The sequence below is a fragment of the Zalophus californianus genome, chromosome 2 (assembly GCF_009762305.2).
Source record: "Zalophus californianus isolate mZalCal1 chromosome 2, mZalCal1.pri.v2, whole genome shotgun sequence".
In the NCBI taxonomy this organism is placed as follows: Eukaryota; Metazoa; Chordata; class Mammalia; order Carnivora; family Otariidae; genus Zalophus; species Zalophus californianus.
In genome coordinates this window covers 13,257,006-13,545,363 of record NC_045596.1, presented here as the reverse complement: position 1 = coordinate 13,545,363, position 288,358 = coordinate 13,257,006, and the positions used below count along the sequence as shown (strand labels likewise).

At 41.5% G+C, this 288,358-nt stretch overlaps 2 protein-coding genes, 1 long non-coding RNA gene and 2 pseudogenes across 3 annotated transcripts; 3 read left to right on the top strand and 2 right to left on the bottom strand.

Annotated features, from left to right (window-relative positions):
- Positions 1-15,383: 15,383 nt before the first annotated feature.
- CLRN2 (clarin 2) lies at positions 15,384-26,006 on the bottom strand. The gene is made up of 3 exons (XM_027599228.2): positions 25,438-26,006; positions 19,940-20,119; positions 15,384-17,423 (listed from the first exon to the last, which is right to left on the bottom strand). The coding sequence occupies exons 1-3, from the start codon at positions 25,688-25,690 to the stop codon at positions 17,158-17,160; spliced, it is 699 nt and encodes a 232-aa protein (XP_027455029.1). The 5' UTR covers positions 25,691-26,006; the 3' UTR covers positions 15,384-17,157.
- Positions 26,007-28,684: 2,678 nt separating this feature from the next.
- On the top strand, positions 28,685-42,343 carry QDPR (quinoid dihydropteridine reductase). Its single transcript, XM_027600160.2, has 7 exons — positions 28,685-28,851; positions 30,976-31,068; positions 32,032-32,128; positions 34,237-34,377; positions 38,020-38,128; positions 39,317-39,400; positions 41,659-42,343. The coding sequence occupies exons 1-7, from the start codon at positions 28,753-28,755 to the stop codon at positions 41,762-41,764; spliced, it is 729 nt and encodes a 242-aa protein (XP_027455961.1). The 5' UTR covers positions 28,685-28,752; the 3' UTR covers positions 41,765-42,343.
- Positions 42,344-47,466: 5,123 nt separating this feature from the next.
- Positions 47,467-179,390, top strand: LOC113924246. The gene is made up of 3 exons (XR_003520604.2): positions 47,467-47,744; positions 173,738-173,890; positions 177,726-179,390. It is a non-coding gene; the product is annotated as an uncharacterized LOC113924246 (long non-coding RNA).
- On the bottom strand, positions 174,151-174,264 carry LOC113926142 (annotated as a pseudogene).
- A 99,049-nt stretch (positions 179,391-278,439) lies between the features above and the next one.
- On the top strand, positions 278,440-279,836 carry LOC113925071 (annotated as a pseudogene).
- Positions 279,837-288,358: the final 8,522 nt, after the last annotated feature.

Sequence of the window (288,358 nt, the reverse complement as noted above, 5' to 3'; positions counted from 1 at the left end):
GGTCTCCGGTTATCTACACTCAAACATGTGCCTTTTAAAGAACTTCCTTACATCCTCCTACATCCATAAACTAAGAGTAAAGAAGACTAATTGTCATCTCTTAATCTCATCTTGGTCAGGTCTGGGGTTTTCCTCCAATAATCCCCTGAATTGGGACACCTGGCTGGCTCAGTCGGTAGAGCATGAGACTCTTGATCTTGGGGTTGTAAGTTCAAGCCCCAGGTTGGGTATAGAGATTACTTAAAAAAAAATAAAATATTTAAAAATTTTTTTTTAGATTTTTATTTTTCATTTTTTTATTTGACAGAAAGAGAGAGCACAAGCAGGGGGAGTGGCCGAGAGAGAGGGAGAAGCAGGCTTCCCACTGAATAGAGAGCCTGAAGCATGACTTGATTTCAGGACCCTGAAATCATGACCTGAGCCAAAGGCAGATGCTTAACTGACTGAGCCACCCAGGTACCTCTGATAATAACTTTTAAAGGGTAAATTTTCATGGATAAAAAGTTGATCCAATGACTTGTCATTGTTGCCCTATCTACTCTTTTATCCTTGGTGAGTTATCAGTTAACCAAATATTTTTATTTTTAGGACTCTGTTCCCTCAGAAGACTAAAGAGGCACACTTTCATGGCTATGACTTTACAAATTACTGGTAAGATGGAAGAGCTCTAAACTTCTAACAGTTTCTTAACTCTATGGTCTGACAAGACGGCCCCCCGCCCCAGAGAAATGACGCCCCTTCTACTTAGCCAGCAGGGGTATATGTAAAATATAAAAAGGGCTTTCCTTCTTTGATTGGAACTGGAAATTGAAATGTAGCCTCTTAGAATCGTAGAACAAATCTGAGTTGGAAGACCCGTTCATCATCCCTGGTCCCCCTCACCACCACACCCCAGGAGGACACAATGTGTTTATTGTCAGTGGATTGCTTCCCCCCGGTGGTGAAAGATAGTCATACCATCTCAGTTTTTAAAAATAAGTTTAAACTTCAGAATCACAGTTTATACATTTTTGCACACCATGAATTGCTTTGACTATGATTATTACAACCTATGCTTTTGTGACAATATCACATAATATCAAGGCTAAAACAGCCCAGGATTTTAACAAAGAAAGAATATCTACAGGCAGGTGAAGCTCATTACTTCTCTAATTTCTTTTTGATTCACTGTTTCAAATGAAACAACTCATCTCTGATTTACAATACTCCCACTGGTAAGAAATCTTAGAGAAATGCAAGTAATTGTTATAAGTCAGCCCTTACCACACTAAGCATTATAAAACAGCATGGTTAAGTTTCTGGAAATGGCAAACTGGCCCGTGTGGTTATAGCCTTCTCGGTGACAGCACAAAACAAACCAAAGGGATCTGGACACAGTTTACTACCAGATCCAGGATTTGGTAAAGATGTCATGCCTAGAAAAACAGTCCACCATTTTGAGTCAGATTGCTCTAAAGAACCTCAATGCGGGGCGACTGGGTGGCTCAGTCGGTTAAGTGTCTGCCTTCAGCTCAGGTCATGATCTCAGGGTCCTAGGATCAAGCCCCACATTGGGCTCCCTGCTCAGCGGGGAGTCTGCTTCTCCCTCTCCCTCTGTGGTTCCCCCTGCTTGGGCTCTCTCTCTCTCTCAAATAAATCAAATCTTAAAACAACAACAAAAAAGGTCAATGAGCTCAGTCCTGTTTTGGAAATCATCCTTTAGTGTCCTGGAGAAGGTAGATACAATTATAAATTTTTCTTGAAAAAAACTGCTTTTAAACCATTTTTAAAGGGTGTTTGCTTATAATGTATTACTTTTTATCTGATCCCTCAGCAACTCTGCAAGGTAGACAGGGATGGTATTATTATCTTGTGTGTGTGTGTTTTTTTTTTTCCTGGTTGAGGAAAGAGAACACAGCAAAAACAGTCCCAGAAATGGGCCAAGAATCACAGTCATCCCAGTGTTTGTGAAACGTTTCAGATTCAATATTCAGGTTTTGGTTGTGCATTACTTGGATGTCCCACCCACAGCCTCTAAGATGTAACTCATCCGAAACCGCTCCTTCTCCTGGATTCCTGTGACAGTTAATGTTATCACCATCAGTAACGCCATCAAATGAGAAATCTGGGAGGCCTCCAGGATCCTTCCTCTTCCTCTGTCCTCACTTGCAACCAACAAGTCTTGTTGGTTTTCCTGACCCTCCTTCACATCCCGTTATTCCCTAGTATTACTCCCCTAGAGCTGCCATAACAAAGTACCACAACCTGGGGGCTCAAACATCAGAAATTTATTTCTCAGTGTTCTAGAAGTTGTGAGGTCAAGGTGTCGTCAGGGTTGGTTTCTTCCTGAAGCCTCTCCCCTGGGCTTGGCTGTCTTCTCCCTGTATCTTCACAAGATGCTAATGTATGTCCTAATCTCTTCTTCTTATAAGGAGACATACCAGGATATGGGTTAGGGCCCACCCTAATGACCTCATTTTAATTTAATTACTGCTTTAAAGGTCCATCTCCATATACAGTTATATTCTGGGGTCCTGGGTATGAGGATTTCAATATAAGAAATTTGGGGGATGTTGCAATTTAGTTCATAACAACTCTTTTTATCTTTCTGAACTGGTTGAAGGCTGCCTCCTTCTGCCCTTCACTTTTTTTTTTTAAAGATTTTATTTATTTGTTTGACAGAGAGAGACACAGCAAGAGAGGGAACACAAGCAGGGGGAGTGGGAGAGGGAGAAGCAGGCTTCCCGCCGAGCAGGGAGCCCGATGCGGGGCTCGATCCCAGGACCCTGGGATCATGACCTGAGCCGAAGGCAGACGCTTAACGACTGAGCCACCCAGGCGCCCCTGCCCTTCACTTTGCAACATGTTTCCACCTGGATCTTCTGCTCTAATTTACTGTCTACAGGGTTCTTTCTAATATACAAGTCTGATCGCGTCTGATGGTGCCATCTCCCCTGCTTCTAATCCTTTGATCAAGCCCATGTCCCTTCACAGGATGAAGAAAGAGCTCTGGGAACCAGCCCCGCCTTTTGCACCTGCCTCCTCCTCTTCATGCTTCTTGTCCTGCACTTGACCCCCACTGATGCCTTGTGACAGGGTCATGCTGTTTCATGCCTCAATGCCTTATTTTAAATCTACAACCTCATTCCACGACCCTTTTCTTCACCTGCCTACCTTTTCCCCATTCTTCAAAACTGATAGCAAGCAAATGGGAAACTTTTCTAGTTCCTATGGGCCAATCACAGCTCTGGCTCCCAGAATGACCTGTGTGTATGAGTGCATCTTGGGGCTTTAGGAGGGACTGAATATAGGAAGAACAAGATCACTTACTGTTGGAACAGTTTGCCAAGGAAATGATGATCCGGCTCTGATATTAGAAACTCAGGGCTTCAACAAGCTGTCCCCTGCACTTTGGAAGATTTCAGCTGCCCCAGACCAGGCAGCCTGTGTGAGCCCCTTGGCAGGGAAACTTCTTCACAGTCGTCCATAGACAAACCATTTTTTTCTCATTTATGGCTGGCTGTCTAGGTATTTTTGTGTTATACACATTTTAACTTTGGCTCATACCTATGAGGCTGGTAATTTATGGAGCTATTCATTTACATTTCTTTTACCTACCCCGTCTCTATCCCCATTCCGGCTGATCGTTAGCCCCATGTCTCTTTGCCTCAGAGGATTTGTGGCAATGGGGAAACAGAAGGGCAATCACACTGACTTTCAGTGTTCTGGGTTTTCTAGGTTGTGAATCGCACCAACACATCTGCTCAAGGGTTCCATCAGAGAGGTGGCCCTGTTTTCACATTTTAGCCAACCCCAAGCTCATCCTAAAGGTCAACCCTGCCTAACCTTTAAAATAATATCATGTGAGATCTTCCATACCAGTAACTTTACTGGAAATTTTACCCTCATGCCAGCATGTGATTACTATTAACGACTTTACTTCCAAATCCTACCACTGCCCGTGGGAAGCTGTATCAGGAACCAACTTTGTCCAGCCCCCAACCTCATGTCATAATCAAATGGGATGGTTTGTGTTTTTCCTTCCTGGTCTGTAAACTGCCCAAACAATGTCCTTTTCATCTTTGTAGCCTCAGGACCCAGTGCTGGACATGTAGTAATTCTCCCAAAATACCTATTGAAAATAAAGTTAAAATAATCATATCAATGGGAGGACAAGGCAGGGGCATCCCAAGTAAATACTGGAAAGTATTTTTAGTGGGAAGCTTTTGTCGTTGGAGGTGGGAGAGTGGAGGTGAAGGTACAGATGAAACAAGATTAGCCTTGGGTTGATCATTGCTGGGAAAGGGGACTACATTATAGTAGTCTCTCTGCTTTTAAATCGATTCAAAAATTGCCCTAATAAAAAGTAAAAAAAAGCCCCCAAAGTCCATTTGTTTATAAACAGGCATGAGAAAGAAGTGCTAATGTTATAATGAAGATGTTCTAGAAAGCTTATTTTTTGCATTTTGTCACAATGGCCCTTAGTTGAGGAACAATGGCAGTGACTTCGATGTCTGCTGGGGAGAAGCCTGGAAGAGGATGTCATGCTGCGGTTAGTCAGCCTCGAGATGGTGTCACAGGCTCCCTGGGATAAAACCTTCATTTAGCTGCAGAGTACTAAAATGATCATTGTTACATGCTATCCTTTGACTCAGATTTCATAAACAGATTCGTCTTTAATGATGGGATGAATAAGGGATTATAGGATCTCTTGGGATTGTCTGAAATGTCAGACCTGGAAATTTCCACTGCAGAGGGATGTCATGAGATTCGATACTGACATAGCCATTACAAGTGATAAAGAACAGAACTATGTGGAAATTAAAAAAATAATAGGCTTGATATTTTTATGTGAAGAAAGGGGAAGGAAAATAAGTACACACTGTACTCTCTTTGGGATGAGAGACACAATGATGGCATACAAAAGTTACAGTATTGGGACATTATGCTACAACGTGGATGAACCTTGAGAACAGACTAAATGGAAGAACCCAGTCACAAAAACCCCATATTGTGTAAACCTAAGAAATATCTAGAATAAGCAAACCCATAAGACAGAAAGTACATTAGTGGTTGCCTACACTGGGCATGGAAGAGAGGGAGAGTAATGCTAGGGTACATGGTCTCCTTTCGGGGCCATGAAAAGGTTCTAAAGTTGATGGTGATGTTTGCACAATTCTGTAAACACTCTGAAAACCATTGAGTCATATACTTTATTTATTAATTTTTTGAGCTGTACACCTTATGTGACTGCAGTTCATGGCGTATAAATTAATCCTCAATGAAAGTGTTAAAATGTTGGGGTTTTGGGATAAAAGGTTTCTCTTTTTAAAATTGTCTTATTACGTCATGACGAAATTCATTATGTTATCTTTTCCACAAATAATGCACAATTTATGGTCACTCATGGTGAAAATCTGGCAAGGATGCATCCCATTCACCAGTGATAATGAATTTTTATTAAAAGAAAATCCCAGAGAAGGTGTTTCTGATAAACTTCAAAATCAAAGTTAAATTCAATCAGTTTTTTTACTGAGTGCTTGACAATTAAGCACCTAATGACAATGACATGGTGTTTGGTTTTCTAGTGGATGCCATCTTCTCTCTTTCCTCTGTTGCTTTGCCAAGGTGGGCAAGGACAGTTCTCATATTAGTTAGTCCTCCAGAGTGGGTGAGCAGTGGTCCCTAATCCCAAATGGGACTTGCTGTGCCGCAGGTAAAGAAGTGCCCAGAGAAGCGTGGACATGTCAAAAGGAGCTACCAGAAGGCACTCTCACTGGTCACACATGGAAGGATTTGAGCATCAAAATAAATAATGAAATAGGAATGGATAATAAGCCGTAGAGAGAAATAGGAATCTGTGAGCCCATACTGATGAAAATATATGAATGAATATATAGATTCTACCTTACAGTAAAATGCCAACTAATACATGTAGAAGGAATAATGGAATTAGGAAAAGAACCATTTCGTAACCATCATAATAACTGATTTAGGCAGGAAACATCGACAAATGCTAAAACTAGTGGGTAAGAATTTGATGGGAAATAAGCTGTTTACATAGTCTCAAAATATCTCTCAAGAAGATATTGACTAATTTGAATGGGAAAGAGAGCAACCACAGTGGAGAAATCTGGCAATACCACTCTCCAAGTGATCAAAGTTAATACCACCAGTAATAGGACAAAAGATACCAAATGCCTCCTATAGGATGTACTGAGATGGTCCCAACCTCATGTCAGAGGTGATTCCTGCTGAAAATGCACAGGTAAATCTAAGGAAAACCAAACTGAGGGAGAGTCTATAAAATAAAAGACCTGTGCTCTTCAAAATAGGTCAAGGTCATAAAAGACAAAAAGGACTGAGGGATTGTTCAAGTTTAAAGGAGACTAAAGAGATGTGATACTAAATGCAACCTGGACTCTGCATCACGTTAAAAAGAAAACAAACGATAGGGGCGCCTGAGTGGCTCAGTCAGTTAAGCAGCTGACTCTTGATTTCAGCTCAGGTCGTGATCTCAGTGTCCTAGGATCGAGCCCCATGTCAGGCTCCATGCTCAGTGGGGAGTCTGCTTGAGGATTTTCTCTCGCCCTCTCCCCATCCCCCTGCTCACTCTCTCTCTCAAACAAACAAACAAACAAATAAATAAATCTTAAAAAAAGAAAACCAAAAAGCAAAAAACAAACTATAAAGGACATAAGGGGAACTGCTGGCAAAATTGGAATAAGATCTGCAGATGAGATAACAGAACTGTGTCAGTGTTAATTAAGTGATTTTGATCATTGAACTGTGGTTATGTAAGAGAATGCCTTTAAAAAATATTTTTAAAGGATATACACACTAAAGTATTTAGAGGTAAGGGGTAAGATGTCTGCAACTTACTCTCAAATGCTTCAGCGACAGTTTATGCACACCCACCTGCACACATAAGCACACATGCACACATATAGTGCACACCCACGTGCACACACCTGCACACCTGCACACACATAGTGCACACCCACATGCACACACCTTCACACACAGTGTACACCCACGTGCACACACGCACACACACACATAGTGCAACCCACGCACACACATAATGCACACCCACGTGCACACACATGCACACGTGCACATGTGTACAGACACAGCACGCACACATATGCACACACCCACGTGCACACACCTGCACACATGCATACGCTTGCTCACGCAAACACACAGAAGAAGAAAGAGGTGAAGAGAGGAGAGAGAGAATATGATAAAGCAAACACGGTAAAATGTTAACATGCAGAGAATCTAGGTAAAGGATATGGAGGGATTCCTTGTACTGCATTTGCAACTTTCTGTAAGTCTAAAATCATGTCAAAATTAAAAGCTAAAAAATTGCCATGGGAATTAAATGTGATAACACAGATGAAGCTCATCAAGTGCTTAGCATAGTACCTGGCATGTAGGATATATTTTCTGCAAGACGGCAAATATTTTAAACTTATCTGCTAGTATACAGTGTTCTGCTCTCTCCAGCCCATCTGCCCACTGTCCACAGAACACACCCAGTCTGGATGCCCTGCTTTCTCCTGTCTCTCTTGGCCATGCATCCTCTCGGCCTGGCTGAAACACATTTACTTTAGCTCCGGTCGCTTTCCCAAGAAACTTTATTGACTACTACTTATATGTACCTCTCCCTTTCCTGAATTCCTGCGACCAAAAATGATTGATCTAAAAAGTAAGTGACAGCCCCTTTTTTGTCATACATGATTTTTCTCCTTATAAAAAGAAGAGTTATATTGTCCAACATTTTTTCTGGAAGAAGGTGGCTTGATTAGAAATATGCGTTCCCAATCACAGAACAATATGTATACAAATAATCCAGCGTGTAAGAAAAAAAAAGTGGATGTATACTTATGAAAGGGTATAGGAAAATGTACAGAGATGTAGAAATGGTCACTTTTGGAAGTGGGGTTGAGGGAGGAAAGGGGACACTCTAAAATTTTTATTTGTGTGTTTTAAGTTTTTTGTGTGTCTATAAAAACTTTGTTTTCTGTATAATTTAGGAACAGTTCTGGGTGCTTGAGATACACCAATAAGCAAAAAACCTAGAAAGATCTCTGTCCTAATGGAGATGACATTCTCAAGGGAGAAGACAGACAATAAACACAAACATGATACACATACCAATCATGTGGGATGTTAAAATTAAGTAAAAAGAATACTTAGAGCAGGGTAGGGAAGATCAGCAATACTGGGGGAGGTGTGAGACAGCTTTCAGTATTGAATTGGGGAGTCATTTAGGAGGTGGTATTTGAGGCAAGACCGGAGATCATAATGTGACCTCAAGCCTTCTGAGAGTTAATTCCTGAAATATGTGGGAAAGCAATTCCTGAAAATTTGAGAGATGGTATAATTATTTCCTTGATGAGTAAGCATCTTGCCTTGACCTTGACAAGATTTCAAAATAAGTGTAAACATATCTAAAAGAAACAAATATTGAAATATGGATATTTTTCAGATTAAAATCTGTGCATATTTACTATTTTAGGTATTGGTGATGATTAAGAGGAGGTGATCTACATGAAACAGGTCAGCCTTGCAATTCCGGTTGATCTGGAATCATACTCCATTTATATGCAGTGTTAGAACATTTATAAGAATGTAGGTTCACAGTATTTTAAATTTAATTCATTAGAAGAATTATTAAATTTCGTCAGTTAATTGGAGTGCTTAGAAAAGAAATTGCATAAATGTATACAGGTTATTTCTTTTTTTTTTAGATTTTATTTATTTATTTGAGAGAGAGAGAATGAGAGATAGAAAGCACGAGAGGGAAGAGGGTCAGAGGGAGAAGCAGACTCCCTGCTGAGCAGGAAGCCCGATGCAGGACTCGATCCCGGGACTCCAGGATCATGACCTGAGCTGAAGGCAGTCGCTTAACCAACTGAGCCACCCAGGTGCCCTATACAGGTTATTTCAAGATGTTTATTTAACTACATTTGTAAATGCACCAAAGAATCAAAAGCCTTTTGAAAGTGACCATTAAGATTTGCTGGCCTTATAAATAGAAGAATAAGCTTTGTAAGCCAGACTTCAATTTAAAGAAGAACTGATTCTCTGAATGTATAACTTTAATAAGTATAATATTACCTATTTTACTGTAGTATTGTAATTTACACTGACTGGTAGGAAACTTGATACATAAAGGAAACTTGAAAAATTAATGTATTCCCACTCTGCTTTCTTAGCTACAAAATAGTGTTTTTGGCATAATTTTATAAGTTCTAAATAACTTGTTAATATTTACTATAAGTGATGACTGACAGAGATAAAGCCTTCCAGATGAAAATCTTAAAAAAAGGCACCCACAGGGCGCCTGGGTGGCTCAGTTGTTTGAGCATTCGGCTCAGGTCATGATCCCAGGGTCCTGGGATCGAGCCCCACATCGGGCTCCCTGCTCAGCGGGGAGTCGGCTCCCTCTCCCTCTGCTGCTCCCCCTGCTTGTACTCTCTCACTCTCTCTCTCTCTCTGTGAAATAAGTAGATAAAATCCTAAGAAAAAGAAAAGAAAAAAAGCACCCTTACAAAACATGAAGAAATGATCAACTTATGAATTTTCTAGAATTTTTTTCCACTCTAAGAATCTACTACAGTAGAATCCCTAAAGTTGGGTATTTATTTATTTATTTATTTATTTATTTATTTATTTATTTATTTATTTAAGTAATTGCTATACCCAATGTGGGGCTCAAACTCACAACCGGAGATCAAGAGTCCCATGCTCTACTGACTGAGCCAGCCAGGCGCCCCTAAAGTTGCGCTTTTGAAATGGCTTTACTGGCTGCTCACTACAAGGAACATTGCTTTTCAAAACCAAAGTAAAACTTTGGATAATTTGCTCTGGAGACAGAAACCACCCTGACAATATAATTACTAAATAGTGGGTATATAGCGAGCCGCCTCTCACATGGGCTGCTCTAGCTGGGGGTGCCCAGGGTGACCATCAGCAGGGACAACAGGGTTTTCCTACGGATTGGCTCACTGTTCTCATGAGCAGTACCAAGAAGGTCCACTGGCTTCACATCAGCATCTCCTTTTCCATAGAATGGACACTTTTTGTCCATTCTATGGACAAGTGTTTTAAAATCTTGAGAGAATTGTTACAAAAGAAAAAAAATGCATTACATCCTATTGATTCTTCCCCAAATGGCAAAAGAAAAATCACTGTTGTTGCAAAGTTGTTTGTCATTGTTATTTATTATTTTTTCCAAAGCAAAAAACAATAAAACAAATAGTCACATGCCCTGTATAAATTTGTTTTTTAGCTGAGAACCTTCCCTATGAATATCACAGAAATGCATATATATTCAATATGTAGTTGAACTGGTGAATTTTTAGTTGAATTTTAGTTGAATTTAGTTGAATTTTAATATTGAATTTTTAGTGTATACATGTGGCATCTCCATCGCACATTACCACATAGCCCAAATGAAAATGCTGAGCTTAGGGCCTGGTATGTAGTAGGTGCTCTATTTGTGATAAATTTGAACATATTATTTTGCATTAAAAATAACATTTTAGAGTGGGAAGGAAAATTAGAGATTATCTTTTGCAAGCTGGTTATTTTACAAATGAGAAAACTAGATTTCTAATTTCAAAACTGATGATTAGAGTAAGTACTTCTCAGGGTTCTGGTGAGGATACAATGAGCTGATGTATGTGGAGTACTCAGGACAAAGCCTGGCACATGGCAAATACTCAGTAGGCATCAAGTGGTAGTTATGTCAAGTGGGAACTCTTATTTGCTGACTAACTGTTGACATTGTGGTAGAAAAGAAAATGCAATTATAGGAGCAAAGGAGAGCGTGAAACCTAATATATTTGGCAAGAATTTTATGTGTGTCATAATTACATAGGTTTCTTTTTTTTTTTTTAAAGATTTTATTTATTTATTTGACAGAGAGAGACAGCGAGAGCAGGAACACAAGCAGGGGAGTGGGAGAGGGAGAAGCAGGTTTCCCGCTGAGCAGGGAGCCCGATGCGGGGCTCGATTCCAGGACCCTGGGATCATGACCTGAGCCGAAGGCAGACGCTTAACGACTGAGCCACCCAGGAGCCCATTACATAGGTTTCTTATGAAGCTCCACTTAGTTTAACAACCAAAACTAAAAGGAGAAGGCGGTGGAGGAGGGGGTTAGGGGGAGGAGGGTCGGCAGGGGGAGGATGGGGAGGGGGAGAGGGAGGAACAGAAATCTGTCACATATAGAAATTCATCTAAAATGGGCACAGGAGGGCGCCTGGGTGGCTCAGTCAGTTAAGCGTCTGCCTTCAGCTCAGGTCATGATCTCAGGGTCCTGGGATCAAGCTCCCTGCTCAGTGGGGGTCTGCTTCTCCCTCTCCATCTGCCCCTTCCCCTGCTCACGCACTCTTGCTCTCTCTCAAATAAAAAAACAAAATCTTTAAAAAAAATAAGATGGGCACAGGAACTTCTCTGAGTGGCTGTGTCCCTCTCCAGCATCATATCCTGAGATCCTGGTTCACTTTTGAGATTCCCTGTGCCTTACCGGGTCTCCTGCACCCCCTATGATTTCCAAAGGTGTACCCCACATGTTGTGTAAGTATTTGAACTCCATGTGGGTGATGTAGGTAAGTACTCCACTTTCAGCAAGGATTTTCTAAATTATGATGCCAATCCAGTAGGGTTATAGTGTTGACTAATAATAACACAATATTTTGCTCATTTGTTTAATATCCAAACCTTATTTATTTGTTTGTTTATTTTTCAGGAATATTGTTAGATCAAGAAATTCTGGATTTGAGTAACATTGCTCTGGTAGGCAGAAAAATGTCACCCAAAGATGTCCCAGATTAGCTGGGTGGGCCCAGTGGAGTCACAAGGATCCTCATAAGAGGGAGGCATGCGGGTCAGAGTCATCAGAATCATCACCTGTATGATGGAAGCAGAGGTTGGAGGGACATCATTGCTGGCAAGAGCCCCAAGCCAAGGAAAGCAGGCAGCCTCTAGAAGGCGGGAAAGCAGGAAAATATACTCTCCCCTAGAGCCTCCAGAAGGAAGGCCACCCTGCCAACAGCTTTACTTACCCAAGGAAGGCCCATTGTGGACTTCTGGCCTCCAAAACTCTTAAGATAATAAATGCGTGCTGTTATCAACCACCAAGTTCATGGCAGTTTGCCTTAGCAGCAATAGGAAACTAATACAATTGTTATTTTGGATTATGTTGGACATTTTTGCTAAAGCATGCATTAGTTCTCAGTGATCACCAACCACTGCACAGCAACCTTATTATTTAGAAAACAGTTTTTTATTTTATTTTTTCAGTGGAAGAGCAAGCATTTTCATTACATTCTTTGGAAGTGTGAAGAACTGTTTAATCCAATTTTTAGAGGGTTTCCTATTTTTCTTGAAAGAGAGAGGAGTGTATTTGTAACATAACTCTGTTCTTTTTTTTTTTTTTTAAAGATTTATTTATTCATTTGACAGAGAGAGACACAGCGAGAGAGGGAACACAAGCAGGGGGAGTGGGAGAGGGAGAAGCAGGCTTCCCGCCGAGGAGGGAGCCCGATGTGGGACTCGATCCCAGGACCCTGGGATCATGACCTGAGCTGAAGGCAGTTGCCTAACGACCGAGCCACACAGGCGCCCCACATAACTCTGTTCTGATTTGACATGGAAGGGTTTTTGCTCTCCAAAAGTCTTTGATTGATTGCATACTTTATTGGTATGTTTTCATTAGTGAAAATCCTGTATTATGGCCCAAGTGTTTGTGTTCTCCCCAAATCCATATGTTGAAATCCCAACCCCCAATGTGATGTATTTAAGAGGTGGGGACTTTGGGTGGTTTAGGCCACGAGAGTGGAGCCCTGATGAGTGAGACTAATGCCTTTATACGGAGGGACAGGAGAGCATGTTCTGGTCTCTGGCGCTCTGGCTCTGTCACGTGAGGCTACAAGAAACTGGCCGTCTGCAGGCCAGGACACAGGCTCTCTCCAGACACAAGATCTGCCAGCACCTTGATCGTTGACTCTAGCCTCCAGAACTGTGAGAAATACATTTCTGTCATTTGGGCCAGTCGATGGTAATTTGTTATCGCAGCCCAAACGGACTGAGGCATCACGTACTGCCCAAAGTCACAGAATGAACGTGATGTAGGACTTCATTTCGCTGATAATGAATTACTTCTCTGAAATGAGCTCAGTTGCAATGGCTTTGATCTCTGCAGTATCAGTAATGATATATCAATGTATGCATATGATAGTTACCTTTAAAGGACATATGAGAATTAATCATCATTATCACACTCTAACCAATGTTACAGAATAATGTTACGATTAACAGTTTGACTTTACATGGATGGCTAGGCTAGAAGGAATGGGGCCCTGGGAGCCCATCAGACACTTTGGTGAACATTAGAAGACACCCCCTCTGGGTGGAAACTTTCCTGAGGGTGCAGGCCATGACAAGCCAGGGGGGGCATGGGCTAGATTTGAAGAGCTACCTCTTGGGCCGGGTGTAACTCACATAGCCCCCTGCAGAAGCCCTGGGAACGGGCCTTAGACGTCTTTCAAGAAAGGTAGTCACGATGCAGTAGGGAAAACAATGGCCTTGGCATTATACAGATGGGGGTTGAATCCTTTCTCCATTATTTACTAATAGGGTGGCCTGAGCAAGCTACATCAGTTCTCTGAACCTAAAATTGCTCATCTGTAAAATAAAGACAAAAATATTTATTTTGAATAATTGTTGTCAGAATGAGGAAGAAAGTATGGAGAGTGCCTGGCCCACATTAGATGGTGGTCATTATCATGTAGTTTGCAATTTCTCGTTTTGTAATTGAGGAATGGAGACATTGAAAGGGCTGGGCCTCACCTAAGGCACATTAACACTTTTCCCATCGTTTGACCCCCAGCCACTACCGAGGGTGACTTGAAGCATTAAGCAGGAAGTGAGTTTGGTGATTTTTTTTTCCTAGGTGTGGGAAAAATATAACCATTTCGATGGGCTCTGGGCCTGAGATTTTACTTTCACACCAATTATATACTTATAGCTCATTTTGGTGACTTGGAACATCAGACACTTAATTTTTAAAAAAGGAATTTATTTCCTGTTTAGATTGTCATTAGCAATAGGGAACCACTCAAGTCTGCAATTTAGTGGGGAGAAATAAGAGCCTATGAATCGCTTAGTTACTTCATAAGAGGGAATGGAGAGGGGTCCCCAGGACCTCAGGGGACACGATACTGTGTTTATACCAGGTGGGTGTCACCTGGTGGTCACAGTTTGAAACTTTCAAGGTGTTATAGATGCTTCTGAAACCCTTGAAAGCTCTGAACTCAGTTGCCGGGAAAATTCACAAAAGCCTGCACTTGGACTCCTTGGAACACATCCATCTTGGTTAAGGTTAGCATCTTGATGAGGTTATTCCACTATTAGAGGCAAAAGTGAATTTGCTCTGCCCCTGTGTGGCGCTCTGCACACACCTGAAGCAGTGATCACGTTGAAGGCTGTGGCTGGGCTAACGTGGTTAGCAGGCACATCCCACACTGTCCAGTGTGAATCAGCCCCAAGCACTCAGAGAATGAAATCTCGGGAGGTCAGGGATTTTTGTCTGTCTGTTCTCTGCTCTACTCCCAGCCCCTAGATCAATTTCAATACTCACTGAATGAATAAATGTAACAAGGCTCTCAGATATTTACCATATAATAAACTGTTGCCAGTCTTCCGTATGATTTATTTTTCAACGGTCAGCAGGACTCTATTGTAAACTTGATAGGACATTGACATTTCCAGTCGTTTTCCCCAACCCAGCTCTGCACTCTGCCACTGTTTCTTGGATCCATCTCCTATCATGTTAACTACCCCTTCCAGCCCTGTGCCATCTGCATATTTGATGAGTGACATCCATCTGCTAAGCAGTACTGAGGCTGTGGGATGGAGATAGAGGGCTGGAAGGGACAGATGGGCCCGGCAGGGAATCATGAGCAATTAGAACAGAAAAGATGCCATGGAAACGTCCAGAAGCTCAGCATGAAGCAAAGGTAGAGTAAGTCCAAATCGGGTGTCATTTTAGATGGAGCGAATTTAGGGGATGAGACAACTTCTACTTGACATGAAGACAGGAGACCTGAGAAAGGATTCACCCCAGCAGGCATTGTAGGAAAGTGAATTAATGGAGTTTGGTACCTGTATGAGCAAGGGTTCTCCAGACAAACAGAATCAATAGGACATGTGTGTGCAAAGAGAGAGAAAGACAGACAGAAGGAAAGAGAATTCTTTTTTAAAAGATTTTATTTTATTTATTAGAGAGAGAGAGAGCGCGAGCATGAGCAGGGGGAGAAGCAGAGGCAGAGGGAGAAGCAGGCTTCCCGCTCAGCAAGGAGCCCGATTTGGGGCTCGATCCGAGGACCCTGGGATCATGACCTGAGCTGAAGGCAGAAGCTTAACCAACTGAGCCACCCATGGCCCCAGAGGATTTTTTTTTTTTTAACTGGCTCACATGACGGTGCAGACTGGCGAGTCCAAAATCTGCAGGCTGGGCTGGCAGGCTGGAGATCCAGGGAAGAGTTGCAGTTTGAGTCCAGTGCTAGCTTGCTGGAAGAATTCCCAATCCCTTGAGGGAGATCAGTCTTTATCCTAAGGCTTTCAACTGATTGGGTGAGGCCCACCCACATGCTGGAGGGCAATCTCTCTTACTCAAAGTCTACTGATTGAAATGTTAATCCCATTCAAAAAACACCTTCACAAAAACATCTAGAATAGTGTTTGACCAAATATCTGGGTACAGTGGCCTAGCCAAGTGCCAACTTAACCATCATAGTACTGCTTAAGGGAAACCAACACAAAGCAACCGGGTTTATCTAACTCATGAATTAGGACAACATTCTAATCCCGCTGGGTATTCACATGCTTCCAGGCCCCTTTGTAATTCCATCCCTTATGCCTTCCCCTCACCACTGACTCATCCTGAAATGCCCTTCTCCAAACCTACTTCCTCCCCCACTGGAAAAAGTCTACTCATCTTTCCAGGTTCCGATCAAATGTCAACTCTGTGATACTTTCTTTAATACCACATCCCATGCAGGAGAACTGATTCCTTCCCTCAGTCCTTCATGCATGTACTGTCCTAGCATTTATCACACTGCATTCCAACTGCTTGGACCATCCAACAGCAGATTAGCAAAGTGGTTACAAGCATACACTTTGGTTCCAGACTTCCTCAGCTGAATTCTGGACCTTAGCAAGTTACCTAATCTCTGGATACGTTAGTTTCTTCATCTGTAAAATGGAAATAAAGTAGTACCAACAATCTGAACTTATAGTGAGGACCCAGTATATGTAGGACTTCTAGAACAGTGTCCAGTATGTAGTAACCACTAAAGAAAAACAAAAAGGCAGGGGCGCCTGGGTGGCTCAGTTGGTTAAGTGCCTGCCTTCGGCTCAGGTCATGATCCCGGGGTCCTGGGATGGGGTCTCTCATCGGGATCCCTGCTCAGCGGGGAGTCTGCTTTTCCCTCTCCCTCTGCCCCTCCTCCTGGCTCCTGTGCTTGCTCGCTCTCTCTGTAGCTTGCTTTCTCTCAAATAAATAAATAAAATTTTAAAAAAAAGGAAAAAAGGCGGTTATTTTCATTCTTAGTGTTACTGTTCCTATCTGATGCCTATCATGTGGAAGGATTAAATGTTTCTGGAGGATGGGGATGTTACCATATGCCTCTTTTCTCCCCCCTCTAATATTGTGTTGAACAGAGCAGGGTTCGATAGGCATTTACTGGAGTGTTCATTACCTTGTATCTGTAGAGCTTCTCTAATCACAGATACATATATTAATTCAAAGGTTGGCAACAATATTGCCCATTTAAACCTCATTACAAACTTGGGAGGTCTTATACCCCCATTTCACAGATGAGGAAAGTGAGAAGCAGACATTAAGTGAATTGTCCAGTGATCACACAGCTGGCAAGTGGCAGAGTCTCTAACTCCAAGGTCAGTGAGAGGGATGCGCAGAGATGCCAGAGTTCGGGAAAGCTTTCTTGCCTGGTCCAGGCACCGCCCTTCCTCCCTGCACTTCCTTCTCCTTACCTTCCAGAACACGGGCGCTCTGGACTGCAAAGCCTGCGCACGCAATGAGGTCCCTGTTCACACTGCAGAACTGACTCAGGAGAGGGTGTGAGCCGCAGAGGGCGATCAATACAGGATATCTTCAGCTGTGACCGTGGCCTCTTCGATTTTGGTCTTAATCTCCGGGAGTGGAATTTGGCTGATTGCCACCACTGCCAAGTTTGCGGCGTGCGCTGAGGCACTGGCCACACAGATCCAAAAGGACTCTTCGTACTGTTCCTCCACCACCACGAAGTGGAAGAGCTTCTCCTGGAAGTTGGCGATGCGCTCGGTGAGGTCGTGAAACTTGACCGCGGCCATGAAGCTGGTGATGGCCAATGCCATGACTCCACCTGCAACCCAAAATGTCACCCTCATTCAGTGCTCCTTGGTACAGCTGTACTGGCCCTCTGTGAGGTGACATTTCTGTGGCACAGGCGACAAGCTTGCTTTGGGTTGAAAAATTTCTTACGGTGACACAATGATTTTTTTTTTTCTTAAGTAAACTCTCCCCTCCTCCTCTACCTCAGGACTCCAAGGTGCAGGGTCACGCACTCTACCGATGGAGCCAGCCAGGTACCTGGGGATGACACACCTTTTAATGTGCTTTCAAAAGCAGCGGATAATTCACAATGTGAGTGGGGAGAGGTGTGGGAGAGAGAGTAGGCTTCATCTCAGATCAACTGCATTCCCTTACCCAGCACGGGGCATCCATGTTTGGGTACGTTCAGTCTCTACATATCTCAGGATTTGGATGGAGACCCTGAGGCTTCTGTGCGAGGATTAAGAACCCCTCAATGTGCAGGCTGGGGGTCCAACCCAGGGCTGGACTGTTCTCTCTTCTTTATTTATCCCTTTTCCAAGCTTAAGGGTAAGAAGAGGAGGTAAGAGAAGGAAGATAGGAAGTAGACAGGGGAACCTGGAAGGGTTCCAAACTTCACCTACTTCCCTACCTGTTGCTTCCAATCTCCATGTCTCTCTCTTCCTTTCTACTTTTCTACTGCTTGGTTTTAATTAATATTTAAAAAACACATTTATCATGCTTTTTGCTTAGATTATTATGTCTTCTTTAAAGAAAATTTGGATACCAGAGAAAGTCACAAAGATGAAAATACAAATTCACTTTTATCCTGAAAGCCAGGTATAAATACTTTGAAGGTTTTAATGTATTCTCTTTAACAAAATTGTATTCTGAAGCTCTTACTGTTTTCTGCTTGTTTTTTTTTTCCCTTTATTTGAACATTTGTCTATATTGTTAAATATTCTGTTATAGCACCACTATAAACTGGGGCATAATATGTTCTTCAAGCAACACGCCTACTTAATTAAGTTTAATTGAGTATGACTTTATTTCTGGATATCTAGATTGCATCTAAATTTTGGTATTACAAAGTGCTGCAGAACATATGAACACCTTTTTATAAACATTGCTGTGCCCTTTTCCAGTTATGGACTTAGTATAAACCCCTATCTGGATTTGTTTATTAAAAATTTGTTTATTAAAAAATATTCATGTTTTGGGGGCTCATGAGTGGCTCAGTTGGTTGAGCCCCACTCTTGGTTTCGGCTCAGGTGGTGATCTCCAGGTCATGGGATCAAGACCCGCCTCAAGCTCCACGCTCAGTGGGAGGTTTGCTTCTGTCCCTCTCTCTCTCTCTCTTTCTCTGCCGCCCCCCCGTTCATGCTCTCTCTCTTTAAAATCTTTATAAAAAAATTCATATTTACATGCCTTTTAACACTAAAGTTCTGTTGAACTGCCTTTTTAAAATACTCTCATCAGTAGTGCTTGAGAACACCATCTCTCTGATGTAGTAACTTGACAGAGACGAACATTTATTTAATCGTAGGACTGAGCACTTTTTACATGCCAGCCACTACGGGGATTCATGTGGATGGAAACAAGACACCTGCAGTCCAGATGGGATGAGCCATGTGTATAGTAATTCTATAGGATGGTCACGGTCTGCCAATCCAGGCAAGTGCCTAGTAACTGATCTACCGACATTACATTACAATACATGCTAAAACAACATTATCTGCTTGTATACTTTATGGTCACCCTGTATAAGGCAAACGTAGTGATGGGTTATTGCCATCATGATCCTTGACCATTTGACCGAGGTTTTCTGAAACAGCCTCATTTCTGGGAATTTTATTATTTTTGCTACGTCTGACTTTTTAAGTGCATAACTAAATGTGAATTAATTTCACATAATTATTGTATATCAATATACTCCCAAATCAACACACACTTTTGTTTTTTGTCTCAGAAAATAGGTCACGATCGTCATAAATGATACCATGATTAAAGAAAAGACAAAGGGCTTAGACTCAGTTGTACGTTGGTTGGAATCCCACCTCTGCTACTTACTGCTGTGTGGCCTCGGTGAGGCTTTTAACTTCTCTGAGCTTCAGGATCTTCATCTGTAAATATGGGTCTAATGATACTGCCTCATAAGGAGGTTGTGAGGTTTAAATGAAAAGAGGCCTATAAAAGAGGCCAAATGCTCATCTCCTGTCATTTGGAGTGCTCCCTCCACCCTCAGAGCTGTGGCCCCACCTCTTCCCCTCCTCCTGTCTTCCCGCACCACCCCCCAGCTCTCTTCTCTCTTCCACTCTTACCCCACCTGTCCTCTTTGCTCTAAGTCCTCAGCCACTCAGGCATGCCACCGATTTGGCTCTTTACTGTGACAGAGATTCTGCAACTTTCAGTAAAGAGGACGTTCATGCCCATGAGGAAGGTTATAGATTAGACAAGTGGAGGCTGAGGTGGGTGTTTTAATTCCTGCACACCTTCTACCTACCCACTTGGAACTCAGCCTGGTCGTGGCAGCGGACGTGAATTTCTCTCCCTGGGGGCCTTCCTTACCTGCCAGGACATTCCATAGGCAGATGCCCCCGGGGCCGTTGACTGCCCTATATGGAACCTGGATCATGTTGAGAATGGCAAAGCCCATGCTGACCAGAGCCAGGGCCATGGCCAAGAAGAGGAGCAGCAGAATTGTCACGTGGAGGCCTGCATTGAGTTCCTTCACCAGGTGTGGGAAGACTGGGAAGAGAAGACACAGCCAATATTTCAGTGTCAGAGCTGGGCTCGAGTTCATACCGTCCGGGCCTGCTTACCCCAGAGGCTTTAACAGAGGGGCGAGAGGGCAAGGCAACACAGACTGTGTTTTCACAAAGCAGGAGACTTCTTGACATGAACGCACGGACCTCAGATTTGCCACTTCTCAGGTGGCCAATGATCCTCTCTTTCTGGCAGTGGATGTAAAATGGGAATGTGCCCTAGCTGGCAATTTAAGTTGCACTGACTTCGAAGCTCTGGGATCTGGTGTGAGCTGAGGCACACAAGCCCTAAACGGTGGCTCTTTAGCACAGGAGGTTGGCAAGAGAGTCAGCCAAACAGGGCCAATTGAAAAGCTTTAATCTGGGTCAGAGAGTTGCCTTCATTAAATCAGAGAGGTAGAAGAGGTTTCAGGTACATCTGTGAAGAGTGTAGAAAGGCATAGCAAAGTGAAGCCTACACCTGGCATCCAAAGACCTGGGTTCCAATCCCAGTTTTGCTCATTTGCCACAAGTATAAAATAGGATCCTCTAATCCCGGCCTCCCCTACAGTTTACCAGATTGTTGAGTGGATCAAGTGAAGTGCACAGGAATAATAATAGCCCTTAATAAACATTGGTAGGAAGCTAGGAGCATCATCTTGGATCCCTCATAATGACTTGGCAAGGTAGTCATTTTTCCCCATGTATGATGGACACTTACTTCTCATGTGCTCCGTATTCTATTAGAATATTAATTTTCCATATAAATGTGGCAGGATAATTTGGTGAGATATTAATTTGGATCTGTTTTCTCTATATTGGCCACCACACAGTAGCCATGAAGAGTAAATGATACAGTATGGCAGATATTGCCTTGGAAAGACTGAGTTATCAAAATGGCGGCCGGAGCTGTTGCTGTTCTATTATTATTCTCTGACTTCGGAAAAGTCACGTGACTCCTCAGAGCCTCAGTTTTCTCATCAGTATAATGGGGTAGCAATAGCTGCCTATGAACGGAGGGTCATCAACATTTACTGAGTACAGTCATCTCAAGAGCCAAACCCTTTACATCATTATTTTATTCAGTGCTTGTGACAAGAATATAAGGTAGAATTTTTTTTAAAGATTTTATTTATTTATTTGAGAGAGAGAGAATGAGAGATAGAGAGCACGAGAGGGAAGAGGGTCAGAGGGAGAAGCAGACCCCCTGCTGAGCAGGGAGCCCAATGCAGGACTCGATCCCAGGACTCCAGGATCATGACCTGAGCCGAAGGCAGTCGTTCAACCAACTGAGCCACCCAGGCGCCCTAAGGTAGATTTTATTAAACCCATTTCCACATAGGCTTGGACATTAAGTCCCTTATCTTTGGGCAAGGTGACTCTGAATTCTATATAGCATTATAGTCCTAGATACCATATGATATATGGAGTTTAGAGCACTGTTTTCAGTAATGACACTGAGGAATTAAAAATGACGGAAGCTAAAGAAAGCTAAAGAACGCCCAAGTGTACCCCTTCCTCTGTAGCTACTCCGGGGTTTCTACTGAGCACCTCCTGGTCAAATCAGGGTCCACTTTGTGAGTCCAAACTCCCTACTTCATCCTTTGATGTCAGGATCAGCCCCTCCTTGTCTCTGCCCCCTGCCCTCCCCTGGGGAGCCAGGACTCAAAGCTTTCCTGGTTCCCCTCACTCTCCTGACCGCTTCTCCCCTCTGGCTCTTTGCTGGCTCACCTGCCTGCCTGTAGTCTCAGAAGGTTGGCGCCTCCGAAGCTTGAGAACTAGAATTTTGGTCCATCTCCCTTTAAAACCCTTTCCATTGAGAAGTTTCCAGACACTCCATATTTACATCCTAGTTCTAATCTAACTTTCTTTCCAGTTTTGCATTTCCATGTGTATTTATCTCCATGTGGTTATCTTGTCGGCATCAGAAACTTTACCCTGAGCTTCTATCCAAGGGATTTTTCTTTGCAAGGCTTCTCTTTAACCATTGCTTCTCTCCTTTCTTAGTGTACCCTTAGTTTTTTTTTTTTTTTCTTTTCAAACTTTCAGCCCTGTGTGAGAGAACGCTGTGATAGATGCAGGTCTGTCCCTAACCTGCAGCAGTGCAAAACCAGCCGACACAGCCTGGCTCAGCTCCAGTGAAAGTGTTCACAGAGAATCGCACCCAAGGCGCTGTGAATGGAAGTTTATATACCCTCCCCCGGGACACCCCAGGGCAGCCGGGAACTAAACGTTCCTGAACATTGCCCTACCCAGAGCTGATATTAAAACATCCTTTATGAGTCTCACACGGTTTTGGTGCTTCAGAGAGCAGACCGAGTTAGGTGAAACCCGGGGGCTGTCTCCCATGGGGCATCGCTCTGGGAAGTTAGAGGAGCGAAAGGGACATTTATTGAGTTCCTCCAGTGGGCAAACAGAAAGTGCTCCTTTGCTCTGGCTTCTGGCAGAGGGAGTTTACATTTCTGTGAGCTGGGATGGCTGGGGTTTAATTGACCCTGCTGTGGAAGGGCTCAGTCTTTGTTCTCCTCGGGACTCCTTCTACTGCAAAGCTGGCGTCTGCTTCAGCTCCTTCTCCAGAACCAGTGTCTGTGCTTGGGGATTCTAAATTACGCTAGACCTACCAACTGCCACCTCACATCCTCTATTATCTGTTGAACCATGCTCTCCCTGCCATCCCCCACAAAAAAGAGGGGGTGAGGTCCCAATCTCCAGCATTTCAGAATATGACCTTATTTGTAAATAGGGTCTTTACAGAGCTAATTAAGATGACGTTGTTAAGATGGGCCTAATCCAAGGTGATTAGGTGTTCTGATAAAAGGGGAAATTTGGACACAAACACTCAGAGGGAAGACCATGTGAAGAGACACGGGGAGGATGCCATGTCAAGACCGGATGATACGGCCACAAGCCAAGAACACCTGGGGCTACCAGGAGCTGGAAGAGGCTAGGAAGGCTCCTTCTCCCGTAGGTTCTAGAGGGAGCATGGCTTTGTCGACAAGCTGATTTCTGAGTTCGAGCCTCCAGAACTATGAGAATACGTTTCTATTGTTTAAGTCACTCAGTGTGTGGTAGCACTTGGTTACAGCAGCTCCAGGCAACCACTCAGTCATTTCTAGTGGGATCTGTCCACCCTGGATCCTCCTACCCCTGAGAATCCCCATTCACCCACCACCTCCCCATGGCCCTTTGCTGAACTCCAGGAGAACAGTAAGGACCACTAGGGGGATGCCTGGCTTTGGGAAAGCTGCCACTCACAACTTCCAGAGGAGCAACATGGTGGAAAGTAGGAACTATGGGGTCAGGCTAACCGGGGTTGGGGTCTGGCTCCAGCATTCACGGCTCTGTGACCTTCAGCAAGCTGCTTAGACTCTCTGAGCCTTAGTTTTCTCCTGACAGGGTTGTGGAAGATTAGTCATAAGTCACAAGTTTGGTGTCTTGCATGGGAACATTCAGAACAAATGAATTTAAAAGTGCTCTATTGCTCTTCATTCAACCAATGTTTTTGAGTGCCGGTGTTTTAACGCACTCTTCTGGGGGCTTGAGATCATCAATGAATAAAACAAGATCCTTGCCCTCATGGCACTACATTCTAAAGGGGTGGAGACAGATAATAAATAATAAACACAACAGATAAATTATCTAGTATGTAAGAAGGCAGTTATCATGGTCACATGATACATCATGCTATATAGTTACCAGTGGTTATTTTTATTATATTCCCTAAGTACTGTCTTAGTAAAGTCTCTGGAGTCCTGTTGCTGTTGATTGTCACTCCCTTGTTCAAGCTTGGGAACTTCCTTCATGAGGTCTTTCATTTCAATTAATAATGACTATTTAAAAATTATGCCTTTTCTCCCTCAATTGTGTACGTGTGTGTGTGGTTTTGAAAGAATCCCAGACTTCCAAAAATTGTAAGAATGGTACAAAAGCATTTGTTTTTTTCTCCTGAACCATTTGCAGGTAAATTGTCCCTGCATCCTTGAGTACGTTAGGGTCTATTTCATTCAAAAAGAGATTGCCTCGCAGAACCACAGTGTCAAAATCATTGAGTTAATGCTGGTCAAGCCTGCCACTTAATCCTGACACCACATTCAAGTTCCACCAGTTGTCTCACCAAGTGACGTCTTTTAGAGCAAACAGACCCAATTCAGAATCACCTCGTGTGTATAGTTGCCATGGTCTCCTTCTGATGACCTTTGTTTTCATTTCTTTATGTGTGTTTGTTTTCCATTTGTGTGTTGGTATGTGTGTAATGTTTTTAATAGAGCTATTTTTCCAGTATCCCTGGCCCAATATAATTGCTGGGTAAATATACATATTCCCAGAGACTTTTTTCCTGACTATCCAAAACAAATACGCATTTCCTTCATTCGTATAAGTGATGCCGATTCATATTATTATATTTGTCAATGGCTTTAGCTTTCTGTCTTTATGCATTTAATGAGATACTTAACCCTGGGCAGGATTCTAAAAACTACAATTCTGAAATATAGAAGTCAAATGAGTAAAATTCCTTATCCCCTTGCATTGCATTATGTTGATGAATTATGGTTATGTAGGACACTGTTCTCATGAGCGATCTAATTAATTCTAAAGGCTTGCAGAATATTGACTGCTTTGCTTTGCTTTTTAATTCCCAGAAGATCCTTCATAAGCTGGGCTTGGATTTCTGCTCTGTTTACACCAGGAGCAGCTCTGAGGGGAGACTAGATGTCAGCTGATGACCGTGCCTGCTCACGTTCATGGAGAGCTGCCAGAGCCTTGCCCTAGATCTCCCCTCCAGGGATCGCCCAACTTGGGCTCTCAACCCAAGTAGTCTGATTCCAGAGCCCGGGCTGTTCTTAGACTATGGAGCTTTTATATAAACAGAAGTGGAAGCGCGCTGGGCTGGCTGATAATACCCCAGTCACGTGGCATGGGTCCGAAGTCTGGCTCTGCTGTTTCCTGGCTGGGGGACCTCAGGCAAGTTATATAACCTCTCCAAGTCTCAGTGTTGTCCTCTGCAAAACGGGAACGTTTAAGAATTCCTTCTTCATAAATTTGTTATAAGGTTTAAAAGACAGAGAAGCCATATAAAGCATTTAGCAGTCTGACACATGTATCAGTATTTTAATAGTTACTTCTAATAGAGGTAAACTACAGAAGTATACAAATCTCTATTTTTAATGTTTCTATAAGCCTCTACAGAAAAAAAAATTTCTTTTGGCGGTCATCCTGCCTTAGATTTAGGCAGAAGTCAAATTCCACAGTTAGAGATAAGCACCCTTACAAATTAAAGAAAAAAGTGTTCTACAGCAGCTTGCATGCCTGGAATATACTCACTCGTGAATTGGGACTGGCGGCCCCCAAGCCCGCACTGTCGAACTTTACATCCTCGGAAGAGCCCGTAGTAAATATCTCCAATGAACTTGACCAGCTCTGGATCGGTGGCGTTGACCAGGTCCACTCCAGTCTGACAAAGGATTTTCCCACTCAGCCAGTGGGGCGCTGCCAGGGCAATGATGATCAGGATAAAGGAGGAGAAGCTGAGTAAAGATGATAGCCCATACCACGCCTTTTTGAACCATCCAGGCATTCTAGTGGGTGCAGGTCACCCTGCAGGTGGCCGACATTCTCTGGACACTCTGCAATCCCCTGCTCCAGGGTTAGCTCTTCCAAACACAGCATTTCAGGATTTCCAGTGCATCTTCTGGTCCTCCCTCAGTGCCTGCCTCCACAGCCCATGTTTACTACAAGCACGTCCGGAAGTCTCTACAGAGACCGCCTTCACCTGACTCGAGTGTAGAGGAGTGTGTTACTAAAGGAAGTAACCGTGTATCTCCCACTGGACTACTGTTTCAGCAGAGGGTTTAATTGTTCCTTTCAGGTATTTAAATAACCCTGGAGTGGACCTCTTGATGGCCAGGAAGTTATTAGCAGGCAAAACTAGGTAGACCTGACTATAAAGAGACACTAACTACTCTCAAAAAATGCATGCAATAGAAGGAAACTGAGCATGTAATAATTAGTACTTGAATGCTGCCCACAGTGCATGGTGTCAAATGTCGAGCTCCTGGCTGTGTGCCTGGGCATTTCTTTCTGTAAAATGTCACTGCTGTCAGAATCTCCAGAGCTGTTATTAATACTTTTGGATGACCTCTGTTCTCAAGGCTTTTAATTGAAATGTGTAAACAAGGCTATATGATATTTAGATTTATCACTGGGTGAATCTGCTGTGGGTAAATTGCAGCAGGAGTCGGTTTGTGGCTGGACTGAGGCAGCCTGGATCCCAACGCTCACATTCCTGTCCTCCAACAGCACCCTCCCCCCCCAACCGTGTGTCATCTGAAGTGGGAAAGAAAAGTGTTTTTCTAATGTGCTAGCAAATACCCACCTTGTTGGGGCTTTACTTCTTCTAATACTGAAAATCTGTTTTTTCTTCTTTTAATCTGTAGCCACCACGAATGAAATATTCCCTACTTTCTATTTTATACTGTGGCTTTTCAATTTTGATTTTTAGTCCATTACTGAATGCCAACTTGATGTCATGTGAGACTGGTAACAGCGACTCTTAATAGTTTTGGGGAGTCACATTTGGCAGAAATGGCACAGTAAAATGTTTATTTGGTCACAGAGGTCTGGCGGGGGGGGGGAGGGGTTCTGGAGTTTGCATCGTTAACCGACAGGAGTTCCAGAAACCTCACTTGGAGAGCAATGAGGGGCCAGAGGGACATGGAAATGGAAATGTCCGTTTCCCTCCCTATAGCGGGGTTCACTTCTGTGTCTCTCCACAATGAAAATAAACAAGAGTGTCCTTGAAGCTTGTGTAGAGCTTTTCCTTGTACAAAAGGCTTTCACCATATGCTTGCTGCCCCCGATGCTGCAGCAAGCCTTTGTGGTAGGCAAGGGATGTTCTATCCTATGACCCCTCTCATGAGAAAACTGGATGCAGGGCTGGGGCTGGAGTTCAGGTCTTTGAAATACAGCAGCTCATCTTCATCACAGTGACCCTGAAATAGCAAATGTTTTTTCTGGTAATGAAGACATACAAAAGGCTGAGAAGAGGAGTTGGCACATTAATAAAAGACCAATAATGTTATTTATTCTTATAGTAATGTTAAGCATGCTTTGGACCTGCACAATACCTTTGCATTGTATTTCTGCCTCAGATGATGGACCTATGTCAACTTTTGTGTTTTAGGGATTAAGCAATTATTTTTAGAACGATTATTTTAGAAAAATATGGGAAACAAATGATTCCCAACAAGCCCTTGAGATGCTGAATGGAAGTGTCGTTAAGTAGAACTCTACTGAAGACCTGGGTTCAAATTCCCACTCCTCTGGGCAAGTGCTTGAGACTCTTGTGCCTCAGTTTCCTAATCTGTCATGGGATTATTATACAAAGTAAAATGAAATAGCACACGCAGATTATGGCATACAGAGGGCCCCCCAAAATGGTGTTGACCTCCTCATCTAGTCTTCTAGCAATTCTGTTCCTGGTAATGACGCTTCTCGTAATTAATTGTGTTGCGGGTGACATCCTGTTCTCCACGAACGTATTTTTGTGTCCCTTATCTGGCACAAGTGTATTGAGCAAACATCTGTGTGTCTGCTACATGTACGCCACACTGCATATGGGTGGAGGGTGACACAGACATGTATAATATGGCCAAAACAGTGATACAAAAATTGTAGTATACTGTATTTTAAATGTTTAACACTTTACAAATTAATGCTTTTAAAACAACAACAACAACAACAAAAAACCCACGAAAATTATTACAGGAGTTCTAAAAAATATGACTCCACATGGCATAACAGGCCTTTGGTCTGGAAGAGACACAGTTCAAGATGTGAGTCCTATAATAATGTTTTTGGACCTCTGTGACTGTATGTAAGACCCCCTTTGTCCGGAATGTTAAAGGTCCACAGTTAAGCCCCACCAAATGGTACCCACTGCCCCTCCTAACAGACCCGGGCATTTTTTTCTTGTAAACTCACACTCTCTAAGAAGTGCAGTGATTGTAACAGAAGTACTGGCAAAAATAATAATACTAATAATGCTCAATCGGCATTTATTGAGCCCCTACCTCTAGCCACGCAGCATGTAGTCTAATACTCTAGTATTATTTTTTTAAAATCCTTTCCAAAACCCTAGGAGGACAAACCATTAGTATTCCCATTTTACCGAGGGGAGCCTGAGGCACAGAGCAGTTAAGTGAATTGCTTAGGGCCACCCAGTTATTAAACAGGGAAGCCAGGCAGTCGAGCTTCAGAGCCTGCACTCTTATTTAAAGGTAAAATATATACGTGGTTTGTGCTGTCTCCCCAGTGGACTCTCAGCATTGTGAGCGCACACCTGCTCTCCACCCTCTCCACCCTTAGCCCCGCGCCCTGCATGCCCCGGGTGCCCGGCACCTGCAGGCCAGCGGGCCGCGGGGGCTCTGCGGGTGCACCTGCAGGGTGTCGGTGCTCGTCCAGCTTGGCCGCGCGCTAGGCGGCAGCAGCGGGTCCCGCGCGAGATCCGCTCGGGATCCGCGGCCGCGCGGTCCCTCTTGGCCGGGTGGGGGGGCCGGCCGGGGCGGGGCCGGGCGATCCGGGGCGCGGCGTTCGGGCTCGGGGCCTTCGGAGCTTCGGGAAACGGCCGGGAGGAGCAGGATGGCGGCGGCAGCGGGCGAGGCGCGCCGGGTGCTGGTGTACGGCGGCAGGGGCGCGCTGGGCTCGCGATGCGTGCAGGCGTTCCGGGCCCGCAACTGGGTAATACGGACGGGTCTCCGCCAGCTGGGGCGGGCGGTAACGCTGGTGATTGGGGAGCTGAGGGGCCTACCCGTGCAGCTCGGGACGGCCGACTGGATAAAGCCGGGGCCCCTGGGCACCCCCAGACGTGAGTGCTTGCACGAGCATGCACAGGTGTACTGTTCCTGGCTACGAGTGCGGTGCCGGGCCTGTGCTCTGCAAGGAGGTGGGGGATGGGGCTGCTCGCTCGGTCTCTGCCAGGCCTAGAAAGTCGGGTATGGCTCCGGGGAGAATTCCAGAGGGGGATGAAGGGGAACGGGCTTGAGGGTACAGGGAGAGACAGTGAGAAGGAGGCTCTGGAATTTGACCGCTTGGCGTGGGTTACTAGTTCTATAATCGTGAACTTACTGCTTAACGCCCTTGAACCTCAGTTTCCCATCTGTAAAATGGGGATAATGTTAGTATTTACCCCTTAGGGGATTGTGCGGATTGAACGGGATCGTTGATGTGGTTGTAAAGTACCTGACTTCTGGTAAAAGCTGTTGAAATGTTAGCTATCAGTATTACTATAATTACCCCGTTCCTTCTTCAGCCAGCCTTGCACCTGATATTTTGAAGGCTCAGCCCCACAAATGCTGGTGGCTTCTTCGTTTTGCAAAGACAATTTCAACTACTTTGCATAATCAGGTATTGCTCCCTGCAGGGAACAAGTAGCAGTGGAACTGACCTATGGTCAGAGACCCTGACCCCAGCCACCAGGCAGGGCTCCGCACCTTCCTGGTGGAGACTCCGCCCTGTGTCTTCTCAGCTGCATCTGTCCCAGCACAAAATGTGCTCGAAGCTCTGGGGAGCTTCCCCTCAGGGGTTTAGTTAGTACCCAGGGTGCCCAGGAACCAGGGAGAGAGGGTTTCCTTCTGGGTCAGAACCTGGTATAGGCCTGCTAAGGGATTCTAAACACACCACTGGCTTCCTACTCTGAACTTGGAAAGACTGTTTTGAGGCATCTTCCAGGGTCTGCAGGGGTGGGAGTGGGAACATGTAAGGAGTGCTGGCCGCAAGCTAGGCACTGTATTCCTACATACTCTTAATTTCATTTACTCTTCCCCAAACTTGAATGTGGTGGATTCTCTTGGTATCCATGCATTCCAGAGGTGAGGCCGGGGGTTCCCCTGGGGGAGACACTTGGCAGAATCTGGCACGCCGATTTACCTGTCTCCCCCGCCCTATCTCTTCATTTGTAGGAGCTCTCGGACGGGCTGGGATACAACCTTTTCTTTGTGTCTGTATCCCCCGTGGCTGGTGACAAAGAAGTAGTGAATGTTCTTGAATGAATGCTGTGTTCTTCAAAGCTTGTGGTAGAGATATTTATCTCCCGGGCCCATAGACCTTGGGGCCCTGGAACTGGGTATCACCTCTGCCAGGAGCTTTTTGCAGTTAATGGTCACACTAACCCTGTTAATTGTTAACCCCCATGAAAAAGGCACTGGTTTGCAGGATGAGGACCCAAAGCCGTCCCTCTTGTGCTGGAGGGCGGGGGTCTGAAAACTCTAGTCCTCCGAGGGCCGAATCTGGCCTGCCATCAGTTTTTGTACAGCCCAAGGTCTAAGAATGGTTTCACATTTTTTAAATGGGGGAAAAAAAATCAAAAGAATAGTAGTTTGTGACATGTGAAAATTACATGAAATTCACATTTCTGGAGTTTTAGTGCCTGAAGTTTTATTGGAACATAGCCACTTCCTTTCATTTTTCTATACTGTCTGTGGCTGGTTAAAGTAGCAGATCTGAGTCTTCCAACACAGACCACATAGCCAGCAAAATATCTGGCCCTTTACATACCAAGATTTTTTCAGACCCCTGGTCTAGGCGTCTCTGGAGGTGCAGGATTTGGCTTCAGAAGTGAGAGGGGAGGAGGAAGGTGAGGTGTTTGGAGGCAGATGGGCTGGGCTGGGGCTCGGTAACGGGTAGGCTGACCGAAGCCAGATGTCCCTGTAAGGATGACGAGAGGTCAGGAGTGAGATCCTTTCTCTAGTGGGTTTTCTTTTAAGTCTCTTACCTGTCTCCACTGCCCGCATCTCAGGGTGTGGATCTTTAATGGAATTACAACTTACTGTCTCTTGACCAAAGCTGTTTTCTCTTTCATGCCAGTGGGTTGCCAGCATCGATGTGGTGGAGAACGAAGAGGCCAGTGCAAGTGTTGTAGTTAAAATGACAGACTCATTTACGGAGCAGGCTGACCAGGTAATTCCAGAAAAGGCCCCCCACCTTCCCAAGCACTGTGGCAGGGAGACCCTGGGGAGGGGGTGGGTGATGGGTTCTTTTTGTTTTAATAAATTGTAACAAAAGGACATGTGTATATTTTCACCACTTAAAAATTTCAAACAGAAGTAGAGAGAGAAATGAACACCACGTACCTATATTTACCAACATTTTGCCATTGACTGTATTTTTTTTAATTGAAGTATAGTTGATTATTTTTTGTTCTTTTTAAAAAATGTAATTTCTCATTGGCATTTTGATTTGGAGTTGTACTTAAAGGGATTTTTGTATTGAGGGGAGAAAAGAATTGATTATCTCAAATTATGATTCTGTGATGCGTGAAGAAAGTCTGGAAAGAAATATACCAAAAGGTTAGCTGTGGGCAGTGAAGTTCTCGGTGAATTTTTTTATTTTTTATTATTTATTTATTTTTTTTAGATTGTATTTATTTATTTGACAGAGAGAGACACAGCGAGAGCAGAAACACAAGCAGGGGGAGTGGGAGAGGGAGAAGCAGGCTCCCCGCAGAGCAGGGAGGCCGATGCGGGACTCGATCCCAGGACCCTGGGATCATGACCTGAGCCGAAGGCATACGCTTAATGACTGAGCCACCCAGGCGCTCCACAGTGAATTTTTTTAAAGCCTTCTCCTACTTTTCTTTACTAATTGTTTTATTCCAGACATGCTTATGTCCCAACCCTTCAGGATGTTCCAAAGAAGACTCTAGATTGCTTTATAAAAATCACATTGAAATGTAGTTGGGCTTCTCTATCCAAAATGCTTGTTGTAGATTGGTCCTGCATCTAATTTTTCAAAGTGTTAATTGCCAGGTGCTGTTAACTGACTTTAAAATGACATGAGAAATAAATGGAGGTGTCTGTAAAGATGTTAGCCTGTTTAGGTTTACGTGATAGTTTATGCACCTTTTTGTCCCTTTCGTTTAAGGTGACTGCTGAGGTCGGAAAGCTCTTAGGTGAAGAGAAGGTGGACGCGATCCTCTGTGTGGCCGGAGGCTGGGCTGGGGGCAATGCCAAATCCAAGTGTGAGTCCTTTCCTGCGTTAATCAATCATTCCACTCTGCTCTTTGTCCAGCCGGCACGGACTGGGTCCATCCTGTGTGCCAGGCCAGATGTTTTCTGTATTTCTCCTAGAATCTTTGCAGTAGCTCTGTGAGGTAGGGATTAACCTCCCATGTGACAGATGAAAAACTTCCCGTAAAGGGGGTGAGGGGAGAGGGATGTTGAGTTTGAAGTTTAGAATAGAAGAAGAATGAAATCAGCATTGTTTCCCCCCTAATCTTTCAGGGCCTCTTACTGGGAACTGGGGGATGTGTGATGTATTAAAGCTGAGTACGGGGGCGCCTGGGTGGCTCAGTCGGTTGGGTGCCTGCCTTAGGCTCAGGTCATGATCTCAGGGTCCCTGCTCAACGGGAAGTCAGCTCCTCCCTCTCCCTGCCTCCCCACCTCTGCTCGTGTTCTGTCTCTCGCTTACTCTCTCACTCAAATAAATAAAAAATGGTTACTTAAAATAAAGCTCTGTACATTTTTCAACTTATTATGAAAATTTTCAAGCATACAGAGAAGTTGAAAGAACAGTTCTTGAACACCCTGTGCCCTCTATCTAGATTCAGTAACTAACATTGCTGGACTCGCCCTCTCTTGCTTTCTGGTGCGTGTGTATCCTGCGTGTGTATTTTTTTGTTAACCATTTGAAAGTAAGTTGACATTTCGCCGTCCTTCGGCATGCATCTCAGGGAGTCAACCCATTCTCCTACATTCTCATAATACCATTACCATACCTAAGAAAACTGATAATAATTCTATAAGATTAATGATACTCAGGCTGTATTCAAATTCCCCAATTTATTCCAAATCTTGTATCAGTTTTTTTTTTTTTCCCACCTAAATATTCCAGTCAGGGTTTGTGCATTGCATTTTGTTATTTTTAGTCTCTTCATCTAGAATTTTTTTTTTTTTTTCTGTGATAGACTTGGTGAGTTCAGGGTACTTTTCCCATAGACTATCTATTCTACTTTCTTTAAGGCATCATGTACCTTGTTCCCTTGTCTGTGGTATTTCCTGTGAACTAGAATTTAGATCGAGAGACTTACTTAGATTCAGGTTAAGTAGTTTGGAGGTGAGCGTTCTTCCTGAGGCATGTGTGCTTCATGTGACATTATTTTGGGATACTTAATGGTGTCAGATCACCATACCCATCCACAGTGATGCCGAGTTGGGTGCTTGGTTAAGGTGGTGGTGACAGACTTTCATTGTGAAGGTACATTTTTCTGTTTGTAATTAGTAAGTGATTGTGGGATGCTACTTTGGCACTGTGTGTGAATGTTCTATTTCTAAGCACCTTGAAGGTCTCAAATTCCCCAAACCTAATGGTTTTAAGCCTCCATTGATAATCTCTGCCTGAGTCTGTGGTTTTTAAATTCTATCATTCCTTCTGTGTTGATCAGTCAAAGCTATATAAAAAGGAATTGATTCTCTATGAAATCATTTACACGTAAAGTTGGTATTTTGTGGGGTGATCAGATTAGCAAAACACCCTGATGGCCTTTTGTGTGTTTTGGGAACAAGAATTGGTGAGGTTTTTTTTGATCTAGTCCTTGGTAGCTGGGAAATGCCGTACCTTGGTTATCACCTGAAGACCTGTCCTCCTGTATCAGGAGGCCTTTCTGTCTGGATTACGGGTGTCTCGCCCAGCCGGTGATGTGATGTACAGCCGGTATGTGATGTGATAAACTTTCAGCCATAAAAAATGTAGCTCTATAAAATCCCTCTTTATGTCCATGCAGTACTAGTCCCTCACATTTTTATCCCAGGTAAAGCCTGACTTAGACATATGGGTTCTTATTCCGAGTCTCATGCCCTTCATAAAGTAGAACAATTTTTGAGTTAGAGCCAGTCCGGTGTATTTGTTAACAGGTGAGGAAGCTGAGACTCGGGTCAGCACATGGTCCGGATTCGAACCTGAGTCTCTCTGACTGTGGGCCCTGTACTGTTTGGACTGGACCTTGTAACCAGGGACTGGGAGGGTAGGGGTGGCTGTCTGGGCTTCCTCAGTGGATGCCATGACTGGAGATCACCTTCCAGTGTCTTCCCTGTGAATGCTGAGCTCACGGGTTGTTCTTTCTCTGCCCAGCTCTCTTTAAAAACTGTGACCTGATGTGGAAGCAAAGCATGTGGACGTCGACCATCTCCAGCCACCTGGCTACCAAGCACCTCAAGGAAGGAGGCCTCCTGACCTTGGCTGGTGCCAAGGCCGCCCTTGACGGGACTCCTGGTAGGCCTTCATTTCCCAGTCTGTGAAATGGGAGCGCTCACCCTTGCCCCCCTGGGCTGCTGGGTGATTTCTGAGGTCAGGGACCTGGGAGCCCTTCACCCTCCAAGATGCTGTACAGCTGGGTGGAGTTTGCTTCCTTGAGGCCTGGATCTTTTTAGGGGAAGGACTCCTGACCCTTCTGTGTGCACTGTCTTCATGCTGGTGGTGGGGACAGAGTCCTGTAATCTGGCACTCCCACCCGCTTCCTTTATCTGGGATCCACCCGGGGAATGCGTGGTGCTGAGCTAGATATTAATCAGTTAATATTAACAAGTTTTATTGTCATCGTACGGTGTCCGTGTGCCCCTGGGGAGCTGCTCAGTCTCTGGAAATGGTGGGGGCTGTAGAGTAAGGGAAGCTAGCTGTGGATTCTTCACCTGAGCTGAGGGGCTTTGAACAGATGATTTGATGTCTTTGACCAAATTCTGCTGTCGTTTCTTTCATCATGAGTGACAGTAACGCCTCCCTGAAGTGTAGCTGTGAGGTTTGGAGGCACGGATGTGTAGACAGTGCCCAGTGCGGGCCGAACCCTCTTACAGCCACTCTTTTCCTTTGGCGTATATTCTCATTTACTCCTGAGGTGGTTGGTTCTTACCTTTTCCATTTACAGGGAAGCAGACTAGAACTTAGAGAGGGGAAGTAACTGGTCGTGATGTCGCCAGTGAGCTGCAGATCCAAAACCCTGATCATTTCTAAATTGCGTGTTTGTTCTCCTGCGTCACACAGGTGTGGGTTTTCCTTGGCGTTTTTACTTCCCTCAGTGTTTCCTGGGGCTGCCATGACAATGGCCCATGGCCTCGGGGGCTTAAACACAGAAACTTATTTTCTCACGGATCCTAGGGGCCGGAAAGCCTGAGACGGAGGTGCTGTAGGGTTGGTGTCTTCTGAGGCCTCTCTCCTTGGCTTGCAGTTGGCGTCTGCTCCCTTTGTCCTCTTGTGGTCTTCCCTCTGTGTGGGTTTGTGTCTTGATCCCCTCTTCTTGTAAGGACACCAGTCAGATTGCTTTAGGGCCCAAAGACCTCATTTTAATTTCATGACCCCATTAAAGACCTTGTTTCCAAATACAATCACATTCTGAGGTACTGCAGGTTAGGACTCCAACATGTGAATTTTGGGGGTACAAGTCAACCCATACCTTTGGGATAAGGCTGATGAAATTTAAGTGGGCTGGGGGACAGCACAGGGATGCAGAAAGTGTCTACCTCCGCTACCTAAGTAAGCTCTTAAAAAAAGGAACGGAGGTTGTTTTGGGGAGGGGGCTTTTAGTAAGTGGTAGAGACCTTGAGCACCTTTTTCAATTTTAGTGTAAGTCACTAAAGTGTGAGTCTCTTACAAATTAACAATTTCTTGCCACTCATTTTCTTATTAGATGTCTTGGAGCATGTGATCTTATACGTCCATGGCTCTTGCAGCAGTTACAGTGGGTAAATGTTAGGTGTTAGTTTGGTTGAGATCTGATTTTTATTAAAGGTGACATAGAGCAGAGGCACTAGAAAGTGAGTAGAGAAATGAGTAAATAGCTTGCCATTTAAAAAAGAAAACCCTGTGACCAAAAGACTGATTTTTCTAAAGGACAAAACAATCTCTTCCTTTATTTTGGCTTTTAAGTATCTTTTTTAGTTATAGTTGTGGATACTGGTTAAGACTGCAAGTTCTGGAACCACACTGGTTGGTTTTCTGTTGTGGTTTGGCCACTTCTTGTGTGATACTTGGCCAATTATTTAACCTCTCTGGGCCTCAGTTTTGTCATCTGTAAAATGGGTATAAATGATAGTGCCTCCTCTATATGGTGGTTGTGACTTGTAAATTTCTTAATGGATGTAAATGGCTTAGAAAGATTAATAGAGTCACTAGTCAGTGTGAACTTTTATTATTATATATTCCAGACTGACTTTAAAAGCCCAGCTATTTCTGCTTCATATATTAATAACCTTGCTCATCTTTAAGTTCTTAGTTAGATGTTGTTAAATTTATTTGAGTCATGAAGTCTTTCAACTTTGATTCAGTTTCCAGAGTGATCTGGGGAGATCTATGTATAATCCAGAAGTAAATGACGAACGGGCTTAGTGGTCGGTCCTTCAAGCACAAGAACGGTTGTTCAAAACTGGAAAGTTTTCTCTTGGAAAAGTACTCAGAAGCTTCCCCCTCATCCCCCGCTCCTGAGTCCAAGCTTGTATTTGTAGACCGTCTCCTGGTGGATAAACTATCGGAAAGAAGGTGATCACTTGTTTACCATTTAGGGATCTGTGTTGTGTTTGGAAATTAGTCTTTAGGGACTACACTGATCATTTTAATAATTAAAAGGAAAGTATCTTCCGTGAATGCATTTTTTTGCATCTTGCAAATGATCCCCTTATCCACATTGTGTAGAATCCTGTGGAATTAAGTCATTAGGGTCCCTGGTAGCTTGTTGCTGGTTGCTTGTTTCTTTCTTCGTTGTGTTGTTTGAGTGGAATGAGGAGGGGGCCCTAGATGTCTGCTGGGGCCTGGGGTTGCGTGCATAAGATTCGTGCGCTGGTTAATTTTAATCATGCAGAGTTTGTTAGATCTTTATATCACTGTTGGCTTCCTTCCCCCGATGAGACAGAGAAGCCAGAGATGGTGAAATCTTCTTGTGCTTCTAAATAACTCTTTGAGACCTTGACCCTCTTTTGCAATTCAAGGTTGCTGTTGGAGAGTTCCGTGATTGGTTCCACAGCTGGGCTGTGGTCCCCACGTCCCCTGGGCCTTCGGTGCCTCCTCATCTGTTATACCTTCAATAGCATGTGTGCTGGGGTTTTCTAAGGAGGCTGCTGATCTCCAAAAGAAACAGTGGTTTTCTGAAGGAGGAGAGGCATTTACAGCAACTAACCTTGCTTCTTTGTTGTTGGTTAGTGAGAATCCACAGTTGGGTGCTGTGGGGGAGAGAGACTGGGTTCCCGCCACCTGTCCGTGGGACAAATGGAAACCTGTCCGAGTAAAAGGCATGCCTTGCTTCAGTCAGCAAATATTCACTGACTGGCGGGAGGAAAGGAAGAGTAATAGGTGGTGTGTATCCTCACGTGAAAGTTGTTCAACTGCTATACTTTATAAACAGTGAGTGGCACTCCAGGGCACGTTACTTCTGTTAATTTGACGGGAAATATGTACTGAGCTCCTGTCCTGTGCCGAACCCACAGTTAAGTACTTTCTCCCCATTTTCCAGATGGGGTAACAGGATTAGGTTTTGAAAACTTGCCTGCGATTTCTTGAGTGGTGGGCGGAAGAGCTGGGATTTGAACTTGGGCAGACGGCACTCCAGATGACCGCTCCATCTCGCCCGCAAGCATTTACTGATCTGAGGGTTTAGACACAGCTCTTGCCTGGCCTTTAACCATGGTGCAAGTCCGTTTGTGAGCCTGGGTGGCACCTTACGCACCCTATCCGTGCCTCAGTTTGCTCAGCAGTAAAAATAAGATCGGCCTCATGGTTTTTATGATAAATGTGAACTGTGGGGTGAATAACAGGTGCATTTTCTCTCTACAGGTGTCCATTCCTTCCTTTCCTCCCAGACTGGCGTGGCGGTCTCTGGACACGCTTATGGCGGCCACTGGTCACTGAACTGTTTTCTCCCTGTTTTCCCAGGGATGATCGGCTACGGCATGGCCAAGGGCGCTGTTCATCAGCTCTGCCAGAGCCTCGCTGGGAAGAACAGCGGCATGCCTTCCGGCTCCGCGGCCATCACTGTGCTCCCGTAAGTGCTGGGGGCTGCCCGTTCCCTGCCCATCTCTGCCTCATTGCCCACAGTTAACATTTGAGTTAGCTTTCCGCCAGGGACTTGTGTGTGCTGTCATCTTGGCTTCTAGAATTCGCCAGAGGCCCTGAAGATGCTTCTTCAGAAGTCGGGAGTATCCCCGGGCTGTCCAGAATGGTTGACTGGCTGATGGGTGGGTCTGTCTGTCTGGCCTCTTTCTGTTTTTTTTTTTTCCTTCCCTCTCTCCGTCCCTCTGTCCCTCCTTATTAAAAGTAGCCTAAACATTTTATTGTAATAGGTTTAGTTCTTTCAGGTCATTATAAGGCCAGTGAAAGAGAGATTGTGTTTAGTGTGTGTGTGTGTGTGTGTGTGTGTGTGTGTGTGTGTGTGGTGGGGGGACGGGGTCTGAGGAGACTGGGTTTCGTTCCTGTTTGTGACCAGGAGGAAGGTCCCTAGTCGGCTGTCCCCGGCAAGGCAGCTGCTTTGGAGATAGAGGTCCTTCCTGCTGGAAGGATGCCAGCACTAGCTGGCTTGCCTCTTGCCCACAGTCCTATAAAGCAGACGTTGGGACTGCGAGGGTCCTGGGATTTCTGGTTCCCGTTCGCTTGTGAGCCTCTGTGAGTCTGTGACCTGCTCCGCCAGCTGTTTTGAATGATTCCCTAGGCCTGAATGTTCTTGGGAGAGTCATACCTGTCTGAATTCTGTGTTTTGCTGGGAATCATAAGGTTTCATAGAAGACAGCCACAAAAATGAAGGATGAGACTGTATTTTCCCCATATTTAAAGGAATATTATTATTACTACCCTTAAAAAAATCCTGAGAGGTGAGTCAGCTACATTTTAGGGAGCGAATAAAGATGTAAACAGCACAGTGGTTTACTTCATAGAGACTGTATTTAAGAAAAGGCAGGATTGTGTTTTAAAAAAAGTCTCTTTCATTTTGTTCCTGTCTGCCTGAAGGGTGAGTCACGAAGCAGCTCCCTGAGTTAGGCTCAGACGTGCTGTCTGTAAGTGTGGAGCACTCCCTGGCTTCCCTCTGACCGTCCTCACGGGATCGCCCTGTCTGTGTACGTGCGGCCGGCCCGGGGTCGGAGACTCTTGGTGTGTTTTCCCGGCCAAGGAGGATGAGGCAGCTATAATTCTGAGAACCAGCAGGGACACATGACAAGCCTGTGTCTGTGCCCCGCAGGGTGACCCTGGATACCCCGATGAACAGGAAATCCATGCCTGAGGCCGACTTCAGTTCCTGGACGCCCTTGGAGTTCCTGGTCGAGTGAGTATTGACATGATGTCATAATATTGGCACCTGTTTGCCTCAGTTGTCCGCCTTTTACAGACTAGGGGACAAGCCATGTTCTCTTAGCTAACACGTGGCTCTGTGAGGCCACCAGGCCCCCGAGGGGGTGCCCCACATCAGTGTGAATCTCAGAGAGGCCTTGGTAGTGCTGATGCTGAATCTCGAGCTGACCAGCCTGAGCATGTTGTCTCATTACTCCAGGCCTCAGTTGCCCCGTCTGTATAATGGGGTCCTTCATAATTATTAGGAGGATTACATGTGGAAGCGCTTGGCTTGGCATAATGTCTGACCCATGCAGTAACTGCTCCGTAAACCTGCGCTCCTGTTAATGTCGTTGTCTCTGCTAACAAGGAGCAGCAGTGTGGGGGTAAGATGCTGATCTATAGCACTTCATGTGGGCTCCCGTGTCTGAATTAGTGCTGAGCCACGGGCCTACAGAAAGTGTCCTATGTTCCCCAAATCTCATTCACCCCTTTGTGAATATGGGTGGCATTTGAAGATCACAGACAAAGAGTGAGTATTCTCACCCTGTTGAATGTGTCTAGATCTCAAGTCCCTAAGCCCTCTGTGTAGTAGGCACGTACTCCCCGAGCACCCACTGTGGGCCAGGTGCTGTGCTGGGCCCTGGGACAGGGACATGAATAAGGTGCAATCCTTGCCCTCACCAAGCTGGGGCTGACCTTCCCCGCCCCCAGTGCCTGCGTGTGCCGAGTTTGGGAATGTGCTTCTGGCCCAAGGTTACATCTCATTTGAACTCAATCGAGAGATAGCGGGGACTTTATATGATGTTTGGAACTAGTTTTAGGTAGCCCTTGTTATGTGCCAGGCACCATTTTAAACACTTGACTGTTACCTTATGTAATGTTCATAGCAAGTCAGTGGGTGGGGGGGGGGGTGCTGTCATCTTTATTTAAGGTTTGGGGACTTGGAGGCATGGGGGCAGGAGGGCTAAGGAACGTGCCTAAGATCACGTAGCAGAGCCAAGATTTGAGCCAGGTAGTGTGGCTGCAGAGCCTGTGGTCTTAACGAGGACCGTAGTTCTTTCTGCCTCCCAATGTTTGAATTGGGTTTTGCCTTTAAGTTTCTTTTTTTAAAAGCCAATCCTTCCCAACAACATCTATGACCCAGGTTCTAGATGGAACACCTGGGGTCACGTGTCTGAATTAGGGCCAAACCGTAGATCCACAGAGGGTGGCTGGGATAGCCGTCCTTTGTTCCAGAAATCGTGACACCACTTGGGGGATTTGAAAACTCACCTGGCAGATTGGTATAAATTGTGCTTTGAGTGTTCTCCCTCGTCTACTGCAGACCACTGAGGAAGATGAAGAAGTAAGATAGTTTGACACATGCATAAGTAACACACGGGCCCCAACACAGCCAGCCTCAACTGGTCTCCTTCAGAACCTTCCCTAAGCCCTGCCCGGCCCCAGAGAAGGGTCATGGATGGTATTTCAGGGAGTCTCAGCAGTGCTTTGGTCTTTGGGTCCATGTAATTACTGCCCTCAGCTTGTTCAGCTGTCAAGAGTGGGCCCTCGAATGACTTGACATTAAACATCAGCTCTGGTCTAGCAGGTTACTGATCAGCACTGAAGAATATCCCAGGATCTCCTGCATGCTTCCCAGTTAATGAAGGTGCAGAGTCCTAGCTGGTGGATTGTCCAGGGAGAACATGTACTGAAATGTAAATGTTTTGTTTGAAAAATTGCCAGCTACTTGTTCTACCTCGTGAATTTGCGGTGTCCTTTTTAATTTCTGTCTTCTTAGAGGAGGTCTTTCCAAGTCCCCCAAGCAGGGTTCCCTAATTAATGCCCCCCATTCCTGTATTTGACATATTTTATTGTAATAGTCTGTTTTTTGGTATCTTTTTCCATTGCCGTGGGTGTTCCATTTATGTTTACTTAAAAAAGAAAAAAATGAATTTCTTTTCTTTTAAATTTCTAGGAAAGTAATAAAGCAATGTATAAAGTATTGTGCACATGTTTATCTCTTAGAATTAGCTAATTAAAGTCTTAGTCACTTAAAATCATACAAACTCTAAAGTTAAAATCTTGCCGAATCCTGCCACTTGGAAATTCGAATGAGTACTGAGATCCCGGGGACCTGGGTGTGTGTCTATGTGGCTTTTTCCACAGCTGCTGCTGATTTCCTCTCCCTCCAGCCACTGATATGAATGAATAGAAGCACGTGTCCAGATTTTTGCTTTGAAAACGTAAAGCTGATCTTCTTTGTTCTAGAACCTTCCACGACTGGATCACAGGGAAAAACCGACCGAGCTCAGGGAGCCTGATCCAGGTGGTAACCACGGAGGGAAAGACGGAGCTTACCCCAGCGTATTTTTAAGCTTCATCTCAGTGCCTGTTTGGGACCTGTCAGACGAGTAGTCCATCTCAGTGTGGCTGTGTCTGGTCCTGTTTTTTCTGTAATCCTGTTTGTGGTATGAGATAGTCCTGTTTTTCCTCTCTCCTAATGTGCATTTGTTCTCCTTGGACGGTATAAAATGTTGATGGGAAATAAAGATGTATGAGGGCAGAGGCCCGCAGATGGCACCATCAGTCTGTGTTTGCTACGAAAGTTTAGGAGGAGGTATCGGATGGGTGCCTCTCGCATCTGCGTCATCTCGAACTGCATTTGAGACTCGGATTCTCTGTCCTGGACAGTGGCTGTTGACCTGACTAGTTCAGAGATTTGTTGGTACTAGGGATGTTTTGGGGGCCCAGGTTATCATTGAATGGGATATTTATGTCGCGGACATCATTTTTGCAGCCTTGAATTGAACTGCCTTAAAACTCCTCTTGTGATGTAAGTGAAATCCTGTGGACTCTGTTAAGATACCTTTATTTCCTGTGCAGTTGCCAAAAGTGCAGCAGAACTACTTCTGGTCATTTGGAGTTTATCTTCCTAATAAATGCACTTCATTTATTGTGTTGTCTTCTTTAATCAGCCACGTCTTAAATACAGTCATAGATGAATGCACAGCAATCACGGGAAGGGGGTGGACTCAGAGCCTAAGTAAGTTTTTTCTTTCTTTTAAAAGATTTTATTTATTTATTTGACAATGCACAAGCAGGGGGAGTGGCAGGCAGAGGGAGAGGGAGAAGCAGGCTGCCCCCAGAGCAGGGAGCCTGATGCGGGGTTCCATCCCAGGACCCTGGGATCATGACCTGAGCTGAAGGCAGACACTTCACTGACTGAGCCACTCAGGCGCCCCTTTTTTGATTCTTTAAGACAATTTTTATTGAGGGAAAATTCAAATAAGAAAATCAAGCATTTTAAAGTGGAAAATTAAGTAGCATTTAGTATGTTCACAGTATTCTTTAACCACCACTGCTGTCTAGTTCCAAAATACGCTCATTACCCAAAATTAAACCCCATCCCCACTGAACAGTTACTCTGCATTTCCTGTGCCTCCAGGCCCTGGCAACTGCGAATCTGCTTCCAATCTCTATTAAATGACCTGTTCTGGATATTTCATGTGAGTGGAATCCTGCAACGGGCAGCCTTTGGTGCCTGGCTTCTCACTCTGCATGTTTTCCAGGCTTACCCATGAAGGAGCAGGTGTCCGTACTTCGTTCCTTTTTGTGGCTGAACAGTGTTTCATTGTTCGTGTCCATGACAATTAGTTTATCCACTCGTGTTGGTAGATAATGAGGATGATTTCTGCCTTTTGGCTGCTGTGAGCATTCATGTAGTACCTGTTCTCAGTTCTTTTGGATAGAGTGGGGTTGCTTGGCCATTTGGCAATTCTGCATTTAACTATTTGAGGAGACTCTGATTCTTTACACTGTACCTTGTAGGGGCCAAGGGCAGGCCACCCCGAGAAACCTCTAGAGAGAAACTTTTGCCCCTCCCTTAACTACAAAGAAGAATCTAAAATGGGGGTCTTTCCCAGAATAAGGGTTATTAGCAGAGATAAATTTTATCTGAATGACCCATCTGTATGACAGGGCAAACATCTAATTACCAAATATCTGCTCTTCTATTGCCTGTGAATTACATGCCTTCCCTTCAAAAACCCAGACTGCCACCCCCTGCTCCTTAGTTCAGGATGACTTATGTACGTCATTTTGCCTGTCTTTGGAATCTCCATGTCTGTGTGGATTCCCCATTGTGTATTATTAAATTTGATACTCTGTTCGGCTGTCTTATGTCCATTTGATTCTTAGTCCAGCTTGAAGGACCTTTGAAGGGGGCAGGATATTCTTGTTCCCTGACAGCTTCAAGGTGATGGTATCTTTCAAGGAAAGAAGGTGGGGGCTCAGAAAGGTGGGACTGATTTGTTCAGAGTCCCCCAGTGCTATGGTCTGAATGTTTGTGGCCTCCCTGTCTCACTCCCAAATTCATATGTTGAAATCCTCATGCCCAGTGTGTTGGTATTAGGAGGTGGGCCTTTGCGCCGCCTCCCCCTGCCATTTATAGGATTAAAAAAAACACCCTTATAAAAGCAGCTCCTGTGAGATCCCTGGCCCTTCCTGTGTGGAGATCCAAGTCTGTGACCTGGGAGAGGGCCCTTACCTGACCATGTCAGCACCCTGATCTCGGCCTTCCAGCCTCCAGAACTGTGAGCAATACATTTCTGTTTACAAGTCACCCAGTCTTCAGTGTTTTGTTGTGGTGCACACATTACCTATCAGTTCTGGTGATACCTAAGATGGACGGTTTCTGTTCTTCAGGTGGGGAAACAGTCCCATAAGTTAAGTGACTCTCCAGCAGTATAATTACTTTCAGGAGAGCTGATTTCGTTCTACTTGGCAACCAGGCCTTATGATTGATTATTTAGGTGTGTTTCTTTTTCTTTCCTTCATGATGTGCAAAGAGAAAAAAGGAGCAAGGGGGTGAGGAAGAGGGGATTTCTCCCATGCTTTAGCTAATCATTCAACAAGTCATTTTTTTTTTAAGATTTTATTTATTTATTTGACAGAGAAAGTGAGAGAGCACAAGAAGGGGGAACAGTAGAGGGAGAGGGAGAAGCAGGCTCCCCGCCAAGCAGGGAGCCTGACACGGGGCTTGATCCCAGGACCTGGGATCACGACCTGAGCCGAAGGTAGATGCTCAACCATCAGCCACCCAGGCGCCCTCAACAAGTAATTTTTGAGTGCCTCCTACGTCATAGGCTCTGATCTGTGACACACAGGTGCCTGAAGTAGAAAAAGACCTCTGCCCTCATAGAGTTTCATTCTATACATTAAACAGTGTACCAGAAACAGTATGAGTAGAGTATGTGAAAAAGGTAGAGCCTGTGGGAAAAAAGCATGGTGGGGGTGGGTGGGTAAAGGAATGTTGGGGTTGGAGGGGCTTATAGTTTCAGGTGGGGTGGTGGTATGGGCTGAATGTCCTCCCCCAAATCCCTGTGTTGAAGCCTGAATCCCCAATGCGGCTGTAATTGGAGATGGCCTCTAAAGAAGTAATTAAGGTGAAATGAAATAATAAGGTGGGGGGAGCCCAGATCTGTATGATCAACGTCCTTATGAGAGGAGACCCCAGAGAGCTCTCTGTGCACCTGCTTTGAGGAAAGGCCACGTGAAGTGTTGGGGAGGAAGACCTTCCCCTGTGCTATGGTCCTTCTAGCTGGACTTAGAATCAAATTGAAATGAGACAGATTAACAGGAGGAAATCAAATTTAAGGGGCGTAAATACAGAGAATCCACACAGGCAGCAAATTCCAAAGACAAGGAGGCAACAGGGAGCTTACATGATGTAAGGTAGGGCTTGGGATCGATAGAAAGAGGAGATGCTCATTAGCAGGGAGGTGAGAGGAGATGTCTGGGAGAACAAGGTTGCCTTTTATGCAGATAAGTTCCTTGGGTGAAGGGGAGTCTGTTACAGGCTCTCCTTTCCAGTGTAAATTTAGGCAGTTGTAGGGGAAGCAGAGAGCTTTTCTTGAATCCATTGGGTTTTAATTACTTTTAACTCAAGATAATCTTTATGCCAGAGTGGCCAATCTTGGGGCAGCCTGCCCTGCCCCCCTACAGTTGATAATGGCAAGATGGTGGCTGTCTGCAAGCTAGGAGGAGTCCTGAGTAGAATCCTAATCAGCTGCACGTTGATCTTGGACTTCAAGCCTTCAGAAAGTAAACTGTTGGTTAGGCCACCCAATCGGTGGTATTCTGTTATGGCAGCAGAGCTGACTAAGGCAGACAGTGAGTGAGGATCTCATGTTAGGAGGTGACATTTGAGCAAATCTTAAAGGAGGGTAGAAGTTAGCCACTCCTTTAGGTGTGTTTCTCACTTCTTAGGTGAAGGAACCAGGCAGTGCAAAGGCCCCAAGGCAGGAGTGTGCCAGGCATGGCTGAGGAGGCCTTGGTGTCAGAGTGGAGTGGTGGGGAGAGTGAAGGGTAGCTATAGATGAGACCAGAGACATGATCGTGTGGAGCACAGATTCCCAAACCTTCTCGGTTCATGGTGCCCTTAGTGTCTTAGTAATTTTTCACGACGCCTTACATCAAAGGAAATACTGAACAGTGGTTTTATAAGTAGTTAGATCCTCACAACTCAATAGTCAAGTCTGACAGATATTGCCGTGTTAACCTCGGAAATGGAAGCCATCCTGTGGTGCCCCTGTGAATGCACTGTGCTGTCCTGGGGTGCCTCGGTGGACAGTTTGAAAATAGCAAATTTGGGTGGTCCATTTAAGGACTTTGGCTTTGGCTTTTGGCAGCCATTGCTGGGATTTGGAGTGAAGGAGTGACAAGATACATTTTCAAAGATTGCTTTGACTGTTGCATTGAGGATAATCCTGAGGCTAATTGCAGCAATCCAGGCAGGAGACGATAGAGCATCTAGGGAGGGAGCGGTGGGTGTGGTAAGAAGAAAGTCACATAATAGCATGTATTTTAAAGGTCAAGTCAACAGGCTGATTTAATGTGAGGGTGAGAGAGAGAGAGAGAGAGAGAGAGGAGTCACTGATGATTCCCAAGGTCTTTGACATGAGCGGAAGGGAGGATCGGGTTATTTATAAATGTGCTGGAGAAGGCTGTGGATAGGAGAAGCTGTGCTGGGGGTATCAGAAGTGTAGTTTGGACAAACAGATTTGCTCTATTAATATCCCAGTGCAGATATTCAGTGGGCAGATGCATTTTGAGTCTGGAGTTAGAGAGAGAGAGAGAGAGAGAGCTGGAGGCTGTGGGCATAGAGTTGGCATTTGAAGCTGTGATATTAGATGGACGAGACCAAGGGAGTGTGTCAGTCATGATCTAGGAGCTAAGAACCACATAGTGATGTGAACAGGGCATATTTAAGGTAAAGGATGATTGAACACTAAAGGATTAAGTATAAAGGGCTAAAGAAAACTGAACCTTGGACTAGGGGAGGAGTACTCATGGAAGGACAAATTTGAAGGCAGACCCTTCCCCAAGGCTGGCATTAGGACCTCTTTGGAGAAGGTTTGGTTGCAGCTCATTGGATGGCACAGAATTTCCTGGGTGTCCTGGGCCAGTGCTGGTCTATGATCACTGGGGAAGCAGGAAATGCCCTGCCAAGGTATAAGTAGACTGAGGCTGGGAAGCACTCCCACTGGGGCATCTTTGAGATTCACTGGGGATTCTGCCCATTGGGAACTGCTGAAACTCAACGGGAAGCCATCCATGGGAGTGTTGCTGGATGTCCCCTGCATGCACATGGTAGTCATGAGGCAGCAGCAATAATGGAAATGAACCAGAACCAAGGAGAAAAGCCCCTTCCTCTTGCAGTGACCCTCTAGCACGCTTTACTGGCAAACGTAACATCTCATCAACTGTGTAGGATTAATGCTTGCAAGGTTCATCTCCATTCGAGCAGAACAGGCAATGAGACGTACTTTGGAGCAGAGAGGGAATACACTGGTAACTGGCTGTTATGGACTTGATGTTTGTGTCCCCCCACAAATTCATATGTTGAGACCTACCCCACGCCCAGTGTGATGATGTTAGGAGGTGCGGCCTTTGGGAGATTAATTAGGATGGGATGAGGTCATCGGAGTGGGGCCTGCATGATTAGTGCCCTTATGAGAGTCATGAAAGGGCTTGCTTCTCTGCTCTGCTTGCTGCAGATGTGAGGAGACAATGAGACGTCAGCGTTCTGCAGCTCAGAAGTGGGCTCTCACCAAAACCCAAACACACTGGGAGCCTGATCTCACTTCCAGCCTCCACAACTGTGAGAAATACATTGCTGTTGTTTATAAGCCACTCAGTCCATGCTAGTTTGATACAGCAGCCCGAACTAAGACCCTAGTGATCCATTAAATGCATGCAGAGAAGAGAAGACCAAGGACTAAGCAAGCGCTCCAAAAACAAGAGATTGGGAAGAGGAAATCAACCAGGGACACCGAGAAGGAACAACCAACAAGGTAGGAGGAAAATTATGAACGTGGTGTCCCTGGGAATAAAGCGAAGAAAGCATATTGAGAAGGAAGGAATGAATAGTGCTGTCAAGCGCTATTGAGAAGTCAGGTAGGAGGAGGGACTTCGCTGTGGACAGCCACTGATAATGCTGCTGGGCAGTTTTAGGAGAGTGGCGGGGGCAGGAGAGCAGGGGGGAGAGGAATTGGGGTGCAGACCGCTTTAACTCAGTGTATGTACTTTGTTGGAGTCTTCTCAACTTTGTTCCTGAACAGAATCTAGAAAAATCTAGCAGACTTTGGGGTCTGCTTTGTTCTCAGAGATCTACTCTATTGCTGACATCCTTTCCCAGGGAGCTGATCTGATATATAAAATTTGCAGCCTAGCTTCTTGAATTTTCAGGTTTTCTTGACCTGAGCTTGCTGAGGAGCGCTTGTGCCGTGTGCTCATTTCCTGCCGCGCTCCTGACTGAAGTTTTGCTCTCTCCAGATGGGCTCTCAGCAGCTTGGAGGGCAGATGGTATACTCCCAAGGTGTACACAGCTTCTGGCAGTAGTCAGAGCTGGAGCACTGGGACGGAGCCCGTTGCAGTCTGTTCCATTACATAGATGTGGCTTTTTCTTGGGAATTTCCAGCTAGATGTGACCTACACCCAGAAGCTGTGTAGAGTTAATAGTTAAGTATAAGGACTCTGGGGGCGCCTGGGTGGCTCAGTTGGTTAAGCATCTGCCTTTGGTTCAGGTCATGATCCTGGGGTCCTAGGATCAAGCCCTGCATTGGGATCCTTCCTTGGCGGGGAGCCTGCTTCTCCCTCTCCCTCTGCCTGCCGCTTGCCCTGCTTGTGCTCTCTCCCTCTCTCTGTCCAATAAATAAATAAAATCTTAAAAAAATAAAAGCATAAGGACTCTGAGCCAGAATGCCTGCGTTTCAACACGGTGCTTCTGCTTGCTTGCTGTAGAAACCTCGGGCATGTCCTTTAATCTCTCCCGTGTCTCAATCAAATGAGAAATGGGAGCATAATGGCAATGATCTCCAAGGATTAAGCAGATGAATTCATGCAAAGGGACTGGCGCATAGAAGTGCTTAGAAAGTATTAGTTAAATAAATTAGTCCCTAATTTATTTTGAAATATGATGGGAAAACCAGAATGTTACTTTTTAAGAGCACATCATTCAGAAGTACAATCAGCTACTAAACACCTTCTCAGAAGGGTCAGGTTAGAAACATGCACTTAGCTGGCAAATATTTACTGACCTACTATGATTTGCAAAATGCGGTACATGTTACAAAGGTGAATAAGAGAGATCTGCCTTAAGAGGCATTTAAACTCTTTTGGGGAGAGAAAGAGGAACACAAAGAGCTATCATTTATAGCTTACTGGGTGGCAGTAGTTTGGAATATGTTTTCATTTGATTTTCACAATAACCCTTGGTTTTGCTGCCTTGGCTTATGCGCCACCCCCCCCCCCCCCCCCCCCCCCCCCCGCCCCATACCCTTGCGTGGTTTGTGCTCAGAGCAGCCCTATGTAACTCATGGTTCCTGCAGTCCGGAGCTAGCCCCTGCCGCTGTTACTGCTGCCCTCCTGGTCTGCACCGCCGGGCAGAGAGGCCATCCTGCACGCTGGCCAGTGAGACATGCAGGGGCTGGGCTTCCCGGTGATCACTCTGAAGGGGACAAGTTACCATCCCATCGGAGTGGGGAGGAGCCTGGAGGGACCCTCTTGCTCCCTCGGATGGACTTTTCTGAGATGCAATAATTCATCCAGTCCCTCTGAAGCCATCTTGCAAGAACAAGCAGCCAGCTTCCCTTGTTACCAAGCTGTGATCAGTCCAGGAATGCACTGCCTAGAATTTGTTCTTTTTATATTTTATTTATTTATTTGAGAGAGAGAGAAATCACGAGCAGGGGGGAGGAGCAGAGGGAGAGGGAGAAGCAGGCTCTCCGCTGAGCCGGGAGCCCGATGTGGGGCTTGATCTCAGGACCCTGGGATCATGACCTGAGCCGAAGGCAGACGCTTAATGGACTGAGCCACCCAGGTGCCCCTGTTCTTTTTCTTTTCCTGCCTCACTCTTTCTTTCTTTCTTTCTTTCTTTCTTTCTTTCTTTCTTTCTTTCTTTCTTTCTTTCTTTCTTTCTTTCTTTCTTTCTTTCTTTCTTTCTTTCTCTTCCTTCCTTTCTTTCTCTTTCTTTCTTTCTTTCTTTCTTTCTTTCTTTCTTTCTTTCTTTCTGTATTTTCTTTCTTTCTTCCTTTCTTTCTTCTTTCTTTCTTTCTTTCTTTCTTTCTTCCTTTCTTTCTATCAAGATTTTATTTATTTATTTGACACAGAGGGACACAGTGAGAGAGGGAACACAAGCAGGGGGAGTGGGAGAGGGAGAAGCAGGCTTCCCGCAGAGCAGGGAGCCCGATGCAGGGCTCGCTTCCTTTCCTTTTCGTTCCTGCTTCCTGAGGTTGCATCGACCCCAAAAGTAAGTGTTAGCACAAAAACTTTTTTCTTTAGGGAGCTCTCATTATTTTGGGATTTTTGTCTATCTATCTAATCTATCTACAGATTTACTGAGATATAATTCACATACCATACCATGGTACATACCATACCATACCACTCATCCATTTAAAGTCTACAACTCATGTCCATCAACAGATGAATGGATAAAGAAAATGTCATATATATATATATATATATATATATATATGTATACACACACACACACACACACACACACACAGAGACACACAATGGAATATTACACAGCCATCAAAAAAGGAAATCTTGCCATTTGTAATGATGTGGCTGGAACTAGAGGGTATTATGCTAAGTGAAATGAGTCAATCAGAGAAAGGCCAGTATCACATGATCTCACTGATATGTGGTATTTAAGAAACAAGACAGAGGAGCATAGGGGAAGGGAGGGAAAAATGAAATAAGATGAAACCAGAGAGGGAGACAAACCATAAAAGACTCAATCTTAGGGTTGCTGGAGTGGAGGTGGGTGGGAGGGATGGGGTGGCTGGGTGATGGGCATTGGGGAGGGTATGTGCTATGGTGAGTGCTGTGAATTGTGCAAGACTGTTGAATCACAGATCTGTACCCCTGAAACAAATAATACATTGTATGTTAATTAAAAAATTAAAAAACAATAAAATGATGTGAAAAAAATAAAGTCTACAACTCAATGAATGGCTTTTAGTATATTCATCAAGTTGCACAACATCACCACGATCAAGTCTAGAACATTTCATTACGCCAAAAAGAAAACCCACACCCCTTAGCCATCACCTGCAAACCCTCCATTTCCCACAGGCTTAGATCACCACTAATATACTCTCTGTCCCCAACGATTTGTTTTTTCTGGACATTTCATATAAATGAAGTTATACAGTATGTCGTCTTTTGTGACAGCGTTATGTTCACTTGGCATGTTGGCAGGGTTGATCCATGTTGGAGCATGCATCGGGACTTCAATTTTTTTTTACCAAATAATTTTCCATTGTATGGATATGCCACGTCTTATTTATCCATTCATTGGTTGATAGACATTTGAGTTGTTTCCACTTTTTAGCTATTGTGAATTATGATGTTGTGAATATTCGTGTACACCTTTTTGTGTGAATATATGTTTTTGCTTCTCTCGGGTATACACCTAGGTGTAAAACTGCTGGGTATCATATGGTAACCCTATAGTTAACTGTTTTAGGAATTGCTTGTTTTCCAAAGCAGCTGCACCATTGACATTCCCACCAGCAGGGTATGATGATTCCATTTGGCCATTTGCATATCTTCTTTGGTGAAATGTCTGCTCAGATCCTTTGCCTTTTTTTATATTGTGTTTTCATTTTTATTATTGAGTTCTGATAGTTCTTTACATATTCTAGTATAAGTCCTTTATCAGATACATGACTTGCAAACATTTTTCCCATTCTGTGGGTGGTTTTTCACTTTATTGATGGTATCCTCTGAAACACACACTTTTTAATTGTGGTGCTGTCCAGTCAGCACATAAACTTTTGCTTCCAGCTGCCACTTTTTAGGGAATCTCGACTAAGACCCCCAGTGAGGTAGGTGAGAGTCCCATTTTACTTGTAGGGAATCTAAGGGTCATGAGAGATTAAGTAATTTCCCCAAACCACATAGAAAGAACGTAGAGGGAAGCCAGGATTTGCACTGAAGTCTGTGGGATTGCTGAGTATATGGACGGGGTGGGACATACTCATTTTCGATTGAGTTTTCACATTGACGTCATGCTCCCAGCCTGTGCCGCTGATAGCAAGTGCCGTGCATGGACAATCTGCTCTGTACCTGGTGCTTCACACACCTTCTTGGCTCCTCTTCTCGAAGTAGCCTTAAAGGGTCCACGCCTTCAACTTCCAAGACAGGAGTAATTTTTGTGGGAACACATCTTTTCCTCTCTTGAGGTTCTCATTTGCTCCTTGTCATAGGACGAGGTTGAGGGAGAGTGGCATAAAGACCGGCTGGACGATAGGGGCCAGGGGCTGGCCACTGCATAGGCTTTGGGCGTGACCTCCCCTCTCTGCTTTGGCCCTGAAGAGCTGATTTATAACACCCTCTGCGCTTCGTCTCCTTTGGTCTGTTCTTGATCGGTGAGGGACTTAGAGGAGCGGAGGAATGAAGGTTCAGTTCTCCTCAACCCTTAAAGCATCATTTTCCATTTTGCATCCTCAGTGTTCAGGAAATGTTGAATGAGTGAATGAAAGACAGGCTTGGAGAAGTTCACTCACCTGCACGCTCCTCGTAGCGATGGAGCTAGTACCCATAGCTCCTTACTTAGCTGCTTATATGATGCTCTGGTTGGGGAAGTCAGACTGTAATTTCTCCCTCTCCAAGGCAAAGTTCTTAAACCACCTTATTTCTGCTATCCATCTGTCTGTCCATCTCTCATCTCCCTGTTGCTTCCCTCAAGCTTGCAGGGTGGTGGACTCAAGTGCACCTTTTCCCAAACTTGACCCTGCCACATAGTAGTGGTGGGACCATGAGCAATGAGGTTGGGGGAGTCCACCTCTTTTCTAAGATCCAGTCCTTGCCTTTCTCTGTCCTGCTTTGTCCTGCAGAGAACTACATTTCCCAGACTCCCTTGCCAGCCAGCTTCCTGTAGGTTTTGGCGGGGGTGAGGGGAGGTGGGGCGGCGGGGGGCGGGGGGACCCTGGTGGCAGCTGGAGGGCAGAGGAAGGGAGAAACCACAGTATCTCTGTGCCCCCTTCCCTGTGTCAGGTGGCATCTCTGAGGGGCATCTTCGGCCATGATCACGTCTCCTCCATCACTCCAGCTCCTCCCTCTGTAGAGCGGGCTCCTGGCCCGCGGGCCCACTGGGGCTTTTCCTTTGACTCTCAACCCTGGGGTGGTAGTGGCTTTCCACTGTCGCTAGTCTTTGGGTCACCTCACCATCCCCTATTTGGACTCTAGATTTTTCTATCTCCCATATGGCCCATTCCCTTTATTAAATCCTCCCTGTTTGAGTAGTTTCTGTCTGCTGGCTGGTCCCTGATTGATGCAGTTTCTTCATATGTAAATAGAAATGATAAGATCTACCTTTAGGAGCAACTGTGGATATTCAATGAGATGATACATGATTATTGTTTCTTCGTATTATTGTACTTCAGGGGAAAATGGTAGGCCTTTCCTGGGAAAGAGTTTTTTGACTTGCGCATCTTTAATTTGCTCCCAGAACCACTGGTTCTCAAGTTCACAGTTTCCACTTCTCTGGGAAGGTGGTAGCAACGTTATCCCCGACCCTTCTGGACACCCATGTGGGGGCTGGACCAGTCTGGGAGAGGCCCTCCCAGGGTGACCACATTCTGTGGCAGGTCCCAGCTCAGTGCAGGATGTTGTTGTATGGCGTTGCCTCTGTGAGCATTCTGAAGCCACGGCTGTTGAAAAATCCTAGAATAGGTAAAGTTTGAAGTAGTGTGACCAGGGAAATCGAGTGCACGCATGGCCTCCAAAGCACCACTCTGAGCCTCTAGGAGGCTTGGAAAGAGGGTTTGGAAGGTTCTGCTTTTGGGTCTCAGCCCACAGGAGAAAATTGGGGTGGAGTCCAGATTTTTTCCCACAGGTCTATTTCCACTGTGACATTGTATCACTTGGATTTTAAAATAAATATCATTTGGCAGGTTTTAGGGAAAGAAGGGGGGGACCTCCATGGAGGCCAAAGGAAGCATATGAATAGTAAGAGAATCCCATCAGCCAGAATCTTCTGCTGTCTTGGGGCTTTGTGAGGGGATTGTGGGTAGAAACCTGATGTGTTTCTAGAATGTTCTTAACAGTGAGATTCTGTGTCCTGGGGAATACTCCTGAGTTAAGCAAGTCCCTTTTTGGCCTCTGTCTCAGTTTCCTGGATACATGTTTGCTCTATTTTCAGATCAAATTTCCTACTAAAATTTTTGCAAATTATTTTATCTCTGGATAAAGTAATTTGGACTGGAAACTGGATAAGAGAAAAATTAAAATATTCCAGCTCACTGGTTATCTAAGAAATGCAAACTGAAACAATGAGATAGCAGTAATAGTAGTTAATAGACATGCAATGACTTTTAATGCATGTGGTGACATGTGTCTTGTTGGACCCTGCTAGTGGGAGAGCCAAATAGAGATTTTTTGGAGAATAATTTGATGATCTCTATCATTACTCTTAAAACTTTATACCATTTGACCTAGTAATCCCGTATCTTAAGTGCTGTGAAATAATCAGAAACAAGGACAAAAGTTAAAACAAACATGTTAATTACTGCATCATTAATTACTGAAATCCTTGAAACAACTCAAAAGACCACCAACAGAGTATTTCATATAATCACCACTGCTAACATTTGTTGAGCACTTTCTATACTGCGTAGGCACCGCCTAACAAGCATTAATCAATCTTTTTTTTTTTATTAACATATAATGTATTATTTGTTTCAGGGTTACAGGTCTGTGATTCATCAGTCTTACACAATTCACAGCGCTCACCATAGCACATACCCTCCCCAATGTCCATCACCCAGCCACCCCATCCCTCTCACCCCCCTCCACTCCAGCAACCCTCAGTTTGTTTCCTGAGACTGAGTCTCTTATGGTTTGTCTCCCTCTCTGGTTTCATCTTGTTTCATTTTTCCCTCCCTTCCCCTGTGATCCTCTGTCTTGTTTCTCAAATTCCTCATATCAGTGAGATCATATGATACTGGTCTTTCTCTGATTGACTTATTTCGCTTAGCATAATACCCTCTAGTTCCAGCCACGTTGTTGCAAATGGCAAGATTTCATTTTTTGACAGCTGCATAATATTCCATTGTATATGTATACCACCTCTTCTTTATCCATTCATCTGTTGATGGACATCTAGGCTCTTTCCATAGTTTGGCTATTGTGGACATTGTAAGCATTAATCAATCTTTATAACTCTAACAAGAAACTCCTACTTTGATGTCCCTTTTACAGTTAGAAGTGTGAGGCAGAGGGAGAACTACTTGCCCAAAGTCACTAGGAGGTGGTGAGAGCCAGGATTTGAACAACAGTCTGTGCTCTCAGCCACCGTACTCTAGCAGACCACAAATAAGCCAGAGGATTAGCGTCACTTAGTCGTGCTAATAACAGATGTAATTTATTATTATTGCTCTTATTAAAGATCATGTTTTCAAATAATGCCTAGTGAAATGAGAAATTTTTCATGGTGTAATACCAAGTGAAGGGCAGTTTGCATGATATATGTTATAATATCATATACTTGGACCCCAGTTAAACACATTGTGCCGTATTTTGTCAATGTGAAGATACTTTGTATATTTGTATATTTCACTGTTTCCCAAAACCAGTGGCGTCTTTTTTTTTCCTTAAAGATTTTGTGTATTTATTTGACAGAGAGAGACACAGCAAGAGAGGGAACACAAGCAGGGGGAGTGGGAGAGGGAGAAGCAGGCCTTCAGTGGCGTCTTACAATTGATGGTGTGTCATAGCTTAATTGGTAGTGTTCTTAGTGTCCGTAAAGTAATAGTGTCACTTCAAACCAACAGTGTTTTAGATTCAGTAAAATACTGGATCCAGGTAGATGGGAAAAACTGGAAGGTAAGGCACCAGAAGAGCAGCAGTGAGGGGGTCTCTGAGTTGTGGGGGATGTCTTAAGTTTATACAAATGAGATGAATCTTGACCACTGGACTCTGCCTCCACCCGAGAATGGTTGTTTGCTCTTGTTATCAGTTCATTAATAATTTGTCCTCATTTGTTTACTGTTCATTTTGCCTGCTGGACGATAACAAACAAAAGGCAGACTCTGTTGACTCGGTAAACCCTGCATCCCACACTACTCAGTTAGCCGAGTGATCTAGCCAAGTACGTGACACACAGTAGGGCTGTGAGGGCTGTTTCCTTCACTGACTCAGTTTCTCTTCCCTCCTGCATCTGTGGGGATGCTGACAGTATAGGGCGCCTACTATATGCCAGGCACCACGCCAATTCCTCACTTCATCTGTTTCAGCCTCAGAGTAACCCTATTAGTCATTATTATTTTTCCATTTTACAGATGAGAAAACTGAGGCACAGAGAAAAATAGCCGCTTGCCCAACACATAGCTCTGAGTGGTCGAACTGGGGTTCCCACCTGGGAGGACGACTCCACACTCTGAACTCTCCACCAGCCTTTTGGGAGTTTTGCCCTCGGTGGTATTGCCTGGACTGGGGGTTGCTCCAGGAGCTTAAATAACTGGCCCAAAAGGTCACCACTAATCGCTTATCCAGGTAAACAAAGAAGCTCCTCCAAAGCTTGGGTGATGGAAAAAGGCTGGGAGTGCGTGGGGCATGGCATACTCCCCTCCCCTCCTCTGTGATCCTTGGCTTTCTCCCCTTCCTCTTTTCTTCCCTCCCTTTGCCTTGTCTCTATGGTTCTCACTTCCTGAAAAGTGGTAAGATTTTTTTTTAAAGTAAGCTCTACACCCAGTGTGTGGCTTGAACTCACCACCCCCAGATCAAGAGTCGCATGCTTTACCGACTGAACCAGCCCGGTGCCCCGGTGATAAGATTTTATAGAGCATTAGTTGCCCTACAAAAAGGTATAGAGTTAAATTCTATATATCAAAAGTAAAGCTCATCTTAAGCTCTTCACTGAGTTCCAGCAAATTCTTAGCTAAAGAAGAAACATGGTTTAGGAGGACTGCCTGCTCTTTTCTTTTCTTTTTTTTTTTTAAGATTTTATTTATTTATTTGAGTGAGAGAGAGAGCAAGAGCGGGGTGGGGGGCAGAAGGAGAGGGAGAAGCAGACTCCCCCACTGAACAGGGAGCCCCATGCAGAACTCCCTCCCAGGACCTGGAGATCATGACCTGAGCTGAAGGCAGATGCTTAACTGACTGAGCCACCCAGGCGCCCCAGGCTTCCTGCTCTTTAGGGTCTTTGCATGAATCTTCCCACTCTCCCCATGGCCCTGTTATTTCTTCCTCATTCCACCGCATCACTGCCAGGGGAAAGCCTATCCTGGCATGCCTACTGGGACGAATTCCACATTACAACTTTTCATAGTCTTTTCCAGAATTGCAGTTTTACCCTTGTTTGTGTGATTGTGATTAATGTTTCTCCCGCATCAGCCTTTAAGCTCCATGAGATAAGAACAGCAGTGTTTGCTTGTTTTTTTTTGTTTTTTTTGTTTTTTTAGGTATATTTACTTTAGCAGGGGTAGCACATGTGAGCCGGGGGGAGGGGCAGAGGGAACCCGAGAGAGAGAATCTCAAGCAGACTCCTTGATCCATCTCCTGACCCTGAGATCATGACCTGAGCCAAAATCAACAGTTGCACGCTTAACCGACTGAGCCATCCAGGCGTCCCGCTTGTTTGTTGTTTAAACTCACCTTCATATCTCCAGCACATAGCATGGTGTCGGGCACATAGGAAGGGCCATATATCTTTTGAATGTGAAGAGTGTCTTGGAACAGGGGAGGAAATCACAGCGCTCCCTAGAATGTATAGGTTGCTGTGACCCCCTGTGGGTGTCTGCTGTAGTGGCCTGGGAGCTTTGGTCCCCTGCTGGTATATCGTGATTTATAATAGAAATCCATATTTGGTCTTAATCCCTGTTTCTGGCACAGAGCTCCTAAAACCCTTGGAATTTTTGAAATGATAAGAGCAAGACAGGTGTGTTTTGTTTGAAGTGACTTTTGGAGAACTCAGCGGGTGATTGGAGGGTTGGAAATTTTACCCCACATCCCTAACCTCTGGAACAGGGAGCGGGTCTGGAGCTTGAATCAACTGCAAGTGACCAATGATTTAATCAATCATACCTATGTGGTGAAACCACCATAAAACCCCAAAGGATGGGGTTTGGAGAGCTTCTGGGTTGGAGAACATGTGGAAATGGGGGGAGGGTGGTACCCTCCTAGAGGGCCTGGAAGCTCTGCTCCCGCCCCCCCCCCCCCCCCAGACCTTGCCCTATGCAGGTCCTGAGTTATATTCTTGTAGACTAAACCAGTAAGTAAAATGTTCTTTTCAGTTCTGTGAGCCCTTCTAGCAAATTAATTGAACCCAAAGAGGGTCTTGGGAACTTCCAATCTATAGCTTGTTGGTCAAGAAGCAGAGGTGACAACTTGGACTTGTTATTGGCAATTGCAGTGGGTAGTGTTGTGGGACTGAGCCCGTACCTTGTGGGATGTGATGCTATCTTGCAGTAGAGAGTGTCAGAATTGAGTTGAATTGCAGGACACCCAGCCGGTGTTGGAGAGTTGCTGGGGATGCAGAAAGCACCCACATGTAATTGGTGTCAGAATCCATACCTGCCAAGCTCCTCTTGCCATTCTCTTCCTTAGTCTTGTGCCACAGTGATACAAAATGGCAACTAGAGCAGCAAAGGAAAGCAGGTGCTTTGGGCCAAGGAAGGATGACTCGGCTGCAGGCTCTCAGTTCTGCTGTGGTCTCTTTCGTTTCATGAGAGGCAACACTTAGGGGTGGGCTTTGTGCTTCTGGTTTTCGGGAAACAGGAAGGACATCGGAATCTGTAAACTTGATGTTGAATTCTTTTTACCCCTCACTCATGCTCCAGCCTAACACACTTTCTTTCACCTGTTCCTACAAGGGTCTAGTCATTCTTTTCTTCCTCCAAGAGGCTCACACAAGCCTCACTGGGATGTTTGGGTCACCAACAGGACTAATATTTTGATACTTCTTTGAACGGCTATGAAAAATATCTGTTGTGGAGAAAGAGGTTTTTGGTTAATAAAAATTTCATGGAAATTGTTTTTCTTTCTTTTTTTGAACTAATTTATTTCCACGAGCAGTAGCAGGCCAACATTTTGAAAATACTTTGGCAACATCACTTTTTTTTGTAGTATTTATTCTGTTTTCATGGTTTTCCTATCTGATCTTCCAAAGCTGACTTCTCAGGAGGCCCATGAAAGGGCTTGTGGTTTAGATAGTCAATGGCTGGGACACAGCAGAGAGGTAAACGTAATTTGAATCAGCATTTCAGCCCACAGTGATCCGTGACTGCCAGTGCAGAAAAAAAAAAAAAACAAAAAACAAACTCAGATGAGAGGAGTTTTAAAAATGTCCACCTGGCGGCGCTGTCGGCTTATTTAGCTACAAGCTATGCCGGGGCGTTTCAGTGACTTAAAATTTGACGCGCTAGACCACTTTCCACAGAGACCCCACAATTACAACTAAACAACGTGCAACTAGATGAATAAGTTCTGGAGATCTAATGCACAGCAATAATGATTATAGTCAACAATGCTCTATTGTGTACTTCAACGTTGCTAAGAGTAGATCTTCAATGTTCTCACCACACACACACACAAATGATAATTATGTGGTAAGATACAGGTGTTAGCAAAGATGGTGGTAATCACATCGCAATATATAAATGTATCAGGTCAACAGGACCACTTTAAAGTAACACAATATTATATGTCAATTATATCTCAATAAAAACAAGAACCAAAAAAGAAAAACAGCATTTGGTGTGCTTATTTGCCTATTTCACCTTCAGGACTGTAAAATTCGTGGATGAATGTCAGTGCTCCTAGAGATGCTGCTTAGTTCTCTTCTTTCTCTAACCTTGGTTAGTCATCAAAAGGGTCATCTAGGGAGCTTATTAAAAATGGATTCCTGAAACCTCCCCAGTCCTGAATCAATAGTTGTGGGATGGAGCCATGTCTTAGTTGTCCATTGTTATATAACAAATCACCCTCAAACTCTGTGGTTTAAAAGAACAATACTTATTGCACAGTTTCTGTGGGTCAGGAATTTGGGGCTGGCTAATTTGGGGGCTCTGACTCAGGGTCTCCCATTAGATTACTGTCAGATGTCACCGGGGGCTACATTCATCTGAAGGCTTGATGGGGCTGGTGCATCTACTTCCAAGGGTGCTGGGAAGTTGCTTCCAGGAAGAGTACAGGACAGGAAAGGTGCGCTCGACTGGCTCAGATATATTCAGCCACAGGTACTGTCCGGGAATGGCAGTTTCCAACGTTGGTTCTTTTGATGGGTGCATCCCTGCTGGGGTCCTCTGACTACAACCTCTGCCAAGCAGCCTTGATCATAGTTTTCTCCTCCAGCAGCTGTAACCTTTAGCCCCTAGGCTTCCAGGTTTCCCTTCTGTACTGGTCACTTTGTCCTTCCAGGCCATTCAAGATGGCTTGAGATTGGTTCTTTTCCACATAGGCCACATCTGACTTGCAGAAAAACATGAGCCTTTGCCTCCTCTCTCTTTTCTCTCTGAGTGAAAGGAAAGGAGAAACAGCACAGCTCTCCAAAGCTCCTCCAAGACCTTGTCTCTCCTTTTATATTTTCCCTCTGTCACAGGCTGGAGGTGCGTGTTAAAGGACCCTGGTAATGGATTCTCAGTTCCCTGATGGGCCCTGCACAAATGATCTAACACTCTGCTTGGGGACGTGGTACCTATCCTGTTCTCAGCCTGTGGGCACCACCAGAAACACTGACACACCATGTCCTTTCAACATTCTGCTCTATCTCTCCATACTCCAATGTTCAAGCTTTGCCAACCAGACTCCGGTTCCAAGGAACGTCTTGACCCTCTGTACTTGGGTGTCCCAGTGGTGACTTGAACATGGCATATCAGAGCTCAGTATCCATCCCTGTCTTAGCTTGGGCTGCTGTAATAAAGCACCACAACCTGGATGGCTTATAAACAACAGAAATTTATTGCTCACGGTTCTGGAGGCTGGAAGTCCAAGATAAGGGAGCCAGCATGACTGGGGGAGAGCCCATTTCTGAATCACAGACTTCTCATTGTATCCCCCCATAGTAGGAGGGGTTGGGGGCTCTCTGGAGTCTCTTTTATAAGAGCACTAATCCCCTTCACGAGGGCTTGGTGCTATGTTAGGTGCCCCCCTTCCCCTCCCATGATTCTCTGTGCCATCACTTGGACCCCTCTTATGCCCAGCCTTGCAACTTGTCTGCCTGCATTTTACCCCAGCTGTTGCTGGGGCCACCAGCTTTGAGCAGGCTCAAGCAGGCTGCACGCTTCCCTCGCATATTTTGCTGCCTATTTCGCTTTCTCTCCCTGGTACTTGCCTGACGGTGAGGCTCAGCACGTCTGCAGAAATGTGCCAGGCATTGGCATGTGCACAAACCCAGAAGGGTGGAGTTCACATCCTGAGCGGTAACTCTTGAGCACCGGGGCCCAGGAGCTGGTGGACAAGTGTCTTTTCTTCTGTCCTTCAGGCTCTCAACATGAGGCACATTCCTTGTGGCTCCTTCGAGAGTCCCAGCGGGATCAAGCCCCAATTGCCCCATGTGATCCAGTTTGATAAAGCATTGTATACTGGCTTTCTTTTCTGCCCGATTCTCTCTTCCCAACCCCCCAGACCTCCATCCCTGTTCTCTAGGACCACTTCCCCAAATAAATGAATGGCTACAATCCCTTATCTTAGATTTGCTTTTTTGGGGAACTCAAACTATCTTTAACTCTACTACTGCCTTTGCCAAATTAAAAGTATGATAATTATTTGTCTATATCTTCCAGCTGACTACAAGATCTCTAGAGATTGCCTTATTTTTTAAAAAGATTTTCTTTATTTGAGAGAGAGAATGAGAGAGAGAGAGCATGAATGGGGGGAGGGTCAGAGGGAGAAGCAGACTCCCTGCTGAGCAGGGAGCCCGATGTGGGACTCCATCCCAGGACTCTAGGATCATGACCTGAGCCGAAGGCAGTCGCTTAACCAACTGAGCCACCCAGGTGCCCCTAGAGATTGCCTTATTTTGTGATCCATGTAGTTCATAATAAATGCTTATCCAATGAATGGCTCAGGGGTGGAAAGAATATGATGAGTTTACAAATAGCAGCTAAAGGGTATTGGGGGGAATTACATTTGTAAGATGCTCTCCATGCTTTAGCTCACTTAAATCTACAGCAATTCTAGGAGGCAGGTGCTATTATTATCCTGATTTTACAGATGAGGAACAAGTTTAGAGAGGTCAGGTGACTTGCCCAGACACAAAGCTAGAGAGAAAAGAAGTCAGGATTTGAACTCTGGTCTGATTCCCACATTGGCTTCTTACCATCACTATTACTGGGGAACTGCGGAAGCTTGTTGTTCTTGGAGCACAAAGTGCCGGCGGGAGACTCCACGGAGAGGAGACTGTCTTGGTTGTTAGGTCTGGATTATGAGGGATCTTTGCCTAGTGGTTTTTTTTTTTTTTTTTTCCCTTCTATCTTGCAGACAATGGAGACCCTCCAAAGGCTTACAAACATTTTCTCATTGTAAGCCTTTCCAGGTTTCTTTGCCTTTTAGAAAATATCCACAAGGGGGCAGGCGTTGGTCACAGATGAGAAAGTGAGAAAACCTTCGCGTGAAACTGGTTCAATTTTCTTTTCCTCGTGGGGCCTCTGCTCAGCTTTCGGAGTAGATCTAAGATCGATAAGTAACCTCCAGCACCGGAGACTTGCTGCTGTTCCTTCTGCTTTTTTCTCCCGGCCTTCCTCTCCTTCCCTCTCACTCTCGCTCCCCTCCACTCCTTTTGTTTACTCTCTTCCCTGAAGTGGAGAGTCAGGTTAAAAAAGTGGTGAGTCAGGTTAAAAAAGTGGTAGCGTCTTCCCAAACATCACCACACTTGCAACGTTTTAAAGCCCAGTCCACATACAAGCAGAAGATAGCGCGGGCACACACACACCCCAACAAGGGTTTGTCAGGAATCTCTGTAAAGGTTTCATCACCTCTATATAGGAAATGGCTATTGATTCCAATTCATTCCTAACATTTACCGAACACACGGTGTGAGTCAGACTTGGTGCTGGCGGATCAAGCATATGCAATTTCGTTGAATCTTCGCACGAATACTTTGAGGTCGATAGGATTTTCCATATTTACAAATGAGGAACTTGAATCTCAGAAAGGTGACGATCATACCACTGGCAGGTCATAGAGCCATAATTTCAACCAGATTTTGGACTTCCACTCCACTGATCCTGCCATTAAACCACACTGGATTGGTTAATTTATCACCATCTTCATGTGAGTCTGATTCAGGGTGACCAATGTGGGGATGGGGGAGATGTTAACCAGCTTTTCTCTTTGATGTCAACAAAGCTTGGTGCATAGATGTTCCAAGGCAAGGAAGGAGAATGGGGGACAGTGGTGGTTGTCACTCTAAACCTCAGCTTTCTGACTCTGAGCAGAGCCTGGAGGGCTCAGGGAAGAGAAGCTGAGTTAGGGGTCATGGAATGGGAGTCTTTCACTAACCCAAGTGGTCTGTGATCCCTTGCTCAGCCAGGGACTGTCTTGGATCCTCCTGGTGGCCAGCACAGGGCTAGGGTCCAAAACATTCAGGTTCCACTGAATCCTTTGTACAGAGAGAAGACAAAAGACTAGGGGTATTGAAGTGACCAGTCTAAGGCCAATCAATGAACGAGCCAAGTATGGAACTCTGGTTTTTCATCTTGGGGGGTGTTGAGTATTCCCTCCCATCAGTTTTCCAAAGTGCTTATTTGCTGTTCCACTGGGGTAAGTATATAAGGAGATGGGGGGTAGGATGGGATATGGGTGAGTGTTTTTCACCTAATAATCATGTATTTATTTTACGGTGTATTAGAAGATCCCTAATAAGCACTTTGAAGCCATTGATTCCATGGATACTATTGTTAGAATTAGGCTAAATTAGTAAATAAAAACTGGATAGATTTAAGCATTACATAAAAATATATCAAATAGCCCAGAGTATTGAAAGAGAACCACAAAGTTGGAGGATTGATGCTACCTGACTTCAAGACTTACTACAAAGCTAGAGTAATGAAGACCGTGTGGCATTGGTGAAAGAATAGACAAACAGAGCAGTGGAACAGAATATAGAGCCCCAAATAGACCCACATAAATATAGTCAATTCATCTTTGATAAAGGGGCAAAGGCAATACAACGAAGCAAAGATAGTCTTTTTACCAAATGGTGCTGGAACAACAGGACATCCACAAGCAAAAAAACTCATTTTGACACAGGCCTTCCATCCTTCACAAAATTAACTCAAAATGGCTCATAGACCTACATGTAAAATGCGAAACTATTAAACTTTTAGAGCATAATGTAAGAGAAAACCTAGAAAACCTTGGGTACAATGATGCCTTTTTAGATATAACACCAAAGGCATGATCCTTAAAAAAAATAATTGATAAGCTAGGACTTCATGAAAATTAAAAACTTCTGCTCTGGGAATAATGATATCAAGTGAATTGGAATAAAAGCAGCAGAATGGGAGAAAATATTGGCAAAAGACACATTTGATAAAGAACTGTTTTCCAAAATATACAAAGAACTCTTAAAACTCAACAAGAAGAGAACAAACAACTCAATTAAAAAATGGGCCAAAGATTTCAATAGACATTTCATCAAAGAATATATACAATTGGCAAATAAGCATATGAAAAGATGCTCCGTATCATATGTCATCAGGGAATTGCAAACTAAATGAGATACCACTGTATACCTTTAGAATGGCCAAAACCTGGAGTCCTGACAACACTAAATACTGGGGAGGAAGTGGAACGGCAGGAACTCTGATTCATTGCTGGTGGGAATGCAAAATGGTGGAGCCCATTTGGAAGAGAGCTTGGCAGTTTTGAACAAAACTAAATATATTCTTACCATACGTTCCAGCAATCGTATATCTTGGTATTTACCAAAAACTTGAAAACTTATGTCTACACAAAAACCTGCACACAGATGTTTATAGCATCTTTATTCATAATCACCAAATCATGGAAGTAACCAAGATGTCTTTCCACAGGGAAATGGATAAACTGTGGTCCATCCAGACAGTGGAAGACTATTCAGCTAAAAAGTAATGAGCTATGAAGTCATAAAAAGACATGAAGGATCTTAAATGCATATCATGAAATAAAAGAAGTCAGTCTGAGAGGGCTCCATACTGTATGATTCCATGTGGCATTCTAAAAATGGCAAAGCCATGGAGACGGTAAAAAGATCAGTGCTTGCTGGTGGGAGGGGGAGGGAAGAGATGAACAGGCAGTGAAAATACTCTGATATTATAATCATGGATATATGTCATTATACATTTGTCCAAACCCATAGAATATAGAACAGCAAGAGTGAACCCTAAGGCAAACTTTGGGTGATTATGATGTGTAATTGGATTACGATGTGTCCCTGGAGGCTCATCATGTGCTATTCTGATGAGTGATGTTGATAATGGGGGAGATTATGTATGTGTGGGGGCAGGGGGTATATAGCAAACCTCTGTATCTTCCTCTCAATTATGTTGTATATGTAAAACTGCTCTAAAAAAATAAAGTCTTTAAAAAATACATAAAGAAAATGTTACATAAAGTATTAGTTTCCTATTGTTGCTGTAACAAATTGCCACAAAGGCAGTGGCTTAAAATAACCCACATTTATTATCTTACGGTTCCGGAGGTCAGAAGTCCTAAAGTCACTGTGTCAGCAGGGCTGTATTCCTTTTGGAGGCTCTAGGGAAAAGCCTACTCTAGAGTCCAAATTATCAGAGTATTACTTGCACGGTTCCTGTCCTTGGTGGTTCATCTAAAAAGGCATCACCACATGCAAGGTCCTCATAGTTGTCTTATGTTATCTTCCACCGATTCTATAGTTTTGCATTTTATGTTTAGGTCTGTGATCCATTTCGAATTGGTTTTTGTAAGAGTGTGATTTGTTTCATCGCCTTTTCCAGATTCTAGAGGTGACTTCCTTGGCTTGAGGACTTTTCCTTCTTCTGCTTCTGTCTTCACACCCCCTTCTTCTGACTCCGACCCTCTTTCCTCCCTCCTATCATGACACGAGGCCCGCCTGGATAACGTAGGACAATTTTCCCATTTCAAGATCCTAAATTTAATCACATCTGCAAAATCTGTTTTGCCAAGTAAAGTAACATATTCATAAGTTCTGGAGATTAGGACATTAACATCTTTGGGGAGTGTGCTTATTCTATCAGGTAATATACCTGGTCTGAATATATGGTGAAAATCATGAGGGTCTTATTTGAATGATTGAAAATTGGGAAATATTGTCTTACACCCCAGCTGCCTCTTTAAAGGACGTTTATGGATGTGACACCAGCTTCCTTAGAGATTTATGTAGTTGAAGGGTTAGGTAGAGGAAAATATAACTTCTTGTGAGCATTAATTGCCTATTAATGAGGACAACTGTATCATGGGAAAGGCCTTCAGACAGCAGGTAGATCTGGAGGAAAATCTGGGAGTCGGGGTTGGGAAGAGCTGATTTGTTCCACATAAAAGCATGAGAAGAATCCGAGGAAAGGGCGATGCTTGGCGTTGTTGGGGTGGCATGGGGCTGAGGGACACCTAAAAAACAGGATGCTGATATTTAATCTGGGTTTATTTTCATTCTTGCCATGTAACTTCATCTTGTGTCATGGGCGTGTGCATAAGCGTGTACTAGCGCACTCGTCTAGTGCTTGAAGAAAATTTTAGTTCCCATTGGACAGAATTTTTATCCCCACTCCTCCTCCTCCCAGTTAAGAGAAAGGCTGATTTTCACAGCTTGACCTTGAGGGCCAGGTTGTGAATGGATGGCGCTCCAGGACAGGTGAGATAACCAGGCCCCGTGAGAGCAAAACACTTGCAGACTTTGGCCTTGCACATCATCTCAGGTAACTCTCGCAAGAAGCTCTGAGACCCAGAGAGCTGATGCAACCACCTCAGGTAAACCAGCCAGGAGTTCAGTCATCTGTGTGACTCTATAACCGGTTCTGGAATTGGTGGGCATGGGCAAACATGCCTGGTCCCTGGATTTTGGAAACAGAATGGTCTTAATGCTAGAATCCACAGTTCACCTTGAACTCAATGTCACATTAACTAGATCCTCCAGTATCAACTTTAATGAGTATTCATTCCCCTAAAACTTAAAATGTGTGGGTAGCTATGCTACCCCATTGTTGGGGTATGCAGCAATGTATTGGATGTGAATCTGTACTGTTTCCCAAAATATGTTCCTTAGAACACCCTTGTCTCAGGATGGTAATAGGTGTCCATGAAAAAAAGGGTTCCACAAGTAAGGAAAATATTGAAAATCTATATCTATCTATCTATCTATCTATCTATCTATCTATCTATCTATCTATCATCTATCTATCTATCTATCATCTATCTATCATCTATCATTTATCTATCTATCATCTGTCATCTATCTATCTCCCTTTTGTCTGTCATTTATGTATTCCTTGCCAAAAGTCTCAGAGCCTCTAACGTATACATTGGGACTCTCCAAGAAGGAGATGTAGTACACAGCATTTCCTTGGGATCATTATTTAGGGAATGTGCTCCTGGCACAAAGAAGGTACTCTGCGAGGGTGTGTGGTATGAATGAACGAATGAGTGAATGTTATAGGTGATGCACCGCAGGAGTTCTATGCAGGGAAAGAAAACTTCCTGGATCAATATATAGCTCAGGACTATGGTCCAATGGAAAATATTTATGAAATAGTTATTATGCTAATAGCTACTGTTTACTAAGTACCTACTATGTGCTAGGCATGATGATGCTTTCCTATTCTATCTTTTTAGTTAAAATGGGATTGAAAGGTATGTCCAGTCATTTGGGAGGGCTTTTGTTGTCTCCATGGAAGTAATTTTTACAAAGCAATTGTGATAGTCCAACAAAGACTCAACCTAACCTGCCATCATAATAGGAAGGACTAAAGACCAGCTGACCCTTTAAGCCACTTGAAATACTAGCAATTAATGGCAGAGTGTTATGCATAATTAGATACCACTAGTGTGCAGCTCCTTTTAAAATGCAGCATTTACACTGGATGCCAATCTTTCCTTTAGTCAGGGAACCACCCTTGTACTGTACATTGTTAAGTGAAAGCAAGCAGCTAGGTTAAATTCTAATTAAATGTTGCCATTGTTATTTGAAAAATAACAGCTTAGCGTTGGTGTCAAATGGACTTTTATCAGCAGATGGAATGAAAGCATTTTGTCATTCGAGGGCTGTCTAATACATGTGAATGACACTGCCCGAGAAGCCTTCCTTGACTTTAGTTAAAGTTGAAACAAAGAGAATTAATATGGTAAGGATGTAAATGAGGGTGTCATTTAGCACAAGGAAAGGATTATGTTGTATCTGGTTTTCTTTGAGCTTCTACCGATGCTTTGTAAGCAGGTTGGATGTTTTCCTGTGCATTAAATTCCAAACATAACTCGTGTTCCTGGTTGACAGTTCAATGGACAAGCTGTTTTCTTTTCCTGTTGACAACTTCCCTAAACTGGCGATCTGAGCAGGGAAAGGAGTGCCTTTCCCCAGGGGCAGAAAGATAAAATATGAAAGAGAACTCTGAGTTTTAAGAGAACATGTACTTATCAAGAGGACAAACTAATTAAGTGTTGTGTTAGGACAGGGAGGAAACACAAGGCAGAGTTTCACATAGATACAGATCTTAGGGAGGCAACATAATGGCAGCATTGGCCGTCAGAGATTTTCTTACTGATTACTGGCTCAGCCCTCCTGTGTGCAAGTGTCGTGTAGGGTCCTTGTAATACAGGACAGTTACTGCCTCTGAGGCTCTGAGATTTTAGAAGAGTGAGAAGACTTACAGTTGAATGAGGCTGTAGGGTAGATAGCAGAATCCAAATGCCAGATCTCTCAGTTTCTATCCATGTGACCTTGGACACCCCTGTTAGTCTCCATTTCTTCATCTCTAAAATGGGAGTGCTAACATGTACCTCACAGGTTTATATGAGGATGAAATGATGGACTATATGAAAAGATCTACTTGGTTCTAGATAGTTCCCTGCATACACATAACTAGCCCTCAGCAACCTGCTGGTTTCCTTTCTCCTAATGCCTCCCTTCTTGGATTGTAGAATAACTTCTATTGGACCAGCACGAAGAGGGTTACGTAAAGAGAAATAGTTCACACCCATCCTAGACAATGATATTGAATGAGAGAGCAACCTGATCAAGGTACCTTTTTCCTTTCTCACTGGGGTTGACTCTGAGCACATCTGGCTAGACATCATTCCGTGTTTGGGAATGATCTCAGGAGAATGGTATTATCGTCTTTTACTATCAGCTTTAACTCGCACATAAGTGTTGATAGCATTTACTTTTTTATCCTGCAGACATCCACTGATGACATGGGTAGTGTGGGTGAGTGATGGGTGGTCTTGACAGATGAATGGGAAGAGCTAGTGCTCTGGCATCAGGTTACTTAGCAGCTATGTGCTTAGGAAAGTTGTTTAACATCTATAACATATGGAGACTAATTTTTACCTCGCAGGGTTGTCACAGTGCTTAAATGAGACAATATATTGTAATGGTTAAATGAGATAATATGTTACATAATTCATCTATATATAATACACCTGCAATATATAAATGGGTTGGTACCAAAATTTACATATAATATTATGTCTTAAAGACCATAAGTTCCTTACTTGCCAGGTTGTGTCTTATTAGAAAAGCAACTGTTAGTATATCACAGTTAAGTGTGTGAGCTCTGGAATCAATCCTGGAGTTTAAACCTTAGCTCTGCTACTTACCAGTAGGTGTTCCTGAACAATGTATGTGTCTCTGAAACTTGATATCCTGAACTTGACAATTCGGATAATAATGCCACCCTCACAGGGTGCTATCAGAATTCAGTAGTGTATATGAACCTCTGCTTAAGGATGAGGTACAAGCAGGCTGGTAACAGACTAACCCTTCCAAGGACAAAAATTTACAGGTTGGAAAAATAATAAAGACAGCTGGTTGAAGACGTCAGAGAACAATCAAGGTGGCAATGACTTTTGGTAATCTCCTATTTCTTCATCCAGGTAATGGTTACTTAGATGTGTTTACCTTGTGCAGATTGATTGGGTGGCACTCTCATGAGCTGTTCGGTATGTAGGCTATAGTTCAATAAGAAAAGTTATTAAAAAATGGGATAGGTTTTCAGAAGCACAGATTATAGCACTAGAATGAGGTATGTGCATCCAGATGTTATCCGGTATGTATGTATGTATATGTATGTATGTATTCCAATAGAATTGGAAGTCAACCTTAGAAGGAGGTCAGAATAGGGAGAACTGACGGCCTTAGCAGATTCTTGGTTTTGTCTCTGATTCCTTCTTCCCTCACTCTCTGTCCACCACTCAGCAAGCCTAAGGTCTGCAAAGTGGAACAGAAGACTTTGGGGTGAAAGTCAGTTTTAGAGCTCCGTTAGTTCCTGCTTTTGTCTTGTTTGTTTTTGCCCTGCACCTTCCTGACATCTGCACTGACTGACTTAGTGATGCATCGAAAAGATATTTTTAAAAATTTTCATTTAGTATTTTAGTGGTTTTTCACTGGACAGGTGTCTAAGATACCTGGCCTGCCATCCTGCCAGAAATAAAAGTCTCATCAATGTATTATCCAAGAAAAGGCAGTTCTCATTCAGCTCCAGCTTTTGAAATATTTTTTCCTCACTGCCATATTATATTCTCCTATGTAGATCATGTCATTCATTTGTTCACTATATACCTCCTGATAACCTACTGTGTGCCAGGCACAGCTTTGGATGCTGAAGCTACAGTGAACAAAGTAGACCCATTGTGTAAAAAAAAAAAAAAAAAATCACACAGGCATTAACCTAATTTTGTGTATAATGGCTCCTGAAAATGTGTGTAAATCAAGTGTAAGAAAGTCTAAACAGGCTCATCCAGTATAAAGTGGAGTGTTCTCAAAGAGCTAAAAAATATTATAAAACCTCTATTTACATCTTGCCTCTTAGTTGCAATTTGCCAGTACATTTCCAACATGTCAGAATGCTTCTAAATTTGTTTTTGTTTTTGCTTTTTCATAATTAAACACACACTTGGTCGTGTTAAGCCTCATGAGTACCCGTTTGGAAGCTAAAGATTTGTTACTTTGGACACATATGATGATCTTTATCTCCACCTTGGTTCTATTAGGTTTATGACATTTACACTTCTATCGGAAAATTAACATTTTAGTTTTTTCAGTTTTTCACTTATTATATGAGATGAGGATCCAATGTTCTCCAACTTCACCAGACAAGATAACAGCTGATCTTTGTAAACTGCTTTGGGCACTGTGATAAATGAGCATTATCTTATTTAATCCTGGGATAGGAGGGCATCTGTGGACTATGTTATAGAACTGCATTCTGCTCAGGGATTTTATTAGAAAGAAAGAGAAATTGATGCATTAGAAAGATCATCATGGCATAATGAATAGTATACAAAAGAGATGATTAGCGTTCTTTCAAATTTCAACTTACTCAAATAGAGCGGTAGTTATTTCCATGAATGACTGATCTCTTGATTATACTTTTCAAGCAATACAAAGTCTAAGAAAGTCAATAACTTCTAAGTTCTAATTGATTTGGAGTGAATGTGTGGGACTTTCTTATCATGAACCAGGTGGAGGTGGGCTGAGATCCCCACTTTCCCCCTATTACTAGCCATGACCTTGAATATTGTACTTAACTCTTTGAACTTCATTTTATTTGGCTATAAATGGGAGACATCATGATAAACTCAAAAGGTCATGAAAAGGATAAAATTATTTGTAAAGTGCATATAGCTTGAAACTTGGATCAGAGTTGTCCAAAATATACTTGGGTCCCCATTTTCTGCAGTCAGGTATATTGTAAATATTCAATGAATATTTGTTGGAGGTGTTGAGGTATGATGTTAATGATTAAAATGGGGTATAATATTAAAATAAAATTAGTTATTGAAGTTGGAAAGAAGGTTAAAACCTTTCAAACTTTACTCATTCTTCCTTTCCTCATATGGAACTCTCTAAGGCTAGATGCCCTGGAATGGCCAGTTATTTGCTTAATTGTTTCATTTCTTTTCTAGTGAACCCTGGCAGAATAGCTCTATGACATAACATGCCCTCAGGCAAATAAGATTGTAGATAAGAAAGTAGGGAGTATGCATTTTTTCCTTCCGCTCTCGGCAGGTGAAGGTTCTACTTCACGGGATGCTGAGGGGACCTTTCCTGGCTTAGTCTTCCTTGGTTAGTCTTTTTAGGACAGAAAGCCGGGGCGGGAGAAGTGAGCTGCCTCTACTCATCTGCCTTCCCTCTGTCAGATGCTTGTAGAGGGTCACAGTACTGCTTTACGAGGGGAATGGGCTTGATGGAAAGGACATTTGCTGATTTTTAACTTATAAAGTCCTTAGGAAAGCCTTGGAAGTAGAGATCACCAAAGCTCCCTGATATCTGGTTTTCCTCTTCTTCCTGGGTCCACAGAAGACTATACTTCCCAGCCCGCTTGTCTTTTGGAGGGGCTACATGTCTGGTTTTCGTCAAAGGGTTGTGGCTAATGCAATATGTGTCCTTTCTGAGCCAAAGCATAGGGCATGCAGACATGAGATCTCCACACTCTCTCTTCTTCACTTTGTCTTGAGATGTCAGAGGCACCAAGTGAGACTCATCTACATCACTGAGTTACTGCACTGGTCACAGTTGCCCTGGAGTCCACTGCCCCACAGTGGGCTTTGCAAAAGTGAGAAGTAAACTATTATGACATTAAGGCGCTGAAATTCAGGGGCTATTTGTTACTACCTCATAATCTAGTTGATTCTGACAAATAAAGTCTTTTTAGGAAGGTTTGAAATGGGGAGCATTCCATGCTACCAACAAAATATCTTAAGATTCTGCCAGACAAATACTACTGTCTTATATTATGGAGGACCAAGCCTTGAGGTGGGAGGTGAGAGGAAGGGAAGCAGTGAATCAAGATAAGCTGCAACAGAATTACTGTATAAAATAACATCTGATTTTTTTGGGGGGGGTTGTGAAAATAGCTGTAAACTTTCTGCATTCTGTAATTCTCAAATAAACTCCATACTCTTTGCCTATCTCAAAAGAGTCCCTCTGAAGACTAGTTGTTTTCAAAATGTCTTGAAAATTGCTCGCAGCAGAAAGCAGCTACGTGCCTGTCTCTGGTTGAGCTCCTTTGCAAGCTGGGGATGGTAATCGTGAGACGTCAAGCTCCCATTCATCCTTTACTTGAAGTGAACATATCTGGGTCAACATGGAGGGATAGGGGGCTTACCACATCAAACCATGTGTTTGGCTCTGGGATTCAAAGATGATGAGACATACTCCCTCCCCTCAAGGAGCTCCCAGGCTAGTGGGAGAGAGATGCAGACATAACTCACTACAGAACAAGTTAGCCTGGGGAAGTGCTTCAGTAGAGGCATAAACAGCAACAACAAAAGCCAAGGTTCAGAGAGATTCACTCTGACTTGGGGAGCCTAGGAAGACTATATGTTTGAGCTTGTACTTGAAGGATGAGAAAGACCTTTATGGTTTTCTGTGAGATGCGAAAAACAGCCAGTGGTTGTATCTCTACCCTTTAGGATTTTATTTCTAAAACTGTGGAAACTCTAGTTCAGGAGATTTGTAATTTGGGCATTTTCAAAGCCCAGGCAACCAGAGATCTGGGCTAATGGGAAAATAGTCATAATATTGTCACTGAATGCAAGAACTTGTTGATATATTTTGCTAAATTGCCCTTATTAATTATTCATCAAATCTTTTTTGCTTCCTGCTCTAAAAAAATCTTGTTACAGAAATTAACCCACACATATACACACCCAGTTCTTGGCCCTTGGCAACCTTCCTAAGCAGAGTGTGTTTTCCAGATGTGTTTGTTGATGTGCAGATTTTGGAATTTGACAACAAAGAGTACATAAGGGGGGGTGGTAGGAAACTTAGAACAAATCTTCCATCCTATAAAAAGATCAGTGTTTCTTAACCTGTGGTTTCCAGAACATCATTTTTGAAATTTAAATAAAGGTAATATTTAAAAAAAAAAGATATGTGTGGTATGTTTTCAGTCAGTGTGCTAGCTACCAATTTATTACCTCTCTGCCCCCATTTCACCCTTCATTACCAGCTCCATCATGGAGGGCTAAGCAGTTATTCTTTATAGTGAACATGGTATTGAACTTTGTCAATAGAGGGTGCTGGAGAAACATTGCAGGAAGAAGGGGATGCTCTTCAGGTTCCAGACTCCCGTGTTCCTTTCTTTTTGCCTTTTTTTTTTTTAAGATTTTATTCATTTATTTGACACAGAGAGAGCAAGAGGCAGAGAGCAAGCACAAGTATGGGGAGTGGCAGAGGGAGAGGAAGCCTCCCTGCAGGGAGCCTAATGTGGGGCTTGGTCCCAGGACCCTGGGATCATGACCTGAGCCGAAGGCAGATGTTTAACCAACTAGCCACCCAGACACCCCTCTTTTTGTGTCTAAAAGCACCTTTGTCAACAGGCACTCAGCTCCAGCTGCATGCCCAGAGCATGCAATTCCTCAGCAAGCTCACAGTCACTGCCCAGCCTGGTGACCACCTCACACAGTCCCCATGGTGTGGACACTGTGCCCTCAGGCTTTGTGCTGCCTGGACAACTTTGTTGCCCACCCGTCTGTGCTCTGGATAGATGTTTCCTACTTACCTGCAGACTGCAGACCAGCTCTAGCTCAACAAACTTCTTGGCCATCCAGTGGGCTACAGCCAACCTTTTCCTCTGAATTCCAACCTTGGGGATGGAGTAGGGCCCTGTCTTCCAGGATTTTGTCCGTCCCTGGAAACTCTTCCTTGGCTCTAGGGCATTGTTTAGAATTCTCTTTACATCTTGATAGTTATTTCATTGTTACGCTGACAAATTCTTTACAGTTAGAGCATTAGCCCTGTTCAAGTTTCCATGTGGCTTCTGTGTTCATGGCTGTGGCAGGATAGCTTTGGTCCTCAAACACTTATTTTCAGGACCCTTTATACTCCTAAAATTATTGAAGACCCTAAAGAGCTTCTGTTCATGTCATGATATCTAATGATATTACCATATTAGAAATAAGTCTGACAAAATTTAAACACACTTATTAATTCCTTTAAAATGATAAACCCATTCCATGTTAAATCGCATTGAAGAAAACATATCTTTCAAAAAATGTATTAGTGAGAGGAGTAGTATTGTTTTGCATTTCTGCAAGTGTCTTTCATGTCTGCCTTAACGAAGACAGCTGGATTGTCATACCTGCTTCTGCAATCTGTTATGATTTATTGTTTAGTTTGAAATTTATGAAGAAAATCTGGCTTCTCACACGTATATAGTTGGAAAGGGAGGAGTAGCTAAGCAGCCGTTTTAGATGATTGTGGATGGTCTTCTTTGATGCCACACCCAAACTCAACAAATGGTAGTTTCCAAGAGGTTAGTTGTGATGTGGAATCTGAAATGAAAATCCATTGATCAATCTTATACTTTGAGAGCCTATACAGTATCAAAAAACCACATTCATCAATATCACCAGTGATGTCATCAGAAAAATATCTCTAAGTATTAGAATCTGTCAGGCTCATAGTGATATATACAAGTTTAGCACAATTCCAGTGTTCAATTGAAAACCTGAAGTTGATCACTGGCAAGAAAATGTTTGCCTAATAACAAAGTCTAAAGAACCATAATTTGTCTGTCAGTCATCCTTTCCAATTAAAATTTTTTTTAAATGAAAAAGTGGCTAATTCAGCTTACAACTCAGATGATTACAAGTGTGTTTCCTCAAGACAAACCATGATATTTAGGGATGCCGCAACAGAGTTTTATGCCTACTTTCCATTTCATTACAAAGAATATTAAGAGGATGTATGTTTGGGGCGCCTGGATGGCTCAGTCAGTTAAGCATCTGCCTTTGGCTCAGGTCATGATTCCAGGGTCCTGGGATCGAGCCCCACATCAGGCTTTCTGCTCAGGAGTGAGTCTGTTTCTCCCTCTCCTCTGACCCTCTGCTTGCTTGTGCTCTCTCAAATAAATAAATAAAAATCTTAAAATAAAAAGAAAATGTATGTTCAAGGCTGAGATTTAATGAAATTAGTCCTTCATTTCTCTTCTTTTAAGGATGAAATGAAACTTCCTTTTTTTTTTTTAAAACGACTAGTGCAAGGGGTGAAGAATATAATGACTTCTAATACAGTTTGGTGTTACTGCTTCAACTTGTGAAAAGGACCAGCAGTTTTACTCACCATTACTTTTCCAGCATTAATGTAAATGTCAGCATGTTGAAAAGGCAAACAATTCGTATCATTGCGAAGATAGTTTCGACTTCCTGGATGCCCTGAAGGGCTCTGAGGATCCATGGGACTGGAAGACCACACTTTGAGGACCACTAGAATAGTTATATTGTGATAACAAATGACTACAGTTCTTCAGGAACATAAACCATAAGGGCTTATTATTTCTTGCTCATATTTCATGTCCATATAGAATGATTAAAGGTTTGTTTTATGTCATCTTCACTCCAGGACCCAGGATAGGAGCAGCCTGCTTCTGGAATATTAATGATTGTCATGGGAGAGGGAAGACACAAGAGAAGCCATGAGCTGGCAGTTAAGGTATCCATCCAGATACGGCTACAGGAAGTGATCCATATCACTTCCACCCTCATTTCATTGGCCACGCCAGGTCATATGGCCATACTTGAGTTCATTAGCATGGAGATGTAGATTCTTCCTTCAGCTAAGGCAACAGGATGGGTGGCAAACAGTTGTACAATTTATCACAGTAGTCATAGAAAAGTAGGAGATGTTTCCTAATATGCTCCTTTCCTGGAGATTCACAATAAAGGCATAATAAAGACATGGAGAAAATCTGCAGTAAAGAAATACTGCCCTCGGTTTACTTGCGAGTAGGGCTACAGAGAGGATATTTTAGAATTATGGCCTGGATGCTCATTTCCCCCTCACTGCTTCACAGTTTGCTGGTCCTGGGCTGAGAAAATGCCAGCCCGGACCAGGTCTTCCCTCAGGCTCAACAACAGGTGAAAGAATACTGGGGTCATTATTCAGGAACTGACCAACTGAGGCTCACTCTAAGACTTTCCCGATTTTTTTTTTTAAGTTTTTAATTTTAATTCCAGTATAGCTAACATATAGTGTTATATTAGTTTCAGGTGTACAATAGAGTGACTCAGCAATTCTATGCATTACTCAGTGTTCATCATTTAAAGTGTACTCTTAATCCCCTTCCTCTATTTCACCCAGCCCCGACCCACCTCCCCTATGGTGACTATCAGTTTGTTCTCTGTAGTTACGAGTTTATTTCTTAGTTTCTCTCTCTCACTCTTTTCCTTTGTTCATTTGTTTTGTTGTTTAAGTTCCACATATGAGTGAAATCATATGGTATTTGTCTTTCTCTGACTCACTTTTTTCACTTAACATTATACTCTGTAGCTCCATCCCTGTTGTTGCAAATGGCAAGATATCATTCTTTTATGGCTAATAGTCCATTATCTATATCTATATATCTCACATCTTCTTTATCCATTCATCTATTGATGGACACATGGGCTGCTTCCATAATTTGACTGTTGTAAATAATGCTTCAATAAACATGTATCCCTTTGAATTAGTGTTTTTGTATTTTTTTGGATAAATACGCAGTAGTTTGAGTACTGGATCATAGGGTAGTTTACTTTTAACTTTTTGAGCAAACTCCATACTGTTTTCCACAGTGGCTGAACCATTTTGCATTCATGCAACAGTGCATGAGGGTTCCTTTTTCTTTTTTCTTTTCTTTTCTTTTCTTTTCTTTTCTTTTGTGTGTGTGTGGCTCCATTTATTAATTCAAACATTGCTTTATATTTAAAAAAAGTATATTTTTTCATACACATCTTATACATTACTTGTTAAATTTGCTACTAATTATTTTGTAGTTAAGCATACTCTCTGAATTACTTTTTTTAAAAAACATATAATGTATTATTTGTACAGGTAGAGGTACAGGTACCTGGTTTGGGGGTACAGATCTGTGATTCATCAGTCTTCCACAATTCACAGCGCTCACCATAGCACATACCCTCCCCAATGTCCATCACCCAGCCACCCCATCCTTCCCACCCCCACCACTCCAGCAACCCTCAGTTTGTTTCCTGAGATTAAGAGTCTCTTATGGTTTGTCTCCTTCTCTGGTTTCATCTTGTTTCATTTTTCCCTCCCTTCCCCTATGATCCTGTCATGTTTCTCAAATTCCTCATATCAGTGAGATCATATGATAACTGTCTTTCTCTGATTGACTTATTTCACTTAGCATAACACTCTTTAGTTCCATCCATGTCATTGCAAATGGTAAGATTTCATTTTTTGATGGCTACATAATATTCCATTGTATATATATACCACATCTTCTTTATCCATTCATCTGTTGATAGACATCTAGGCTCTTTCCATAGTTTGGCTATTGTGGACATTGCTGCTACAAACATTGGGGTGCAGGTATCCCTTCGGATCACTACATTTGTATCTTTGGGGTAAATACCCAGTAGTGCAATTGCTGGGCTGTAGGTAGCTCTATTTTCAACTTTCTGAGGAACCTCCATACTGTTTTCCAGAGTGGCTGCACCAGCTTGCATTCCCACCAACAGTGGAGGAGGGTTCATGAGGGTTCCTTTTTCTCCACATCCTTGCCAACACTTGCTTTTCTTGTGTTTTTGATTTTAGCCATGCTGACAGATGTGAGGTGGTACCTAATCACAGTTTTGATTTGTGTCTCCCAGATGATGATGAATGATCTTGAGCATCTTTTCATGTGTCTATTGGCCATCTGCATGCCTTCTTTGTAGAAATGGCTTTTTGTATCTTTGGACCACTTTTAATTGGATTATTTGCTTTTTGGATATTGAGTTGTATAAGTTCTTTATATATTTTGGATGCTAACCCTTTGTCAGATATGTCATCTGCAAGTATCTTCTCCCATTCCCTATGTTGTCTTTCAGTTTTGTTGATTGTTTCCTTTGCTGTGCAGAAGTTTTTATTTTGATGTAGTCTCAGTAGTTTATTTATTTTTTTATTTCCCTTGCCTCAGGGGACATATCTAAAAAACTGTTGCTATGGCCAATGTCAGAGAAACTACTGCCTGGGCTCTCTTCTAGGATTTTTATGGTTTCAATTCTCACACTTAGGTCTTAATCCATTTTGAGTTTATTTTTGTGTAAAGTCCAGTTTCATTCTTTTGCTTGTAGCTGTCCAGTTTTCCCAACACCATTTGTTGAAGAGACTGTTTTTTTTTTTAAGATTTTATTTATTTATTCAAGAGAGAGAATGAAAGATAGAGAGCATGAGAGGGAAGAGGGTCAGAGGGAGAAGCAAACTCCCCGCTGAGCAGGGAGCCCGATGTGGGACTCGATCCCGGGACTCCAGGATCATGACCTGAGCCGAAGGCAGTCGCTTAACCAACTGAGCCACCCAGGCGCCCTGAAGAGACTGTTTTTTTTCCCATTGTATATTTTTTCCTCCTTTGTTGAAGATTAATTGACCATATAATTGTGGGTTTATTTCTGGGTTTTCTATTCTGTTCCATTGATCTGCGTGTCTATTTTTGTGCCAGTGCCATACCGTTTTGAGTACTACAGCTTTGTAATATGACTTGAAATCTAGACTTGTGATACCTTCAGTTTTGTTTTTCTTTTTCAAGATTTTTTTGGATATTCAGGGTTTTTTTTTTTGGTTCCATGCAAATTTTAGGATTATTTGTTTTAGCTCTGTGAAAAATGTTGTTGGTATTTTGGTAGGGATTGCATTAAATATGTACGTTGCTTTAGGTAGTATAGATATTTTAACAATATTTGTTCTTCCAAAAGATGATCATGGAATACATTTCCATTTCTTTGTGTTGTGAGACTTCCCTTGTTATCACTCACAGCTGTGCTAGTTGACAGGGACCCTGGATGGGGAGTATTTGTTTAGCCAAAGGCAGTTACTGAAACAACTAATGAGATTTGCCACCACCATGGTTTGGAGTACTCCACTGGTAGAGTGAATCTGAGCAGGAGGTGAATAACAAACCTGTGTCAGAAAGTTGGATGAGCTGTTAGGTTCTGGGAGGGCTCTGTCCATGACACCATAGCTTCGTGACTTACTAAGGGTGACCACCTGCTGGGGCCTAGAAGTCATCATAATTATCTTTGGTTATTTGTGGCCCTCTTCCAAGGCCCCAATATTCAGATAACCCATTATTTTAGTTCAGACTCCTTTGATTATGGTAAATCTTGATTATTGCCTATAGCCCAATCAAATCCTCCCTTCCCTCTAAGTCTAAATTAAATCCTAGTCCCCATGCCAGTTGTTCTTTCTCATAGCACTTTGTACCTTTTATGCACAGCACTTACCATACTTTGTAATGACCACTCTGTTTGTGTATTTCCTGTATGTGTTTCCACCTAAACTGCAAGTTCCATGATGGTAGAAATTGTGTCTATCTTGCTCATCACCCTGCCTAATGTGGTGTGTGGCATGTGATAGATTATCAATAAATATTCCCTGAGTGGACAAATGAGTAAATAAATGGAGGGCCATCCTGGAAATAAGACTTTTTAGGGTACACTTCCATGGCATTTATTGTTTGTACCATTTAAGCAGTGCTTATTATTGGAAGCGCCAATATCACCTTGATAAGTGGAAAATAAATTGCTAGAAAACAAAACTCTGACACTTGAAGATGGTGGGGAATTTTTGATTAGCATAATCCGGTAAGTAATAATAAATTTGTTTTCCCTCGAAAATGGTAGAAGACTTTTGAGAACAGTTTAGAAAAACAATTTTTTAAACCAAAACCCATTATTGACCAACTCCTTGATATCACATTGGGGAGAAAAAGGCTGCTGCATCAGGAAATTTTGCAGAGTATAATTGGACAAATATGAGCTTCCTTAAGTTTCACCAATGTATGAGTGTGCCTGGTATCAAGTTAGGGGTAAGAATAGCTCCAGCCTAGAAATATAGGTGATAAAACCTGTGAACAATGGCAGATGGGGAAGCAGAGAACTCCTCTCAATTAGCCGGTGAAACATGGTACATGGTAGCCATGCTCCCAATGTAGCCTTACATATAGTAAACATGGGGATTAAAGGAGGGTTTTTGAAAAATATTGAACAAGAAACACAAACAGTTGGATCAGGACAGGAGCATTTCTTTCCTTTAGATTCAGTAGTTCCCTAATGAGAATTGTAGTTAAAACCAGAATTGTACCATAGTTAAATCTTTGTATTTTGGTCATTTCACTATCCATGAAATATACTCAGGAAAACTATAAAGTAAGCTGTGTGTATAATTATCATTTCATAGTTGAGTTTAATTTTACTCAACTACTCCACTGTTATTCAAAATGTATATATTGAAAAAGAGCCATGCCAGGGTGTTTGAAGAAAAGGATGGGAACTGTGTTGATCTATCATTTGTATTCAAGATTTCAAGTGGGCAGAATGAGTTAGCAGCACTCCTTACAAAAGTGCCCTGTTTATGTTTGGATGTAGAAAGGCGTTATGTGGTCTTGTATGAATTTTTTTTTTTACATCTACAGATCTTACTGATTATCCTTTAAATGCCTTGAAATCTAAGGATATTTTCTCATTCTGTTTTGCTTTTCTGCACAGCATCCAGGATAGTTGCCTGGGCTTATTAGGTGCTAGATAAATATTTGTTATTTGTTGACAAACTGATTATTTCTTTGGCCCTTTAAACTATTCAAGCTTTTAAGATGGGTCTTGAGTTATAACTGCTCTATGAAAGTCACCGTATGAATAGTCAGGTGACTTAGCAAATGCCATTTTCATTCTTGCCTTGAACCTTGCTCACACTGCTCTCTCTCTCCTCTTCCCTCCACTGATTTTTCACTTTCCAAAGTCTGTTTCGGGTTTTATCTTCTCCACGCAGCCTTTTCTGATTGTTGCCATCCATGGTGATCTCTCATGCTGCTAAACATCTTATCTGCATTAGTATTTTTTAATTTTTTTTTAGAGGGGAGAGGTCAGAAGGAGAGGAAGAGAGAGAATCTTAAGCAGGCTCTACCCCCAGTGAGGAGCCTGACAAGGGGCTCAATCTCACAATCCTGAGATCATGACCTGAGTCAAAATCAAGAGTTGGACACTTAACCAACTGAGCCACCCAGGTGCCGCTGCATTAGTTCTTTATAATAAAATAGCTGATGACTTTTAGTTCAAAATTATCAACTTACTCAAATTGTGAATGGCTTCTTGGTTTGACTTTTTTCCTAAGTATGTAATGATCTTTATGAAAGCAGGGACCAAGTATTATCCATTTGGGGCATAGCTAGATCCTGGTGCTCAACTGATGCCCCGAGGAATCAATTGGCTCTGCCTTTCTTCATGTTGGTTTCATTCTCAGATTCTTTCTATGTGGTGACACGATGACTACCAAAAGGTCTAGCTTAGCAACCCCTAGTGGAAAGGAAATTTTTTCTAAAAATTTCAGCAAAAAATCTGGAATTGACTCTCATTGGTTCAACAGAAGGTCTTGAATTCAACTTTGAGCCAATCACTGTTGCCAGGAGGTTGCTCTGCTCTGATAGGCAGGCTAGAGGATCTGCCCACTGCTATGGTAACCATATATTCTGGATTTTATGGGGCAGCCCAAGTTTGTGCTTGTTGTCTTTGCTAAGTGGCTTAGCATTTACACTGGTTTCTTCCTTTTTAATAAAATATTATTAATAGTGAATTAAAATAAACAGAAATGGGTTTTGTAGACCTGCACTTTGTACTCCAATTTTTACCATGGACTCCTATAATTGAGTGAGAGAAGCATACGTAATGAACAGATTTGATTTTAGCCTATGGTGAAGCCTAAATGTCACCCAGTCATGAGGACTCTCTTGTCCTGACTCTTTTCTGACATGAAATAACTAACACCTCCCCTTTAAGGACAGCAAAGTGGATGCCTAGAGAGGAGCAGCTAGGACTTTCTAACTCTTTAGGTTATGGGTGGTGTTGGGTGCTGTCCCTACTGGTCACAGAGGTGACTGTGTCTTACGCCAGGCATCCAGCTGGTGGGATCAACAGGAAATGTGGAATCTATAGATAAGATGTATGTGAAGTATGTGGAGGAAATGTATGTTTGGCACAGAGAGTAATCTGCATTCTCTGGCTATGGTGGTTTGTCTATTATTGTGTGGTGAAATATGCAGCTATTTTTTTTTTTTTTAGATTTTATTTATTTATTTGAGGGAGAGAATGAGAGTGAGAGAGAGAGAGCACATGAGAGAGGGGGGGTCAGAGGGAGAAGCAGACTCCCCACTGAGCAGGGAGCCTGATGTGGGACTCGATCCCGGGACTCCAGGATCATGACCTGAGCCGAAGGCAGTCGCCCAACCAACTGAGCCACCCAGGCGCCCTGCAGCTATTTATTTGATTGCTAGGTAATGCTTTCCTGTTTTGTAATAATATTTATGTTATTTTGACAGCAATGAGCTAAAAAAGGGAATATTTAATGAAAAATTAGAGAATGACTTTCCATTTCTCAAGAGAGTTGATGATGAAGATTAGCTGGTACAAGGTATTTGTTGACATTTATCATCCACTATGGGGGGGGAGGCAAAATATTATTACTGAACATGTGAAACGAGAAGGCACAAATCTACTGGAGTATCAGAATCTACTTCAGAGGTGCCTGGGTGGCTGTCATTAAGCATCTGCCTTCGGCTCAGGTCATGATTCCAGGGTCCTGGGATCAAACCCCGCATCAGGCTCCCTGCTCCGCAGGAAGCCTGCTTCTCCCTCTGCCCCTGCTGTGTTCCCTCTCTCGCCATGTCTCTCTCTGTCAAATAAATAAATAAAATCTAAAAAAAAAAAAAAAAAAAAGAATCTACTTCAAATGTTGGCAGTTTTTTTAAGAAGATTGTGGCTATGTTCTCCTCTAGGATTCTGGTCGATTCCTGTCTCACATTGAGGCCTTTCATCCATTTTGAGTTTATCTTTGTGTATGGTGTTAGAGAATGGTTGAGTTTCATTCTTCTGTATGTAGCTGTCCAATTTTCCCAGCACCATTTATTGAAGAGACTGTCTTTTTTCCATTGCATATTTTTTCCCGCTTTGTCAAAGATTATTTGACCATAGAGTTGAGGGTCCATATCTGGGCTCTCTATTGTGTTCCATTGGTCTGTATGTCTGTTTTTGTGCCAGTACCATGCTGTCTTGGTGATCACTGCTTTGTAATATAGCTTGAAATCGGGCAACGTGATGCCCCCAGCTTTGTTTTTCTTTTTCAACATTTCCTTGGTGATTTGGGGTCTTTTCTTGTTCCATACCAATTTTAGGATTGTTTGTTCCAGCACTTTGAAAAATGTCATTGGAATTTTGATTGGGATGGCATTGACGGTACAGGTTGTTCTGGGTAACATAGACATTTTTAAAAAATGTTTATTCTTCTGCTCCATGAGCATGGAAAGTTTTTCCATCTTTTTGTGTCTTCTTCAGTTTCTTTCATGAGTTCTGTAGTTCCTAGAGTATAGATCCTTTACCTCTTTGGTTAGGTTTATTCTGAGGTATCTTATGGTTTTTGGTGCTATTGTAAATGGAATCGTTTCTCTAATTTCTCTTTCTACAGTTGCATTGTTAGTGTATAAGAAAGCAACTGATTTCTGTGCATGATTTTGTATCCTGTCACATTACTGAATTGGTGTATGAGTTCTAGTAATTTGGGGGTGGAGTCTTTTGAGTTTTCCACATAAAGTATCATGTCATCTGCAGAAAGAGAGAGTTTGACTTCTTCTTTGCCAATTCGAATATACTTTATTTCTTTTTGTTGTCTGATTGCTGTTGCTAGGACTTCTAGTACTATGTTGAACAATAGTGGCGAGAGTGGGCATCCTTGACGTGTTCCTGATCTCAAGGGAAAGGCTTTCAGCTTTTCCCCATTGAGGATCATATTCACTGTGGGTTTTTCATAGATGGATTTTATGAACATGAGGAATGTTCCCTCTATCCCTATACTCTGAAGAGTTTTAATCAGGAAAGGATGTTGTATTTTGTCAAATGCTTTTTCTGCGTCAGTTGAGAGGATCATATGGTTCTTCTCTCTCTTCTTATTAATGTGGTTCTATCACATTGGTTGATTTGCGAATGTTGAACCACCCTTGCATCCCAGGGATAAATCCCACTTGGTCATGGTGGATGATCCTTTTAATGTATTGTTGGATCCTATTAGCTAGGATTTTGTTGAGGATTTTGGAGTCCATATTCATCAGGGATATCAGTCTGAAATTCTCCTTTTTGATGGGGTCTTTGCCTGGTTTGGGGATTAAGGTAATTCTGGCCTCATAGAATTCCTTCTATTTCTATTTTTTGAAATAGCTTCAGGAGAATAGGTATTATTTCTTCTTTGAATGTTTGGTAGAATTCCCCTGGGAATCCATCAGGCCCTGGACTCTTGTTTTTTGGGAGGTTTTTGATCACTGCTTCAATCTCATTACTGGTTATTGGCCTATTCAGGTTGTCAATTTCTTCCTGTTTCAGTCTTGGGAGTTTATAGGTTTCTAAGAAGGCATCCATTTCATCCAGGTTGCTCAGTTTATTGGCATGTAGTTGTTGATAATAATTTCTAATAATTGTTTCTATTTCCTTGGTGTTAGTCATGATCTCTCCCCTTTCATTCATGATTTTATTAATTTGGGTCCTTTCTCTCTCCTTTCGGATACATCTGGCCAGTGGTTTATCGATCTTATTAATCAAGATAAAAGCTTCTGCACAGCAAAGGAAACAGTCAACAAAACAAAGAGGCAACCCACAGAATGGGAGAAGATATTTGCAAATGACACTACAGATTAAGGGCTGGTATCCAAGATCTATAAAGAATGTCTCAAACTCAACACCCAAAAAACAAATAATCAAGTCAAAAAATAGAAGACATGAACAGACACTTCTCCAAAGAAGACATACAAATGGCTAACAGACACATGAAAAAATGTTCATCATCCTTAGCCATCAGGGAAATTCAAATCAAAGCCACATTGAGATACCACCTTACACCAGTTAGAATGGCAAAAATTGACAAGGCAAGAAACAAGAAATGTTGGAGAGGTTGTGGAGAAAGGGGAACCCTCTTACACTGTTGGTGGGAATGCAACTTGGTACAGCCACTTTGGGAAACAGTGTGGAGGTGCCTCAAAAAATTAAAAATAGAGTTACCCTGTGACCCAGTAATTGCACTCCTGGGTATTTACCCCAAAGACGCAGATGTAGTGAAAAGAAGGGCCATAAGCACCCCAATGTTCATAGCAGCAATGTCCACAATAACCAAATTGTGGAAAGAGGTGAGATGCCCTTCAACAGATGAATGGATAAAGAAGAAGTGGTCCATATATACAATGGAATATTACTCAGCCCTCAGAAAGGATGAATACCCAACTTTTATATAAACATGGATGGGACTGGAGGAGATTATGCTAAGTGAAACAAGTCAAGCAGAGAAAGTCAATTATCATATGGTTTCACTTATTTGTAGAACATAAGGAACAGCATGGAGGACATTAGGAGAAGGAAGGGAAAAATGAGGGGGGGAATCGGAGGGAGAGATGAACCATGAGAGACTATGGACTCCGAGAAACAAACTGAGGGTTTTAGAGGGTCGGGGGTCGGGAGATGGGTTAGCCTGGTGATGAGTATTAAGGAGGGCACGTACTGCATGCAGCACTGGGTGTTGTACGAAAACAATGAATCATGGATCACTGCATCGAAAACTGGTAATGTATTATATGGTGACTAACATAACATAATAAAATAAAATTTAAAAATAATTAAGACAAAAACAGAAGATTGTGGCTAATAATGATGAATTAATGTGCATGGTGAATGTAGATGCTTTTGAGTTTCATTCTGTGAAGCATAACTCTTCATTCAGATTGAGTGATTGCTCATTTAAATTAATTTTACTCATTTTCTATACCAAGTTTTCCTGTGCAATATAAAAAGTTATATAATAACTGTTAATGTTTTGACTCCATTAAGAAGAACTTTTTAAGCAGTTAAATGGTGCTAACTTTATATCTACCTCCTGAGATGCTTCAAATAGAAAATTAGTTAATTTCTGGGGAGTCGGGGGGCTCAGTTAGTGTAGCAACCATCTCTTGGTTTGAGCTTAGGTCATGATCTCATGGGTTGTGGTACTGAGCCCCATGTAAGGCTCCACTCGCAGCTAGGAGGGTCTGCTTGAAGATTCTCTCCCTCGCCCGCTGCCCCTCCCCCCACTTGAGCATGCACAAGCTCTCTCTCTCTGAAATAAATAAACAAAATTCTCTCTAAAATGAACAAACAGAGATTCTGTTTTTTATTTTAGAAAGAGAGAATACGAGCAGGTGGAGGGGCAGAAAGGGGAGAGGGAGAGGGAAAGAGAATCTTGAGTAGACTGGGAACTGAGCACCACCCTGACCCAGGCTTGATCCAGCGACCAGGAGATCACCACCTGAGTGGAAACCAAGAGTCAGTGGCTTAACTGACTGAGCCACCCAGGCGCCCCAATAAATAAATCTTGAAAAAAAAGAAAATCAGTTAATTTCTATAATGGTTTGAATTTTTCACCAAACTATTGGAAACAAATAAATCTGGAAATTCATTCTATTGAAGGTGAAACACTGTAATAATAATAATAATAATAATAATAATAATAATAATATAACATTATTGTGAATATTTTCATAAATTAAATTAAAAAGTTTAATATTAAAGATGAAATTACTTTTAACATAATACAATTTTTGGTGCAACGCAATGTTAAAGTAAAACAAAATTTTTACCAAACTGTGAAATGTATAGAGCTAAGTTGTGCTTGGAATTAGCTGCATCCAAATTAGCTGTGATATTCTACTAATTAATTTGGGGCGCCTGAGTGGCTCAGTCAGTTAAACGTCTGCCTTTGGCTCAGGATATGATCCTAGGGTCCTGGGTTTTAGCCCCGCATGGAGCTCCCTGCTCCCCAGGAGCCTGCTTCTCCCTCTCCCTCTGCTGCTCCCCTGCTTGTGCTCTGTCTCTGTCAAGTAAATAAATAAAATCTTTAAAAAAAATAAAATAGATACACCAAAACAAATTATGTAATATATGGTGATTAACATAACAATAAAAAATTAAAAGATAAAAAAAATAAAATAGAGTTTTACTGCCAAATTTTACACAATTTTTATACAAAAACATTTTCTAAACATTTCTTGTGATTAAACTAAAGTTGGATTAAAAAAAATCCCACTTGTGGAGCGCCTGGGTGGCTCAGTCGTTAAGTGTCTGCCTTCGGCTCAGGTCATGATCCCAGGGTCCTCGGATCGAGCCCCGCATCGGGCTCCCTGCTCCGCGGGAAGCCTGCTTCTCCCTCTCCCACTCCCCCTGCTTGTGTTCCCTCTCTCGCTGTGTCTTTCTCTGTCAAATAAATAAATAAAATCTTTAAAAAAAATCTCTTTAAAAAAAAATCCTACTTGCTTTTTTTAGCTGCCTACTAATCAGATATTAGAAATGTTTGAATCTATAGACAAGAGCTGGTTGAAGCTTTCAACAATTTCAAATTTATTAAACATAAAATGCAATTTGGAAAAACAGTACAACTTTATGAGAACATTTAAATTCTAAAACCATTAATTCTTTAGAAAATACCTTTGATATTGTACTAGAGACAGATATGGTTAAGAAATTGAAGCACTTAATGTATGAAGAATACTTATTCTGCTTGTTATTTTTAATGTTCAAAAAATCAATATAAAGAAATTTTTCTTCCATTGTGCTATAGTGGTCATGAATATGTTTTTTTTAAGAAAAAATTTACTTTTTTAAAAAGAGTTTATTTATTTATTTGAAAGAGAGAGAGAGAGAAAACATGTGCGCAAGCACAAGCAGGGTGAGTGGCAGGCAGAGGGAGAAGCAGGCCGCCTGCTGAGCAGGGAGCCCCACAGGGGACCTGATCCCAGGACCCTGGGATAATAACCTGAGCTGAAGGCAAGTACTTAACCGACTGAGCCACCTAAGTGCATGAAAAAATTTACTTTTGAAAACATTTTTGAATAGAATTATTTTTATAAGTGTTCGCCTATTTAATAAAACCAACTTGTTGGTTAGTAAATACATATTTCCAAAATTATATAATTGCAATTAAAAAAAAACCTCTTACTTTAAAAAGTGTCCCAGTTTTAAGGATCAATTATGTGGTCATTCTAGGATTGGGAGTGATCAGCCCCAGTTGAAATCCCCAGCTGAGTGTGAGAGATGAGGAATTCTCCAAAGGGAATAAAGAGGGAATGGGTGCTAGATAGACCAACCCGATGGTGTACATAGCCTCCCCTTATCTGAGGTTTTACGTTCCCTGGTTTCTGTTACCCATGGTCAGCCACAGTCCAGAAGTAGACGATCCTCCTTCTGACATCTTGTCAGAAGGTCAGTAGTAGCCTAATGCTACGTCACATGCCTACATCATTCACCTCTCATCTCATCATGTGGGCGTTTTGTCATTTCACGTCATCACGAGAATATAGGTGAGTTCAGTACAATAAAATATTTTGAGAGAGAGGGGCAACATTCACATGACTTTTATTATATTGTTAAAATTGTTTTTATTTTATTATTGTTAATCTTTAACTGTGTCTAATTTATAAATTAAACTTTATCATAAGCCTGTATGTACAGGAAAAAACATAGTCTATGTAGGGTGTGATACTATGTGACTATGTGAAGTTTATCCACGGCATCCCCCGTGGATAAAGTGGGACTACTCTAAACCCAAGAACCAGATCAGGACTCGGGCTTTCTGGCTGTACTTCTGATGCTCCAGTACTGAAGTTCATTTTCTGTTCTCCTCTACTTTTTCAAGGCATAACATTCCATCCTTGTGGCCCTCTGTTTGCCAGCTTCTCAGGGCAGTTCCAAAAAGCATAGTTTCCTTGAGGTCCCTGACAGCAGCCAAGAGGTTTCTTCTTTCAACATTTCTAAAAGCTGCAAAGAGAACACGTATCAGTTCACTGTAAAACAAATTCATAATTCTTAAATCGTTGTTCTCAGCAACACGAGTAAAAATTGGAGCAGAGGCAGAAGCTTTCAAAGAAGCCCTCAGGAAAGACGAGAAGAGATTAAAGTACTATACAAATAGTAGATTTCATCAGCTTCTCCCATTCCCACCCCCAGGGTTCCCCCCCACCCCCTGCCATAATAAGCTATGGTTGCCAAAGCAAAGTCGTCACTCCATTAATTATGAAATAAGGAGAAAAAAATGGGTATTGATCTTAAGCAATTCCATTCTACTCATTCAGTATTAACTGAAAGTTATTCCTCTGATACCACTTAAAGAAATCTTCTGAGGCACGACAGAAAATAATGTTTAAAATATTCATTCAAGGTTAAGCGAACTCAGAGTTGAACTTCTATAAACAATATCTTAAAAGTCTGAACTGGATTTTATGTGCAGGACAGAATGATTTCTGAATTCTCTTTAGAGCTCATGCTTCAAGAACTCGCCTTCTGATGTGCATGTTCAGGGGTGGACAGAGTGTCTGTCTAACAGGTGCTGGGGTGATGTGCTGCCCCTTACCCAGAAGTGCCCCTGGTGAAAGCCACATCCATTCGTTCACTTACTGATTTATTCAATCACTCCTTCTGAATACCAGGATTTGGGTAGCACTAATTTAGGTATGACATCATACCAATCCAGATATGATATACCAATCTAGGTATAATAATATACTACTCTAAGTATCGTATTTTTGGCTAATGCTTGTATAATGCTGACTATATGCAATATATTTTCTGAAAGCTATACATATTAACTCATTTAACTTTCACTACAACTTAGGGGGGGAATATAAACATCATCACTCCACTTTACAGAAGAGAAAACTGAGGCATGAAGATAAATAACCTGGCCAGGGTCACACACCTGTGGTACAGCCACAGTTTGGACCCAGGCAAGCTAGGTTTAGAGTTTGTGCTCTTAATTGTTATGCCTTGCTGTAGCTATTACAAATATCTTTTCTATCTACAGTAACATCCAAGATGTCCTTTAGTGACTTGTAAAACGTTCAGAATGTCTATCCCTGCACTCTAGAACAAGAACTGAATAGATTTATATGCTTTTAAAGTGTGATACAGTGAGCTTTGATATTTATTTCAGTCTCTTTTTAAAGGAATTGGTGAAACCTTTATGCAGAAATGCCTAAATCTCTGTTCAGGTCAGTTTTAGATTATGTTATTTTAATGTTCTAGTGGAATGAATATAGATTTAGGGGTAAGAAAGACCTCGTTTGTTATTGAAACTCCACCACTAGTTTCCTTACCAGCAAACTGAGTAGATCCACGCCAACTTTGCAGGGTTGTTGTGGGAGTTAATAGAGACTGTAGTTTCTTGACTCTGGGGATGTCCTAAAATTTAATTTTTGCTGTAATTCAGCACCTAACCTAGTGTCTCTTACCTTATAGGAGTTTAATAAATATCGATTGAGTGATGAATAAAAGTGCCTGAAACATATTATATTTTATTGCCTCTGAGAACACTTTTTCATATTTTAACTTTTCCAAAGTTAGGACATGTCCCACAATCAATGGAATATCACAATGGATCTCAACCTAATGGATGTTGAGATGTAGTTGTCATTGCCCATAAAGCTGTGAACTTGGTTGTTATTTCAGGAGCCTTCAAGGAGTGAATATAAGTCCTGGCTGCTATTTGAAAATCTTCCATTAACTTTTCCGTAAAAAACTGTACACCAAAACTTGCAGAATGGGTGCTAGTGGTTTGGAAGAATACCCCCAGGGACAAGAGTACAACTGCTATATCATCAATTCATTTGATGGCATAGAGGATGGTATTCTATGGGAAAGGAAAAAATATGTATCACTCTGAGCCAAAAGAGATTTAGAAGGTTGAACACTGAGTGTAAGCATTTTGAGTAATAACTTAGGCAATTTATTCTCTCTCTCTATTTCTTTTTGTGTACCTATGAAAATGATGCAAGATAAAAGTACATGTTGAGATGAGTCTAAAAGCCCTTTCAAATAGAATTATCAATGATAAGCTAGCATTGTGTTGTTAAATTGGCAGTGTTCTTTTCTTTTTTGGTGTTGCATGTATTAAAAGGTACATTATGTGGTTGGGTTTGCAATAATGCCATGTTGGGCTCATCAAATATGATAGTATGAGTTTAATAAATTATAGATACTAGCTATTAATTAATAAATAATAATTATTATTTACTTTAAACATTATCTAATAGATTTATATTGAAAACAGATCCTCTAATATGTACATTCCACACATACAGCGTACAACCATATTTTCCCAGTCAGGAATTTTCTGTTTAGGAGTTTACTGCATTCTCATGTGTCTTGTTACCCAGGGAAGTATCTGTGTGGAGTTCAAGCCAAAATCTTTGTCTTCAAATCATGTTGGGAGTCTCTTAGTAGGATCCAGAGGCTGATCTTGCCTCCCAGTTTTCTGACTCTGAAATGTGAATGCCTTTAGGAGGCCAGTGGTTCCTAACCTGGGGTCTGAGAATGTAGTAATAAGAACATAAAAGTGGTTCAGAAAACTTAAATGGACATTTATTAACCGGAAGGCAATGAGGCCAAGGTTGAAACACTTCATTTCACCTTCAATTTTGAAATATATTTTTGCTGGGTATAGAATTCTAGTTTGAGGGGCGCCTGGGTGACTCAGCTGGTTAAGCGACAACCTTCAGCTCAGGTCACGATCCTGGAGTCCCAGGATCAAGTCCCACATCAGGCTCCATGCTCAGTGGGGAGTCTGCTTCTCCCTCTGACCCTCCCCCACCCATGTTCTCTCTCTCTCATTCTCTCTCTCTCAAATAAATAAATAAAAATCTTTTTAAAAAAAGAATTCTAGTTTGATACTCTTATCTTTTAATACTTTTGTGATGTTGCCCCAATGTCTTCTCACTTAGGTTGTTTCTAATGAGAAGTCTGCTCTGATTATTGTCTTTATTCTTTTGTATGTAATGTGACTTTTTTTCCTCTGGCTGGTTAATGGCCTTATCTATTAATTCTATTGCCAGTGTTCTTTCTTTTTTTTTTTTTTTTTAAAGATGTATTTATTTATTTGAGAGAAGGGCGGGAGGGGCCGAGGGAGGAGAGAGAAACTTAAACAGACTCTGCACTGAGTGCAGAGCTTGACACAAGGCTCGATCTCACAACCCTGAGATTATGACCTGAGCTGAAACCAAGAGTCTGATGCTCAACTGACTGTGCCACCCAGGCAGCCCCTTGGTGTCATTTCTGGGTCTATCCCTATTGATTTTTCTCCTAATTATGGGTTACGTATTCCTGCTTCTTTGCATCTCTGGTAATTTTTTTAAAAATATTTATTTATTTATTTTAGGGACAGAGAGGGAGCAAGCAAGTGCAAGGAGGGGCAGAGGGAGAGAGAGAAAAACCTTAGCAGACTCTGCATTGAGCATGGAGCCCAATGGGGCTCAGTCTCATGACTCTGAGATCATGACCTGAACTGAAACCAAGAGTCGGATGCTTAAGTGACTGTGCCACCCAGACACCCCTCTGGTAATTTTTTTTTAAGAAGACTTGACTTTTTAGAGCAGTTTTAGGTTTGCAACAGAAATGAGAGGAAGGTACAGCAATTTCTCATTTACCCTTTACCCGTGGCCACCACACATGCATCACTCCTCTCTTATAAACATCACTCACCAGAATAGTACTTTTTTTTTTTAATCAAGGATGAACCTACACTGACACATCATAATCCCCCAAAGTCCATGGTTTACCTTAGGGTTCCCTCCTTATTTTCTATATTCTATGGGTATGGACAAATGTATAATGATATATATACATGATTATAATATCATAAAGAGTATTTTCACTGCCTTAAAAATCCTCTGTGCTCTGCTTATTTATCTCCTTCCAGCCCCCAGCAACCAGTGATCTTTTTTATTGTTTCCATAGTTTAACCTTTCCCAGAATGTCATATAGTTGGATCCAAAGAGTATGTAGTCCTCTCAGATCCACTTCTTTTGCTTAATAATCTGCACTTAAGATCCTCCATGTCTTGTCATGGCTTAATAGCTTATTTCTTGTAAGTGCTTAATAATATTCCATTTTCTGGATGTACCACAGTCTATCTATCCATTCACCTGCTGAAGGATATCTCAGTTATTTCCAAGCTTTGGCAATTATGAATAAAGCTGCTATGAACATTTGTGTGCAGGTTTTGTGTAGACATGTTTTCAACATATTTGGGTAAATATCATGGAGTGCGACTGCTGGATCATAGGTAAGAGTATGCCAAGCTGTCTTCCAAAGTGGCTGCACCATTTTGCATTCCCACCAGCAATGTATGAGAGTTCTTGCTACTCCACATCATCACCATTATTTGGTACTGTCAGTGTTCCAGATTTTGGTTATTCTAATAGGTGTGTAGTGGTATCTCGTTGTTTTAAGTTGCATTTCCTTTTGATGTATGATGTGGAGCATTCTTTCATATGCTTACTTGCCATCTATGTATCTTCTTTGGTGAAGTATCTGTTAAGGCCTTTGGCCCATTTTTTAATCGGGTCGTTTGTTTTCTAATTGTGAATTTTATGAGCTCTTTGCATATTTTGGATAATAGTCCTTTATCAGATGTATCTTTTGTAAATATTATCTCTGTCTGCAGCTTGTCTTCTAGTTCTCTTGATATTGTCTTTCACAGACCAGAAATTTTTTGTTTTAATGAAGTCCCGTTTATTAATTATTTCTCTTTCATGGATTGTGTCTTTTGTGTTATATCCAAAAAGATATAATCATACCCAAGGTCATCTAGGTTTTCTCCTGTGTTATCTACTAGTAGTTTTATGGTTTTGCATTTTACATTTAGGTCTATTAACCATTCATGGCTGACTATATATATATATATATATTTTTTTTTTTTTTTTTTTTTTTTTTTTTTGGAGAGAGAGAGAGAGAATGAGAGAGGAGAGAGAGCAAGGGGGAGGGCAGAGGGAGAGGGAGAGAGAGAATCTCAAGCCTGATGCAGGGCTTGATCCCATGACCCCGAGATCGTGACCTGAGCCAAAATCAAAAGTCCGATGCTTAACCTACGGTGCCACCCAGGCACCCCAATGCCTGACAATTTTGGATTCAATGACAGATATTGTGAATTTTACCTTTTTAGGTGCTGAATATTTCTGTATTCCTATAACCATTCTTGATCTTTGCTCTGGGATGCAGTTTGGTCCTTTCAAATTTTATTTTTGGCTTTATTAATCAGGACTAGAGGAGGTTTTAGGTCTTACTACTGAGGCAGTACCCTTCTGACTACTCTAGCTGATGCCCCATGAATTGCAAGGTGTTGGAAATGAGCTATTCTTGGCCTTTTTTGAGCCATGATGATGATGCCTCTGATCCTTTAGAGCATTCTCCCTGCACACAGCCCTGTCTCAGGTAGTTACTCCCTAAGCATCAGGACTCAGCTGAAGATTTCACCGGGAGATCTTCACAGCTCTCTTTCTGTCTCTGTCCTTATGTTTTTCTCTCCTCTCTGTCTCTCCCTTTGTGTATATAGAGCTCTCTCCTTTCTGGTACTCTGTCCTGCAAACTCTGCTTCACTTGGCCTTTCCAGACTCCCAAATTCATCAGATGAACTCAGAGATACTGCCAGTCTTCTCCTATCTTTCCCCTTTTTGCTGTGCAGCCTGGAAACGCTCCCCAAAGGGCATTTATTTTCCCTTTCTCACAGAGTACTGTTCTGTGCTGCTTGATGTCCAAGAAAACTGTTATTTCACATGTGTTATCAGTTTGTTTTAGTTCAGGGCTTTGAATTTAGATAAACCTGGGTTTGATTCCTGGTTCTAGTGTTCACTGTCGGTGTGACTCTGTATTTTATTTGTCATTATCTTAATTGAGCATGTTTCCACGTCTATCAAATGGAACTGATAACACCTACTTTGCAGAGTTATTGAGGGATTAATGAGATGATGTATGTAAAACACACATAAATAGCTGATGTGTGTTAGGCACTTATGGGATAGGTTTTTTTACATATCAGCCAATTTAATCTTTGTAATTATCTCATGAGATAGATACTATCATTTTACAGAGAAGGAAACAGAACTTGTATTATCAGGGCCAGCTTTCGAAACCAGGCCATCTGGCTCCAGATCCCTGTTCTCAAACACCACCCTCTACTGCCACTCTGGGCATACAAGAGTCACTCAATAAATGGTAATTATTATTATCCTTCACTGCCTGGAATATCCAATTTTTATTTGGAATTACATCATGCTGATCAGAAACCCATACTGACATTCTGATGAATAAAAAAGAAATCTTACTTATATGCAGCCTGGGAATTTAGATATTTCAACACAAGAGGTCCCCAGGGGGGATACTTCCTCTCCATCTATGCTCTCTCAATCTTAGTATGGGTCTGCACTATGACAGACATATGTGACTACTTAGATTTAACTCAATTACAAATAAATTTAGTTCCTCAGATGGCACTAGTTATACTGTAAGAGCTCAGCAGCCACGAGGGGCAAGTGGCTACCACATCATAGCTCAGATATGAGTCATTTCCATCATCATAGAAAGTTCTCTTGGACAGCACCGAGCTACGTTCTTATCATGTCTCTCACCCACATTGCTACCCCTGAAGTTATCTCTAGGTTCTTCAATATGTCTTCCTTGTTCACTCAGTAAATATTTATTTGGCATCTCCTAGATCTTGGGGGATATGACAAGAGCAGAATCATACGTGGGCCACTTTCATACTTCTTTCCCCAGCCTCAACAGCTCCCTACAGGCCATATTCTCCTGGCTTCCTTAGCGATCCACTTTAGCACGTAAGTCTGAGCATATCTCCCTTCTTAGAAGCCTCTAGGAGCACTTCCCCTGATAAGATAACCTCATGGCTCCTTAGCCTGCACCATGGCCCTCCAGGATCCGGTGCTCACCTCTACCTGCAGCCCTTGGCCTAGAGGCTCATGGAATGTCTGCTGCCAGGGGCCCTCCTGGTGCCATGACTCCAGCACCAGTGCTCTGGAGGTCTGTTCTGCAGCCTTGCTCTCCCAGGCACTGAGAACCAGGAGCCTCGAGCTGGCCCCTCACACAGGGGCTGTGGCAACCCCTCCAGGAAACTCTCCAGCCATGCAGTCCCCCTCTTTTATCTTGACCAACTCCAGCTCATCCTCCAAGATTTCACTCAGGTGGCACTGTCCCCTCAGTGGTCCTTGGGCCTTGTACCTGCCTCTATTATGGGGATTTAAATGCCAACAGTTCAACCAATATTTGAGTACCTCCTGTGTTCCACACACCAGGCTAAGCTCTGTGGATGCAAAGCCAAATGGGACTGGTCCCTGCCTTCTAAGACCTCTGCATTTACAGAGGGAGATAGTCCACTGACCCACCAAATAGAATATACAGTGGGACACACAGGATAATGGAAAGAACACAAAGCAGGGAGGTAATGCAGGCTCAAGAGATGTTGTTAAGATAGGGGCAGTAGCTTCTGGGAGGCTTTTGTCTAAACGCAGTGATGGCCACATAGTAAACTTTCCATAGATAACTGTGGAATAAACAAACAAATGCATAATAATAATAGCCAACAGGTATTGTGCACATATTATGGACCCAGCCCTGTGCTAAGTGGTTTTACATGCATCCTCTCACAATTCCACATAACCACCTAGAAGTTATGAATATCGATGCCATTTTACCAATGAGGAGACTGAGGCTTAAGTCCCTTGTCCACAGTCACCCTAGCTAGTAAGTGCTAGAGTAGCATTTGAATCTGGGACTATCTGATACTAAAGCCTGCTCTGTTTATCACCATGCCAGACTCTTGCCCATTATGAGTGCAGTAGGGCTTTGTGGAATGAGTAAGAGTTTCTCATGGAAAACAAGGGTGACAGACTTTCACAGTGATGGGAAAAGCAAAGGAATTTTAAAGGCGAGGTTCAGAGAGGTTAATTAATTTGCCCAGGGTCACAGAGTGGGGATTGGGAGTTTAAGAATGTTTCAGAGCACTCATTAAATGCCAAGCCTGGAGAGGATGAAATGAAAAATAGAAGTTCTTCTTTTTTAAAACCCGCTTTGCTCTCCCATTTGCTTTGTAAAAATGAAAAGGCTATTGATTGGGAGGGCAAAATGTGCAGCTAGTAATGAGATTCCCTCTGAAAAATCCTTTAAAGTCTCCATAATTAATTTATTTGGGAGATGGAAGCACCTGCACGTGCAAGGCGTTGAAATTATGAACAGCCCTGCTTGAGCCACCGCCCGAGGCTGTATGGTCTGAGCCCGGGCATCGGGGCCGGGTCCGCACGCCGCTGCTCCGCCGCGCTCGGAGTCCTGTTCTCTGCGTCGATTATTGATCACGCCCAGGGTTCGAGCTGTCATCTCTTTCTTGGCCACAGCAGCTCAGCTCGGCAGCTCGGCTGCGGCTTCTGCCCCTGTTCCTGCCATGTTGGGCTGAGCCAGCAGCGGGAGGTCTGGGGAGGAGGCCGCGCAGAGAGAAGCCCCTGGCCCTGGCCCGCTCTCCCACGCCGCTGCCCTGAGCATATCCAGGGGGACCACATGTGATCGCAGGAACTCTAGCCTCGGAGAAGCCCCTTGCAGCACGGCAGGCAGGATTACCTGCTTTAGAAATGACGCATTGAATTCAAGAACAGGCAAAACTAATCTATGCGGATAAAGTCAGAATAATATTATCCGGGCGGGGGAGTATGGGCTGGAAAAGGGACATGTGGGAACTTTCTGGGGAGATGGACATGTCTGCCTTGTGCCTGTTGGTCCCCTAGTACAACTGAGGTTTGTGCATTTTATTGTATGTAAATTATGCCTTAAAAAAGAAAATAGACCCGAATTGTGTTTTATAGCCTATCTTATTTTCTTTCAGTATAGAAAGGTAAATAATAATAATAGTAATAATAATAATAATAAAGGGTTAGTTCTGAGTGCATACTTTATACTGGCCATTGTTTCAAGCTTTTTTTAATTAAAAAAATTTTTTTATTAAGACTATTTTTTAAGGGGAGATCTAGGTTTACAGCAAAGTTGAGGTGAACATCCTGCGAGTTCCCATATACTCCCTACCCCCTTTTCCCCCCACAGACTCCCCCGTTATCAACAGCCCCCACCAGAATGGCACTTTTGTTACAACTGATGAACCTGCATGGACACATCATAATCACCCCAAGTCCATGATTTGCAGCAGGGTTCACTCTTGGTGTTGTACATTCTATGGGTGGGTTTAGGCAAATATATAATGATTTGTATCCATCATTATGGTACCAGTTTTTTACTGACCTAAAAATCTTCTGTTTTCTGCCTGTCCATCCTCCCTCTCCCGATTCCAAGCATTTTTTAATCTGTCCAATTCTCCTAACAGTCCTGTAAGGTGGGGTTCTATTACTACACCCATTTTACTGATATCGAGGCACAGAGAGCTTGCCTAAGGCCATACAGTGGCAGAGGCAGGACAGGAAACCTCCCCCTGCTGTCGGTCATCACGCTGCCCAGTGACTCTCCTAATTCACAGTTGTGTGCGTTCTCCCAGAGGAGAGTTAGCGGCACCTTGACTTCCAACACCAGATAGTGGAGCTGGTGGGGGGGGTGTTCAAGGTGTCAAAAGGGAAATGACGACTCCCCTCGGGGGAGAGTTGGATCTGGGGGATGGAGAGGTAAGGTTTTATGTCCCATCCCCCAAATAGCACACAGGTGGCAGGACCTCTAACAGAGGGGACTACACGAACACCTGGGTACTGGACACCCAAAACACAGCCTTGATGGAGGCTTGGCAAAAGTCCAAGACTTGAGTCTGGTCTCAAGGGAGTGAATGCTGTAGGCAGTGGAGGGGTCCATCTCCTATCATACCTGCTAGCTTAAAGAGTGAGCATCCCGGGGGCCTCCACGAGGGACGGAGAACCTGGGGCACCTTCCCAACTTTGCTCCTAAAGCCCTGGGACCCTCATATGTATAAGTGAGGGTAAGCTTGCCACCTGGAGACTGGGATTAGGATTCCCATCAATGCTGATATAAAATAAGAAGCATATTTTATCTGAATGTTACAGAGAAAGTCATACAGGTTACATGATTTTGCAAAATACTTTTACAAATGCCATTATTTAATCTTAACAACAACCTTGTGTAAGAAGGATTGGCGTTCTTGTTTGACAGATCTGGAGAGAATGAAAGCTTAAAGCAGTGGATAGTGGCTGAGGCAATGCTGAAATCCAGGAGCCTGACTCAAAATCCATTGCTTGCTTTCTTATACCATGGCGTCAAGGGCGTGCTTTGTGGAGAAAAGAATTGCCCAAAGGTGTCCCATGGGAAATTATCTTGATACAATGCTAACGCTAAGGGAGGCTATCACAAAGCTCTTGTAACAGAAAGGCTCAATGACTAAGTTAAGAAGCTTGAGTCACATGGTTTCGTGTGGAAATTTAAAGCATATAGTGTGAAGCAAGAGGAACGGGGTGGGTAGTTGATGCACTTAGGAAAGGGTATGCACAGGGGGAAATGGGCTATACTGCCTGGATCCCAGCTTATGCAGAGCTCCTCTGTCCTGTTTCTCTGCTACTGCAGATTTCCCTGCTGATTGGAGAGGTTATGAAGAGCAGAGTTGACGTTGAAGAAGGAGCTTGACAAATGAAATGTGCCTGGAGCCAACAGTGTACTTGCTCTATTGAAGATGCCATGGCAGTTATGCCTGGCCCATAATTATAATCACCAATTACCCTGATGAGCAGCTACAGATTTCATTTTGCAAAAGACTTGCAGGAGCCAGAATGGGAGTCACCAATGGGTGGCTGATTTAAGACCTCATAAATGTTGAGTGCCTCATGTATAAAGAATGTGTTGTGACTATTTGGAACCAAAGGCGCTTCATGTATATTTAGAGTCAAGAATATTTGCTGTCTCTTGGTCTTTCATCCCTTTCTATGTTCAGCACACACACGCTCTACTTACTTCATCTCTGCTAACATGTTTGCACACGTAACCAACTTATTTATATATACTTAACACATCTAATCAATTCTACCTGTGCCTCACAAGCTATTTGCTTCTATACTTAGTTTCATTTATTATTCTTGTTTGTGTTTCTGATTTTCTCTAGCAGAACTGAATATCTTAAATAATATAAGAAACACATTCTGAATGTGTAGGGGGGTCTGTGCAAGTGTCTTTGTGGTGACTGCCAAGTAGGAACTTTTTGGACTAATGGAATTGTAGAAGAAGTCAAAGACAAGGAGTGTGTATGAGCTTTGGAATTAGACTTGGGCTTGACCCCCTTCTGCCACTGACAGGTTGGGGGGTAGGTTCCTAACCTCGGTGACCCTTGGTTCCCTATGCTTAGAGGCCATAGTGACATTTACCTCCTAGTGTTGTTTGAAGATTTAATAAGATATATTAAGCATTAGCACAAGTGCTGTCATGCAACAAATAATCGATAAATGTTTTAGACCCACATGAAGGATTCACTTCCTTCCCATGACTTGTTAACTCCACTTATGACTCTCCTGAAGAATCAGTTACCCAAGGCCACTTTTACAACAAGAGAATATGATTTGTATTTGTGGAACCATTCTAGACACTGTGCACCTACTGTGTCCTCATGGTGCCACCAGGGAGGGAAGCACATGTGCTGATGGGACACACTTTAACCAGTTGGGATCAGGAGGGAGGCTTTGGAAAGTCTCCTTGGGGTTGAAATTTATAGTGTAAGCAGGAGTTAGTGAATTAAAACTGGGAGAGGTGGAAAGTCTTACTTTAGGCAGGAGTAACAGTGTCAGGGATTAAAGGTAAGAGGGAGCCAGTACATGTTGAGGCCCTGTGGGTGATTCTGCCTGGCTCCAGTGAGCAGGACCATTGACGGGTGACTTCCGGCCACACGTGGACCAGTCCTGACCTTATTAAAGGGCCAAAGATGGAAGTAGTTTGGAAAAATGATATTTGTGTTTATTCAAGTCTAAGGAGTAAACTGCAGTGAAGTTAGGAATTTGGGTGAGAAGGAGGGAGAAGTATCTGTGATAATGGGGATTTTATTTATTTTTTTAATGTATGAGATGGTTTTAGCCTCCAAATAATAATATTCAATGTAAAAGGGGTTTAAGTTTATGCCAGGAAGGTAATGGGAATCCAAGATCCGAGATGTCTCTTCCTGGATTCGTAGTTAATATGCATGAGGCTAAGATGACAGCGCATATATTCAACTTTGCAATCGTGGAATTGAAAAAGCAACCTCATGTTTTTTTTCTCCCCCCGAGGGATGTGTAAAGGTGGAAGATTTAGCATCAGCCAAATTCATTCTGATTTCTTCCTGCTGGAATATAGCTCTTTCTCCCTGGTCAGCTGCAATAGGAAGTAGCCTTTAGAGATAAGGTGGAAGCTGTTTTAATGTAAATAGAACTTTAAAAAATCCTTCTAGGAAGTAGCTCTCAGACAAACTCACTGACAGGTCTGAGATTTTATTGTATTAATTTGTCCTTCCTGGGAAAAATGCAAGTGAGTCTGACCACTCCTTACCCTGATACAAGCTTTCTTCAGGAAGGGACACATGAACTTCATTAGGGAAAGCAGAAGGTCCATTATGAACCACTTTAATGTAGCTTTTATTCAGTTGGCCATTTGCTAATTTAATAAAGATTGCTTACCCCTGGTGGCTGATACTCAGAAATTTGAGAAGACAATTATTGAAGGGTTCAGCAGGGCAGTCTGAAAGAAAACTAGAGGTGCACTTCCCAATTTCTAGAGAGGGAGATGTGCCTGGCTCACGGTCCAAAGGAGAAGACCCTGTGGGCCAAGAGAACAGTGGACTCAAAGTCATTGGCCCGACTTACTTGACTTTGACACTCTTGGGCTGTGTGACTTTGAGTGACTTTACCTCTCTTGAGTCTTAGTTTCCTATCTTTAAAATGGGTAGAACAAAATCTACCTCCTAGAACTGTGAACACTGTATGAGATGAAGTAATATTAAGTGTTGAGCCTGCAACACTAAGTCTGTGACTTCAAGTGAGCTGGGGCCAAGAGAGGAGAATGAGGGTAGCCTGGGGCCCAGTGCACAGGATGGAGGGCCTTGTTCAGATAGGTGACTGCAGCCAGACAACGGCAGCCAAGAGCATCATGCTTGATGCAGGAGTGGGTGGAGGGACTTGCTGCAGAGGCTCGGGCAGAGTAGGAGGGGGCCACAACTAGCTCTAGCTCTTCTGTCACACAAGGCACATTTTTAGGCAGTATTGGGCATCCAACCAGGCAAGTTGGCAAAACTCAGCACCCTAGGGTCAAGGAGAAGGTAAAATTGCTCTCTCTCTCTCTCTCTCTTTTTTTAAATTTTATTATGTTATGTTAGTCACCATACACTACATCATTAGTTTTTGATGTAGTGATCCACGATCCATTCTTTTCGTATAACACCCAGTGCTCCATGCAGTACGTGCCCTCCTTAATATCCATCACCGGGCTAACCCATCCCCAGCCCCCAAAACCCTGTTTGTTTCTCAGAGTCCGTAGTCTTTCATAGTTCATCTCTCCCTCCAATTTCCCCCCTTCATTTTTCCCTTCCTTCTCCTAATGTCCTCCATGCTATACCTTATGTTCCACAAATAAGTGAAACCATAGGATAATTGACTTTCTCTTCTTGACTTATTTCACTTAGCATAATCTCCTCCAGTCCCATCCGTGCTGATGTAAAAGTTGGGTATTCATCCTTTCTGATGGCTGAGTAATATTCCATTGTATATATGGACCACATCTTCTTTATCTATTCATCAGTTGAAGGGCATCTCGCCTCTTTCCTCAATTTGGCTATTGCGGACATTGCTGCTATGAACATTGGGGTGCTTATGGCCCTTCTTTTCACTACATCTGCGTCTTTGGGGTAAATACCCAGGAGTGCAATTCCTGGGTCATAGGGTAGCTCTATTTTTAATTTTTTGAGGAACTTCCGCAGTTTTCCAAAGTGGCTGTACCAACTTGCATTCCCACCAACAGTGTAAGAGGGTTCCCCTTTCTCCACAACCTCTCCAACATTTGTTGTTTTTTTCCCTGTCCATTTTTGCCATTCTAACTGGTGTAAGGTGGTATCTCAATGTGGCTTTGATTTGAATTTCCCTGATGGCTAATGATGAACATTTTTTCATGTGTCTGTTAGCCATTTGTATGTCTTCTTTGGAGAAGTGTCTTTTCATATCTTCTGCCCATTTTTTGACTTGATTATTTGTTTTTTGGGTGTTGAGTTTGAGACGTTCTTTATAGATCTTGGATACCAGCCCTTAATCTGTAGTGTCATTTGCAAATATCTTCTCCCATTCTGTGGGTTGCCTCTTTGTTTTTTGACTGTTTCCTTTGCTGTACAGAAGCTTTTTAGCTTGATGAAGTCCCAAAAGTTCATTTTTGCTTTTGTTTCACTAGCTTTTGGAGATGTATCTTGAAAGAAGTTGCTGTGGCCGATGTCAAAGAGGTTACTGCCTATGTTCTTCTCTAGGATTTTGATGGATTCCTGCCTCACATTGAGGCCTTTCATCCATTTTGAGTTTATCTTTGTGTATGGTGTTAGAGAATGGTTGAGTTTCATTCTTCTGCATGTGGCTGTCCAATTTTCCCAGCACGATTTATTGAAGAAACTGTCTTTTTTCCATTGCATGTTTTTTCCTGCTTTGTCAAAGATTATCTGACCATAGAGTTGAGGGTCCATATCTGGGTTCTCTATTCTGTTCCTTTGGTCTATATGTCTGTTTTTGTGCCAGTACCATGCTGTCTTGGTGATCACAGCTTTGTAATATAGCCTGAAATCGGGCAACGTGACGCCCCCAGGTTTGTTTTTCTTTTTCAACATTTCCTTGGTGATTCGGGGTCTTTTCTGATTCCATACCAATTTTAGGATTGTTTGTTCCAGCACTTTGAAAAATGTCATTGGAATTTTGATCGGGTTGGCATTAAAGGTATAGATTGCTCTAGGTAGCATAGACATTTTAACAATGTTTATTCTTCCGATCCACGAGCATGGCATCTTTTTCCATCTTTTTGTGTCTTCTTCAGTTTCTTTCATGAGTGTTCTGTAGTTCCTAGAGTATAGATCCTTTACCTCTTTGGTTAGGTTTATTCTGAGGTATCTTATGGTTTTTGGTGCTATTGTAAATGGAATCGTTTCTCTAATTTCTCTTTCTACAGTTGCGTTGTTAGTGTATAAGAAAGCAACCGATTTCTGTGTATTGATTTTGTATTCTGCCACATTACTGAATTGCTGTATGAGTTCTCGTAATTTGGGGGTGGAGTCTTTTGAGTTTTCCACATAAAGTATCATGTCATCTGCAGAAAGAGAGAGTTTGACTTCTTCTTTGCCAATTCGAATATACTTTATTTCTTTTTGTTGTCTGATTGCTGTTGCTAGGACTTCTAGTACTATGTTGAACAATAGTGGTGAGAGTGGGCATCCCTGACGTGTTCCTGATCATAAGGGAAAGGCTTTCAGCTTTTCCCCATTGAGGATGATATTCACTGTGGGTTTTTCATAGATGGATTTTATGAACTTGAGGAATGTTCCCTTTATCCCTATACTCTGAAGAGTTTTAATCAGGAAAGGATGTTGTATTTTGTCAAATGCTTTTTCTGCATCAATTGAGAGGACCATATGGTTCTTCTCCCTCCTCTTATTAATGTGTTCTATCACATTGATTTATCCCCGGGATGCAAGGGTGGTTCAACATTCGTAAAAGTGCTCTCTCATGGCAGGGAGGGGGATGGGTCTGGCCACTGACGATGAGACTGTGTTCTGCTGCAACATCCAGAGAGGGGCAGCTGAGGGCTTCAGATATGTTGATCGCAAGTCATGGTAATCCTACATGTGGCCTATGCAGTGTTCAATGTTGGGACCATGATGGAGGGGGCCCTCTAGGAGTGTAGAGCGGGGATTGAGACAGTGGGTAATCCCCAAGGCCAGGTATATATGTGGAGAAGCTGCCTTTTGGGGAAAGAGCCTATGTCTGGGAAGGACAGGACCCTGATGAAAGTCAATTCCTGCTGCAAATGACTTCACACTCAAAAACTACAAGTGAACTGAGGCACTGGAGCCAGAGGATGCAAGAAATGGTAAAGTAATAAAAAAAACTAAGAAAGACTTTAAGTAAATTTATAATGTTCAAAGAGCTAAGGGAGAGATAGAAACCATTAGGTAAGAATGGGATCATGGCAAAAGATCAGGTGGTTTTGAGGAAGAACCAAATGGGAATTCCAGAAACAAATGATGCAGCCATTGAAATGAAAAAAAGAAAATCATTAAATGGTAGACTAGAAATAGTTAAAGAGAGAACTGATGAAGTAGACGACAGAGCTCAGTAAATGAGTGAAAATGGAGCACAAATGTGAGAGAGATTGTAAGAAAAGGAAGACAGATTAAAGGATTAAAAATATTTCTGATGAAAGCATCAGAAAGTGAGACAGGATATAATGGAGAAAAGGAATGACCACGAGGTGAAATGGTGGAGAATTTTTCAGTTTTGAAGAAAGCTATAAGGCATCATTAATGAAATCCACAGTGTTTTTAAATGTATAAATAAAAACAAACAAATTCAGGGGCACCTGGGTGGCTCAGTTCGTTAAGTGTCTGACTCTTGATTTCGGCTCAGGTTATGATCTCACGGTGTGGGATCGAGCCCCACGTTGGGCTCTGAGCTCAGCATGGAGTCTGTTTGTCCCTCTTCCTCTGCTCCTCCCTCCCCCTCCCCCTCTCATAAATAAATAAATAAATAAAGTCTTAAAACAAAACAAAACAAAACAAATGAATTCATAGGCTTACCTTAGGAAAGCCAAAATATCAGAGAAAGAAAAATATTAAGTTCCATAAAAGAAAAACATTACTTATAAGAAGTGCATACTTCTAAATGAGAATTTGAAAAAATATAAAGAAAATCATTATGCTAATTAAATTATAGTCAACTACTATAACAGGTATACTTCTTTCGTTTCAAGACTTTTTTTCTGTGCATATACATTTTTGAAGAAAGCTTGATTCTTCAAGTATGCATAGTTTTATGTCCTGCTTTTTTACATTGAATGTATCATGAATTATCCAATATTATTTTTGGAAACAGTTTTAATATTGAAAAGTCTCAAACTTACAGAAATGTTGTGAGAACAGCAAAATAAATCTTCTCTTCCAAACCATTTGAGAAATAGTTGCCTCTGAGGTTCCATCACTTCCAAATACTTTACTGCTTTTTTTCCTACCAATAAGGACATTTTCTCATAGAGCCACAGTACAGTAGCTAGAGGCAAGATATTAATACTAATGTATATTAATCCTCAGATCCCACTCAAGTTTTGCCAATACAAATAGTTCTATCTGGTTCAGAATCATGCCTTGACATTAAATTGTCTGTCTGGTCCAGCTCTTCAGTCTTTTCTTGACTTTCATGGCCTTTATACTTTTGAAGACTAAAAGCTACTTGTTACACATGATGTCCCTCAGTTTGGGATTTACTGATATTTCCTTATGATTAGATTCAAGTTTTAGTTTTTTGGTAGAAATATCACAAAATGATGTTATCTTAGCAAGTGGCACACAATTTCAATTTGTCCTATAGCTGATGATACTCACTTTGACCATTTGATTAATGCATCATCTGCCAAACTTCTCCCCAATAACATCACTCTTTTCCTTTTATCATTAACAAGCATTTGATGGGGAGGTATTTTGAACTATGTAAATATTTCTTTCCTCACCAAAATACTCTCTCTAGTTCTCTTTATTTATATCAGATGGACTCATGGTTTCCTATTTTATTTAATGAGTGTAAATCTGTTACTATCATTTTTCTTTAGATGCTCACATTTTCCTAGATTTGGCCAATGGTATCCCTTCAAGCTGGGTCCTGTGTCCTTTGACATGTTCCCATCATTATTGGATCATTTCCTAACTTTTTGGAACAATGAGGTGTTCCAGATACATCTTGTACTTTTTTTCTCCAGTCCTGGAGCCAGCCACTTCTTCAAGGAGCCCTGATTCCTTTTACTGGAAAATGATATTTAGAAACCTCTATCTAGACACTAGGTGTTTTCATTGGTATTGGGATATTGCTGTTCCCATACACTCCCAGTGGATGCAGAAAGGGGATATAGATCTATATCTCTCTATATCTGTATCTATCTATAGTCTCTTATATATTCATATTTACATCTATCTATTTTCTATCTACCTCACACTTTTTTTATCCATTCATCTATGAATAAATGTTGGGATTGCTTCACCATTTGGTTATTGTGAATAATGCTGGTGTCTCATTTTTGCTTTTATTTGCATTTCCTTAGTGATTGGCAGTGTTGAACATCTTTTCATGTGTTTATTGGACATTTGTATATCATCTTTGGAGAAATGTGAAGTTCTTTGCCCATTAAAAATTGTTGTTGTTGAGTAGTAAGAGCTCTTTATATATTCTGGATATTAATCCCTTATCAGATTTATGATTTATAAATATTTTCTCCCATTGCATGGATTGTCTATTCATCCTGTTGATAGTGTCCTTTGATGCAAAAAAGTTTTAAATTTCTTAAAGTCTTATTTATCTAGTTTTACTTTTGTTTTCTATGCTTTTGGTGTCATATCCAATAAGTCATTGCCAAATCCAATGCCATGAAACTTTTGCCCTGTTTTATTCTAAGAGTTTCTCTTTCATTTAGCTTTTTGATCCATTTTTTGAGTCAACTTTTGTATGTAGTGTAAAGTATTCCATATTACTTCAAACTCTTTATAAGCATAATTTAAAAGATGGCAAAGTTATCTTAAAAATTGCTTTATTTTTGGACCTTCAGGATGCTTACCTATTTTTGCTTTTATAATTTTATTACAAGAGAAACTCAAACATTTTCTGAATTTTGGTTGTTACCTAATATCTGAGCTGTGGTGGGAGACAATGTGGCTCAGTTGAAGAAAGCAGAAGGAGCAGAGAATGGGAATGTCAGTGATGGGTGGAGGGATGGAAGAAGAGGGTATCTAAATCTCCTTTAGTATCAGCTGGTAACAACCATGTCACCTTCCATCCTGCAGCTTCCTCCTTTAGTCACCGCCTGTTCCTGATTCACAGGCAGCCTAAAGAATTTTACTCTTCAATGAGAATGACTTTATTCACCCATTATTATTTTGTGGCCATATTGCAAGCCATTGGTCCTCTGGGTGGTGCCAGTGGTTTTGTCAGAACCCAGAGGATCAAGGCCACTCAATAATAGTCACCCCTTGAGGTGTTGAGCAGGGAGATGAGCACTGCTGGAGAGGAAATGGCATCCATTATTTAACCCATGATCTAGGGTAATGATTTTTCTCTAAGACATCACACAATTAGAGTGCTTAAGGATGTTCAATTGTAACTGCTTGCCATTCTCTGATTGATTTGAAAAATAAAAAAAATAGCTCATTGCAGACTTCCTCTATAAAGAGAGGTCAGAGAAGAAAATCATGGACTATTAGAGCTTGAAGGACCTTGGAGATATTATCTAGGTCAGTGTTTTTCAAACTTTTTTAGCACTAGATTTTTTATATAAGTGCAATCAATCATAGTGTGATTGATTGTGATATATGATCAATCCCAGTAAATAAAAATGAAAGAAAGCTTATGCTTAAATTTCTCTCCTCCTTCTGCTGAGAAACACTTTATCTAGCTTAACACCCTCCAACTGAGGCCCTGAGAAAGGAACTAATAGGTTCAGAGTCACCCAGCTTGTGATTGGTGAGTATGGGGACAGAAATCATGTTACCGATTCTTAGATCAGGGCTCCTTAAACCAGGCAAGATATGGCATACTGTTCTGAGGTATTTTGTTCTTCTGGGGCAAAGATGAGAATGAAAAAGAAGCAAATTAATCTGATACCTTGAGGATATCATCCCAACTCAGCAGGGAGTATGACTTAGCTAAAGGCCATATAGCTATTCCTGGTCAGGGTTGTGAGGAGGAGACCTCTTAGTGGGGGCTGTCTAAGGGTGTCTCAGGGGTCAAAAACAAGGCACCTCCAAGGACTGGGGATGAGAAACACTAGGAAAACAATGCAAACTGGCCTGAGCTGGAGACATGTACAAGCAGATAGAACATTCCATTCATTGGAGTTTCCACTAGAATTTCAATTGTAAAAGGCAGGGACTTCATGACCTCCCTTCTGTGGGCTGTCAGTGAGTTGGGTGGTAGGAAACCCCTGGTTCTCCTGGTGGGAAGAAGCAGCCCTCCCACCATGACTGCCACTTGCTTGGAGGTTGATAGTGTGGTGCTGTGGGAAGAGAAGAGCAATGTGAGGGGAGGGAAGGTAGAGAGGGAAAGGTTTCTGAGCCTCTGTGATGCTTGACAAACTCTTGGCATAGAAAAGAATAGCTCCTTGGGCTAAATCTTAGTGGGGAGAGTTGGGGGATGTTTAGTGCTGGAGAAGAGAGTTTTTAGGAGTCACTGTCAGAGAGAGAATTTTTCTGGAGTCTGCTGCTGGGTGAGGGGGAGAAATGGCCTGAGGAGAGAAACTAACCGTGAGAAAACTCTAACTCAAAGGACAGCTAAAATATTTTCTGTGCACTGTTCTTTTTTGCCATTTCCTCGAGAGTCTGAGTAAAGATTTAAATTGGTTTAGAGCAGTCTTTTGGATTGTTGGACTCTGATTCTTTGAAACACAGAAATTACAACATGCATGGTCTTTAATTGCACTTGGAAAACTTGTGGATGGTGACCTGAAGGAGACAGGAAGGCACCTAAGGCATAGGGCCTTGGCTATACTCCAATGGAAGGAGCTATTACATCTATGGAAGCAGTGAGTTAAACTTGAAGTGTATGATCAGAAATCTATGAAAATAAGGTGTTGGGGGGGGGCTTGTGATCATCTGTCCCTGCTCACAACTGAGAGCTAAATGAGTGATAGACGTGTTAAGACACAGTTAGTAGTCTCTTTGTTGGCCTGTCAGTGTCAACCTACTGGGGTTCTCTCAATTCCCAATCCTGAGTTTCCTCTGGAATCCAGAATCCTAGTTTCTTTTACCCACTTGCCCTGAGGCTTATGTTATAATGTGGAGCGATTGATATCCTCTGCTCTGATTGCTCCATGCCCATGTAGGTCTAGTTGTTAAATATTTAGAATATCACCCCCGGTTTATCCTACATTCCCAAGTGTGCTTGGTGAAAAAATCTATCCTCATGGTGAACATATGAGATGAACATTCTGTTGCAAAAGATTTTTAAATCTGTGTATGTGGGCTGTGACTGGGAGGTGGGGGTTACTTAAACTGGCAGGCTAGATTTGTGGGAAGACTGTAGGCCACATGTCTATGTTTAGTCTTTGAGTTCTTGCTTAGCAGGTTTTGGTTTCAAGACCTAGTTTCCAAAGGAAAATATGAGTGTCTCAGTAGCCCCTCTAAGTGATAAATATTATGAACGATTTTTGCATCCATTACATTTTTTCCTCGTCTATTCTGTATTGGGAATTATACTAGAGATAATGGAAAATATAACTGCACACAGTGTGTGCTCAGACAAGTTTGCCAAATTCATGAATTGCGTTTTCCTCAAGGGGGTTGTCTTTTTGATTAGATAGGATTCTTGATTGCGACTGACAGAAATTCTACTGTGACTAGTTCAGGGAAAAAGGAAATTTTATTTTCTTGTGTAGATGAAAAGGAAGAGGTAAGGCTTGGGACAACTGAAGCCAGGGACCTTCTTTCTTTGGGCCTGACTTCTTTCTGAATGTCAGCTTCATTGTCCCCATATTTTGCATAAGAGATGAGGTATTACTAATTAGTAGTTGAAAAAAACATTCACACAATGTTCAGTAAGTATTTATTGAGCCCTGATTAGGTCATAGCCATTGTGCAAATTTGCTTTATAAAAATTTAAAAATTTTCTTATAGTTTTGGCTCTGGCAAGCTTTGCCTTTAATTTCCTGTATTAGTCATGTTAAGATAAGTGATACTGCATTAATAAAACACTCCTATTTCTTCATGGCTCAAGAAACCAAGGTTTGTTTCTTGCTTGCTCAAGTCCATTGAGCTTCTGGATAATTCTCTAGGACAAAGCGTCAGTATTGTGGCCCCTGTGTCTCATCACAAGGCCTCTGATGTCTGTATGATCACCTCAGCAGCGGAAGGGAACACAGAGAGGGCTCACCAGCAAATAAGCCCTTCAATGCAGACTTGTCATATGACACCACCTAACCTACAAAGAAGGTAAGGAAATAAAATCCTTCTAAGTCTGGAAGAAGAAACCTAGATATGAGGCACAGTAGAACTCCACTGTATTTCTGGAATAGGATACTTGCTTCTGTCCTTCCTTCCTTCCCTCTCTCTCCCTGTTTCCTTCCCTCCCACTTGTCTTCAGGATTGGCTTTACAGTTAGCCTTAGACATGACTCCCAGAGACACTGAGTAACTGACCATTATTTTAGTTCCACAGCTCCGAATTCAGACAGTGTAACATCTGGACCAGGCTGCATTAGCCTGGGGTGGCTGAGGGTGATTAATGACTGTGTTTGTGTTTGACACACAGTATTGTACCACATTTTCAATCATACTGTGTATTGCATAACTCTAAGATTGATGGGGCGCACCTTCTCCAGGTGCAATGGTCCCTGGGAGACATCCAGATCTGCTGCAGGCTGGTGCAGGGGTAGCTAAGCTGCCAGAAAGTCAGATTTCTTTAGCAGTTGTTCAAATCTGAAATCCGAAGTGTTTGGAAAGCCTTTCAGGAAATATGATGCATTTTCAAGCCTTTTTTGCAAGGTTGAAGTCTCCTGTGTATGGTGTCAAATTAATTATGCATTTTTTGTTGCTTTGAAGTGATAATTTCTCAGATTATCTTGGCAACTTCTTCATCTGATGGGAGGGGATCTGTGTGTCACCCCTCTATTGTTTGAATTATTTCAAACCCTAATCCTGCATGGTCCTCTGGGGTTGTCAAAGGAAGTAAAAGAGGCACAAAACCATATTATTCTCAACACCTCAAAGAAACTCACATCTGTGGCTGTGCATCATTAGGTGGCACAGACCCATGAAACTATAACATTTATTTTCTTTTGTTAGGAATATATTGGCAGAATAACATAATGGTTAAAAAATGCTCCTACAGTCAGACCTCAGTTTTGATCATGGTTTTGCCACTCACTGTGTGATTTTGGGGATATAGCTCTTTGTGCTTTGACTTTCTCAGTGATAAAATGGGAATAATAAGAGTCCTGATCTCAAGGAATTGTGAGTCAGTGCAGAGAAAGCACTTAGCATAGCACACAGTGGTTAGTAAGTGCTCAATTCACACTGACTTTTTTTTTCCACACTGACTTTTATTATTAATAATCTTATGCTGTTCATACAGAGGATAGATGTTAATCCTTGTTTTTGTTTAATAAAACTTTGGAAAATGAATCTTTCCTTAAGAAACAACATTTATTTGTTAGTTTGGATCTCTCAAAACCTGAAGTCTAAGTAGGAGATATCAAAATAGGGCTTTTGGTGGTACACTTGATCTTAACCAAAAGGCCGAGAAGTGATAGGGGCTTTTGGTGGTGAAAAAAGATTAGGAATCAGTGTCCCGTAATGAAGCAGAGGTTGCAAACTAAAGCCCACAGATGCATGTGGCCTGCAAACAGGAGTCTGATGTGAACAACGTTTATGTTGGGTTAAATGTGATTTAGCTGCTAATGTTTAAGAAGCAAAAGATACCACATAAAAATTAGCATCTTCAGGGTGCCTGGGTGGCTCAGACCTAACCTGCCTTCAGCTTAGGTCATGATCTCAGGGTCCTGGGATAGAGCCCCAGGTTGGGCTCCCTACTCAGTGTGGAGTCTGTTTCTACTTCTCCCTCTGTCCCTCCCATTGCTCGTGCCCTCTCCCTCTCTCCCTCTCTCAAATAAATAAGCAAAATCTTAAAAAAAATTAGCATCTTGTTTCTGGCTTGTATCTGGACCTTCTTACTGTTTTATTCAACATGTCTATGGAAGGCAGAATAATGGTCCCCGAAAGATTTCCATATCCTAACTCCAAGAACCTGTGAATATGTGTGGTTACATGTCAAAGGGAAATGAAGGTTGTAAATGGAATTAGGGTTACTGTTCACCTGACCTTAAAAGAGGGAAATTTTCCTGAATCGTCTGGGTGGGTCCAATGTCATCACAAGAGTCTTAATACACGGGAAAGGAAACGTGGTTGTGAAGAATGGTTTGGGAATCGCAATGTTGCTTGGCTTTGAAGGTGGAGAAAGATACCCTTAACCAAGGCATGTAGAAGCCTCTAGAAGCTGGAAAGGCAAGAACACAGATTCTTCCCTGGACCCTCCAGAGAGAAACACAGCCCTGCCCACGCCTTGATTTTAGCCCAGTGAGGCCTGTGTTGGACTTCTGACCTCCAGAGCTGCAAGACAACAAATTTGTATTGTTTAAGCAATTAAGTTTATGGTAATTTGTTATAGCAATAATAAAAAATGAATACACTGCCGGTATCCCTGTAAGAAAAAACTATTTTTGCCTATTCTTAATCTTCATGTTTTGTATGTAATTCTTTTGAAGTCCTTCGTGATACTGGCAAAGTCACTAAGCTGAACAGAGCTACAGAAGCTCCTGGCTTCCCTACTGGAAAATGTAGATCAGTAAGAATGCTTGCTGCCTTTGATATCAGGTATATGTGTTGGCACCTGTAAAGGACTTTCAGCTGTACAAGAGAATGGTACTTTCAATATTTAAAAGAGTATTAAGTGATAATAATTACTGTGGAATGTTGTATTCCCTACTGTTGTGATTTTAGCACTGGATTTTCATGAGGTTTGCAAGAGTTCAGCATTTTTCTCAAAGACAGATTGGCTGGCTTGCTGGGTAATGTTAGTTGGAGGGGAAGATCTTATCTGAGAAGGTGTGTTTCATTTGTCTGTGCATAAATGACCATGGAGACCCTTGGAAGGTATGAGGGCTGAGAAAGTCAGGAAGAAACAGAATTTTTCCAAACAGACCCTGGAGCAAGGGGGAGAGGCCATTGGGAGCAGCCATGATGGGGATTCAGACATGCATTAGAAACATGGACGGACATGAGTCCTGTGGGAAGAGCTGCAACCAGGGCACCTTTGGGCGTGGAATTCTGATACCAATTCCAACTGTGTTTTTTTTTTTTTCACACTACCAAGCAATTCTCTGACACCAGCTGTGTGTCCTACAATTCAACTCAATTTTGATGTCATCCTCTTGGAGATAGTGTCAGATCCCACAGGATAAAGGCTCAATCTTACAAGACTGCCCCACCCCCCAGTCCCCTTCAGATGTCAATTGCAAGTCCAGGTGGTCACCTATGCTTCTGACAGACCAGCTATAGATGGGAAGTTCCCCATCCTTGGGTTCAATTATTTTGCTACAGTGGCTCACATTACTCAGAGAAATATTTTACTTACTAGATTACCAGTTAATTTAAAGGAGATAACTCAGGAATAGCCAGGTAGAAGAGATGAGTAGGGTAAGGGCAGGAAGCTTTCAAAACCTCTCCAAGGTGTGCCATTCTCTCTGAATCTCTACCTATTCAACCAACCCAGAAGCTTTCTGAACCTCATCCTTTTGGTTTTTTTATGGAGCCATCACTACATGGGCATGATTTATTAAATCATTGGCCATTGGCAATAAATTCAACCTCCAGCCCCCTCTCCTCCTTGGAGATTTGTGGGGCAAGGAGACTGAAAGTTCCAACCCTCCAATCACATGGTTAACTCCCCTGGCACCCAGCCTTCATCATTAGCTGGGGTCCAAAAGTCACCTCACTGACATAACGACAGACACCTTTATGGCTCTCATCACTTAGGAAATTCCCAGGGTTCTAGGAGCTCTGTTTCAGTAATAGGATGAGGACCAAATGTGTATTTCTTTTTATAGGTTACAGTATCATAAGACAGTTTAAGAAAAGTCTCTTCCTCCAGGTGGATGCATGCTGACCTGGCATGTATCTTGGGGAAGGAACATCATTGGGGTTTCAACACCCCCTGCCCCCAGAAATTTGGGGGTAGGGCCTAGGTTCCAGAAATGGACATGGACACCCTGACTTTTGGAGTTTTGTAGAGTCATAAATAATACTTATTTCCAGGTCTGAGATCAAGAAAAGTGGGATCAGCATCAGAAAAGTTGGAATAGCAATTCCACTTCTGGGTATAAACCCAAAAGAATGAAAAGCAGTTAAATTCATTGAGACAGAAAGTGGAAATCGTGGCTGCCAGGGGCTGGGGGCTGGGGAATGAGGAGTTCATGTTTAATAGGTATAGAATTTCAGTTTGGGAAGGTAAAAAATTTCTGGGGATGGATGGTGGTGATGTTTGCCCAACCACACAAAGGTACTTAATTCTACTGAAATATATGCTTAAAAATGGTTAAAAGAGTAAATTTTATGTTATGTATATTTTACCTCAATGAAAAAAAAGGTGAGAATAAAAAGAAAGACGGTAAACACCCCTGCTCTATTTCTGATAAAGTTGAACTGGATTGATGAGACCACAGATTGGATGTGTGGTGCTGAGGATATGCCAGCGCTCCTTGAACTGAGTGACCCTCCCATAGCTGCCTCAACAGCTGGCCTCCGGCGTGCGGGGGAAGAGCAGTCCAGAAACCCACCAGTGTGGGTGAGCAGAGAATGGGAGTCTAAAGATTGGCTCTCACAAGCAGCCTCCTTACAGGCCTGAGCAGATGTGCTCAGGGCTTCCCCCACCCCGCTCCCCAAAGTCTCCACTCAGATGAGTTGTCTTCTTCATCCCTGGGGCCTGGCAGTGAGGGAGGAGAGGGAAGCTAGAAGTGCTCTTCTTCCCATTTCTACTTTGGGCGTCATTGATGGTTACATGTATGTGTAACATGACCAGACCCCTTGACTGGTGACATTATTCCTGGGTGTGTCTGTGAGGGTGTTTTCAGAAGAGATGAGCTTTTGAGTCAGTGAACTGAGTGAAGGAGATGGTCCTCCCCATGTAAGTGGGCCTCATTCAATCTGTTGAGGGCCTGAATTGAACAAGAAAGTAGAGGAGGTTTGAATTCACTCTCTGCCTGACGGTTGGGCTGGGACATTAATCTCCTCCTATCCTTGGCACTCCTGGTTTTCAGGTCTTCAGATCCAGACTAGAATCTATACCATTGACCCTTGAGGTTTCAAGCCTTCAAACTCTACAACTGGCTTTCTGGATCTCTGGCTTGCAGGAGGCCGACTGTGGAACTTACCAACCTCTGTAATCATGTGAGCCAATTCCTTAAATCTCTTCCTAGATGGATACCTATTTAGTTATTCATGTATAGAGAGTATATATAGTAGTATATATAAATGCATATGAATATATTTAGTTAAAGAATAAGTGTATATATCCTATTGGTTTTCCTTCTCGGGAGAACCTTGAACCCCAACTAGTACAGCAGAGGACCATGGACATTCTCTCCCCTCTGTAGAGACTTAAGCAGTGGAGAATGAATGAGTCTACCTCCCATGTTTCTTAAGCTGTGGGGTTGTTGGCAAAGGTGTCTTTTTGAGAAATGTCTTGGGAGCAGTTGGGGTAAGAGCCATTCTCCTGGAGGAAGATCTCTCTATGACATGGTACTCTTGGTGTATGTTTAATTTTGGTCTTAACCGAAGAAATTATGATATGGACATCATCTCAGAATAAATGCAGTTGTGACATATTACACAATTTATCCTTCTGGATTCACTTATTCTATTTCACGTCCTCTCAAGTTTCTGAATGTTATCAGACCCTTGTGGGATGTTGGTGGATTACACTGGGACTTTGAGAGGGGCAGATGGTGAGGTGGGGAAGAAAAGACCTGCTCCCGTCCTTCTTCTCTATTTGCCGCCCTCCGACACACACACACCTTCCCCACCAATAACCTCTGCTTGGTCCTGGGTCTTAACACAGAATTTCAGAAGATGGTAATGTTCAGAGTGTTTCTCTGAGTGGAGAAAGTCTCCCTGAATATATATAAAATATAATATATATTTATATTATGTTATTTATACATAACTGATAATTAAATTATTATACATAATTATATATGTATATTTTAATTGCTAAGACTTAAAACTTGGGAACACTAAAACCCTTCAAATACAGAATCTTATATGTTAATGCTTTGATTGCTACCAGATTCAGAAGTTTCAAATTCACTCTAAGGTGTGAAATTTGCCCCTGAAAGGAATGTCGACAAGTTGTCTTTGTATTTCAAAAGCATGTGACTTTAAAATTCCTTCTTATCTCTCCAGCATTTGCACCATGAAACTGAGCTTTTCCTGGACACAGCCCAATCTCTTCCTTCAGCATGACGAATTTTGAATGCTTTTTTTCTAGACACACATCTACACCAGCATGATCTCCCAATGAAGTCTTAAAGCCGCTTGACTGAGGAAGCCAGCTTAGGAACTTGGAAGTTGCTTGAGCAGTGAGGTTTATTACATAAGCCCAGGTTCAAGTGTGACTTGTCTGGGAAGGAACAGGGAGAAATCACGCACAACAGCCACTTGAAGCAGAAACACCCTGACCCAAACACTGTCGGCCCCTTTCCTTCCTTGTGGTTGGTAATTCACTGGGGAGAAATGAAAAAACTGTGGGACTTGGTACTGCCTAAACAAGAAAGAAGCAAAGCAAGTGAAAGTCTGATAATAATTGCCTTTTGCAGAGGCAGAATTTACCTGAAGTCTCGAGGCACAAAGAAGGGATTCCAGCTCCCAGAAAGGATGCTACTGAAATGAGATTGGAAAGTGAATCCACCGGCAAGGCTTAATGCACCAGATTTATGTATGCTGTCAGTTTCTGAGCAATATAATTATTGTCATTTTTCTGCTTTGAGCTGCTGCCTCCCCGTTTCTGGGAATAGGGCTAGGGCATTCCCACCTGGGGACATTTATTTCCCCTTCCCCCTCTTTGTTGCAAAGCTCACCCTTAGTTTTCTATCCCCCTCAAATTCCACTAAATTTCATATTTAAAAAGCGCCCTATTCCTGTTTCCAGTTGTTAACACAAATATGAATCAGGTGGCAGAGGTCCATTTTTACAATATTGTATTGAGGTAGATTTCCATGTCTCTAGCTGCTGAGAAACTGCTGATAGTTTCAGATCCCACCAAGCTTAGGGGATTCCAGGACTGTGAAGCCTGCCTTGTGGTGTAGACAGGTCTATGGAGTGACCCCATGATTGAGACTTTGATTCAAGATTGCGTCGCACTGAGGGGCATTGCCTTGAGAAGACCGATTTGTTGGAGGTGAAGTTCTCACCTGCATGTGTGTGTGCCCACGTGTGTCAAATCTCTCCCTCTGGTTTTCTGTCCTGTCCTGACTCTGGCAGAGAATTCATTGGCTGTGTGGTACTTGCTTACTCCTTTTTAATGCTCTAAGTTGAGGATTCGGTGGGACCGTGCAAATGAATAATAGCTCGTCTTGGTTTTCTTCTTCCTCTTCTTTTTTTTTTCATTTATTTATTTTTCAATTTCAATTCGATTAATTAACATATAATGTATTATTGGTTTCAGAGGTAGAGGTCAGTGATTCATCAGTCTTGTATAATACCCAGTGTTCATTACATCATATGCTCTCCCCAATGTCCATCACCCAGTTACCCCATCCCTCCATCCCCCTCCCCTCCAGAAACCCTCAGTTTGTTTCCTGGGATTAAGAGTCTCTTATGATTTGTCTCCCTCTCTGGTTTTGTCTTGTTTTACTTTTTCCTCTCTTCCTCTGTTTTGTTTCTTAAATTCCACATATCAGTGAGATCATATGATAATTGTAGTTCTCTGACTGACTTATTTCACTTAACATAATACGCTCTAGTTCCATCCACATTGTTGCAAATGGCAAGATTTCATTTTTTGATGGCTGCATAATATTCCATTGTATATATATACCACATCTTCCTTATCCATTCATCTGTCGATGGACAGCTGGGCTCTTTCTATAGTTCGGCTATTGTGGACATTGCTGCTGTAAACATCGGGGTGCATGTACCACTTCGGATCCCTACATTTGTATCTTTGGGGTAAATACCCAGTAGTGCAATTGCTGGATCATAGGGTAGCTCTATTTTCAACTTTCTGAGGAAACTCCATACTGTTTTTCAGAGTGGCTGCACCAGCTTGCATTCCCACCAACAGTGCAAGAGGGCTCCCCTTTCTCTGCATCCTTGCCAAAATTTGTTGTTTCCTGCCTTGTTAGTTTTAGCCATTCTGACTGGTGTGAGGTGGTATCTCATTGAGGTTTTGATTTGGATTTCCCTGATGCCGACTGATGTTGAGAATTTTTTCATGTGTCTGTTGGGCATTTGTATGTCTTCTTTGGAGAAATGTCTGTTCATGTCCTCTGCCCATTTCTTGATTGGATTATTTGTTCTTTGGGTGTTGAGTTTGATAAGTTCTTTATAGATTTTTGGATACTAGCCCTTTATCTGATATGTCATTTGCAAATATCTTCTCCCATTCTGTCGGTTGTCTTTTGGTTTTGTCAACTATTTCCTTTGCTGTGCAAAAGCTTTTTATCTTGGTGAAGTCCTAAGTTCATTTTTGCCTTTGTTTCCCCGGGTCTTGGTCCTCTTCTATTAGCATTCTTATCCTCACTGTCATCACCATCATCACCACTGTCATCATAGTGGTCCTCGTTGTCATTATTAAGACCATCTTTCCTAACATTTATCCGAGTCTTCTCTGTCCAGTGCTATGTTAGGCACTTTAGAAGTTTAATCTTATTTAACTCCCCAACAACGCTGTAAATTAGATATTCTTATTCCCACTTGGCAGTGAGGCACCTGTGTCTGAGTGGTTAGGCATCTTACACCAGTCATAAAGTGAGTAAGTGACCAGCCAGGAAACCTGAACACAGATCTGTTTGACTTCAAAGCCTATAACCTCAGTATCATACCCTGATGCCTCTCTTCAAGAGGTAGCTAACCATTTTTCTAAAAGGGGTTTTTCATGCCCCAAATCTATGGGATTGGTAAAGCTGGATTAAACAAAAAACTTTCTTATAGCTGAATGCTAAGATGGAACAGTGGGCTTCTCTCCATAAACTCATTACAAGTATTAAGTGTTTGGTAATTTAATTAGCATGCACTCAGCTTTCTCTGAAGTCCGTGAAATACAACTGTTTTAGACTTATCTCACTATGGTTTTGTGGTGATTTGACTCTTTGCTGATCCCCCTGCAAGCCCCTTCAAATGATATGTTTGCATTAAGTGTTCCTTTTTTGTAATGGAGTATTCCCATAGATGACTTTTTTTTTTTTTTTTTAAGTTTTCTTGGCTTCAAGGAAGGGAGAGGTAGGAAAGATTTTTAGCTCATAAGAGTTCATAAGACTCAATGATGAGGAATATAAAAAAATCTGAAAAGTTCAACTCTTGTGCTGGATTAATGAGCAACAGGGTGTCTGTGGGAAAGGGAGGTGTCTGGGGGAAAGCTGGAAGCATGGGAGGTTATGAAGGGAGGCTGACTACATTTTCGGATAAAATATCACATTTGTGGCTTATAAAATTTCTCTATGAGTGATTTCCTGCTGAACTCTATCATTGTTTCTTGACATGTTCAGGAGCCTGGCCTGTGCCCATTCATTTACTTTATAACAGCAACATTGGATTAAGGTATAAGGAAAAAGTCATTCTGGTGATAGGCTGAAAAGAGAAAGGGAGATCTGATCAGAAAAATGTTTGAGGGAAACATATAAACTGTCATTTGCTCTGGTTTTCTCTGGTTTTACTTTTTATTTAAAAAAAAAATTGCAGGGGAATACTATGCTCTCAAAGGGTTGAATCCTAAATACGAGAATCATTTTATCAGAGAGGAGAGAAATATTTAAAATTGGAACTGAGACAGGAGCTAGTGAGAGTCTCTTGGTTCTAGTGAAATCTGGGAAACGTGTTTTCTAAACTAAAAGAAGTTATATAAGGGATTTTTTCTTACTTATACCCTAAATTCTTTTGGTGGGTTCAGCTCTTCCAGATGGGTGCAAGGGGGTAGGGGTTTAATCAATTTAATCAAGCTAGTAATTCAAGCCAACTTTCAAACACCCAGGGAGGGCAAAATTTCTCCTGTCTCTGGTTCCAGAGTTTTCTTTCTTGTGATGGTGGCAGTGGGGTAAAGCAGATGAAGGGCGCTGGGCTCACAGACATTTCAATTATTTATACTCACTGCAACCTTGTCAATGGAAGAGGCATTGCAGAACCTAAGAAGTTCTCAAACTCATGGGATTAGACATAATTCCCGTGATTTATAATCAAGTTTATCTCTTCACAATCCCTCCTTTACTGCTGCACACCCCCTTCCAGATTTTTTCTAAGACCCTTTCCCTAAGGTGGAGCTAATTAAGCCAAATGTTGCCTTTATATTCAGTTTCCTTGATTTGCCTGTGGCTTCTTGTGCTTTTTTTTTTCTTTTTTTAATAATAGCATCATAGACTGGAGAGGGGGGCTTGTTACCAAGGCAACTGAATTTGTTGCCTTTGCTTCTTCAGTGTCAAATGGATGCTGTGCTCAATTTGCTCAATCATTTGTAGCATTGTTTCTATGAGGTACGGCCTTTTTCTTTTCTTTTTTAAATTGAATTATCATTAACATACAGTGTTATATTTGTCTCAGGTATACAATATAGTGATTCATCAATTCTGGACATCACTCAATGCTTTTAATCCCCTTCACCTATTTCACCCACCCCCTACACACCTCTCCTCTGTTAACCATCAGTTGGTTCTCTGTATTTGAGTCTATTTTGTCTCTTTTTTCTTTGTTAATTTGTTTTGTTTCTTGAATTCCACATATGAGTGAAATCATATGGTATTTGTCTTTCCCTGTCTGACTTGTTTCACTTAGCATAATACCCTTTATGTCCATCCATGATGTTGCAAATGGCAAGATCTCATTCTTTTTTAGGGCTGAGTAATATTCCTCTGTGTGTGTGTGTGTGTGTGTGTGTGTGTGTGTGTGTGTGTGTGTGTGTATTACATCTTCTTTATCCATTTATCTATGGATGGACACTTGGGTTGCTTTCATAACTTGACTATTGTAAATAGTGCTACAATAAACATAGGGATGCATATATCTTTTCAAGTTCATTTTCTTTGGGTAAATACCCCATAGTAGAATTACTGGATCAAATGGTAATTCTATTTTTGATTTTTTGAGGAACCTCCATACTGTTTTCCACAGTGGCTGCACAAGTTTGCATTCCTACTAGAAGTTATGCTGTATGAACTATTTTTGGTCTAATCTTCTCATCATCCCCAGGATGATTGATCATTGGGACCCCAAGGACAGAGGGGTCCAAATAGACAGATTTGAACCAGACCATGTTCTATTTGTCTCTGGTGGTCTCCAGTCCACATCCATGGCCACAGGGACGATGTGCCATAGGTGTCATTATGCCCCTTCCAGCACTATGCAGCCAGACTCTCGGGATTCTTGACATGACCGAGCCTTCCCCTTAGATGGCATCTCCTTCTTACTCCAGGTCACATCAATTTCCCATTTCCCATTTACTCCTTTTGGGCAATTGCTGTCAATTCACCGAGGTCATGGGGCCACATTTTATTCATTTTTGTTATCTACCACCTAGCTCAGGGCATGGCATATGACAGCACTTGGTAAATATTTATTGAATTGTATGTGAAATAATCAATTTTCCCTTTGCCTTTTCTAAGTAACCAATATATCAATCCACAAATATTTGTAAAGTGCTGTATTAGTTTGCTCAGGCTGTCATAACAAAACTCCACAGACAGGGTGACTTAGACAACAGAAATTTATTGTCTCATAGTTCTGGAGGCTGGAAATTCAAGATCAAGGTGTCATCAGGTTTGCTTTCTTCTTCTTGGCTTGCAGAGGATCATTCCTAATGTCTCTTACTGTGTTTAAATTTCTTCTTCTTGTAAGGACACTAGCCAGATTGGATAGAGGCCATCTTAACAGCCTCATTTTAACTTAATCATCTCTTTAAAGACCCTATCTCCAAATACAGTCACATTCTGAGGTACTGAGGATTAGGACTTCAACATATGAATCTTGGGGGATACAATTCAGCCCGTAACAAGCGACTACTACTTCTCAGGAACTGTCCTAAGCCCTGAATGTGAGAGAAAGGTGATTTTCAAAATTCTTGACAAAACTACTATGGTATGGATGGGAGCATTCAGGACTGGCCTGGCTGACTAGAAAGGATGCCTGAATAATTAATTGCTGCACATATATTCATGCACACTGGCTTAGTCTTGGCCCCACATGTGGCATCACGTGGCCCCAGGCCTCACGTGACATGTAGTCTCATGGGGGACCAGACAGTGAACCAGTAAATCTGTGAGTGGCTGAGTCAGCTGCTGTGGTGTATGAGGGACTTACCTCCCGAGTGTTGGCGAGGGGAAGGAGAGGGAATCCTTCCCTGAGAAAATGCTTCCTGTCTTGGCCAAAGTTTCCATCTCCAAGGCCTCTTGCACCAATGCAGGCATTGTCTCCTCTCCTTCCTTGAAGGATGAGTTTGTACATATGGTTTCTTCGTGCCCATAGTACCCTTAGGACTCTTAGCCCTTTTACCTTTTAGCTGAGGAGTGACAGATACTACCTGAGAAGATAAAATTCAGGGGTTACCTTATGTTTTGTGGAATACTGTGAGATATTAATAACTAAATAAAAAGTAGTGGGGGAGTAAGGTAGAATAAGATAGAAGAATAGGAACAATAGAACCAAAATAATAAGGGTAAGGGGAGAAAGGGAAGGGCTTCATAATAATAGTAGCTAACACTTATTATGCATCTTCTTTTATGTGTTATAGTGGATGCTGCCTTATGCCGCCCAGATCCCCCTTCAGGACTAAGGCACTCATTCCTCCAGCTGTTGGCCAGTGTTGACAGCTGCTGGTTCATAGGAATTGTCCTCAACTAAAGAGCCCTGTCTCGTGTAGAGTTTTTTTCTTTCCTGGGGGCAGCTTGCATCCAATGACTAGTAGTAGATGAGAAGTACAAAGGACCAAGACTTTATCTCAATTCCAGACAACTCTGAAGGACAATCCCAGCTCTACAGCTCCCTGTGGGATCGGCTGAGGCCTCTGTGACTGCATCATGCTAAAACATATCTCCCTGTCCAATCCTGCCTCCTTTAGTACCCCACAGGTGCTGACTTTAGATAGCACTCTCTGAAAAACTTCCTGCATTCAATCTTCATCTTAGAATCTTAGATGGGAAATCTGATCTAAGACACACGTATTTGAAAAAAAAAATCCTAACCACACATATGATGCTGTGATATTTTGTTACACCCAGTTTACAAGGCTTAAAGAGACTGAGTAACTTGCTCTAGATCACAGTGCTACAACATTGTGGAACTGGAGCCTGAACATTTCTGCCTGATACCCTTAAAAAAGTACTTGCTTTTAAAGACTACCCTACCTTATCTTGAAGGCAGTGAGGAAGTTGAGCCTCAAGGAATGAGCAAGGCTTGGGCGAGAGTGGATTTTGAGGATGATTTCCCTAGCTCCCAAGAGTTAACCTGGATGTGCTCATTGCCTGGTAGGAATTGAATCATTTACTATTGATCCTAAAAAAGCCGCCGTTCTTTTTTCCTAAAATGTCTCTGCAAATGCAACATATTGATTTCAGAAGGACAATCTAAGCCAATTTAAAAAAAAAAAACTATGAAAATATGGATTTTGTTAAAAACTTGAATCTATAAAGCCATTTTGATTTCTCATTATTGTGCTCTAACTACTGACTCTCATCAAAGAAGGCCAAATGTTAACAAGTACAGGAAGGATTGGTATTATTGAAATACTTTGCCTCCATGGGGCTGAATTCTCTTACTAAAGCACCGAGGGCTTCTTAAATTCTATTTTGTGTGTGCGTGTGTGTGTGTATGTGTGTGTGTATTTAATAGCTAATAACATATTTTTTCTGTTCATTATCTCACTTGAGAGTCACATAAAATCTGGTAGGCAGGTTTTGGCAACCCTGTACTGCAGATGAGGACACAGGGACTCAGAGATATTCAAGTGCCCCAGGTCCCACAGGTAGAGAGAAGAGAGTTGGTGCTTGAAACCTAGTGCATCCATCTCCACCTCCTAACTGCTAGAGCCTCTGCTCTAGAAAGGCATCTTCCTCTAGAACTAGTTTGCACTTCTGAAACTAAATCTGACGTCCATCCTCTATCCCTCATCTGAGACAATGATGGAATTTCTGTTCATTCATCTATACCTAAACCGTTCTTGAATCTTTCACCTTCCTGTTTGCATCTTTACTTCTCCCTCTCTCTAAAATATTCACAGACCTCACTCTTCCTATGTCACCTCATCACCATCATCACCTGTCACATAGACTAATATTCATTCAGTACATAGTCCCCTAACTGGCAGAGTAAACTCATCTCTTTCCTTTTTATTTTCCTGATTGTAAAGTAAAGCATATTCAATATATTTATTGGCATTTATTTCTTCTATGAATTACCTGCACATTACCTGTCTGTAGATGTTGTCTTTTTTCCTTTTGGTACATTTATCATTCAAAAATTTGTTTGCTTACTAATTAATTATTTAAAATAATTGCTTAATTATTGTCTCCTTGTTATATATATTGCAAACAATTTTTCTGTTTATAATTTGTCACTGAACTTCCCTATAGTGTTTTGCTTGTACAGATAATCAATTTTATGTTATAAAATGTGTCACATTTGGATTTATGCTTGCTATCATATTCTGTTTTCTTAAGTTTCTTTTTTCTTCCTTCCCTTTGTTGAATTTATAATGCTTTTTGTTACATTTTTTCTCTCTAGTTGTTTGGAATACATGCATACTACTTGTATTCTTCTAGTCATTTCTTTTAATTATCGATATATATTTAAACATATTTAAAAATCAACATCTAGAGTTATTCTCAATGTGCTTAATCTGGTTACCTTGTTCAATTATTTAAACTTCTTACCACAGGGCTGTGGTTCCTGGTGTCTTGTATTTTATGAAGCAGGAATATTTCTGAAAAATACATTGTGGACCCATATAGGGTTGTCAAATTTTATTTTGTTAAATAAGGACAAAAAAAGCCAATGACCCTACCTGATACCTGTCATCTCCCATTGCCACCACTCATAACAGGCTATTTTAATGCCAAGAAATTAAGGAAGACATGGTCTTAAAAAAAGGACAATTTGCAAAAATCAAATTAATACTTTATGTATTTTGCTTTATAGAAAACATCCATGTTTTTCTCATTTCACTGTGGATCTGTGAAAACTCCACATGGCCTGATATTGAAATGAAGACTGCTTTTGGGAATCAAAGGCTACAACTAATTTTTTTCAGTGTTCTTTCTCCCCCCGCCACTTCCCAGTGTTTCTTGAATATTTCAAATGCTCTTCCTTCCTTTCTGCTTTCCCTCCCTTCTTTTGATTCTCTCTTGCCTCTATGTATTTGAAAATGATTTTTATCTCTTCCTGAAATGTCTTTCCCCTGCTCTCATCCATATGAGGGATAGATTTTTGAAGAATTTACATAATTCAAAATTAACATAATTAAAGATTAATTTTCTCATGGATCTGACAAGTATTTGTGATGGTGGGTATTTCTGTTTACCCGCTCAAGTGGTAATAGTGTAAACACTGTCTACAATTCACTTGGCATAACAGCGTTGAAAAATAAACAATTCCTGATGAATTAAACAGTGATTTGGAAATTGTATAATTTTGATTTTGTGCATAAATTGGGACTTTATTAATATTTTTATATCACATACTTTCAAATTAATTCAATGTTGCATAATATGCAATTGCCCTTCATTATACTCCTTTCTCTGATTTCTCATTAGGGCTTGATTATATCTGTGGTATAATTGCAATAAATGCAGCAGGGACTTTCACGCATTCTCCCCCACAGAGGAGCTGCTCTCTGATTGGGTAGAGCCTGAGCCTTGATTGGACAACATGAATGTTTAACTAGTAAGAGTGCAGTGCCTTACTGGGAGGGTGACCCTACGTCCAATATTCCCAGGACAGCCCTGTAAATTACATTAACCACCATGTGGTCACCCCCGGTCCGGACTCATTAGCGGCAAGATCCCTTGTGGGCACCGATCACTTTGCACATTCTGTTTCCAGGGGGCAAGCTTACCCACACAAGCCCTGCCTCCTCTTTTGGTTATGCTTTGTTCCTCGCACCTGAGAGGACAAATTAGGGATGCTCTGCCCTACAGACACTGCCCTCGTAGATTCAGGGCAAGGCATCAACGGCTTTTTTGGACCTTGAGACTTTTCATATATTCCAATCCAGCGGCTACCTGGACACTAGGTATTAGGCGTGGTTGCTTTCTCTTCTATTAATAATGCTGTGCTTTGTTTCCTTCCGGTGGCTTGTGTGAAGAGCTCCCTCTGTAGAGGGGGTGGTGGGAGGTGTGAATGCAGAATCAACAGCCCTCCTCTTTGGTGTTTGGGTTCGAGGCAGCGTAGTCCTTTCCCGACTCTCTCAGGTGAAGCTCCTGGAACTCAGGTTTCTTGTCTTGCTTATACTTTAGGCTCAGTCCTTGTAGGTCCTGATACTCAACATCTCTGTTTGATTAAATGAAACCCCTTCCCCTTTAAGCTATTACCTCTGACTAGACAAGTCTTCCTTCTGGCTAAATGAAATATCTTCCTTACTGTCTATTAAGCGCAATTTTCTCCTCTGTGTGCATGGGGACCATCTGGCAAATGCTACTTATTGTGCCTCGTCTGGTACCTGAAGGCAGATATTGTTACCCTCAAATTCTATTTTTCTGGATTAAAAAGCCACAATACAACCAATATTTCCCCATTATTATTCTGTGATCCAACAACTGAATCATTTTGTTCTTCCTTGGACTTTCTCCAATTCCTTCTCATCCCTCCTTAGATGTGGAGGCCAAAAATGCAAGCCAAGTCTAGAGGAAAGATTGTTCCCTGGCACTTTTCTATCCTTATCTCTCAGCTCAGCCCCTATAATCCTCATTCTAGACACGCTTCCGATTCATTCCATTTGTTGTCCATTGTGGTCTCTGTGGGCTTTTATTCTCTTCGTATTTCTTCACAGGTCATCGACCCTCTTGTATCTGTGGGTTTTCTTTGTTTTGGTTACAGTTTAATATCTTATACTTAAAGCCTATTAAATCGCATCCCTTGATTTTGTGGTTTGTTGACTTCAAAGTCTACTTGACAAATTATATTATGGGATTTTAGCAAGTCTGCCCAAATCTTCATAAACTATGTTGATTGCCACTAGTAGCTGATTGCTCTATATTTGTTTTGAGTTTTTTATTCTGGAACTCCACCATCCAATACAGTAGCCACTAGCCACATGTGACTATTTAAAATTAAATTATTAAGATTAAAATTAAAAATTCAGTTTCTCATGATGCGATGAGCATTGGGTGTTATACGCAACTGATGAATTATTGAACACTACATCTGAAACTAATGATGTACCATACGTTGGCTAATTGAATTTAAATTAAAAAAATCAGTTTGTCAGTCACACTAGCCACATTTCGAGTGTTTGGCAGTCACATGTTGCTGGGGCCACCATGTTGGACAGCATCGATATTGAAGATTTCTATTATTGGAAAAAATTCTATTGGATGGCCTGCTTTAGAAGGTTTTCCAGTTTGAAGAATAGTCTTGGTGAGCCATTGCCATGTTGGCTCAAATCATGGAGTCAGAGATACTCTAGTCCAGTAATTCTCAACATTTTACTTCTGAGAACTTTTCTATATATTTACCTATTAAAGAAAGTTCTGCCTTGTGGGGCTCTTATCAGATAAAAATAACATCTTCTTCTACTTGCTAATTCAAGACATAAATCAATGTAATGCTATCTGTTAGCAAGCAGATAGGACTACACTGAGTTGATATAATTCTAGCCAAAATTAAAAAAAATGATTATGGTTTTTCCGTTGTGGTGGCCTTATCACAGGTAAGGGTATATTTTACATTTTAAGTCTTGAATTTCCAAAAAGGGTTTTCAGATCCCTATTGTTTTTCTTTTTTCTAACTCTTTAAACCAGCCTGATAAATCCATGCACTACAGCCCCCAAAATATGAGCTTCTCACTGCTGTCTACAGCCATCTCTTTGGCTGATTCTTGTCTTGCTTGTGTTTCATGTCTTTTTTGCCCTCGTTTGGCCTATCCGTGGTCTCCAAAGTGGAGTGCTTTCACTCTAAGAGTTATGTAGTATAAGAAGTTTATATTTATTTTTTTCTCATTGGTTTACATTTTTTTTTGCTCTTTCTGTATATTTTGTAATGTATATAACTTACTAGGATAGTTCTATATGTACATAATTTGCATATAGGGCAGGTATTAACTTTATGTCCACTTTTTTTAATGACTGGTGCACAATCCCAGAACATCAGGAGTCTGGTTCCCTTTGCTTTGTCTTGGTTCTGCAACCTGAACTTCTATTCTGCCTCTGTTCTTCTGGTCTGAGCATTTGTATTCTTGCCTTTCCCTCACCAATGCTAACCCCTTGCCCTGCCTGCATCCCTGTGACTTCAACCCCAGACAATGGCCTCTTGAACGGCATCCCTAGAAAGCAGCCATAACCGTCTTTCTTTTAACAGAGGGGTGACCTGCAACATCTTTGATGACCTTCGAAAGCCTTATCAGCACAGGGCTTCCAGGCTGGAAGACTTTGGTCTTATTCAACCATATTATTTTCTTTTGTTTAGTGAGTTGTAAGACAAAGTTCATTCAAAATTTATTAAAAGCTTCAAAGAACCAAAAGCATATTGCCAAAAAGGTGACCTATAGTTTTAATTTTTGTCCAGTCTATGATTTCTTTTGTCCAGTCTCTTCCTGCTTCCAGAACATTGCATGCCATATATAAAGGGTGGTATTTTGTGACATCTCTGTTCTCAGTCTCACTCTTGAGCTCCTCGCCTTGAACAATTTGGTGGACCTCATTTTATCCCACATACGACTGACTCTCCATGTACCCTCCAGGGTCAGTTTTTGTTTCTGTCTTTTGCTTGTCTATAAGTTTTTATGTAAATTTTAGTTAGTCAACATACAGTGTAATATTAGTTTCAGGTGTACAATATAGTGATTCAACACTTCCATACGTCCCCTGGTGCTCATCATGACGAGTGCATTCCTTCATCCCCTTCACATATTTAACCCATCCCCCCCCACGCCTCCCCTCTGGTAACCATCAGTTTGTTCTCATAGTTAAGTCTGTTTCTTGGTTTGCCTCTCTCTCTTTTTTCCCTTTGCTCCTTTGTTTTGTTTCTTAAATTCCACATATGAGTGAAATCATAGAGTATTTGTCTTTTTCTGACTGACTTATTTCGCTTAGCATGATACTCTCTAGCTCCATCCATGTTATCACAAATGGTAAGATTTCATCCTTTTTTATGGCTGGGTAATATTCCATTGTATATACCACCACATCTTCTTTATCAATTCATCAGTCTATTTGCTTTTTTTTTTAAAGATTTTATTTATTTATTTGAGAGAGAGAGAATGAGAGATAGAGAGCACGAGAGGGAAGAGGGTCAGAGGGAGAGGCAGACTCCCTGCTGAGCAGGGAGCCCGACATGGGACTCGATCCCAGGACTCCAGGATCATGACCTGAGCTGAAGGCAGTCGCTTAACCAACTGAGCCACCCAGGCGCCCCCAGTCTATTTGCTTTTCAAGGTGTTGTCTTCCTGGGTCTGACCTGGACTTCTCTTGACAAGGATCTGGATCTGCTCCTGGGTTGCTTGGTAAAGTCTTTCTTGGGGATGAACTGCCCAAGTCTTCATGCCCTTTTGCATACTCGGTCATTATTCTCACCTTGTTTATCCCAGTTCTTTAGGTGATGTCCAGTATTTTCTTCAGCCTCTCCCCTTCATTTTTGTTAGATTTTCTCAGGATGATTTAACTTGTGAGCTGGAAGAGACCTCAGAACTCATCTAGCCCAACCCTTTCATTTTCTAAAGGCATGAACAAGACAGAAATGACTCACTCCAACTTGTGTATGGTTACCTAAAGGAGGACTAACCTTGGGTTTTATGTCTCCTGATCTTTCTTCTGGTTGTTTTTTCATTTAACCAACATTCCCAAAATGTTGTTGCTCAAAAAAAAAAAAAGTTCTGTGGTCAAATAAATTCAGACAACAAAGGGTTACCAACATTTAAAAGGTTTCTTTGCTCTAAGAGTTTTCTGAGCCTTTAACATGGAGATCCATAATGTGAAACTCAGGTGGGTAGGAGTATACTATATTCAATGATTCCCAACTTATTTTAAAACAGAACTCCATGTTCTCCCAGAATTATGCTAGATAGTGTTCCTCAGAACATTTGGTAAATGTGACACTATCGAATATTTTCACAGGTAATTAAGTACTTCTCAAATACATATTTTTATTTTGCCTACCAAAAGTTCTTTTTAATAATAGATTACTTGATTCTTGAATCATTTTTACTCGATGAAGTCAAAGTACAAGGCGGTAAAGGAAGAGGGTCTCATTCAGATTCTCATTTCCTTTCAGGGGAATATGTGCAGGATTTTTGGCATTCTGCTTTGTGTTTAAGTTGGGTCCATATTTGTCAAACTTTTAGATTTGGTTTGTAAATATCAAGGTTAAATGAAGGTGAAACAAAACAGTTCTAGGAAAGCCAAGAGGCAAATGCTCATAGTTAATCCAAGTCTGTTCTCGGGGCATTTAGCCTTTCCCAGCTATTAGCACTCAGACACTGTTATTAGCACATAGACACCTAATCACCCTATGTGCATTAGCCAAATTAGATGTGTTGATTAAAGATACAAATTATGTGATACGTTTATATATCAAAATAAGATAGTTTTATTTTGACAGGAAAGCTTTGCTCTGTGTGTGTGTGTGTGTGTGTGTGTGTGTGTGTGTGTGTGTGTGTGTGTGTTAGAAAGACAAAGAAAGAGAAAGAGGCAAAAGAGATGTGGTAAGTTACCAGAAAAAATACTTTGGAATTAAAAAAAAAGGCAATCTCTGGCAAAAATCTGTTTTCCGCTATCTGACATGGCATTACAAGGAGGTTATTTAAAAAGTTAGTGTGACTATAATGTGAAATTCCTGGTAAGTGTGAAATCAGTTAAGAAATCAACTAAATTAGCATTATAATAGCCACGCAGGACATCATAATATACTGATGAGTCTTATAAATCTTCAATTTCCGTGTCACTCATAACAGAAAGTGTGATTCTGGCTGGGACCGTGTCACTTTAAGGAACACTTTCATTTCATAAGGAGGCGTCTTTAATGGAACTGATAAATTGTTTATCACCTTTCAAAATATGGCCGCACACAATGAATGATCACTGGGCAGAGGAAGTAGTTAGTTATAAAGGGCTTTGTAAGATAGCTGAATTATGTTTTAGCTTTCATAAAATTCATAAAACAGAGTGGAAGAGGTACAAGATTATCTGCATTTAGAACATAAAAATGATAGTGAAGAATTATACTAAATGTTTAGATGCAGCTATTGCAGACAGCACCCCTAAATCTTGTGGGTTACATCCTTATAAGCTGCCAATATAAGGCTCCCTACACTCATATTTCCTCAGGCACTCTCGGGCACTGAGAGGCAGGAGTTACCTTTTAGGACCTCTACAACCTTTTATTTTTAATTACTTGCTACAGAAATGATTAGCAAAGTCATCAAACATCTAGCCCTTAAATTTTTTGATATCGCCTCCAAGGAAGAAATTCATATACAATAATTAGTTTTCCTTGATTCTTTTATCTCATTTCACCAATCCCAGAACACTATGGGTTTTAAGATGCGCCATTGTTTTATGTACTGCTAAGAAAGAAAGATGCTTCTGTTTAACCTATGACATGTCCAACCTATAAGATACGTCTTAAATTTGGGCGCCTGGGTGGCTCAGTTGGTTAAGCGACTGCCTTCAGCTCAGGTCATGATCCTGGAGTCCGGGGATCGAGTCCCACATCGGGCTTCCTGCTCAGCGGGGAGTCTGCTTTTCCTCTGACCCTCTTCCCTCTCATGCTCTTCTATCTCTCATTCTCTCTCTCTCAAATAAGTAAACAAAATCTTTAAAAAAAAAGATACATCTTAAATTTGAAATGTTAAAATTTGAGGAAATGTGTGTCTTATCATCAGTGAAATGTGATAATTTCTGGGCACACGTAGAAGGTTTTGTTCTCTGTAATATTTCTAGTGCTATTTGAGAGTTAGCTTGCCACCCTAACATCATGGCTAGTGATACGTGCAAGAAGGTTTCAATTTTTTTGTAATTGTGTACTTATGTATTTGAATCTTTCCATAATTATTTAACTTTTGAACTACTTAGGATTTATCTTCCTAATTGGATTGTACATTTTTTAAAATCAGGTTTTCCAGTTTAGCCCACAGTAGTGACCCTTGCAAATAGCAAGTATCAGTAAGCACTTCGTTTGTTCATATATTCATTCAGTCAACAAAGGCATGTGCCTATCAAACACCTACCATATTCCGGGTCTTTTGCCAAGTAGAGGGAAGCCAGTGAACATGGCACAGCCTCTCTTTTCATGAATCTTTCTTGATAGTGGGAGCCGCAAACGAATACATCACTACAATATAGAATGGGAAGGGATGTGATGCATTGGCCCTGGGTGCATGGGAGCATAGAGAAAGCCACCGTATTGAGACTTGGGTCAGGAAAGGCTTCCTGGAGGTGGTGACTAAGCCATGTTGGGAGTGTGGGTATCAGTGTTCCAAGCAGAGACACAGTGGGTACAAAGGTCAAAGGTCAGGCAAACATGAGAATTTTATAACACTGAAAGAGACTCAGCAAGGGTGGAGCATAGACTTGAGAAAGGGGTGGGGAGATGAGAAGTAGGTTGGACATGTAAGTAGGGATCACATCATGAAGATCTTAGTTCTTTTTTTTTTAACATTTTATTTTTTAAAAGTAATCTCTACACCCAATGTCGGGCTTGAACTCACAACCCCAAGATCAAGAGTTGCATGCTGAACCAGCCAGTCATCCCAAATATCTTAGTTCTTTAACTTAATAATTTACTGTCACCTGTATTGTCAGTTGGTCAATCAACAAGCATTTAGCCTCTTTTGTGTGGTAGAGAAAGAAAGAATCACAATAATAAATGGTTACAGAGCGTCAAACGTTGTTCCAAGTCTTTTGAATAAATCATGCCATCCAGTGTTCCCAACAACCAATAAAACAAGTATTACTGTCATCCCATCTTTCAGATAGGAAAACTGAGGAATAGAGGGGTTGAATAAGTTGCCTGAAATCTTAGAGCAACCAAGTGGGATTCAAACCTAGGCAATTTGCCTCCACAATCAGTCCGCTTACCACCACCCTGTAATTCCTTCTCATGACCAGTGGCGGCTCCTGCACCCATCACAGCTGTGCCGCTTGGTAGCTCTGTGTAAGGACGAGGACTAACACTCTCCCTTCTTACTATGGTGGTGATGCTTACAGGAGACCAAGGCACACTGAAGTCGCCACTTGATGAACGCTGTAAAGAAAGCAGCTTGTTTTCCAATAATGACGGTGGAGACACCCACACAGGAAGGGACCACCAACCCAGGACCTACTCCCAAAACTGGCTGTTGTAGCTGAAGAACCTGTAAGGTTCATATTGTATCCATCTTGGAGCCATTTGCTTCTTGATCTTGATTTCATTAGAACGGACTTCTAGCCAAAACAGCAAGTTTCAGTAGTTCTGAAGAGGAAATGAACTTGAAAGGCAAGGATCTTGTATTTAATTTAGAAACAAAGGCACATGGTTCCCCTTGGTGATATTTTTCTCCAGGATGTGTTATTTGATCTTTTTTTTTTTACTAAAGAAAGGGGCCTTCGGTCCCCTCTTGCATATCTGTTTTTCAGACGTTCTCTCAGGAAGCATATATTTGGAAGACTGTCCATCTTTAAAGTTAGCTGAGATATTCATGACTTTCAAATACCTGGCAATCATTATTAAGTTGGGAATAAATATGGAAAAGAACAATATATGCAGGTTCCTAGTTATACCGGTATGATTAATAGATTTCCTTTTTCTACCACTGACTATTATGACAACCACAAGGAGAGGCACCTGAATCTTGTCCTGTGGAGAAGAATCCTAGGAGGTGATCTCGGGCAGGTTTGGAAGACGGAAACTGTTATATAAGGTTTAAGTTACAAAATGAGTGTTGAGTGTAAATAAAAAAATAAATTCTAAACTGACCTCACTACTTTGTTTTCATCTTCCTTTGCTAATTTTATTTTGTAAGTGTCTTCACCTGTATTTACTTTGCAGGAAGCTTTTCTTTCTTTGAGGCTGAGCCAGTAGTTGGGACTGTTTTCTAGTTGTGCTCTAAGATTCTCTGTTACCATCTAAATCTCACTGTTAAGAGATGTTATTTTTAACAAGTCAGGGTGCAGAGTTTCCTTTTAAAGAATTGGCTAAATATGCAGTCTTTTTAAAAGTGATAATCTTTTCCTTTGAGGATAAAATGTGATTTACATTTTTCAAAGTATTTTCACAAATAAGATTGTTGATCAGACTTCAGAAGAGGCTCCTGAAATTCTGATTGTTGACATTGAACTCAGGGGATAATGAAAAGAAACAAAGAAGCCACATAATCTAGCCAATTTCCTGCTGAGACTTGAGAGCTCTTTCTTAATGTTTGGGTGTCCCGGCTGCCACTAGCAAGAGGAGATTGGCTGCCTGCATCCTTTTCCACTGAATGCTATTAGCTCCTTAGCTAATGAGGACAGAATGAAGCCTGGAAATTGCATTCAAAAGTCTGTAGCTAGAGGTTGTAGTTCAGCCTGTTGCTGAATGGATGACCTTGGGTGGGTCATATAACCTTGCGGAGCTTTAAGTTTTCTCAGTAACATGGGTCAACAGTTGTGGCAGATAGACCTAAGACAACTCCCAATGAGTCACAACCTTGTATAATCCCACAATTTGAATGTGGGAGGACCCCGTGAATTGCTTCATGCCAATAGAATATGGCAGAGGGGATGAGATGTCACTCCCTTGATTAGGTTACATTATATAAGACTGTCTTAGGAGGCTGAAAAGAGAGATTACGCTTACTGGCTTCGAAGAGATAAACTGCTTTGTAATAAGAGATCCTATGGAGAGGGTTCTATAGACTGAGTGTGTGTGTGTCAGCTACCTTCATAGGGTGAAATCTAATCCCCAGTGTGATGGTGTTTGGAGATGGGGTCCTTGGGAGGTGACAGGATCATGAGGGTGGAGCACAAATGGGATTAGTGCCCTTACAGAAGACACCCCAGAGAACTCCTTCACCCTTTATACCTGTGAGGACATAAAGAGAACACGAGAAGCTGGCCATCTATGACCAGGAAGTAGGCTCTCAACAGACACCGAATCTGTGGGCGCCTTGATTTTGGACTTCCTAGCCTGCAGAACTTGAGAAATAAGTGTTCATTGGTTAAGTCATCCAGACTATGGTAGTTTGCTCTAGCAGCCAGAAGAGACTGAGACTGAGGGCCCCGTGGCAAGGAACTTTGAGCAGGCTCTAGGAGCTGAGAGCAGCCTTAGCTGATAGATTGCAAGAAAACAGGGCCCTGGGTAGCGTAGCCACAAGGAAATGAATGCTGCCAATAACCTGAATAAACTTGGAGGGGGCTTCTTCCTAGTCAAGCCTCCAGATGAAAATGCCCACCTTCTGAGACCCTGAGCGAAAGACAGCTGAGCTGTGCCTGGACTCCAGACCCATGGAAACTGGGAGATAATAAATGTGGTGTTTGGAGTTTTTTAAAAGTAATTAGTTAAAACATTTTTAAATTGTGGTAAAATACACATAATATAAAACTTGCCATCTTGATCATTTTTAAGCTTAGTAGTGTGAAGTATATTCACATTGTTGGGCAACCAGTCTCCAGAACAATTCTATCTGGTGACACAAAACTACCCATTAAATAGCACCTCCCCATCTTCTACCCCCTGACCCCAGCTCTGGCAATCACTATTCTACTTTCGGATCCCGTGAATTTGATTAATCTAGATACTTCATAAAAATAGAATCATACACTATTTGTTGTTTTGTGACTGACTTATTTCACTTAGCATAATGTTCTCACAGTTCACTCTTATTGTAGCAGGTGACAGAATTCCTTTCCTTTTTAAGGCTGAGTAATATTCCTGTGTGTGTGTGTGTATGTGTGTGTGTGTATCACATTTTATTTACTCATTCATCTCTTGATGGACACTTGGGTTGCTTTTACCTCTTGGCTCTTGTGAATATGTGTGTTTTTAAGCCTCTAAATCTGTGGTAATTTGTTAGTCAGCAAAAGAAAATTAATACCACAATAAAAAAACCACACAGGACATGGTAAAGATTAAGAAATAAATTCTATAAACTACAAAGTGTAGTATAATTTTACAGTAAGGTCATGTTATCTGCATATTTAACTTAATAGAATTTAATACGAAGGGCTCCAAAAAGAGAAGGAGAAGGAGAAGAAAAGAGGATGAAAATACATTTTTTACGAATGTGAGCAATTCCGCCAGTCCCTGCAGGTGGCGAGTGAGGAGTGAGCTGGTGAAGGCAGGTGTGACTGCTGTGTCCTCACATGCCTGAGCACCTTGGCCTGAACAATGTTCTAGGGTTTAGGAACACGTATTTTCTGTGCTGCTAATAAATTACCACAAACGTAGCAGTGGAAAACAACATGGTTCTTACCGCACTGTCTCCGGGTCAGGAGCCCAGGCACGGCTTCATGCCTTCTCTCTTTTAGGGTCTCCTGAAGCCAGAGTGGAGGTGTCAGCCAGGCTTGTGTCTCTTCTGGAGGCTCAAGTAGAGAGGAATCTGCCTCCAGATTCGCTCCTATTGTTGGCAGAATTCATTTCTTTGTGGGTGCCCGACTGAGAACATCAGCTTTTGGGGAGGTGTTGGTGGGGGGCCAATTTTGGCTCCATGATGTCTGCCATGGTTCTCTCCCCCGTGGCCCCATTTAGGCAGCTCCCACGTGGCAGCTTCCTTCCTCAGGAGGCGGAGAGTCTCTAGAGCAAGTCCACCAGCACCATGGAGACTTGCAGAACGTAACACAACAGTGGGGAGATATCCCTTCACTTCTGTCGTATCCTACTGCTTAGGAGCAAGTCACAGGAGGAGATGGTACATGGGCATGGACACCGGGGGACAGGGGGCTTCAGGGGTCGCCTTCTGTCTGCCACACCAGATTAAGCTGCAAAGATGGGTATGTAGCCCAGGACGGGCCTTAAAGACCGAACAGCCCAGTGCTTCCCCAACCTTAGCTAAACATGCAGAGGTATGGAGTCGAAACACAAACGCACAACAACAAAAAAGGAAGATCCCTCCTGCCCTCTCCAAATCTTCAACATCATGGTCTCTGGGAGGTGGAGTCCAGGCAACTGTAGTTAAAGAAAGGAAATCCATAGTGATTTGAATGTGTAGCCGCGACAGGAAAGTCCTGATGTAGTCTAAATCCCGCCTTTTAGACCTGAGACACTTGGGCCCAGAGTGGCACAGTGACGAACCCCAAACCACACAGGACATCTGAGCCGAGCCAAGCCCAGACCTCAGGGATCCTAAATTTCATCTTGTGCTTTTTCTATTATACCATGCTGCCTTCTTAATTTGGAATTTGTGCACTAGTTTTACTTCTCTACAAGCTGTGGAGAGAAAAATCTTCACTAGGAAACCACTTCTTTTCGGTAAATGTTGGAGCTGGCTCACACTGGCTCATGGCATTTCTTCCCGGCTCCTGGTTTTGGAGATCTCACAGTGGTAGCTTGACACTGGCCCTGCTAGAAATCGTTACACCAGGGCAACTGGCAAACTCCGGAAATCAGGCTTCCCACCACCCACTCCTCCTCGGCTAGCAGGGACACTTTCACCAGCCCTCCACTGTCCATTTAAATTTGAAAAATGCTGAATGCATTTGTACAGTGGAGATTGTGTAATTATGTCTACTCTTGGCCAAAATGCAAATAGAGTTCAGAAAATTAAACGTACTAACAGTAATGTGTCACGTGTCTTCCTACTTAACCTGACACAATATTAGTGAATGTTTGGTGGGGGGACTGAACGAACCGTTTGGGAGTTCCCCCCCCACCCTGCTTTTCTTGTCTCCAAAGTTAGTGTGAATCGCTCTGCTCGCTACACAGGTTGTTCATTTATCTTCAGAGCAGAGTTCACCTTCCATTTTTCTCCCATTTTCAATCAGGATTTCTTGCTCCACCCTCTGTCCTACGGACACTGTAAGATATGACATTGATAGAATTCTAGGTGCATCGCTGCGTCCAGATTCCTGACAGAGAAGTTTGTGGGACTCTGCCTGTTTCTCTGGGCACAGCCTTTCTATGACAGGGAGAATAAACCCAGGATGCTGTTTACGGAAAATAAAATCTTCTGTTGGGTTGACAGAGTGAAGTCTTCCACCTACTTCTACCCTGAGGGGGCCTTGAGGAAGTGTTTCTGTCAGTTCTGTTTCATAGCTCTGATGTGTCGCTTTGAGCTTTGATTTCCTGGGACCTTGAGGCCTGAAGCCCCCAAACTGGGCGGAAAACGGGACCGGCTCTGAAAACAGTTCTGAAGAATTGTCCCTTGATGTGAGAGGCTTGCTCATTCCGTGGCTTGCCAGTGCTTTTGACTCCAAATTGTGAACCACGAACTTCATATAGATCTTTCTCCTTCCCCCTCCTACTTATTGATCTTCCACTGCTGTGCTGTTCTCTCTTTGTCTTTGAGGAAAGTCAGTATGGAGAGTCAGCATGGTTTAACTGAAAAAGCACAGGTTTGATGTCAGACAGACCTGCATGGCTCCACCACTTACCAGGTGCGTGACCCCAGGGCCAGTTGCTCTCTGAGCCTCAGTCTTGGAAAATGGAGCCAATAATATCTATTCTTCAAGGTTGTTTCTACTGGGAGGATAAATGAAAATTACATGTAAAAAGATGAGCCCTGTGCCTGGCACACAGCAAGAGCAATGCGTGGTAGCTCCCTCTAGTGGGTATTTCCTGTAATAGCAACAGCAAATCTTCAGAGACTATTTGCAATATTTATGAATATTCACTACTCATCAATTTACATGCGTTTATTTCATTTTATCTTCACAACAATTTTCTATAATTTAGATTAAATTTAATTTCCTCAATAAAGCTTTTATTGATAATTTAATCTAAGATTATCCCACCTGCCCATCACGATATCCCAGTGCCCTAGTATATATATATTTTTGCAGCATTGACCATTATCCAGAATTGTATTCTTTATCTGTTGCATACTTATTGTCAGTCTCTATCTGTTAAAATATAAGCTCAAATGAGAGAAGCAGCTTTGGTTTGATTTCAACTGTACCTCCGGTGCCTGGCATGTAACAGAAAATACATATTTTTTTGAATGAATGAGGGAAGCACTATTAACGATCTTCATTTAGCCCCGGATGAAACACAAACTTAGATATGTTAAATGAACGGTCTTAAGTTAGAGAGCTAGTAAGAAGTGGAAAAAACCTGGATTGGAATTTGGGTTGTTGGACTCTGGAATGGGTGCACCCGATTATCTCCCTACCCAGGCTTGTGGTCCATGGGTGAAATTTTTATAGAGAGCCCATGGTTTCTTGAAGTCTTTGCTAAGCTACATGATAACCCCAACACTGTCTTAGGGGATATGAGATTTAAAGCTTTCTTTTTTTTAGACAGAGAGAGTGCGTGTGAGTGGGGGTGGGGAGGGGCAGCGGGAGAAGGAGAGAGAGAGAATCTCAAGTGGGCTCCATGAGTCCCACATGAGGCTTGATCTCATGACCCTGGGATCATGACCTGAGCTGAAATTAAGAGTCAGACGCTTAACCGACTGAGCCACCCAGGTGCCCCAGAGGATGTGAGATTTAAAAAAGAAGCTTAATTCCAAGGTCTTAGAGTGTGCGTGTGTGTGTGTGTGTGTGTGTGTGTGTGTGTAGGCTCCAAGACCAACCCTGAGATCAAGACCTGAGCTGAGATCAAGAGTTGGATGTTTAACCAACTGAGCCACCCAGGTGCCCCTCCAAGATCTTTGTTTTGAAAGACCCTACATTCTAACTGGGAAAATAAGGTGTACATCATAAAATGGAGAATAACACAATAATACACTTGATTAAGTGTTCAAGATTTGAAGAGGAGAGAATGTGGCTGTACTCCATCAGAGATGGGGTGATAGACACAAAAGCCAAAGTTGTTTTTGTTTCTAAGTTCTCTTTAACTCATTTGTTCATTTATCCAGCAAACATGAAATACCTACTGATGGCCATGTATTACACTTGTTATGCACTTTGAATATACAGTAGAATAAATGATGGTCCTCTACTCTCAGGGAGCTCATGATTCATGAGAAACACAGACATATGCAGTATAATTATGCTGCTATATATTAGGTACAATTATAAACATTTTCATAGGGCGTCAGTTACACCACGGGCAGAGAGAAGAGATAGGGTGGCTAGTAGCCAGGGACCAGCTGATGAAGTGCCATTTTTGTTGCATTAGGGACTTTTGGCTTTGTTCTCTACGTTAGTGCTTCTTAAGTGGAGGTGATTTTGTACCCCTCTAGGATATGATTTATGGAGATCTGGCAAATTTGGCAATGTATGGAGACAATTTTGATTCTTTTAACTCAGCGGGTGCCAATGGTGTCTGGTAGCACAGGGACGTAGCTGAACAACCTACAGTGCAAGGTCAGCTGGCCACAACAAAGAATTCTCTGACTCCAAATGCCAATAGTCCTGGGGTTGAGAAATCCTGCTTTTAGAAAGGAAGGTAGGTTATTGCAGGGCCTTAAGTGAGTGAATGGCACATTCTGTGTTAGACAATCTTTATGGAGGATAGATTTGAAGATGCTAAGGCTTGAGGCAAGAGGTTAGATTCTTGCAGTAGCACAGAGAGAACTGGAAAATGTCTGGACTAGAGCCTTTGCGGTGGGAGAGAAGAGAGGAGTTTGAGGACTTAGTGAATGGATGTGAGTGGGAAAGGAGAGGGATTGGTCAAGTTTCCGCCTTGTCTGGTGCAGCCATTTCCTAAGGTCAACCCAATAGTAAGAATAGATATTGGCCAGAAGCAATGACATCAATTTAAACAAGCTGGTTTGAGCTACCAGGCAGAGACATCCAGTAGGCAGTGGGTATGCAAATCTGAATCTTAAGAAAAATGGTTTTGGAGCCAGCAGCTTAAAATAGTGGATGAACGCCAGAAGAGCATATTAGCTCATCCAAGGAGAAATGTGTAGAAATGGAAACAGCATCTAATATTCTAGATTGGCTGCTGATTTCTAGAATATCAGAAATACATACAATAAAGGGGCAGATAGAAGGAGAAGAACCCTTGAAAGAGACCAAGGGGCAATATTGTGAGGGGTAGGAGGGTTAGAGGAAGGAGTGTCATGGAAGCTGAGCGAAGAGAGGGTTGCAGGAAGAACTGAATTCTCAACAGGGTCCAATGTTGCTGACAATTCCTAAGAGAAGGATTGAAAAGCAGCTATTGAGTTTGGCAATTCAAAAAACATGGGTGACCTTGAAGAAGGCATTCTATTGGTTGATTGTGGCAGAAGCCAAATTTCAGTGGGTTGAGGAGTGAATGGAAATGATAGAACTGCAGGTAAGAGAGAGTACTCTTTCTAGAAGTTTGGCTGTGTAGGGAACAAGAGAGGGGGATGTAAAGTTAGAGTGTATTGGTCATGCCCAACTCCTTGGTCCTTTGGTTAATAACAGTAGCCACCAAAATGTTGATGTGTGTGAGGATGTGATCACTATTCTCTTACATTCTTATTGCCAGCTTATAATGAAAGCAAATGTTAGACCAAATTCTGACACACTTACAAATATTTATTCTCCAAGCATATATTATCCAGCAGGCAAGAAAATGCATTCAAATGTTCTGAAAGTCTCATGAACTCCCAACTTTCTGAAGTCCTCAGTGATGACCTTCACTTTGATGAAAGGTTCATGTGATGCTGACCCGGCAGTATTCCAGAGGTAAATTCTATTGCCCTCCGGTTATTATCAGGCAACCCCAAATCCTCTAATCCAATGGCTGGACACTGTTAGGAAACAGGTCTCTACCATTTCTAAAGGTAGAAGTTTATTAGGGTCTTATACCCTAGTCAGGCATGGTTAGTGCACAGGATTGAACAGTGTCCCCCCCCAAACTCATGTCTCTTCAGAACCTCAGAATGTGACCTTATTTGGAAACATGCCGTTATGGATGTAGTTAGCTCAGGTCATACTGGATTAGAGTGGACTGGTGTCCCCCCAGTGACTCGTGTCCTCATAAGAAGGCCATGTGAAGACACAATGGAGAAGGATATGCAAAGGTGGGAGCAGAATTTTGCAGCTACAAGCCAAGGAACAGTGAAGATTGCGAGGAACCGCTAGAAGCTAGGAAGAAATAAGGAAGAGTTCTTCTCTGTGGACTTTAGAGGGAGCAGAGCTCTGCCAAGGCCTTGACTGCTGATTTCTGGCCTCCAGAGCCATACTTTGTGGTACTTTGTTGTGGCAGCCTTAGCAAAGTAATAGAGTTGGGAGTGTCTCTAAAATAGGCAACTCACATATCTCCTTGAATACCATAAATTTCTCCAATACGAGTCCATTTCTAATATCCATGATGTTAATTAACTGACCACTGATTTTCCCAGTGATAGCTCATTTTTGACCTTCATTATGTTAATTATCAAAGGATCTGGCATTAACTGAGATAGAGATAACAAAAGTGCTTATAGAGGAGACCCTCTGGAGTGTGAGCTTCCTGTCAGCATGGTCCTGGGGTGCATCCTCACTGAATGCATGCGTTGTGCCACATTTTCTATGCTGAAGAATTTTATTTATTTATTTATTTGAACGAGAGAGAGAGAGAGAGAGAGAGAGTACATGTGAGTAGGGGTAGTGGCAGAGGGAGAGGGAAAGAGAGAATCTTAAGCAGGTTCCACGCCCAGCTTGGAGCCCGATGTGGGGCTCAATCTCACAACCCCAAGATCATGACCTGAGATGAAGTCAGCAGTCGGACACTCAACTGACTGAGCCACCCAGGCACCCCTATGCTGAAGTATTTTCAATTGCAGATACTACTGGCAAGGGAGATCTGTATTCTTGAACGAGCAAGATGTGGGCTTAAAGAGGAAATTCAGGGGAGGGAAAGACCTACGAGGTTCGGCAGAAACTGACAGCAGTAACTGGTATCACTGACAAATTTTTCCAATTAGTGGAATCACTAGGAGTCTCTTAAAGTGCTTTTCTCTTTTCTACTCTTGCTAGAAAATCATCTTCTTTTTTCCTCTTCAATTCAGTTATACATTCTAAAAAATCATAGCCACAGTTGATAGACTATATGGGGTCATCTTATCCCAGTTTGCCTGGATCTGTCCCTGATTTAGCATCAAAATTCCCACATCTTGGGAACCTCTCCAGTAGCAGGCTCATCAGGACAGTTGACCACTATTTCTGTATTTGTATGAACAGAATTCTCTGCCCCTTTTCTGTCCTGCCATCCATATTTTTAAACTAATTAATGAGATCTTGTGAGTTCCTGTCTCCTGAACCAGGGCAGTTTAGCAGTGTTGGGCCCAGGGGAAGAAAGAGTGGGAAAGGGGAGAGTTACCATCTGAGGACATTCTGGCAACTAGACAGCCACGATTCTGTCCTGTGGTCTGCTGCTGCATTCAATTATCTGTTGAGCTTCTGAAAATGTCACAAGCTCCTGGCAGGATGCGGCCACTGATTGGTTTCATCAGTTTGCTGAATTCCTCAAACTTAGGTCTAAGTTAAAGGACATGGATTAGAAATTCTGACAATATGTAATGTAGATAGATTGATCTGTGAACAGATACGTACTGGGTGAATATAAATAATCTGCATTTTTGAGTTTTGTTTTCCCTTGGCATGTACCGTCTATTGTCCCCGAGTGTTTGAAGAGCAGAGTGGTAATTTCTAACGCGTATTGAACTTAGCTTACTTGGAAAGCAATTGATGACCAGGCAGTAGGACAAAAGACTTCTGAAAAGCCAAAGAAGGGACACCAATTAAATATAGTAAATTCACATAATTTAAGTGATTGAAGAACAATTTAGGCCCTCACTCATTGTCTATGGATTGTTGTTTTATACACAATTTAAAGACCTATGTTGTTCCTTTAAGTTCTCAGCAATGTGGACGTGGGCATTGTGGATGCTCCTAAAAGGCAGTCAGTGGAAGGGAGAGGTGCCCACACACCCCAAAAGCACAAAGGAGACAGAAAAATTGTTATGCACAGTCCCAGAACACACAGTGGTTTGGAGGCACATAATGCTATGCCCCTTGATAAAACCTGAACGTATCTTGGTGGCAATAATAATAACTCTATTGATCAAGCAGGAATCTCATGCAGGAATAGAGCAGTAACGAGGAGCTTCTCATTGAGAAGCTGAAGGCCAGACCCTGACACGCTCATGCTGTGAGGTCTCTTGGAGCCAGCTAACTGATCTTCCCCCGATGGCAGCTCTGCCTTTGTGGCTTTTTTTCAAACTTCAGTGGCACGTCCAAATGAACTGACACGAGTATCGGAGAAGATAGGAGTGGAGCACTCGAGAATACGAGGTGAAACGATCTTTTAAGTAACTCAGTAACAGACTGGGATCTGTAGCAACTAAACTGTAGAGAAGAACACCAACGGCAGTACAATATTAATGCTTTCCAATTTGGAAAGTAATAATTTGTGGATTTTATGGCATTTGGAAGCAGAGAGGCAGCTGTATCACCAAACTTATTTGGGCAGGAGCATGTGTGACATGATTTGGCCAAGAGCCCTAGGCAAACTACAGTAACAGTTTAGAGATATGGATTAAATGGCGGATCTTATTATGTGCAATAATTTCCCCAAAGCTTGATGTCAGATCTGATGGCACTCAACCGGGGCTTCAGAGATCCATGCAGTTAGAGAGTGGTGGGCAGGCCTCCAGGCTTTTGGGAGTGTCTCATCCTTTCCCAACCCCTGAACCCTTTCACATCTCCATGATTTTTCCTTGTTTGATCCCTCCTCTGTGATATCCTTCCTCCATTTTCCATCTGGAAAACTCTTACTCAACATGAGGACCCAGCTCCCATGTCTTCGCTGAGCTTTTTCCCAGTGGGCTTGTGATCTATCTGTTTAAATATCTACCCCTTTCACTAGATCAAGGTCCAGCACATTTTTTTTTTTTTCTGAAAAGGGACAGATAGTAAATATTTTATAGCCTTTGGGTTTATTTGGTCTACTCAACCATGCCATTGTAGTGAATAAGCTCTAGAGAATACATAAATGAATGGGTGTGAATATTTTCCAATAAAACTTTATTTATGGACACTGAAATTTGAATTTCATATAATTTTTGTACATCACAAAATATTCTTCTTTTGATTTTTTTAAAGATTTTATTTATTTATTTGAGAGAGAATGAGAGATAGAGAGCACGAGAGGGAAGAGGGTCAGAGGGAGAAGCAGACTCCCTGCTGAGCAGGGAGCCCGATGCGGGACTCGATCCCGGGACTCCAGGATCATGACCTGAGCTGAAGGCAGTCGCTTAACCAACTGAGCCACCCAGGCGCCCCTTTTGATTTTTTTAAAACCACTTAAAAATGTAAAAATCATTCTCTGCTTGTAGGGCATAGAAAAACAGGCAGCAGAACAGATTAGGCCTACAGGCTCTAGTTTGCTGTGCTAATTTTCTCATGCTGTGTAACAAATCACTACAAACTTAGAAGCTATTTATTATTTACACACACATTTATTATTTCAGTTTCTGTGGGTCAGGAGGTCAGGTGCAACTTAGCTGGGTCCTCTGCTCAGAGTCTTAAAAGGTTACAGTCAAGATGTTGGCCAGGCTGTGATTTTCATGTGGGGGCTTGCCTCCTTCCGAGCTCATTTAGGTTGTTGGCAGAGTTCATTTCCTGAGGCTGTATGACTGGGGTCCCCCACTTTTTGCTGACCATCAGCTGCAGTTCCTTGCTATGTGGGCGTCCTGAACATGGCTCTGTACTTCAGCAAACCAGCAAGAAAGAGTCTTATACAACGTAACACTAACCATAGGCAGTGACACCCTATCACCTTTGCCTATTGTATTGATTAGAAGCAAGTCACAGGTCTTGCCTGCCCTAGGGCAGGAGATTATGCAAGGTCACAAATATCAGAAAGTGGGAATCATGGGCAGCATCACCTTAGGGTCTAGCTATTACACCAACCCTGCACGAGTTGTTGAGTTCTGAAGACAGGAACTGTGATAGTGACGATGAATCATTTTGATATCCTCAGCATTAGCCCAAGGTCCAGCACATAATGGGTGCCAGTAAGTGTTTATTGAAAGAATGCATGGGTGGTTGTTTATATACAACCAAAACAGTAGAATAGAATTCTTGTAATTCTCCAGTAAAATAGTTCTAATATTGCAATCCTTCCTGATTCAAGGCTGTTGGGAACACTAAGATAAGTTTGTGGGACATAGGGTTTCAAGCAGAAAGCTAAATTTGGCTGACATTCTTGGATTTGGATTTATGGCTAGATCAATTTCATCAGGTATCAAAATAACTTTCCATGTGGTGAGCAATCAGTTATTCAAACTATACTCCAGTCAATCAGCATAAAAACAAGATCGAAATAGGGAAACCCATTTTAAAGCTCTAAGCAGGGTGCTGGTACTGTGAAAATTTTCCAGAAGCAGTTTTCTAAGATATAGCAAAGATAGCTTCTCTGGTGTTTATTTCCTTGAATAAATGTAGCTAAATATAAGGTGAATTTTTATTTCAATAAAGACTACAAACTTTAAGCAATAATAAGAAGTAAGCAAGAGAGAGCTAGAATGTGAAGTCAAAACACACACACACACACACACACACACACACACACACACACACAACTCACCAAAAAAACATATATACCAAGGTAGGTGTCTGTGGAGTGAACTTACTGCGGGCAAATCTTCCAAATGGCAAAACTTTCCCCAAAGCCTCAGTTACTGAGGATTTTTTAATTGAAACACATGGAATCACAATCTTAAACCTGTTTCATCTGCCAACTTTATCAAACACCTATGTCTATTGCAATTTCTGTTGCGTTATCTATCTAATTACCTATCTATCTCTTCAACTTCTGTTTTATGGTTCACTTGATTATTTCCTTTCCCATTCGGAGAAGGATTTGGGGTGAGAGTTCCTCTTTATGCAGTTTATTTTGTGTCCTGAACAGAACAGATGGTTTCTCTAAATGCACATCTGGTCATGGACTATAAAAGAGCTCAAAGTGGGCTCTGCCAATGGGAAGCAAGACTTGGTTTCCCTTTTCTTTCTGGGAAATACCCTCATCTATAGAGATTAAGAAAAATATTCTTTTAATAACCAAATCATAAAAGTCAGAGCCTCACTTTTTATTTTTTTTAGGGATTTTATTTATTTGAGAGAGAGCTATCATAAAAGTGAGAGTCTCACTTTCTGTTTTTTATTTTTATTTTTTTTAAGATTTTATTTATTTATTTGAGAGAGAGAGCACAAGCTGGGTGAGGGACAAAAGGAAAGGCAGAGGGAGAAGCAGACTCTCCACGGAGCAGGGAGCCCAAGGTGGGGCTCGATCCCAGGACCCCGAGATCATGACCTGAGCTGAAGTCAGACACTTAACCGACTGCGCCACCTAAGCACCCCTTGAAAGCCTCACTTTTTAGATTCAAATAACCCAATGACTTTTTGTCAACTTTGACATGAGTTGCATTGGGTCATGATGTTGCCAGCTTTGCCCTTAACATCAACTTCCCAACTCATGGAGGGAGAATGGATGGTGCCCAGGAGGGAGAGTCAGAAGTTTGGGTTGGAGCTTGGGTTCTGATCTTTAACACTTCATTCCTTTAGGCTTGTTCCCACATCTGTTTTCTGAGATGACTGAACTAGGTCATCTTTAAATCTTCTTCTAACTCAAACTCTAGAATTCAAGGGTCATCATCAGAATTTCTACAAATGACTGCTGAATGCAGATAACGTTTAGATTTGTTTTTGTTCATTTTGGAAAATTGATTATTTTTGCCTTAATAAAATACATGTACAACTAAAATTATGATTTTATTAATGAAATTCATAAAGGAAAAATACCTTTGTAACTATGTATCTCTAACTCTCCATCTCCTAACCAAATACACCAAAAAAGTGTGTTTTAATGAGATTTTCGATAAATTAAGGTTGCTTGGGATCTTATTATTAAATAATAGTAGACCACATTGTCCCATGCTGGAGATTGGGCGTACAAAGATGAATGAAACATGGGTTCTTCCTATCTTAAATCCATCCTCCACACTGTTACTGATGCAGATAAAACATGTAAGATGTTTCATGTCACTTTAAAACTCTTCAGTGTTGTCCTTGGTTTTATCTATTTACTCAACAGATATTTATTGTGTGTTTGCTATATGCCAGAAATTGGGCTTGACACTGCACTAGAGTGAACAAGATGGACATAAGTGTTTGCTTTTCTAGTGGGAGAATTCAGGTAATGAATAGGCAGACGGCAAATACACTAGATTTTTTCAGATCACTGTAAGTGCTTCAAAGAAATAGAGCAGTATGTGAGATACTTAATATCGGTCCAGTTTTACTGATGTGACTGCCAATTAAACCGACCACTGAATGATGATGAGGAGGAGACAGAGGATGCAGCTGGACTTTTAGACATAAAAAGCCTGAGGTGGGAAATACTTAGATATGTTTAAAAAAAAAAAAAGAAATCAACAGAAACCAGTTTCTGAAGCTTCGTAAGCAAGGAGGAGAGTAACGTGAGAAAAGTCAGACAGGTAGGCAAGGGTCAGATTGTGTAACGACTTACAGGCTAAGATACCTTTCTCCTAAATGCAATGGGAAGCCATTGTAAGGTTTAAGTGGGTGAACGGCATGACCTACACTGTGTTCTGAAAGGATTATTCTGGCAGCTCCGAGGATAATAGTTGCATGTACATGTTGGCTGGAGTAGGGGCAAGGGAGAGGTCAGGAAGCATGGCAGCAGGGAGAGATGACCTAGGTAGAACAGTAAGGGATTTTGATGGCTTGGACTTAGGGTGGTGGAGGTGGAGAGGCATGGATAGATTTGATATATCTTTTATAAATGGAGTTGACAGGACATGTTGATATAATGGATGAAGGAACTGAAGAAAAAGAAAAACAAAGAATTCCAAACATGTGGCTTGAGGAATGGTAGATACTGGTGTCATTTATAGAGATGGAGAAGACTGGGGAGTAAGAAGGTTTAGTAGACAAGGAGGAATCAACAAATTCTGGTGGACTTGATGTGTTTGAGGTATCTTTAGCCAAGTCAAACAAAGATGTGAAGTAAACTGTTGGCTCTATGAGAGAAGACAAATTTGGGGCTTGGGAGAACAGAAATGGTATTTTTATCTGGGGGCTAGGTGATGATCATTTAAGAAGAAAGAGAAGATGAATAAGAGAAGAAAGGGCCTTGGACAGATACCTGGGATACACCAACATTTTTGGTCCCAAGTGGCAGAAACCAAAGCAAAACAGCTTGAACAAATAAGGAAAAAAGGGAATTTATCAGAAAGATCTGGGGTATTTCAAGAATTGAAAAGGAACCTCCATGGACTCCAGACATTTTTTTTCCCCCAGCTGATTCTTTGCTGGGCCCATGTGCATTATTCTTTTCATCCCAAGCGCAACTCTTTATGCTTCTGTCTGTGCACGGCAACCACATAGCTTTTACATGCTCATGTTTATTCAAGAGAACAGTCTGGACTTACTGGTGGATTCTTATACCAATTCCAAATTTACCAGGAGGATCTGATTGGCTCAGCTGTGGTCACATGGGCGCCCTACTTCAGTCAACTATGCTCAAGAGAGTCATGTGATAGAAACATGGCTGTGGAAGCTTCATCTTGTGGGTGAAGGCCACTTCTCACAGAAAGGAGGTTCCTGTCAGTTGGGCATTTACTTCACCACCACCTGGGCCATACCTTCTTGCTTATTTCAATTTTGTACATGTGTCACTTGCAGTTCTAATAGATTCCCTCCTACTCTGTGTTGATTCATGTCTCCATGCCTTTCTTAAAGCTGGTGCCTCTGACAGAAATGCCAAGGCTTATCCTTCTTCTTCTTCTTTTTTTTTTTAAGACAAACATTTTTAGTCTTGAGGTCTTTTATTTTCTTTACATTTATCATGCCATGAATTCATAGGGAATGGGTTCCAGCAGTCCAGGCTCCTTTCCATTAGTTCTCACAAAGTGTGCTTCTCTGGGTGGGGCAGGCTGGCGCTTCAGTTGAACCCAAGTACCTTTCTCTTTGGCTTCCTTCTTTTTCTGATCATTTTCCTTCACATGCTTCAGGAAGCTGTCTCGGCTCTTTGTGTGTTTAATATGCTCAATGTGTACATCAATTCTCTTGGCAAGAATCTCGCCCTTAACTTGTTTGTTTACAACAATGCCAACAGCATGCTAAGTAACATTGTAGACTCTTCCAGTTTTGCCGTGGTAACATTTGTGGGGCATTCCTTTTTGAACAGTGCCCATTCCCTTGATGTCCACAATATCACCTTTCTTATAGATTCGCATGTATGTGGCCAAAGGAACAACTCCATGTTTTCTAAAAGGTCTAGAGAACATATATGTTCTCTAGACCTAGAGAACATCTAGACGGGTACATCTCCTCTTTCCCTTTGTGTTGGTCATTTTGGGAAATTACTGGAAGATGGCGGTTCCGGCTGAAAGGCAAGGCTTATCCTTCTTTGCCTGTCTGTCTTAGTCTGCTCAGGCTGCTATAACAAAATGGCTTAAACTATAGAACTTTCTATCTCACAGTTCTAGAGGCTGGAAAGTCCAAGATCAGGGTGCTGGCATAATTGGTTTCTGGTAAAGACTCTCCTCCTGGATTTCAGATAGCTTCCTTCTTACTGAATCCTCATATGGTGGGGAAAGTGAGTGAGCTAGTTCTCTGGTGTCTCTTCCTGTAAGGGTACTGATCCCACTGTAAGGGCCCCACCCTCATGAGCTCATGTAACCCTAATGATCCCAAATCCCCATCCTTAAATACTGTCACTTTGGGGGGTTAGGGCTTCAAAATATTAATTTGGGGGAGTGACACAATTCAGTCCACAGCACTGTCTAACTCTTTCCCATTCAGGTCCCCTGATACTTCCTCTAGGAAGTCTTTCTAGATTCTCCAGGAAGCCAACAACTCAGCTACTGCCCTTTCAGATTGAAAGCACCTGGGACACAGATGGATCTGTACATTTACCATATTATGTTCAAACCTCTTGTTCACACCCTGTCTTCCCTCCAGGCAGGGGCTGTGCTGAATTCATTACTGTATTTCCAACTTCTGGCACACAGTAGGTTTTTATAATGCTGTTAGAGCTCAATAAGCAACCAGTTAAGGAGACAATACCAAAGGATACATCGTAATACAGTCTAATCAGTGCAATGATAGGTTCAAGGTGCGCAGAAGAAAGATTATTAATTCTGGCACCTGGGGAGGGGAAAGATAATTTCACAGGGGCTGTGACTTCAGAGCTTGAATTTGGAGGGTGTTTAGGAATTGGTCCATAAGACATCGGTGTGTGTGAGGGGAGTGAGGGGAGGAAATTGTGGGGACGGAACAGCCATTTTAATACTTCGCGTGGTATTGGAACATAAAGAGGGATATGTCACAATCCCTGCCATTGGGAGGTGCATTTTAATTAGGTAGGTGGGAGTGAACTGAATCAAAAAAGCAGGGCTGTCAGAGCTAAGTGTGGAATTATTTGTTATTTATTGTTAAGACAGCCAGCCAGTAATGCCACAGTGATTTGCAACAGAGAGACAAATGTATCTGCAGAATGTTTGGTAAGAGGACTCACTCAGCCTCTTCCTCCTGCCTGCATGAGAAGGCCTAGGAAGGCCTGGCCAGAGAAAGGGAGGACCAGCCAGAGAAAAGAGGATTAAAAAGAGTAGACTCTATGGATAGGAAATGCTTATTCTTATATTTTTTGACCATTATATGCTGTTTGGTAGCAGTACTTTATTCATAAAATACTGGTGGTAATAAGATCCTAGCCAACCACTGTAATTCTATTCCCCACTATTGCTGGCTGGGTTCTGCTTATCCTTCAGGTCTCTGCTCACATGTGATTCCTCAGAGAGGCCTACTGTCACCACTTAGTCTCAAGTCATCTCCCCCAGGGTGCTTTTGGAACACCCTGTTCTTGTGCTTCGTATTAGTTCCCTATTGCTGTGTAACAAATACCCACAAAGTGGCTCAGAGCAACACACATTTATTATCTCTTAGTTTCTGTGGGTCAGAACCAGTTGCCCAATAAAGCCTAGTATTTAGTAGGTGCTCAGTAAGCATGTGCTGAATGAATGAATGGCTTGTTCAGGGTCACCCTGCTCGTCATCGGGTAGGTCTGTCAGCAAGGTATCCTCTCTTTTCACTACAGCCTTTCCTGCCCATGAGCATAAAAAGAAAAAGATGAAATACTGTGTAGGAAGGAACCATTGTGCTGCTTGATGAAAATCATTGGAGACTCTGTTCTTACCAAGATTGTGAAGTTAAAATATGAACTACTTGGCAGAGCTTTGCTACCTGGAGCATGGGATATCGACTTTGATGACCACTAACTAATGTAATGAATTCTCTTCAGCTTTATTTTCTATTTGTTACCACCATAATTGAAAGAGCTCAAACATTCTCTTCTAGGATTTGAAAAAAAATTGAGGGAAAATGCTATTGTTTTCATCCTCACATAAACTTTTGGCCTTGAAAGATACGAAAGCCAGTTAGGATTTAATAAAGAAATTCCTATCATGGTATAGTGGAAAATGTCAGACAGACTAGACTTGAACTCTAGTTTTAACTATAGTCCTGTGAACTTAGGGAAAGTTCTTAACCTCTCTGGACCTTAATATTCTCATCTTAAAATTTTTTCTACAAGGAAGGGTTGTGGTGAGTTTTAAGGGAGAGTATGTGGGTGCAGCTGCTGATGTTTTCTAGGCTCTAAAGAAAATGGTTACTTTCCTTTCTTATCGTAGACTATAGAAGAGTAAAATAACTTTAAGCTAATGAGACAGTGAAATGTTCAGAGAATACAGGAACTGTAACTGCAACTTCCCAGTCCTGGGTTAAGGAGAAATATGCCCTAGAGCTCTGCCTTAGGAATGGGGAAGAAAGGATGACCGGAGAAATGACTTACCCTCCAAACACTTGGGAGTGGGTTACCACTGAGACTAAAGCAGCCCTAAGCTTAGCTGAATTCTCATTCTGCTCTTCTCTGAGGCATTCTGGAAGCAAGTCGGAAGAGTACTCTTTAGCGGAAAACATCAGACCACAGTAGACTGAAAGAGGATGCCCCCCTTTTACTATTTCTTCTCTGTTGACAGCTTGGAGCAGAGTGCCTACGTGGCAGGATAAAGTTTAAGACATGAGCTTATGTTTTGTTCTCCTTGTTTTCTCTTTCTGTTTCGAGAAGGTAATTGAGACTTCACTTTCTCTTGCTTCCAGGGAAATGTGCTTTGAAGTTGATTGAAGGAAGCACGTTATTGTGGGTTGGGTTTTCTGTGATCTCGCCAGGAATTAGGGAGAGAAGTGAGTGTCTTTGGGAGCAGGGAGGCCAAATCTCTAAGAGGAAAGAAGTAGACCCAGGACTAGAAAGGGACAGGGGTTGGTGGTTTTGTAAATGTAAGGACCCATGTCTTCACAGTCCTTAGAGGTGGTGGGACCCCAGAGGAAGGTGGCTATGAGGGGCAACAAAGGTTAGGCTTCAGGTTCCAGAGCTACCAGGTCCAGCCATGGATCTCACATCCAAACCTGGCATGTGAAACAGAGGCTCTTGGTGCTCTGCCCACAACTCCAGACCCCATCCCTTCGGTGTGTTCCTGTGGGTTTCTAACCTCCAGTATGTACATCTCTTTGCCATAGGTGTTCCTCTAAAGTCTTGGAAGTCTGCTCTGCTCTCCATCAGAGTAGGCCAAAAGTGCCAGGGAATTAACACCTCCAGGAGGAGTCCTCTTCCAATGGCCCCAGTAAGCTGAAGTATAAATGCCTCAGCTCCCTTGCCACTTAGGATAACTTTGAAGAGTGTATTTTGCAGTGTTTTCCATAATTTCCCAATAGGATTAAGCGGCAGTTGTCCAATCATTTAATTGCTGTCTTTCCTTCCCTGCCTCCCTTCCTCCCTCCCATACCAGTGACCAGCACCTCTCGAATGAACTACCTGCTCTTAAGTCCTTATCTCAGAGCCTGCTTCTGGAGAACCCAAATTGAAGCATCAGGGAAGCAAGGGAGGGCCCCTCCCCTCATAAACAAGGACATTGAACACATCAGCGGTGACCAGTGTAGACCAAAGACTGGAGGAGTTTTCCCGAATCTTCTGTTGTGGGACAGATCTTGGCACCTTCACATATCTCAGGGGTGAGTAGAGTGTAGCGAGGTGGGTGGTAAGGGTCCCACCTAAATGACTGCCAGAAAAGCTGTGAAAGACCAAAACAGGCAAAGATGACTGAGTGTTCTGTCTAAACACATCCTTCCTGCTTATCTCCATCTTTCATTGTCTCTGACCTATTTTACAACTTTGGAAATTGCAGGAAACTGATGCGAGGGCAAGGATTATTGTCAATAGAAATGCAAATTAGTCATGTCTGGTGCGATGCAATTGCTTATTGCTATATGGAAAGATCCATTTTGTGCCTATTTGCAAATTCACTTTGGCATTCCTTACCTGCCTACACAGGTGTGTTTATTTGAACTCCTCTAACACCTTCCTGGTTCTCTCATCATTTAATGACTCATATAAAATTTTCAACACATGTTCATTTTATATTTGTATGAAAGTCATAATTGTACCTTTTAAAAAATTTACCCTTTAACAGGACTAAGATTAAAATTCTCTCTGTCCTGGTGTGATGGGGGTAGAGTCAGATTTAAGGAGGCCTCTGGCAGGATGCACAGGAGCTCAGTAACACTGGTTGTTGAACCCTTCAGGGAGGGAAACTCTGTAATTCGGGACTGAGGTGGAAGGGGACATTTTTGTTCCTTTTGAATTTTGAATTATTATCTATTCAAATGAATTAAAATTGTGAAGAAAAAGCTAAATAAATTTATTTTAATAAAATTTACAAAAGTTTAAGAAAATTTATAAATAAAATTTTAATTAAATTTTAAAAATTAAATTAATAAAAAACCCCCACCAAAACCTAAAAAAAATTTTTTTGTCTCTAGCTCCCTCTGGGTCATGAGTTTGGAGTGCAGGAGTGGGAGAGAGTGGACAAGCCTACTTATTTTGGCTATTAGGGTTTCTTTATGGAAATTTTTTTTTAGATTATTTATTTATTTGAGAGAGAGTGAGTGAGGGGTGGGGGGAAGGGGCAGAGGTAGAGGGAGAGAGAGAGAGAAGCCTCAAGCAGACTCCCTGCAGAGTGCAGAGTCCAACTCAGGGCTCATCCCAGGACTGAGATCATGACCTGAGCAGAAATCAAGAACCGGCAGCTCAACCGACTGAGCCACCCAGACTCCCCTGTGGAAACTTTATGGAAGTATTACAAGGTTGAAAGATAGAGAGACAGAAAGAGATTACTACGCATATTTGGACTAAGATAATCTTTGCAATTGTGCACATGTGTAGTAGATAGAATTCTCCACAGATTTGGGGTGCCCCAAACAGTTATTTTGGTTTTTCTAAGTCATTTTGCCATGTTCATTTTTCTAAGAAGTAACACATGAAAACAGTGCAAAATTCAAAAAGCATTCAAGTTATAAAGTAAAAAAGAGACATATCAGTAGGTAACAATTTTTTATTTCAAAAAATCATGCAATTATTTTTGATTCCAGTGTAACTGTGCTTGTTTTAGAATAACCGTAATGTTCCTCTCCTCACATCATTAGAAAAATAGCTGCTCTGGGGAGGTTGACTGTGCCCGTCTCTTCTTCTCCCAGCACCTGGCACAGAACCCCACAACTCCGAGGGCCCCTCCCCCACCTGACAAATCCAGCCAACCTCCTCGCTGAGTGTTTATTATTTTACCTTTGTTGGGAACTAAGTGAAGTAGTGAAAGTCATACAGCCTTCGTTAGCTGATTGGAAAGAAAAGTTGTTTTAATTTTATTGCAGTTGAAACAATTAACAATAAAATTTTTTTTTTTTTGCTCAACGTTTAATAGTTGAATAGCTTATTCAGTAGTCGGTTAACGTCCACATTCTGACGATAAAAACAAATCTAATTCTAGGTTCGACTAATTGTCGAATGCTTTAGAAATGTAATGTGCTTATATAAATGCTTAACAACTATAATGTGGTGTTGGTTTTGGTTTTGTTTTCTTATGAGTAGGGATTCCAATTTTCCTTTTGATTAACTGGATAAAATAAAGTAATAACATTGATTTTTATTATAGGATGTTAACTACCTGCCGAAATGGCATGATACTTAAACTAAAATGGTGCGTGGAGGTTGGATTTTTCCCAATTCTTATTGATGTGTAAAGGCAATTGAAATGTTTACCAGATTCTGGGGCTTGAGTTTTAATCCAGAATACTCATAATTCACCTTAGTTTCTAATTTTTTTTATCCAAATAGCTTCACCTTAAATTGCAGAGTTCTCTTTAATTGCATCTTATAGTTCTTTCCTCTGGGTAATGGCATCAGTTTTAAGTGTTTTTGAAAAATAATTTATTCATTGGGAGAGATAGTGGAAATTATACCTTTAGTTAGACTTTACGCATACACATATATTTACTTAGTTTAAAATTTTGTGTTAGTACTCATACATTCAGAAATTATAACAGATCTAAGTGTCTAAGTCTCCATCTTATTTATCTGCAAAATTGAGATATTAGTAGCTTCCTCATAGATTGGTTGAAAGGATGAGATGACATATCTATGTAATATGCTTAGAATATTGCCTGCCGAAAGTAAGTGCTCCGTGAATGTGATTATAATAATTATTATCGTTAGTGGTAGTGGTATCATTTTAATTGTACTGGTGAAAGATTTGGGTGATGGAAGACTTCTAGAAGAAGGTGATATTGAAGCTAAATTTTAAAGCTGGAGAAAGAAGAAAGAAAGGATAAATGAAGTGGAAGAAAGGCATGGAGGGGCAAAAAGCAACAGAAAGTTCCAATGGTATATATGGGGAATGGAAGGTGGGGGAGGCAGATAAGACCAAGAATGGGCTCAGTTAATGCATTTGAAATTTATACTGAAAATAAAAATTTATCCTGAAAATCAAGCCATTAAAAGCCTCCGCAATAAATAAGATCATCAGATACTCATTAGCATTTATCCTGAAGAAATAATAAAGCAGGTACCCAAAGATATGCTTTCAAGAATGTTCATATAAAGTGTTGCCGATCTATCAAAAATTTAGGAAACACGTAAACATTTAGCAATGGAGAATATTTATTAAATAAGTTTGTGCCAAAGTCATGATGATGTTCATGTGCGTTTATCTGTTAGCCTGAAAAGTTGTGCATATCCTATTGAGTAAAAAACCAAACAGGTTTTAAAATAGTTATGGTATTGTTTTATAAAAATACATACGGGTGTATGTGTTGCTGTGCTAGGAAGCGTCCGGAAGGGTATACACGAAAATGTTAACGGTAGTTACCTCTTCATTGTGGAATTCTGGGTGATTTAGAAGCTTAATCATTTTAATTTTCTTTATCTATTTTCCCCAGTCATCGCATAATGAATACGAATAAATGATTTGATTGAACAACAAAAGGGAAGGAAAGTGGTTATATTCGGTCGTACTAATGTTGTTCATAAATTAAGGGCACAACTCCTTTGTATAAGAGAGGACGGTCTCCTACGTGGTGGTGGGGAAAGCAGATTGCAGTGAGGGGGAGGATCCAGAATGAAGAGTCAGCATAACCTCCTGGAACTGAGGGAAGGAAAAGAAACTCCGGAGCATCTAGAGGAAGCCATGGGTTAAGGGAGGATTTTGAGACGGTGAGGAGGAGGAGCCCTTACAAGCTTACATCCTACTGCATTTATTCTTCCTGAAACCCACTCGCCTTCTCCCTTCCTTGACAAATCTCCATATTGAGACAGAGGTCCTCAGCTGGCCTGCTGCTGGCTGATTTCCAACTTTCTGGTGTACTGCCAAATTTTGATCAAAGTGTAAATACGTATTTTTTTGCTATAACTGCATGTATCATGGCAGTTGGGGTAGGGATGGAGGTGACCTTCTAACCGAAACAAATCCCAGCTCCGTGTTACCTCTGAATTGTATACACTTATGCAACAGCATTACAAACACAAGCCTCAAACCCAGAGATGCAGGTATTTGAGTTCTATATGTGTCATTTAGCAGCCTTGTTATAATTTGGGGCAGATCCTGGAACTAACAGGACCTTCACTTTCACTTACAGTGAAACAAGCTAGTGTAAATGAAAATGTCCATTGTCGAGGGTAGTTTCAGGTTTAAAAACCATGATGTCTGTGGAGGTGCTTAGGAAAACACCAAATCTAACACACGGAGCACCAGTATGTGTGCAATAGGTCATGTGCTACACTGTAAAATTGAAATGACCTACACGTGTAATGATCGTATGTGGTCCCCTGAGCATGTGGCACTGCTGCTAAACAGTATGTCCCCCTACCACACTATTGCATGCACATAGCTTGTGTCTATTCCTGTGTTTTGAAGTGTAAGTCATTGATTTGTTGATGCAGGTCACAATTTATAGATTGAATAGATACTGAGTTCCAGGAACTGATTCAATGAGAGCTTGGGAGTGAATTTTACAGTGATTTTTTCCAGAAATAGTGAGAATTTTTTTTTTTTTTTTTTTGGTCACCGGCATGTGGTTTTTTAGGAGCTAGACATTTTTTATGTTCCCCCTTAAGAGGGGGTGGTAGAGAATGATGATCCGTGAATTGGTTGTGACTGTTGAAGGGTTAATGCTCATCCACTGCTTCATATGTTGGAAAAGGCCATTCCATTATAGCACGCGGTGCCAGTCGCCACCATCCTCAGGAAGTGGTAGCCCTTTCTGGTGCTTTGGGGTGACAAAAGGAGGGAACAGCCATGGTTCTGACTTAGTGACTTGGGCAGGGGATATTTTGAAGTGCTCTGAAAGTAAATTTCCAGGCCCTTGTTTTTAGAAAATTAACAGAAGCTTATGGAGAAGGCTCATTCCACAGTGCACCAGTGTCTTTGGATGACAGCTTTGGCTTTTCCAGTGCCTTCACATAATAATAACTGCCACCTCCATAAACACTAACTCTATGGCAAACACCGTTCCAAATGCTTTACATGTATTAACCAACTTAATCTTCACCAGAACCTTCTGACATACATCTTTGCTTTGCCCTGTTTCAAATAAGGTCACGTACCTAGTAGGTGACAGAGATGGGGTTTGAACCCAGTCAGTCTGGCTCTTGAACCTGAACTCTTAATCATGATCCTGAGTTGTCTTCCAAATTTAATCTTCACAATGGCCTTTGACGTAGTCAAGATAGATTTTATTATTGTCACGTTTTTGGATAAGAAACTCAAGTTTTGATGAACTGAAGGGACTCAACTCAATTAAAATCAGTATTCCAGGGTCTGCCAAACCTAGTGCAAATCTCTCTTCTCTGCACTAGACCCTGATTAATTCTTTTGATTGCCAGGAGACAGAAGCAAGGCAAAGAGCTTTATGCATACAATTCTAGGCTGTGATATTCAGTTATTACCTCTTGCTGGGGGTGGGTTGTAATCTTCCCATGTCAAATGTTTCTGAGCCCCAGTGCCGCTCAGTGCACAGGTGGGGGATCGTGACTGGGGAGGGGAACATCAGTGAGATCTTGCCTGAAGCCTGGAGCCAAGACCTTGGAGGGACTGGCCCTACAAGAGTAGGGGATACACAGTGGCCTTTAAAATTTTTCCCTAGGATCATAAATTGGGAGCCCATGTTGACATCTGATTGGAACTTACATTTTTCTTTTCTGAGGATATAGATAAGCAGGCCAGATTTCTAAACAAAGGGGCTTTTTAGCCAGGAAATTTGCAGATGTTATTTGCTTTCCTCTCTCACTGCAGATGTATGGCCTTTCTTTTAGGAGGGGACACAAATACCTTGGCATTCCCGACTTTCAAGGTCAATAGTACCGGTCTAGCAGGTCCTTCTGTGCCTAGGCAAAGGGAAACCACAATGGTCTTCTACTGCAATGTGGGTCTTTGGAGGATTTTCCATCACAGTCACAAGACTGGTAATTAATGGAGTCAGGACCAGAGCCCAGTGCTTTGGACCTCTCCTCTGTGGTTACTTCTCTGACCTCATGGTACCGCTATTGAAACCTTTGAAATGTATGTATTTATTTATTTGAAAACTTTGTTGTTTCACCTTTCACATTTACTTTTTTTAAAAAAAAAGTGGAATTGCTTGTTTTTATTGACATGCAGTTGACAATATATTTTTTTAAGATTTTATTTTTTGACATTTTACTTATTTATTTTTATTATTGTCTGACAGCGAGAGAGGGAACACAAGCAGGGTGAGTGGGAGAGGGAGAAGCACGCTTCCCACCCGCCCCCCGCCCCCGAGCAGGGAGCCCGATTCAGGGCTCGATCCCAGGACCCTGGGATCATGACCTGGACTGAAGGCAGACACTTAACAACTGAGCCACCCAGGCACCCCGACAAACAATACTTTTTAAAAGATTTTATTTATTTATTTGAGAGAGAAAGAGACAGAGAACAAGTCGGGGGGAGGGGCAGAGGCAGAGGGAGAAGCAGACTTTCCACTGAGCAAAGAAGCCTGACTTGGGGCTTGATCCCAGGAACGCTTAGATCATGATCTGAGCCAAAGGCAGCCGCTTAACCGACTAAGCCACCCGTGTACCCCAAAAGACAATATTAGATTGGTTTTGAGTGTACAACATAGTGGTTCAACATTTATATACATTACAAAATGATCACCACAATAAATCTAATGTTGAGAGAAAAAACTCTCTAAAGGCCTGAGATACAGGGGAAGGCTTTTTAGATTTCTTTCGAAGCCAGTGTGACTATACATTAACTTTGTTTAAACCAAAAGCCTCATTTATGGCCCACCAAGCATGCATTGTACACCTGCTTTGTCAATGAGTAGTCTAAAGGAAGACCATCTTGTCCTTAAGGTATCAATCAATGCTCCTACGCCCTGCATTCCCTGACACTAAACTTGTGCTTTCTGCCTATATGCTAATCTATAATCTTTGGAGCTTTCACAAGGCTTAAAAAAGTATCTAATCCTATAAAAACTGTCATTCTCCTGAGTACTTTCTCTCCTGTGAAGAGTATGTTTCCTGGGCCCCTGTCCTAACTTGGGTTTGAATCAAACTTTCCTTACTTTTAGAGATTCTAAAAGGTCTGTTCATTTTGTAGTTATCATCTGTCACCATATAAAGTTGTTAAATGCAATTAAATATGCTGTGTATTGTATCCTGTGTCTTATTTCTTTTATAGCTGAAAGTTTTTACCTTTTAATTTCCTTCCCCTATTTCGCGCATCCTCCCATCCCCTTTTTTCCTTTGGCAACCACCAGACCGTTCTCTGTATTTATTTCTGTTTTCTTTTGTTTGTTCATTTGTTTTGCTTTTTAGATTGCACATATAAAATGAAATCATACAGTATTTGTCTTTCTCCATCTGACTTATTTCGCATAATGCCCTCTAGGTTCATCCATTTTGTTGCAAATGGCAAGATCTCATTCTTTATTATGGCTGAGTAATATCCCATTGTATATATATTACATTTTATTTACTTATTTATTTATTTATTATTTACTTAAATTTTAAGTAGGCTCCATGCCCAGCACGGAGCCCAGTGCAGGACTTGAATTCACAACCCTGGTGTCAAGACCTGAGCCAAATCAAGAGTTGGATGCTTCACCGACTGAGCCACCCAGGCGCTCCATATACTACATTTAAAAAAAATTGAAGTAGAGTTGGCACACTATGTTATATTAGTCTCAGGTGTACAACATCGTGCTGCCCCAAGTCTATATGTTATGCTGTGCTCACCTCAAGTGTAGCTACCCTCTGTCACCACACAATGCTATTGCAGTACCCTTGACTATATTCCCTATGCTGTGCATTTTATCCCTACAACTTATTCATTCCATACTCTCCCTATATACCTTCACTCATTTTGCCCATTTCCCAACCCCCTGAACATAATTTTAGTGTAATTGCTGACAGTTCTTCTGTTACAATAAAAACACCTCAACTGTTTCTCCAGCATGTAAGTTTTGGTGTCTGGCTTTGCTACTTTACAAATTCCTACCCTCACCTCTAAGTTTCCTCTGTAAAATAAAACCTATTTCATGAGGTTACTGTGAGGACTAATGAGTTATTACATATAAAGTATAGTAAGTGCTCAGTAAATACCAACTCTTATTATTGTTAGAATGGGGAAGGAAACTGGTATCTTTTTTTTTTTTTTTTTTTTTTTAGGTAGGCTCCATACGCAGCTTGGAGCCCAATGCAGGGCTTGAACTCACAACCTTGAGATCAAGACCTGAGCTGAGATCAAGAGTTGGACTCTTAACTGACTGAACCACCCAGGTGCCCCGGGAACTGATATCTTTTGAGTGTCTACGGATAAGCATTGGGCTGGGAAGTCAGCATTTATTAGGTTCCCGAATAGTCAGGGCAGTCTTTTGAAATCGATACAATTGATGTTATTTAATTGGAACTAAGGAATCTGAAGTTTTGACAGGTGATGGATACTTACAAAAGTCATGAAGGGAATCAGAATTTGTTACACCAAAATACCCTTTTTGGCATAAGGATTATTTTCAGATGAATATTTTTAGGAAATAGTAGACACAGGAGAAGCTCTGAAAACTGAGAAGTTATCCTTTTGTGAGATACATCTACATTTATAAGAAAACATCCCCATCTTTAAACGTGTCTTTATTTCTGTACCAGGAAGAGAAGGATGACCAAATCTCTAGAAACTTTTATCAGTGGAGAAGGCAAGGATGTTTGCTGTGCTTTTCCTGGTAACTTCTCATAACTGGCTCCCCAGTTTGTGGTTAGCTACAGACGGTATTTAAGGTGGTGGCTTGGGCCACTCCAGTTTCTCAGTTTTCCTGGATCTCTCCCATGTATACAGGAAGTATGTATGCTATTAAATTTCTGTTTGTATTTCTCTGTTAATCTGGCTTTTATTACAGGGGGGTCTCAGTCAAGAATCTTGAAGGGTATTTCTCCTCTCCCACCAACACATAGTCTGCTCTGCCTGCCACTCTTCTCTGCCTTCCCTAGATGCACAGAGTCGGAGGGTGGGAACAAGAAGGGTTTAACAGGAATTCGGATTATGATCCAGTTTCCCAAGGCTTATGTTAAAAAAAAAATTGTTTAAGAGTTTGAAGGCAGATCTTAGTTCTGAAGGCATGGAAGGTGGTATACACATCGATAGGTTATACCATAAGAAAGACATCATGGAATTTGGAAAGGCTTTATAAAGGCCTATTTCAGATGGAAAGTATTTTGAATTATGATGTGTTGAGGTTCGACAACTGAGAAAAGTTGTTATTTGGGGGGTGTGACAGAGGTGAAGATGGTGTGAAACAAAGCAGGAGAGCTGATGGTCTGAGGTGAGGTGGCTATAAAATCCCCTCACTCGGGCTTCACTCTAGATTTTCATTTCCACAACTTCTCTCATTTCAGGGCTGCCAATATTCTTGGCTGTGAAAGCCTGGTTCTTTGTTGTAGGTCCGTGGTAACACATATGTGTGAACTTGGCTTGCAGGAGCTGCTCTGAGGAGTGCCCACAGAAAGTGGTGGATCCATAGAGAAGGAAAAACTAGGTGCAGGGACAGGGCAGGGACCTGTAAAGGCCAGCCAGCAGCGGCCGCTTTTCCCAAAGCCAGCTCCTACAGGATCCATTTGTCTGGTGATGAGTGTCCTTAACATTCAACCCTCTTCCCCACTCTCTCCAACTTTTTATTTTAAGAAATTTTCACCCCCTTATGTTCACTTTTTTTTCTTTCACTGAATCATTTGGGAAAAAGTTGCAGACACTGTGACACCTTAGCCTAATATTTGGGAGAGGTCTCCTGAGAACAGGGACATTCTACGACACAAACACAGCATCATTAGCACATCTGTTTTTGTTGTTGTTATTATTAATCCTTTTGCCCACTTTTGAGAGCCTATTATTTTTCGGTCTTTTCAGAATTTAAAAATCGATAAACATAAAACAAATGAAGGTAAATAAATAGTTTAAATTATAATCAAATCTGAAGTGTTCCAAAGTAAATGAAATAGAGCACGACGTGCCTGACAATCAACAAAGCAATCCCTTAATTTATGCAGTGCTGTAAATTGGCGTTGAGAGAGATGATCGGAAATTCAAATGACTTCGGTGTGGTTTGAGCTCAGGTGCATCTGCTATCAGAGGAAGGGTGAGCGTGGGTGGCTGAGGGTGGGGGTTAGGGGACCCTTGGGTGCCCTGCCAAGCAGTTCAGAATTTATCCCCAAGGCAATGGTGAGAAAAATGTTTTGAACAAGTCATGATGTGTTTAAATACAAACTTTGGGAAGATGCTCTTGAAGCTCGGGAAGATGGATTGGGAGGCTGTGGGAAGGGGCAGGAGGGGTAGCTGGGCAGGAGACTTCAGAAATAGCAAGAGGGAAGATAACAAGACCCTGAACAGGCAAGGGGGACGGGCCAGGAAGGACGTTACTATTGCAAATCAGAGGAAACCAACCATCTGCTTCATGCCCTCTGACCTTCTGGAAAATTACTGAATTGTGTCAAAATTATAAAAATAAACCCTGGAGTTCTCAACAGTGCCTTTCCTGCATCATGGGGAGAACTATTAATATTACTTCTTGGAGTGCACTTTATTTTCACATAGAGACATTCCTAGTGATAAAGAGCTCCTGCAGTGATCCAGGAATGTGGAATTCTTCATTTAGTTTGATTTCACTGTATTGTTTAAATCTATCCTTTTGGGGAGGGTTTGGGGATTGGCTGAGTTAAAGAGTAGGTATATTACCTACCAGTGTACAATTAGCAAATAAATTGTGGTGGGATTAGATACTGACTTTTTCAAACCATATATACAAAAGATAACTTTGTGGAGCCCAGCACACCGTTATATTTATTCAGAAATTAGAAAATGCCTCGAAGACCAACAGCATCCTTAAAGATAACATGTATGATTTTGAACCTGAAAAGGTGTTGTAGGTAGACACGCAAAGTTCCTCCTTCTTTAATTAGTGCTGCTCTAAATTAGCAATTACCACCATCATCAGTGTATTGATTATGCACAGAAGTTGTGGGAAATGTGTTTGCTCATTACACATGCACAGATTCTGTGTTCTGGAGTCCTCGCTGTGCGGAGCACATACCTGAGAGAGTGGCAAAGTCAGGGTCGGGACGGAGTGATCTTGGCACTTGCAGCAACTCGCCCTGGGGGAGGCATGTGGCCAACAGGAGGACCTGCAGTATCTGGTGTTGGGAAGCAGAGACAGTGACTGAGCACTGGGGGGAAGAGCTATCGCAGGCGCGAGGGCTGCGAGAGGTCACAGAGTCCACCCCACTCCACTGGGGGGAGTGGGGCCTAACAGAGTAGAAGGAACGTGGGAGAAGCAGGGCGGTCAAGTCAAGAAAACAAACTTGCTTATTTCTGGCAGAATGCTTGCTTTAGCTTCACGGGTGGCGCACGCAGCTCAGGGTGTGGGTGTGGAGAAACTGAAGCAGATTAGACACGGGAATTTACAAAATTGAAGCAGGCAATTTTTTTTTTTTTTTTTTTTGCTCAAGCATATAGTCATCATACATTTGTTCATATTCCATGTCACAGTAATCCCTTGTATTAGTTTTCTAGTGCTCCTGTAACTAATTATCACAAATGCGGTAGCTTAACAAAACGGAAGTTAATTCTCTCACAATTCTGGACGAGGTTAAGTCCAAAATCAAAGCGTTGGCTCTGCTCCCTCTGAAGGGCCTGGGGGAGGATCCCTCCTTGTCTCTTTCTACCTTTTGGGAGTTCCCAGCCACCTTTAGTGTTCCCTGGCTTTTAGACTCATCACTCCAATCTCTGCTTGGTCGTCACCTGGCCTCTCCTCTCTGCGTATCTCTGTGAGTCCTCTTCTCTTCTCATGAAGATACCATTGGCTTTAGGGTAAACCCAAATCCAGGATGAGCTTATCTAGAAATCCTTAATTACATCTGCAAAGATCCCATTTCCAAATAAAGTCACATTCACAGAGATAAGGGTTAGTAGCCCTTGGACATACCTTTTCGGGACCACTCTTTAACCCACTAACTTGAGTCACCAAGAGTAAGAATAAGATACTGTTCATCCATTCAGTATGTGTGCTAGACTCTGGGCAAGGATTAAAAAAGGTTGAGTAAGACATAGGGGGTGCCCACACATTACTCACAGTCTAATGGGTAGACGTCAGTGAGTGATGCAGGCAGGCCCCTCAAATCGAGTGTGGCAGGGCCGAGGGGAAGGTGTGTACGGGGGGCCCCAGGGAGGGGGCACCTATCTCAGCATGGGGTAGGGCTGGGGTGGGCTTGAAAGTGTTTCTGGAGGAAGTGCAGGCAGAAAAGAGATGAGCAAGGTGAAGGAGGTGGGAGAAGGGCTTTCCAGGTAGAAGGTCCAGCACGATCAGAGGTGCAGATAGAGGTGAGAGAAAGAGCATGACCCAGTCTGGGAGCTGTGGGTCTGATCGGAAAACAGCACCCAAGGTAGGGGTGGTGAGAGGGGGCAATGAGGGAGGGACAGGGTCAGATCAGAAGAGCCTGGCATGTCATGAGCAGGGGTGGGGACATTGTTTTGAGAGCAAATGGGAAACTTTATAAGTTTGCCTATAAAGTTCCTTGGAAACTACAGAGTGCTCTAAAAATGTGGATAGCATTACTAATATTTTTTAGCATATGCTGGACACTTATACTTAGTACAGGAGATTATATTTGCAGGAAATGTGTTTTTAGCATTAGAAGGAAAATATGAAGCTTTGGTATTGCTAAAATTACTTTTTCTAATCAACCTGACATTAAATTTGAAACAACAGCTATTTAAGAGGAGTGACTGGAAATGACACTCTTCTCCTGGTAGGAGAGAAGCTTTAAGAAGCACATGCGCCATTGCAGTTCTGTCTGGACAGGACAGAGCACCAGGGCAGGGGCTGGTGAGGTGGGTGAGTTCCCAGAAGATCTCCAAGCCAAGGCAGTCCTGGGAGCACCGGCCCCTGGCGGCAGCTAGGATGGTTATGGAGAGAGATTCAAGCTCAAGCCTCACCCTCGGTTTGGATCAGAGTGGAGGCTGGGGTTGCTGATCTCCAGTGATGACGCAGTCTTCCATATGCAAACAGCACGGCCGCCGTTGTTTACAGTCATGACTGTCCATCCAATGAACCAAACTTGGACAGTAGGAGCTGATCTTTATTAGAACCTTCTCCATCTTCCTCACACCCCACCTCCCGTTGCTTATGAAGTTTTGTGCATTTTATCTCTGTTCACTTGTCTCCATTCCCTACCGCCACCCAGCTCTCCCATGGGCGTGGCTCTCTCCTCCTAACTGGTCCTCACGCTGCCAGCCCCCCTCTTTGGCGTCAGTCCCCCCTCCATGTAGCAGCCAAAGTGGTCTTTCTAGACATGAATCTACTTCTATCTCTTGTGTTTCCGCTCCACCCCATGGCCTCTGCCCTCTTTCTACTCCCAGTTCCCAGTGCTTCTTCTGATACAGCCTGGGATGCAGGCACCCCTGACCTCACCCTATCCTGGGAGAGAGGCCTGCCCCTTTGCCCATATGTGCCAGCTGCCCATTCTACTACCAAGCAATTTGATGCCTGCTTGCTGCCAGCATCTCTCCTCAGTTTTTGGAAGCAGTAAAAGCCTGGTTAACCTGACCCTTTTGCAGAATGACTTGGAGCCCAGTGGAGTCAGCATACCGTGGAAGGCCTTGAAAAAATCAATGCGCAAACTACAGAAACTTGGGCTCAAGAAAGAGTTGTATGACACAGTGAAGGGGGAGCTGCAGGAATTGCAGGAGAGGGGGTCTTTTCTAAGAGTCAGGTGTAGATGGGATTTCAATGACCTTGAGGGCAAATGGTAGTGGTGATCCAATGAGGAGATGCCATGGCTTCACCATGGGACAGTCTTGGATTAGAACCACAGGGAGATTGTTCAGGTGTCCCTGTTCATGGGAACAAATGTTCCCTCCAGAGTGCTTTTCTGCCCTTTTGTTGTAGGCAGCATATTAAATACCTAATCTCCAGATTTCTAATATAATTCTACATCTGGCCCCAAGACCCTACATTGGCTTTGCCTCAAGTTTCCTTTTGTCCTTCTTGGTGTAATGTCTTTCTCAGATGTTAAGAGGATTCAATAAAGCAAAGGATATTAAAAATAAAAAAAGAAAAAGAAAAATGTGCCAGCTGCCCATTCTACTACCTCTGCCAAGGATCTCCATCCATCTTTAGGACCAGCTCAACTGTCCCGTCCTGCAGGAAGCTGTGCTCTGTCAATGCCATTATCATCTGTGAGCTAGTCACCACCGAGGATGTGTAGTCATCACATCTACAGCGTGCTATTGTAACTGTCTATTTATGGTCAGTCTCTCCCACTGGACAGTGGGCTGCCAGAGGGCCAGACTCCCTTTCCTTCACCTCATCATCTCTGGCCAAGTGCCTGACCAAGGATGATGGCTCAGTGAGCAGTAGATGAATAAAGGGTGAATATTCACTTTCTAAACAGGGGCCTTTATAATCCCAACTTTAAACTATACTACATGAGAATGTCAAGGTCTAAAACACACTGGGGGAGACCTCTGGTCTCCTGGCATTGTGTTTTTGATGTTAATTTTTCGTTGCTAGCATACAGAGCTGTGCTGTCCATTTCAGGAGCCACTAGGCGTGTATGGCTATTGAGGCCCTGAAATGTGGCCAGTCTGACATAAGGCTAGTGCTCTAAGTGTAAAATACACTGTACATTTTGTTTGAAGACTTAGGACAAAAGAGAGACTATAAAATATCTCACGAATACTGTTTTATGTTGAGTTCACATTCAAATGATAATATTTTGGTACAATGGGCTAAATAAAATGTATTATTAAAAGTAATTTCACCTGTTTCTTTGTATTTTTAAAATATGGCTGCTAGAAAATTTAAAATTACATGTGTGGCTTGCATTATATTCCTGTTGAACATCACTGGTACTGAGCCTGCCCTGGTAGGGGCAAATATTTAAATTGTTACAGCAACATTTTTTTAACTGGCTATAAATGTTTTTGTTCATTGTAAAGCAGTTTGAAAGTATAAAGATTAAAATAGAAATCTTCAGTGGTGTCATCTCTGAGATAAGCAGATAACACATTTTGGGGATGTTTTCTTTCTATATATAAAACAGAACTGAAACCATACTACATATCTTCTTGAGTACCAAGCTTTTTTCACTTATAATTATGTTGTAAGAATTTTACCATGTTACCAAATATTGTTAGAAAAAAAGATTTTGACAGGTGCAGAGTATTCTGGTAGGGGTTCAGGGTGCCACACATGTCCTCTCTTTTCCGTTTCTGGCCAGAGGAATATACACATAGGGATCAACAACCAATGATGAATGTAGAACTGTTTTATTAGGGGGTGCCCGCGGAAGCTCCCAAGCACCCATCTTTCATCACTCGGTGAAAGATGGATTGGAGAAGATAGCTTAGGCCTGGGTCTGAGTCTTGAGACCTACATGGTGTGTGTGTGTGTGTGTGTGTGTGTGAGAGAGAGAGAGAGAGAGAGAGAGAGAGAGAGAATGGCAAATGACCTCCCCAAAACTTCCCCATACAAGAAGAGGGGATGAAATGCCTTATGCCTTCCCTTGTGTTCTACAAGGCAGCAGAGAAGCATAATATTATTTTACTCCCTACAATTCCAGATAGTATTAGTTCAAGCTGAGCTGTTGCAAGTTGTCCTAAGTCATTTTGGCTGGCCAGGGTTGTCACGTTGTTTTGGTGGATGTTGGTTGCCTCCAAGGATCATAGGTAGGTGAGAGCCATGGTCCCCTCCCCCATGACCTTGCTACCTTCATGTTGCCATGAAGTGTCACTGAATCCTGTTGCTTGTGTGAACACTTATGAGAAGCAAGACCACCACAGTCATAGGTCTGATCTGGTAATCTTGGTGAAGCTTTAGCTCTCTACTCTTTAACACTCTTAAAAGCACCTTGCAAGAAAGGTTTACTGCAGGCAGATGGAGCAATATTCCAACTAGAGGTAGGATTAGCCAGCTTTTCAGTCGGTTCAGGGAATAGAATTCTCTGTCAAGTAGCGCAATGTAGTATTATAATGAGACCAAGCCCTAGTAGCCCACTGAAGTAGACTGTTCGGCTCCTCACATTTTTATTCTCCGTTAATGCTGTAGTGGAGATACCTGTGTGGTATTTTGAGCCTATCTACATGTTTAAGCACTGTTTATTTCAACAGTGAGAAATTATTTCTCAAATATTCCTTAATGTTAAATGAATGACCTCTGTATTTTAGATTAAGAATTTGATATTTGAAGTGATTGTCATGGAGTTTCTGGAGTTGGGACTTCTAATTAGGATCTTTCAAATGTTAATTAACACTCCTGGGGTGTATATTTCTGTTAAGGGTTCTTCAAATGTTAACTAACCTACCCTGTGGGGTAGATTGAAACTAATTTAGACACACACACACACACACACACACACACTCACACACACCCATTACACTTCCTATACTGATGTACTTTAAAGTAAATTATAGACTTTATAACATGAAAGTCTGAAAAATTTGGAGGATTGTACAATCCTGAACTCACTTTTCAAAGCCTTTAAAATTGAAAAATTGGTCTAGAAACATCCTAAGAATAGGTTTATTAATGAGTGTCTTGGTTCAGACTGGATTTGTTGTCAAAATAAAATAAGTTGGGCTGGAAGAGTTTGATGCAGGAACTATTTTTTCTAGTTTTTCTTTCCCTAGGTCATTTTAGTTTTTGTTTTGTTTTGTTTTTAGTGTCAGATATTTGTGGGACAGGGTGTTAAGCTATTCAAAAATTACATTAAAAACACAAAATAAAACAAAAACATCCCACAAACAAAAGATGATTTAATAGTGGGAGGAATGTGAAAAATAAAATCTGTAGTTTCTCTTCCCAGATGAATTCACTTTGCTGTTTATAGCTGCTATTGTTCAGACTCTGTGTATCTTTTTGAGGACATGCAAGGAGAGCGCACTGCTGTTTGTTTCTGCTAACACAGCTCGATCCAGAATTCCTGGGGTTAGAGTGGGCATATTCTTTTATGAACGGAGTAATTAGTCCATCTGGTTATATTCTCAGAAAGGTGCTGGGACTGGATAATTAACCTCAATACTTATATCACATGGCTGTTATGGGAGTTAAGAGATAAAGTTTATGAATGTGCTTTCTAAACTGTAAAGAGGTATTTATTTACCATTATTATGATGGCAATAGCTGCATAAACCCTTTATATAATCTGGCAGCCTGTGTGCACTTTATCAACAGTTGATATGTATCTGTAGATCATATGTTTAAGGTTTATGTTGCAGTCAATCAATAAATAAGGTTTATGTTTCAATCAATCAATATGTATTGAACACCTGTTAGCAGCCAGGGACTCCACATGAGCACCAGCTATGGCTTTGGCCCCTGAGACCCATTAATATGGTTGGAGAAACAAGGCACAGGCTCACACATTTAGAGAACAAGGCAGCATATGCTAAAGCATCAATTTGCTATTTGGTTTAAAAGATGAGAGAAAGTAAATCCTGGAGGCCAGATTAGTGGGCAACATACTGCAAGGGGTTCATTTTCACTTAAATATTTTTAGGAAAGCTGGAAGATGCTTTATTCTATTTTGCCTTCACATTTCTTGGGAGTTGGAAGTGGACATCTGGGATATATTTGGGGCTAGTTCCATTTTCATTTTCTTGAATTTTCTCTAAAACTTTTCCATGGGCCTGAGAGCCATGAGGTGTGTGTTGTGTCCTTGATTTGTGTCTGCTTCCTCATTTCCTCCAACAACAATCTCAGCTCATCTGATTCCTTGTTCACAGTGATTCCTCAGGACAGAACATCCTGCCTACTCCGTTATAGTCAGCTTCAAGCCATTTCCCACTGTTGTTTGGTGCTTGATGAGTTTTTTGGAGATTGAATGACAGCTTTCATCCCAGTTGAAATCCCTATTTATGTCCAGAAAAAAGTGTTAGGTAAGTTGCAGAAAGGTTGGGAAATGTTCTGAATGGATGCTCACGGGGCATCATAGATGATCTGGGAAGGGGAATGGGTGTGAGTATGAGTGTGTGTGTGTGTGTGTGTGTGTGTGTGTGTGTGTGTGTGTGTGTTGCAGTGAGGTGTTGGGAAGGCAGAAATGAATTTGAGGTTCTGTCACCTCTTTGGATTCTCATTGTACCCTTTTTCAGGTTTCCTAAATCTGTTGTACAGGTGATGCATTCCCAGACCTCAGACTCTGAGGTACTCACTGCTGAATCTCAAGAAAGAGAAACCATTATGGCTACCAGTGATTTTAAACTGATAAGAACAGATACTACACTTGATCTTAGCTAAAAGGCTGAGAAACGATTGGCTACTAGTAATTTTAAAGCTTTTATTATTCTTTTGGTAAACAACAATGATGCACTTGAGAAATAAGCAACATGCTCCCTACAGCCCATCAGTAGGAGCTTCTTCTTGGTCTCTCCCTCCTAACCCACATCACTTGCCAGGAGAAGGAGGGAGTATTGCTGGGAAGTGGGAGGTAGCTGGCACTGACCTGTGTGCACACGTCTGCCTTTTGATGTCTCTTGCATCTCTCTTTCTGAGAGTTCTTGGCCAATTCTAACATTCCGGCAATGCACGAGCCCTGGAGAAGTTGGGTTTTTCCAAACATCTTGGCATCAAAATGCATCCTGGATCTTTCCCCATGCCTTTGCCATCACAGGTCTGAAGAGTTACCATCTCAGGAAGCTGCCCACACACTCCTAGCATGGCATTATCAGAGCTGACAGTCTTCTCGTTTGTATGATTATTTATTATCTGTCCAGACCCTTGAGTGTCGGGACCTTGTCTCTTGCATCCTACTACAACAGAGCCTGGCATATAGCAGACATTCATTAAATATCAGGTGAATCAATTCCAAATTTACACGGACCCTGCCTTTCAACTAGGAAGAAGGAAGAAAAGCCTTCTAAAATGAGCAGGGAATGTGGGTTTCCCTGGGGTTCTCTATTTAATGGTAAGGAATTGAGAAGGGGCACTTGCATCTTGACAAATGTGATTCTGAGGGACCCCTTGAAACATTAATCATTGGGTGGGTCATTGAATGTGGCTCTCAGATGGACAAGCAGAAAGGAGGGCGGAGGTTTCTCTTGCCTTTGGAGACATGTCTAGCAAGAAGTAGCTGCCTGTGTTCTCCTCTAGGATTTTGATGGATTCCTGTCTCACATTTAGGTCTTTCATCCATCTTGAATTTTTGTGTATGATTTATACAATGGAATACTGCTCAGCCACCAAAAAGAATGAAATCTTGCCATTTGCAACAAAGTGGATGAAACTAGAGGGTGTTATGGTAAGCGAAATAAGTCAGTCATAGAAAGACAAGCACCATACGATTTCACTCATATGTGGAATTTAAGAAACAAAACAGATGAACGTAGGGGAAGGGAGGAAAAAATAAAATAAGATGAAAACAGAGAGGGAGACAAATAAGAGACTCTTAATTATAGGAAATAAACTGAGGGTTGCTGGAGGGGAGGAGGGTAAGGGGGATGGGGTAACTGGGTGATGGGCATTAAGGAGGACATGTGATGTGATGAGCACTGGGTGTTATATGCAACTGATGGATCACTGAACTCTACCCTGCTAACTAATAATAAAGTATATTTTAACTAAATTGAATCTAAATAAAGAATTAAAAAAAAAAACAGAAAGGGGGGCAGAGGTGAGGCGGGTGGAGGAGAAGACACCAAGATGGAGGAGCAAGGTGGGGACAGAGTAAAAATAAGGAGGGTGTGGCCTGAGAAAATACAGCAGCTGTTCGAGCTGCAGCATCAATATCTTAAAAATATATATATTTCATTTTCAGATTATACATTAATGCAACCTCACTGTAAAACTAAAGCAAGATATAAGTAGAAAAGAAATCAACATTAATTTCAGCACTTAGTCATAATTATTGTGAACACTCTGGTGGGTGAACATTTCTTCTTATTTTTTTTCTTCATACACTCACACTTCTCTTATTTTGGTTTTAAATATTTGATCACATAATACGCACCTGTTTGCACTCAAGTTTTTTCACTTAGTGCCATTTAAAATGATTTTTCATTTACTGTCATTAAAAATGCTTTGAAAACATTATTTTTTAATGGTTACATAATCTTCTATCTTCTGGTTACATCATAAACCCTGTTGTTGTATAATTTGCTTTCATTTTTTTTTTTTTTTGTAACTGAATGTAAGTTAGTGATGATCATCTTTGTGTATTCCTCACTGCCTGCACGGTTTCATTATTTCATTCAGGTGGATTGCTAGAAGGGGAGTTCCTGGGCCAAAGAGTAGGAATTTTTCCTAGACCTTGAAGCATGTTGCCATGTTGCTTTTGTGAAAGGTTGGAACAATTTATGTGGAGTGTTTTAGAACTGAGACCCTTCCTGGAGCAGAGCAGGATTTGCTAGCTTTAGAGAGAACCCCCTCTGGTTAAGATTTGGATCCCAATTTCATGTTCTGTAAATCAAACTGATTTTAGGCTTCTTCCACTCTCTGTGTTACTTTACCTTCTATTCTTCGGCAGTAATTTTTAGGAACAGCACTGGGGAAATTCCAGACCGTCTCCATGGTGCTCAGAGCTGATAGCAAAGGGAATTCTGTCCATGCTTGGGACAGAGCTGCCAAGAGGAGGGCAGTGTCCTGCCAAAGGTTCAGCTTCCTGATGACAGAGGCAACTGAGACACCTCCAGGGAAAGACGTCACATGGGGGAAGAATAGAAATTTGACCTGGAGGGACACCTTGGAAATTCTAGTTTTTGTTTTAAGGAGAATGGGATTTCCTGGTGTTCCTTACAACAGCACCCATGTTCTCTCTGATTAACTTCCTCATAAACATTTTTGTCAGTTTTCTATAGCGGGGGTTCATTTTGTTCCAAAGCAGGCTCCTTCATGGACCCTTACTAATATCAACATTTTCTGATTCTACAGGCAGATGTTATCATCCCATTTGATGGATGGATAAATGAGGCACACATAAATAAAGTGATGAAGAGAGTTGTTTTTGCAACTTAGTAGCTGACTGATGTTGGGCAAGTTAATTAATTTCCCTGAGCTTTGATTTTCTCATTTCTAAAATGGGAATGGCAATGCCCACTCTACCGTGCATATGTGGGTGGGAACCAGACTCAAGGCCCAGGCCTTGGGAATAAGCATCTAACCCACATTTGCTAAATGCCGACATCCCCCTTCTCTCCCATGATGGCCTCACACTTGCCGTGATTCAATTGAATAAACCCTGGTCAGTCTAGGCATAGAAGAGGAGAAAAGAAGAGTGTACCTAAGGGAACTACAGATGTATTAGAACAAGGCAGGCTCATTACAGTGATTCTTCTGTAATAACAATATTTCTTTTGTGGCTTGGGGAAACTTTTTCTTTTTCCATTAAGGACCTAAAATCTGGTCGCATTGACCCTTCCTCGCTTGACCCTAACATGCTGTGTGATTTTTGGAATCCCTCTTTACCTCTCTGGATCTATGCTTTCTGTAAAATGAGATGATTAAGCCAGGTAACTTTAATGGTCCTCCCAGCTCTGTAGTTTAAAAAAATTCTACAAGGATTTGGGAATAAAAAACCTTGAAGTATGTTTCTTTTCCGCAGGAAAAAACAAAAACAAAAACAAAAACCAACAAAACCCCAAAAACCTGTTATTTTAAGTTGGCCACTTGGGGTCGCTAGTGATCTAAGGGACTGGCTGGGTAAGCCCTAAACCGTGTGGAGCCTCAGCTAACAGATTCTGGGGGTGGTTTATGAAATTTTCTTTTTGTCTCTCCCTTTAGCTCCAAAATTCACCTGAAGACTCGACTGCATCATTAATACCGAGTGGACCACAAGCACGTGTCAGAGACGGTATTCCCAGTCGGACCACAGCATCCCGATGCCAACCCCAAAAGAAAAGACAAAGAAAAGGAGCAGTAATTCTGGAGCTCGATGGGCTCTCCTTTTGGGCAATAATTCAAGCTGCTATATGTAGAGGCTTTGTAATTCCTTGACTTGAAAAGTTAGTCCTACAAAGTGAAAGTGCATGGCATAAAACATGCCTTAGATGATGGAGTAAACCTTTGTCTCGAAAATTCTGGAGTTATCAAAGGCAGAAGCAGGGCAACATTCTCACTGAAATGATGAGTGTCTCTTTTGGCAATTCTCCTAGTGGGCTTTGCTGACGGTTGAGGTGGGGGAGGAGCAGGCTTGGAGGTCCCTGGAGAAATCCAGAAGGGACCCCTGAGAAAGAAATAAATGCAATAAAACAAAAATCTAAAAAACTCAGTGACTGCCCACACCCGGGATTGGGTCCTGGCAGCAGGCTCAGCACAAGCCAGACCCCTCTGTGGAAAGTTGGCTGAACCTTGCCCTCTGGGTGCAAGGAAAAGCGTCTCTCCTGCCAGGAATGCTGTATAAACATCCTTTTCCTACAGGATCCTGTGGCTTGGGGGTCCAGGGGAGCGCCAGGAAAGTATCCTAATAGAGACAGATTTTGAACTCCTGCTGTCTCTTTTCAGATCATAAATTACTGTTAATTCTGTTTATACTCTCCCCCTTTCCCCTCTTAATAGTTTTAGAAAAGTAATTGACGACAAAGTGGAGCCCACAAAGGGTGTATGTGAGGGAGCCCTGCTCCCCTGGCTGAGAAACGGACAAGTGTTTCCTCATCCTGCACTTCCCAGCAAAAAAAGTTAAATATTTATGTACCACAGGTGCCCTTCCTTGCCCTTCCCGCATACCCTCTTGTGGCTTTACTGTTCAGGAGAAGGACTAGAGCTTCAAGTGCTACTTAATGGGAAAGGTTGGTTGGTTTGCTTGCCTGCTTGCCTTCCTCGCCTCCTCCAGAACCGGGAGGCTGTACTAGTGCTATGTGGGCTTTGGGGGGTGGGGAGCAAGCTGCTCAGAAGTAGCCCCCGGATCTAGTGGTTTCTCCTTGCTCAGGCACCATCTTGCTTCATAGCATAAAGCCCCCAGGGGTATTTGCTGAAGCCAGTTCCAGGGTGAGGAATATGCCCAAGCTTGAAATTGGTCGGGTCTGGGTTTAAATCCTAGGTCAGCCTGTTCATTGAACTGTTGACTTAATCACTTAGAGTCTCAGTGTCCTCATCTGTAAAATGGGGAGAATAATAGCATTTCCCAAGAGGGTGGTGGGGAAAGTTAAATAATAAAGAAAAAGTGACAGAGGTCTGATGAGACTTTGGTCAATGCCAGTTCTTTTTTCCTTCTTGACTGTGCTGTCCAAGATGGTGGCCATCAGCCACACGTGGCTCCTGAGCACGTAAAATATGGCTACTTGCAAATGATAAGTGCTGTAAGTGTAAAACACATATCAGATTTCAAAGACCTTTTCTTTTTCTTTTTCTTTTTTTTAAAGATATTATTTATTTATTTGACAGAGAGAGCAAGAGAGCACAGCAGGGTGAGCAGAGGAGGGAGAGGGGGAAGCAGGCTCCCCACTGAGCAGGACTCTAAGATCATGACCTGAGCTGAAGGCAGACACTTAACCCACTGAGTCACCCAGGTGCCCCTCAAAGACTTTTTCTAAGAAAAGATAATTTAAAATATCTCATTAATAATTTCTTACACTGATTACATGTTAAAATAATTTAAATAAATTAAATAAATACTTTTAAAAGTTAATTTCACCTGTTTCTTTTTACTTGTAAAAGATGTGGTTGGGGGTGCCTGGGTGGCTCAGTTAGTTAAGCATCAGACTCCTGGTTTCGGCTCAGGTCATGATCTCAGGGTGGTGAGATCAAGTCTCGAGTTAGGTTCTGCGCTCAGTGGGGAGTGTGCCTGGAGATTCTCTCCCTCTGCCCCTCACTCCACTCTCTCTCAAATAAATAAATAAATAAATAAATAAATAAATAAATAAATAAATCAATCAATCTAAAAAAAAGATGTGGCTGTTAGAAAATTAAAAATTATACATGTGGCTTCTATTTGTGGCTCCTATTATATTTCCATCAGACTGCCCTGACCTAGTTCCTAACCCCCATCTCTCTATTCATACTCTTTCCTTCCTTCAATGACTAGCTCAAGCTTTATTGTCCTCATGAGGCCCTTTGGTCCATCTCTTCCTTCTCTGAAATCTCCTGGAGGTTTTGTCATGTAACCTCTGTTTATAAGCTGAATTTGAGCAGGAAAAGCATGTGAAATGTTTAGCCCAGTGCCTGGAGTATTATAAACACACAGATACTATGACTGATATTTTTCTTGTTAGTATCACTGGTGTCTGGCCACCTAGTTCAGCGCTGGTTATATGTTATCTTGGCTCCTTCTTAATTTTTTGCTTATGCGCTTAGTCTTGTTGAATATAATGTCTTAGAGGATAGAAACCACTTTGTCTATTTCTCCTGGATCTGTCCTTAACCCATAGGGCAGCGCTAGGTATAATGAATTCTCTCTCATGATCACTCAGGAGACAGAGGCAGAGCCTGATGACTGACTGACTTGGCATCTTGAAGTCGTTTGCCATTCTTTCTTTCATTCTTCCTGGAATGCTTTCTCTACCTCTCCTTCTTCATTGAGCTAACTCTTACATCCTGAAAAATGGTAATAGAGGTCAACACATGTGCTCACCCTGTTCTAAATAGTTTACATATACTAACTGATTTCATTCTCACAACGATCCTGTAAGGTATTGTCATTACCCTCATTTTACAGATGAGGAAACTGAGGCACAGAGAGATTAAGTAACTCATTCAAGTTACACAGCTAGTGAGTTGGGGGGAGTGTAGGATTCAAACACAGGCAGTTTGGGCCCACGAATCTCGGTGCTCTGAATCACCAGGCTCAATGTCACCTTCACCAGAAGCCCTTCCAGACCCAGAGGACTTTTCCCCAATCTTCAGTGTACTCACGCTCCATTATACCATGGCCCTATGTAAATATCTTTGTCACTGCCCTGGAAACCAGGACTGGAATCCCTGGTTTACTTGTCAGAGCCCTTCACTGGCCTGAAATCTCCCCAAGGATCTCTGTGTCTGATGCCTAGTGAGCCCTCAGTGAATGCCCCATGGAAGAAGGAATATGGTTTCAGGTTGCAGGTAACGGATTCTCCAAGGACCCAAAGAGGTAGGACTATGGCACCTAGGTGGCTCAGTCAGGGTCCTGGGATCGAGCCCCACATTGGGCTCCCTGTTTAGTGGGGAGCCTGCTTCTCCCTCCCCCATCCCCCCTGCTTGTGCTCTCTCTGTCAAATAAATAAATAAAAAATCTAAAAAAAAGTTAAAAGAAAACAACAACAACAACAAAAAAACCCAAAGAGGTGGGACTAACAGAAGATTTTCCTCTTCTATGATATTACCCTGTTAATTTTTCATACCATTTATAATAATCTATAAACATCTTGTTTGTTTTTGTTTACTTGATGAAAAAAAACTTTCCTCCTCCAAGAATGAAGGTGAGGAACTTATCTGTCTTGTTGACTCTTCTACTCCACTGTCTGCCATCGAATGTATATTCGCTAAATACTTGTCGAGTAAATACGTGAATGAATGAATTTATTGGGTGTCTACTAAGTGTGCCAAGCACTGTGAAAACATTATGGTTCTTGACTTTACAGGGTTTATAAGTTTATGGCATGATGGTGGTGGTAGGGAAGACAGGGCAAGGACAATGACAATATAGAGATAGAGAAAGGACAGGATATTTGGAGAAGAAAAGGAAAAAAAAGACTTAGTGTGTGGGATGGCGGGAGTCCAGAAAGGGTTTCTGTAGGAAGTAACAACTAAGAAGAGACCCAATGCACAAACGGGCGATAGCCAAGCTGAAGGAGGAGGGAAGAGAGGAGTGATGGGGGGAGATGGAGGGGTTTCCAGGTAGAGGGAAGGAGTTGTGGGACAGGCATGGTGATTTGGTTATTTACAAGTCTGTTGGGTGCAGAGTGGAAGGAAGAGCTGTGAGAAATGAACCAGGACACTTGTGGTCCAAGCGCTGCCAGTGCTGTACCTTCCCTTCTCAGATTCCCTTCTCTATCCCGGCCACTACTGTCATCCTCTGCATCCTTGTTTCTTTCTGGCTCCAATAGGTCCGGTAGAGTTGTTTCATCTACTGGCATGGCTTCCCTTGTTTGGGAGACTGCTGCACTCCCAGCTAATACTGCGATCATAGCTCTTTACATTTATCTCATGATCTGTGCCTTATTTTTTTATTTTATTTTTTTTTAAGTAGGCTCTATGCCCAGAGTGGAGCCCAACATGGAGCTTGAACTCAGGAGCCTGAGATTCAAAATCTGAGCAGAGATCAAGAGTTGGACACTTAACTGACAGAGCCACCAGGGTGCCCCCCTTTCTATCTACTTTTGCAGGAGCTACCCTCCTTGACCCTCATGGTAACTGGATGATTTCTCTCAATTCTCAGTCTAGACCTAAAACTTGTCTCTTATTAGTCCCTTACCCCCATCTGACCTTGATTCTCATAATTCATTCTTCTGCTTTGCTCATCCCTACACAGATGCTTGATCTGCCAACGAATTTCCATCTCTGTCTCTCTCTGTCATTTAAGCATTTCCCACCCACCCAACCAGGCCAAAAGTATCCCATCTGATGAATACTTAGAAGGATGCAATATTTATACTCAGATCTGTTCTGGGAAGCCAAGGATGTTTAGTCTAAGGTTTTCTATTTTGTGTTTCCTTTGTTGTTGAGACTGTCTATTCTGTCTTTGGACAGCCTGAACTATAGAAATTTCTTCTTAGGGAATTTGGATATGTCTACCCATGGACTGCATTCCTTGGTTCTGGTTCTACAGTTAGGCTCCATGGGGACAGAACAGCGGAGTAGCTAAGGGCGCCTGAATTCGGCTCAGCCACTTACACTGCTAGGTTTTGGATACTATGCAAGCCACCTGTCTATCTGTCTTGGTTTCTCCTCTGTAAAATGGGGCTAATGATAGTGTGAGAACTTCTTAACTGTTAGCTGTTATTATTGGTTTTAGTCCTTCTGGCGAGAGTGAGCAAGAGGAGAGTGGGCTTCCAGTGGCCCCATGAAGTATAATTTGAGCTCACACTTTATAAAATGTCACTTCTGACTCATGTCTCAGGAAAAGGAAAGATACACTTTTAAGTCCTGTGCAGACTCTTCCAACTTACTTCTCTAAAGAGATTTGATAATATCATCCTGACAATAAAACTTTAATTTATGCGGCATAGTTTCTTCAAGAAACTATAACTTTCCTTACACCGTTAAAATATCACAATGATGTTGATCGTCATAAGAAATAAGGGATAGCAGTGGCTATGTGTTTGCAGAGAGGAGGGATACCAACATGGAAAGCATTCTGCCCTGGCATATCCAGATGTAGTCCAGGCTTCTGTCTGGATAACGGCCCTGACTGGCAGCTTGCCCCTCACCTGTGAGCCATCACTGGCACCCAACAGTGAGACCAACAGCACATCCACCAGCATCAAAGTGATATTCTTTGGGAAACACAAAGTGGAGATACAGAGGAAGTGGGATCATTGCCACCAAGAGAATTTTGGGAGAGTGCAATACCCAAGTTACACAACTCTCCTCACTCCTCCAAATGCCATAATGGGGATCTCTTGGGAAACACAACAAACCAAGTTGGGGGCACTTAGGCAGGTTCTCCTGGAGGGGAAATTTAGGGACGCTCAGGATCCTAAGACACAGGGTCCCACAGCTCCCCAGACTCAACATATGAACTGTGTGCAGCATAAATCTTTTACTGAGATCTGAACCCAGGGCTTCTGTACCCAAGCCATTTTGGAATGCAAAGAAAAAAAAAGGAGGAAATGAGTGCGAAAGAGAATGGAATTTGCCTCCCCTTCCCAGCCTAACAGAGATCTCAAAGCACCCAAATTGAAACAAATGAGTTAATTACATTTCCTTTAAACTATACACTTGCTGCATTCAGAATTTAAGCAATATAGTCTCCTAAGACCCCCTTTGTTATGAAAGGAATCTGAATTCAAGAGGACAGCTGATTTGTGGGGCTTTAGCCAGAGGAAGTTAGGCTGGGCAAACAAATCTGGGTGCAGCTATCCTATTTGTTAAAAAACAATATTCTGATTCCCGTTTCTATGTGGCTGTTGGGCAAAACAAATGCATAATTAAGAACTTCACCTTTGACAGTTTAGCTCTCCTTAATTTTTTCTTTTAACACAAATAAGAAATTTCCATTTTCATATAGTAATATCAAGATACCCTGCTCCATTGAATCGACCAGTAGGTTTTGAAAATAAGCATAACAAACCATATAAAAAATAAGAAAATCCACTTTTAGGGGTTTAGATTCATGCCGTTTAATTGTTCGTCTATTTCCATGATAAGGTGAGACTGGTCCTGTGTCACCGGAGGGACTATAGCCTGCTGTTTTTTTCCCATCCTCATTTACAATGATTATGTTATCAGGCTAGCCAGGCAAAAGGGTGGAGCAACTATAATTTCAAAGCAGGATTAGGTTGAAATAACGAGGTCACCAAGTTGTGGTTACCAAGGCAACGTCACATCTAAGAATATGGGATGCTTCTAGGAGATGAGGCAAAGCCTGGAGCCTTTTTTCCCCCTCTGCACAAAAATCGCTCACTTCCTAGATAAAAATTGCTTATTAATTGCTTTTAAACACGTTTATTCTTTATTTTTAGGGACCAATTTTTTTAAAAAATAAGCTTGATTTAAAGTTTTTATGCTTATTTTTTTAACCAATAATAAATCTCAGAATAGCCCATTAGACTATTGTTTTCTTCTCCCTTTTGGAATTGGTATTTACTTTCTTTTTTCAGTTTTTTCCTTTCTTTCCCCCCTCCCCAGTGCTCTCCATCTTTTCTCTTTTAATATTGCAGGGAAAAGACTTGGAACAAAATGAGAAAATTGAAAGTTAGGTGCTCTGGTCAGATTTTGAGATTACGAAATTGTGATAGGTGACGAAAGCTGTAACCTAAACCCAGAATACTCATCCCCCCTCCCCCCAGAAAGAATACTGAGCTCAAGGGAGAATAACATTGGTCTTCATTGTCTCTTAAAATTTCAATCCACCTTTAAAACTGTGGACTACGGAGGCAAAGCGACAAAGGGGGAGAAGATCCAGCTGTCAGTGTTTCTGATCAATATCAGCCATCAGTCTGAACATTTCCCACCAATTAACCTCTTTTTCCTCTGAATTCATTTCTGTCCTCTGAATTTTCAGATAATGGCTTCAAGTTTCTTCATCTTATAAAAAGTAGGCTTATTTTAATATGGTCTCATGTTTGTGAAGCACGGATTTTACTTAGGTCTTTTCTTAAAAGAACATTTCTGACCCAGTGCTGAATCACTGGACACGGCGCCATGTGAGTGGAACCGTCAGATTCGTTCAAGTTACAACACGAGTACCTTTCAGGACATGTCAGCTGTTCACCTTTTGCCCTGGCTTTGCATACGGAATATGAAGTGTGTTTGCAAACAGAACCGTGTTAGTGGGCAACAGTTTCTTCCTCCTGGAAATCCATGTCAAATCATTCTCGTTGCCTTCATCTTGTCTTCAGCTTTGAGCCTGGGGGTCCAGAGCCTGCAGGATCTGGGTCTGAAACTCTGTTGGGTGACCATGGACAGGTAAAGTCACGTCTCTGACTTTCTTCACAGGGCTGTGTGAGGACTGAATGAGATATCATGGGAACAGCTCTTAACTCAATGTCTGACGTGCAGTAAGCAGGACCTCAAAATAAACCTCACGTTTCAAAAATAATAAAGATGTATATGAAATTAATCTCTGTCTTCCCAGTCTTGCTCCCTCCCTATCCTTTCCCCTAATCTCTTCAGGATAGTATTCCTAAAATGTAAATCAGATTTTTATCATTTCCTTGCTGCTCTGGGTTGAATTGTACCCTTCCCAAATTCATGTCCATGTGGAATCTGTGAATGTGACCTTATTTGGAAATAGGGTCTTTGCAGATGTGATTGAGTTAAGATAAAGTCATTCTGGATCAAGTTGGACCCTAAATCCAATATGACCAGTGTCCTTATAAGAAGAGGGACATGGACATTAGGACACAGGGACACAGACACACAGAGACACAAAGAGGAGAATGCCATGTGATGACAGAAGCAACGATTGGAGTGATGTGTCTAAAAGCTAAGAAACAGGGGTGCCTGGGTGGCTCAATCGTTAAGCGTCTGCCTTTGGCTCAGGTCATGATCCCAGGGTCCTGGGATCGAGCCCCACATCGAGCTCCCTGCTCCACAGGAGCCCTGCTTCTCCCTCACCCACTCCCCCTTCTTGTGTTCCCTCTTTCGCTGTATCTCTCTCTGTCAAATAAATAAATAAAATCTTTAAAAAAATTAAAAATAATAAAAATAAAAGCTAAGAAACACCAAAGGACCAAAGGCTGCTGGCAACCACTGGAAGTTAGGAAGAGGCCTGGAAGGATCTTCCTTTGGAGTGTTCAGAGGGAGCACGGCCCTGTGGACACCTGGGCTTCAGACTTCTGGTCTCCAGAACTACGAGAATATATTTCTGTTTTCTTAAGCCACCTGATTTGTGGTAATTTGTTATGGCAGCCCTGGGAAACTGATATACACCCTTAAAATCTTGCTGTGAGACACATGAAAAAATGTTCATCATCATTAGCCATCAGGGAAATTCAAATCAAAACTACATTTGAGATACCACCTTACACCAGTTAGAAAGGCAAAAATGGACAGGGAAAAAAACAACAAATGTTGGAGAGGTTATGGAGAAAGGGGAACCCTCTTATACTGTTGGTGGGAATGCAAGTTGGTACAGCCACTTTGGAAAACAGTGTGGAAGTGCCTCAAAAATTTAAAAATAGAGCTACCCTATGACCCAGGAATTGCACTACTGGGTATTCACCCCAAAGACACAGATGTAGTGAAAAGAAGGGCCATATGCACCCCAATGTTCATAGCAGCAATGTTTGCAGTAGCTAAACTGTGGAAAGAGCTGAGGTGCCCTTCAACAGACGAATGGATAAAGAAGATGTGGTCCATATATACAATGGAATATTACTCAGCCATCGGAAAGGATGAATACCCAACTTTTAACATCAACGTGGATGGGACTGGAGGAGATTATGCTAAGTGAAATAAGTCAAGCAGAGAAAGTCAATTATCATATGGTTTCACTTATTTGTGGAACATAAGGAACAGCATGGAGTACATTAGGAGAAGGAAGGGAAAATGAAGGGGGGGAATCGGAGGGGGAGATGAACCATGAGAGACTATGGACTCTGAGAAACAAACAGGGTTTTAGAGGGGAGGGGGGAGGGGGGATTTGTTAGCCCGGTGATGGGTATTAAGGAGGGCACGTATTGCATAGATCATTGGGTGTTATACGAAAACAGTGGATCGTGGATCACCACATCAAAAACTAATGATGTATGGTGACTAACATAACAATAAAATTAAAAAAAAAATCTTGCTGTGATTCTCTTAGTCATCAGAATAAAGTTCAAGGCCCCAAGACCTGCTCCCTGATGGTCTCTGCAGCCTCACTGCTCCTGGTCCTTTCCCTTGATATTTCAGTTGCTCTAAATGTCTTTCAATTTCTCCAAGCAGAGCTCTTGCCTGGCCCTGAGTTGTGTCTTCCTAGAAACCATCTGCCCTTCTTAGAATAACCTTTCTCGCCCTGGTCACCTGGTTAACTCCTGCATATCTTAAAAGTATCAGCTTAAATGTCCCTTCCTTAGGGGTCTTCCCCAACGCCTAGATGGTGTAAGCTCCTTCAAGTGCTCCCCCAGTGCTCATCCACATTTCTCCAGTTACTTTGATTGAAGGTTGGTCTTTCCTGCCAAACCATGAGTTCAATGAGGTCAGGACCTGTCTTTGTTCTTGCTTACTGCTGGGTTCCTATATCCTGGGATGGCCTGCAAGAACGCAGGCCTAGTTAGCATGGATAGAATGATTCAGTGAATGAATGACTCAGTAAATGACTTTTTGGGATGTGAGACTCTTAGTAATATCTGGTGAGAGGTGGAAATGCTGCTGAGAGAGTCAGAAATAAATTCGCAGCTAATTCGCAATTTAGATTGATTACCATTAATCAAAATTTAGAGGATTTGATTGTTTTCATGAAATATAGCCCCAAAGTTCCTCCTCCCCTCCATTTTATTGTCTACTTTTCACTAAAAACTAATATATGTTAATGGTAAAAAATGAAAACATTTCAATGAAAAAGTTTTTTTCCATCTCAAAAGCATGTCCCACCTGCCTTCCTCAGAAGCAGCAATTATTATGACTTTCTTATTACTATGAATAGTTCAGTAGAAGTATTCTAAACATACAAAACACACAGTATATACAATGTTTTGCAGTTTGCTTTATTCACTTAAAATATATCTTAGAATTAATTGTATATTGGCACATGTAGTTTTAATCTCATTCTTTTTTTTTTTATTGGCTGCAATTTATTTAACTATCCCCCTAATGCTGAAGATTTACATGGTTTCTTGCCTTTTGATATTACAAACAATACCACAATAAACCTTCTTGTACACAAATCTTTGTGAGGATATAACTGTAGGATATCTTTCTAAAGGTGGCATTGTTGTGCCCTTGAAAATATTATATGGTCAGACTCTAACCCAACCACAAATGTATTAGGCCAAGTGATCAATTGCAGAAAGAGACTAATTCTGATAAAAAACCCTTTCAAATATTAATAAAATATCAATGGAGGATGAAAGAACTATTTAGTGTGTTATTCCAGGCTCAATTTTTTTTTTTTTTTTTAATCTTAGAAAGCCTATTTCTTTTTCTAACTTGGGTCAACAGAGTCAAAAAAAATGGGTCCTTGACAAGTTCTGAAATTATTGTTCTAATCTTTTTTTTTTCTTTTTTGCTTTTGTCAACCATATGGTTAATTTTGATATTGGCTAGGTTTTTTAATAACATATAGTAAAAGGAAGATCAAAGTAGTTTAAAAAAAGGAGTATAGTCTCAAAACAATTGTACATTTTTAAAAAACTAAACACAAGCAAAATCTTGAATTTCAGAAAGATTTAGTTAATCATGTGAATTTATTATGCTAGTTAGGAGTAGGTATGTTAAGATCCTTCAAAAAACAAGATTTTAACAGAATTGGAAATTTCACATAACCAAGATTCTTGTAAAATACACAACATGATTTTGAAGGCTTGAGATATTTATAAGTCAGGGGATGAGGGACTTATGATCTAAAAAATCAAGACATATTGCAGCCTTCTTAGAAATACGGTTGGGGGGGGAAGTCCATATATAAATAGCTAGTTTTAAGCACCAGAGTGCTAGGAATTTAATTCTGTAGTCATTTATTAAGGACTTATGGTGTGTGTAGTTCTAAAGAATGTAAGAGAAATGACTCTTAATTGGAGGGAACTGGAATTTGTAATCCAAGACGACCATTTCTAAGGATGCTGCTGCTTTATTCCTTTGAATTTTCTACTGAAAAAGTGGGAATATAAATTGCTAGAAATAATTTCACCTTAAATGTGTGTTTAACCTTTTATCCAGTAATTCCAGTTTTGGAAATTTATTCTAAAAGAGCAATCCTGTGTATATACATACATAAATATATTATATTTATATACATATATATATAGAGAGAGAGAGAGAGAGAGAATGCTAAAAGTTTGTTTTCAGGTTGTTGTGTTTTTTGTTGTTGTTGTATTTTTTTTTCAACCCAGATATGAGCCGGCTTCTTCCTGACCTTGCCCTTGGAAAGGGTAAAACTGGGAGATCTTCTGACTGTCGGCCTCCTGCTTCCTGCTTCTTTTCACACAGATTCTTTCATTACATGTCAACTGAGACATGAAATCCAAGACTTTTGTTAGTTCTGGGGAAAAATCCTCAACAAAAACATTATCTAAAAGCCAAGATTCATGAGGACAGGTAGACTGCAAACTATGTTCTGTTCTCTAGGGTTTGTTTGGACACCTCATGGCCTGTCCACAGTTAAAACCCACCATTAAATCATTGCCCCTCCATTCTCTCACTTTTACTCTTTCTCTCTAGAACAATGAGAAAATTAATCTCCCTGTTTCATAAGAGCAATTAACTCCCCCCCTTCTTTGAAGTTTCAGGGACCAGTTGCCATACTCTTCCTAGACTATTAATGTACCTCGAACTTAAAAAACTTATTTTTATTGAGGTATAATTGACATACAACATTATCTTAGTTTTAGGTATACAACATAATGATTCAGTATTTATTTATATATATTGTGAAATGATTACTGCAATAAGTAGTTAACATCAGTCACGCAGTTAAAGATCCCCAAATTCTTAATCAGGGATTTTCCCCAAAGAAAGTTTCTTCCCTAAGAGAAATTTAACACCAGATGTTTGAATAATATTTTATTCCATTTTTACATGTCTCTCTCTATTTTTACCATAATAGTAAATATTTGAAAATAATCTAAATGACCACCAAAAAGAGAATGGTTGGACAAATTATAATGATAGCCTATATTGACTATTATACTGATCTAAAAATTATATTTACAAAGGTATTTGTTCATTCATTCATTCATTTATTCATTCACTAAGTATTTACTAAGGGCCTGTTATGACTTGGAAGCTGTGGTAGGCACTGGGAATAGAGTGGGGTAAACAGAGGACACAAAATCTCTGTTATAATCTAACAGGAAGGACAGATATGAAACAAATATCTTCTTTTTTTTTTTTAAAGATTTTATTTATTTTGGAGAGAGAGAGAGAGTGAGAAAGAGCATGAGAGGGGAGATGATCAGAGGGTGAAGCAGACTCCCCATTGAGCAGGGAGCCCGATGCGGGACTCAATCCCCTGACTCCAGGATCGTGATCTGAGCTAAAGGCAGTCGCTTAACCAACTGAGCCACCCAGGTGCATGAAACAAATATTTTCACATTTGCTAATGATGTACAGTTGTGACAAGTACTGTGTGCTGGGAAATTGCAAAAGGGGAACTGGAACTGATTTAGAAGAAGTAAATTTTGGAGGTCATATCTGAAGCCCTGTTACCTAGGCAGTGGACAGGAAGTAGTGGTGGGAGAGTTCCAGGTAGAGGGAACAACATGTGTGAAGGCCTTGTGGTGGAAAGAAACAGGTTGAGTTTGAAGAACAGAAAGGGTTAATGAGGCTGAAGGATAAGAGAGCAAAGCAAGGATGATATGAAAGGCACCTGGAATGAATGCTGAGGTCAGAGACTGTATTAACAACTTTGGACTTTGGAATTTTGCCCTAAAAATAAGAAGTCATTGAACATTTTAAACAGCAGGGTGACATGAAATTTGAGTTTTAAAAGATCATTCTGGCTGCAGTGTAGAATGGACTGTTAGAGGCCAAGAGTAAATATAATGGAACCCATTAAGGAGTTATTGAAGGTGGTCTGGCAGGAGATGGTGGTTTAAGTCAAAGGTGATTTTACCCCTTAGGATACTTTGGCATTTTTGTCTGAAATCAGCTATGCATAGTTTTCTTTTAATTAACATTAGCACAGTATATCTTTCAGCAACCTTTTACTTTTAACCTGTCTGTGTCTTTATATATAAAGTGGATTTCTTGTAGAAAACATAAAGTTGTGTTTTTTTTTAAATCCACTCTTGTAATCTCTGCCTTTTAATTGGTGTATTTAGACCATTCATGTTTAAAGTGAATATTGATATAGATGGGTTGATATCTACCATGTCTGACACTGTTTTCTCTTTGTTGCACTTGTTCTAGAAATAGAAGCTCCAAGAGGACATAGGTTATGTTTTTCACTCTCTCTGAATACTTTTCAAGCTTTCTAAGCATTTCAGGAATTAAGTAAGTTATAAGAACCTCACTATAAATAAAATTTTCTAACCAGATTGATATTTCTCACTCTCTACTGGGCATCAATGCTTGACTTCCCTTTAGCATCTCAAACTCAATCTGTCCAAACCTGATTCTTCTTGATTAATGATGTCAATTTCTATCCAACCATTCAAGATTAAAATCTTGACATCATCCATTTTCCTCTCCTCCTTCATTTCTCCTCTTTAATTGGCCAATATGTCTTATAATTCTAAATCAGAAATGTCTTTCTGATTTACTCCTGTTTTCTTCCTGCTGTTACTATTTCGAATCAGGCCAGCATCATCTCCTACATAGAAAATTACAAAAGCTTCAATAAATGTTTTCCCCTTTCTCTCATCCTCTACATAGCACCCAGCAATCCAATCTCATTTTCTTGCTCCCCTTATTTAAAAGTTCCATTGGCTTTCCACTTCACCCCCAGGATAACTCCATATTCAGTATGGTAAATAAGACCTTGGGAACCTGTCTTCTTCTACTTTTCTGGTTTCATCTTTTTTTTTTTAAAAGATTTTATTTATTTATTTGAGAGAGTGAGTGAGACAGTGTGAGAGATTACAAGCAGGGGGGATGGGTAGAGAGAGAAGCATACTCCCTGCTGAGCAGGGAGCCTGACGTGGCACTCAACCCCAGGACCCTGGGATCATTACCAGAGCCGAAGGCAGATCCTTAACCTACTGAGCCACCCAGGTGCCATCTGGTTTCATCTTTTATTTGTGTTCCCATACAGCTTGCTGTTCAGAGACATGGAGTGCACATTCTGCACTTGAAAGTCTCGGTGCCTTCATGATGCTGTTTCTTTATGCCAGAACACCCTTTCCCTGCCTCTCCAACTGACCAGGTCCTTCTTGTCATTTATAACCCAAGTCAAATGACACCTTTTCATGGAGCCTTCCATGACTTCTTTATAGGGTTTTGGATCCCTTTTTCATGTCACATAGCACTCTCCATTTATCTGAGTATAACACCCAGATACTTAATTACTTGCTTCCAGATCTTCCTTCCCCATTAAGCTGTGTGGTGTCTTCTTATTCTTTTAGGAAGGCACTTATCCCAGTGCCTTTATGTAGGTCTTAAATACAATTCCTTATTGTCCTTATTGGTGAGGGATTAAGATTCTCTTTTGGTTTGATCTTATTGGTAAGAAGAAAGAAAGATGCCCACTCTGTGGATTTCTCTTGGGTTTTTCTAGTCGCTGGGCAAATTTCAGGGCTTTCCTCTGCTTTCAGAGCAGAATCAGATCCACCAACAAGCGTAAGACTGAGAAAGGCTTGACTAGAGTGTTCCAGCTAGCTATGCCACCAAAACGACAAGGGTTTCAGATGGCAGTCAGAAATCTTTGGTGTGCAGTTTCCATGCACCTGTTGTAACTTTCTTTGATACAAGAAGTAAGGTGGTCACAAAGAGGAAATAATGTGTTCAGGGCTCTTCTTTCCCCCCTAGGTTTTTACTTCTCTCTTAAATGAGGGTGTTCTGTAGTTATTTGATCATCTACCCCTTAATAAAAAGCCCATTTTACATATAACATATCTCAGTGTTTACCAAGCATTGACTATGTATGGCTTGGATAATTTAGACATTGAACAATATCTCAATTGAAAAATAAACACACACACACACACACACACACACACACACACACACACACAGGCTAAAAGATTATTTCACCTGGATGTGCCTAGTTTAGAATTTCTTGGGCTGTTAAGTGAGAACAGTTCATCACCTATGCTAATGGCTGAACTTCAGTGTTGGTTCATTACAATTTCCTTTCAAATCAGTTTACACATGAATATAATATGGATGATCCAATTTGAACTTGTATCCAAATTCCATTGCCCAAATCAGTAGTGTAGTCATGGCCCAAGGTTCTAGCCTACCTCCCCAGTTGGATATTTATTGGGAAATATTGCATTTGCCTCTCCTGTATACATTATGGTCTCTTGCTTCTTTAATAAAATTGCTTTTTCCTCAGGATGAATCTCTTCCTTGTACTTACATAGACTCTTGTTGATGGGACATGGAGTCATAAGGAAAAACACATTATACATTCCATGTGGAAAAAAGTGCACTGGGCATGATTATTTTTAACCATGTGGAGTTTCATTAAATATACAACAATTTTTGATAGAATTTGAAGATAGAAAAGGTGCTGTACTTTGTGATTAAGCCTCCCAAAAGCATTCCATCTGCTCTGGTGGTTATCTGTCCTTAAGGGCAGCCGAGTCCTCTGTGCTCTTTCCCCTTCTGCCATCTCCTGTTCTCCATTGTCCAGGTTTTCAAGGGTTTGTGTCCCAGCACAGACCTAGAAGGAGGGTGGCTCAAGTGGAAGAAATAAACCTAGAAACAAATAGGTTCAGCAAAGTGTCAGAAAGAAATACAGTATCAATAGCTTTTTAAAATTTACCAGTAATATGCTATATAAGTATATATTCTTTATAGTTGTGTCTATAGAAGGAAAATGAAGTCTACCGTAAGAGGATATTTTATTACTTTGTCTACACCTAATTAAAAAAAAAAAACAACAGTGTATCTGGGGAAAATGTAAAAATTTTACATTAATGGCTAGTCTGTGGGTACTTTAAATAATTCCAAAATATAAGTGTAGACCCTTTCTTTATGAACTTTTGTGACATGACATTACTATGTTACTGCAGAATAGATTAAAAACAGCACCTAATTTCTGTTCAGCCACAATTAGAGGTGAGGTTCCAGCCTGATTCATTAATCTTTCAGATAAGAAATAAACTTGTTTTTCTTAAACTGTTAGGAGCTTGATACTCTCACTTCTGTGGCGTTTGTTTATTTGGCATGTAAACTGTCTGGGCTTGTGGGCACTGTACTTGATTTGTCACCTCAGGATAAGATAATTTGGGATCTTTCACATTTCCAAATTATGTCGTGCCTAAGCAGTTGAACCAGCTGACAAATGAGATGTGCCCGCGGTGTGGCTCCAGAGGGGGCTCGCTGCATGGGGGCTGACGGGTGTGAGCGGCATGTTGGTTTATTAACAGACACATTTGATTCCAGAGGTTAACGTCTTTGTGCACAAGACAGATTACACAGCACATGATCTGCATCCCAAAAGGAGACACGGAGCTGCGGTGGGGTGGGTCGGGCCACCAGCAACTTAGTCTCTGAGCTGTTGTAGCTGCAAAGTTCCTTCATGAGAAGTGGCATGGTCACAGTTCTTGGAAGGCCATGTTCCTGGTTTTCTGCAGTTGGACTCTTTTTAACACTTCTGTTTTTTTTTTTCTTCATTTTTCTGTTGTTTGTGCAAGTCCAGCTTTTTTTGTTGTTGTTGTTAAGAATTTGGGAACCCTGGTGGCCTGTGAAACCTGTTGTATGGTCACTAACCCAGCATTAAGTCATATCATTGTGTCAGTCTATGAGCACTTACATGTCAGATAATAATAGTAAAAATAACTGACTTTCATTGGGTGATTGTCTTTTATTATCTTATAATATGTATTTGAGGATCAGGGGAAAAGCTCTTTTCTAATAAGTATTTGTCAAATGCCTGCTAGATGCCAGACCTTGCCAAATGTTGGGGAAATAAACATGAAGAAGGCATGGCTCCTATGCTGAAGGAGTGCATAGCTTCCAATTTGATGAAAGTTTAAGAAGTGAGGACTGGGATGTATTAATACATCCAAAAGGGTTTGTGAAGTTTGAAACAAGTGATCAGTATAAGGTATTATTTTGTTGTTTTTGTTTTTTTAAATTTAAATTCAATTAGTCAACATATAGTACAACATTAGTTTCAGATGTAGAGTTCAAAAATTCATCAGTTGTGTATAACACCCGGTGCTCATCACTTAATGCCCATCACCCAATTATCCCATCCCCCCACCCACCTCCCCTCCAGCAATCCTCGGTTTGTTTCTTATAGTTAAGAGTCTCTCATGGTTTTTCTCCTTCTCTGATGACTTCCCATTCAGTTTTCCCTCCCTTCCCCTATGATCCTCTGCCCTGTTTCTTATATTCCACATATGAGTGAAAACATATGATAATTGTTTTTCTCTGATTGACTTATTTCGCTCAGCATAATACCCTCCGTTCCATCCCCATCGATGTAAATGGTAAGTATTCATCCTTTCTGATGGCTGAGTAGTATTCCATTGTATATATATATATAACACATCTTCTTTATCCATTTATCCATTGATGGACATCTTGGCTCTTTCCATAGTTTGGCTATTGTGGACATTGCTGCTATAAACATTGGGGTGCAGGTGACCCTTCGGATCAATACATTTGTATCTTTGAGGTAAATAGTTAGTAGTGCAATTCCTGGATCATAGGGTAGCTCTATTTTTAACTTCTTGAGGAACCTCCATACTGTTTTCCAGAGTGGCTGTACCAGCTTGCATTCCCACCAACAGTGTAAGAGATCTCCCTTTTCTCCACATCCTCACCAACATTTGCTGTTTCCTGACTTGTTAATTTTAACCATTCTGACTGGTGTGAGGTGGTATCTCATTGTGGTTTTGATTTGGATTTCCCTGATGCCGAGTGATGTTGAGAATTTTTTCATTTGTCTGTTGGGCATCTGTATGTCTTCTTTAGAGAAAAGTCTGTTCGTGTCTTCTGCCCATTTCTTGACTGGATTATTTGTTTTTATGGGTGTTGAGTTTGATAAGTTCTTTTTTTTGTCATTTTTTTATTATGTTATGGTAATCACCATACATCACATCATTAGTTTTTGATGTAGTGTTCCATGATTCATTGTTTGCGTATAACACCCAGTGCTCCATTCAGTACGTGCCCTCTTTATAGATCTTGGTTATACTAGCCCTTTATCTGATATGTCATTTGCAAATGTCTTCTTCCATTCCATAGGTTGCTTTTAGTTTTGTTGACTGTTTCCTTTGCTGTGCAGAAGCTTTTATTTATTTATTTTTTTGGTGCAGAAGCTTTTTATCTTGATGAAGTCCCCATAGTTCATTTTTGCTTTTGTTTCCCTTGCCTTTGGAGATATGTCTAGCAAGAAGTTGCTGCAGCTGAGGTCAAAGAGGTTGCTGTCTGTGTTCTCCTCTAGGATTTTGATGGATTCCTTACATTTAGGTCTTTCATCCAGTTTTAGTTTATCTTTGTGTATGATGTAAGAAAATGGTCCAGTTTCATTCTTCTACATGTGGCTGTCCAATTTTCCCAACACCATTTGTTGAAGAGACTGTCTTTTTTCCATTGGACATTCTTTCCTGCTTTGTCAAAGATTCGTTGACCATACAGTTGAGGGTCCATTTCTGGGTTCTCTATTCTGTTCCATTGATCTATGTGTCTGTTTTTGTGCCAGTATAAGGTATTATTATGATTTCCTGAGTTTTATCATATTAAAAATGCCTTCAGAATTATACTCAGGACTATCAATCTTGAAGGCTGTCAGTGTGCTTCCTTGAAGGAACATTTTGTGACAGAAATCTGACAGAAGTCAATGCGTCCTCAGAGCTTTTACTGTTAGAGTTTCTCTCAGCCTAATGAGGAATCCTTTATCTTAATTAGGTTTAAATATATCTTCTTTTGACCCTAATCAACCTCTAGTGGAGAGCTGTGAATTTCTTAGACTATTTTTTGGTCCTCTTTTGATTGGCTTTTCTTAACAGCTTCTTTAGAAAATGAGTAACTGGTGGGGTATGAGAGAGAGAAAAACAAACTTGGAATGGAATGTGCTTTGGGTTAGCCATTCTCCTCAGTGTCCTAAGTCCTTGCTATTCTCTGGTGTGGTCCATGGACCAGCAGCAGCAGCAGAAGCATCACCAGGGAGCTTTTTAGAAAAGCTGCATCTCAGGCCCCGCCCTGGATCTACTGAATCAGAAGCCGCATTTTAACAAGAATCCTAGGGTAATTTGCATACACATTTAAGTTTGAAAATCACAACCCTGGATCATTATCATGTTTAATTTGAACAGCTAACCGATGAAGAAGGTTTTCTTACTCCAGTTTTGGGCTGAAGAAACAGATGCTTGGAAAGGTTAAGTAACTTGTTTAATGTACAAGGTTAGAAAGTTGAGGAGGCAGGAGTCATATTCTAGTTTTTTCTGACCCACATTATGCCTTTCTACACTGATTCTTCTGTGTTCCCAAATGTCGATGAACAGTAAATGAAATATTATCTTTACCTTTTTTTTTAATGTTTTGTACACCCCTAGACATAACAGAGAGCCTATTGAAATCAAATAGTAAAGGTAAGCATTTATATCATGATGATTGCCTCAAAACACCCTACCTCATGTGCTCAAAGGTCCAGAGGGCTCGGGATTATTCCAGAAACTGGGAAGAGTGACTGAGATGAGGAATGTCAGCCAGCTGGACAAGACCTTAGAATGACTGTGATTGTCAAAACAGCTATGCTTAGAGGTTTGAATTTCATTTCTGCCCCTCCACTTGTGGGAAGTGATAAGGAGGATGGGAAGAAGGAGGAGGCCAGGAGGAGGGACATTCCCACGTTGGCTGTCCAGCTGGTGAGTGTACTGGGAGTGTTGTGATAGAGGAGGGAAGGGCATTCTCAGGTTAGCTCTGTTGGTGTTCAGTGTTCTTCCTTAAGGCGTAAATCCCCTGGGCTAATTGTTTTGTAACCATCACAGACAACATTGTGAACAAATATTCTTATCCCCATTTCATAGACAAAGACAAGATTTGCTTGAGACAGTAAGTATGAAGCCATGTCTAAACAAACATTGGGATCCCAATTTGGGTGCTTGTTTCAGTAGACTCATGTTTCACAAACTTCAAACATTTGTATTCAATATTCACAATTTTTGCCATAGTTGCATGGTATATTACCTACTGAATATTTTTCTTTAAATCAACTCCTTTAAGCTTAGCCTCAACTAAGTACTAATATCTATGGAATTGTAGGTTAGATATGCTTATTACATATATTTTTAAAACATACTTAAAATAGATATACAGTTACTTAAAACTTTGTTTGCTTGAGTAAATCATCATTCATACCTGGACCAGTAGCACACCTTAGGAAATTTGTCTTAATGCCACATTGCCACTTTTTTAGACTTTATATTGGAAATAAATTTAAACAGAAAAGTTGCAAGAATAGTACAGGAATTTCTGTATATCCTTCACCACGTGCAGTATTACACCATTTATTTTATCATTCTTTCTCTCTCAAAATTGGAAAACTTAATATTAATACAATAATGTTATTGATCTACAATCTTAATTCTAATTTTACCTGTTGTCCTGAAAATTCTTCATGTGCCATTTTTAAAGATTCCCATCAAGATCTGCAGAGTTCGTGCATTACATTAGGTTTCTGTGTCTCTTTAGTCTGCTTTCAGGTGCAATATTTCTTCAGTCTTTTTCTGCTTTTCTGGGCACTGACATTTTTAAAGAGCACAGAACCCTTGTTCGGTGGAACTCCCATCAATTTTAGTTTGTCTGACGTTTCCTCATGATTCGATTTAGGATATGCATTTCTGGCAGGAATGCTGCAGCAATGATGCTGGGTCCTTCTTAATGCAGCAGTTTATTTCCAGATACCATCCCTCACTAAGAGGAATGAAGGCTCCTTAGAGAAATGTCTGATTCTAGGGCTGGACAGGGAAGGTCCAGATGAGCCTGGAACATCTTGTTACCCAGAAAGTAAGGACATGCTTAAAAGGTTTCAGGAGCCAGCTTGGAGGGCAACCTCCAGTCAGATATGGGACAAAATATTAAAATTCAATGATTGGAATGAATTAGTCACCTATTGAACAAATTCAATATCGATAATCAATGGGAGAACTCTTCTTTACAGTAGAATCCCAATGAATAAATGTAGAAAGGAACAAGGAAGAAATAAAACATCACAACTCATAGATACAGAGAAAAGAAATAATAAATGCCAACTGATAAGACTGTAGAAGTTAGAAAATAACCATTTTGCAACTGTGATCGTGATCATCATTTCAGGCAAGACTCATCCACATGGAGGCTAAAACCATAGGGGAAAAGTTTAATGAAGGGCAGGTAATTACATGATCTCAAAGTATCTCCCCAATTGTCTACTGTAACCAAATATGTTTTTATTAGAAATTACTTTAACACTAAAATATGCTAGCTAAAAGTGAACATTTCAGGCTTGCCATACCAGACTCATCAAATCAGAATGCCTAGGATTAGATCCCGAGAATCAGCTTTTTTAATAAGCACGTTTAAAATATCGTAACCACTTACTTAGTGCTTCCAGTCTCTGAGTTGATGGGAACTCCACTCTTGTCCTCTTACTCTGTCCTGGGAGGCTGGAAGGATGATGACAGGTATCAGAATCACCAATTTCATTTCCTCTTGATTCTGATTTTGATCTGATCATTTCAGACCAGAGTGAAATGCTCTTTATTGACTGGGAGCCCTTGTGCTTGCTGCAAAGCATCTTCTTCCTTTTTTTGCCAATCCAGGAACAAAGAATTCACGTTACTAGATATACAGTGTTCCACTTGTTATCCGTGTGGTTTTAATTAAGTTTTAACTAATTCCCTTCATCTTGTCATAGTTATTATGACCCTCCAAGTCATGTCACATTAATATGGGAAAACACCTCCCTGGCATGTCTGGCCAAGGAACAAAGCCGTTATGACCTGTCTTACTAAATTAAAGTGGGGAGACCAATCAACTTGCATTTTGTTGCCTTCTTTGATAATTTATGTTAAAGGTGAGCAAAGGTTCAAAGGAGACAACACATTGCAGCCTATCGTCCCCACCACATATACAGGAAATAAAAGTATTGCAAACTTTAAAAATGTACATACATCACCAGAGAAATGAAAAACAAGGCAGTGTATTTTGAGGAAGCTATTGGTAGCAATCAATTTGATCTGTTACAACTCAGACATTCAGGTTTATAGAAGTCTCTATAATGACCAATATTTTTCCCTAATATCAAGTTGGCACACATCATTAGACAATGGATTTTTTTTTCTGATTCATGAATTTGCCTAAAAGAAAGGTTTGCAAAGGTAAACAAATGAAATCCCATTTATCCAATTGCTATTTATTGGAAAGAATGAAATGGAAACTCACCTGGGAAAATCTGGGAATAGAGTCACTGCAGGTGGAAACTACATTTTGAGTAAAACAAGACAAGGTAGGTTGGAAAGGATAGTACATGTTCCCGCTGCTGCTGAAAACAGATGCTGACTACTCTGGGTGTGTTTAATGCAAGCACTTTTGAAACCTCTTGCTGTGCAAACTCTCAAGTTACTGCACAGAACAGGACTGCTAAGCCTCATTAAATCCTTTGCTGATAGATATTTTGGCACTTACTCACCAAGTGGCCTGTGTCTGCAGTTTAAGAGATCCTTATTTTTTAAAATACAATTCTCATTGATTAATCTTTATATATAGCTATCATTTCTTGAGCACCTCCCATCGGCCATGCACCATGCTGAGTCCTATTCCCCACACTAATTTAATTCATATAGTAAGCCTGGAAGGTAAGCATTGCTGTCCCTATTCATGATGAAGGTACTGAGCTCACTGAGGTTAAATAACTTGCTCATCTTGTCAGTAATAGAACCAGATTTGAACCCAAGTCTCTGACTTCCAAACCCGTAGTGGCTGGCCCACTCCAGTGCACTCACAAGACCCTTGCAAGAGTAATGAGTTCCAGTCATGCTGTCAACCTATCTGTTCTGGGCTCTTGCTAGTTTGCTTTTTCACTCTGTGAGCAGGACTTTATTTTCTGGTCCTTGGGCTAGGTCAGCTGCAGTTCCTCCCTGTTATGTTCCGTGGCTCATTTACTTTCTTTATCATAACAAAGAAACATCACACCTTTTTGTACTACACGTTTAATGTTTCTATTTGCCACTTGATTGTAAGCTCCATGAGGGCAGGCACTATGTCTCTATTGGGCACAACTATATCTAGTATATCTCACAGCACATAGTAGGTGCCCAGTGAGTATTGAATATACAAGTGAGTGATCTGTTATATAATTACTTAGTAATTATGATTACTAAGTAAAATAATTACTTAGTTCTTGTCTTAGTGGAGTCTTTTCTTCTTCAGACCTGAGATAGCTGCCTTATATTCATTATGCCTTTTCTTTCTCTTCTACCCTTTTTGTCTCATCAGAACATGTAGCAAGTGGAGGAGCCAAGGCTCAGATGCAGGTCTTTCTAAAGTCACTATTCACATCCTTTCCTTCACCCTAAATTGTGTTTAAAAGTGTAAAGGAGGCTTCTGGCTGCAGATCCCATCAAACCACAGGATGGTTCTTTTTTGTTTCTTATTTTCTATCCCTAACACTAATTTTTAAATGGCTGAGGCATCATAGTCAGAAAGCACCACCCTTGAATGTCCTGCTTACTCAGCTGAAAGCAGCAGCTGTTCCAATAAGCAATCTGAGGTTCAGCACCTGAGATTGGCTCCCTCCTTTAAGCAAGACTGCAAGCTCAACAGAATGTAGGAAAGCATGAAAAAGTTTCCTAGCTTGTTTCTCTTAATGTAGCAAGGGAAGCAGCACAGGTTGAGAAAGGATATTTGCATTCTGGGCAAGGATAACTGGTTCCTACATGTATAATTTCAGCTGAACTTCTTTTGGTGTGGTCCTGGGAATTAAGAATGATTTGTATATCAAGGGCTATGAAGAAAAGACTAAGAGATTGGTTTTGTTATTATCCCTATTGTCTGTACCAAGTTGGGTACTGGCAAATGCGGCTTTCCATTCAGCAAGACCCTGATTTGTAGTGTTTGCCAATTTCTGTGGTGTAAATAATCCCATCGTGGCTATTTCAAGCTAGCAACCTGATGTCATTAAATGCATAATAGGGAGGTACTGCACACGACCTGTTCCCATAAACAGTTATAACCTGATCTAGCACACCAATGTCTGTCGTGATCCCGTTAGCTCCTACTTGGAAACAGGGGTGGTTTAGGGCCTGAGCCATGCTTGAGATCTCCCATGGGAGACAATGGTGGGTGGTGAGGCAAAGGGCCAAGCTAGTGCTTGAGGGAGACTGACAAGGCCCATGAGCTACAGAGGACATAGGCAAACATTCAATCTGGTGGGCAGGGAATGGGCGTGCAGAGGGAGTCAAGGTGAGGGTCTCAAAACCAAAAGTTTAGCACCAGAGGCAGACAGATTTAGAATGGAAACATTGATGACACCACCGACACCTGGTTGACCTCGGATAGGTTACTGAACGTCTCCATGCTTCAGTTTCTTTAGCTATAAAAAAGCTATAGTTCTTATCTTAGAGAGTTTTTGCTGGATGATGGATTATTACGATAGATGTAAAGTGCTTAGCGGGGTGCCTGGCGCAGAACAAGTACTTGATGCATAGTCGCTATTTCAGTTAGGTGGGAATGTGTGAGAGTGGATAGGGCTTCCAGAGAAATGGCCTCAAACACTAGGCAGCTGGTTGCTGCTTATCTTCCTGGCCTGGCAGTAGGTCTGTGTGGGTTGGCTGTCCTAAAGGGTCAGGCCAGAGGTGGATTGCTCAGTGTAACTTGGTGAGAAAAAAGAATCAAAACACTTTTTGGTAGTTGGTATATTTTTTTTGGCTGGTTTTCTAAACCGTTAAAAGAAAAAAATCTCATTCTTTTCTTTGTGACAGGTTGTGCAAAAAAATCCTTAAATTGAATTTGAGGTGGCTCATGAAGAACCAAAAAGTGCATTCTCACGCTGAAATCATGTCAAAGAAGAGATCAGAAATTGTATGTATAGAAAGGGAGAAGAGGTGAGAGAATTATTGTTACTGGAACATGAAATTTAGCTCTGAGCTTCCTGGTGGGTAATGGAGGAAATATGTGGATGTATACAGATGGAACGTGTTACATAGCCCTTACCGTACATGCCAGTTCTTCATGAGAATGTTGTCTTCTTTGTTCTGTTGTTGTTTTTGTTGTTAAATTCCAATAGATTGCTTTGGTCACACATGAAGTACCCATGGACACCAGTCTTTTCTGATTTTCCAAAGTCTGTGAACTTGAGAAAATCAAACACTGAGAATTTATTGGGCCTTTTCTAAGAAGTACATTATGTCTTTCTAATAGGCCTGCACTTTCACTTTTGTTCTCAATCTATTCTTCAAACAACGGCAAACGTGCTCTTAACATGTACATTGGAATATGCCTTGGGAGTTGAAACAAACTCTACGGTGGACCGTGTCACCTCACATAGAATGACTCCCAACATCAGCTCTAGGCTCCGCCCTGCTTCGGGATCTCTTCGTTCCACTGCATCCTCTCTTCTGTCTTTTGCACATGACCTTCCCTTGGCCTGGGATGATCTCTCCCCCTCTTCACAGAGATGTCTCCTCTTGCCACCCGTTGCCTCCTCAGCCTTCCTAGGTGGCAAATTTCTAAAGCAGATTTCATCCCTGTTTGTCTCTCTCTCAGCTTCTTTTTTTGCTTCTCTAACTGGCATTGGAGCAAGCTATATTTGGTAAGATAAGATGAGGAAATAACTTTATTTTTCACCTACCACAGCTTTAAACCTGCTTGGGAAGGATTTGCCAAGGATGATATTACAAGCAAATCCTATGGCTTTTATGGTAAATTTTGTGTATTAAGATCATCTAGTTTTTAGGTATGAAATAGTCCAGTCCAATTTAATGTTAAAACTTCAGTTCCTCGTCCAGTTTAAGGTGTTTTCCATGCTTTTAAGCTCAAGCTTGACTTAAGGTCCTGTGGACCAGTATCCCAGTACAGAGAGGCCAGAGGAAATAGTGGCTTGTGGTTTGATCTTCCATTTTTCACTTTCTTCTACCTACTCTCCACTGGACTTCCAGAGGCCAGAAGAAATAGTAGTTTGTGGTCTCATTTTCCATTTTTCACCTTCTTCTACCTACTCCCCACTGGACTTCCACTGGCATTTCAGTCAAACTGAGAGTGGAATGAGAGGCACAAGAAAATCTTTTTAGCTAGCTGGTGCTGTTTGCAGTTCTTCCATGATGGCCAAGTGCCTACTGTCAAGGTGGATAAGCAACTGCTCTTTCTTCCTTGGGACAAGCCCCCACTGGTGGTCTCCCTCTTGCCATTCTTACCCTGGGGGCAGGGGGGAGATCTCTGGTTCCCCTCCTGGGAAGCCCTGTCCCTTTGTTTCCTTCTCAGTGCTTTACCTCACACCACCCCTGTCTGCTAGGGTGGTGGCACTCCACTAGGCAGTCCTCTCAAGACCACTTGGCCCACTCTGCCCACTGGAAGCATTGGGCATCTTGTCTTATGGCGCTCCAGAAGGCCAGAGCACTCCGAGGGCAGCCAGCTTCTCCTTTGGCACTTTTTCTCTGGTCTCTGTGCACTGGGATACTTGAGACCTCCCTTAAAAGCCTGTCATCATGCTCGCTCTGGTGCTATGGCAGGACGGGGGACCAGAGACTCTCCTTAGCATCTACCTGCAGCTCTACTCCTTAATCTCTAGGTTTTCCTTATATAGGCAGTTTGGGGAAAACAGGAGGACTGTGGGTCACAGGACCAAAGACTGGTTTTAGCTGCCTCCTAGACAATCCTGAATGGCGGGTCTATACCTTTATACTTTCATTAGAATTTGCTGGGGGAGTGAGTGGGCATTTTTTTTTTTATCACCTATTGTTTTCAGTTTGGGGCTTTGAGAAAACACCCCAAATTCCACCTGATATTTTATTACGTTCTATGTAATTATTATTATTTTTTTTTTGTCAGGAGCCCAGCTTAAGGAGAGAGTGCTGAGCTGCCAGGTATAGGAATAGCTGATTAAAGCATCAAGGAACCAAAATGAAAGCAACAGGGAAGTCTTAGCATAAGCAAGAGGTTAAGCCAGAGCAAATGCTGCCTCCCCTTATCCCATTTTCCCCCATGGAATGGCGTCCTAGTGGAGGGTCCTGTGGATCAGCACTGGCATGGGGGGTGGGGTCGTCTGTCCACGAGGGAGCCCTTAACAAAAGTTTCCTGCACTTTTATGGATGCTGGTGGAGGGAGAGGAAGAAGAGGAGGGGGAGGCCGAGGAGTGGTAAACTCCTGGGTACTCAGTCAGATTGGAAAAACTTGTCTTCAAGGTTTTCCCTTTTCTCCCCCCCATGAGGACGTCTTGGCAGAGGTACCTGAAGAACTTGGATAAGGAGACCTAGGAATGAAAGTGCTTGGCTAGGAAAGCAAATATACAAACAGTATAGCCAGAGGGGCTGGAGTCCTTGAGTGCATCTCCCTTCAGAGGCTGCATTGTGCTGCCTGTCTTCAGGCAGGTGTGAGGAGGGCAGCTTTCCTCTGGGAGGTCTGCCAGGTAGGGCCTTTGGAATTGCCTGTGGTTGGTCCTCAAAAATCACACTTAATTTTTATTTTATTTTATTTTAAGATTTTATTTATTTATTTGAGAGAGAGGGAGAAAGCGATCGAGCATGAGAGAGCACAAGGAGGGTGAAGGGCAGAGGGCTCCCTGCCAAGCAGGGAGCCTGATGTGGGGCTCGATCCCTGGACTCAAGGACCATGACCTGAGCTGAAGGCAGACGCTTAACCGACTGGGCCACCCAGGCACCCCACACTTACTTTTTAAACCAGGAGCCAGACTCCTCAATGTTATTTATGGATTTATTATCTTTCTTCCTTAGAACAATGCTGGTTTCCCTCGTACAAACACAGTGCCTGGTGCATAGTAGGTATTGATAAGTGCTCATTGAGTAAGTGGAGGAATGCTGGGCCAGTCGGCTGCAGAGAGAAGACCTCTTGGTGGCCTTCATAGAGCTACATTTGTTGAAGTCACAGTGCCTCACCTGGCAGCTCATGTTTAACCTCCAAGAGTCATTTATTATTATTAGAGGAAATAAAGCTGAGTCTGATGGGCGGCACAGGAGAGGCTTCAAAGGCGGGGCATGGCTTGAGTTAGTGGGTCCATTATGGATGGGATTTGGAGAGGGGAACTCGGAAAACGCCATTTGGCTCATAAACTTGACGTCAGACTCGCCCACACTTACTAGAGCCATCTGTCTTGATATCTCCCACTTCCCCAGCGGAACACTTAGAGCATGCAAATATCTGCTGGCAGCCTGCCGCTCCCCACCAGCACCAAACAGGGAGGGAAAGGAGAGGGTGGTATTTTGGGACCAAAATCCTGAATCTCATTTAGTCCACTCCTTTTTTTCTGGCATGGACATTTCATTTCCTTGGGCTGTAGATCAGTGCTTGTATTTTTTTTTTTTCCTCCAAATCATTTTTACTCTCTTTTATCCTCTGTCATTGCTTCATGCTTCTACTGGATTTTGAGCTTCTGTTTATTGAATGGGGATGAGCATACATTTGGGTTTGTACAAATGCACAAAGAAAGGAGATTTGCAAATGCGTGACAGCCGTCATTGCATTCTAGGAACCTTTGATCCACACAACCTATGAACCTTAACCCTCCCATCCTTGACTGTGGGGGTGTCTAGTGCTCATTTTTCCCTAAGAATTTAGCCCTTTGAAGAAAAATCAAGTAAAACCATGGAATCATGGGATCCTGGTGTCAGAGAAGAACTTTTAAATTCTACCATATGTTAAAGGCAAAATTTATCTCTTGGGTAAAAAGGAAAATGCCTTGGGAGGCCTTTCAGTTGGAGAAGGCAAACCCCCTCCTACCATTTCCTGCCCACCATAGGCATGGATTGGATGGGTAAGGATGAGATCACTAGACACTGGAATACACTTGTGTAGTAAAATAAGGCAGAATTTTGAATATCTAATTGCAGAAAAGACAAGAAGTTGTCAGGGGCCCAGGAACCTCACATAGGGACAGTGGAGGAAACCGAGTGACTCTGTAGGCTGCTGAAGCACAGGGCGGAGCCACAAAGCCACAAGGCATTCTCTGTGGCTGGGAAAGGAAAATATATTTCTAGGGTTTGGTACCCTATTTATAATTTGAAGTTGTTTTCTGCTCTATGCTCCAAATACCCTCTGCTACTCCCAAAACTTTGGTAAAAATCTGCTCTACACAATTGTCTTGTGTTAGGGACACTGGGGAGTAAATACAGAGTGCAGTTCTGTAGGTCAGAGGGTCCAGGTGGCTAGGTGGTGTGGGAAATGATGCAGGCTTTAGGGCAAACTGACTCAGAGGCAGACAGGAAGGAAGAAGAAAATTGCAGAGACGCTTCATCTGTAAGAGGAAGGTGGCCATCGAAGGAGTAAGAAGAACCTGATTTTGAGTTCACCTTATCTGTGAATTCCATCTTTGAAACACCCATACACTTGGTGAAATGCTTTCTTGATTGTCATCCAAGTCATTGATACAGAGCGGCAACAGGCCTGAAGAGCTGCTGTTGCCTGGGGTTACAACATCAGAGACTGCCTTCGGAGACCTACAGCCACATGCCAATCAGCGCTCTGGGTCTTGGCAATCATTTAGTTACAAACTGTCCAAGCTGTGCCTTCACCACGCCACACTTCTCCAGAAGGACATTTTGATGTATTTTTTCAGATGTATCTGAAAACCAGAAAGTCCAGGTCTGAAGAGTTTCCTCTACTTTCTTAATTAGGAACCTCATTTGAAATGGGAATAGATCAGATGTGACTGATTTCTCATAAACATGCTACATCCCTTTGGTTGTATTTGGTGTACTGAATGGTCACAAACCTGATATCTAATAGACTTCTCATCTGTCAGGGCTGGAAGTGACTGTGGTGATGGATCATCTAATCCCACAGCCTCATTTTGTAGAAGGCCTTGAACTTCAACTTGGCTAAGGTCACGTGGCTGGTAAAAAGGAGGGGATTGAATTGAGTTTGTAATAAACATCTCCTTCCCCAGGTTTCTACTACATGTTTTTTGGGGGGAGGAAATGTGTATGTACTTTGTAGCTCAACTGAAGTCTTTTTATTTTAGCTTTTGAAATGCGCATGTGGCTGTTTTACTAACCAGAGAGTAAACTCTTCTAAGGACAGGTACTACTATTGTTTGTACCAGAGGCCAGGGGTGCTGCTGACCATCCCATACTGCACAGGACTATGCCCCACAGCAAAGAATTATCCAGCCCCAAACTCCTCTAAGAACAGGTCTATTATCATTAGTATTGTGTTCCCTCTTTGTACCCTGTACTAAAGAACTTTGCAGAAAACGTTCAATTCTATGTATCTATAGTCAACTGAAATTATTTAAGATTTTGCTTCCAAGTGAATATAATTCTTCATTTCCACAAGGATGAACTAGGTCATTTCAAACAGATGTTGGGGCTAAGAACTAGAAAAGCAAACAAATACTTGCAAGAAGGTCCTGGAGAAGCTCACAGTGAGGGAGAACCTGTGGGTCCAAGCTCTGTGAGAGGAGGCCGAGGAGAGGTGAGCTCCTTGTTGAAAGCAGCTTTCTCCCTCATCCTGAAGGGCCAACAAAGGGGCAGAGAAGTGAGTGGGCTTTGACAGTCCCAGAGGCCATGGGCTTTGGGTGGGGATACCGTAGGGCTACATCCTAGAACAATGGTTCTCAGTGGGGGCACTTTTGCTCCTTCAGGGGACACTAGATGATATCTGGAGACATTTCTGGTTGTCACAAGTGTGAGAATGCTACCAGCTTCTAGTGGGTAGAATGCACAGACAGCTCCCACAACAACGAATGATCCGGTCTAAAACGTCAATAATGTTGAGGTTGGGAAGTTCCAGTGAGAAGCCCTTACTAGGAGTGAAGAAGAACTGGAGATAAATCAAACCTCATAAAAGACTGAAGACCTGCTGAATCTCTGAGAATCTCTGGTTGATTTTCAGCCTAGGTTCCTGACAGAAGCCAACACAAATCCCCACTGGAGGAGGATAAAATTACCCAGAGCCTCGAATACACACTAGCAAATGAACGTTAGGTGGGGAGGGAGGGTGCGGGACAGAAACCAAAGTCAAAGGGGTCTACGTCCAGGCATTGCCCACTGGTGAAATGTTCCTTTAGTTAGACTTTAATTAGTTAAGTATGCATGTAGTAGCCTTTAGAGTAACCACTGAAAGAATGGTGTTACATATGTCATAAATTATATGCATAAGATATATATTATAAATTAGGTATGCAATTATATATTCTTAAAGGATACATTATAAATTGTACATATATAAATATATTTAATAAAGAAGGAAATTGATATATCAAAAAGGAGGCAAGAATTCAAAAGAAATGGAAAAAATAGAATACATAGAATCAAGCCCAACTATATCAGTAATACATTAAGTAAAATCTACTATTCCCACTAGAATGCAAAGATAATCAAACTGAGTGAAAGAAATAAAACAGTGATTTTTTCCAAGCTTCCTGACTCTGAACAGCAAACTGTCATAGAAGAATAATATTTATAGTGGCTAATGTTATACTAATGATTTCTGTTTAAACCCTTTACATGTGGTCCAACCCTCAAGGTTGGTCCTATTATTTTCATCTTTTTATAGTAGAGGAAACCATGCACACTTGCTCAGTGTCACCTGGCTAGTATGTGGCAGAATGAGGATTTCTTTATTTTATTTTATTTTTTAAAAATATTTTTATATATTTATTTTAGAGAGAGAGAGAGAGCGGGGTAAGGACAGAGGCAGAGGGGGGAGGGAGAGGGAGAGGGAGAGAATCTGAAGCAGACTCCATGCTGAGTGTGAGCCCGATGTGGGGTTCTATCTCATGACCCTGAGATCATGACTTGAGCTGAAACCAAGAGTTGGACGCTTAACTGACTGAGCCACACAGGTGCCGCCAGAATGAGGATTTAAATTAGGCTCTCTGGACTCATGTTCTTATCAACACTGCTAAATCAATTGAGATATTAGTTAGGATGATCCCGCCCCCCGCCTTTTTTTTTTTGACATTTCTGGGAGAGTTTCAACTGATGGCATTTTGTTCCACAAGTGATTAAATGATATTTTCCACAACATATTCCCTTATTCTTTTGTTCAGATAATATAACAATTCTTGTTATCTCTCTATTTTCTTTTTTAAAACATAGTTATATTGCATTTATTTTGCTCACAAGTCTACAGGCCACCTGGGTAGTCCTGTGGCTATGGGAGGGGCTTGGTTGATCTTGGTTGGACTCACTTCTTGGGTCTGCAGTCCCAGGAAGCTTAGCTAAGGGCTGTTTGGTCTAGCATGGCATCAGGATATGTCTTGTCTGGTTCATGTAGTTCTACAGTTGAGAAGCCAGACCTAGCCTTGTTCTTGTAGAACAGGCTGGGATTCAAAAGAGTGAGTAGAAGCACCCAAGGCCATGGGGCCCAGAATGGGCACATCTCCATTTCTGCTGCAATTCACTGGCCAAAGTAAGTCTCAAGGCCAGCCTAGATTCAAGCATGTGGAAATAAACTCTACCTCCTTAGAGGTGGTGCTAAAATGTCACATTGCCAGGAGCATGTTTACATGTAGGTGTGAAAAATCAAGGTCTTTAGGGTAACCAGTCTACTATATCAGCATCCTGGCATGAGAGATTGGTTCTGTGACTACATTGAAGGAACTTGGGTAACAGCAACGTGCTATCCCGGGAGGATGACAATGCTTGTTAAGTGGTAGCAAAGCAGTTGGCAGATTTTGCCTTGTTGTATTCCGGCCCCTGTGCTCCTTTTGGGCATATTTTCATAGAGGACTCTTTGGTTGCAGACAACAGAAATGGACTTTTCTTGCCTGAAGCAAAAAGGAAATTTGCTGCAAGGGCATGGGGGAATTTATAGAATTGCCTAGAAGTTTGGAGAAGCAGGATCAGGAATGAAGACATTTCTGGAGGGGATTAGGGTATAGAAGTGGAGAGAATGACAAAACGGTCTTATTTGGAAATTGCACTGGGATGCATGCATTTCAACCATTTGCATTTTGGGGGTCACTTTATTCAAGGTTTGAATTTCAACAAGGCAGCATCTAATTGGCCTAACTTGGGTCAGATTCCCTCCCCCATGGTTAGAGGGATCTCAGGACATTCCAAGTGACATTCTCACCAGGTATAAGTAAACAGAAAATAATACCCAAAAGATGGTATGGGCACAGTTAGCAAAGGAAGGCAACACAGATGTTGGGCAGCCAAGAGTATCATACGTCCGCTATAGAAGTAGCTGTACTACGAGTAATTTTTCAGGAAAGACATTTAGAAATGGAAGAGTAGGTATATAGGGACAAATGGACTGGGAACAATTATAATAAGATAGAAGTAATTTTCTGTGAGTTGTGGGACTAGGGTTAGTTCCGTTTTTCTTTTTTCTTTTTCCTACAGTGTGTATTTATTACTTTTTAAATAAAAAAATAAGCTTTATCTTTTAAGATGAATAGAATGAGGAAGGGGAGTCCCTTCTGATGGTCTGAGGACATAATCACTAGCTACTCTATATTAATAATAGGAGCATATGTTTCTCCTAAAATGCAACAACCAACTTACGCATTAAACTCTAAACAGAAACAAAAAAGACAAAAACAAAACCAAACCAAACCCTACAAAAACCTAACATCAAAAGAGCACCCCATTTGGAAAAGACTTTGTGTGTGGGTTGGTTGCAGAAGGAAGCGATTTCCCTCCATTTTTCTGGCTGGCGGTCCTTTTGCACTTTGATATTTGTTTCGACAATAAGGTGTTTCATTATTCCTCCTCCCCAAAGAGCCTGTGCTGGTATGAGATGCTATTGAAGACTCTGGTTTGCCCAGACAGGTCTCAGTGAATGGGACCTGTGGGGAGAGGGGATCCTTTTTCTGGGTTGGAAAAAAGTAAAATAAAATAAAATAAAATAAAGCCTTTGCCCTGCAGGGACGATAGAACACACTCTTTCCTAATCAGAGGGTCACTCACCTCCGTGCCGTGTTGGGGAGAATCATCATCTAATTTCAAGCCTAAGGCTGGTTCATCAGACACACTGTCTTCTCCCAGCCCTTCTCCTAGCTTCTCCTACCAGTTTTCGTGATCCAATTTTTCTGCTCCCTCGGACCAGCTGAAAAGGAAGTTATGAGCTCTCTCCATCATTTGTCACTCTCCTAGGCCCTTCCTCCTTGGCAGTTTTTCCATTTGGGGTCTTGTTCTCTTCCTCTTGCTGTTTCTCCTCCCCTCCCCACAACCTCTGTATCTCTGGGGAAGTTCTGTCTGTGCCTCTGGGCCTTTCGCTTTCTATTTAGTTCCCAGAACCCATTCTGGGATTCTATTTTCGTCCATCCTTCTATCCAGCTGATCACGGTTGAAACCAGGAGTGCAATCAGTCCAAGCGGCTGGAGGCGTGGGCTCTGGTTCTGCCCCATGTTGCTTTGTTTGTGGGCTATTTTCTGTTTCCCATCATGCTCTAGGAGAATGGCCTGTCAGTGCTGGGACTGTGCTTTTTTCCCTCCTGCCAGCGGAAACCCAGATTAGAAAAGATGGGACATTTTTCAAAAAAGGAGTCTGCGCTATCTTGGCAGTTCCTTTTCCAATAGCAGATTTCTTATGCTTTGATAATTCCACAGTGAGAACACAAATTGTTAAGTGGGTTGAGGGGGAGGGTTCTAGTCAGAGATAAAGGTTTGTCCTTTGAACCTCTTGCTGGTCTCCGTACCCAACTCCTGGCTCTTCTCACTTGGTGCCCGTGTGGTTCATGTACACCACGGCCTTTCACCTCCAGCCAGGGGGCTCCTGGTGGCCAGGGACTCTGCCTCCCAGGCTCTCAAGCCCAGTTAGGTGATCCACACGTATATGGATTAAAGATCTTTTTCTCCTCCCCGAGATTTACCTTCAAGCCCAGCCACCCACTGAATATGTCCTGCCATCCTACGTGGTTGCAACTGACTGCCGCTGAGAAGACAACGATGGGGTGGGTGATGGGGGGCAAGGAAGGAAGAGGTGTAGGCTGGAAGGAGGAGGGCAGCGCAGGGCCCCAGAAGTCAGGAGCAGAGTTAACACTGCTAAAGCAGAACGAACGAAGGAGCCTGTCAGTCCTGCCATCTCAGAGGAACTGATCGATCTCTTCAAATCTCTGCACGGATAATAAAAGGGATAATAACGATGTTAATAGCAGCTAATAATTGATGCTAATACCACCATGCGAGAACTGTTCTAAAAGCTTTGCATTTATTCACTTCTTTTGTCCTCACGGCAATCCTAAAACGTGTGTTCTGTTCTTGCTTCCCCCCCCCCCCCCATTTTACAGATGAGGCAATGGAGGCCAAGAAGTTTGCCCACGGTCACATGGCTGGTAAACACAGCATGGAATTCGTGAGTCCAGGCAGGCAGCTCCAAAGCTTGGTCTTGCAACCATCACACTTCTGGTGATTCCCAAATGCTGATCTGTCTCCTGACGGTCCACTGACTGCCACCTTCCTGGGATGACTACAGACCCGGACATTGGTCTTATCTTTGTCCTCCCTATGGTCATCTCAAACTGCCCAGCAATGAAACTGCAGAAGGGCCTGGGGAGCTGGGGAGAGGGAAGGAAGGAATGAGGAGCCCCTCCGCCCCCCACCACAAGCCTGCTTCTCCTCCTCCTATACCTTCCGTGTTTTCTCTCCCTGCCAGCAGCATTTCATTCCAAACAGCTTAGGAACCAAGGAGCCTGGGAGCTTCCTTGTGCCTCCTGTGCATTTACTCCTTGTGTCACCATGCTCCTCTGGCCTCTTAATGCTGCTCACATCCTCCTGTAACAGGGACTACCAGCGCCCACTTTTGGGTCTTTTCAGAACTCTCTGGGGCCACTGTAGCGGTGTCCTAATGGGTGTCTCCACCAACTAGGGCAGCGTCTAGGCCATGTTGGTTACAACACGGACTGCTGGGTCCCCGCCCAGATTCCCACTCACTGAGCCTGGAGCCTACGTCCTTCACCTCACTTCATCTCGTCACGTGGGCATTTTGTCATCTCATGTCATCATGAGAAGAAGAAGAAGAAGAAGAAGAAGAAGAAGAAGAAGAAGAAGAAGAAGAAGGTGGTACAGCAAGGTATTTTGAGACAGATAGAGACCGCATTCATATAAGTTTTATTACAGTCTATTGTTATAATTGTTCTATTTTATTATAGTTATTATTAATCTCTTACTGTTCCTTCTTATAAATTAAGCATTACCATAGACGTATATGCAGAAGAGAAAACATAGTATATGTAGGGTTTGATACTATCCACGATTTCAGGCGTCCCTCGGATCCTAGAACACATCCCCTTTGGATAAGGGGAGGACTGCTGTATGTGGTAGTTATTGTTATTGTAGGGTCAGAGCTGATGGCTTCAGAGGTCCTGTTGGTGTCAGGGTCTGACCTTTCTGTAGGTTACAGCCCCGAGAGCCTGTGCATGGCCCCGCTGCTGCTAGTCACTCCCACAGACAGAGCTTGATCCTTGGTCTCACCCTCCCTCCTCCTCAGGCAGGGCTGGGCCCTCTCTTCCCCTGGACTTCCGCCCTCTGGATCCAACTTCTTTAGAAGTGCAGGGGACCAGCTGAGACATGAAATGCCAGTGTCGCAGTGGGCAGCTTCCTTCAGGGGACTCCTACTAACAATGCTATTGATCCACTAGGGATCTTGGCTGGATAGGATCTGCATCTCTAGTCTCTGCAGCTCCTGTCCCAGCCCCCTCTAGGGGGAAACTTACTGCCAATTGCCCAAATGATTATTACTGTTGCTGTCTGTGTGCTTTTTTGCTGCCAAACCAGCGGAAGAAGGGCATGCGGAACTGGGAGAAAGAACTCACGGTGTAGTCAAAGAAACTGCAGTTGCAGGGTTGTTTCCCGATTTGCTCTTATCTGAAAATTCAGGTAAATATTCCACACTTTAAAATGGAACTCAAGGGCGCCTGGGTGGCTCAGTCAGTTAAGAATCTGCCTTTGGCTCAGGTCATGATCCCAGGGTCCTGGGATGGAGCGCTGAGCGGGGAGCCTTCTCTCTCTCCCTCTGTGTGCGCATGCTCTCTCTCTCTCTCTCTCTCTCTCAAATATATAAATCTTAAAAAAAAATAGAAAAAATAAAATGGAACTCAAATATCCAAAGAAACCTGGATGCTTCACTGATTAAATCCCCCACCATCCCTCCAAGCCAGTGGACAAGTCCTTGGGTATCCCCTGAGGCTCCTGTTCCCTCTTCATTGGAATAGGAACTTTGGAGTACATTAACTCTAAAGACCTGTCCTTAGAAGTCCTGAATCCTCTCATTATGGGAATTTTGGCTGTTCCTAATTAAACTTGACCTTGTTCTTTCTGTAGCCTCAGGCTAAGCCTGTCTGTGCAGGGAGCTTAAAAAACCTGCAGGATACATTACAGCTGGGTAAGGAGAGGAGTTGGCTCTTAGGAAAATCAATTTGGATTCAGCAAGTATTTGTTGAGCTCCCTACTATATGCCATTTCCTGTGCTAGATTCACCTACAGATACACAGATTCTTAGGTAAGGCCTGTCTTGCATCAAGATGGCCCTACAAATAAGTAAAAAAATAAAGCAACTAGACAACTGGACTCCATTTGTCCGCACGACCCTCCATAACCAGTCGCTTTCTTTACTATATTTAAATTGAATTTGCATGTTTGATTAAGTTTCTTGGGCCTCTGGTTTTCTCTGATCTCGCAATTTGACACTTACTTTTAGATTGAAGACATTTCACAAGATGGTCTCTTATTTAAATATCTTAATATGCCCTAGGGAGAGGCCCAAATAACCGATTCCAGAATCTACCCACAGAGCCTCAGCCCACGTCCATTGTAAAGACAGCTGTATGTATGACTTTCTGCAGCACTGTAGAGCTCCCTGGGGACAGAGACAAGATCCTATCCTATACTTTTCGATGGATCATCGCTGGGCAGAAGGTCAATGCTCAGTAACATCTGCTGAATTGGGGATCTTTCTTTTCCGCCCAGGGCGTCTCCTGAAGAATATAACGGTGAGAGGTCAGGTGTTCCCCATCCCCTTCTCAGAATCTAAGGGCACCCACTTCCTCCCCTCCCCTCTCCCTCCCTCTCTCCCTCCCTCCCTCCCCATTCTATATAGCAGCCTTGCTGCCCTCCCCACTGTGGGTTTGGTGGGGGCAGCTGCCCTTGTTTTCCACCCTTTGTGTGTGTGCCAGGCATCTGTTTCATGTCTCTACCTCTTAGAATAGACATTTAGGGTTTGAAGAAAGATCATCAACTTGGAATTCTTGTTTGCAACTTTCGGATTCTTATGGTGGTCGACCATAGCAATTTAGGGATGAGTGACTTAGTCGAATTTAACCTTGACAGAGGATGGCTGTTTGGGCTGTTACTTAATGTTATTAAATATTGCCCCAACTCAACAGAGGAGCCTCTTTTCCCAGCCTTATCCCATTATCACTCTCAATGTTCTCTGGGGAGGGTAAAGGGAAAAGTGGGTTTATAATAAACATGTTTTATATTATAGTCCATGGTACATAGTAGGCACTTAACTAATGTTAGTTCTCCTGTCTAGCTAAAAGGGCATTATCCTGAAATATGGTCTTTCTATAGTATTTCTGAAACAGAGGCTCCAACCTTAGTTCATGAGAATGGATGGAAAAGAACTGCACCATTATTTTTTTTATTGCTAACTGATTTTTAGGATGTCTGTTGGTGATGAATGTAAATAACACACCACAGGACGATCAGCAACACCGGTGACATTGTCTTTAGAAATACTTTCATATTCTGTTACCATTGTGGCAGGTATCCTAAAATACCATTTATACTTATTTATTATTATTATTCATTATACTTATTTACTATCACTTACTTCTTACCAGGCCCAACATTTATGATTCCAGGCATCAATAAAGAAGCACATACATTACTTAATCTCAAATTTGTGTTTTTTAATGTTTTGCTGACTATATTTCAGTATAATGTGCTTCTTTTATAAGCTTATGCATCTCTTCTATACATTGAAGAACATTATTCTGAGAGGGGCTCCATAGGATTCACCAGACAATCTTAATCTTGGCAAAAGATTAAGGACTTGTTTTCTGACAACATTCTTCTGGTCTTTATGTGGATTCTACGTTTCTTGTTCTATCCTTTCCTTTTTAATGGTGCTTAGGATACTTAAATACCTCTTTTTTGGTGTCCCCCACCCTCCCTCTCTTGGTAAAAATAATATGTTCACATTAAAGCGACAGGGAATAGAGCAATGAGCATTATCTAATTATATTCACTGTCAACATCTTGGTAAACTCTGAGAAATATTTATTTTTATGCACAAATTTTTATTTTTAACATATTTGTGATTAAATGGTTAATCTCAATTTTGCAACATGCTTCATCCATTATTTTTTAAACTAGTGAAATATCCCATGTCATCTTAGCTTGAGCTTCGCTCCCTCTACCCCTACCCTGTTAACAGGGTTAAAGATTATATCATTGCTTATTTGTTCTGAATTACAGCTGACTTTTCTTTGCTTTTTGAAACTAGGTAAATATGCTGTCCTTGGAATGTATTTGGCCCTCTTTGGATCAATCCATTCTTAGTTTATATGTATTTTTGCTTCTTGCATATTTAACACCACTTTTAGTAATGTTTTCATCGTTCTAATAAGATAGACTTTAGGACAGTTATAGTGGGAAATTTAAATCCATAACAGTTTAATCGGTGGAGTCACTCATTTTAAAATACATTGTCTGATTCTTTCTCTCAGATAACTAGGTTCCAGGTCTCTGGTATTGTGGGAACTTAGGTCAGTCACTGGGGGGATATAAGGCATCTCTCTTCTGAAACTATACTCTATGGAGCTTAGGGATAGAGGTGGAAGGCAGCATCGCAGCGAGATGACAAATCAAAGCCAGATAAACCATTGGTATGGATAGCCAATCCCCAAGAAGCTAGGCTAAGAGGGGGTAGGGGTGGAAAACTCATATAATTTTGAATCCAAAGAGTTTCACTTAGATCCATTCACTCAGTGACCCTGAGAGGGCCAAACTTTATGAAGCTCAATTTTTCCATCTATAAAAGTAGAACAATGTTAACACCTATCTTTCAGAGCTGGTTGTGTGGATCAAATGGAATAATATACATGAAAATAATGTGTTGGTGTTATTTTATGATTATTACTGGTTGATATACAAAAAAAAATGTGATGGGTGTTTGGATGAGATATTACAAACTATTCACATAACCCCCTTCTCCATGAAGACTTCCAAATAGCCCTAGTGCTTAGCTGTTCCTTGTCTTCTCTATCCTCAAACTACTCTGTTCATATTGCTGTCGTAGCGCTTTCCTCTACATTGTCATTTCTGACCTGTGTCTTTCTCTCCTTCCACCAGACTCTGAGGATAGGCATGTGTGTCATTTATTGTTCTGACCTTAGCACCTAGCACAGTACCTGGCACATAATAGGTTCTGATAAGTCAGTGAGTAAAGAGGCAAAGTAAAGATGCAGCCGTTTACAACCTGGTAGAGGAGAGAAATCATATACAGATGCCACTCCAGGCAAGTGGACGACACTTAGGGAGACTGATAGCATAGCAGGGCTGAGCAAAGACAGACTGGTTAGTGTTGTAGAGAGAGCTCAGGGAAGACTTCTTGGAGAGGGAGAATTTCGGCTGAACCTTGAAAGCCATTTGCATAACAACAGTGGTATAACAGATATATAGATATAAGGTTTACATATATTTTCATAGGAGCCTCAAAACGCATTTAAATCCAATGTGTGTGATATTCAACATGTGTGGCTTTGCCTGGTTAAGTGAGTCCCAAGGGAATATAGTTAGAATTACTATATGGTATTAAGAGAAAACACACAAAGGAAGTTCCTTGTTGTTTCACATATCCAATCATTGAAAACCCAGCTCTACATTTTTAACATAGGAAAAAACCAAACCAACAAGCCCAAACTCTATTAATTAGGATAATGGCTAACCTGCTGTAACCAAGACACTCTAAATACCATGACTTAAGGAAGATGAGTTTACTGTACTCTGATGAAACATCCCTGAGGTGAGCAATTGAGGCTGGTGGGCTGCTCTGCTTCATGGGGCCATTCATGGACCCAGGTTCCCTTCTTTCATGTTATTGCTATGCATTCCTTAAAGCTTCGTCTTCATTTGCATGGTTCCTCTGTGATGCTGTTCATAGGAAAGGGAATAGAAGCTCTCCAGAGCCAGTGGCTTGGCAATGGTGCAGAAGTTCCACACGCCATTGCCATTCACATGCCATTGGTTTAAACTTAGTTGTACGTTTAGCATGCATAGCTAGCTGTATGGGAGCCTAGGAAATGTAGGCATAACCTACATTACCCCAACTTAAACTCTATTCCTATGGAAGAAGGAATACATGGATTCTGGTGGATAGCCATTAGTGTTTGCCAAAGGAAGACTACACACAATATGATCAGCCATTTACAAGCATATACAGGGAATTCTGGCAAAAATTTAATCAGTCTTTTATCACAGGCCTAAGCAATACATATATTCCAAACCATCCAGAATCCATAGGGTGGTAGACGTTCTGGTAACTTCTCTAGTCCACTTCTAGCTGGGGAATTTAGCTGGGGTCTCTTAGGGCCCACCCAGAACTTCTTTTTTTTCCCCCTTTCTTCCTACATGAGCCTTTGGCCACCTTCATCCTGTTGCTTCTTTCTTAAAGCTTCTGCCTTCTCCTAGTATCTTGCCTTAAATTTGTGTCATTCCCTGCTCCACACGGTCCCACTGCTGGGAAGGGGCATGGGGCAGAGCGAGGGTTCCACATGCTACCATTAGAGGAAGGGAAAAGACAGGGAGGTCCTCACCAAGATCTGGCGTCAGGGCCTCAAAAACATTTAACCTCTTGCACTGCGAGGGTCAGCTCCTGCTGGCTGACACTCCCAAAGAGTCTGTGAGTCTTTCTTCTCTCTGTGTTATAAGGCACGGTCCTTTCTTACAGACAGTAGCAGAGAGAAGGTGATGGAAAGAGGAGGGAAATGCCCACTCTACCACTATGGAAAGAATTGAAGAATGAATAAATGAGTGAGTGGATGAATAAATGAGATTTCTGCCTTGCCTCTGACTCCCCATTGTGCAGGGATGCAGTAGGATGAAAGTCAGATGTGGTCCCCTCTTCCATGGGGGTTCAGTCTGGAGGTGAAGAGAGCCCCTGAATGAGTCATTCCAAGTGGCCTGAATTTTACAAGGGGCTTTGACACAAGTAACTGGGTGACCGTGGTTGGTATGTGGAGTGAGAACAGGCTCATCTTCAAAGTGAGGTTCAGGCTAAGATTTAAATGGCCTGAAAGGGTTAACCAGAGGAGTGAGTGAGTGAGTGAGTGGGGTGGAGGATGGGCGGGGGGGTGGGGTGGTGGGGGGAAAGAAAATTCCAGGAACAGAGAAAAGCGTCATGAGAACCCTGAGGCAGGAGTGATTGTGGCCCCTTAATGGAACCAAGAGACGTTCACTCTGGCTAGAGAGCAGGAAACGATGGGGTGAGGGCACCCCAGCCATGTAATTCTCTCCAAGGAGTTTGAACTGCTTCTGAGGGCAAGAGGAAACGACAGGAGAATTTTAAGTAGGCAAGTGATATGAATAGATTTGCACTGTAAAAGAAATCCATCTGGAATCAGAGTGGAGAATAAATTGGTGGAGGGAAGGGAGAAGGGCACAGCAGAAGGCCGTTGAGTGAGAGGATGGGCGGGAGAGACGGTGGAGATGTTGGAGGGAGGGAGGTTCAAGAGTCCTCAGGCTCTAGCTGGAGGATGCATTGGAGGCTAGGGAGAGGACAGAGAATTTATTTGCCTGGGTAATCTAATTCACAGACAGGCAGAGCCCTAAGACCCTAAGCTCTAACTGCACTGTCCCTCTCTACCAGTGGCTGGTGAGAACAGCTCTTCTTGTGAAAACCAGCAGCAATGGGTCACTATAGATGAAGAAATCAAGGCTGCGAGTGGCTACCTAATCAGCCCAACATCAGAAAGGCAGAAGTGGCTAATCAAGACTCAAACCCAGACAGGCAGACTCACAAAGCCCACATCCTTCTCTACTGCAGCCATGTCTGGGGAGAAGCCCCAGTGCTATGCTACCTCTGAGTCTGCTTGCTCTGCACACATCCTCCTTTGCACAGTGAAGATGGACTCCTGCCATGTGTTATACTCAAGAACTTTGTGGCTTCTTCTCTCTGAGTTACAGAGCACAGTTCTCTCTTATAGCCTTAGTCTTGGGAGGTACAGAAAAAAAATGATGGAAAGGGGAGAGATGTGCCCACACCCCCAAATTTGAAACTGTGGCCATCCTGGGGTTTGGAAGTAGACAGGATCCAGCAAAGAAATTAGGAATAGAGGGAATGTAGCAAAAGCAACAAGAGTGGGAGAAACCTTATTCTAAGTCTAGAGAACCATGACCTTTCCCATTTTCTGCTCTTCCCCATGATCCAACCATACAGCGGCATAGAAAGTACAGGACTTTGGATCCAGGCAGTCCAGGATGTGAGTCTAATTTCTACTTATGAGTGGCTTTGAGGTTTTCAGCCATTTATATCATCTTTCTGAGCCTCAGTTGTTTTTTTTTTAATCTGGATAATGGGAATAATAACATCCATATTAAGGGTTCTGAGAGACTGACAAAAACATTCATGGAGAATGGCTGATTGAGGTTTCTGGTGCATGGTCAGTACTGAGAGCACTGGGTTCCCTCATTCCTGGGTGACCACTGAATTTATCATCCAGTGGTGACACTTGTGAGGAGAAAGGGGATGCTATAATACTTTCACTGGGACAATAGGCAAAAACTGAAACTATCCCAGCAAACTGGGACATATGGGACAGCCTGTTCACACCCAACTCTGTCACCAGTAGCCATAAAATCATTGCTACACCATCTGCCTGGGCCTGGATTTCTGCTCTGGGGTTGCTGGAACTCTTCATTCCTTCAGGTCGTTCATTCATTCATTCAGTAAAATAATGCTGGGTCCAGCACTGAGTGCAAGGGAGACAGTAGCTAATAAGATCCATTGCATGGTACATCTCTTGCAGCAGCTCAGAGTTTCAAGGAGGAGTCAGGCCGTGTGATCATTGCAAGCTTAGGGGTGATGGCAATGTATCTGGAGATGGGGCACGGATGCATGGACTTGAGTGTTGGGAGAGTCCCTGGAGACTTAGTGCATTTCTTTTCTTTTACAAGCAAGGACACAGAGGCCCAGAGAGGTGAACTGGCTTGATTAAAGTCATCCCCCGAATTAGAGTCTGACTAGAACCCAGAAAGTTTATTCTGATGGATGACAGCCAGAATGTTGGTGACACAACAGCCCTGGCCAACCCTAGGTCCTCCCTGCGCTCCATCCAGTGTCTATCCTATCTTACCCTCCACTGGGCTCATCTCTGGACCATCTCTTCCTCTGATCACCACCTCTCTTCCTTTCCTCTCTTCTATGTATTCAGTTAGATACTGTGGGAGATGCAGACATGAATGAAAGAGGTTCTAGCCCTTAGGGAAATGAATGAATGAATAAGAAATGAGAAAAAAAGACAAAAAGAAGAAATTGTTCACCAGAGGTAAAGGCAATGTGCACTGGTAATTCAAGATGATTAATTCTGGTGGAGGGATTGGAGAAGGCTTCTTTTGAAAGGCGGCATTGACACTGAGCTGGACATGTATTAGAAATTTTTTCCATAGGTGAAGAAATGAGAAAGGCAGACTGAGTCTAGCATGATCAGGAGCATGGGGAATGGAAACACATTTCCTATTTATGTGATTGTTGATGCGGGCCCAGTAAGACACCTTAGGTTTGAGGAACAATGATGTAAATGGGTTGTAAAAAAATCTTAAATGCCTTTTGAAGGGGGCTTTTTAAAAACGACAATAACAAGTAATAAGAACAACAACATTAATAATAATTCAGTGACTGCCACAAGTCAGCCATACTCATGACCACAGTTGTTTAGATGTAGACCTCATGATAAATATTTGAGTTGGATGTTGTAGCCTCATTTTACAGATAAGGAACTATAAGCTCACAGAGGTTCCCTGTTCATCTGAGCACACAGAGTTGGTAAATGACAGGCAGATGAGCTTTTTGAATCCAGGCCCCTTTGGAATAGGCAGAGGCCTCAGAGAAGTGTGGAGTGAGGTGTGGGGTTGGGCTTTCCCACCAAAGTGTCCTGGGGTTGAATCTTGCTGATAAACACTTCCCAACCATGTGACCTTGGCTGTGTCACCTTGCTCTCACTCAGCTTCACTTTTCCCATCTAGTAGGCAGGCATAATTAGAGTGTGTGATAAAAGTATTTGGCAACTGGTTGGCATGGCAATGACCAGTCAGGATGGATGCAGTTCATAATCAGTCAGAATGGCCAGCTATGAGGACCGGCTCTGCCCACTGCATCAGGCTGCTGTGAAAATTAAGTGGCATTGTGCTTGTAAATCATTTGGAGCAGTACTTAGCATGTTGTGAGCACTCACGTTTTGGTGAATTAGAGAGTTTAGGGTAGAACAAGAGCAGAGTTTAGAAAGGAGAGGTCAGATATGGGGAGTCACTGTGGGGTGGATTTTGAAGGACGGGCAATGGGACATGTCTGTACAGGGACACCTGTTAGAGCCAACAGAGCCAGGTTTGAATTTCTGCTCCTTGCTTGGAGACTAATTTGTGATAAAACTTTAGGCATATTACTTAAAGTCTTTGAGCCAAAAGTCCTCACATGTAAGCAAGATGAAAACAACCTTCGTTATAGAGTGATTGTAAAGACCACATGTTATAGACTGAATGTGTGTGTCCCCTCCAAATTCACAGGTCCAAATCCTGACTCTCAATGTGATACTATTAAGAGGTGGAGTCTTTGGAAGGTACTAGATCATGAGAATGATGTCTTCATGGATGAGAGTTGGGTCTCTCTCTCTCTCTGCTCTCTGCTGTATGAGGCTACTCGAGAATATGGCCATCTGCAAACCAGGGAGCAAGCTGTCATCAGACACTGGATCTGCCAGCTCCCTGATCTTGGACTTCTCTGTCTCCACAGCTGTGAGAAATAAATGTTTGTTGTTTAAGCCAGCCAGTCTAGTAATTTGATACAGCAGCCTGAGCTAAGATGCCATATTAATGACATCTAGGAAGAACTGCCTTCATGGCTTCACACATACTCTTAGAAGGTGACTTCTCTCCCTCTGGAGTAGTTCATTACTCACTGGCAAGGGGGTGTTCAGTTTCTCTACCCTGCCATGGCTGGGAAGATATTTCCCAAATGGAGGCTTGAATATATCTTGATGTATCATAGTGAAGTGGGTCATTGTGATATTTAATATCTTTTTTCCTTTTCTTATTTTACTGGGCCCAGGATGTTGAATCTTCTGTTCAGTTGGCATATTCCATGTTGTTATAAATTGATACATGTGAGAAGTTTAGACCCAGGCAATGCATATAGTGGCTACTTATTTGTTTGTGACTTAAAATGGTACCAAGAAGTAATAAGAACAAAGGTCAATTGGTGGAATTAAGCTTGTGCTTCTTCTTCTTCTTTTTTTTTTTTCCCCAGTGCTGCTGGTTGCCTAACAAGGTGTGGGTGGGATGCGTGTATGCTGGGCTCCCAGGATGGTTAAAACTAGAGGAGACAGATTCTAGTGGGGGAGGCAAGGAGATGTGGGCAGCTTGATCTTGGCTGAGAGGAGGCTTTGAAATGATAAGAGATTTCAATCTGAATCCAGGCTCTGAAACATGGTTGCCCTTGGGCAGGTGGCTTTATGTGTCTGAATAACAAAGCATAAACATAGCACAAAGAGGGAAGGAAAGAATGGGGCAGGGTGGGAGATAATGTGCCTCAACGTACCCAAGTAATGTCTGCATCTCAACATCACCTTTCTACATCCCAGAGAAAAGAGTCCTTTGTGCCTTCCAAGAAGGTGTTTGAACTGGCTTAATCAGCTAGGTTTTGAAACTGAGTCTTTCAGTTTGCAAAGCCCAAGTTCTGGGTTTCATTTTCTGAACTATTTTGTGCTTTATCATTTTGGCATGTTTATTCATGAGTTCCCTTTCTAGGGATGCCTTCATCTTTGCAAGTCTAAATCTTACCGATATTTCAAAACCAGCTCAAATGCTACCTTCTCCAAAAACCTCATCTTTTTCTCTCTTTAAGCATTTGTATATTTGTATATTTTGTTAGATTACATGAATTAGCTCTCCTGCTCCACTACAAACTCTCAGGTAAGCTCAACTCTGGATCTTCCATAGCACCTAAGATGGTGTAATGCCCATGATAGATGTTTTATGCTTGTTGTATTGTTGAATATTTGAAGAGAGACAAGATGTTTGTTGAAAGGACTCAGAAAGCAAAGAAATGCAAGACAGTACCTAGGAAGATAGTGAAAATCTGGAAAAGTAGATTTTTGAGGTGCTGCCCATCGATGTATTTGCCCATTAAGGCTTCTTAAATTTCTCCTTCTCGAAATGTTTGAAGGGGGAGATCATGCCTCTGCACCGTGATTCTATTTGTTTTAATATTTGTTTTTGTCACTGCCAAGGCAAAGTGGATCTCCATTAGAATTTATTTCCTCATAACAAGGCCCTGCATTGTTATTGGTTTCTTATTGTAGCAATCAGAAATTCTCTAAACTTTGAATAATTCGAAGTGAAGCAGGCAGGAAAAGAAAGCAACATCAGTGTTAGAAATATTTGCCATGATTTTCTCTAGCTTTTTTTCTTAATTTGTTAAAATGATTAGAATTCTTGGTGAAAGCAAAGGTCAGAATTAAGAATAAAAGAAAGCAGATTTGGACTGAAACTAAAATTTATGAGATGGATATTGAAAGTAAACGTAAGACCAAAGGAAAGAATATGTTGTATGTTGTAGATGCTGAGAATAATATATTCAAGATGTATTGCTGGGAGGCAACCATTAACTCCTGAGTTTATTTAATGAAAAACCTTTGGTTTTGCAGATAGTCTTCTGGTTTGTACACACATACACATTGTTAAAAACATGTATGTGCTAACCTCAAACATGTGAAAGATAGAGACATTCATGTCATGGTGAGAGTCCCAATTCAGAGAGCTTGAAATCTCTAATTACATCTTCAGTTTTAGTCACAATCTTCCACAATACATTATTAATGATATTTTGTACGTTAATCTTTCACTTCTTTCCCTTCACAATCACATGTCTGGTTGGCCCATGCTATGTTCATTAAACATTGAATTAAAATGAAGCTCTGCTGCTTTGGGTACACTTAAAGATTTCCATCTTAATTTTGATTGTAATATGTTTATGAGGCATATGTTTTCTATCCCTTGGGTCAAGACATTTTTCCAATTTCTCATTTTTATTAAAAAAAGACAAAATATAATAAAGCAGTGGGTTTGAGAAAAAAACAAGCAAACAAACAATGGAATTCTCTTCAAAAGCGTACAGAAATGGAGCAATCCCAACCGGAAATGAGAGAGGAACATAGGATCTCAGAGGCCCCTCGGTAGGCTCCCCAGAACCTGTGTAAAGATCTTTGCAATGTTCTATTAATATTTATGCTTTAAACACTACTGTACAGCCTAAGGTGGTGACACTGTCTGAAAGGAGTTTGGCAAATACTATTGTTAAATAGTTCAAAGTGTTCATTTGTCAGCTCATGGAGGAAGTCTTTCTTGGGTAGATCAAAGGCAGTTATGGTGTGCATGTGCTGTATGAACATGCACGTTGTCTGAAAATACAACTATTGGAAGTGGATGACTGCATTTCACTGGTCCAGAACCACCTGTCTAGCTGCAGCTCTGGACAGCTCTGTCCTCTTCCCTTTGTTGCTGGGTGTTCTGCCAGCCCCCGGCCCTGAGCTCCATCCTTCCACTCACCTGCCGTTTGATCTGAGACCATATTCCTGTGCTCTGTACTCTCTGGCTACCTATGCAGCTTCACAGGCATAAAATGAAGAGGCAGACTTTTGAAGGCTTCCAAGTTCTTAAGGCGTGCGCAGTATGTGGCCAGTTAGATCTTCAACACCAACCCTACACAAATTTTTGTGTTGGAATTGCCGTGATGTCAGGTGTTTCCCTAAATCTTCACTCTGTTCATTTGGAAAATTAGTTCTTTGTTCACATTTGTTAGTTTTTTATTCAACACACATTTGGTGAATGCCCGATACAGGTGAAGCTCTGTGTTAAATGTTGTGGGCCCTCCTCCTCTTTCTTTTTTTTTTTTTAAGATTTTATTTATTTATTTGACAGAGAGAGACACAGCGAGAGAGGGAACACAAGCAGGGGGAGTGGGAGAGGGAGAAGCAGGCTTCCCGCGGAGGAGGGAGCCCGATGAGGGGTTCGATCCCAGAACCCTGAGATCATGACCTGAGCCGAAGGCAGCCGCTTAACGACTGAGCCCCGCAGCTTAAAACAGCATACATCCCCCATCTCAAAGCTTCCATGGGTCAAGAGTCCGGGCACAGTTCATCTTGGACCTACACTCAGACTCTCAGAAGGCTACAATCATGGATGGCATCAGCTGAGCTCCAGTTGTATCTGGGGGCTTAACTAGTGAAAAATCTCATTGCAAACCTCCTCAGGCTGTCACCAAAATTCATTTCCTGGCAGGTATATGACTCAGGTCCATGTTTTTTTGCTCTCTGTCATCCAGGGGCCTGTCTCAGCTTCTGGAGGCCACCCTCAGTTCCTTGCCACACAGACCCTCTACAGACCCTCCCACACACTGCTGATTACTTCTTCAAAACCGGCAGAATCATCTCTCACTCCAGTCTGCTCAGAGTTTTACATAACATAACACAATGATGGGAGTGACTACCACATCACCTTTGCCATATTCTGTTGTCTGAAGAAGTCACAGGTGCCGCCCACACTCTGGGGGAGGGGATAGATATACAAGGGTATGGTTCACTGGGGGCCATCTTAGGGCATGTTCATTGCACACAGGTTTCCCTCCTTCCTTCAGAATGTAGATGATACATGCAAATCACACACCATGTTGAGTGAGACAAAAATGATTAAGGCAAACCCCTGTCCTCGAGAAGGTCAGATACAAGTGGAAAAGACAGACCCGTGAATGCCTAAATTGTAGCTTGTAATAAATGCCTGCATATAGTTATGTACAAAGCACCAGCCAGAGCCAGGGGCCCTAATTTTACAGAATGAAGATGGGAAAAGTTCATGGAGGAGGTGCTGTTTGCATAGGCTTTTGAAAGAGGAGGGGGAAGGGGCACCGGGGTGGCTCAGTCATTAAGTGTCTGCCTTTGGCTCAGCCATCTCGGCTGCGGAGTTTGTGGCATCTGTTATGCAGCAGTAGAAGACTTATACATGGGAGAGGATGTTGTGCAGGATTTCTCCCTGTAGGTGCAAAAGAGCTGTATAGAGTCCAGAGTAGACGGCAAAGATGCAGGGGTTCCCTCTACCTAAAGAGAGCTGTTAGCATCCCTCACAGGCAGCAAGACAGACCTCACCAAAACCACTGCTTGGTTCCTCATCCAGGTTATAAAGGAGAGCATGGGAAGGAAGAAGAGAGAGAGACTGAGTTCTGCTGTTGGAGAGTGTTTAATTGAGAAGTGATATCCCACCTCTTCACCCTCAAAGTCAAGTGATAAGCACCTCCCTTGTAAGATTGGGGTCAGCCACAAGAAGTGGTGATGGTCATCTTTGTCCTTACTTATACATGTTCTTAGGTAGTGGGTCTGACTCTTGAGTAGAAGAAAAAAGAGTGGGAGTAAGTTGGCAAAGCTCAGGAAAGGCTGGAAACCAGGCAATTAGTGGTCTCATCATTTGGCATGCCCCAAGTTGTGATTTTCCTGGAAGTTGAGAGGATGCTGCACAATTAGCTGGGATTGATCAACTCAGGCTGTTTACCAGTGGGGAGACTGCAACACCAGTGAGAGCTGAGTAGGGGACCGAAGAGGCAATCCAGGTTTCCCACGGAAGAGATCTGTGCTTCGCAGAAGGGGAGACTACACAGGGCCCTGGAGGGAGCCGCTCCGGAGAGTCAACACATAGATGCCCACCATATAAAGGGCATCTGTGGTTGAAAGCAGCAAATATAATGAGATAATTCAAACAATTCAGTTGAGCAAGGAAAATTTTGTCTTTTCCCTGTTCCCCTCATTTCTTCTCTATTTCCAACAATTGAAGAGTTAAGAGCCTGTCTTGAGGGAGAAAAGGAAGGAAGTGAAAAATTAGACTGAACACCCTCACCCTCAAATTCTCTCAAACCACACGTCCAGCCCACAAAACAGAGGAGGGTAACTTTGTATCCGAGATGAAATTGAAGTTTTAAAATAGAAAGGACTTTTAATTACTAAAAGTAACCATGAAATTATGTATTCTACCCAAGTGTCATCAGGGGATGGAAGAGAGGGTTTCAACAGAGTATGGCTGGAAGCAGCGATTGGAAAAGTGAATAATCGTTTCATGTATGTGACCCCAATGAGTTAAGACTCCCTAATACACTTAGGCTTTGCCTTCAGTGAGCTCACAGGTGAGTAGAGGAGATATAATAAAGTCAGAAATAATTTAACACATACTAGAGAGGATGAGAATGAATGTACCATAACAAGTGTTCTGGGAATTCGGAGGGTAGATGGAATTTTCTAATTGGGAGACTAAAGGTGGTATCACATGTTGTCCATAAATTTTCTTGAACATCATTTCAATAATTATGATATGTGTTTGAAAGCAAAACATTATCATGGCTAACATCCCAAAATCATAGAAGATGTTGGACTATCTTTGTTTCATTTATTTTATATATTGATGGATTTTTTACAGGACCGGACTCTGCACCATTGGCTGAGTATCAAGCTAAAAACCCTGAGTTATGTTCTAGATTTTCCTCCACTGCTAAGAAATGGCCATTTAAAATAAGAGCTTAAACTGTCTTTTCTTCTCACTTGTCCTCTCAAATGTAACCTTAGTGAGGGTGGGAAAAGCAGAAATGTATCTTCTTGATATTATGTAATTCAAAATAATAATGAACTCAATCCTTTTCTGATAGTTGTGTTTTAACGCTGAGCCTTGGAAAATAAGGAAATAGGAGTCAAAATATCATAGAAAGTTGCACTGGCAAGGATATTAGAGTTTATTCAACATGATCTAACTAAAAGAGTGACAGTGAGAATTGAGAGGAGTGGATGGATTTTCAAGTTCTTCAAGGCTTGACTGTTAGATGTGGGGGTGGGTAAGGGAGAAGGACAAATGGGGTAGACACCCCAGATCCTTCCTTGGGCTTTTGGATGGGGAGTGGTATCATCATAGATTCAGAGAATCCTGGAGAAGGTGCAAAATTTAGGAGAAAAGCATTGCATTCTGTTTTGAGTTCCTGTGAAGGTTTATTGAAATCAGGAAAGACGGGTTCTATGAGCTCAGTGGTTGTCTCTCAAGGTTATAGTTATTGAAGTACTTTAGTCTTGGTAGATTTTTCTGCTTGTCAAGTTGAATATCAAACTACCACAAAGGGTACAAAAGTAGAACAGACACGTATGTGGACATTCATGCATACATTCATTCAAAAAATATTCTCTGTGTGCCCCTAAGTGATAGGCACTGTTCTGGTCCTGGGAATAGCCTGGTGAGGCAATGGCCAAGGTCCTTGCCCTCCTGGAGCTTACATTTGCATGGGCGCATCAGACAACAAACAAATAAGTGAACAGGAGAAATATGAGGTTAAACTCAGTTCTATACAGAGATGAAAAGGTCAGTTGTGTTAGAGAGTGTGTGCCTGGGGCCATGTGAGATTGGATGTTGTAGTTACTGCTGATTGTCTTTTCATTAGAGCCATTCCTGCTCCAACCTGCCTCCCTCCTAGTACTTGCTGGCACAACTTTGATTTTCTTTGGGCGCCTCTCTAGTCATCACAGCAAATATGAGCTTTGCCCAGATCCCTCCCAATATCAGTTGTGGTTGTCTCTTCCTTTTTGTCAGTGGTTAGTTTGAGTAAAGCTAGGCCCTGGCCAGTGGGGTCAGAGAGTTGGCTGTTGGGGGACCTCTAAGAGAGGTTTTTCTTGCTGATAAAAACTGCACGGAAAGGGCACCTGGGTGGCTCAGTCAGCTAAGCATCTGCCTTCAGCTCAGGTCATGATCCCAGAGTCCTGGGATTGAGTCCCGCATGGGGCTCCCGGCTCAGCGGGGAGTCTGCTTCTCCCTCTGCCCCTCCACCCACACTGCCCCCTGCTTGTGTATGTGTGCATGTGCTCTCTCTCTCTCTCTCTCTGAAAAAAAAATCTTTTCTTCTTCTTCTTATTTATTTATTTGACAGAGAGAGCACACAAGCAGGGGGAGCGGAAGGCAGAGGAAGAGGGAGAAGCAGGCTCCCAGCTGAGCAGGAAGCCTGATGCAGAGTCACCCAGGTACCCCAGTAAATAAAATCTTTAAAAAAAGAACGGCATGGGAAGAAATGTCTATCTTGTTCACTGAACATCATCTTGTCCTCATGATGTATGGAATCTGTGACCCTCAAAAGGAGCATAGCTGGCCTGCTGAAGGTGCAGAGTGGAAAGTTGGAAAGGACCTGGTCTTTGATGAAGCTCCAATGCCTCTGACTTATCCAACCACAGAACAATCCTTCCCTTGTGTTATATGTTGTATGAGTTACCAAACTTTATTTTCACTATATCTCCGGTCTTTGTTACTTGTTGCTGAAAATATCCTAACTGACACATGTGGGTCAGGGAAGGACTTGTTGAGAAGGTGAATGGGGGCTTGGGGAGAGGGGAAGAGAACATTCGAGGCAGTGGGGACAGCAAATGCAGAGGCCCAGAGGTGGGAGCAGGCATGATGGGTTTGAAGAAAGGAAAGCTAGCCACAAAAGCAGTGTGTTGAGGGATGGAAACATACATAGAGACAAGGTCAGAAATCAGGAAATCCAGAATTCTGGATAACTTCATCCCCTCCTTGCCAACCCACACAAGGAACTTGGACTTTTCTTTCCTCAACTTTTTTTATTGTAGTAAAATAGAGGAACATCAATCTAAATGCAGTGGAAACCACTGGAAGGGCAGGTCCATTTCTTTCATTTCTCCATCCCTTACACCCAGCACGTAGTTGAACTAAATTCTAGCTTACAGGTTTTTAGTTTGATCAAAATAATTCCAATAACAGAAAGATCACTTGAAAGTGAATATTTTTCTGTAATGCTCCAGTGTAAAGAGATAAGACCTTTTCCTTGACAACAGGCAAAGGGGTTTCTCACAATTCTTTGATCAGACACAACTTCAGAAACTAAGTTTACAGGTAAAGAAAGTCAGGAGCACATGCAAAACCACAGAGATGATGACTGCTAATTAGCTGCATCAAATGACTCTTGGCATTCCTAATTTTCACCTTTTTGTAACAATTCAATTCATTCCAAGGTTTTACCAGAGTAGACAGGCATGAAATGAATTCTCCACGGTAGGTTACCAATGGCAGAGAAATTGCGAGCTCTGAAATGACTGGAAGAAATCATGTGAGCTCTGGTTTTTGCTTTTCCTTAAACTCTGTGGATTCTGTTAACGTTAATTCTGTGAAATATGTAGGCTGCGTTATTTTGGAGAAACGAACAGTTTTATTTTCTCTAAGCCTTATCTGTATTCCATCTTCTCCCTGAGCGTTGCTCTCTTGGGGAGGATATTCGCTCCTGGGAATGTGGATGAGAACTAGGACTCAGGATGCCTGGGTGCTCCTTGGGTCTGGATGTGGTGAACAGATAATGATGTAGGGGGTTTCAGTTGATTGTACATTGACTGTAAATCAGTAGTATGGTGGGCCTGCCATCATCCAATGTGCTGAGTTTTCTCTGCTCTTATACTCTGGTACATCCCATATGCCAGCCACATGTTACTGTTTGCACTCCATTAAAAAAGTCACACTATTTCCTCCCACTGGGTCTTTTAAAATGCACCATCCCTTCTTCATGGAATGTCCTTACTCTGATTCTCTGTCCTTTAAAATGCAAAGCTTTCTCTGTCAAGCTTTCTGTGTTGGGCATGAACCTTGTGTGCCTTCTCGGATTCTCTCAAGTACCCCCTTCTTTCTCATGCAGTTGTACACTTTCTGGATAATGTCATCCCCTCCTTCACTGGCATCCTTATGAGATCCCTGAGCTGGTTGGAGTCTGAACTGAAGCTCTGAACTTGTATTACCTTCATGCATCACATGCTGAGCCCCTCCCCTTTCACACTTTTGAGACTGAGACTGAAAAGTCCAACTGTTTGGATATGTGATTCAGGTCCTTGATCAGGTGCTGAGGGGCTGGACGGTGCGCCTGAAGTACAGAAGAATCAACTCACTGTGGGGAGACCCTGCACTAGCGGAAGCCAGCGATTGGAGAGAGGAGCAGGGTCAATAAATTTCAACTCCTTTTGCCCTTTCTTGGGTTGCTCAGAGGTGTTTCTCTGTGAACTTTCCAAAGAAGTCTTGCACAGTGAGTAAGCATGCCTCTTGAGTTGCCAGCTATGTCTCTTGCATATTGTGAGGTGGTATCTTCTCTATTGCATTGCGCTGTTCAGTATCTTTCCTTATTTCATCCCCCTTCTCCTCTCGCCCTTACCACCCTGGGCTTGCGCCTCCTAAGTAAAGTGGCAATACTTTAATTCTTGTCTTGGACCTTCTTGACCTTTTCCCATAGGGCTTTGTTCCTACATCTCCCATGGGACAGAGAAGCTCTCTTAACCCACATCCCCTTTACCTACTCTTGGATTGACAAGTGCTTTCCATTTCTTCTGTAAACCACACTCTGAATGCTCATTGCCAGTAGACTTCTTGCTGTAGTCTATGCACACTAACGCTTCCACCTGAAGTGTATGCTTATCAAGAGTCGGTTATATTTTGTCCAATTTTGTATACACAGTGTTCACTTGTTATTATAATTATATATGTAATTAAATGTTACATAAACCAATACATTATGGATGCAAAAATAAAGAGAGTTGTTTCTATGAAAATCTAGTTTAATAATTTAGATTTTAGGGGGTCCTGCTTAAGAAGGAACTAGAGTCAAATGAGATGTGGTAAGATAACTGTGAAAGTTTGGGGGGGTGGCTCCTGGCTCGCTCAGTCAATAGAGCATATGACTCTTGATCTACGGGTTGGGGGTTCGAGCCCCACGTTGGGTGTGGAGATTACTAAGAAATAAAAAAAATCTTAAAAAGTTTGGGGGAACACTGTAGCATCTAGAAGGGCTCTATAATCATATGGCGTTCTAACTGTGTCTAAATTCTTGTTCTACTTTGAAAAAAACAAAGCTAATTATCAGAGTTGATATATTATAGATGTGGCTTATGCAAGAAAGAAGACACAGAATGTCAGGTCGTGGACCAATAGTTACAGAAAAGGCTTTGGCCCTACACCAAAAGATTGGCCACACCAAAAGCTTTACAGCAATTGATGGATGACATATACATAGGAAAAAGCCATGCTCCCCAGCTACTGGGCTCTGGAGGGCACAAATTACCTATGGATCAAGCTGCTGCTTAAAAATTTACAGAGGAGTTAAGTCACTTATCAATAGGGAAAATTTTCTTAGGGAATAACTCTTCAATAGAGTTGAAACAGTTTTAAATGGTGGAAAAGGTGAAGCAAGTTCTACCAGTCTACACAAAATCCAAGCAAAGATTCTCAGCATCTGTGGCAATGCTGCTGGAATTCCAAGTTCTGACTTCTTATTATTGGCAAAAATAGAAATCTCCAAGATTTAAGAGATATAAATTGTTTGCTTTTTGAGATAAGTACTCTTCAAAAAATCAGCATGGACAGACCCTGAATTATTCTATAAATTGATTTTTTTCCCCATGAATTTATACATTCTGTGAGGAAACACTTGAAGAAAATAGACATCTGGAAAGCTTATTCTTTCTTTCTCAATGTTTTCTAAATTGTGGGTCTTGATTCTTTGGAGGGGGTCGTAAAATTCACTGGGAAAAAGATTTAAAAAAATAAAATGAAATAGAATAAAGCAGAATAGAAAATATCAGTGTGCATTGTATGTTGTAAAGGCATTTCATGAAAATTTGTTTTCTTTTGTGTGTGTATGTGTGAGTGTGGCATGTGTGTATATGTAATATGAATTTTCTAACTGTGGTAAAATTTCTCTTGCCTTGTATTATTGGCAAAAATTTTGGAGGCCTATGGTATAAAATAATGCTTCTTCACGTTTTGGTTATGAGTATAGTAAAGAAAGTGATTTAAATTAATGCCAGGTTGTTAGAACGCATTTCTTTGTTCCAACTTAGGGATCAAGGGCCTATAAAATGTTTTTAAAAATAATATTGGAGTTTCATTTTACAAGAAATAAGAGACAAGACTAGAGGTTACATATAATCATTAAAAATTGTTAACATTAAAGGAGATTTTTTTCTTCTTTTTCTTTTTTTTTCAATGTAACATTTAGGGGGGAGTGAAATTCCCAGTTCAACATTTACTAAATCTCAGAGAAGAGAAAAATGTTGCCTGAGGTTGACAATATTGGAAAAATTCTGAACTACAAGAGAATAATTAAGAACATGGTTTAGTAACCAATCCTAGACAAATTGGAGGTTCCAATGATTTACAGAGAGATGATATATAACAATGAACTAATGATTCCTATTTATTGCAGTATAAACAGCATCAGGGAAGAAGGCCTTCAGGCTATGACAGACACAAACAAATAAAAAAACGAACGAAGAAGACAGGGGAAAGGACGTGTGATATCAAATCTAGAGGCCAGCTCTTCTCATCATTCAGAAGCCAAAGTGGCCCCGGGGGGACTTTATTGAATTGAATCAGTAGTCAACTAGTTACGACATATAAAAAAAGTATGTGCTTCAAAAATATGTTCCAAAAGCTGTGTTTCTTTTTCTAAGCAACTTTTAAACATTGATTTTATTTTATTAGTTTTTAAAGATTTTATTTATTTATTTGCTGCAGAGAGAGAGAGAGAGAGAGAGATCACAAGTAGGCACAGCGGCAGGCAGAGGGCAAGGGAGAAGCAGGCTTCCCGCTGAGCAGGGAGCCCGATACAGGACTCGATCCCAGGACCCTGGGATCATGACCTGACCAAAGACAGACCCTTAACCAACTGAGCCACCCAGGCGCCCCAAACATTGATTTTATTAAATGAACTCATATTTTTATGTATTTTAAATTAAAGTAAAATATCTAAAGTTTACATGTAGCATTTTTCTGATTCTCTGTTTTAACTGACTTTCCATTTCCATGATCGCTACAAAGACTTCTCCTGCTGTCACTACCTTCCTTCCATTGCCATTGTCTATCTTTCTGTCTTTCATTGTCAGGGCCTGGTGTCCCTGAAACGGGCAGTTTCTGGATTCGGACCTCCTGTGCCGGGTCCTAGCTCTTCTATTCACCCACTGATGAGATCTTGGATATGCAACTCAGTCTCAGAGAGTTTGCAAGGATGGGGCTGGGATACCACATCCTTTTGCAAGGATGGGGCTGGGATACACTCCACTTCATTGGATGAAAATTCAGGTAACGTACATAAAGCTCCAAGCATAGGGTCAGGCACACAGCAAATAATCAATGATAGTTTTCCCCACTATGATGTCTTAAATTTACTGTCAGTGTAATCGGTATTATCTTTTATAATTTCAAAACATTTTTTCCAGCATAAGTTTTAGATTGCCTGGCATGGGCGAAAGCTCATTTTCATTGCTCCCAGAATCTTAGGATTTTTCTCAGAATAGTAACAGTCAAAAATGATAACATTAGCTTATGTTTTGATGGCATTTTATAACTTTTAAATTCCATGTGAGTGGCGCAATAGACCTCATTTTCTGGGTTTCATAGTTCAGGATGACAAAACTCAGGGAGGTTAATTTACTCACCCAAGGTCACCGTGCTCAAGGACACGGAGAGAGGACTGACCCCAGATATCCTGACACCAAGCCCCATTCTTTCCAGCCAATGTTGTCCTGTGTGTAGTCCTCCGTGTGAGCCGACCATGCACCGCATGGTAAAGCAGTCTTCCCTGAGAACCTGGAAACGGGTCCAACTTGGAGGAATCTCATTATCACTTTTCGAAGCTTTACCCTGACTGCATGTTAAGTTGTATAATTTTTCTGGATTTGGATCTCGGATGGATGCTGGTTATTGGCAAGCACTGTATCTCATTCGGGAAAAATTTTCCTCAACCCGTGTTAAAAGACTGGAAAAGAAAAACAAAACAAAAACCCTTCAGATAAAAGGCATTTAGGGACTGTACTGCTATTTGACTTATAAAGAAAGTGGTAATGATTCAGTAAGTTTATTATCTGTTTTTTTTTAAGACCTAAGGATTTATGCCCATCTGGACCTTTTGATTGGTGTCCATTCAGCTTCTCCATGAAGTTCCTTGCCTCTTTTTAGCCACGGTTTAACTAAAGCCACTAGCTGGGCTTCTCTTACTGTCCATTTACATGACAGTTGTGGACTTTTTTTAATTATATATAAAAAAAAGGATTTTGGTCACTTGGAAATTTGCGATGTTAGGGATGTTTGGTAATTTTTATCTTGATATATATTTTTTAATCCCATCTAAATTTTCTACATTGTTGACTGGGGTCAAATCATTCTGCATTTTTGCTGTGTCGTTTGCTTTCCCCAGCCTTCCTAGATTTGGAAAGCTTAATTTAGTCTTTTCTCCATTTTATTATGCTCACATTCACCCTTAAAAGAATCAAGATCTCATCCAGAAACAACTTGCTGGCTTCTTCCTAGAATATATGGTTTTAAGAGAGTGATTTAATAAAATGGGAGTTCTTTATGAAAGTGTTTTTGCCATTGTGCATGTTCATTTCTGTTCTGGTTTTTTTCTCCTCATCCGATAGCATGAACCCAGTTAGACCTGGGCTTGAATCCCCAGCTACTTTTCCATTCTTGTGCCTTTTTAGGGTCCTGGAAGGACAGATATTTCTAGGAAGGAATGTCTCATGTCCTCTCCATACTTTAGAGCGACCTGCACTTTTCACTCATGTTCTAGAATGATCCCTCACATGTGGCTATTTGGGGAGTGGTGAGGGAAAGTCAGGGTCAAGATAAACACAAGGAGGAAGGAGTGGGAGGATTTGGAAAAGACTGTTTCTCTCAGCAGCATACAATCCTGTTAAACAGAGAAGCTAGTGGTCAGGATTTAGGTATGCTTCAAGTCCACAGGAGAGGTAGTTAGAGCTGAAAGTTAAAAGCCTTGATTTTCTAGACTAAAGCTCCCCCAAATCTCAAGGACCTAGGCCTTTCAGAGACCTTAAACCTTTCAGGGTTCACCTATCTTCACTTGTAACTTAGAATTAACACTTGTCTTGAAAATACACAAGGCAGTTTTTTTCTGGAAGATGAGCTATTTAGGAATTTTCCTGCAATGGTCGGCATTAGCTACACTTTCTGTGCATACAGCGCCTTTGAACACCCTTATCTGTTGGGGAATTCCACTCTGGATAGTCCATTCCTCCTAAGGTAGAAACCAGAAGTCTCTTTCACAGACTCCCTGAGGTTTGGTATATTGTGTGAGCAAAAATCTGTCTGCAGACTGCCTGTCAATTAGAAGTTAGTGATACCCAAAAGGTGGGGTCCCAAAGAATCCATGCTGTGAGGGATCCCGGGGCTGCAGGAGCAGAGTTCCTGGTGGTGTCAGGGGCCGGGGGTCAGCGTTGCAAATTACAGGGCTCTCTCTGGGGGCTTATAGCTGCAGTCGGGTTACAGAGTGACTTGGGTTTATTCCTGGTGGTGTCATCTTCACTTGGTTTCCAAGTGATAAGAAGAGACCTGCTCATAGAAACTCATAGAATCCGTGGGAAGATGAAAAGATAATGCAGGTGAAAACACTAGCACTTGGACTTTCTAGTTACCATGAAGGCCAGTTCCTTCCTTCCTTTCTTCGTCTCTGTTCCATTCCTCCCTCCAGGCTTCTGAGCTAGTTGTCTCATGAATTCAAGAGTCCTGAGCTGACCAGACAAGATTGTACCAGAGGTAAGTCCCCAATTCTATGGCCACACAAAGGAGAGGCATTCTACCAGCCTAAGGGAGAAGACAAAAGGGCAAGGGAAGGGGCTTCTAGGTGGAGGGGGCAACAGAGTAAACGATCGGCTCCAAACCATTTGGCCTTGAGAAGGGATAGGAACGGGAATACAATCTGGTGGCCTGGAGGGCTTGGGGTGGGCTTGCGCTCTGCTTTTGCAGTCTGTTTTGATGTTGCCTAAACATAATTATTGACATGGAAAGTTGTTTACAATATGCTATTAAATGATAAAAGCAGATTACAGAGCAGTAAATGCAGTATGAAACCATTTTTGTGTAGTATAGATGTACCTATGCATGTGTATATATACACATATGTGTGTGTGTGTATTATATTATGTGTATATATAAATCCCTATAGTATATACTCACATAAATATCTGTTTTAACAATCCTTAATTCTAGGTTGTGATATCACAGGTGCCATTTAAAAAAATCTTTTAAATTACCTATAGCTGATCGTTTTCCTTAAATGAGTATGTCTTGTTTGTGTCATAAAAATAAAAGTTAAAAAAGAGAAAAATATCGTGTTCCTAAATCGTCTTTGAGCACATGATGATTTATTTCACTGATTGTCTGTTGTTGGATATTGCATGGTTCCAGTTTTTCCCTATTATAAAAAATGCTGACTTTAATCAAGTCAAGTTTTGTTTGTTTATTCATTTTGGTTACTTGAGTGACTTCTTTTGGCCGTTTTATATCTTTTTCAATATATTTTTTAAGGAAGGAACTCTTTTTTTACATTCCCTCTTCTTTTCTACTTCTTTATAAAATGTCCTTGAATTTCCAGAATAGATGAAGCTCCAAGGTAAGCTGGAACTCTAATTTTCTGGACGTTCATGAAACGAGATAATAAATGCCAAATCGCAAACGGAAGGCGAGTGTTGCAAAGTACTCTCTCCATCATTAAGAAAAGAGAACACTTCACATAAAGACTAAAGGTGAAATACCCAAGCTGGAAAGGGTCTTTAAAACAACAGACATTTTACATTTTCTCACTCGATCATCAAAACAAAGCCAAACTAAACCAGAAAGACTATTTCTTTACTACACGTTCGTTTTGCCAACACATTCCTTTATGTTAAAAATGAAAAGACCTTAAAATACCCTCACAGATAGCAAAGCCTTGGAGAGCAAGTTTACATGCAGGGCTGGAGATATTCATTAAAATTGTAATTAGACTCACGATTAAATTCATTCACAGTAGAAACTTTGCTTGTAAGTGTTGCTACAGGAAGAAACCTCCGTCTGAAAATTAGTTCAGCAGTCTGAGCGATTTTAATTATGCAGAGTTGATTATCGCTGGAGAAGGAAACCTTTATTGCAGCCACAGAATGAAGATCTTTTTTTCATCTTTTTTTTTTTTTTTTGGTTTCCTGACTTAATACAAGGTCCATATTTTGATATCCAATTGTTTCTCCAGGCAAAGAAAATGTGAGAAAACTTCCACAGCAGGACAGCAGAAATTTTGAAATGGTCACCAGAGGAATAAGATACACAACACCACACTCTGCCATCTTTTTTTTTTCATTGTACACTGATCACCGTCATTTGGTTAAGGGAAAGCCAAGGAGACAGAAATGGCATTTATTTAACACCTACTACGTGCCATCCTCTGTGACAGGCAGTTTCTTTTCCCAGATCACCCTTTATATTACTATTTCCGTTTTACAGATGAAGAAGCTGGAGATGGGGAAGTTAAGTGAGTGTCCTGGGAGGGGGACTGAATTTTGCTCCATCTGACCTCTCAGCCTGCTGCATTTCACTCTCTTATTAGGAAGAAGAAATCCCAGGAGGGCTTTCAGAGCTGTTCTTGCATACCTGGGGGGTGTGCCCTCCCACACACTGTGTGTCTCCTTTCAAGCTGTCACACACTATCTTAGCAAGTGTTTGCACCCCAGCCCTGCCTTGAGCCCTCGAGTCTAGGTGAGGCTGAGAGCAGTGCTTCTAGAAGTCTGGCCCTGCTCCCTGCCTTGGCCCAAAGCTCAGAGGCTACAGGGCTTTCGAGTTCTGGGTATAGTGGAAAAGGGGCTGGGGGAGGTGTCAGGAAATTTGATTATTGTTCCTAGATCACCCATCTGTTAGCTATGTGATTTGGGCAAGTCACTTTGTCCCTCTGGAGTTCATTTTCTCCTCTGTAAAATGAGTGGGAGATGGGCTTGCTTGGTATTGGAGGCTCTCACAGAAGTAAGATTCCAGGATTCCCTGATGTAGGAGAGCTGGCAACACTCATCCGTCTTTGGCCTTCCATCTTCATGCCAGAGCAATGACCTCCCTTGGGGCTACGTGGTCCAGGCCCCTTGGAAGCAAAGTTCCTGACCAGAATGCAGGAAGGTTTGTTCTGATCTTCCCTAAAGTTGTTTAGATAACTAGTAGAGAAAACATCATTTCTTCCCCTCCCCCACTCTGTTGCAAATATGGCACCATGAGATCTGTTAAATGTTAAACCCTTTGACCTCACCATAATGATCTCTGTACATCCCCTTGCTCTATAAAATCTGTGGACTAAGTTCTTGACTTTGTGGAGAATAGCTGGATCGTCACCTGCCCCATCCTTCCGTCTGTAAGTTACCTTAAATAAAACTGTGTAAGTAGTATGGAGTCACCTGCTTTGTTTTCCCATCTCAAAGTGCCTTCTCAGTTTGGAGGATACTCTACTGTCCCTCCTCTACCTTTGAGCATGTGTCCATTGAACTTTCAAAGCAACCACAGGCAGAGAGTCTCATTGGAACTCTAGTGCCTCTCTTCCAGAGCCCAAAGCCGTTCTGAGTGCTCCAATTTCTAAAAGTAGGCTGGCTCAATCAACAAGGTAAGCGAATCCTCATCTCAGGATCCTGAGTTCAAGCCCCACATTGGGCATGGAGCTTACTTTAAAAAAAAACAAAAAACAAAAACCTTTTGACAAATGTCAAACAGTAGAAAGGAATATAATGAACTCTCATATACCCATTATGTAGATTTAACAATTGTTTACATTTTCCACATATACCCACAACATTGGTTGTATGTATATGGTTGTGCTGAAATTTAAAGCAAATTACAGATACAATATCATTTCAACCACAAATACTTCAGCATACATCTCTAAAAAGCAAAGATCATTTTCCTGTATAAAAGTCATACAATTTTCACACCTAATACAATTAATAATAATCTCTTCAAATCATCAAATAGCCAGTTCATGCCCAAATTTCCCTAATTGCCCCCACATATTACAGGTGGCTTGTTTAAAAGAAGATCCCATCAACGTCCCTATATCACATTTGGTTTTTATGTTTCTTGAATCTTTTTTAATCTAGTGCAGTCTCCCTCTATTTTTTTCCCATGACATTGACTTGTGGAAGAGCTTCAAGAAACTGGGGCTAATGGTCCTGTTGAAAATTTCTCTTTCTGAATTGTCTGATGGCTTCCTCATGGTGTTAGCTTTCTTGTTCTGCTCTATCTCTTGCATAAACTGAGAATTAGATCTAAATATATTTTTTAAAGATTTTATTTATTTGACAGAGAGAGAGAGCACAAGTAGAGGGAGCAGCAGAGGGAGAGGGAGAAGCAGGCTTCCTGCAGAGCAGGGAGCCCGATGCAGGACTCGATCCCAGGACCCTGGAATCATGACCTGAGCTGAAGGCAACTGCTTAATAACTGAGCCATCTAGGTGTCCCTAGATCTAAATATTGAGTAGACCCAAGGCAGACATATTGGCAAGAACACATCATAGATGATGCCATGTCCTGCATACTTAATCACCTTGGGAGACAAGTGATGTGGTAGCAGCTTGGCCCCACCCTTGTAAAGTTACTTTCCCTTTGTGACCAGTGTGCAGGCTGTGAATGAAAATTTGTCATCAGGTCAATATCTAATTCTCCATCAATCTTTCACCTATGTGTCTTAGTATCATTGATAATCCTTGCCCTTACCAATGATTTCATTAGTAGCTGACAAATGGGGATTTTTCCAATTCTGTATTTCCTTTTTTATTTATTAGTCGACATTCTTCTATGAAAAAGTGTTTTCTGAGAGCTCATCTTGACAAAAGCATGGTCTGGATCCCCAAGGTTGGGCTCTTTGGCTTCTTGCCTTAAGTCCTATACCAGGTTTTAACATAATTGGCCTTAATTTGGATTTTAGAAGACTGTTTCTCAGGATTACCAGAGTCAGGATTCCCTTTTCAATAAACTGTGGCTTCCAAGGAAAAAAAGGCAAGCCCTAGTTCATAAAATTGGAAAATTTTCCTTTTTCTCTTGAAGAACAAAGAAACTCGCTAGGAAATGGGCAATGCAGTGCCTCTAGACTATCTTGAAAGTACACATTGTCAACAAAGCTCACGCAGATGATAAAGAATTGTGTTCCCCAGAACAACTTACTTCTCCAAGTTGAATTGTTAATTTCTGACATATCAGTTGCAGATGTGTTAGCAACATTCTTAGGAGACACAGACTAAATTAGCTTGTTTCTGCCATCTTTGCTGTTAGCTGGGGGCTGTCTTTTTGTCTTTTCCTTCTGAGTTACAAGCATCTTTCTTCACTCTGCCCCAAAGCTCCAAAAGATGGAAAAATTTATAGACAACCAGGGCTTGAGTCTGTGGGCCATGATGATGTGAATTCCAGCCTTTCAGAGCTTCCATGAAACAACTATGAGGAAAGACAAAAACCTCTCTAAAACAATGCATGTGTAGGACATCAATTCACCAGATACCTCCACTTAATTGATGATGTGCAAGCTGGAAATCAGTGGGAACACTTATTCCTGAATTATCTAGGCTTCAGACCTCCAAATCTTAAATGGAAAGCCAGATGAAAACTTGAGATGTACCCCGACCATCAGAAGTAAAATAAAACTTTGATGAAACTAAAGGAGTCTTTGCAGGGGTGTCACATAGCAGTTTTTAGTGCCTTCTTTGAGATGATGTGGCTTAGGGTTAGACAAACCTGGGGTTCCAGTTCCAACCTTTATCACTGGGTCAATTTATTAACCTTTTTAAAGCTCCGTTGCTTCATTTGTCTGTAGCTGGAATCCCATGGGAGTAAACGTTGGAACTCAGAGATATCTTTGGGGGCCTGTCATGCCAGGAATCACTTGGCCGGAGGGATTTTGGCCCAACAGGAATGAGAGCAGAGGGTTTTACAGATGCCTGAGTGTGGAGAGGGAGAAGTGAAGTTTATAATGGGTCTGTGTCAGATGATGGTCTTTCAATTTAGCCTCCAGGCTATGTCTAATCTGGAGGTGGCAGTGGTCAGAAGCTGAAGGGGATGTTTGCATCCTGGCTGTTAAGGTTCACCTAGGTGCCCAAGAGTCAAAGTGAGGCACACAGGGGGTGGGCCTCCGTGAACCTTCCCCATGCTCTGCATGGAGCTTAGCATGGCCATGGTATAGTGAGGACAACAGAAAACAAGGCTTTTTTTTTTTTTTTTTTTTTGCGATACAAGAGCTAATGACTTTGGGAGCCCCACAGAATGAGATGTTTGTTAGAAATACCAATTTTCTCCCAGAGAGAGCCAGTAGAGTGGAGCTGAGGTGAGGTGCCAACCTCAAGGGTTTTCATGGTCAACAGCCCTCAGAGAGTGAGTGTTCTGAGCTTGAGAAGGGTGACTGTGAGCTTAGGTGAAGCACTCCAGTGTCCTAGAGATCCCGTAGAAGAAATGCTGGGGGCCTGCAGGGTGTACATTACAAGCCCTAATGTTGGTTTGAGCCTATTTGCATTTATAGACTTGTGTGATAATCTTGCTAGGGTTAGATTTACAGGAGTTAGTCCTACTGCAAAGAACTGCCTTGGGGATGAAATAAAGAAAGTGTCTAACACAACACTTGGCGCAAAGCAGCAGTTTGAGAATCGTTAGCTCCCTCATGTTTTATTTTTATCCCCATCTCCATGGAGATATATGAGGTCTTCTTTTGAGGTCTAACTCTTTGGGTAAGTGTTCCCATTGTTATGTTCATTGGTTTATTTATTTTGCTGAGTTTTCTATACAAGAACACATTTTCTTATTGCCCTTTTGATTCCTTTCCACTGTACTTAGAAACAATGGCAATAACAACCAAACATGGGTGGCCTTCCATTAAAATCCCACAACTGTAAATGGAACTGGTAAAAAAGAATGTGTCCAAATTAAAGCGATAAATGTACTCCCGTATTCTTGTTAATGCACATATATCCAACTTGCATGACTTTTTCTTCTAGTCATGCAAGAAGCAAAGGTAATTTAGAAACACTCATGCTCTCTTTGTCACGCTATTGACAAAAAGACTCAGAGAAAACATAATACACCCTTGTTGAAAATAAACATGAAAAAGCCCTTAAGACATGCAAAGGAAGGTCTATAATTTAGAGCAAATTTTTTAGCCTGAATAAATCACATCTGTTATTTCCTTAGTGCCAAAGAAAGGCTAGGCTGTTCCTGGAATGGGACGATTCTTTCTACATATGTTTCCCAAAGGGCCTTGATGATGTCAGGAAGTAGTGCCCTCTGTGATATGGTCAGGTAGAAATTGACCAGTAATGTTAGTTATGGAAAAGAATTATTTCTTATGGATCCAAGTCCAGTCATTTGGCTTCAATGATCCAAATGAATAACTGAAAACACACTGCAAATATACTTTCTGAATCAAGAGAGTAAGATAATAACTCTCTTATTTAGAATCTCTCATGCCTTCTTCCCATCCCAGGTGAAGCTTCACTGTTCTTTAAATGCAAATTCCATCACTTCCCACCATTTCCAGTGGAATTTACCACCCCTTTTCCATGATTCTTCTATGTGCTGTATTTACTTCTGTTGGGGCACCTGTCATGAATGTTGCCGATGCTCCCCAACTTACCATGATCTGACTTATAATTTTTTGACTTAATGATGGTGAGAAAGCAATATCCAGTAAAAACCATACTCCGGATTTTGAATTTTGATCTTTTTCTGGGCTGGTGACATGTAAGACATACTCTCTTGTGATGCTGGGCAGTGGTAGCAAGCCTCAGCTCCGAGTCAGCCACACAGTCATGAGGGTCAGCAGCTCATACACTGATAACCATTCTGTACCCATACAACCATTCTGTTTTTCACTTTTAGTACAGTATTCAATAAATTACATGAGATATTCAATACTTTGTTCTCAAAGAGGCTTTGTGTATATGATTTTGTCTAACTATAGGCTAATGTTAAGTGTTCTGGGCATGTTTAAGGTAGGCTAAGCTATGATGTTCAGTAGGTTAGGTGTAGCAAATGCATTTTTGACTTAAGACATTTTCAACTTACATTAAGTTTATCAGGATATAACTCCATCCTAAATCAAAGAAGATCTGTATAAATTTTTGTTTTTATGCCCATATCCTTGAGACGAGGGCCTCATTTTTCTATTATTTTGTTCCCAAAACTGAACCCAGTTCCTACCTATGGAGTAATGCTCAATAGATATTTGCTGAAGTGGTTTATAGAATCTCAGGTTTGGAAAGAAACTTTTTGGTCATTTTAGGAAACAAAGAATAGCAGAGCAGACAACAGCTGAGCCGTGCCCTCCCCTCCTTTAGTAGAGGGAGTGGTGGGGCTGGATCAGGATCACAGTGAGCTAGTAGCAAGCAGAGGCCAGAATTCAGAAGTCCCATACCAGTTCATGGACAGAACATTCTGTGGAACACACTTGAGTGTTATCAGCTACTATGAGAAAAAATAAATGGGTTGCATATTCCAGTTAGGTGGCCAGGTTTCTTCATTGTAAAATTTCCTTGTGTTGTTTCTAGACTGAGCTATGGTATGTAGCATCTCCCAAACATATTTCCCCACGAACCCTTTCGTCATGTACCATCTTGTTGAACTGATGTTCCCCAAAATATACTTTGGAAAACACAGTTGTGGTAGGCAGAATAATTGCCCCCCTCCCAAATATTCCAGTTATAATCCCCAGAATCTGAAGATATGCTAGGTTATAAGACAAAGGGGAATTAAGGTGTTGGCTGGAACTGAATTTGCTAATCAGCTTACCTTAAGATAGAGAGATTATCCTGGGTTATCTGAGTGGATCCAATGTAATCAGATCCTTAAAAGTGGAAGAGGGAGACAGAAGAGGTCAGAGTGATACATTGTGGGAAAGACTCAATTGGCCATTGCTGGCTTTGAAGGTGGAGAAAGGGGCCATGAGCCAAGGAATGCAGGTGGCCTTTAGAAGCTGGAAATCACAGAAATGGATTATCCCTTAGGATCTGGAGAATAGAAGTGTAATCCTGTTAGTACCTTGATTGTAGCAGAGTCTACAAACTAACTATGCCTGACTTCTGACCTCCAGAACTGTAAGGTGATAAATTTGTGTTCTTTCAAGCCACTATTTACTTGTGGTAAATTGTTATAGCAGCAATAGAAAATTAATACAATTTTGCTGATGTCACAAACTGCACATTTGCCATGCTTCCACATAAGCCTGGGAGTTTATATTCTTGATCATATTGTTTGCATTGAGGTCTCTATGGTGAGGTGGAATGATTGGCCTAATTGGCTGTAAAGTGATCCCTGAAAACAATATTTTCTTCAACTTTTATAACTTCTGCTGTATTCCTTTTTTTTTTTTTTTGAAGAAAGTCAGTAGGTCCAGCAATACTCTAAGAGAGGAGATTACCAAGGACCTTAGTACCAAGAGACAGGGATCATTGGGAGCCATTCTAGAAGCTGCCTACTGTAGAGAGAAAGGAATTAGTGAATTTTTTTTTCAAGTTTATATTTTTTCTCTTACCAGTGAGTTTGAAAGCTTCTTGAAGTTCTACCACAGGTGAGTTGACCATATAATTTATCATCCAAACCACACCTCTATTGAGATAATGAAATGAATGGTGCTATAAACAACTATACTGGGGTGTGTAATACAGACTGTCCCCAGAAACCCAGATATATGGTCACCCCAGTTGAAGGTCACATTTCTGGTCCTCTTCCTCAGCCACTAGCACAATGCCAACATATAACAAATATTTAATATATACCTGTTTATGGAATGGCAAAATGATTCCAAGATACACAAAGGCACTTGGGCCACTAAATGTATGGTTCTTATGCAGCATTGTCTTATTAGGGAGGCTAAGAAACCCTCATACCCTACTTAATCCTGCATTTTAATAAAAAAAATAAATCTATGACTACAGAGATTACACTCTAAGAATAAATACCAACAGAAGGGTGAATGTTGGATTACATAGCCATTGGCTTTAGCATTTGCTCTCATGAATAGGAGGCCATGTAGTATGTGGTGAGGAGCTAGCTGAGTCTCTGGCATCTGAGACTTGGGGGCTGCAGTCCCAGTATGTAACTGTGGGCAAAGAACCTGACCCTTCTAAACCCCAGGGTGCTTACTTATAAATGGTATTTGACTGAATGTGAAAATATGCTTAAAGCACTAAGTACATTTTTTCAACACATCAACAAATATCTGAGCATTTACTATGTGCCAACATTTAATTCCTGGAAGCTAGAATCCTAGAATGTTATTTTTTCTCCTTTCAGTTTTATTGAGATTTAATTGACATACAGTATTTTATAAGTTTAAGGTGTACAGCATAATGACTTGACTTACATATATCATGAAATGATTACCATGATAAGCTTAGTTAACATCCATCACCTCATATAGATTTTTTAAAAAAGGAAAACATGTATTTTTTCTTGTGATGAGAACTTTTAGGATTTGCTCTCTTAGCAACCTTCAAATACGCCATACGGCTGTGTTAACTATAGTCATCACGTTGTGCATTATATTCGCGGTACTTATCTTGTAACTGGAAGTTTGTACCTTTTGATCACCTTCATTCAATTCTCCTATCCCCATCTGTCCTCATATATATTTGAGATATGTGTATTGCTATACAATCTGGGGTTTACCAGAGTCCTTAACAAACTATATTAGAATTCCTAAACTTATAGTAATTCATCATTTTAACTGTCAGTGATAGTAAGAACTGAAAGCCATAACCAATTTAAGACAATGCTGATACGCCATGGATGAAGACAGTTGGTCCTTTCAAATTACAGGAATTTCAATTATTTACATAAGTTCTTTCAGAGAAAAGAAAGTTCTCTGAAAGAATTTGTAAGTTTTGTACGCAGATGGCACGGTAGCGTAATAAATTCAAGTTTTCAGTACATTAAAACTGTTGCCATTTCTACTTTATAAAAAACAAGTTTTTGTAACCCTTAAATAACTCATAGTTACTAATAATTTATTCTTAATTGTACATGAAAATAGGGTTTTATACAATTTTGCCTCTTACAGAAGGAATATGAAATTTCAGATAAATGTTGAATAATTTTTTAGTATAAGTATTTCCCATGCAATATTTGGGACACACTTAAGCTAAAAATTATTCAGTGTTTATCTGAAATTTAATTTTAACTGGATGATCTATTGGTTAATTTTATTCCTAGGAATTTTATTCTTTTTGATGCTATTGTAAATGGAATAGTTTTCTTTTCTTTTGAAATAGTTTTCTTAGTTTCCTTTCCAGATCGTCCATTGTTAGTGGATAGAAACACAACTGGTTTTTGTGTGTTGACTTTGTATCCAGCAATTTTTTGTGGAATTTTTAGGGTTTTCCACATATAAGATCATGTCATCTGCAAACAGAGGCTATTTTACTTCTTCCTTTCCAATTTGCATGTCTTGTATTCATTTTTCTTGCTTAACAGTGCTGGCTAAGACTTCCAGTAGTATGTTGAATAGATGTGGCACAATGGTCTTCCCTATCTTGTTCCTGATTTTAGACGACAAGTTTTTACCACTGAGTATGATGTTAGCTGTGGGTTTTCATATATGGCTTTTATAATGTTGAGGTAGTTTCCTTCTGTGCCTAGTTTATTGAGTGCTTTTTCTTTTTTATCATGAAAGGATATTGAATTTTGTCAAACATCTGCATCAATTTTCTTCATCAATTGAGATGGTGATATGGTTTATTTCCTTCCCTTTTTACTGTTCATGTGGTGTATTACCTTTATTGATTTTCATACATTGAACCATTCTTGCATTCCAGGAATAAATTCCATTTGGCCATGGTGTATAATCCTTTGAATGCCTGTAGAATTGTATTTGCTAGTATTTTGTTGAGCAATCTTACATTAATATTCATCAGGGATATTGGTCTATAGTTTTTTTTTTTCTTCTTGTATTATCTTTGGCTTTGGTATCAGGGTAATGTTGGCCTTATAGAGTGAGTTTGGAAGCATTCCTTCCTCTTCAATTTTTTTGGGAGAGATTGAGGAGGATTGGTGTTAATTTTTCTTCAAATATTTGGGTAGAATTCACCAGTGAAGCCATCTGGTCCTGGGCTTTTCTTTGTTGGAAGGTATTTGGTTACTAATTACGTTTCCTTACTAGTTCAGATTTTCTATTTCTTCATAATTCAGTCTGGTATGTTGTGTGTTTCTATGACTTTGTCCATTTCATTGGGTTATCAAAATTGTTGGTACACAATTGTTCACGATATTCTCTTATAATTTTTTATTTCTATAAAATTGGTTGAAAGGTCCCCTCTTTCATTTCTGATTTGAGTCTCCTCTTTGTTTTCTTAGTTAATCTGGCTAAAGTTTTGTCAGTTTTGTTAATCTTTTTAAAGAACCCCATCTATTTGTTCTGTTGACTTTTCTTTTGTTTTTCTATTCTCTGTTCCATTAATTTCTGCTCTAATCCTTATTATTTTTTTTCTTCTACTACCTTTGGATTTAATTTGTTCTTCTTTTTCTAGTTCTGAGATCATTCCTCTATCCTAATGTACACATTTACAGCCATAAATGCTTCAGGTGTCATGTATTTTTATTTGCTGATATGGCAACACTACCTATGAAGAACTCTGACTTCTGTCTTACGTGTACTCCTTCTCATGCCCACTTTCTCACTCTGGTAAAACCATCTGCCTTGCTGTGAGCTGCGCTCTAGAAGTCAAACAAGGACTAAAGGAGGTCTCAGTGCAACAACTAATGAGGAACTGACTCTTGTCAACAACGACTTCAATGAGCTTAAAAATGGATCGATCTCCACTACACCAAAACAAATGATGTAATATATGGTGATTAACATAACAATAAAAATTTTTAAAAAATGTATCGATCTCTCACTTGAGCTTTAAGATGAGTACAGACCTGGTCCACACCTTGATTGCAGCCTTGTAAGAGATCAGAGCCAGAGGACCTTGCTGAGCCGTGGCTGATTCCTGACCCACAGAAATTATGAGATAATAAATGTTTGTTGCATTAAGTCACTAAATTTTAGGGTAATTTGTTATGAGGCAGTAGGTAATCAACTGACACAGTGCCTTAACATTTTCTTGAGGTGTACCCATATAGTCTACATGACTTTATTTTCATATATATATTTTTTACAACCTTGAGAAGTATACCTTTCACATGTATCTGATATGTGAGTTACTCAGAGACATGAATTAGAGAATCTGGCATAAAAATAGGTCACTTAAGTGACAGTCTAGATACAATAAAAATGCCTTGTGAGTAGGCATTTTATTGGTAATAAAACAAATAAGGTTATGAGTTTTGCTGGAACTGCTAGAGAGGGTACTCCTGAGAGATTCAGGAAGCAGAAAATAAAAGTGAAACAGACAATATTTATGGTGTCTGTTTAGTACACTCTTTTCCAATTTAGTGAACATAATAGAGGGCTTATGTAACATCATTCTTAAATCCTTGCATATATTGATTGAACTAATTGTGATGTATTAGTCAATGGAAGACTCTGTAGTCATTTAAGATAAGGGTCCACAGATATATCTATAGAATGAAGACTTGTTCATAGTTAAATGTCTAGTGAAAAGGGGGGTTGATTGCAGTTTTGCTATCATAAATAATACTGTGATGAACATCTTTGTAGCAAAATCTCTGCACACATCCACTATTGTATTAATCTTGGTTCTCTAGAGAAACAGAACCAACAGGAGATATATGTGTATTTATGGTAAGAAATTTTCTCATGTGATAATGGAGGCTGGGAAGTCCATGATCTGCATGCAGGTAGCAAGCTGAAGACCTAGGAGAGCAAATGATAGAATTCCAGTCTGAGTCTAAAGGCCTGAGAACCAGGAAAGCCAAAGATGTTCTAGTCTGAAGGCAGGTGGAGACTGATGTCCCAGCTCAAAGACAGTCAGACAGAGAGAAAGAATTCTTTCTTACTTAGCCTTTAATTCTATCCAGGCCATCAACTGACTGGATAAGGCCCACCCACACTGGGGAGTGTAGTCCATTTTACTTAGTCTACAAATTTAAGCACCTTCACAGACACACCCAGAAATAATATTTCACCACATATCTGGGCACCCTGTGGTCCAGTCAAGTTGACACCCAAAAATTTAGCCATCATAATGATTATGTACTTAGAATGAATTCTTAGAGGTAAAATGGCTAGGTTCAGTGTGTGCCACTTTTTAAGGGTTATGTCTGGGTTTAATCCTTTTCTGATCATTCCAGGTGATCACGATCGTGGATTTTACCCTTGTCTGCAGTGTCTGCTCAAGCCTTTACACATTGCTAATGCAGGTCTCATAGGAGGGACTCACCAAGCCACTAGACTCCAACCTCCCTACTCACTTCTATCATGGAGTGGTTTACTGGCTAAGTCTCCATCATTCTACTGTTCTGCTAAATCTATTGCTAGGTGGTCTTTTTTTTTTTTTTTAAGACATTATATTACTGACAGGTTCAGCATCAAATATATGTTTACCCGACACTATTCTTTGGTTAAAAATCCCCCTGTTTTTCCTTGTGTTTGTGTGTGTGTGTGTGTGTGTGTATGTGTGTGTGTAGAACAGAACACAACTGTTTATATTCAGAGGGAAACTAACCTGACTTTATCTGTAACTTAGCTACCATGAAGTCCCATGTGTGGTCTACAGAGCTGCATAAATTAATAATGCTGTAATTGTGGGGTTCATATACCAGGAATCCTTATGGCCCTTCTCTAGAGAACCAGGCTAGCAAACTGGCTTTGCCTTAACATGTATTCTCTGAGTGGACTTTTTTTCCTCCTGAATGTTTCCACTCCTGCCCTGCCCCTTTTTTTATGTCCCTTTTACTCTCCTTGGAAGCAGTCTGTGGCATGCTTATAGCCACCACTTCTCCTCTGGGTGGCTATTGAAATATCTCCCTAATATTTCTCCATTATAATGCGAGCCATCAATAGCACAATGCCTTGTTGGCCTGCCTTTCCAGGACAAAGTACAGAGCCATTCTATTACTCTGGCATCCATCAGGACAATAAGCCACAAATCTTTTTCAGTGCAGCTCCAGACGTGGCTGCCTTTGGGCTGGAAGGCAGGGAGAAGCAGAAATGTTTCCCCAGCGTGGAGAGAAATCAAATGCGTGTATTCTGGTTTCTTCTGCATGTGCTCTTTGGAATGAGTCACCGTGTACTTTTAACGAGAGGCTGTGATTGGAAGGAAGGAAAGTTTTCTTTGGTGAAATGATTTAGTCAGAGAGATTGCACATGTCCATTGGGGACAAGACTCCAATATCTGCTTAATTTTCTTTGGAGGATTTGCTAATGATTGGTGGGAGCCCCAGTTCCTATTTATTACTTACTTTTCTTAATAATGAAAAAGAGACCATATGTTGGGTGTGCAACTTGCTGATAAACTCACTTGGAGCAATGACTGGCAAGTGTGTATTTTGTACGCTGTGCTATTAAGGGGGGAAATCCTAAACTCTATTAAGAATTTTGCAGCCTTTGAAGCTGGTACTACTTGGCCTCCTAGGTTTATGCTAATATCAACTGAACATGTGAGGCGTTAAGTGTTTTATTATTTTTTAGAAGAATTTTGAACATTTCTTACCTCACTAGGAACATCAAAATAAATTCCAGATGGATTAAACAGTTAAATATTTAAAAACCTTAACTGTTAGAAAATCTGGAAGAAAATAGATGTGAATATTTATCAAACCTCCTGAAGGGGAGAGTTTCCTAAGCTTAGAATTGATGGAATAAATCACTAAGGATGTGACTGATAGATCTGACTACATAAAAATTTAAAACTTTTGTACATCAAAAAAAATCGCCAAGATTAAAAAGCAATCAACAAAACTAGAGATGATGTTATAGGAAGTTTGACAAAGGCTAACTTCTTTTAATAAATATAAAACTCATATAGATTCAATAACACAAATACCAGGACCCCAGTAAATACATGGAGAAAGGATATAAATAGGCAAAACACAAATATGAAGTATATTGGCAAATAACTGCAAACATTTTTTTTAACTTCCATGACTAACCAAATAAATGCAAATGAAAACAATAGTGAGGGCTTATTGTCTCCTTTCAAAGATTCCCCATTAAATTATCTGGTATTTAAAATGAAATAAAAATATCTAATGTTGATGAGGGTGTAGTAAAATAATCACTTTCATTCACTGATGAGAGGAAAGTTAACAGATAACACCCATGTTTTAAAAAATCCCTTAAAATAAAAATTTGTAGGGTGCCCGGGTGGCTCAGTTGGTTAAGCGACTGCCTTCGGCTCAGGTCATGATCCTGGAGTCCCGGGATCGAGTCCCGCATCGGGCTCCCTGCTGAGCAGGGAGGCTGCTTCTCCCTCTGACCCCCCTCCCATGCGCTCTCCCTCTCTCTCAAATAAATACATAAAATCTTTAAAATAAAATTTATATTGTAAATAGCTGGGCGGGTTGACTTTGTATGATGAAACTTTAGACTGGTTTTAAAGAATGTCCTTTTTTTCTGGTTTTTCTATATTTTCTGTAGTAGTGGTATATTGCTTTTAATCTCAAAGAAATCATAAGTCTCATCAACTTTAGCTCTGTGGTGCCATGGAGCCCTCAGCCAGCTTTTTTTTTTTTTTCTCTAATGCCAGTTCTAATGCAGTTATACCATTTTCTCTTTCTTCTTTCTTTTTAAGAAGGCTCCAAACCCAATGTGGGACTTGAACTCAGTGCTGGATACTCAGATCAAGTGTTGGATACTCTACTGAGTATCAACGAGCCAGCCAGGTGCCCCCATATTCTCTTTATTAAAATCAAAGCTCTAGACCCTTCTATGTATAGAAATACAACACCCCTATCCTGCCATCAGTATGGCAATATTTTCTGATATTTAAGATTTAAGTCCTTTTTTTTTTTTTTTTTTTTTTGCTTATGGTTTTGGCCAATACTCTCTCCTTCAAATTTGAATGTTTTCCCTGTAAATCTACTTTTAACCCCAGCTTCTTTTCAGTTAACTTTTGTGTCTTTACCGCTAATGCTTATTCTCCCTGAGCCTTCATTTCCTCATCTATTAATTGGGCACAATAACAGTATCTATCATATGGGGTTATTGTGAGCATTTACTCAAATGAGAAAACGTAAGTAAAAGTCCTTCGCAAGGCTTGATGCTCTAGGTCAGTATCATTGTTGTTCTGGTGATTATTGCTTACCCCATCTATATTTGAATCTCAGAACTGTGGCCATAAATGATTTTCTATCCTGTCTCCTGAAGAACGGTCTCATTTGCATACCCAGCCCCCTGGGCAGAAGGACAACTTGGTCTTTGTCCTTATTTGGGAGGGCATGGAGAGGGGAATGTGTCCCTTCTGCGGTTCTGGGGAGAGGGTGGTAGAATGCTCTGTGTCCTGGAGTTGCTGCAGCTGGTATGGGCAGAGAGGCAGATGGGGCAGGACCAGAGCACATGCGGGAGAATGAGGAGTCTTGTGCTCTGGGAAGGAAGTTAAGAGAGCTCTGCCTTTGCCTCTCAGTCTCCTTATTTGTCCTGCATCAGAATGACCTCGAAGCATCTTTCCATGGCGTGATAGACTGGTGGATTGCTCTTTACAAAGTGCCTACCTCAAATCACCGGGCGCTTTCTAGTGCCAGGAGCTCTGCCAGGTGCTCGGTCAGAGATCAGTAAGGAAGTCCTACTCTTCAGCATCCTACAGACCAGAGGAGGAACACTGGACCTGTAAACTGATGGTCATGATCAACATGGTCCATGCTATAATGTGCATATGGTTAAGTACCTAAAAGAGCTAGTTGCTAAGTCTGTCCAGAACACAGGAGAAGACAGGGACTAGGGCAGGCTGGGGATGGCTTTACAGAGGAAGGAGGCTTTGGAATGGGCTTTGCAAGGTGCAGAATATTTTTCTAGAAGAAGGGGTGAGTTAGAGATCCTCCGTGCCATGGGGAAAGTTCATGTAAAGCCATAGTGGGGTGCAAAACTGTAGCACAAGGTGATGAGGGGGACTCAAAATGTCTGGAATACAGCATGGTGGAGATAGATGGGTGTGAGGTTGTAAAGGGTGAGGATGGCAAGGGCTTAGCCACTGGGGACTATGTTTATCTTGACAAGAAAACACAAATCCACACCTGTGATCCAGAAACCTTGGGGCCAGATGTGCTTTTAGAGTTAGAATTTTTCAGATTTTAGGATATAATACAGTAATTGTACTGTACATCTCCCAACAGGGCCTGAGGCAGCACCCTGTGACAATCCCATTAATATTTCTGACACTGAATAGTCATACCCAAGAAAGAAAGAACATAAAGGGCCTTATGTTAGTTTAGATCAACTTTTGCTGCCAAATATGTAAGAAAAAACTTTGGATTTCAGAGATTATTGAATTTTGAAATCAAGGGTAAAGTATTGTGTTTAAGAAGTGTAGTAGGATTTTTGTTTTGTTTTGTTTTGTTTTGTTTTGTTTTAATATTGAGGTCAATAGATGGTCATTGAAAGATTCTGTGCAAGGAAGTGATATAATCTTATTGGATGGTAGAAAAATGTATATGCAGACTTTGTAGAGGGTGAATTACGGGAGGGAGCCAAGGAGTTCTTTGATTCTCCCTGATCTCTCTCCCACCTCCTGGTGCTGTCCTTCCAGATAGGTACCTTGCTCTTTGTAGGGATACTCCTCACATGTTGGTATTCCTTCCTAGGGTGGTAACTTTCCACTGATCTTAAGATCCATTTGCCCTGAACACTCCCCCTACATGCATTGAAGAAGCCCTTGCCCTTTCTTCCTCAGTATCCACATTTCTGTTCCTACTACTGGTTATCATCCCTTGGCATTCAAGTTTCAACATTCCTTAAGAGAAGAAAGAGGTCATCTGCAGGTGAGGAAATTGTGGCCCAGAGAGGGGTGTGACAGAGCAAGTTGGCATCCAAGATGGTTCTAGAACCCTGCTGCTATGGACTGAATTCTTGCATCCCTCCACAATTCACACACTGAAGCTTAGTCTCCAGTGGGATGGTATTTGGAAGTGGGGCCTTTGGGAATTAATTAGGTCATGAAGGTGGAGCCCTCATGAATGGGATTAGTGTCCTTATAAGAAGAGATAGGAGAGATATGCTTACTCTCTATGTCTTGTGAGGAAGACGACCATCTGCAAGCCAGAGAGAGAACACTTCAGAACCTGCCCATGCTGTCATCCTGATCTCACACTTCCAAACTCCAGAACTGTGATAAATCCCTGTCTACTGTTTAAGCCCCTCCAATCTGTGTTATTTGTCATAGCAGCCTGAACTGACCCAGACACCAGGTCTCCTTGACCCTATTTTAGAATCCTTTCCTCTGCCCTGTTGTCAGTGAGTGATGGCATTCTAAGAGTTTGGTTTGTATCTTGGCTGTCTTTTCTTCTTGAGGGACAATTTGAGGGCAGAATTTGGTCGTTCCTTTTTTATTTTATTCTTTATAATGCCAGAGAAATGATGGTTTAGATTCTAGGTTAGCCTTTTATACCAGATCAGCATTGATGAGCTGGAGTTAACTATTTCATTCCTTTTTTTTTTTTTAAGATTTTATTTATTTATTTGAGAGAGAGAGCGTGAGCAGGAGGAAGGGCAGAAGGAGAGGGAAACAGAAACTGAAGCAGACTCCACCCTGAGCACCGAGCCTGATGCAGGGCTGGATCGTGCAACCTCAAGATCATGACCTGAGCCAAAAGCAAGAGTTGGAAGCTTACCCGACTGAGCCACCCGGGTGCCCCACTATTTCATTCCTAACCACTGATGTTTTTGATATACATGAGTATGGTTATTGTTGTTTCCCCAAACAACAATTACTTTACAACTTCCAGTTGTATCTTACCAGCTGAAGAGAAGATAGCTGGCATAATAGGAACCGACTGCCGAGGAGATGCTTCCTACCTCTTTATTGTTTTTCAAACTATGGTGCTGAATCTTCCTTTCCTTTAACCACGAAAAGAAGAGGGTTGGAAGCAAGTTTGTGCAATACTTATAAAATAGCATATCACCTAAAGGGCATTATTTAAATAAGGTATTCCCTTTGCCAAGTGTTTAATAAATATTCGGTTACTAGATAGAAACGTTAAAAAGAGGAAAGAGAAAAATGCATCTATAAACAAATTTCAAATCCTCTAAGCAGTGTATTTTTTTTCCCAGTTATTTAATTTTCCTTTGCCCCCAGAATTTTTCCTGGCCATTGAAACAGGAATTACTCCCACAATACTTTGCAACAGACACATGTGAACTATACTGAAACATAGTTCAGGTGGTCTATAAATAGCTCACCAGAACAAAACAGCCCTGCTGCTGGGAGACAGGAAAGCAAGGCAAAATCCAGAGCTCAAAAAAGCCTGTCAGAACATTTCAGGAGAAGTTTGATCCATTTAGGCCTCGTGATCTTTCATGTTGGATCTGACTGTTAGGGTTTGCTGGTCTGGCTGTTGGGGCTTGCTGGATACCTGACTCATGATGACAGATGGTTTCTATGGGTAGGGAAGGCTGGATCTTAGTTGTGCCACATGACCTTGGGCATATAACTTTTCAAGACACAGTTTCTTTACATGACAAACTGATACACCTGCATCAAAAGATTGTTGTGGAGTCTAAATGAGGTAATATGGAAATCTATAGTGTTATACCCAGCACATTTCTTTCTATGTAACATATAGAAAGAAATGTTCAACAAATGTTAGCCTAATGAGGCATCATGACATAGTGGGAAAAGCAGGGTCTTTGGACTTGAGCCCGGGTGCAAATCCTGCTCCCTCCCATTTACCCAAGAGGTGACCTAGAGTAGGTTACTTAACTTTTTCAAGATTCAGTTTCCTCATTTATAAAATGACAATAACAAGTGTTATTGAGTTGAACAATAATGAGAGTTCAACTTATTAAACAAATATTTATTAAGTTCATAGTGTCAACTAAGCACTCTTCTGAGCACTGGGGATAAAATAGTGTGTAGGACTTATTCCTTGCCCAGGTGCTCAGATACTTATCCTAGGTGGATAATTGAACAAACAGTTATAGTAGAGTGTGATAAGCACCATGTTGGGTAATGACAAGGCTCAAATGGGAACATACCTATTGGGGAAATTAATCTAGAGTTTGCGAGTTAAGAGAGATTTTTAAAAGAAGTGGTGGCTCAGGTGGGACCTGAAAGAAGTGCAAGAGTTAGCTGGTTGAAGTGTGACTGGAAAGAGTTGGTTACGAATAATCATTTTCTAAAGTATTTTATATTTCTCCCTTCATCCTCACAGTGATCCTAAGAAAAAGGTCCTATTATTACCCCAATTTTATGGAGGAGGAAACTAAGGACTAGAGAGCCATGTGAGATTTACTCTAGAAGGCAACTTTTAGAGTCTTTGAGTTCACCACAATTCTCTTTCCTCTAGAAATGCCTTCTCTTCACTCCCTGTGCACATGGTGTCTCTACCAATGTGTTTCTGCCCTATGTACCTATTCCAATCCACAGTCAATTAAACAATTAAACAAAGATGAACACTTGACCAAAGGTTGGCCTCATACATTACCTTACCATTCTATGATGCCAATACTCTTATTATGGTTAATAGGGTAAGTGAGGCAACATAAAGGTTAGCTTTAAACATAACCTCAAGGGATGCCTGGGTGGCTCAGTCGGTTAAGCATCTGCTTTCAGCTCAGGTCATGATCCCAGGATCCTGGGATCAAGTCCCATATCGGGCTCCTTGCTCAGTGAGGAGTCTGCTTCTCCCTCTGCCTGCCGCTCCCCCTGCTTGTGCTCCCTCTCTCTCTGACAAATAAATAAAATCTTAAAAAAAATAAAAAAATAAACATAACCTCAAAAAATAATGTATTCAAAATACCACGTGCAGTGCCTGGCACATAATAAATAAAAATGAATGCTAGTTCTTTTTTCTTCATATCCTTTGTTCAGTAGGGTCACGAATGACATGCTGACCTCAACCTAACACTAACATGCTCAACATTCTAGGGTCATGTTTTCCTCACTCACATTCCCAATTCAGATTTAAACTCTTTACATTACAAAATCTCTCCCCAAGGGCAATTCCTCCTTTATTCAATAACCTGTTCACTTGGAACTAGTTCATTAAATAATAGCTTCTAGAATTTTCCATTGATGGTAATGGAAGTTCCAGATGACCATATCTTGTCTATTTCCCTGTACAGCTAGGGAAGAGTGAGAAGGAAAATTTATTTTACCAAAAAAATAATAACTCCATAATGCAAATTCAAAAAAACCTAAATTATACTTGAACAAAATTAATCTATATGAATTAGACTGATATTTAAATTGTTTTCTTTATATGAATTTCATTATAGTCACCCAAAACATCCTGCTGTGTGGGGAGTTAAGTGGTTCATGAATAAAGTCGAAATGCCAAAATTAATAGCACAGCTGTGTGCAGAGCAGAATTTGAGCTTTAACTTCATTATGATTTTCCTTCTTGCAGATGAATATTGTCACATATATCTTAAGTTTGGGCAAAAGATTTGAAGAAGATGAACCTTCAAATATACAACAAGTGATGGAGTAGGTACCAAGATAAGACTAGCACAGATGGGGAAATTTATCAGCTTCCAGACTGAATGGAAACTATCTTTCCTTCACAGCTCACTCAGCCCCACTGCTCTGAGTATGCTCTGTTGTGTCTTGTTATTGGCAAAGCTGCATGTGGACTTCAAACTCCGACAGGCAGCTGTTGAGCCATGCAGTCTCTAGATTCTTTGACAGTACGACGATATCTGGGTTAGACCACATTAGGGTGATGACAGCCCAGCCCAAATGAAACAGGAAAATTGGGCACTCCCTAAGTGGACCCACAACAAGTGACCTCTACATAGTTCCTTAAATAAAGAGTTCCTGCTTATTAGATTGGTAGTAAATTATTTGACTTGAGGGCAGCCAATTCATAGGCTGGCCATTGAGCCATAATGAAGACTGGCCTGAAAACTAAGGGCAATGGTAATTAGAGACACTAGCCAGATTTTCTCCTTTTGGAATGTCACTCGGAAAAACAGAAAGCAAATGAGTTTGTCAGAGATGAGGAACAACAAGACATAAACAGAAGGAAAGAACAAACGGCAAAGTCCCAGCACTGGAGGTACCTTGAAATTGAGACAACAAACTGGCTTCTTTTGTGATCCAGTCTCTTTTGTGGAACGTACATTCTGACAATAAATGTTTTATTTTTTGAGATAGCTTAACAGGGTCTCGTTTCTAGCAACATCAAAAGAACCCTTTCTGAGGTGGGTAAGGACAAAGCCCTGTTTTGGGGGTTCAGGCTTCTCACTGCCAGACAACTTACCACTTGTGCCCAGGCCTGGCCTTGGCTCCATGCTTTGTTCTGGGTCAGGTTGGAATCTTTTCTTCCCAGATCCCCTCGTGCTGCTCTTGGCCTCTTCCCGTGGGGTGGGTAGCTCGATGGCCTCCTTCAACACGGAAGCCTGCCAAGTCCTAACATGGGGGCACCAAGCTCCAGGGGTGGGTGCTGCATCACTGGATAGTGGAGAATGTTCATAAGAGCCACTTTCTACTACCTTCTCCATCTGTCATGGTTTTCTCTTCACACTTCTTCTTTCAACAGCCTGAGTTTGCTGCTTCCTCTGGGGCTGTGGCTGTGGACAAGAAGTTACCTATCTGTCTCAGGTCTGGCTTCGTGAACTTTGTTTAGATGTTTCTCTGGGTTTCACCTGGCTTCAGGTTTCTGTGTCATCCTTTGGTTTGTCCAAGATCTCTCCGGGGAGACCAGCCACATCAGCAAAAAAGAAAATGAAGTGAGCAGTGAGATTGACCCCTTAAACTGAATCTCGAAGAGATTTGCAAGCCTAGTGCATTTTGGAAGATTACGTTCCTGAGATTGGCTTAACTCTCTGGTTAATTTAAAACTAAAGTAGGGGGTGAAGACTATTTTCTAGAGTTCTGTTCTTCATGGATGAGGAAATGGAGGATCATAAAGGCCAACTCCTTTCCCTAAAGTCACACAGGAGGGTAGTTTTAGCTCCCCTAAAGAACCCTGAAATCCTGGCCCCTGCTGCATCTCCTCTCCATCACAGACCTTCCCTGAAGTGTTTTGCTGAAGGTGTAAGCCACGAAATTAATTAGTTCACTAGTGAGGTTCTTAGGGAGGGAGGGGACATAAGTTTGTACAAATTGCATGCCACATGTATTATATTGATACTTTCTCATTTAATCACCCCATGAGATGCTTATTATTGTACCCACTTATTAACCAGTAAAACCGAGGATCAAGGAGGTTGAATGATAATGATACCGATCACAGCTATTACTTACTAAGCACCTGTTATATGCTAGTTCCCAGTGGCTTGCAGGTGCAACTCAATCCTGCTCACAACAGCTCCATCAGGTAAATACTCTTACTAAGGGAATTCCCCAAGGACACACAGCTTGGGTTTGAATCAGGTCCTCTCACCCTGACAGCTGCCTTCGAGCTGAAGCAGATGTTCTTAGAGAAAATCAAACTTCTATGTAAAAATGTGTGGGAAACTTTACTGAACCAGCATCAAGCATGCAAACATGTTTACATTTGTATTCTGGGAAAACAAACAAAAATCTCTGAGAGGTGGATGGACAAGGTTTATTTCATGTGTGTTTTCCTGGTCCCCTTAGCTGGGTAGGGCTTAGCAACAGTTATTGAGTGGATAAATGAATGAATGAGTATCAGATATTTCTATTGAACTGCCATGAACTGAGTTGGTGACCTAGAGCAATGACTTGGTTTCTCTGAGCCTTTACTTCCTACCTGTAAAATACAGGGGGGAGAACGAAAGAGGCATGAAGCCCTAACCAGTCAGGTTAACTTCTGTGCTGAATATTTGGAGGGCCTTGAACCACACCACCCTGGGGCTTCCAGAGGGCTGGGGGAACAGTGCAAGTCCTGAGCCCACTCCTTCGGAGTAACTTTCCCTTTTGCACCCGGTCATGTCAGAAATCACCCCTTAGGAGTCAAGCTAGTCTTACCTAGGTGGGAACTGTGATCCTTATTCCCTGGTAATTGGTCTGTGAATATGTTATGGCATATGGCGAAAGGAACTTTGTAGTTGGAATGAAAGTTGCTAATCAGCTGACCCTAAGATCAAAAGATTGTTCTGGATTATTCAGGTGGCCCAAATATAGTCACATGGGCCTTTATAATCTGAGGAGCAAGGTGAAACAGTCAGTGAGAGAACTGACAAAACATGAGGAGGCAGAAGAGATAGGAAAGATACAACTTGATGAACCAGACCCACTGTTACCGCCTTTAAGGATGGAAGAAGGGGCCATGAGCCAAGGAATGTAGGCAACCTCTAGATGTTGTGAGCAGCCGCTGGACGACAGCCACCAGGAAATGGAAACCTCAGTTGTACAAGTACACGAAATGAAATTCTGCCAAGAACCTGAATGTCATCAGACACAGATTCCCCCTTCGCCTCCAGAAAGGAATGCAGGTCAGCAAGATGACCAAATGAGACATCCCTTACAGGCATCTCTCCCATAACAAGAGTAATTTGGCCTCCATCCATGGACAAAAGCACCTTTGTGGGAGTGTTGGGATCCAGGTAAGAGATTGTGAAACCCTGGTGCAGTCCAAGACTGAGAAGAGCCACTTTGGGAGGGTAGGCCTGCACCCAGATGGCTAACCCACTGATTCTGTGGGTCTGGTCTACAGACCCAGAAATAGCTCCAGACCCTTGAGGACTCAGCTGCAGCCCCATTTGGCTTTGGTTCTGTCACCAGCACCATTTACCAAGGGAGGAGTCATGCCTACCTGTGTGCTGGGTGATAGACATACAGACAGTCCCAGTCCCAGCTGTGGACTCTGAAGTGACCCATAAACCAGTTCCAGCCCCTCTTGGTCACAGTCCAGGAACCCAAGCATGCTAAACTCAGTCAGGCTATAAATTCTGAAAGGGCCCCATAACTGGGCCCCCACACATCCCAGTCACAGTTCATAATAGTCTTCCTGGCACAGGCAGGGACCCTGCAGGAGACTCTTATCTGTATCCCCAGAGATCCTGAAGGGGCCCTATACTTGACTCCAGCTCCCTTACAACTGCAGTCCATGGGCAGGCCTGCTGGCACTGGTCTGTGGCCCTGAAGGCCCTGGAAAGGCCCTAAACTTAACTCTAACCCCTCCTGCTACAGTCAGGGACCAGTCCAATGCATTAGAGGACCTGGCAGGAGACATGGCCATCCGTGCTTCTAGAGATTAAAGCAGTAATCAAAACCCTTCCAACAAAGAAAAGCCCAGGACCAGATGGTTTCACTGGTGAATTCCACCAACCATTTAAAGAAGAATTAATGCCAACACTTCTCAAACTCTTCCAAAAAATTGAAGAGGAAGGAACACTTCCAAACCCATGTAACAAGGCCAGCTCACTCTAATCCCAAAGTCAGATAAGGACACAACAAGAAAAGAAAACAACAGGCCAATGTTTGTGATGAATGCAGATGCAAAAATTCTTAGCACAGTACCAGCAAACTGAATTCAAGAATACATTAAAAGGACCATACACTATGACAATGGGATTCATCCCTTGTATCATATGCAGGGATGGTTCAACATACGCAAATCAATTGACGTGATACACACATTAATAGGATGAAGGATAAAAATCATAAGATCCTTTCAAGAGATGGAGATGAAGCATTTGACAAAATTCAACACCATTTTATGATAAAAGTTCTCAACAAATTGGGCATAAGAGGAACATACCTCAACATAATAAAGCCCTTATATGAACAACCCACAGCTAACATCATTCTCAATGGTAGAGAGCTGAAAACTTTTCCTTTAGAATCAGGAATAAGACAAGAGTGAGTGCTCACTCACCGTTCCTGTTCCAGCATAAGACTGGAAATCCAAACTAAGCCAATGCAATGGCAAAAACCAAATAATCTGAAGTAAAACAAACAATCCAATTTATGGGCAGAGGACCTGAATTGACATTTTCCCAAAGAAGATCTACAAATGACCAACAGGTACATGAAAAGATGCTCAACACCACTAATCATTAGGGAAATACAAATCAAAACCACAATAAAATATCTCCTCACACCTACTAGAATAGGTATTATAAAAAAGACAGGAGATAACAAATGTTCTCAAGGATGTGGATAAAAGGGAACCCTCATGCACTGTTAGTGGGAATGTATATTGGTATAACCACTGTGGAAAACAGTATGGAAATTCCTCAAAAAATTAAAAATAAAGCTACCATATGATCCAGCAATCCCACTTCTGGGTACATATTTGAAAGAAACGAAATCACTACCTCAAAGAGATATCTGTACACCAATGTTTATTTCAGCATTCACAATAGCCAATACATGGAAATAACCTAAGTGTCCATCAACAGGTGAAGAGATAAGGAAAATGTGACATACACACACACACACACACACACACACACACACACACACACACACACCCATAATGGGATATTGCACAACAACATGTATGGACCTTGAGGGCATTATTCTAAGTGAAATAAGTCAGACAGAGAAAGAGAATTACTCCATGATCTCCTTTATATGTGGAATCTTAAAAAAAAAAAAAAAAAAGCTAAACCCATAGAAAGAACGAGTAGAGTGGCGGTTTGCCAGGCACTGGGGTTGGAGGTGGGTGGGTAGGGGAAATGGGAAGATGTTGGTCAAAGGGCACAAATTTCCAGTTATAAGATGAATAAGTTCTGGGGATCTAATATACATCTTGATGATTATAATTAACAATACTGTACTGTATACTTGGAAGTTGCTGGGAGAGGAAATCGTACATTTCTCACTACAGAAAAACTGTAATTATGTGAAGTGATGAATGTGTTAACTTTTTGTGGTAATCATTTTCACAATATATACATATATCAGATCATCACCTTGTACACCTTAAACTTACAGTGTTATATGTTAATTATATCTCAACAAAGCTGGAAAAAAAGAGAAAGGAATGCAGCCCTATTGACACCTGAATTTCAACCTTGTGAGTCTCAGAGCAGAGAAACCAGTCAAGCCCACTGGACTTCTGACCCATACAACCATGAGATAATAAATCTGTGTTGTTTTAAGCCACTTAACTTGTGGCAATTTGCTATGGATATAATAGAATACTAATGACAAGGCCAACCATGAAAACAGGAACCACTCTGAGTATTCAAACAAGAGAAACCGTATGCATATTCGTGGTTACACTCCTGGTGGAAGAGCTGAAAAGCCAAAGAAGACAGTGAGGAAAAATTTAGAAATTGGCAATAACAGGAACAAAGAGAGGCTAGATGACTGGAACCGTTGGCAGGATCAGCAAGTGGGATCTGGACCAGGGTTCAGATGTTGCTGTTGCCATGGAAATGACGTTTGGTAGAGAAAAGAGAAATGCTTTCCCATTGGCCAATCCGCCGGAAGCTGGATGTATGGGAACCTGTAGCCTGCGCCTGCAAGAAAGAGCAGAGCAAGTGGGCCCGTGGTGCGTGAAGCAGGGGAGTGGAGGCGGTGGGACGGGGGGGGGGGGGGGGGGGGGGGGGGGGGCGGGGGGTGGCGGGGGGTTGGGGGGGTGAGCTCAGGTATATAGGTCTAGGATTGAAAGAATATTTTTCTGGAGGTTAGATGGAGGCAGATTCGACCTGTGTCATAGATTGTTTTCTCTTGGTATATTTTGAGGCCATATTATTAGGTCATGGTCGTTTATAGTTATGTTTTTTGAAGTAAACTAAAACATCGCTGTGATGTAGTGCTCTTCTTTAACTGTGATATTTATGGCCTTAAAGTCTCCCCCCACGCCCATGTCATGAAAGCAACTTTTTTCCTTTAATATATTCCCGGTGTGTAGTTTTCTATCCTTTTACTTTGAACCTGTGTTCTTCTATTTTAGCTGTGCTCATACCCAGCATTCAGCTCATTTTTTTGTTGTTATTGTTTTTATTTTTACCTAACAGTCTTTATCTTTTAATTGGCGAATATAGTTACTTATATTCATTGTAATTGCTGATGTATTTAGTTGAATTTCTACCTCTTACTTGGTATTTTCTTCCACTATTTTTATGGTTTTTTTTTTCATTCCTGACTTCTGGTTTGAAAATCCTTTACTTTGTTTCTTTTATTCTTGTTACCCACAGTATTTTAACACGCTTATCTAGCTGAGAGTCCAAAATGAATCAAACTTGTCCTGAACATTACAAGGGTCCTAGAAATACCTTAATTCTGGTAACCTGCCTCCAACCTTACTTGCTATTATTTTCTGTTATTTTATTTCTATCTTGATTTTGTCTTTTTGTAATCTATTTAAAATATTTGATACATATAACATATGCAAACTATAAAACAGAATAATATAATGAAGACCACAACCCTACCACCAAACATTTGATTTAAACACTAACCATAAATCAGTGCTTCTCCTTTATTTCATCCCCCTTCATTCCCTCCTCAGAGGGAACCACTATTCTGAATTTTGTGTTTATTATGTAACTGTCTTTTTTTAAATCTGTAGTTGCAATGACAATAGAAAACTTTTAAAATAAGCTAAATTTGTTAAACACATTTGTTAAATGTGAGCTATTTAAGAATGCTAACTTTCTTCTGAGACTTGCTTTTTGAAAAAAAAATTCAAACTTACTATTTCCAAGAAAACACATTGTTGTTGTATGTAGCTGCATTCCCTGTTCACTGCTCTATACTAGTCAATTGAGTAAGAATACCACAGTTGTTCATCTATTCCTTTGCTGAATGATATTTCCCCAGTTTTTTTCTATTATGAACAGTGATGCTATGAGTTGAGTCAGCAGATCCATGGAATTCATGATTATCTTTAAGGCAATTGAGTCCTACTGAGGAAATAGTTAACCAATACAAGTAGAGATATTGCTAAGATATCTCATTTTCTTTTTTTTATTATGTTCAGTTAGCCACTGTATAGTATTTCATTAGTTTTTCTCATTTTCTGACGTGCAAGAGAGAAGTTATTATATGATTCAGTTGTAAATAATATTTCATAAACGGCAAATATTGATTTAACCAAAATTGTGATATAACAGTTAGGTTGGGAGGATGAGGGTGGAACATGTGTTGATGTGTGTGTGTGCGTGTGCACGTGTGTGTGCGTGTGTGTGTATTATTTACAAGGATAAAATACTCTTCTTGCAAAATAGGAAATCATGGGAGAAACTGATAGTTGCCTAGCAATATATGTTCTTTTCTTCCATAGTAAGAAAATTTAAGCTGATAGTGTGGCTGCCTAAAACCCAGAGTTTCCAGCCTCCTTTGTGAGAGCCATGACATCAAATTCTGGACAGCAGGATATAAATGGGATTGATATGTACATTTTCTCGGTTGTGCCCTTAAGGGGAAGAATCATGTTCTTCCCACTCCCTTCTACCTGGTTCCATTGGATGAAATGTGGTCTTGGATCAGGTGAATAAGGGCCTTTCTAACTTGTTGCTCTGCCATTTGTAAGAGAAAAATAAGCTTCTATTTTAACGCATTGCCATCTTAGTTTTTGTCACAGTATCCAAACCTATATCCTAACTCAGAAACCAAAAGATAATGTCTGAAGTTGAACACCAAGAATGAGTGCTATAAGGATGTTATTTAGAAATATTGAATCAGATACCAGAAGAAATAGCTAAAAGACTTGAAAAATGTTACTACTGGGAGTCTTGGTTTTATAAAGAGGGGTAAGGTAGGGGACCACTATTTGCCCTTTTATAGTGTGGACATGCATTATTTCTGGTAAAATTACTTTAAAATAAGTCTTTCTCTCACACATGCAGACACAAATTTATAATTTGTGATTGCTGTTACCTTGAATTAAATATATTTTCACACAGGAGATTGAGATTTAAGGTATTAGAGAAAACACTTGGTAATCAAGAGTCTTATTTGAAACCGTACCACTGCCGACAAAAGCTTGGTCAACGACACCACTCTCATATTTGAAATCCCACAGCATAAATATATTATAAGATTAAGGGTGGTTTCAAAACAGCCAAACTATTACATGACAGTCAAGCAATTTGAAAAATTAAAAAAAAAAAGTTTCAATGAGACCATGGGTGGCCATTTCAGGGGTAAATGAAGCAGTTACTGCCAAGGACGTTGTAAAGCTGCAAACCTACATTCCTGAAGTATGATCATGATTTCAGAGAAATATATGTGATCCACTTGTGACATGGAATGAAAAATGCTGCACTAGCCTCAGCAATGGTGTAAGAGATGAGAATGTTAATAAGACAGTTCACTGATGTTACTATTTGGAAATCCAGGGCTGGCACCACGGCCTCTTCATGTTTTGATCTTACTTAAAAACATGCCTAATGGATCCAGGGTTCTCTTATGAGCTTGGAGATAAACAAGACATTTAGGAATTCCAGAATTATCAGGGCCCTGTGGACTAATGAATTGGTATTTGTCTCAAAGAAAGGAAATCTGAGAATCTTGCAATATTAGATATGGAACGGCCCCTTATGCTTATTTCCTGCAACAGTTTTGAGGAAATTGAGGCCCAGTGAGCTTGTTAACAGTCCATAGACACTCTGGCTTAAGGGCACTTCTTCCAGATGGAGGGGGTGAAACACAGAAGCCACAGAGTGAGGGACAAGTAGAGAGACAAGAAGACCAGACTGTCTCCCTGCCTTGACATAGATCCCTGGTCCATGGGTCAGGCCTGACCTTCAGCCAGTTAGGGAGAAGAATGGGGAGTGGGGGAGAAAATTTAAATTGGGTGAGAAATTGAAGTTGTGATTTAAAAAAGACTGAACTTAAAAGTGAGTCAAAAAGGGCTCAGTGTGATTGCTCTTGTAATTGAAAATGGTGCAAAAGATGCTTAGGGTACTCAAAATGTACTCTGAGGAAGGGCAAAGAAGAGAGGTCTAAGCCGCCATGGCTGATTTCAGTGATGGAACAAAAATAAGACCATTGCCTTGTTGTACCTGACTTGGGCCTGTTCACCAAGTTATATTTGACTACATCCTATCTCACCTGTAGGCCTTTTGGAGAACACTGGGTGGCCAATCCTGGCTTTTACAGAATGAAGGACAAGAGGAGGAGACAGTAGTAGAGACAGTTGAGTTGAGTTTGCTGGTGTTGAGTTGGAGGAACTCAAGAAATGTCCCGGTGCAAATCATGAGTAGAGGGCACACTCTTTTTTTTTTTTTTTTTTAAGTCTATAGCTTAGGAGAAAGATCTGGAATGGAGATAGAATTTGGGAGACATCAGATTTTAGATGGTAGTTAAAATAATAGAGGGTGATGCCATTTTCTAGGGAGAGGTGATAAGAGAAGAGGCTGAAGGTAAGACTTAGGGGACACAGACACGAAAGGATGAGCTGAGAAACAGGAATCACAAAGGGAAATGGAAGGAAAACCAGAAAGACAAACATCATGGAGGCTAAGGAAATAAAGTATTTTAAGAAAGAGTTGTCAAGTAGTCAACAGTCAAATGAAGCAAAGAATTAAAAATGGAAGGCTAGTATTCTCCTTTGGATTTAGTAAAATGAAAGTCATATATGACCTTGGTAAGGGAATTTGGGAGAAGTGATGAGGGTGGAAACACAATATTGAAGTGTGTGTGTGTGTCTGTCTGTGTGTCTGTGTGTCTGTGTGTCTGTGTGTGTGAGATGAGAGACCGAGAATGTTTAAAGCTACTGGGAAGAGACTAGGTAGGAAGAGGTTGCATAGAAAGTAAGAGGCCCTGTAGGTGATGGTGTAACATCCTTGGAAAGGCAGAATGAGATAGGGCTAAAAGTTCAAGGGGGAGGGATAGATTTTAATAGTGGGAGGAATATCTCTTCTTCAGATAGGATATTGGAAAAGTGTGGCTATGGAGGTATTATGATTACAGTTTAGTTGCTATTTAAAAAGCTGATACACTTGGACCTCATTAAGAGAGATATGTCATCAAAATCAAAGGAGGTGACAACTCCCTGAACTGTGGTCTGGCCAGACATTCCAGGCAATGCTGTGTGCGGTCCTGGGGGACACAACTTAAGTGGGAAATTGACCACCTGCAGAGTGTGCTTACAAGAGTTAAGCCCTAATGATAGTGTCTGAAAATGATTGAAGAACAGGGAAATATTAGCCCAGAGACATGCTGATTCAGCGGAGTAATCACAGTCTTCAGATATCTGGAAGAGTGATCAGGGTTATTCTGTTTTGGTATTAGAGGGCAGGTGTAGGCAATGAGACAAAATTACAGGGGACAAACATTTTTGGCAATATATTGTGTTTTGAATTTAAGCGTAGACTGACTTTTGGTAAGGAATATAAGGAAAAGTAGTTCATGGGGAAATATCCACTTAGCCAAGGTTTCACAGAGAGCTTAGGACTACATAAATGTTTTATTCCAAAAGTATTGAGTTTTTATCATGTGCCAGATACTATGCTGGGCTCTGGCCACACAATCTGAATCAGACAATTAGCCTGGAATCAAGTGTGGGAAACAGACATATAAAAAGATACTTATAATACAACCAGCTGCACTTGGCATAGCACACACTATTCTAGAAGACACTTGTAGCTATTAATACAATATTAATGTGCTCTATTTATTTACTCATACATTTCATTGCAAACACAATTAAGAATTTCATTCTTCTCAGGTACAGCATTTTGTGAGTCAAGTGATAGAACTCCTTAAGGAAAAACACATAGCTGTCCATAACTAACATCGTTTCTCTCTCTCTCTCTCTCTTTTTTTAAATTTTATTATGTTATGTTAATCACCATACATTACATCATTAGTTTTTGATGTAGTGTTCCATGATTCATTGTTTACGTATAACACCCAGTGCTCCACGCAGAACGTGCCCTCTTTAATACCCATCACCAGGCTAACCCATCCCCCCACCCCCTCCCCTCTAGAACCCTCAGTTTGTTTCTCAGAGTCCATAGTCTCTCATGGTTCATCTCCCCCTCCGATTTCCCCCCCTTCATTTTTCCCTTCCTACTATCTTCTTTGTTTTTTTAACATATACTGTATTATTTGTTTCAGAGGTACAGGTCTGTGATTCATCAGTCTTACACAATTCACAATGCTCAGCATAGCACATACCCTCCCCAATGTCTATCACCCAGCCACCCCATCCCTCCCACCCCCCACCACTCCAGCAACCCTCAGTTGGTTTCCTGAGATTAAGAATCCCTCATATCAGTGAGATCATATGATTCATGTCTTTCTCTAATTCTTATTTTGCTTAGCATAATACCCTCTAGTTCCATCCATGTCATTGCAAGTGGCAAGATTTCATTTTTTCTGATGGCTGCATAATATTCCATTGTACATATATACCACATCTTCTTTCTCCATTCATCTGTTGATGGACATCTTGGCTCTTTCCATAGTTTGGGTATTGTGGACATTGCTGCTGTAAACATTGGGGTGCACATACCACTTCAGATCACTACATTTGTATCTTTGGGGTAAATACCCAGTAGTGCAATTGCTGGGTTGTACAGTAGCTCTGTTTTCAACTTTTTGAGGAACCTCCATACTGTTTTCCAGAGTGGCTGCACCAGCTTGCATTCCCACCAACAGTGTAGGAGGGTTTCCCTTTCTCTGCATCCTCGCCAACATCTGTCATTTCCTGACTTGTTAATTTTAGCCATTCTGACTGGTATGAGGTGGTATCTCATTGAGATTTTGATTTGGATTTCCTTGATGCCAAGTGATGTAGAGCACTTTTTCATGTGTCTGTTGGCCATTTGGATGTCTTCTTTGGAAAAATGTCTGTTCACGTCTTGAAAAGATAGAAGCAGAATTATGTCAAAAGTTTCTGTTTTCCTATGAGAAGATCAGAAATAGCACAGGTGTACTGTGAATACAGAAATAATTCACTAAGTTAAAAAAGAGATACAGTAATTGATGCCTAGAAGTGCACAAAGTTGCCTTAAACACTCTTACCTACCTGTCACCTATTTGTGTTAACATTTATAAGCTAACAGACATAGTTTTCACATGATGCCTGCATGTTCATTGGTTAAATGATTGGGAGAAACCAGGTCCAGCTGAATCTAGGAAACTCATGTAAGGATTTTAGGTAATGTGTCTGAGTTTAGTGCAGAGATAACAGATACCTGGGAACATGAGATCTAAGAGTAGGGGTTCCTAACCCAAGTCTGGTGTGGAGTGTGGAAGAAAGGGGAGCTGAAGTGGGAGGTAAAAATGGCGTGGAATGGAACCAGTCAGATGGATAGGAAGAAGAACCCAGCCAAGGCAGACCACAAAACTCAGGTCACACATGGGTGAACCAGCATGGGGTGTGTGCACATGTCGGCATGCCGAGTGTGAGTGTGTGTGTGTATGCGCAAGCACAACTTCACATATGGGCAGTTCAGTAGTGCTGTATAGCAAAGAGGTCAAGTGCGTGCCACTGATGGGATGGAGAAGAAAGCCTCTTGAACATGGCTGAAAGAGCTGAGAGTAGTGTAGAGACATCTGCGTGGACCACACTGGAATACCCAAGACCAACAGAGTCTGCAGCTGGTGTCCGGAAAGAGGTATATGTGTCTGGACCCTGCAGTGGCCCAGGGTGTGGGAAGGAGATGCCCTGAGACATCCCTAAGACTTGATTTTGAAGACAATGTAGGACTTTGTCACCTGCAGTAGAGGAAAGAGCCTTGATCAGAGATTTGGGGAATAAATTCAGATACCTATGCCCTATGTGACCATGAATGCACCTTTCATAAATCCATCACTTTTGGGGCCTTGGTTTGTACATCTGCAAAATAAGGCTGAAGGAGCTAATGTTAAAAGTACCTTTAGACACAACAGCTTATGATTCTCTTGTTTTTAGCCCAGGATGAGCAGAGTGTGATGATACTGTCATTCATACATTCAAGAACTATTTGAGACTGAAGAGGTGGCAGACAGTGTGCTATAATAAACATTTTCTTTTCTTCAGAGGGAAGGATTACATCCCCATTCCCAGAGCAAGTATATTCTCCTCCCTGCTGGAGAGGTTTCACCTTCATTGTTATTCTCTTGGGAACCAGGCACATTAAGTATGATTAAAAACAGGTCTGTATCTGGAGTTGAAGCTGGTGCTCTGAGATGAAAATCCTAGGTACCATGAACTAAGTTTCTTGTAAGAATAAAAGAAACCACAGCATGCTGGCCTTGCTCTAGCTGGTGTTCTGTGCTCCAAGTGTAGTATTAAGAGTCATCATTTATCTTCATTGTGGGAATTTGTCCTTTTATGAAAGAATTTTTTGGATGTGCACTTTACCCTCTTAGAAAGCTGGTAGTTTTGACAAATTCACAAAATATATTTCTAATTCCATTCTATTCCTGTTGCATCCCTGTAATTCTCACATTATTTCTGGAGGATTAGCAGACACACAGTTGTGGTGACATAATTAGTATTCGGAGGAGATAATAATGTCAAGGGGTTTTGTTGCTCTGAGAACCTAAATGGAAATATAAGGAGAGCAAAAGTTGGATTTGCGATATTTATTTGGCATATACTGCGTGCTTGTTCAGAAAAATTTTTAGTTCCATAAATGAGATTGTTTAATGAAAACATGTTGAATAAGAAACAGTTAGAAGAAAGTATATTTTGTATTCTTTGCTTTATCCATAGCTTCCCTTCTGTAAGGAGAAAGCACTGCACTTTCTGCAGAATTCCCTTTCTGGTATGAAATGGTTAATCCTGAAAACTGTTTCAGGCAATAAAACACTGACTGGAATCTTTCCGACAATACTTTCCTTCTTGATCTTTTTTTATGACTAATTGAAATGAAAGCCCTGGGAAGCTTAATGTTAAGGAAACACTATGTGCTCTGTGATGTGATTCTGCAAAGGGGGTGTCTGTGTGGTGGGGAGCTCTCTGCTCTGGAATTTTAAGTTAGAGACCTAACTGAAGAATCAATATTTCAATTAGATGCTGTAGTGGGTTTGGGATTACTGCTACTGTAGCTGGAAGATTGCTGGGTCTTTTTGGGAGGGGTCACTACTGTGAGCTGCTTTTTATTTTCTTTTTAATCCTAGCTCTCAGAGTCTGTCTGCTTTGTCTGTGCTTGGACCACTGAGGTGACCAACTAGAAAAGAACAAAAAATGTAGATTACATTTGCATTATAGAAGTCCCGAAAGACTTCTAATAGCATGCTTCTTCAGTAGCCATCTGAGATAAAACAACCGGTGTCTCTTACTTTGTAAAGTCCTAGGAACAGTGCCCCTTTGAATTGATGGGACCCCGTTTTCAAATCATGCTTCAATGATCACCTGGAGGCATAGTCAGTGGGGAGGTCCTAGAGACAGTATGGGTGGGCCTCCTGTACCCCACCCTGTATCTAGTCAGCCACAGTTGTTCCACTTTGATCTGTTTTATATACAGGCATACCTCATTTCATTGTGCTTTGCAGATACTGCATTTTTTTTTTTTTTTTGCAAATTAAAGTTTTATGGCAACCCTGCATCAAGCAAGTCTACCAGTGCCATTTTTTTCCAAAATCATTTGCTCACTTCATGTCTCTGTGTCACATTTTTGTAATTCCCTCAACATTTCAAACTCTTCCATTATTATTATACTTGAATTGCAGCAATCTCATGATAAAGTTTTAATGGATGAGGGGTTGCTTCTTATGGTTGAGCAAAGGAGGTGGTTTCTTGAAATGGAAACTATTCCTGGTGAAAATGCTGGGACGATTGTTGAAATGACAACAAAGAATGTGGAATATCACATAAACTTAATTGATAAAGCAATGACAGGGTTTGGGAGAACTGACTCCCATTTTGAAAGAAGTTCTACTGTGGGTAAAATGCTATCAAATAGCCTCCCATGCTGCAGAAAAATTGTTCATGAAAGGAAAAGTCCATTGATGTGGCAAACTTCATTGTTGTCTTATTTTAAGAAATTGCTACAACCCCCCCAAACTTCAGCAACCACCATCCTGATCAGCCAACAGCCATCAACATCAAGGCAAGATCCTCCACCAGCAAAAGATTATGAGTCACCGAAAGCTTAAATGATAGCCAGTGATTTTTAGCAATAAAGTATTTTTAAATTAAGGCATGCACATTGGTTTTTTTAGATGTAATGCTGTTGCACACTAATAAACTACCATTTAGCGTAAAGATAACCTTTATATGCACTGGGAAACCAAAAAATTCATTTGACTTGCTTTATCATGATAGTCTGGAACCAAACCTGCAGGATCTTCAAGGTGTACCTATATTCAGTTTCATGTGAAATTTGATTTGAAATGATTTTGTTATTTACAAACCATGAGTAAAAACAACTGATGCTAGGTCCAGCTTCCCGGATTTTCTTGCAGACAGTCATCCAGTTTCCACTGAACCATTTCCAGGGTAGGGCACCCATGACTTTGTCATTTTATGTAAAATTACCACCAGCACCAACGTGGATTCAAAATATTTGGGCCAAGATATTCCCACCTGCTTTTGAAATCTTTCTTCATCAGAACCACATTTTGTCACCAAATGCTGTTCCACAGTATAGCCAAGAATAGTTATTATAATCCTGGGAATAAATGGAATATCTTTCCCTCTTCCTTCCGATTATTCCAAAAGAGGCTCAGCAACTCCATGAAGCGATTATTTCTCCAGTCTTTTTTTATCTGTGTTTCTCTCAACACTTGCAGCATTTTTATCTAAAATCATGTCATATAATGTAGAACATGATCTGGAAGAGACATCAGAAATATTTATTCTTATCCAATGATCTTATATTCCCAAACTATCTACTGTACAACTACTGGTATTGCACCAGTATCATGAAAGCACAGAGTGTTGGCTAAGTTATAGAAAATGACGTCTTTATCTGTTTTTCCCACCAGCTCTCTGAGAACAGGGATTGTATTTTATTCAACTATCTATCCCCAGCCCCAAGAGCACTGCCTAGAACACAACAGGTACTTAACAAATGCATTTTGTAAATCTGGAATCAGAACACCTGTGTTTGAGTTCCTTCCAAGTCATTTACTGGCTGACCTTCAACAAAGCATTTCACTCCTCTGAGCTTCCACTTCCTCAAATGTAATTTAGTGGGAATAAGAACATTATCTCAGGTTGTTGAAAGAATTGAATGAAAGACTATGAAACACTATCAAAAGTGTGGGTGAAGAAATAAACAGATTATTTGAAGGATTTACAGTCTAAGCATTTATCAAGGTACTTAAAACTTTGTCTTAGGATCAAATTAAATCATAAGACTGCCACATACTTGCAACATTTTATTTGGCTCCTCATAGAGTCTTTATCAAATTTCTTTTAATTATAGTTCTTCAATTATTTCAGTGTGTATAAAATACACCATAAAAAAACAGTTACAAGGATCTTACAATTGTATTTCCTATAGAAATGTGTACAAGGAAGACATTTTCCTACAGTGCTCAGAATTCCCTATATACCCATTTAACATTTAGTGCCATGAAGAGAATTCTTTTAAAGGGCTAGGATACTTTGACATTTGAGAATGATGTAACTGACTATGTTACCATTTTTCCTTTGGCTGTTGGGAAGCTCAGAGCAAAATTTGAGGTTAAATTAGAGGAAATTAAATTACCAACAACAAAAGGTAACTGATCTAGTCACTCTTTTTGGTTCGTATTACATAGTCTTGTTTTCTTTTAACCTATACTTTTACCTAACCAGGAGCTGATTCACATTCATGGTAGATATTTAAAAATTATATTATTGAATGTGTTTCTCTAATTACTTATGGAATAATTAACTACACAGATAAATAAAATAGCTGGATATGAAATAACATTTTGTGAAATTTAAACATCTACTGTTGAAATGGCTAGTACTTAACTCAGCTTCTGAAAAGTTCAGAACAAAATTGAAATGGACCCTAACAGATATTTTCTTGTTAGAATCTGGGATGAATTTTTCGCTAGCTATAAGATAGCGTTGCCCTGCCCAGCGCCGTCCTTCCTGTGCCAGTCCCTAGCCCCAGGGCCACCTCCCTTCACCCATGTCCATCACTCTGTGTGGAAACTCTGCCAGCATGTTGGACAAACTGCCCTACAAAGTCGCCGACATCAGCCTGGCCTCCTGGGGATGCAAGGCCCTGGACATCGCAGAGAATGAGATGCCGGGCCTGATGCGCATGAGGGAAATGTACTCGGCCTCTAAGCCACTGAAGAGCACCCGCATCGCTGGCTGCCTACACATGACTGTAGAGACAGCTGTCCTCATTGAGACCCTCGTGGCCCTGAGTGCAGAGGTACGGTGGTCCAGCTGCAACATCTTCTCTACCCAGGACCATGCAGCTGCTGCCATTGCCAAGGCTGGCATTCTAGTGTACACCTGGAAGGGTGAAATGGGTGAGGAGTACCTGTGGTACATCAAGCAGATGCTGTAGTTCAAGGATGGGCCCCTCAACATAATTCTGGATGAACGGAGGTGACCTTGCCAACCTCATTCACACCAAGTACCCACAGCTCCTGTCAGGCATCCGAGGCATTTCTGAAGAGACCACAATGGGGGTCCACAACCTATACAAGATGATGGCCAACGGGAAGCTGAAGGTGCCTGCCATCAATGTCAATGACTCTGTCACCAAGAGCAAGTTTGACAACCTGTATGGCTGCCAGGAGTCTCTTATAGATGGCATCAAGTGGGCTACAGATGTGATGATTGCAGGCAAGGTGGCAGTGGTAGCAAGCTATGACGATATGGGCAAAGGTTGTGCCCAGGCCCTGAGGGGTTTTGGGGCCCGTGTCATTATCACGGAGATCGACCCCATCAATGCACTGCAGGCTGCCATGGAGGGCTATGAGGTGACCACTATGGATGAGGCCTGTCAGGAGGGCAACATATTTGTCACCACCGCAGGCTGTACTGACATCATCCTTGGCCGGTAGGTGCCAGGTTGGGGGTCACGGGGAGCGAGGAAGAAGGCAGGCTTGGGGCTACTCTTTGTCCCTGACAGTCTTCCATGGGTCGGCACTCCCCAACAGGCACTTTGAGCAGATGAAAGATGACTCCATCGTCTGTAACATTGGACACTTTGACGTGGAGATTGATGTCCAGTGGCTGAACGAAAATGCTGTGGAGAAGGTGAACATCAAGCCCCAGGTGGACCGCTATGGGCTGAAAAATGGGCGTCATATCATCCCTGTTGGCTGAGGGCTGGCTGGTCAACCTGGGCTGCACCATGGGTCATCCCAGCTTTGTGATGAGCAGCTCATTCACCAACCAAGTGCTGGCACAGATAGAGTTGTGGAACCACCCTGACAAGTATTCTGTTGGGGTCCACTTCCTGCCCAAGAAGCTGGATGATGCAGCAGCTGAAGCCCACCTGGGTAAGCTGAATGTGAAGCTGACCACACTGAGAAGCAGGCCCAGTACCTGGGCTTGTCCTGTGATGGCCCCTTCAAGCCTGGTCATTACCGCTACTGAGAACCAGGCCTATTGTTTGCCTTACAACTGCTGGTCTTGCTGGGATTCCACCTCTCTTCCCCACGAGCAAATGGCACCAAATTTGAGATAGTTTTGTTAATGTTCCCCACTTACTCCCCAGAGCTAGTCACTCCATCTTTGGCCTCTGGTGCATCCCTCACACTGTTGTAAGTGTGGCAGAGGGAACTGAGAAGCCCCTTCTCAAGCCCTGGTCATGAGAAAAGTACACAGGAGATACCCACAGGGAACCATGAGCTCAGGGGTTTTGGAACTGCTCCCTCAGGCAGTCCTTACTCGGATTGGAAGTCAGCAATGGTGGTCACAAAGTGCATGCGCTTTACCATCTAGGCCCTCACCTGGCCTGTGGACCTTGTACACTTGTTCTTAGTTTACTGGTTCGCTGGTTCCTCAGCCCATGACAGATGACAATGAATTATATCAAAGAACAGGGAGGAACTTTTGGGAGTTTGATGCCCCTGAGAGCCCGCCTTAGTGCTGGGCATTCTCTTTTTTAAGAGGTTTCACAGAACAATGAGGTTAGTACTTTCAATTTCTATTTTACAGAGGTTAGAATATACTGTTAAGGGACAGCCAAAAAAGGATAAGAGGAGTGAGAGCCATAGGTTGAGAGAGGCCAGAGAATCATTAAAAGCAGGCATAGATCTACCACCTCTTTGTAACATGATGGTTCCTATCACAACCCTGGATCAAAAAGATTAATTTGGTTTATAATGTTTAATTAATGTTTATAATGTTAAAAGAGAGCAGGAAGGTGGGTAAATAAAAATTTTGGTGCCTAAAAAAAAAAGATAGATTGAGTTGCATCAAGGAAAACAATTAGTCATATCCATGATATATGACATGAAACCAGGGGTCTCTGCCTGCCTGATGCATTGTAATCCACTATTGCATTCTTAGAGATTATTTTCCCCAAATAAGATGCTGAATATGAGAGCAATGGCTGGAAGAACATGTATTTCATTGGCTCAGAGTACTGGAGGTTCAGGTGTGAATAACTTCCTTGTAGGGAGCATTGTGGGAGAGAAAAGGGGTAATATTCAATGTCCAACCTCTCTTCCTCTTTAGAGATATTTCTCATTATGTATGTAGATTTGGTGGGTTGCAGAGCCCACTTAACACCATGTGAAGGATGAAATCTGGGAGAGTCTCATGACAGCCCCTAAGTAGCCTAGGGCATAAGTATATAACTTAAGTTGATGCAAAATGAGTGCAGCCTTCGACTTTAGCTTTATAGTTGAGCTTTTTGTTATAGTGAAATGCATAAAACTTTCAAAGCCACAAACAAAATCCTGCTGAAGATAAAGTGGATACAGAGGGGTGGGAAGTGCTCGAGAGAAGGCAGAAAATGGGTCTAGAACTGTGATCCTACTACATCTGAAACCTGCCCCATCTCTGAAATTTCCAATTATTGTTTAAGTTAATTTAAGTTAGGCTTTGTATTATTTACAACCAAAGCACTGTAACTGGTATAGCCCTTGCCCCCAAGTCTAATAATTAATCTATATATCTTAGTTTATGAAGGTCTAATAGATGCTGGGAATAGCTTAGAAGCTATATACTATTAACTGTGCTCTATCAGGAAATGCAAAAGCACCAATTCCAGAAAATCCATTATATTTTGAGTGGGGGAAAAAAGTGTAAAGTGAAAACAACACCGGGCCTGTGAAAATTATTGTAAACTAGATAGCATTCAAAACTCAGAGGAAGCACAGTTGTTGGAAAATGATTTACCACTGGATCCAAAAGAACATTTTAGGATTTTTTTTTTTTTTGAAACCTCAATAATGTCAGAAGAACATGGCCTCTCTGGGAGACGAAAAACTAATATGAAAGCTAATAGAATAAGAAATAATGTGATGGTATAAATTCAAAAGTCAAAAGGATAAGATGTAAAGGAAACAAAATGAAGTGAGGAGGGATCTGAGTAAGGAAAAGGATGATTAAAAGGAAGCGATTATTGCAATCAGAGAATTAGGATCTGTATTTGAGGAAGTAAAGAGTAAATTTGACCTTAGAAAATCAAATTACATGAAAATTAAACTTCAGAAGCATTCTGAGAGAGACAGAGGTTATGTGTAAACAGAGGAAAATCATCACCTCTAAGTTAGTTAGGTGATAGGTGATTTTTTTCCCTTTTGTTTATTAGTTTTTAAAAACATTTCTTTTATAATGAGTATGTATTAATTTTTATAAGAAAAAGATTTGTTTTCAAATTGTGTTTTTATTGTGTATTCCGCTCCTGGGTATCTACCCAATCTGAAATTCCTCAGGATACAAAAAAAATCATAATCATAATTTTCATAAGAAAGAACAGTCAAAAGGCCCCTACATTGTGGTGATACAGATGTTGGAATTATCTAACAAAACTTTAATGCAGCTATTGTAAAAATGTTTCAAGAATGAATGCAAACACCGTTAAAATGAATAGAGGGATAGAAGTCTCAGAGAAAAGTATAAGGTAAAAAGAAGAACAAATGAAAATTTAGAATTGAGAAGTACAAAAACAAAATTAAAAATTAACAAGAGGCATTCATAGCAGAATGAATATGAGAGAGGAGAAAGTCAATGAACTTGAAGATAGGTCAATAGAAATCATCCAATCTGAACAGTATAGGCAGACAATACCAAAAAGTCTAACATTTGTGTTTTTAGAGTTCAAGAAGAAGAGGAAGTGCAGTGCTGATAAAATATTTGAACCAATGTGATTAAAAATGTCCCGAAGTTGACAAAAGAAACAAATCTATATATTTAAAAAGTGTAGTAAACCCTAAACAGGATAAACCCAAAGAAATCTATTCTTGGGTGCATTATAATAAAATGGATGAAAACAAAAAGCAGAAAAAAAATTGAAAGCAGCTGGAGAAAATTGATGCATTACCTAGAAGTAAACAATGACTCAAATGGTAACAGATTTCTCACTGAAAACCATGGGGTTCAGAAGGAAGGGACACAATATTTTTAAATGTTGAAGTAAAAAGGAAATTCTATATTCAGTGAAAATATCCTTCATCAATTAAGATGAAATAAAGACATGCTTGGATAAAGGAAAGCTAAGAGAAGTCATTCCCAGTAGCCTTGCTCTAGAAGAATGGCTAAAGGGAATTTCTATAGATAGAAGGATAGCAAATGACAGCAAAAGGAAATCTGGAACATCAGGAATAAAGGAAAGAGAACAGAAATGGGAAATACCCGGGTAAATATTATAGACTGTCCTTCTCCTGTTGGGTTATTTGAAATGTTTGTTGGTTTAAAGCAAAAATTATAATATTGCCTGATGGGATATTCAAGGGAAGGACACATAAAAATAAGTCAACAGCATTCTAAAAAGGAGAGGGTGAAAGGATTTATATGGTAACGAAGTTCCTACATTCCACACAAAATGATAAAATATTGATTTTAAGTAAACTGTTCAAAGTTAAGTATGGATATTGTAATCCCTAGAGAAACCATTAAAAATATACAAAGAGATATTTGAAAATACATTAGATAAATTAAAATAGAGTACTAAAAAATGTTTATATAAACTAAAAGCAGGTAGGAAGTGGGAAATAGAGAAAAAGAAAAATTGAGGAAACAAACAGAAAACAAAATAATAAAATGGAAATATTAAATATAAACATATAAATACTTGTATTAATTATAAATGGTCTAAACACTCCAACTAAAATACAGAGATTGTCAGAATGGATTCAAAAGCACTATCTTACTGTATGAGGTCTACAAGAAACTCACTTTAATATAATTATATAGGTATGCTAAGAGTATAAGGATGGAAATACATATACCATGGAAAACACTAATCAAAAGAAAACTAGAGTGGCTATATTTATATTAAAATAGACTTCAGAGCAAAGAAAATTACCAGGAATAAAGAAGGACTATATATATTGATAAAAGTGTCAATATTCCAAGAAGATATAAAAATCCTAAATATGCATGACTGAAGAATTGAGCTTTACAATATGTAAAGCAACAACCATCAGAACTAAAAGGAGAAATAGATACTTCTATAATTATAATTAGAGACTTAAAAACTCATTTGTCTGCAATTGATAAAGTAAGTAGAGAGAAAAATTTTCAAGTATGTAGGACTGAACACTATCTGAAACCAACTTGATCTAATTGATATTTATAAAATACTTCACCTAATAACAGCAGCATACACCCTTCTTTCCTCAAGATAGATCATAAGAGGTAAAAGAATTTAAATCATGCATAGTACATTCTTGGACTTTGATATAATTAAAATAGAAATGAATAACCGAAAGGTAATGGGAAACTATCCAAACACCATGGATCAAAGGAGAAGTTTTTTTTTTTTTTAAAGATTTTGTTTATTCATTTGAGAGAGAGAAGAAGAGACAGTGAGAGAGCACAGTGGGGAGGAGAGGGAGAAGCAGGCTCCCTGCGGAGCAAAGAGCCCAATTGGGGCTCTATACCAGGACCCTGGGATAATGACCTGAGCCTAAGGCAGACGCTTAACCAACTGAGACACCCAGGCACCCCTCAAAGAGGAAGTTTTAAAGGAAATTATAAAATATATTGAACTGAATGAAAATGAAATCAGAACATATCAAAATTTCTGGGTTGCTGAGAAGCAGTACTGAGAGGGAACTTTATAGCATTCATTGCTTATGTTAAAAAGTCTTATGTCAACAATCTAAGTTTCCATCTTAAGAAACTAGAAAAAGAGGAGCAGAATTAATAAAACCAAGCAGAAGGGAGGAAATTGTAAAAATAAGAGCAGAAATCATTGAAATCCAACAGACGAAAACAGAAAAAAGAAGGCAGAAAACCATAGAGAAAATTGATTATGCCAGAACTGAACTCAACAAGTTGAGATCTCTCTTGCAAGCTTGACAGAAAGAGAGAGGAGGAGGGGGGAGAAAGACATAAATTACCAATATTAGAAATGAAAGATAGGATATCATTACAGACTCTGTAGACATTACAACCACAAACAACTCTACACATACACATTTGATAATTTAAATAAAATGGATCAATTCTCTGAAAACCACAAACTAGTGAAATTTATCCTAATTGAAATAACTAATCTGAATAGCCTTGTAATTATTACAGAAATTGAATTCATAGTTAAGCATCTTCTGAAATGAAATATCCAGGCATGTTATAGTTTTGCTGGCCAGTTTCACCAAACTTTTACAGAATAAATAACACCAATTTTACAAAATCTCTTCCAGAAAACAAAAGATGAGGGAGTAATTTCCAACTTGTTTTATAAGGCCACCATTACCCTAATATTAAAACCAGACAAGAAAAGAAAACTACAGACCCATATCCCTCATGAACCTGTCACAAAAACCTTCAACAAAAATATTAGAGTGGAATCCATGACCAAATAGGGTTTATCCTGAGAATGTAAAGCTGTTTCAATATTCAAAAATCAATCACTATCATTGTGATGGTTAATTTCATGTGTCAACTTGATTGAGCCACAGTGTGCACAGATATTTGGTCAAAAATTATTCTAGGTATTTCTGTGAAGGTGTTTTTGGATAAGATTAACATTTGAGTCAGTAGAATAAGTAAGGAGGTTACCATCCATTCCGTGAGTCAGCCTCATCCAATTACTTGAGGCCTGAAAAACAAAAGGCTAAACCTCCCCTGAATGAGAGAGAATTCTTCTGCCTGATAGTCTTTGATCTGGAACATCAGCTTTTCCTGGTTCTACAGCAGCCTGCCAGCCTTCAGACTCAAACTGGGGCATTGGCTCTGAGATTAGGGACTTGCCAGCTTCTATGATCACATGAGCCAGTTCCTTATAATAAATATATTTATTTATTATTTTGGTTCTATTTCTCTGGAGAACCCTGACGAATGCAGTAGTCTACAGATTAACCCTCTATAAAAGAAAAAAAACATAATTATATCAACTGACACAGAAAAATCATTTGACAAAATTTAGCATCCACTCAAGACGAAATCTCTCAACAAAGACAGAACTTCCTCAATAATAATAACTTCCTGATAATGAGCATCTACAGAAAAACTACTGGTAACATTATTAGTGGCAAAAGACTGCATGCTTTCTCCCTAAAATGAGGAACAGGCACTTGTATTCAATATCAGACTGAAAATTATAACCAGTGCAATAAGGCAAGAAAAAGGCATATAAATCATATAAACTAGGAAGGAGGAAGCGAGACTATTCATATTTTTAGATGACATGATTGTCTATGTTGAAAATCCCAAGGCATAAACACTCTTTGGACTGATAAGTGAGTTCAGCAAGTTTGCAAGATACAAGATCAACACAAAAGAAATCAATCTCATTTCTATACACTAACAATAAACCTATGGAAATAAAAAAAAATTTTATTTATTTGAGAGAGAATGAGAGAGAGAGAGAGAGCACATGAGAGGGGGGAGGGTCGGAGGGAGAAGCAGACTCCCTGCCCAGAAGGGAGCCCCATGTGGGACTCAATCCCGGAACTCCAGGACCATGACCTGAGCCGAACCAACTGAGCCACCCAGGCGCCCCTGGAAATCAAAATTTAGAAGACAATAAAAAATGAAATACTTAGCAATACACCTAATAAAACATGTACAGAATCTATATGCTAAAAACTACAAAATACTAATTAAAGAAACAAAAACTACCTAAATAAATGGGCAGATATACAGTGCTTAGAATTGGAAGACTTAAAAAAGATATCAATTCTCCCCAAAGTGATCTATAAATTGAATGCAATTCCAATCAAAACCTAAGCAGGCTTTTTATCATATATATACAAACTGGTTTTAAAACTTACATGAAAAGGCAGGGCCCCTAGGTGGCTCAGTTGGTTAAGTGACTGCCTTTGGCTCAGGTCATGGTCCTGGGGTCCTGGGATCGAACCCCACATCGGGCTCCCTGCTCAGCAGGGGAGTCTGCTTCTCCCCCTCCCCCTGCTCATGCTCTCTCACTCACTCTCTCTCTTTCAAATAAATAAAGTCTTTAAAAAAAATTATGTGAAAAGGCAAATGACCTATAATTGTCAAAACAATTTTGAAAAGGAAAAACAAAGTTGTAGAAATCACACTACTTGATTTTAAGACTTAACTTTAAAGCTATAGTAATCACTGGCATCATGGGGTGGAGAGAAATGAGCATCAGTAAGAAGTGAGATGCAAAACAGGTTAAAATTCTGAAGGGCTAGGAAACAAGTTGATGATGTAATGAGCTGAAAGGAACCTCCCGTTCAGATTTTGAATAATTAAAATAATACATCTTGGTAGAAGATCAACTTAGTAAGCCAGAAGACTTGGGGACACCCAGGTGGCTATCTGAGTTACTATCATGTTTCTTTCCTCATACTTAAAATATTATCTAAACCAAACATACATGTAATGTTTGACACAGCAGTTTAAAATGATTATGAAGCCCTCTTGGTAACTTTTCTCCATCTAGCCATCTTATTGAAATAACAGAAGTGTAAAATTAGGAAGAATTTCAACAGAGTACTGGACAGCCAGGAGCAATGAGTTCAGCAGATCAGCAACCCTGGGGAATTTCTGGGAGATATACAGAAAACGGATCAAATCTATGATGAAGCAGTTGTGGGACAGTGCGTGACGCAATGCAGGTTATAAAAAGAAGACCTCTGAAAAATTCAAGGTCCCCAAAAGAACCCTGGAAAACCCACAATATCTGGCAATGGCTGGAAGTGGGAAGAGGCTTTGAGAGAACTGGCAGGGTTACTAATGAAAAGGCTGCCCCATAGCTGAGCCTCTCCGGCACTTTCAGGGTGGTTAGCTTTAGGATTTGTCCTCAGCATAAATCTGTGAGAACCTTTCCTGATAAAATGGTTGATTTGCCTGGCTTTTCTTAGCCTGTGCTTTAGAGATGGAGAGAGGTGTAGGATCGTGCCACAGATAGGGTCTGCCTGCTGCCAGGTGGCCAGAGCCCCCACACCCCAGAGGCAGATGCACTCCTCATGCCTCAGCCTCTTTCGAGTGAACGCCTGCAATTACAATCCATTGTCACCTGTGCTGAGAACAACCTCCCCCCACTACCAGCGCCAAGTTCTCCATTAGGTACAATAGGCCTAGTGCCTGGGCCCATGACGTTGTTAGAAGCCCAAGAAAATGTTCTAATTATTTTTTAAAACCAGAATTTAAAAAATGAGTATAACCCAGCCTGGATTATGTTTATTTTAGAGCGATGCAGTAATAAACTATAATTTAAAATATTTTTTACAGAGGAAGTGGCCCATGAAAGTCATAATGTTGCTGTGCTCACTACTAATGTTAATCATTGTATATCCTCTTTCTAAGTATAAACAGAAAGTCAAGAATCATCAAATATTTGAAAAAAACCCACACAAATAAAATAGCAAACCCATCTGAAAAGAATAGAGGGAAATAGAGTTAATGGAGAAAAGGCACATACAATTTTGAAAATTCTAATCAGTATTTTCAAAGAGAGTTGAGAGCATTTCATGTGTAAAAAATAAAAAAAGAAGATTCTCTAGAAGCTAATAATTATTGAGCATTTC

Bases quoted from the DNA above. Each gene is read 5' to 3' on its own strand.
- CLRN2 (XM_027599228.2), bottom strand. From the start codon at position 25,690: ATGCCTGGATGGTTCAAAAAGGCGTGGTATGGGCTATCATCTTTACTC. The intron at 20,120-25,437 runs GTGAGTATATTC...TTCTCTTCCCAG, and splicing joins CCGCCAGTCCCAATTCACGA to TCTTCCCACACCTGGTGAAG. The intron at 17,424-19,939 runs GTAAGGAAGGCC...TTTGGGTTGCAG, and splicing joins CCTATGGAATGTCCTGGCAG to GTGGAGTCATGGCATTGGCC.
- QDPR (XM_027600160.2), top strand. From the start codon at position 28,753: ATGGCGGCGGCAGCGGGCGAGGCGCGCCGGGTGCTGGTGTACGGCGGC. The intron at 31,069-32,031 runs GTAATTCCAGAA...CTTTCGTTTAAG, and splicing joins TTACGGAGCAGGCTGACCAG to GTGACTGCTGAGGTCGGAAA. The intron at 38,129-39,316 runs GTAAGTGCTGGG...TGTGCCCCGCAG, and splicing joins GCGGCCATCACTGTGCTCCC to GGTGACCCTGGATACCCCGA.